The sequence below is a fragment of the Thermobia domestica genome, chromosome 18 (assembly GCF_964235325.1).
Source record: "Thermobia domestica chromosome 18, izTheDome1.hap1.1, whole genome shotgun sequence".
In the NCBI taxonomy this organism is placed as follows: domain Eukaryota; kingdom Metazoa; phylum Arthropoda; class Insecta; order Zygentoma; family Lepismatidae; genus Thermobia; species Thermobia domestica.
In genome coordinates this window covers 45,896,094-46,184,451 of record NC_137471.1, presented here as the reverse complement: position 1 = coordinate 46,184,451, position 288,358 = coordinate 45,896,094, and the positions used below count along the sequence as shown (strand labels likewise).

At 36.8% G+C, this 288,358-nt stretch overlaps 4 protein-coding genes, 1 long non-coding RNA gene and 3 other non-coding genes across 11 annotated transcripts; 5 read left to right on the top strand and 3 right to left on the bottom strand.

Annotated features, from left to right (window-relative positions):
- Positions 1 to 5,192: 5,192 nt before the first annotated feature.
- LOC145675020 (tubulin polymerization-promoting protein homolog) lies at positions 5,193 to 37,698 on the bottom strand. Its single transcript, XM_081745388.1, has 4 exons — positions 37,540 to 37,698; positions 29,681 to 29,865; positions 20,947 to 21,076; positions 5,193 to 5,648 (listed from the first exon to the last, which is right to left on the bottom strand). The coding sequence occupies exons 2-4, from the start codon at positions 29,863 to 29,865 to the stop codon at positions 5,424 to 5,426; spliced, it is 540 nt and encodes a 179-aa protein (XP_081601514.1). The 5' UTR covers positions 37,540 to 37,698; the 3' UTR covers positions 5,193 to 5,423.
- Positions 37,699 to 47,114: 9,416 nt separating this feature from the next.
- LOC145674792 (uncharacterized) lies at positions 47,115 to 127,359 on the bottom strand. Its single transcript, XM_081745009.1, has 2 exons — positions 126,888 to 127,359; positions 47,115 to 47,316 (listed from the first exon to the last, which is right to left on the bottom strand). The coding sequence occupies exons 1-2, from the start codon at positions 127,318 to 127,320 to the stop codon at positions 47,201 to 47,203; spliced, it is 549 nt and encodes a 182-aa protein (XP_081601135.1). The 5' UTR covers positions 127,321 to 127,359; the 3' UTR covers positions 47,115 to 47,200.
- Positions 58,900 to 97,356, top strand: LOC145675988 (tubulin polymerization-promoting protein homolog). The gene is made up of 4 exons (XM_081746820.1): positions 58,900 to 59,182; positions 62,418 to 62,590; positions 74,129 to 74,258; positions 96,989 to 97,356. The coding sequence occupies exons 2-4, from the start codon at positions 62,418 to 62,420 to the stop codon at positions 97,166 to 97,168; spliced, it is 483 nt and encodes a 160-aa protein (XP_081602946.1). The 5' UTR covers positions 58,900 to 59,182; the 3' UTR covers positions 97,169 to 97,356.
- Positions 111,904 to 258,656, top strand: LOC145674791 (uncharacterized). Of its 3 annotated transcripts, none has more exons than XM_081745006.1 (13): positions 111,904 to 112,026; positions 156,763 to 157,069; positions 160,056 to 160,185; positions 172,530 to 172,686; positions 180,239 to 180,419; positions 190,446 to 190,581; positions 198,591 to 198,702; positions 203,976 to 204,147; positions 210,973 to 211,102; positions 216,255 to 216,378; positions 223,384 to 223,564; positions 245,408 to 245,534; positions 258,360 to 258,656. In XM_081745006.1, the coding sequence occupies exons 2-13, from the start codon at positions 156,765 to 156,767 to the stop codon at positions 258,468 to 258,470; spliced, it is 1,866 nt and encodes a 621-aa protein (XP_081601132.1). In that variant the 5' UTR covers positions 111,904 to 112,026; positions 156,763 to 156,764; the 3' UTR covers positions 258,471 to 258,656. The 3 variants fall into 3 exon arrangements, with proteins under 3 accessions (XP_081601132.1, XP_081601133.1, XP_081601131.1); XM_081745005.1 differs by lacking the exon at positions 111,904 to 112,026 and adding an exon at positions 112,087 to 112,214; XM_081745007.1 differs by lacking the exons at positions 111,904 to 112,026; positions 156,763 to 157,069 and adding an exon at positions 112,077 to 112,214.
- Positions 195,924 to 256,117, bottom strand: LOC145674793 (uncharacterized). Of its 2 annotated transcripts, XR_014129030.1 has the most exons (4): positions 255,782 to 256,117; positions 231,650 to 231,876; positions 213,422 to 214,698; positions 195,924 to 196,256 (listed from the first exon to the last, which is right to left on the bottom strand). It is a non-coding gene; the product is annotated as an uncharacterized LOC145674793 (long non-coding RNA). The 2 variants fall into 2 exon arrangements; XR_014129029.1 differs by lacking the exon at positions 195,924 to 196,256 and having other exon boundaries at positions 212,822 to 214,698.
- Positions 258,657 to 261,265: 2,609 nt separating the features above from the next.
- On the top strand, positions 261,266 to 261,339 carry TRNAN-GUU (transfer RNA asparagine (anticodon GUU)). Its single transcript has one exon. It is a non-coding gene; the product is annotated as a tRNA-Asn (tRNA).
- A 3,653-nt stretch (positions 261,340 to 264,992) lies between these two features.
- TRNAM-CAU (transfer RNA methionine (anticodon CAU)) lies at positions 264,993 to 265,064 on the top strand. The gene has a single exon. It is a non-coding gene; the product is annotated as a tRNA-Met (tRNA).
- Positions 265,065 to 265,809: 745 nt separating this feature from the next.
- Positions 265,810 to 265,883, top strand: TRNAN-GUU (transfer RNA asparagine (anticodon GUU)). Its single transcript has one exon. It is a non-coding gene; the product is annotated as a tRNA-Asn (tRNA).
- The last annotated feature ends 22,475 nt before the right edge of the window (positions 265,884 to 288,358 follow it).

Genomic DNA, 288,358 nt, shown 5'->3' with positions numbered 1-288,358 from the left:
CAAACAAGATTAGATAACCTACAATCTGAGTTGAAATATAAATTCGACCACCCAGCAATTAAGAAAGTTGCAGTGATCTGAAATTATATTTGGAAATTGATACATCAACTTTAAAGATGGGAAAATGAACTTTGGAGAAAGGCGTTTAGGATTGGGAGTTGCAAAGAAGAAAAAAAAATTAATGTTCTTCACCGCTTGAAGACATATACGGTATGCATTCTACTATGACCCAGAAGAGACTAAATTATGTGGCAGTTTGTTATACTTATCACAAGACCTTTTAGACAGTGTTAACAACGAAAAATCATGTTTGGACATATGTGTAGGGTAGGCACAAAGTCGCTTTCCCCAATACGTGAAGAATATTTGTTTTGGAAGAAGTAACTCTGTGCCCATCCTCTATGTATATTACATTACACCATCATATCTCGATTGTTTTAACGGATAAAAGATTTTGTTCACAACAATTAATTACGATATCGTAATAAAATAACTTGGCAAAATGAACATCAGATTGTGTATTAGGTGTAGAAGATTGCCGTTAGTAGTTGCACGGGAAGTGTATTATGAGTTAGGTACATACTTTACCGGTTAGAGTGAATTATCTGTGATAACAGTTGAACGTTGAATCAAGATATTTATGGTATATTGTAATATAGTTAGTATAATGCTGTTTTATTATTATTATTTTGGAAATTAGATTATGCTAAATACATATCTATCTACTCATTGCAGAAACAATAGTTATGTGTTATATGATAGGTAGAATTTAATATTATTTAAAGTGGATTGGGAACATCAGATATATATAAAGATTAGCGGAATCTAACTAGGATGGGCCATAAGTCCCTTACCACCCCTTGTAAAATCCGTGTTCGTAGAAAATAGTGAACAACAACCATGTAGTAACATAGTTGGCCGAGAGGGAAGTCGGATTGTGATGGTGACCAAGATGGCAGCCATCTTGAATTTACGTCAAGATTTTTAAATGGGAACATGGTCATGCGGCACACCATTTTAGGCTAGAATTTAAAGAAAAACAGAATGGTGAAATCAGTTTGTTGATATCTTAATTTGTTCAAAAGTTAAATGCATTTCAAATTGCTAATTTTACATCTCACTCATGGCGGAGCACATGCTCTACGTGGCCCCCATCCCGAGTTATGCACAAGGTAAGTCGTTCAACCCAGTTGTCCATGACCCTCAAAAGAGTTTCTGGTGAAATATCGGCACAGGGTGCAAATATCCGTTCTTCCAGGTGTTCAAGATCCCGGATCTTTTCGGCGTATACCTTTGCCTTCAAATGACCCCACACATAAAAATCCAAGGGCTCAGACCTGTTTATCGTGCTGACCATTCAATGGGACCACGGCTCCAAATACAACGTCCAGGAAATTGTTCATACAGATAGGTACGAACCTGTAATCCGTAATGCGGAAGGGAACCATCCTGCTGGAAAAAGAATGGAAATGTGCCGTACTCGGGCATTATGGAAGGGAGGATGAGATCCCGTAACATATCCAAAAACCGTTCAGAAGTGAGGGTACCAGGAATGATGAATGGACCAATTAATTTGGTGCCCCATAGAACACATCACACCATTAATTTGATGCCTGTATCTACCATTTTGCAAGGGTCAACGCACTGAAGATTTGTCGGGGACCAATAGCGACAGTTTTGCTTATTCATTTAGTTGGCCTCATCGGAAAATAAAATTTGTGTGTGGAATGTGGGATCCGCTTGCAACTGTGCAAGGCCCCAGTCGCAAAATTCCACACGACGATCAGGGTCATCTTTAGACAGATGATGTTGAAGTTGCAATTTGTACGGATGCTACTTGCTTTTCTGTAAGATACGTCTGATGGATGTACGGCTGACACCACATTCCATGGACAGACGACGGGTACTGCGGTGTGGTGATGTAGCAAATTATGCCAGCACTGCTTCATCTGTTTCGGTCGTGGGTCTTCCACACCTGGGTTTATCTGCTACGGAACCAGTATCCATGAACTTCTGGAAGAGTTGGGCGACACTAACATGGGACACAGGATGTCGATCTGGGTGCCTGGCATTGAATTTAGCTGCTACAGCCCTTGCTCTCTTTCCTCCCCATGCCCTGATCAACTCCTTCCTCTCTGCTGTCGTTAGCGGCATAATTATTCACCTGCAATAACAGAAACAGTACGGTAAAATTAGCAATTTGAAATGCCTGTAAATTTTGAACACATTAAGATATCAACAAACCGATTTCACCATTGTGTTTGTCTTTAAATTCTAGCTTAAAATGATGTGCCGCATTACCATGTTCCCATTTAAAAATCTTGACGATAATTAAAGATGGCGGCTTTCAACATGGCCGCCATCTTGGCCACCATCACAATCCGACTTCCCTCTCGGCCTACTATGTTAATACATGGTCATTGTTCACTATTTTCTAGGAATACGGATTTTACAAAGGGTGGTAAGAGATTTATGGCCCATCCTGTAGAATAAAGTGTTACTGAAAATTGACTGCTGTTGTCATTATCTGTACGGTACAAGTTGGGAGCTCAAAGCATAAGTGTGGAACGTTAAACTCTATAAAGATAAATTTTTATTTACTTACTTTTATTGTTATTATCATTTTGATAGTTTTTCTTCCCTAAGCATATGTACGATGTGTTTCTGAGAAGAAATATCTACGCATTTGAGCTTTGAAAAATATTTCTTTCATATATATATAAACTTGTGATATTTTATTTGTTTTCTGAGAATAAATACGATGTTTAATACTTTTTGTTACTTGAGAAATCATCATCATCATAGGTATTCTGCCCTTACTGACAGGTCACTTGCAGCAGCTGAGAAGCCTCCATGCTCCACGGTCCTCCGCTAACCTCTTCCTCTTCACATATGATCTTTTGTGTTTTTATATAATCCATTAATTGTAGTCTCCTTCGCCTTCTACCTCTCTTTCCCGCCACCATACCCTCTAGGACGTCCCTCATGATACTGTTTCTTCTTAGGCAATGTCCCAACCAGTTTCTCTTCCTCTTCTTAACAATATCTAAAAGTGTTATTTTCTCTCCCACCATTTCTAACACCCTCTTATTCGTTTTCCGCTCGACCCAACTAATTTCCATTCTTCTCCATACCCACATTTCGGGGGCTTCCAGTCGTTTTTCATCAATTTTACGTAATGTCTTGAGAAAAAATGGCATATAAAATACAGTACAACCCCTCAAATCCGAACTAATTGGGGCTGAAGCCTGTTCGGATTTCGGGGAGTTCAGATTACCCGGGAAATAATATTACGTACTTATTTCGTCACTGAATTGGCGGTAAAACAACAACTGAGGTTAGACAGGGTGGCTCAGTGGTCGAAAGTGCAGTGACCTTGACTGGCGGGTGTACACTCATGTCCAAAATGATTGTCGTATATCTATAACTGTCTTCTTGTAAGTATATAATTAGATAATGATTTAGAATAAGCATTAAGTCTAAAAATGTTAAAACCTTAAAAAAAAACTAAATTTGTGTGATTAAATTATTTTTCATTTTCCAGCTGTAGTTATTTTTTTCTCCTGAAAACGTGTTCGGATTTGCCGGGTTTTCGGATTTCCGGGGTTCGGATTTGAGGGGTTGTACTGTAACATTTTCTTAATGTTGCAAGAAATAAATCATGTTTCGAAATTCTTTAGCAACAACTTCTTAGTGATGGTTTGACATGTTTAAAAATATCCTGAACTACAGTAAACATAAAATATGCATCCTAACAGTTCGTTAAGAGGAACTGATCTAAAACTGTTCAAAATGTTACCTTAATTTCCAATGTGTCCAATAAGTATACGAGCAGACACGACTTCTAAATGTGGAAATTATCCTAACACTGTAACAGTTTTTCTGTATCCTATGAGTGTTCAAACTAGACCTGAACGTCTAATGTGTCTAATGTGTATACGGACGGAAATGACTTGTCAATGTGTAAAGTGTTCTAACACTGTTTAAAAGTCGTGAAACACCCTATACTAATTGAACATAATGAAAATTCTGGTACATTTTGAACATTCTTAGAGCAGTTTCTATTAACCATTGTTAGGAAGCATTCTGTACATTTTTGTTCAACGATAGATTACTTCAGGACATTTTTGAAGATGTTAAACAATAACCAAATAAGAATTTTAGGAAAACTAAAAATGGATCGAAAGATTGTGATCTTCCCCATAGTTTTTGGATCAGGGGCCACAAAATTTTTGAACGGCTCCTAAATCGAGTTTTCGTATTTTCTGCGGAATATTTTCACATCATAACTGAATTAACTGATAGATTGATTGGGTTTGGCTCCACTATATGTAGTTCTCCAGATATGAGGTCTACAAGAACATTTTTGATTCAAAATATATTGGATCTTTTGATCCAAAAAGTCTTTTATAAAAAAAAATGTTCAAATCATGATCAAACACTGATTTACAGTACTTTTGTAGTGTTCAGTTTACTGAGTTGAAAAAATTGTTTATTTTCTTCTGTTTATTTACTCTTGAGGAACTATGGATGAAGGCGGTGCGAGAGGAAAGAGGTACGCTGTTGGTTTTTAAAAAATTGATTCTCAGTAATGCTGGAACCTTTCTGTATGAGCGAAGTTAAGTTTAACAACGACGTATGTGTATACTTGAACTAGAAGTCTGCACGGGCCGGAATTTTTAGCCCGGACCGGCCCCGCCAGTAAACTTACAATGTCAGGCCCAACTATAGTCCGAAATGTGTTTTAGCATTTAGGACCAAGCCCGTCCCGAACTCCTGTGATAATTAAATGAGCCCGAAATAAGCCGGAATTACACAAATTTAATAATTAACGCAAAATTGTATTTTAATTTACAACAATTAGAGGTTTAATTTTGCAGTTGTGCTTTAAAAGCTCTCCAGACAGAATGGTCCAATAAATATCGTTATACATTACATTTACAAAGGCCCGAAAAGGCCAGAGAAATATGGTTGTATATTTAAAAATTCACCGCCCGGACCCGAAGTGATATATGCTTTATAGGCCCGAGTCCGGCCCGAGCCCGTGCAGACCTCTAACTTGCACAACCCGTTCTAGATGAATGTAGCATAAACTGTTTTTTTTTTTAATTCATTTGTTCTTTTTTATATACACAGTTTGCTCATTAACGCATGTCTCTCATTATCGGGACGAACGCCTCAATTAATCAAAATTTAATTTCTTGAACAATTTATTTGCCAAAAATTGGTATTCGTTTCATAATTCTATTATTATTCATTCAAAAAATATGTAATGGTGGGTAACATTTATCTGTCCGTTTGTATCGACTGCTGTAGGGAAGTGTGTTCAATAAATACAAGTTAGCAAATATGTTCTTGAAGATACCACACGGTGAACAACTCTTCGTTCTTAACCTTTGCCTTTTCCCAGTGACAGGTTTTCCTTACTCATTGGGGGCTTCAGTCCTCTCGGGTTCAGCCGCACTGGCCCTAGTCTTATCATAGGTGCCTTGGTTTTTATATCCTTGGACATAACCTTCGTTAGAAACAATATCCTCACGGCCCTCTTTCCCTTTGCCCTTACCGGTCTCATCAAATCTCTCCTTGTGCATCCCAGTGTACTTGCTGGTATCTGTCAGGCGATCCACCACAGCAGCTTTATCCGCCTTCTGAAAAATTGAATAAAATTTTAATATTGCATTAGTATCAGAAAAAGAAATCAAGAATAAGATAAATTAACTATGCTAAAGGACAACGTTTATGGCGTTTGAAGGCAACGCACTGAGTTTTCTTTAAGCGCTGCTAGACCCTTTCTATTTCAAATGTGCCCTCGGAAAATATGTGAAATATACTTCGGCTCCACTTTCACTGTCCTCTTGCGTAGGAAACCTTTCCTTTGCTTTGAGGAAAGAAGTGAATGACTTCGGCTGTGTTGCCAATTTGTCATTCAGCCATGTGATATTGGCGAGTAAGGTCGTAGGCTACTTAGAATGGCTAACAAGACAGTGAACAGCGAAGACTGTGAAATAATTCAATTTGGTAATCCTATCCACATCCAACTATTGAAGGATATCAACCACAACTTGTCCTCCCTCTTTCGAGTGGGGTACGGGAAAACAGACATTGACAGCAGCGCCACAGATACGGTGAACGAGATGTATTTGTCATCTGCTCGCGCTGTAATGAGGCTGCTTAGCAAGACTCCTTTACCACACGAAAACGTCACACTACAGCCTTCGTTTCATTCACCTAGCCCCTACGTCATCAATTGCGTCCCATACTTTAGTAAATACTAATCATTTCCCCATTGTGGAAAAAATTCTTCTTTCAATGATTTTACTTAATGTTTCTCTGAAAATGAGATCTAATCAGAAAATAAGCCCTTGCATACTTTTTCCAGATTCCTCGTAATATGTTGCGTTCAGTGCATAAGGAGATCAAGTCCACTTTTGGTCATTTTGAACATACTGTATTTCATCTTTAAGATCTCTGTCTGAAACTGCTTTCAGAGCTTAAAAGATTCATGTCAAAAACAGTGTTAAATTTTTCACGTACTTAAGCACACCGAATAAACTTAGTACCCGGCTATTTGAGGCGATCGCAAAGCGTATTTATTGCTCATGCGTACGCTTGGAATACCCTGACCATGTATTTAAATGTAGATGGCTAATCACAAACGCGAAAGCAATAAAAACGCAGAGAAAACGTCAGCTCGAGCGTATTTGGTGCATTTCGGAACAATAGACTGCCTGCTGTTTAAAAGATTTCAAAAGGAAAGGAAAAAGGAAATACGTATTGCCAGGCAAAGGGATTGTAGCAAGAAACAGCTGCTTGAAAGATGGTTTGTGCAGGATATTGGAACTCTGCTATTACACAACTGGACCTGGCAAAAAGACCCGGAAACCCTGACTGGCTCACAGTATGATTTACAAATCTGGTGAAAGTAACATTACTGAATAGCCACCTTGGCCGCGTTCGCTACAGGGGGTAACGCTCTCTCGAATAGCCTAAGACTCTGCACAAACCATCTTCCAAGCAGCCGTTTCTTGCTACAATCCGCTTGCCTGGTAACACGCCTTTTCTTTTTCTTCTTCCTTTTGAAATCTTTTAAACAGCAGTCGGTCTATTGTTCCGAAATGCTCCAAATACGCTCGAGCCGACGTTTTCTCCGCGTTTTTACTGCTTTCGCGTTTGTGATTAGCCATCTATATTTAAATACATGGTCAGCGTATTCCAAGCGTACGCAGGAACAATAAATACGCTTTGCGATCGCGTCAAATAGCCGGGTACTTAATGTCTCGTTTTTTCACAAGTTTTGCAATTGAACTTGATTTGTTTGTGCTTTGAACGCCCCATATAAGCCCCACTCCAAGAATAAGCCAGCCTTTCCCGTTGGTCTAGTGGCTAGCGCTTGCACCTTTGGTGCACATAGTCTTGCGTGTGATTCTTAGTGGGGGAGCACAAACGATTTAATTTCACAATCATTCACTTTAATTAAACATCTGTTTCCTTTGGCCTAAAATACATAAATTGGTACGTTAAACTAAAAAAGGATCATTTAATTTTTGCAAGATCAAGCCCTATTTCCTAAACGCTCCAGTAGTTGGAGGGCTCGAAATCGTTTATTTTTTAGATACTTAGCTACTTTTTTCTGTGTAGACACCACTCAGCGATAAATACTCGTAGTAGCACAAAAATGTACGTTGCAACTACAAACAGGCCATACGGACAAGAAGTACCCATTTTAGGGATAGCTTTATTGCTAAACATGAGAAATTGGAGCTTATAGTTCTGCAAGAGTCTCAAGAAATTTAGGTCACAATTCGGAGTTTGAAATTTGTGACAGTGATCAAAGAAGATGGGATGATTATGTTCAGTAAAAATTTGTAATTACATATATTTATATTAGTATAAATAGATATTTGTACATGAATAGGTGTAGATTTTTGTACCTGAATAAATGTAGATAGTTGTATATAAGAAAATACATATTCCCTGAAAATAAACTCTAACTTGTCCTTTCGTCAAGAGATTAATATGATATATGGCCCGGTTTTTATTTTCAGAGAATAATAAGCAATAGTAATTAGTAACTTTCCCCCCAAAATTTGACTAAGTCCAAGCACCAACTTTAATGGTCTTGAACTGGGGAATTACAGATCTTCATAATAAAATACTTTACATACGTACTAAGCAAGTCAAAGTGAACCACCTAGTGGCGTCATTTGAGGAGAGCTGTGAGGGCGTTTGCCCTCTGCTCCCCGAGTTTGAGCTATACATACTTCAATCAATACTATGAAACGTGATACTCTCTACCTTTATCAGTGGACCATCCTGCAGCTTCCAACTAAAACTAGTGGTGGGCACAAAAACCGATTTTTCGGTTTTTAGAAAAACCGAAACCGGTTTTTGAAATTTTTTAAAAAACGGTTTCAGTTTTCTTCAAAACCGGTTCGGTTTTCTCCGAAACCGGTTATCGTTTTTCTCCGAAACCGGTTATCGGTTTCCTCCAAAACCGGTTCGGTTTTTCACCTGATCCGGTTTCGGTTTTCTTCAAAACCGATTCCAATTTTTTTTCTAAAATTTGTTCTATTTCTGACCAGAATGGTGTTTCGTTGTTCTCCGGAAACCGAATCCATTTCCACAGAAATAGTTTTATGTGTTTTCGAAAAGTTTTCACCAAAACTGGTTTCGGTGAAAAACCGAACCGGTTTTGGAGAAAACCGAAACCGCTTTCGGTGAAAAACCGGACCGGTTTTGGAGAAAACCAAAATGTCGGTTTTTCGGGTTTCGGTTTTTATAGAAACCGGTTTTCGGTTTTTATAAAAACCGGTTTTGCCCATACCTAACTAAAACCTGAAATTAACGTTGCTGATATCACAACGCCAAATTTGATCAATTTCGGATAAATTATGTAGATCGCGGATGATAACACTAGTTAACAAATTTAAACTTTTTGTTTGTTACATGAGAAAAATCACCTGATCTTAAAGGAACTTTTTGCGCTGAATTCGAATATACACTCGGTTTCTCTCCATCACGTACAATTTTCCCGTAACAGAGGGATTTTCGGGAAATTTCCTCAAAAATTTCCCTTTTTCAGATATTTTATTCCCCTAGCTCCTGTCCCCTTACATATAGTAACATAGAAATTATACCTAAGTATACCTTGATTTATATTTACTAAACCCTAAAAGTTTCGTAAAAATCGCTTTGTTCTTTCTAGAGAAATAAATATATTTGTATGTATACTGTGTGCACTGTTTATTGCACCTGATAGTAATGCTTTCAGATCTCCTGAGTTGGGGTAAAAACGATTTGCTTTATTACTACAAACACAGACATAAAAATGAATATTTACAATAGTCAACACACACTTGTATTGCTCTCTGTAAATTAGAAACGTGTATAAAAATAGAATGTACTTCCAACGTATATTTTTTTAAACGTACAGTATATGTATATCTTAATACATATATATACAATTCTCCAAGTTTTTTCGTTTTGTTCATGAAATTTGTTTATTTCCTTTTACATAATGGAAGTAAAAAACCTTCTATACCACTTGCGCACTCAGTGAAGATTAAGGAATCCTATGACACCATGTCAACTTTGCTAAATCTTACAAATTACAAGGACCATTGTTGGCAAATATGTTGTGATCTCAAGGTAGTTGGTATTTTATTAGGACTGCAGTGTGGTTGCACGAAGTACCAATGTTTTTTATGTTTATGGGATAGCCGAGCTGATGACAACGGGCCGCGGTGGCTCAGTGGTAGAGTGTTCCCCTCTGGTGCTTGGGGTCCCGGGTTCGATCCCAGCCCCCGCCAAGTGAACTTTGTGGTGGACAAACACCGTGTGCGTGGGTTTTGTCGGGGTTCTCCCGTTTCCTCCCACTTTCTTCATTCCACCACTCATCATCACCGTCTCCTTTAGCCTAACCGGCATAATCGTGGGATGTAAAACTCAAATATTTCATTTCATTTCCGAGCTGATGACAAACATTATGAAGTGAAGGAATGGGGACCTAGAGTGAATTACGTACCTAGAGAATGCAACGTCAAATACGCTCCTTTGGTAGATCCTAATAAGATATTACTACCGCCACTTCATATCAAGTTAGGACTTATGAAAAACTTTGTCAAAGCCATGGACACATCTGGTGAAGGTTTCAAGTATTTGCGAGATAAGTTCCCTAACCTGAGTGATGCTAAGATTTCAGCGGGAGTGTTTATTGGTCCCCAAATTAGGAAATTAATGCTTGATGATAGCTTTGACAGCAAGTTAAACAGTGCTGAGCTAGCTGCCTGGACAGCATTTAAGTGTGTTGTGCGCAACTTTCTGGGCAATAACAAAGCTGAGAGTTACACAGAAATCGTACAGGACATGATACAGAAATACAAAGAGTTGGGTTGTAGGATGTCTTTAAAAATCCACTTTTTGCACTCCCACCTCAGCTTCTTTCCTGCTAACTTAGGTGCTCTCAGCGACGAACAGGGGGAAGGATTCCACCAAGATATAATGGCAATGGAGAAAAGGTACCAGGGACGATGGGATCCTTCAATGATGGGGGACTATTGTTGGGGTCTTGTTAGAGAATGCAACATTTCTTACAAAAGAAGGAAGTAGTGTACGTTTTTGTAACCCAATGGAAGTTTCATATATTGTGATAGTTTTGATTGTCTTTTCATGACCTTTTGGTACATTTGTATTATTGTTTATTGTAAATTGTCACACTTGTAAATTATATTGTATTATATTTTATATATGTGTTTGTGGTAATAAAGCAAAACGTTTTACCTCAACTTAAGAGATCTGAAAGCATTACTATAAGGTGCAATAAACAGTACACACAGTATAGATACAAACATATTTATTTCTCTAGAAAGAATAAAGCGATTATTACGAAACTTGGGAGGGTTTGTTAAATATGAATCAAAGTATACTTAGGTATAATTTCTATGTTAGTATATGCAAGGGGACAAGATCTTGGGGTGTAAAATAAACGAAAAGGGAAATTTTTGAGGGATTTTCCCGAAAATCCCTCTGTTACGGGAAAATCGTACGTGATGGAGAAAAACCGAGTGCATATTCGAATTCAGCGCAAAAAGTTCCTTTAAGAACAGGTATTTCCTTTTATGTAACAAAACCTTTGTTAACTAGTGTAATTTGACCAAATTTGATTACCCATAACTCGGAAACCAAAAGTCTGCACAGACAAATATTTCACAAGGACAGTAAGTAAGTCAAGATCTATCTCCATACCAAGATTGGTGGAAATCGAAGAAGTTCTGTGGATCGCGTACCACATTACTATCTTTGTCATTGATTCTATAAAGAAACAAATGAACGAAGAAAACTTCTTGGTGTTGCTGCCCATGAATATCCATCTAAAACAAAAGTTAGTTGGTTGAATGTGGTTAGCTAACTGGTTCATATCACTGTTAGTTCTGCCTTCCTACACCTCTTAAGAAATTGAGAAAAAGATTCATAAAATAGTTCATGTAGAGTATTATACTGTATGGAGCAAAAACATGGATAGTACACAAAGGGGATGAAAAAGGATTGAAAAATTTTAAATGTGGGTGTGGAGAAGAATGAAAAGAATTAGGAAGGCGAGCTAAAAACGAATGAGAGGGTGTTAGAAATTGGGAAGAAAAGAACAATTTTAGATGTATTTTGAACAGAGGAAGAAAAATTGGTTGGGTCATTGGTTAAGAATATCCTCAAGAGGGTGAATTTTCCCGGAAAATTTTCCAGTGGTTTAGCTGAAAAAAAAAAATACCGGACAGATATAATGCACATAACCCACGAGAGACAATTTGCTACTAAACTGCAGATTATGTGAAATCAAATATTTTCCGGAACGACGTTTCTGGTCCTGTGATTTTTCTTAAACGACTCAGACAATTTTATTCATTATTTCATTAATAAACCTACAATATGGGTAAAGTCATTTCTCATGAATAAATACACAAGGGGTGGTTTACTGTTGGAGATAAGTTTGTTGACGATTTTCATTATACTCAAGCACGAATGATCCAGAATCCAAAGAAGTCGACACAGAAATTGTCGCAACAAGTGAACATTTCGCGTAGTTCTTGTCAACGTGTCTTAAAAGATCTACGGACGAAGCCATACAAAGTGACATGTGTTCATAAACTGAAGGAGGGAAATAAGCAAAAATGTGTGAATTACTCCACGTGGTTACTTGAAATGGTCATATAAAATGTTGGACCCAATGCTGTATTTTAGGAGTGATGAAGCTTCGTTCCATCTGACAGGACATGTAAACACCCAAAACAGCAGATACTGGTCAACAATCAATCCCCATATGATTTATGAGGAACCTCTTAACGATCAGAAAACAGAAGTCTAGTGTGTTGTGTCAGCAGGTCTGATTGTGGGTCCCATATTTTTTGAAACAACAGTAAACAGTGATATGCATATGCGGATATTTGAGGAATTTTACGCGCAGTTAACACCCCATGAATGTTCCTATGTTTCCTTTCAACAGGAAGGGGTGACCTGTCACACTTCAGACGAGTTACTACCACAAATTCATGAAAGATCCACAGAAGAAAGGAGTATCAGCAAAGGGTTGTGGCCGCCGCGTTCGCCGGACCTGACCACGTGAGACTTTTATCTGTGGGATAATCTAAAGGGAAAAGTGAACTAAAATAATCCAAAAACCTAAAAAGACTTGAAGGACAATATTCGTAATAAGATTTTGGCAATTGATGCGACAGAGTTGCGCAAAGTGTATAATAACATGTTAGTACGCGCACAAAAATGCAATAAAACACAAGGTGGTCAATTCAGCATCTACTGTAAAACACAAGACATGATCACAAGATCACTTCGGTAAATAAAGTAAGTAGGTAAAGTAAGTACGTTTCAGTAACCAAACCTTTGCTCTTTGTATGCATTTTTGTATATGCTCGTGGCGTGCCGGACCGGTTTTTCGTGCGCCGTAAATCACCAATAATCTACTATTGTTGCGTAAATCGCTTCTCGCAAAAATATTCACAAGGATAGTTTACTTTTGTTCCCTTTACAATTTACTCAAATACGACTCATACGATTTTGTCGGTATAACATAATATTCCATTTATAATCCTACTATAGGCATAAGTCATTTCTCATGAAAAAGTCCACAAACGGTAATTTATTTTTCGGATTGAGTTTTCTTCGAACGAAACTTTTCCGGAACTGCAGCATTACAGCACTTAGTTTAAGCAATTGGAATGAGAAAGTTTAGTGCCTTTTATTTAAGTTTGGTTCATTAAACTTCCATTGCTTTCTGCTCTAACGAATTTCAACATTTCTTCTTTATTATAAATGTTTATACTTACTTCGACGCTTAATTAGACTAATTAGAGAAGACAACAGTAATGCTACTTTTGATTCTTAGTAATACAACTAAGCTGATTCTCAAAGAAATAATACATTTCTTCTGGCTCTAAGATTTCTCGTTAACCTACTTTTGAAATCAATTTGCTTGAATTCTATTTGGAGTGTTCAGAGCACAAAAGTATCAAGTCCAATTGGCAAAGATGTGATAAAAGGACATAGTTTGTACAGTCCGCAGCAAAAAACTTGCAACATGAGCATGTAAGTTTATTGTAAAACGACGAAGTCTTTTGCTCCAAAATATGTGTGCAGGGTAGGACGCCGAGGTTTCTCCTGGCGTGATTCGTGCCACTTAAGCGTTATGTTGATTCCCTGGGCTGTTAGACGTAGTTTCACAATAAACTTACATGCTCATGTTGCAGTTTTTTTTTTTTTTTTTTGGTGGACTGTACAGTACTGATCCGGGTCCCCCAAACTTTGTACTCGACATATATTTGTACACTTTATTAATAAAACTATATTTGTACACTTTCTTAATAAAACTATATTTGTACACTTTCTTAATAAAACTATATTTGTACACTTTCTTAAAACTATATTTGTAACACTTTCTTAATAAAACTATATTTGTAACACTTTCTTAATAAAACTATATTTGTACACTTTCTTAATAAAACTATATTTGTTTAGCACAGAAATGATTGACGTAGCCTAAAGAACTTCATTTGTATTCTTTCCTCGTAAAATAATAATAATAATAATAATAATAATAATAATAATAATAATAATAATAATAATAATAATAATTTTATATTTTTTCTGAGAATATAGGTGGCGGTACGCAACAATTACTTAACTTCTTGTCAGGTGTAGAATAACAACGGTTCAATACTACATAGGCACAGTGTCTTATAGTATAGACTCCCACAAACTTCAGACCCCTCCCAAGAAAAAAAAATTGTGAATGTGTGCTTGCGGTACACTTTAAGTACACGGAAAAGTTAACACTGTTTTATATGTATTTTACTAGCAGAATGCTCGTTCTTCGCACGGGAAGAATAGTTTCATTTTGGACATAAAGGGCGCCAAAACTTTCACCAATCAACTTAGGGACCCCAAAAACTATGAATTCGACATTAATATGAGTAATTTTCAATATTTTTACATGTTACCATCCCCCCTTTAGGAGTACTAAGGGAAGGCTGAATTTGGATTTAAACTGCTGCGGAAGTGATATTGTTCGTCTCGGAGACTCCGAAAACTATGGATTCGACACTAATATCGGTCAATTTCGATCATTTGTATAAATTTTCCCTTCCCCCAAGTTGCGTGGATGAATTTGGATTTAAACAGGATCGGAAGTGTCACTGTTCATCACAGAGACTCGTAAACTATATAGTTGACACTAATATCGGTCATTTTAGATCATTTTTGTATATATCTTCCCCCTCCCTCTCCCCAAGTAGCAGTGCTGAATTTGGATTAAAACGGCATCAGAAATGTCACTTTTCATCTCAGTGACGCCGAAAACTGTGGATTTGACACTAATATCGGTCATTTTCAATCATTTATAAATGCCTCCCCTCCCCTAAGTTGAAAATCTATCCCAGGACCGAACCTCATCTATGTTGAAAATTTAATCGGGATCGGTCGGGTGGTTTAAAGATTATTAAGTCACGAACATAGTCACTTTCATTTTGATAGGTAGATAGACTTACAATATCTGGGCATGAACCTTTTGTGGTTTGAAAGTAGCTTCAAATAGAAATCTTAAAATGAAATACTCCAAAATGACCATAAAAGTGAACTGATTCCCTTGTGCACTGAACACATTCTATGTGGGATCTATTCCACATTGGAAATAAAAATGAAATGAAATCTTTGAGTTTTACGTCCCACGATTATGCCGGTTAGGCTAAAGGAGACGGTGATTATGAGAAATGAATGAAATGGTGGAATAAAGAAAGTGGGAGGAAACGGGAAACCCCAAGAAAACCCACGAGCACGGTGTTTGTCCACTACAAAGTCCACACGGCGCGAGTTGGGATCGAACCAGGGACCCCAAGCACCGGAGGTGAACGCTCTAATACTTTTTTTTTAAACTTCCTGACTTATTTTCTACTGCAACCACTTTTCAGGACTACTAGACACGACAGGGACACGAACACAGAAACATCGAGGACAGTTAAAATTCCTCCACTGAGCCACAGCGCCCCCCTCTATTCCACATTGGAGTGATAGCTGAATAGTCGTTCCATGTAGTTACGTTGAAGGCAAAATTAGGGAAAGAAATTTTATTAGAGTTATGAAACATGTAAAATATTATCTCAGAACACGAATTGCGATCTAATTTACTTCATGCATATTTCCCTTAAGGCCCTGTAATGCCGCGGGGAAATTGAACTCTATATATTAAAAATTATGATAGCACTGTTAACATTTAATGAACGTCTCCTAGACTTAGAGGCTTGAACATTGAACCCCTGAATTCAATTCCAGAATCCGAAGCGATTACAATCATCGTTATACACTAATTTTAAAATTTGTCGATACATTTTTTCAAAAGCATTATATTGTGGACGTAGGAAGTAAAAATGAAAATCAATGTTTTAATTTTATCGAAATCTTTTTGTTTATTTCACGCACGTGAATTTCTTAGTTTTGTTTTCTCTATCCGTTTGTTATTTTGTCCAGACAAGTCGGAAAAGATCTGCGTCATGTCTACATATGTGAAGTATGTTGTTTGTCTCTATTGTAGAATTTCCGTGTCATGTAAAACCGTCTAGATATGCAACAAATTCTAACAAACTGTGAAAATTTCCTAGTTACTTCTCTGATGAAAGTATTTCTCTCAAACTGATATTATTCTGAGCATGTCGAGATTTTGAATTTGAGATACTTTCCCATGTTTCACTATTCTTTCTTTCTTCGTATGTAATGTAACTGAGGACTTTATTAGTTTCATTCAATTTGGTCTATAGTGTAGTCACCCCAGACCAACACCTTAACCTTTCAGAGATAAACAGCCAGTCTGCAACGCTAACTCTAAACAACTTATCCTATGAGAAGTTACACCCTCAATCAGTAGCGTACGCAGGAATTTATTCGCGGGGTCCAAGCTCAATATGAGGGTATTTTATATTAAAATTCCTAAAATTGCCCCTAAAATTAGGCTAAATTTACACAAAAGTCGAAATTTCGGGGGGTCTGGACCCCCAGGACCCACCTCCTGTGCACGTTTCCACCCTCAATTATCAACTATCCTCATTCCTTATCGAGTTCCATTGGATAAGTAGTCAATCCAGGATTTCGCGTTTAATCTCCATTGATATACAAGAACGAGCCGTTTTCAGGTTCATAAGAGGGAAACCATCTACATCAACAACAGGTTGGTGAGAGAGAAATGCGTTCCTTGCATGCACAAATTCACTACACTATATTAAACACTCTACATTTCATAAACGTTCCATGAAAGACGATTAAACTCAGATATAAAACAGACTTCTGTGTCAAGCAATTCATTCTTGCGAAAAGACTTAAAATTATCAATACGAGATTGGTTAAGTACGTGTGTCTTTATGTCACTGAATATTGTAGTATTTAAGATCTATCTTCATCCTTGTAACTGTGCCATTAAGGCATATTGTCAATATTAGCAAATAAGTCGTCGAGCTTAATTACTTAACTTTAGATATTTTTGTTTTCTCTTTCACTTTCAACACAGCTACGCACAAACATTTACTATAATTTTACATCCTAAAGAACTCAATCCTATTTTTATATAATTTTTGTGAATAATATGTACAGAATGAAAAATTTGGCAAGTAAGGAATGTAGTATCTACGAAACGCTTAAATTGTTTTCAAGATCTCTTGTAAAATGTAATTGTAATATCCTGCACGTGGCTATATATTTGTGAACACCACCACCTGCGTTTCTATTACAACTTACTATAAGATGAAAACGACAAGAATAATTTTTACCGCTGGGCCCCATAGCAGAACATGCCGCGATCTGCGATGTGATCGCAGAAAATTTGCCGCGCCTGTGCAGAAAAATTACCAGAGAAAAAAATAGCCAAGAGAAAAGTATAACAACATGCCTGCTATGTGTATATGCCTTAAATGCACAAACGACCCGCATAAATATAGTTTGAATTGATTTTTAGGTTGCGTAAAGCGTATTTTTAACAATTACAGGTGTTTCTTTTGCAGAATTCCTGCAGAAAATTTTTGAGTTACGAAAGCTCATCGCAGAAAGACACAGAAAGTTCTGCCATTGGGCCGCTGGGTCATGTGATGGGAGAAGAGCACCAGCGCCACTGGTACCCAGAAGGAGGTATAAAATTCCGAGCATCACCATAACTGGCATCAGTTTCAGTTGGTCATTCTTACTCTCTTAGCTTGCAGTGGAGCTCTGAGAGATTCCTAACCGCAACCACCTAGCTTGCTGTGGAACTTCGTGATTTTCTTTTCCACTTAGCTTGCTTTGGAACTTTGCTAAACTCCATCCCTCTTTGTTTACTCAGGAGCAGTGAGAATCTTAAGCGCGCCATAGACGCACGCACTTGCATGGCCAACATGTATGAAAGGTTTCTTTTATCATGCATCTTGAAAGAATTTTTTGCCCACACACGTACCAACATGCTGTCCAACTTACTGAAAGTAGTTTGAGAAATGTGGAGATCATTCATCTTCAACGACCTTGGCATGCGACGGAGAAGAGAGTCACGTGATTTCTTCCGCTGTCGTGATTGGCGGACCTAAATATAAAACAGCCACCTTGCATGAACGAGCCCATACACGGTAAACATGCATGCAGAACGGCAAAAACATCAAGCATGTTTTCAGAAGATTTTGAAAACTTTCAACATGAATGAACGAGGCCATACACGATCAACTTGCCTGTGGTTTTATCATTTTCATGCAAGTCGGGCTGTTTCTTCAGGCATGTGTTTACGTGTATGGGCCCCTCAACTTGCTTGGAGTTTTGTGGGGATTCTTTCCTTTGGTTGCCTGGGCCTTAGGACACCTACTTAACAGGCTTTTGTATTTATCTTAATAAAACTGTGTTCCACATCTTATCATTATGACTCTACCAACCTGATTTTAGCAGAGTTTTACAGTATAAATTTGAGTGCCCAACAATGATGACGTCACAAACTGCGCACCCAATTTTCTGGTTCATAAGAAAGGATTTGGAAACGGTTATTAGTTTATTTAATAGTGTTTTAAAAAAGTTAGAGTAAACTTAGCGAAAACCCTTTACTGTCATTAAGATTGAAATCTAAGTAAGAACAAAGAATTCTTTTCTTTTCTTTAGCTATTGGTATTGTATTTGCCAGCATATGAGGTGCAACCCATTTTTTCCAAAATCAATGTTTGAAATAGAAAATACATTTAGTAAGTTATATTAATAATTTATGAACTACTAATCTTGAATTTCACTTTAAGTACTCGTAACTTATTAATTCATTCGTATATATTTAGACAATTACTTATCATTATCGGTACCCGACTATTAACGTGTATTTATATTGATTCGTGACCTCCGATAATGGTATTTTTTTTTTTTTTTTTAGCTCGTTAACAGTAAAATCACAACTGAGTTTGTTTAAAACTACATTAAATTAGTTGAAGGTTAGATTGACTTGAATGTCTTCGAATAACGGATAGTAAAGATCGAAGAATATACAACAGGAAGTAATTTCTCATGTTACGTTGTTTCGATAATGTGATGTAAATGCACTTTCTTAATCGTAGAATACACTACAAGGAAAGAAAAGTTGTACAAGAATTAAATTTGACTTGACTTGACAGAACTACTCTCTGAGCAATGCAATAAACGAAGTAAAAATTATTAACGCGTTAAGAATTTCACCAACTATCCTCTTTGGCTTCATCACAATATTGATACACAGGTGATGTAAGGGAAACCACAGGTGATGTAGCAGCCTATAGTAACTAGTGGTGGGCACACAAACCGGCTTTTCGATTTTTGGTCTTTAGAAAAACCGGTTCGTTTTTTCACCGGATCCGGTTTCGGTTTTCTTGAAAACCGGTTCCGTTTTTTTTTTCAAAATTTGTTGTATTTCTGACCAGAATAGTGTTTCGTTGTTCTCCGGAAACCGAATCCGTTTCTACAGAAATAGTTTCATGTGTTTCCGAAAGTTTTCACCGAAACCAGTTTCGGTGAAAAACCGATCCGGTTTTTGGAGAAAACAGAAACCGGTTTCAGTGGAAAACCGAACTGGTTTTGGAGAAAATCGAAATGTTGGTTTTTCGGTTTTCGGTTTTCTAGAAATCGGTTTCCGGTTTTTATTTTAAAAAACGGTTTTGCCCATCCCTAATAGTAACCTATCAGGATTTAGGATATTTTCGCTGTCTCTTATATTAAATCTGTCACTACCTGTGTATTCATTGTTTCTATTGCACCCAAAGTAGATAGTTGGCGAAACTGTTTGACAATAAACGTATTGTTTTGCTGAGCTATTAGTTTAAATCAGATTTAATTCTATAAAAAGCGAAGCTTGTACAATGGAAAACATTACAATGGTTGAACAAGAAGCTTATAAAACGTCAAGAATGTGAAAATTTCCGTTAGCACGGCCTTTTAACGGGGAAAAAACTTCCATCTGAAAAAAAAAAAATCCATTTTCTTCCATTTCTGATCCCAAAAAATGTGCATAACAGAACCGGATCCGGATCAATAAACGAATAAGTGCGGAGATGGGATTTATTTTTGGGACATCGAATCCATTTTTTTTTTTTTTTTAAACTTTTTGCTATCTCTTAACGTGCTTGCTGTTGCTCCATGAGGAGCCGGTACTAAAACTGAAAGCTCTTTAGAGGCCTAATCGCTGAGAAATTAAAATACCGCTCATTTTACAGTATGATATGTGATATGTGATATCTTCAAATAGATAAAAGATAATCGAAATGTGGAACAAGAACGCGTTAGACAATATTATTTTGCATAATGTACAGTTATCACGAGTCATCTAGTAGCTTTCCATTTGTAGCCATTCAGAAACGCGAAAGTAAATGCCGATTTTCTAAATGGCTGGAAATCGAAAGCAGATAAGTGAGTCGTGATTCATGTAAAATAATATTGTCTAGCGAGCTCTTGTTCCATTTTTCAATTATCTTTTACCTATTTGAAGATATCATATAATTACTGTAAAATTAGCTGTATTTTAATTTCGCCATGATGGGGTCTCTTAACTCAACTACTTCTGGGTTTGATAGAGGGATAGAACGAGAGTTAAAACCTTATCCTTGAGACGCCGAATCCATATCAGAAACCATTTCTGTCTGTTTTACCGTTTACGTGTTGTCAGTGGCATATTTACGATTTTGTTTCGGGGAGGGCTTTAGCTGAAAATGTGAAAATTCTCCAAGATATTTCTTATACTTTACACTAGTAAGTAAGATTTCGGGGGGGGGGGGCTTAAGCCCGGAAGTCCTCCCTAAATACGCCACTGCGTGTTGTTACCATCAACACATGAACTTGTTCTATAAGACTTCCCATAGACTAATACGCGAAGTAGCACTTTGTTGCACATTATATACTAGCATTTACTTAGAAATAAAATTTTAAAAAAGAAATACTAACTGTGCCAGTATTTGTAGCTGGTGCACCACAGAACTGAAGCTTATTTTTCAGTTCATCAGCATTCAGCTTTTTATCTTGAGCGAATTGATCTATGAATTTCATATACTCAGCATAACTTAAAGCTCTTGATCTGAAAAAGATTTTAAAAAATAATTAAAGGTATACTTCCTTCAAATTCTATCGCTAAAAGTTGATTTCTAAAAAAGATACTTTTAGTGACCGAGGTGTGGAGATAACATTAGGATGGATCTTAAAGAAGTAAGTAATGAGATTGGTATTGTACAGCGGGGAACACTTCTAAATGGTACACCTTAGCCGTAAATCTCCATATGGCTGTACCATTTAGAAGTGTCCCCCGCTGTACAAATAGATTGATTCAAGTTTTGGCGTCAGCGGAGAGACTATGTCGCCTGAGATTCAACATCGCCGTAAGTAACATTTCACCAATTTTACAGGAGAGACAAAAATCTGTTTGAAAACTAGCTTCAGCTTCATTCAGTGTTGCCACACTCGGTACAATTGTACCAAATTCAGCCCCTGTTGGTACCACGCTGGCATTTTCAGCCCCTTTTGTGAAAAAGTTGGTACAATCCTACCCAATTCAGCACCATTTGACAAATACTTGTCGCATTTCCAAAAGTGTCAATAAGTCATTTTTCCTGCATCTCACGTTACTCATACTGTGTGTTGGACTCTTAAAAGATGCTGTTGAACATTCATTCTGTGACGTTGCATCGCAGCCCGCTAAGAACTTTGTGTGGAAAATTCGTAATTCGAACTATATCAAGAAGCAAATGAAGCTAGATGGGCGCTTCTGCGCCCCACATGGAGTCGAGAAAGAAGCAGTACGGTGGAAATTTTAATTTGCGGCCTCTGTTATACTTCCTACGTACGAGATAAGTTTCATCTGCTTCCACGCTTGTTCGGGGTCCTCCTATTTGCATGTTTTTAAAAGGTAAGTTTTTTTTTTTAAACCACTTTCTTGATTTGGACTCTTGAAAGGGGGGAGGGAGTTCTAGAACTTTACCTCTTTTAGTTTCGTGTTATAGAGCCATGTATTACACTAATATAAAATAATGAATTCAGCTCTCTTTGTTTCAATTTGGTACTATTTTTCAGCCCACTCCAAAGCAAGAACTGTGACAACACTGGCTTCATTATACGCGGTGTTACTTTTGAGAGAATAACAGAGCTATTTACCGTGATACAGGTGTACTACTTAGTCAAATTGTGCGCCATCATATACTGATTCTAATGGTATCAAAAACTCAAAGTCGCCAAAATTGGAGATACGCGGTGTTGAATCTCGATAAGCTTAATGGACATGTTCATAAAACTGTTAAAAAGACCAAAACAAAAAGTATAAATCGAAAATAATTTTGTCGGAATGATAAAATAAAGCAAAAGCTAGTTGAGAATGCTCCAAGAGCAGTGCAAAAAATAAAAAAAACTTTAAAAGAATTAATTTTTACAGTACTAATACCAGTTATTGATTCAATAATAATTGAGTCAAGTTATTGACTCAATAATTATCAAATCAGTAACTAATGACGCAATAATCATTGAATCAATAACTAATGACGCAATATTTACTGAGTCAATATCTAATGGCGCAATAATTATTGAATCAATAACTAATGGCTCAATAATTATTGAATCAATAACTACTGAAGCAATAATTATTGAATCAATAACTAATGACGCAATTATTATTGAATCAATAACTACTGAAGCAATAATTATTGAATCAATAACTAATGACGCAATTATTATTGAATCAATAACTACTGAAGCAATAATTATTGAATCAATAACTAATGACGCAATTATTATTGAATCAATAACTACTGAAGCAATAATTATTGAATCAATAACTAATGACGCAATTATTATTGAATCAATAACTACTGAAGCAATAATTATTGAATCAATAACTAATGACGCAATTATTATTGAATCAATAACTACTGAAGCAATAATTATTGAATCAATAACTAATGACGCAATTATTATTGAATCAATAACTACTGAAGCAATAATTATTGAATCAATAACTAATGACGCAATTATTATTGAATCAATAACTACTGAAGCAATAATTATTGAATCAATAACTAATGGCGCAATAATAATTGAATCAATAACTATTGAAGCAATAATTATTGAATCAATAACTAATGACGCAATATTTACTGAGTCAATATCTAATGGCGCAATAATTGTTGAATCAATAACTAATGGCGCAATAATTACTGAATCAATAACTAATGACGCAATTATTATTGAATCAATAACTGGTGTTGGTATTGAATTAATATTGGTGTTGATCAACACCAATATCATCTCTCTATGACTTACGGCTCCCGAGATATGGCTCCTTAAATCTCCCGAAATCGGAATTTTTTGGCCAATTTCTCGGGAACGATAAGAGTGACGCGAAAAATTCCATTACTTCGTAGAGAGTTTTTGATGCTTCATCGAAGGAGGGCTCAAAATTGAAAAATTCGCAAATAACAGACACACGCACATACACAGAGAGAGACATAAAGAATTCAATAACGAACTTTTTTTTAAAGTTCGTTGATAACTATAAATATTAAAAAAAGGTCTTGAAAATGCTAAAAGAATCAATACAATGGAAAACACATAACAAGAAAAGGGGGTACAAAAATAACAATAGTAACACATCTAAAAAAAAAACAACCTCACAAGGGAGCATTCCGATTTGGTCCATTCAATTGCTGAAAATGATTGCTAGCACTGGATTCAGCACCAAAAGAAACAGAGAAAAAGAAGATGTTTAATGGCCGACCATATACAGGGTGGGAGATAATTGAGGGCAAAGTGCGAAGATAGAACGTAGAAAATATCTAGAAATGTCATGTTAATTTCGAAACGAATAGAGGGATTGAGGTCAAATGTTGGACATGAGGAATACATGTAAATCTCCACTAAATAAACGTAATGTGAATCATGGGAAATATCTGAAAAGTCGCCGTGTTGGAATTAGCGTAAGAAGAATATACGGGAAAGGGGTAATGTGAAATACAGTTTGAGATTTCTGTTTAATTGCAACTGTTTTGGAACTTAAGTATGATTGTGTGGTTGAAACAAAAATGGAGACAAGAGTGGGTACATTTGAAAAAGAATAAAGATGGATAATCGGGCTCGTCACAGTTGTCTCCACTATTTAAATTCAAGCAGTAGTCGACAGGTGTCATGAATGCGCTAGGTGATGTTTGCAAATATCCAATTTTGTAGAAAGCAAATCTAATCATAGCTTGGAATCTTGGTGCTGTAAGTTGGAAGTGGGTGAGTTAATGAAGCTGTTCCGTTGTCATATTTTGAAGTCAGATGACAGAAAAACGGTGTCTGTTACATAGTTTTACGAAATTCTATTACGGACAAAAGAAGAACACATCCAGTAGCTGTATGAGTGACGTGAAGCCATCAGGGATGTCGGGTAAGTTCAAAATTGTCCGGTTTCTGTACTCTTCATCTTTATTGGTTCTTCGTGAATCACCGTGCAACAGCAGTTTTATCTGCTCTATAGAAGGCCAGAAAACGTCAATTATGAACTGTTATCAGGTTATCCTTGGTCATATTTGCACTTTTACCAGCATATGAACGAATATTGCGTGGATAGGAACGTTTGTTGGCTGGAAAGTGACCTCATTCACGTTTGTGGTTGTTCCTAATTTATGTCACCTTTACGACAGTATTGCTACATTACCATAGCGTGAATCGCCTCCTGTTACAGAGGTCTCAAACTGTTTTCTCCCTATTGATTTCAATAGACGATGTGCGTCAAGAGCTATATGCTACATGACCCCTTTCCCCTATATTCTGCTTGTGCTAATTCCAACATGGCGGCTTTTCAGATGTCCTCCATGATTCACATTACGCCTATTCAGTGGATCTCTACATGCATTCCTTATATCCAACATTTGGCCTCAATCCCTCTACTCGTTTCAAAATTAACATGGCATTTTCAGACATTTCCTACGTTCTATCTTCGCACTTTGCCCTCAATTATCTCCCACCCTGTATAAGGTCTGCCATTAAACAATCTCTTTTTCTCTGTTTCTTTTGGTGCTGAATCTAGTGCTAGCAATCATTTTCAGCAATTGAACTTACCAAATCAGGATGTTCCCTTGTCAGAAAAAGTTAAATACCTACACATCTCAATCGCAAGAACAAGTGTGAAAATACGATCACTTGAAACATGTTATCCTTGAAGACTTTACTAATATTAATATTGCTAGTCCTAAACGCTCTCTAAAATCTTAGTATTCTGAACATTCTACAATGATGTGTCGAATAGCAGAGGGACGTTTATGTATTCACAATACTGACGTGATGCGAATAAAATGTCTGCTCAAGTGTGACGTTTCCAAAGGCTAATTAGTTTTTTTTTTTTTTTTAAATACGTCTGGTTAATTAAAATAGTCTCCATATAACCAGATACTTTTGCCATTGCCAGATATTGAGTAGACCAGTGGGTTCTGGGTCAACAGGTTCTGGGTAACCTACTAAAAGTGGGTCATGATGGGTGGTGGGTCATGGTGAGCCGTGGATCAGAGTGGTTCAGGGTGACTCGGGGGTCACGGTTGGTGGTGGGTCAGTTGATCATGGGTCAAGTTTCCATTTACTTACACCATGCCATCTCTGGAAGTCGCTCGGCCCATGGCCATATTTACCCATGGGCTAACATGAGCCATGTCCCAGGGTGGGAATTTTTCTCAGACCAGGTTTTTTTCATGTTCTTGTTCAGGAAATTTCAGAAATTTGTTATGAATATTACACGAGTTTTTAATATTTGTAAATATTTAAGTAACGAAAACATGTTTGGTTATAAAGAGCTAACTAATATTTTACGTGTACTCATTATTTCTCTTTTTACATTGTTGATATCCTATTTTTCTATCGTAGTTTCAAACTCTTTATATTGCTGATTAACTTCCAGAATTACCTACAATTTTATCTTTCGGCCACCAGCACAAGTAATTTATGACTGTTTCACTGTTGTGAGGAACTCGTCATTTATTAAGGTGGCCCGAAAGAACTCTTTTAAATCTCGTTTGAGAAAGTTGCGAAAAAGTTGTCATTGGGTTAGTTTGGGTAGTTTGTATCCAAAATTGCAATTTTTTTTTATCAACTCCTTTTCCTGCCTCAAGAAGACCAAAGTTTTCAATGGCCGAGGGTGGCAGCATGAATGTCACGGGAGGCATTTTTGCTATTTTTCGCGCTTGCAAGGTATATATATATATATATATATATATATATATATATATATATATATATATATATATATATATATATATTATCAAGAAAACTGCTTTTTCAGATAGAGCTCATAAATTTTAATGTTTTTAATATGAAAAATTATATGTTTTTCTTACTCATTTCCACGTTATGAAGCGACGATGACTCGAACATTATGTGTAAAAATGTAGCTTTGTGTAAGTTTTTCTTGTTTTGTCGTTAGATGAAACTTTTTTTTTCTTAACAGTGTGTTTGGGCCAGGAATGTGGAATGGCCATTGATTTGGCAAAATTTCTTTCAGTGACACACCATTGCAAAATGAGCCCCATTGGAAGCGACTAACATCATGTTCGGACGAGCTCCGCAGAAACACCGATGAAGCAGACTCTTAAAAGAGTATTCATGTCAATAAGAACGAGCAGTCATACACACCCTACCACTTTTGTTCGATGGCTGCGTGCAGTCGATAAGGTGAACAAGTTGGACTCATAGGTACTAGGGATGGCCACAAAGTAAGATCTTAGGAACCGGTTCCAGAACCGGATCTTAGGAACCGGTTCCAGACCTGGATCCGAAAACCGGTTCCAGAACCGGATCTTCTAGAACCGGATCCATTCAGACCCGAAAACCGGTTCCACCAGGAACCGGTTCTGGCTATCCCTAATAGGTACCACCGGCCAACATGAATCGCCGAGTGAAGGTGTGTACTTCTCTGGGTATAAGGAATAATAGGGAAAATTCCGTGCATCGGATTGTCACTGAAGTGGGTTTGTTACGACAGTCGTAAACGATCAAAACAATGGTTGGATATTGATCAAAATCAAGGACGGATTCCAAAGATCCTCAAAGATAATGCTGATCTCTCGTAAAGTTGGTCCATCATATCTATCTAAAGAGTCTTCATCCCGGCGAAATTAAAATACCGCTAATTTTACAGTAATTATGTGATATCTTCAAATAGATAAAAGATAATTGAAATATGGAACAAGAGTGCCCTAGACAATATTATTTTGCGTGAGGTACCGTTATCACAAGTCACCTAGTGGCTTTCCGTTTTCAGCTGCTTAGAAACGCGAAAATATTTGCCGATTTTCAAAATGACTCGAAATCAAAAGCAGATAAGTGAGTCGTGAGCCTGTTTGTTCGTGAGCATTAGGAAATGTTCAAGAGACGTCCCATGTTGCACGTCATTGCAAGTGGAAATGTTTAAAAGTTGCAGTATTCCTATCGCTCATCCATCGTATTCTCGTGATTTCTCTTCCACCGACTAAAACTTCTTCCGGCATCTTGAGCACTTCTTGCGAGGAAAGACCTTTCCTAATGATCAGGTGGCACAGTCAGCTACAACATTTCTTTACGTTTGATTAAATTACTTGAGAATGGAAGGACAATTTTAGTACAGTTTTCTGTAAATTAAAAAAAAAATGTAATTCTCTGTATGTTCCAGTCATACCACCATTATTCAAAAAATAAATTTTACCAAACGGAAAGAGCTTTCGTCACTGACTATACAGCGTGCGATGAAAGACTTCCTTCGCATCGTAGGCTCCAGACTTTTTCCAATAGCTCCTTTATGTCTATATGATTAGCGTATGTGTCTACCTCGCGGGAGACCCGGCTTCGATTTCCGGCTGCAGCTCATGTGGCAGCTGTAGGTCCACGTCTTATTTTAGCCTCGGTGCTGAAATGGAAGCTAAAACCTCAATTCAACCAACCTATCGATTTTTTTTTTTCGGTACGGAACCCAATAGTTGGCTGAGTAATGGTAAAAGTCTGTGGTTGCAGCTTGTGTCTATTTTAGTAAATTAGAAATTGTAGATTTCACTTTTTGGACCTTTGGAAACGACGCCTTCCGGTAGACATTTCATTCACAGTAATTTAATAAATATTGATAAATTGACAATAGCGCAACTGACTTTTAAGTAATAATTGTAGAGTATCACGAATTCTCTTGTCTACAGAGTTTATGGGCGGAGCTAATCTATTAAGAGTCTTCATCCCGGCGAAATTAAAATACCGCTAATTTTACAGTAATTATGTGATATCTTCTAATAGATAAAAGATAATCGAAATGTGGAACAAGAGCGCCCTAGACAATATTATTTTACATGAGAAACCGGCACGACTCACTTATCTGCTTTCAATTTCGAGCCATTTTGAAAATCGGCATTTATTTTCGCGTTTCTAAACAGCTGAAAACGGAAAGCCACTAGGTGACTTGTGACAACGGTACCTCACGCAAAATAATATTGTCTAGGGCGCTCTTGTTCCATATTTCAATTATCTTTTATCTATTTGAAGATATCACATAATTACTGTAAAATTAGCGGTATTTTAATTTCGGCGGGATGAAGACTCTTAAGTATATTTCTTCGTTTCTTAAACCAGTTAATCGGCTTAGGACCAGTGTTCCTTCCAGACATTTTTTGGGTGGCACTGCTTCCCGGAGGAGAACAAAATAATACTTCTCTAATATAATAATAAATAGAATAGTATCAGCAGTGCCCCTCCGGAATACTAAGTGTGCCCCCTCGGAACATATATTTCCTGAAAGAACGACTGCTTAGGACTACTTTAGTGAGTTCTACATTACAGGCTTGGCATTCATCTAGGCAGGGTTCCTCAACCTGGGGGTTACGAGATAAATGGAAGGGGGAAATAATTAGAATCTGATACTGGAAAATACTTTTAAATATTATTTTGAATTTTGTTCTGATAGGCATATTTTTATTTTTATACATACTGTTAAGAACAACAAAAAATAGGTCTACTAAGCATTTTCAACAAGTGCAAAGTTGTTTAAAAATCAATTTAAATGAAAGAGGTACGATATCAAACAAATGAGAACTGCATATTGAAACACCAGAAAAATACAAATGCAACAAAACCTGCATATTGATTGACAGTTTGCAAATGAGAAATTATCAGCAAGCCGTACACGTGCCAGCCATCTTGGAATATGACCGCCAGCTTGAGTTTGCATTATTTGCAAGCATGAAATTATCTCATTCCATCATTGTGAATCACTCCCAGTACAAATAAGCAGAGATTAGCTCCAGTAAAACTTTGCAAGTGAAAAATTAACACAAATCAGTAGAGAACAGCTCTGGTGAAATCTTGCAAGCGAAATGTAAGCCAGCTCCCCGTCAATATGCCTCTGTTCTACTCATAATTAACACTTAGGACTATCCTACAAAATTGTCCTAATACAATATCTGACTTTGCATTCAGAAAAGAGTAGATTCTGTGGTTACCAAGCCACAATGGATCTGCTTGCATTCCACGCCTTACAGGAACTAGCGTTGCAGCTTAATGGACCTTCTTATTTTCCACGATAAAGTCTCAATTTCACCAACAAATAGAAATCTACCTGCCGGGAGATATAAGTACTGTAAAACGGCCAATTTTTCTATAGTTATCATTTGACTACGATATTAACAAGCATATTTCAAAAGATTTATGTAGCTACCTGAATTTCGAGAAAGTGATCGCTGTGTCAGTTGTTGTTATCTTTTTGCCATCGATGATTTTGGCCTGTTTCATCCACCGATCACTTTGAGCAAGGGTTATGTTGGTACCCGTTCCTCTGACGTCCCCAAATTTGGCAAAAGTCGTGAATTGTTGTTCCAAAGTAGCACCACCTTGAGCAGCCATCTTGGAATAAAAGAAAAAAGAACATAAAGTACACACTCCTAAAGCAGTTTCAGAAACGTCAAATTTGCTTATTTGTAGAAGTACATTAAATAATACTATATGATGGCAACAAATACGATGTACGATGTGAAGTCGAAAATACATTTTCTTCTTTTTTCTATAAATCTTAAAGATATGAGGAAAACGAAAAATTGGTTTTATGTGAAAGCTATTTTAGACCTACGTCATTTGATGTACAACTAAGGTCCTGCTCAGGACAAAGTTCTGATGAATGGCATATTCCGTCTCCGGCAAGTATGCAGATTGAAATAATCAATGCTCATAAGTACTGTCAGACACTGACAAGACTGAAATGTGCTATTTACAGGAAGCGGCCTGACCTTCTGGCACTTAGCGTACTGTTTTTGGAACACAATGCGAGACCATTTTCAGCGGTGGCAACGCAAAGCCATCTTACCACTGTCGGTTGGGAAAACCTTGCCCATCCGCCACACAATCCCGACCTCGTGCCCATTGACTTCCATGTGTTTCAGGCATTGAAGAAGGCTCTCAACGGAAGACACTTTGGAACCAGTGACAAATGAAGACAATCGTAAAGGAGGCTTTAAATATGCACGACACATATTTTCTCCAAGAGAATTTTTAAATCTGGTAAAGCGGCATCCCACATGAATCAACGTCCTTGTTCTTACATGAAAAAATAAACTAAGATATTTTCTTCATTTTTTCAGTATATTATTAGTCCTGCATATTCCAGTATATTATTAGTCCATAGCCACCATGAAAAAAAAACTCATTTTCCTCATAAATATAAATACCATACCCACCTGATAGCTGAGGATTTTTCAGCCTCTCATAAACACTCGCACATGTATTTGGTGTATTTGGTGTTTGCATCGGGATGAGGTTTGATATTGTCTGGAGCATTGGAACAATTTTTCACGGTATCCATTGTTATGGCTCCCCATCACTTCATACTATACACGTCTGAGGTTCTCCCTCGTGGTTAAGCGGTTAGCTTACGTGCCTTTGTCGTGGGAGACCAGGATTCGATTCCCAAAGAAGCTCATGTGATTCGGATTCCACGTTACGCTGTAGGTCCATGTCTCATACCTTTGCTGCTGAATGGGACGGTAAACTGAAAATCAAAGCGTATCAAATGGCATCTCCTGAAAAGTGAAATTCAGCCTGCAATGGTCGCATTTAAGGGTGGAAGTATCGAAGCGAAAGATTGAGAAATGCATATCTTGTTTTCTAAAAGTGGGATCATTTTCCAAGAAAACAATACACTACAATATGTGCAGAACATATAAGTCCTAGGTGCTCACCATATTCCACATTTTTCTTCTTAGCTCGCGTGTGAATATGATCTTTCGTCCACTCATGATCGCACAATGACTCATGCTACCGCAGCTATCGATACCCAAGAAGGCATCGGTCTCTTCTTCTTTATGCTTCGCCGTGCAGTATCAGTATTGGCATCCACAACCCTTTAGTTCTTCTGTTAATTGAGTGGAAACTTCCAGGTCTTTCTTATTATTTTGTGTTGAGACGTAAATTTCCCATTATCAATGAGTTTTGATATATACATACTTGCATAACATGCAATCGCCAAAATAGCCCCTTACTACACTAAGGGGCAGCCTTTATGGTGTTTGAATGCGGCGCTATGAGATTCTTGTAAACGTTGTTCACAAATAATAGTGCTACCGTGTTGTCACGTCTTCGAAAAATTCATATGTATCTGCCTTCTCGTACTATAGTGCTTAGTGACACCCTTTAACACATAACAATGTCGCATCATAGCCTTCGTTTCATTGGTCTAGCCTTCACGCTATCGAATATGTTCCCATGCTAGACATACTATTTACATTGGCCGGTATGACATAAGAGGGCTCTTTCGTGCTAAGAAAATAAATAGAACCAAGGAGAGGAAGGTGCAAGGCAAGAGAAAGATGTAGAGAAGTGTTGGCAGAGTAGAAATAGTTATGCAACCACTAATAGTGTACTTGCAAAATCACTGACACTTTTGGAATGACTGCCATCACTCCCTTTGCTTCTTACGGCTGTACTTCTGTTTTACTAAAACGGAAGAAGTAACGTCTGACACCACCGAGTTTGAAATGATTGAATTAGATCTTTAATTATGTTTACTATATCCCTCTCTTTGTTTTTTTAGCTCATTAATTTATATGATAATCTCCTCGCTGGTTTAGTGGTTAACACATGCACGTGGTATCAGATTAAATCCTCGCGGGAGATTCTCATTCATTCATCTCTTTTATCCTAAAAGGCACAACGGTGGAACGTTAGTGCAACTTGGTATGCATATGTAAGAAGCTGTAGGCGCCGTAAATTTTTAATATGTAATCTGATTCCATGGGTGTGAAACTTATAAAACACTCTATATCTATTTTATATATTTTTAGATATACAGTTCCGTACATTAGATTAACTAGTATTTTGCCACTAGGTAACGTTAGAGGTATCTATTTATAAATTCATAGCAAATATACAATACAAAAGCACATTAAGTAACTTTACGTAAGTTGATGAGAATACGATGCAGATTGATTCAAACAAAGCCACAGTTCAGGGTATTTCGAGATGAAATTAATTTATCACAAATGAACGACATGTATGTAAACTACACTAATATAAACATTTTTAACAAACTGCAAAGCAAGAGGAAATGAAGTTGTAGAAAGATAGTGAATGTTCAGTGAAAGGTGTAGCGTTGAAGAGATGCAATTAGTGGCTTGGTATGAAGGAAAAGATACATCTGCACAGAATTATCTGTTTGATTCACATACAGATAGGAAATGTTCACTACGATTAATTACTTTTTGTAGGTGTGTAAGGTAGAAAGTGATGTGCTACGGACAATATTTGTTTCATATAAACTCCGATTTTACTTTAAGATAACGTTGTACGTCATATCTTCTACTTTCTGTTTTCAGTTCCTTCTAAATGTGAATAAGCAAAATTATTTGTTTGTATCTTTTCAATATTCTTTTTTTTTTTAAAAAAAAAAAAAAGAGTGGATTGTGATGGTTTACTTCTATGTTTAAAGAGAAAGAGGAAATTATAGTTTTTTGTTAAAGCTGGTTCATGTAAATGGCATTCAACAAAAAACTGGCAGTTTTGTGTAATAACACTTTTCGGGCTAACTTTACAAAATCCGTTAGAGTTCATATTTTTACGCAATCAGGAACAATATTCTCCTTTCAACCATGAGAGTAATTAATCATATTAGGAAATACTGGAACAAAGAAATCTTACGAGCTCCTTCGTGGCTAAGCGGTTAGCGTACGCGCCTTTGGCATGGGAGATCCGGGTTCGATTCCCGGCTGGAGCTCATGTGGTTCAGATTCAGTGTTAATCAATAGATCCCATCTCATGTATCCTTGCTGCTGAAAGGGACGTTAAACAAAAAAAAATCAACTCACCTTAAAGAAATCTCACATAATACGCATATCCATCTTCGCTAATGCACCAGCAAATTACAGGCCCTCCTTCTTCGCTCTGCCTCGACGTGGATTAGATTAATTCTAGCTCGCAGTGACCACCTAGCACAGTGTCACATGCTGAGAGATATGGTTCCGGAAGGGCATCGTTCGATTCCAATGGATGTCACAAAAAAATTTTTTTTTTCCAAGATGAATTGAACATACGTAGCCTCAAACTTCTTTGAAGCACTTTGTAAAAAACTTGTTTGGATCATTAAACTAGGTGCAATAGCAGAAGTCCTTCACCCTACACATGTCTGCATCATATTCCTTATCCTGACCTTTATTCCCTTACTTGCTACTTTTACGCAATACACATATTATGTCATATGCCGGCTATACTTTCTTCTATTACTTTGTTGAGTCAATATTTTGATATTGACTAACATGCCAGTTAATGCTTTCTACAGAGTGATGTGGTCTACATCCCCATACATAAACATTATTTTATTGTGGAAATCCATCCGTCTCTTCTACTTTGGCAGCTGTATTGGTAAGCTCACGTTGGACGATGTCACCTTCTGTGAAATCGATAGAAGGTAATGCTTCTGGTACTCTACCTTGGAGGTTTATTCCCTAAACCTTCTAGAATGTTCGATCTACGTCATGATAACGTAAGGTGGGTGTTCTCTAATGTTCGAAGTTTACTACCTTTTATGGAGAAAAGAAGAAAAAGATGTCTGGCAAGATAGCCCCCCCCCCATTAGAAAATTGAAACAATGACTAGGTCATTTGTTTGTACTACGTTTGTACCGAAAATATTTTCGTTTGTACCATTTTCCTTAAAGGGTTACTTGAGAGGTCAACTGGGGGGCTATCTTGGCACCAAGATAGCCCTTCCCCCGTATCACAGCACAAAAAATTGAAATACACCATTCGAAAGCAAATCGTTTCTACCGTTTGTACCGAAAAAAGTTTTGTTTGTACCCTGATAGTTTTCGAGATAGAGGGCCAAGATACCCCCCCCCCCCAAATGTCATCCCCTCTTTCTCGAGGGGATCGAATATGTGCAAATCGCTGGTTCTGAATCCCGATACTCAAATTTGTACATTTTATTCAAAAAAAAATATTGGCCACCTTTCTTTCCATCTAAATCAAGTTTTGAATTGACCACAGAAATTCTACAGTTGTATGATACCATACAATCTGTAGGCAAGAGTGGTAATAGTAAATTTTTCAAAGAAATGGGTTAGCCAGATTATTTAAAACAAGGCTGTACGTGGAACAGTTTATAGACTAATAGAAAAAACACTGTATTATATATCGAGTCAAAATTGCCATCAAAACAAATCAGAAATACATGAAATATAAAAGTCGTAGTTTCTGTTTGTTGCAGGTTAGTTGAAGAGAAGCTATGAACTACTGAACCGGGAGAATAACATCATGGTCCCAGTGATTTCGCTGCCAGCACAAAAGTTTTAACGATAGAACCTCCATATACACAGTATACATACATCGTGAGTCTAAATTTACAAATGTCATTTATAAACCTTCTTTTGTTAACAATTTGGTGTCCCGTTGTATAATGAGTTGGCTTTCCGGCGTAACTCGACACGCTGAAAGTATTCTTAATATTCGCGATCCCTCGCGAGCTGTGGTTGTCTCATAGAAAGTTTAAACGCCTGGTGATGAACTACTTTGCTTTAGACTGAATGTCTCAGCAGCTTAGTTACGCCTAACTTATCTCATGAACGGTTAGAAGAAAGAAAGATCATAAAATAGTTTTTCCATATGTAAAAACATTTGAAAATATCAGAAACTGCATATGTATTATCTATAGCACAGAACAGGGATTACTTTCCGAACATACTCTAGTTCGTCTTCATGCGTATCGAAAACTAGGGCTAGTTTAGTAGTGTTTTGTGACGGATAGTGCTATTCTGTGCTTATCCTTACACATAAACACACACTGAGCGCAACTGTGCGAGAAACACTCACTAACCTGTGGCAGATGGCCATTACAAGCTAACATTGCGCTTAATCAGCGTCAAAAAAGAGCGAAGCAGAAAGCCCCACGCGGGAAGAAACAGTCGCGTTTGTGAAGGTGGGTATGTGCATAAAAAATATTTCTTTCTTTCAACATTTGTTCTCATGGCTGAAAGTTGTGCTACTGTTCGTGTTTCTGAGTAAGGATACAAACTGGTACGGCCGATGTAAAGTTAACCCAATGTAAAGTTGTTACTGGGTGAAAAGTAAATGGAAACATTAGCTAATGGATCATGTGCAAAACACAGACATCCATAAAGTAGAACAATCTCACTTTGGATGGTAAATTAGTGGTTGAGCGATCTCCGCGTATGCAGGAACAGCCACATTAGACTTGTAAACAGTTATTGGATAAATTATAAGTACAAGGGCCAGGAAATTTTGCGGCTTTTATTCCGAAGTTGGTCGTCCGCCCAGTTTTTGCCTAAAAGCGTAATAATTGGTTCCTTTCTGTACCAAAATTTAATATTTAATTCACATAGTATTGCCGAGCGAGTGTTAGCGAGTGAAGGCGTGTTAGTCTCGCAGGGCACGTTGTTTTCTGTCTTTAATACAGCTAAATGGGAAGGAGGACCTGTGTTCTAGAACCTTGCCACCATGTTGGTCATGTTACTTACCATTACATTGAAAAGTATAACTTTCTCCACGTTTCTTTACAGTTATTTGCTTACCGCATTTTCTACAATTTATTTTTAGATTTATTAAGCCATGACTTTTACTTACTTTTAACAGATTTTTCTGATTATTACCACCCATGTTTACAAAACAAATGCTCATTACATTCCCATCAAGATATATAAAATAACAGGTAGACCCAGTTTGCATTTAGCATTCTGGTTCGTTCCCTGTTTGTGACGTCATGTGTAAGGACTTTTGCCAATCTTGAAATAATATACGAACTGCGTATGCAATATTTCACTTATACCCTTGAGCGATACCTCGCGAAACCCAAGGATGTTATAAAATAGAGGATCTGCCCATATGTATCTTTATCCTATCAACTGACTGAAGCCTAAAAACAATTTAGCATTGGCACGTCTGATTGGCTACTCTCGTTTCCGCCATATATGTTGGCTCAAAACATTGCGATCTTCCTTTGTAGACATGTAGTGTATCTGTCGTGTATTTTTATTTAAGTCGTTGCTTTAGATTTATATTATACAATGGCTACATCCTGCACGTATGGGTGTACAAATAGAAATGAGAAGATATTACCCCGAATAACCTTTCACAGGTAAGAAAATCACTAATCATGGGAAATATATGGCTTTGACTAATGACTTCACGATTCTCTATTTTATAACATCCTTGGCGATACCTCCACGTGACGTCACCGACCGCAAAGTATCCTGGGACAAATGAGATCACAAAGGGTGAATCGAGAGTCCCCTGCATTCCCACAATCCTACAATCAAGTAACCTTGCGCCAAGTAGTTCCTTCTGCTTGCCAAATAGTTCCATGTTTAGAACCGTTTATATAAGAAAATGAACACAGCTTTCGCTATCCTTATACATTATCAAGCAAACAAGCAAATTATTCATTACTTCCCGCTAAATTTTCAAAATTTTGCTAGAAACAGATGACCAACTTTGGAACTTAAACCATTTTTCCTAGGAATTCATACTTTTGTGATAACTATAGCTTAATTTAGGTTAGAATAGGTTATGTTAGGGCACATTACGTTGTATTTACATTCATGGTTTGTATTGGCCCCCCTCAATTAAAATTAATCCGAATTAGTCAAGATTTTTTAAAAATACACTTTTAAAGGTATCTGCCAAAAAAAAAAAATGTTCATGCTAATGTCATACTGAAAGCCAATATCTTGGAAATTAATAGTTTGTTATGTATGATTACATTAATATAGAAATGCAAGGTATACATCATAATAATTCAAAGTAATATTTATAGAGCAATAAATTTTGAAACGATATTTTCTAATTTAATTACAATTCTATAATTAACATAGATTTTCTATCCTATTTTAACCATATACTAATTGTTTACATTAAATAATACATTTGAATTACATATTACGGGATAACATAATCAGTATATCGAAGAAATAACGGCTTTCTTGAATTGTCATTACGTCACAAATTATACATTTTCTAATGTAATTTTAAAGAGAATTCATAAAATGAATACAAATTGTAGATATTATAGTTTTCTACTTACGTTGAGTAGTTGGGATTAAGGATAATCGAGAAATAAACACAAAAATTTAGAGCTTAATTTGGCCGAAACGAATAAATATGGAGTCGTCTCCTTAGTAACTTATTTGTATATTGTGTTCCCTAGCAACTGAAACAATTTCCATATTTCGCCAGGAAGTAGTATGTAAGGAGATGTCATGCATTTGAATATTCTTTTTTGGCGTTACAAATAATGATAGTCAATTGTTGTATTGCATTTTTACCTTCGACGCTGTAGATAATAATCTAAATTATTATCGTACAAAATTACTAATTCATTTTATGTAGAATTTCAGTTCAAAATTAAATTAACTGTCAATCGGATAGATGATATGAGAGGACAATAGAAAGAAATGGATAGCTTTTATTAAGCACCTGCAGGGCCATGGATTTAGAAGTAAATACAGAGAAAACTAAATACATGGAAATTCTCCGTAACTGTAATACTGTGAATTATGCTTACTTTAAAATATCGAGAAAATTCTTTCTAATACTTTCGACAAAGTATGCATTTTCGAATCTCTAGAGTCAACATCAACAAACCAAAACCGTATCCACGAAGAAATCAAATGTGGAACACTATTGTCACAGCCCTAGCTCTGGAATGGGCTGAATTAATTATTTTATACCAGTGTAACACATGGCTCTATAACACGAAACTAAAAGAGGTAAAGTTCTAGAACACTCCTTCCCCCCCCCCCACCGGCCCTCTTCCAAGGGTCCAAATCAAGTAATATCTCTTTTCAAAAGTTACTATTTGAAAACAGCAGGAAACAAAAGAGCCGTGAAAGTAGGTGAAGTAGTAGAAAATATAACAGAGGCCGCAAATTAAAAGGGAAAACAGTTATCGTCTACGGTATGTATTGTAAGGAAACCAAACGCGGCTCTATTTGGAATTGACTAATAAACCAAAACGGTATTATGGTCATTATGAAATATATATATATATATATATATATATATATATATATATATATATATATATATATATATATATATATATATATATATATATATATATATACAGAGCGTTCAAAAAGTCTCTATACATCTGAATCGTGCCAAGTCAAAGTCACATTCAAGGTCACATGAAATAAAATTTTAAGCGAAGGTTTGCAACACTGCTATAGTATCGCCTTGCGTGAGGTTCCTTTCTTAGATTCCAGTCGGCAAAGTGACATTGAAATGATTGTTGCATCTAGTTAGCGGTCTCAGAAACAATTGTGTTAACTTTGGAACAACGAATATTCATGGTTGAACATGTCTTCCATGAACAAGGTGAGTACAAACAGACAGTCAAAGATAAGTTTGCAGCTAGGTTTCCGGATACACCTGTTTATAAAGGGAACCTCCACACGCTACAAGAACTCGAAACAGCTATTCGAGATTTTGCTCATAGCATTCCACATGAACAACTTGTGAGAGTATTTGAGAACAAGAAGAAACGTGTGCAAGCATGTTTGGAGGCTCATGGGGGACATTTCCAACATTTGCTGGGGAAATGTGTATGTATATGCTACGCCCTGTACATAGTGCTTTTATGCCATAAAATATAATAAATTTGAATAAAATAATTTTCTCATTGCTTTGAATATGTGACAATTCAGGGGTATAGAGACTTTTTGAACGCTCTGATGAAACCAGGAACAAATCAATCATCTCCGAGTTCGTGTGTAAACAATACGTTATAATAAAATATTAAAATATAAATCATTGCCCCTTATTCTCGCTTTTTCAAGACTGAAGGAGGATAATAGAATGTACTTTTTAAAGACAGCATTTTTTAAGGATCCAACACACAGTATCAGTAACTTGAGATGTAGGAAAACTCTTACTGATACTTTTGAAAATGTGACAACTATTTATTAAGTGGTGCTGAATTGGGTAGAAATGTACAAACTTTTTCACAAACGGGGCTGAAAATGCCAGCGTGGTACCAACGGGCCGATGAATGACAAAAAAGGGCTTAATTTGGTACAATTGTACCAAGTGTGGCAACACTGATGTGGAATGAAAGCAGTGAACTCGTATTATCGTTCAGTCCGACGTCTTTTGTCTTCACAAATTCACAGAATTTGAAGCTTAAAATATGCAAAACAATAATTATGCCTGTTGTCCTGAATGGTTGCAAAACATGGTCGTGCACTTCGAGGGAAGAAAGTATTTGAAAACAAAATCTCGAGGCGAATATTGAGTATTACAGAGAGCAATATGAGTGCAACTTTAGTACATACTATAGCATAGTACTTACATATACGAACTATGCATCTAGTGGATCTAGAGGATGTTTCATAAAGAAAGCAACTTTTGAAATGCCTGTCACTTCTGTTCTAGTAAGTTGGCAACACTGAATGTTATACGATTTTCATCTGTTGTCATCATGGTCGAATACGACCCGCTCGGGAGAGTAATACTCCCGGAAGTACGTTTTTTTCCGCGCGCTACTCTAGCTAGCTGTTTTACGCTCTATCCTAGCCAGTTGTTTTAAGATGGTCACAAAATTTATATCATGAAGTACAAGGGGAACAAAACGAGCCCTATATCATGGAGCACAAGGCCATAAGTACTACAACAACTTATCTGCACAAAAGTAAATAAATCATTTTTTTAAGTATTATTTTCACATTATTTTAATTTAATAAGTGTTATAAAATGTAAAAGAATGTTAAAAAACTTTCCTCGGGCCGAGTTTGAACTCACATCAAAAGAGAATTTTTATTACTAGCATATAGCGCTAGCCCACTCGGCCACCAAGGCTGACACCAGCTAGCGTTTGATTTCTGCTATTTTAATGCAACGTGGCAAGAAGTGGATAACGCCAACCAATCAGAACTGTGTTTCTCGTTTCTACTTCCGGGAGCATTACTCTCCCGAGCTAGTCCTGGCCGAATAGCACATGATCGTCATTTGTTTCCTATACGGGTAGAAATAAAATAGCAAGGATGTTATAAAATAGAGGATCTGCCCATACAGCAAAGTCGTGAAGCCATATATCACAGCTTCGCCACACCTACTCTGCCCACTCCGCGCCACTAAGATCGCAATGTTTCGAGCCAACAATCATGGCGGAAACGAGAGTAGCCAATCAGACGTGCCGGCTCAGGCAATGCTCGGTTGTTTTGTGGATTCATTGAGTTCATATGTTGTAGATACGTATGGGCAGATCCTCTATTTTATAACGTCCTTGTGAAATAGCGTGTTGTTATAGTGACCGAAATAGTTGTCCGTAATAAAGAAGAAAAAAGGGTGGGGGTTGCAAGTGTTGAAATAAGCTAGTTCCGCATTAGAAGACGAAAATGTCAAAGCGTCATATTCATACATTATCCAGTAATAAACCTATTACATCATTTTACTCGTTCCAGTTGTATTATTTAATAGAAAATGGCTATTAGGTTAATCCGGATATACAATAAAATGCCCGCCCCAGGTGCGGGATTTCCAAATACGAAGAAAAGAAGGATAGAACTACAATACCTGATTAATTGAAATATTACACCACCACCTTTTGCCATCTTTCAGCCAACGATTGCATTCAGTGGTGAAAAAGTCTAGATTCTACAATGTGAACAATTTCCATGTGAGTAGGTTTACTTGGGGTTCTCCCGTTTGCTACCAATTCTTTTATTTCTCCATTTCATTCATTCACATCATCACCATCTCCCTTAGCCTCGGCGTGTAATTTAGGAAGAAGAGGAATATGGAATTAAGTTGGAAGAAGAGTGTAGGCTAAAAATTTTCAATATACTGTCAATATCTTAAACAAAGTGTCGTACGGGTGAAATGACTATGATGTACGTAGTGCAGTTCTCTTTAAGAAGTCAACAGCCAAACAGCACTGTGTACAGAAAAGCCTGACTATTTGAAAAAAAATAAAATAAAGATAATGGGCCTTATGCAGAGTCGTTCTGACGCGTGATTAGTGTCATACTAAAGGGTTCGACTAACATATGTTTCATGTAGTAGTCAGGCCTTTAGTATAACGCTAGTCATACATCAAAGCGACTCTGCATAAGGCGGAATATCTGTACAATATAGTTTTATTTCTGTAGCAAATGTGTGTATAACATTTTTAATGGTTTATTTTTAAGTTCTGTGTATATTAATTAGCAGCAAAAATAAATGTAGTTGCTACAAGTTACGTACAGCATTTTATTTTATTTCACTATGTCCATTATATGCATGTGCAAGCTTTAATTGTTTTTAACAGGTGTAGGTCAACCTTTGGTACGGAAATTTTTGTGAGTTCCGTCCGATTCCACTGACGATAGATTTTACTGTACAAGCAAATAAAAGAACTCTGAAATTGATTCAGTGGTTTGTTGTTTCCAGATGTTTCATTTAAAGAATTAGTTGTTGCTAGTTAATCGCAAACTGGAGTTTTTCTCTTTTTTTTTCTGATTTATAACTCTTATCAATCTGTCCATCAAAATTCATCGCTACACAGATTATAATGATATTAGTCGCAAACAAAGCTGATCGCAAACCGGACGGAAATTTTAATTTCAACACTGAAAGCTTTAAGAGTATTCGCATTCCAGGACACGCGTGATTTTTGTTTCCTTATCTTTAAAAAATATAGTTAATTAGTTATTTAATAATATCTTGTACAAGAGAGGTTTTAATTTCAGTTGAGGGGCCAATTGTGGAGAGAGGGGCCAGTTACCTCCCTTATAATGCTCATTTCAACGAAAGTGTAATGCTAAAAATCCGTAATGTCCCCATACGCCTCCTCATCCCGCGTGGCAATAGGGTCTGAATTTGGATTTAAATGGCATCAGGTGTGTCACTTTTCATCTCAGAGACCTCGAAACCAATTTAATAGACTATAAATTCGGTCGTTTTCGATTATTTTTACATTGTACCCCCTTCCCTCACCTCCACCGATAGCGTATGAATATGGACTTAAACTGCATTGGAAGGGGTTACAATTCATCTCCGCGACCACGAATGCTATCGATTAGACACTAATATCGTTGTGTTTTTTTATTACACATCACCGCTTCACCTTCCCATCTCACACCCATGCTGTTAACGTGATAAAATTATAAAAGTAAAGGAGAAGGTTCATTCAAAAATCTTCAAATTTAGTGCAAAAGTCTAGGAGGAGTTGGCAGGCAAAGATCGTTTTTTTATGTAGAAAATGACCTCTGTCCAGGCCCGTATCCAGGGGATCTAGTCCCCCCACCCTGAATTTTTGCTGGCTCCTTTTAAAATTTTCACGGTAGGCTTGCAAATGAACTAATATGGTGATGGACTATAATATTGTTGGATCGTCCCCCCTAACTTCAGCCGGGCCCCCTACACTTTTGGGCTGGCTACCGGCCTGCCCTGTCCCCCCTTAGAACGATAATTTAAAGAAAAAACACTGGTACATGTGCACTCTTACTTTTAATGGAGAGTTTATACATCAAGTTTCATAGATCTAACTTGGCAGGCTCATGAGATATTGTATTGCTGTCATAAATATTTGAACCCCTCTAAATCCTTAGAATAAGCCCCTGCGGAAAACTAATGTGGTATTTTTTTTTTTTTTTTGGTGATTCCATTTATGTACCAAAAATCATCAAAATCGGTTCGGCGGTGTAAACCATAAATATTACTGTATTTACATTTCGTTTATACGAGCCAATCGATAGTACAGAGTCTAATGAAAAACGTGCAACTCTTTTCGTCAAATCTACTTTCAATTTATGCTTGTACAAATACTAAGATTTTCTAGAAAGATACAGTTTCGAAGACCAGCACCAACAAACAAAATGTATAAAAGTGTGCATCAGTATTTAAATGCCATTTCTTTCCCTCTCTTCAAGCTCTGTTCTTGATCTAAGTATGTAAAGTAGGTCGTTGCGAAATTCTGGATCTCTGGGCTATGGTATAATGTCGACAGGAACATCCTGAGAAGTTAAAGCCTTTCAGAATGTTCATAGCCTTCAGGTCAAGAAGTTGCCTAATTACTAAGTAAATCTCTTCATGTTTCTCCCAGAATGCTCTTGGAGAAGCTTCGTTGTAATTAGTTCTATTGATTTTTGCTGTAGGTAGGTGTCTCTCTTTACATCATCGTCTTACAGAAGATAGGCAAGTCTTTTTAAGTATAAAAAAAAAAAAAACGTTGAATCAGCTTGGCTTTTCCTCAAGATTCCGCTTTCTGCACCTAACAACAAAATGTAAAGGAAGAGAAGAGCAAATTCTTCCAACTTTCACAGTGGAAAGATTACAGTAGACAGAAAATTGATGCTGAGAAATTATGATTCAAGCACTTACATTAGTAACACCAGATAACTAATAGTAAGAAACAACCAGATTTTACCTCCTACATATTTTTAGAGTTTCCTTGTTTTATAAACAGGTTGCAATTCTAGTTTCCTATCTTTCTCCAACATGATATGTTTGGAATAACAAAGAAAAGAAGTATTACAAAGGTTTTTTTTTTTTTTTTATGAATGACATAAGCCAAAATCAAACTAAATTTTACATCTGCAGAAATGTACACACTTTTTCTTAAATTGGAGGCAAATCTTTTGAAACATTTGTGTCTTCAGGCACTTTTAGACTTGTATAATCTCCATTTGCTTCCAAATTCGGATCCTTGAATTGATTATGTATTTTCTTTACCAAAGTCACAAGATACATTTTTTTTAGTGTAACGTCTTACGATTATTCTCCGATTCTAAGAGAGACAGTGGTAGAAAGATGGATGATAACGGCAGAATTATGAAAATGGGATGAAACGAATCCGAGGCAAGAAATCTTTGTTTTATGTCCCACGGTTATGCTGGGTAGGCTAAAGGAGACGGTGATGATGAGAAATGAAGGAAATTGAGGAATTAAGAAAGCGGGAGGAAACGGGAGAACCCCGAGAAATCCCACGCACAAGGTGTTTGTCCACCATAAAGCTCACTTGTCACGAGCTGGGATCGAACCAAGGACCCCATGCACCAGAGATGAACGCTCTACCACTTTTTTTAAAAACTTCCTAACTTATTTTGTGCTTCCACTACTTTTCAGAACTACTAGACACGACAGGGACACGAACACAGAAACATCGAGGACAGTTAAAATTCCGCCCTTGCTACTACAGAGGAACTCGAACTCCCAATAGGCTTCACCTCACGATCATCAGCCTAACGCCTCAGACCGCTCGGCTACACCCACCGGCTCCACTGAGCCACCGCGGCCTCTCTGAGGCAAGAGGTAGGTTTGAATCAGGGACGCAGAAGAGGTGATCTCTCTGAGATTCGGACCTCAGTAAGCTACCGTAAACCCCAAGAAACTTTTTTATGGATTGTGGTCATAGGTTGATCTATGGTAAATTGGTTGAACTTAAGTTTAGCTTCTCCTTCAGAGGCTATATGAGACGTGGATGTACAGTTTAACGTAGAATCCGAGCAACCGTAATACGTTCAGATTTATTCAAGGCTCTCTCACTGTAATCGAACTCGAGGTAACCAAAAGCGCGCACGTAATCTATGAAATCTGTGATTCATGACATTTTCGAAAAAAAAAAATACGTCTACTATTCCGCTAATTGTAAATGTAATTTTTTTAAAGTTTTATGTCTCGCAATTCTGTTTCTTTAGACTAAAGGATATAATGACAAAGAACAATGATAATGAAATAAATGGAGAAAAGAGATTACATGAACATGGAAAATCATTTGGAATCAAAGCCACAATAGATAGGTATTAGGATTCATAGCCAAATGATTTTTTTTTTTCTATTTTTTAACTTGATTTTCCAAGTTCAAAAATGCTTCGTATAGCTAGAGTATTGTACTCTACGTGGCAGCAACATGTAAATTACGCGAAAATATTAAAAAAAAAGACTGGAAGCTTTCGAAATGTGGAAAAGAATGCAAAGCATTAGTTGGGTCGAATAGAAGGCTAATGAGAAGATGTTAGAAATGGTGGGAAAGAAGATAACAGTTTTATATATTATTGAGAAGAGAGAAAGAAATTGGTTGGACATTCGCTAAGAAGGAACTGTATCATGAGGAACATGCTAGAGGGTATGGTGCCAGAAAAGAGACAGAGAGGGCGAAAAAGGCTACAATTGATGAACAATATCAAAAACGAAAAAATCGTACGTGAAGACGAATAGATTAGCGGAAGGTCGTGGAAGATGGAAGCTTCTCAGTTGTGTCAAGTAATCTGCCAATAATGGCAGAACCTATGATGATGATAATGATTTTTTCTTAATTTCACTTTATTGTCCTTGAACAAAGTGCAAGGGAAAACAAAGTAATTTCAAGAACAATAAAAAAAAAATATGCCAGGTCCTCAGTGGAACCTGAAGCTATGATAGGGGGGCGCGGTGGCTCAGTGGTAAAACGTTCACCTCTGGTGCTTGGGGTTACTGGTTCTATCCCAGCTTGCGCCGTGTGAACTTTGTGGTGGACAATCACCGTGCTCGTGGGTTTTCTCGGGGTTCTTCCGTTTCTTCCCAGTTTCTTCATTTTACTCATCTCTCATCATCACCGTCTCCTTCAGCCTAACCGGCATAACCATAGGACGTAAAACTTAAAGATTTCATTTCATTTTTTTCCGAATCTATGGTAGATGTGCTAAACATAGTATACAGCCTATGTGGCTGAGACCACTTTGCTGTGGAATCGACAATATGTCAGTCGCCTTCTATCATTTCTTATTTCTTGGAAGTGGTTGATGAATTTGATCTACACATTTTTTTTTGGAAGTATCGTAAATGTAGCGTTGGTCATGAGACAAGAAACGAGACGAGACGAGACTAAATTCGAGTCGAGACGAGAAACTTCTCATGTTTCGTAGGTAACACTAGTTCATTGAAATCTTAAATTTCAAATTGTTTCATTGTTATATGGTTCGCATATAAAAGTTATAAACTGACAAAGTAATTGCACAATACAATGAAGTATCAACGATTATAGATACGCGAGTCATTACACAATAAACTCCAATACGAAATATACTTTAAGTGTTGTTATATCTATCATACCTTTCATGGATCTCTTGTGAAGCGGAAAGATTCTGGTAACTTGTACATGCAATTAAGGAAAAATCAGGGCATAAAGTTTGTACATCAATTTACAAAACGAGACGAGAAACAATTCTTCGAGGATCGAGACGAGATGAGACAATGTTTTTTCTAGACTTGTCTCGTCTCGTGGTTCAACACTACTACGTGTATATCATAATATTCTGAAAAGTCTGTTTTTAAAAAAAGCGTACAGGTATATGTATGAGATAATTTGAAACCACGAATACATAACATATTGCAATGTCCTCTCTTATAAACAAAACCATGTACTTCTCCAAGAGGATCATCAAGCAGCACATGAATGCGATATCCGAAGAAGTATGAAGAGGACACGGAGAGTCACGAAGAGGCCCCTACAACCCCTCCACAGACTCCGTCGCCAAATTCGGCTATAAAAGAGCTGATCAATTTCTGTGTTTGTCTCCAAGCTGCTCTGGGCATGAGAGACTCCTTAACCTCACCAATTCTCGCGCTGCACTGGGCAGGAGATATTAACCGATCTCTGCGCTGCTCTGGGCAAGAGGTTTCTTTTCGTCTTCGCGCTACACAGGCCATGAGACATCATCCTACCTCTGCGCTGCTACGGGTAAGAGGTTCCTTCCAATCTCCGCGCTGGACTGGGCAGGAGATATCTAATCCAACTCTACGCTGCTACGAGCAAAAGGTCTCTTTCCATCTCCGCGCGGCTCTGGGCAGCAGACTGCTAATCCTAAAGACATTCGTGCTGCTCTGGGCAGGAAGTCCAAATCTATAGAGAAAGGATTGCATTATTACTAAAAACATCTACTTATTTGTAATGCTGTGTATATACATAAACTTGCATAGAACTTTTATAATAAAAGGCAAGGAAAAACAAAACTCGTTTACCAATTCTATAGGGATCATTTCGGTTTCCTTCTTTTTGACCTCTTTAGAATTCTGCATATTCTTTCAGCATCAAGGCTATGTGAAACATGTATTATAGTTTAACATGGGACTCGAGAACACACAGTAATTCACACCTGGAATAGAATCAAGCACAAGTATTTTTAATGTCATTTGAAGTTTAATAACTTTCATATATTGTGAATTTCGGCAAAATATAATTTTTCGTAGAGACTAAAGAGGCTTTTACATCAATGGGTATACGGCTCCTAGACACCAAGTTAACGGCAAATATTTAAAACACTGTGTGTGTGTGTATATATAAGGGAGACATGGTAGTTCAGTGGTAGAATGCTCATCACTAATGCCAGGTATTCGTGTTTCGATCCAAGGCCATGTGAATTCGTTTAATAAAAACATCACGTCTGAAGGTTTTCTCGTTTCCTCCTTCCACATTCTTATCCCACCAATCCTTTCTTTACCATTCACTTTCGTAATTCCTCTGCCTAAAAGGGATAAACGTGAGACATAAAGCTGAAAGATTTTAGCTTGGAACATATACAAATACTTGGCTTCTAGTTTTGACTCTAGAAATTTGTTGATGTGAGCTTAAGCTTGCTGAAGTTTACGAACTCACATCACGCTGACCTTCAGAGTGGTTGTTCCCTCTCCTAGCGTTCGCCATATTGAATTTCTGTAAATGAATAATATATTAGAAATCTCTGAAGCAAGATCTGCGAAACACTTCAAATGAAACCCATAGTAGTAGTAGTTTCCATGTAGTGCTCTCAAACGGGTCGGGTCAACTCGGATCGGGTTGTCGGGTCGGGTCAATCGGGTCAGCTCGGGTCGGGTCAATCGGGTCAGCTCGGGTCGGGTCAGTCGGGTCAGTTCACTTTGGTCAACTAGGTCTAGGTTGAGCTTAAACTCGGCTGGAGTCGAAAGCTGCTGTTTTCCACTAGCTGCCTAATTAAAAATAGCAATTTTCAATTGATTTTATAGAAGCCATAAATCTATTTTGAACACTTGCAGCTAGTGTTTTTATGGTAAATGCTTATTTTTGTACTTGTGTGTACTTTAATTTTTAAATGGGGAAGATTGATTTTACCAATCGACTGTAATATTAATATTTACGCCAATATGGAGTCCGGATTTAGAACAAAACTAGAAATTGTTTAAGCAAGGCCAAAAGAAAGATTGGATATGGACACCAAGCCCAAGCAGGGCTGCGGTAGCTCAGTGGTAGAGAATTCATCTCTGGTGCATGGTGTCCATGGTTCGATCCCAGCTTATGCTAAGTGGGCTTTGTAGTGGAGAAACGCCGTGTAGTGGGTTTTCTCGGGGTTCTGTTTCCTCCCACTTTCTTCATTCCACCATTTTATTCATTTCTTATGGTCACCATATCCCTTAGCCTCGGTGCAGAATCGAGGGACCTTAAACTGAATATTTTATTAAGCCCAAGGACATCGATACAAGAATAAGATAAAGATTGGATATGCAAGACGAAGTGCATAGTAATCTTGCTCTTGGCCTTGTTTTGGTGATCACGAAGTAGCGATGAGCATATTTTCTTGCTTTCCGTATAGTCTGAAAGACCATAATCAAAATCACACTTGGTCTTCATTTGTACCGATGAGGTGAGCATTGTTGGCTCTTGTATAGCATGAAAGACCACCAAGACTACGAAATGCAGGACCAAGACTTGACTGTGTAAGACAAAGAATAAGACGCAGTATTGATGTCCAAGACCCAGGGAGCGAATTGTTTGAATTTCATTTGTTGGGCTGAAAGTGATGAGATAAAATTAGTATTTTATAATTAATTATCATACTGTATTTTTAAATTTTAAATTACAAAATTCATATTATGTGTCTTCTTACTTGCAACTATATATACTGTAAAATACGTTTTAATTACCGAGAAAGAAAAATCAAAGTGGCGCGGGTCCCGGAATCATAAGAACCTATTTTGGAATGAAAGTTGAAGGGTTGGAAAAAATCGCAGGTGTTCTCCCGTTTCCTCAACCCTTATCATTGTAGTTAAACGATTTTCTTCTGTCTCCACCAAGAGACTCTTGCTACTGCCTTCTGAGAAGACCCCCTGCCGTCCGAGCAGGTGAGAACACTGACCTTAAATAAAAATTTCGTCACAGAACTAAAGCAAGAAAACAATAAATTTCTCCCACGTCGGACACTGGTATCAGTTATAAAAAAAAAAAAACCAAAGCTCAAAAGTGCCAAATATTCATTAAGATGCATATACAAATCTCCCGCTTGATCTAGCTAGTGGTTAACGTGTAAGACTTCGGTACACGTGGTCCGGGTTTAATTCCCAATGGAAGTGCATTTTGGCGCTCACCCAGTGTGTTCACCATAGTCCTCTCAAACGGGTTGGGTCGGGTCAATCGGGTCAGCTCGGGTCGGATTGTCGGGTCAGGTCAATCGGATCGGATTACGGGTCGGGTCACTCGGGTCGGGTCGGGTCAGTCAATTCGGGTCGCGGGTCGGGTCGGGTCGGTCTTCAACCCGACCCGACCTGTTGAGAGCACTAATGCAATGGTTATTTCTTAACACCATAATCCACTTTTAATGTTATTGTTGGTACAGTTACACAAAGTTTATAACAATTCTGATGTTCCAGTGAAAATATTAATGAAAGTTACGTTGCAGTTGATTCAATAGTATTTGTGCCATTGACGGCCGGACACAGTAAAACATCAAGTGTACATGGTGACTTTACTACCAATTCTACGGCCGCTCTCCAGTAATATTTTGCATGCGTGTATGGATTGGTCTCGGTTGATGAGGACATAATAGGCACGTTAAAGGACAGCATCAGGTTTTCAAAAGACGACCCGCTCGGGAGAGTAATACCCCCGGAAGTACGTTTTTCCGCGCGCTACTCTAGCCAGCTGTTTTACGCGCTATCCTAGTCAGTTGTTTTAAGTTGGTCACAAAATTTATATCATGAAGTACAAGGGGAATGAAACGAGCCTTATATCATGGAGTACAAGGGCAACAAAACGAGCCCTGCGGGGCTTCTAACCCGTTCCTACTATTACTACTACTTATGTGCACAAAAGTAAGTAAATCACATTTTTGAGTATTATTTTAATTTAAAAAGTGTTATAAAAATGTAAAAAAAAACTTTCCTCGGGCCGGGTTTGAACTCACGCCAAAATAAATTTTCGTTAGTAGCATATAGCGTTAACCCACTTGGCCAGGAGGACTGACAACAACAATCGTCTGAATTCTGTTATTTTAATGCAACGTGGCAAGACATAGATAACGCCAACCAATCAGAACTGTGTTTTTCGTTCCTACTTCCGGGAGCATTACTCTCCTGAGCTAGTCCTTTCAAAAGGGACATTACCCACTGATTTTGAACTATATATGAAACTAAAAGAGAACTTTCTTTCTTTTTTTTCTTTTTTTAAGAAAAATAATGCTTTACTTCTTTTTCCGTGTAAGTAGTTTGCTTCAGTTACCTTTAAATCCTGACGCTTCGCCTTTTGTTGTCCAATTTTCCATTGGCATTGCTTTTCTACTGTGATCGTAGGAATAGGCTGAAACTTACCATGACATTTTGCACAAGAGTCTGTAGGTACTATATAGATACCGCTTTGTATTATCCATAACTATCAGTACAAAAATCGAAATTGCTGCGTAGGCATTCGGATCCCAAAAAAGAAAGAAAGAAAGAATAGTAAAAAAAAAAAAAAAAAAAAAAGAAGTTAACCAATTTTGATGACGGTAGCAGAATGTTGCCAGACAAAACCTGATAGAAGAAAAAGTGACATAGAAAAAGAAATGAACTGCTCAAATAGAGATAGATTCAATAATATAAAGACGAATCTTGTTAAGATCTATCTGATTGCTCGTCTTAACGTCCTTTGGGAAGAAAAATCTAGTTAAGGACAGATTGTAACAGTGATCCTATTTGCTATGATTCAATATTAAGGGAAAACGTAGTTGCTTTCCACGTTTAGTCTTTTTATAGTCTTCGAAATAACTTAGTTGATATATTTTATAGTAGTAGATCCAATGCAATGTTATTTATTATTCAAACAGATTGATGGACGCCATAGTAAGCCTATAGGAAAATTAGCCTCGATTATTGATAGAAAGCACGAAGTTGATGTGAAACTCGACACTACGTTGTACCAATGACCCGCCATTTTCTTAAACTCCCCGACAACTACTGACCTAGAGGTCTGCACGGGACTCGGGCCTACTAAGCATTATACCTCTTCGGGCCCGGGCCGAGCTCGGGCATAAAGTTTTAAAAACACAACCATATTTCTCGTTGCTTTTCGGGCCTAACTTTGTAAATATACTATGCAACTATATTCATTGCACCGTTCTTTCTGGAGAACTTTTAAAACACAACTGCAGAATTAAACCTCTAATTGCTGTAAATAAAAATATAATTTTGTATTAATTACTAAATTTCTGTAATTCGGGCTTATTTCGGGCTCATTTGATTATCACACGAGTTCGGGCCGGGCGAACTATTTCCGACTCTGGTCGGGCCTCACGTTACAAATTCACGGACCGGGCCAAGTCCAGGCTGAAAGTTCCGGTCCGTGCAGACCTCTATCTAGACCACACCATAGTGTATGTTGAGAATGACTCATACCCCGTTGCTCGACAACACGCTTTCGACCCAAAGTTATACTCTCCCAAATTAAGGAGTTCCTTGGTCCTGCAGAACGACAAACTCCCTGATTTGGGAGGAGCATAGCTTCGAGTAGGGAGAGTGTACACTCCTCACCACTGTGCACTCTCCTCATCTGAAGGTATGCTCCTTCCAACTCGGGGAGTTAGCCGTTGTGCTGCACCAAAGAACTCGCCAATTTCAGAGTAGCATGAAATGAAATGAAATCTTCGAGTTTTACGTCTCACGCTTATGCCGGCTAGGCTAAAGGAGAAATTAATCAAATGGTGGAATGAAGAAAGTGGGAGGAAACGGGAGAACCCGAGAAAACCCACGCACACGGTGTTTGTCCACCACAAAGTTCACTTGGCGGGAGCAGGGTTTGAACCCGGGACCCCATGCACCAGAGGTGAACGCTCTTCCACTGAGCCACCGCGGCCACAATTTCAGAGTAGCATAGTTTCGGGTAGAAGTGTGTTGTCAACCAGCGCTGTAGTGCCCTTCTCATTGTCGATGCATACCATGGTGTGATCGGGACTTATTGAGGAGTTTTAAAAAATTGTGGGTCGTCGGTACCAAAATAGCGTGAATTTCTCATCAGCTCCCCTGAACGCAAAACAATCGAACCCACGACGAACTTGCATACCAGAAATTCACCTACTGTGATTTTACACAGACTGAAAAATAAAAAATAAATATCAAAAAATCAAAAAGTAAAAAAAGAAATCGAACCCAAAAGGTGAATGAACTTAGAAAGCTCCTGCTGCTACCTTGATTAAAATCATAATTCGTCCTCAAAATGATGTGTCACTTCCCAGTATATTCCTGAAAAGGATACTTGCTCGGACCCCAAATCAGTTACCTGCACAAAAAGTACTGTCTTAACACTCTAGATAGCTTAGAATATACATTTGCCACGTATATAGGCGAACGGTAAGTACATATGAAGATATAGATTCTGGAACCAATGAAGTTTAGGGACAGCAAGAGAAGAATGTGCTTTCATATGTATATTTTAGCCTTAACCTTACAAGTACAACGAAGTATGGATGATGAGTTTTCGTTATAATTAAGTGTGTGCAAATACTAATTAAATGACACCTGTCAGTGATAATATGCTATACTACTGATTTTAAAAGGGTTGGGACATAGTAATTTTTAACAGATTTTGACTTTGGGGAAACTTATTGCACGAAAACTTATTCCGGAAACTTAACCCGGACATTTCTACGTGGAGAAAGACGTATAAATCACGTCATGTTCGGTGTATTTTACGGTGTTTTACACCAAAAAACCACGTCTTTTCGACGTCGGAGTGCTGCTTAGGTAGTTGAAGCAACTTTGAAATGACCCATTCAGTGACGACACCAGAGGGGACAAAGAGCGAGCCAGTGACTTCGTGTGCCTCCATACATGTTGTATTGTAATATAATATTATCCTTTTCAGTATAGAAAAAATGGCTCCTCCTTCAAAAATATATCTGACTCTCCGTTCTCCTCCCTTCGAATCAATTAAATCTGCCGTTGTCAATGGCAATGAAAGTAGAAACTAATTTTGGGTGCGTATATTATATTATATTAAGTTAATATAATGGAAATAAGCATATTGGTTTCGAGCTTGAAAGAGTTGTTTATTTATCTATAGGTCTCGACTTGACTTGAATTTCAGTTCAGCGTCTCTTTCACCAGTGAAGCTATATAAGACGTGGAGCGAAAGCTTACCGTAAGATTTAAACCAAATGAGCTCCCGCCGGGAATTGAAATGGTATTTTCCACACCAAAGGCGAGTACATTAAGTATGTAGCCACAAGGGAACTCTATTTAGGTCTCTTGGAGCTCTTCCGTGACTAAGCGGTTAGCGTACGCGCCTTTGGTGTGGGAGACCCGGGTTCGATCCCCGGCGGGAGCTCATGTGGTTCGGATTCCACGTTAAACAGTAGGTCCACGTCTCATATAGCCTCGCTGCTGAAAGGGACGCTAAACTAAAATCAACTCAACTCTATTTAGGTCTCAACTTCGGAGAAACTACTTTAGAAGATTTCATTAAATTTCATTGAAGGGATTTTCATTAACAACAAAGAAAATCAAGTAATCATAACATCTACGACCTGAGATTAGACTTCCAAATATGTCCACGCTTTAAGGTTGCATATCCAGAAAATTATACTTCAAGTGCTTTGGCAGTTTGACACTGCAAGCCAGCACACGACAGATAGCTTGTAATAAGAGAGAACACGACAGCAAGCATTCACTGTAAGCTTATGACATCTAGCGGGATTGTTGAGAATATATTCATGGTGAATAAGAAACTATTTCTATGTCATGAAATCGTGAATCTTTGTTTTCTTAGACCATGTCGTTCGATATTTTAAAAGTAATTCTATCATTTTCACTTAAACAAGCATCAACCGTGCAAAAACACGCACCAACCTGTGTGAGAAGATCACTACAATCCAAGTTCTGTATTCCAATTACATAATAATGAATATCTGCTGTCTACATAATTAAGTTCCTTAAACATTGCTCTACCATTGTAAATCAACATATTTAGTCCCGTTTGACACGGAAGTATTTATCGTACCAAATGTCCTACTATTGTTATCTTTCAGTGTGAGACAGCAAATGCAACAGCAATTGAAGACTTTAGGGCAAAAACCAGTTAAGTCCAAAAAGTGAAAGTGTAAAGGAGATAGCTTCACAAGGGTTTCTCCTCATCCGATTCTCTTCAAACTTGGCAAATATACACAGTACTAGACCGAAAATAAATCGACAAGTATTTTTTGTTTCTTTCGAAAAATAGGTTAAAGGGGGCAAAGGGTCACTTTTCAAAAAAGGGTCCCCTTGACTAAAAGGACCTCTTTAAGGAACTAAACTCTGCCGATGCAAAGATGGCTTCAAAGTAGGAAATACGGGTTTTGTCGTTTTTGCGAGAAAAGGGTTATAGGGGGCAATAGCCCCCTTCGAAATGACAAAGGACTGCACAATCCTTACGGAAATTGCATTTCGGTGGAATTGCTTGAAACCGTGATATGTTGTAGATATGGTGTCCTGAGAAAAAGTCTCAAGGGGCACAACCAGAAATCACTGACCGTTTGGTCACTACAGGGCCACGTTTTTGAAAACAGCAGAAGGTAACGTTATTCTGGATTTCGACAGAATTGCTTGAAACCATGATATGTTGTAGATATTATGATCCTGAGAAAAAGTCTCAATTTGCAAAACCATCCATTACTGACCGTTTGGCCACTACAGGATCACTTTTTTTTTTTTTTTTTTTTTTTTAAGAACTGAAGGTAACGGTATTCTGTATTTCACTGGAATTGCTTGAAACCGTGATATGTGCTAGATAGTGTGATCCTGAAAAAAGTCTCAAGAGGCAGAATCACCCATCGCTGATTGTTTGGCCACTATAGGGCCACTTTGTTTAAACGAATAGGAGGTAACGGTATTCTGGATTTCGGTGTAATTGCTTTAGACTGTGATATGTTGTACAGCGTGGTCCGGAAGTGGGCGTACCACTAATTGGTGTTTTATGACGGTTTTAGGTTTTACCCACATTTGTTTGGTAACATTGCTTGGCATGGAGCACCATAATGGAGCAAGCAGCGCACTTCGTGATTTACGTGCGCAATTACCTGAATCAGGCGCTTCCTGGCCGCTGGATTGGAAGAGGTTGTGCATCTTCACCAGTTCCCTTTACCTGGCCTCCAAGAAGTCTCGATCTAACGACAGCAGACAATGCTTTCTGGGCTTTCATAAAGCAAGAGGCAAGACACACTGAATATCACACAACGCAGGAATTGCGAGCACCTGTGGAACATGCCTTCACCCTCGTGACTCCGGAGTATGTCCGCAAAACATCTGCGAGAACTTGGCGCAGAATTCAGCTGTGTTACGACATGGATGGTGATCATACCATGTTTATGATTCTTAAGACTCTTAAGACTTCAAAGTAACTGCGTACAGACATTTTACCGTAACTATTGCAGATTTCAAATGATAAGCGGCATGGCCTTGAGTTGGCTTCACACGGCGTCCAATTGGCTTTGAGCGGTGTTGACAATTCGCGAGAAGCAGTCCTGCACGCTGACTTCTCGCGCTACTGCGAATCTTGACAATACCAGAGGCACTTATTAGAAATATTGTATTAGCACATCAACTGCTCACTTTACGAAGCAGAGAAAAGAATTACGAACACATACGTGAAAACTACATCTTTTTATGTCAACTGGTTGTTATGATACACGCTTTTAAAGTTTTCCATATAAAACAATTAGTAAAACGAGCGATGAGTCCCGCGTCTAATTTCCAGTGGATTTTTCTTCAATTTGGAAATAGAACTCAACTTTTATTACAGAATAATCATGGGTGTAACCAGCAGGTTGTTCTAGGGGAACATTACTTTCAGGGAGAGGAAAGCTTTTCACATATTTAAAAGAGAACAAATGATTTCTTTCAGAATATGAAAGCATTTTAACTCAGCACACATACTATACACATGTTATATTTTCACGATGCTACCTTATCAAAAGACGGATCTTGACAGTACTGAGTTGAAAACCGGATTGTAGATGAATCAATAACCTATTCATAAGAAAACAAATGCTGTTTATAGCAGTCTGTTTATCTGACTTTGTATTTATATGGGTGAAAACAGTAAAGGAAAAAAAACTCGAAAAAATATCAACTCAGATATTATTATGCAATAAACTAATAGAGAGTTCATACGGTGTGCTCCCAGTTAGGAAATGAGAATATAAAGCATTTTTTAAAACAGCTTAAGGTAAGGATACTCTGCAATTTTGATGGAATTGTATGAAAGCCTGAAAAGTCCTATCACACAACCCGGAAAAGGGATGGGGAGAGTAGCGGCCAACATCATTTGAACATAGACAACATTCAGATGTTAATTCAACATATCTTAGTTTTACTCAATCTTACCGAAATCCTGAACATCGTTATACTCGGCTGTTTTCAAGAAAGTAGCCCTGAAGTGACCAAACGATTAGTGATTTGTGGTTGTGACCATTGAGACTTTATCTCAGGATAACAATATCTACAGCATACGTATTACGGTTTCTGTCATTTTGACCGAAATCCAGAACATCACTATCTTCAGTTGCTTTTAAAAAAGTGGCCTCGTAGTGGCCAAAGAGTGAGTGGTAGTTTGCTCATTAAGACTTTTTCTCAGGGTCACAATAACTACAACTTATCATGGTTTCAAGCAATTCCACCGAAATCGAGAATAATCTTAGCTTCTGCTGTTTTCAAAAATGTGACCCTGTAGTAGACAAACGGTCAGTAATTGGCAGTTGTGCTTATTGAGACTTTTTCTCAGGAACACAACATCTACAACATATCACAGTTTCAGTTATTTTCATCAAAATTCAGAACATCACTATCTTCGGCTGCTTTCAAAAAAGTGGCCCTGTAGTGACCAAACGATCAGTGAATGGCGGTTATGCCTATTAAGACGTTTTATCAGAAACACAATGTCTGTAACACATCACGGTTTTATTCATTTTTACCAAAATCCAGAATGTTGTCATCTTCGGCTGTTTTTTTAAAAAATGGCCCTGTAGTGGCCAAACGGTTAGTGATTTGTGGTTGTGCCCCTTGAGATGTTTTCTCAGGGACACCATATCTACAACATATCATGGTTTCAAGCAATTCCACCGAAATGCAATTTCCGTAAGGATTGTGCAGTCCTTTGTCATTTCGAAGGGGGCCATTGTTCCCTATAACCCTTTCCTCGCAAAAACGACAAAACCCGTATTTCCTACTTTGAAGTCATCTTTGCATCGGCAGAGTTTAGTTTCTTTAATGTGGCCCTTTTAGTCAAAGGGACCCTTTGCCCCCTTAACCTATTTTTCGAAAGAAACAAAAAATACTTGTCGATTTATTTTCGGTCTAGCATATATTTGCCAAGTTTGAAGAGAATCGGATGAGGAGAAACCGTTGTGAAGCTATTTGCTTTACACTTTCACTTTTTGGATTTAACTGGTTTTTGCCCCAAAGTCTTCGATTTCAATGTCGTATCCTATTACTACGGTTGCCAGATTTTTAAATGCGAAAATGCGGTCACTTCCGATTTTCCTGAAAATTAGTGAAACCATTTCATTAAAGAAAAACTACCTAGTACAGTCTGCCGAATTTGTCTCAGTTATCCCAAGGAGCATCTAAAACGGTATAAATTCAGGCTCTCAACATTAAAACCTTTCACTTTCACAGAGAGTCGGATCTTGGAACTCAATGTTCAGGTGTCCGAAAGGAGGCCGAAATGAAATGAAATGAACATAGTCTCGGAGTTTAGACATCATGGTACCCAAATATAGGAACGGGTTATGTTTAGCAGAAGGGGTCCAGAAGCACGTAAAAAATACAAAATTTACGGGAGAAATGGATGATGCAAGAACTTAGACCTAATATAATGTAACCTAAACTAACCTAAGCTAACGCAAACTAAACTAATATAAGAAGAAATAAGCGAAATTCTATCATTTGTTGGAAAATAATGCTGGATCCCTACATTAACGAAATCTGACATAAACTAACTTAATCTAACTTAAACTAATCCAAACTTACCTAAATTAATCTAACCTAACCTAAACTAACGTAATGTTAATAAAAATTATTGAAATTGTAACATTTTTTTAGAAACAGTTGCTGGACCCCTTCTGCTAAACATTAGCCATAGGAACCATTAACATATGGATGATTTAGTTTGTTTCACAAATCCTCCCGATGAGGTACGCAAGACAATTTTACATTTGTACCTTATAGAAAAGCATGTTCGAGGTACCTATTACTATAATCATTAACGGTTTTGGAGGAAAGAAAAAAGAGAACATACTCTCTGACTTGGCAACATTAATCTTAGAGAAATGGGTTAATTTATGCAGCCTCGAACTAAATTTAACCGAAAAGTTGATTCAGTAATCATTTCCATCGAGAAAATGGATTTTCGGAAGATTTCAAACCAATCAATCACACCCAGGGACCGAAAAACTTATTAATATATACGTAAATACAAATAATATATGAGAGCTCTCTTGAGATTTTCTTTAGTAATTTAGGTCTGCATATAACCAAAAGTAAGTATATAAGTTATTTGTACAGGGTTTTAAACTTGTCATGTGCTTTTGTCATTTTAAGTATGTAGAAAGTACCTAAGTAAAAGGTATCGAATTTGGCATTCATTCCATTAACATCCGCCAGTTTTTCAACATGACAATAATAACTTGGATTGAGTATAGCCCGCTCCCCCCAGTGATTTTTAACGAATCATAGTGATTCTAACGATTCATATTAGGGTAACTCTTTACTTTGGGCAAGGCAGTGATATCCCGTCACTGTTAGTATTATTCACAGGTGTCATTGGTTCCTTTCTGTTGCTAGGGATTATTCATAGACTATGTACGACCTTAAAAAGGCAGTAATAAGGGGACTTTAATTTACTACAATATTGCCCTTGTACTTAATGCAATCAGTTCCTGTCACTGCCTTGCCTAAACTAAAGATTTGCCCATATTAGTTCATAATGAATCGGAATCGCATGTTATAAAGATTTAAGATGTAAATCTTGTGGTAAGGAGGTTTTAGTATTAGTAGTAGTATTACTAGTAGTAGCAATAGTATAGTAGTAGTAGTAGTAGTAGTGGTAGTTAGTAGCAATACTGGTAGTAGTAGTAGTGGTGGTAGTTAGTAGCAATACTAGTAGTAGGAGTAGTAGTAGTAGTAGTAGGAACGGGTTAGAAGCCCCGCAGGGGTTGGTTGGGTTCTGTTCTCGATATAAGTAGTAGTAATAGTAGTAGTAGTAGTAATAGTAGTAGTGGTAGTGGTAGTAGTAGTAGTAGTAGTAGTAGTAGTAGCAGTAGTAGTAGTGACTCTTCCAGTTCCGGTGACAAAGAACTGGGGGAAGCGGGCTATACACAAGCCAATAACTTATGAATAGGTTAGGTTAGGTGTGAGTTTATTCACTTAATACATACAGGGAAGCCACAAAGTCCCGTTCCCCTGAAAATAAGTAACAAACCACTAAATGTACGTGTAACTTTAATGAAAGCTTGTTTCACAGCTTCTGTCAGTTCGGCAGTGGTATTGTAACGGTTTTATGCATGATGCCTTTATCACAGGTGGTAAGGTTTGGGCTTTGTGGTGGATAGGTAAATGATGCGGGCAGATCCGGACTACCACAACCAATCCAACGCCCAGGGAAGACTTTCGTAAGATATTTGCGTACGACAAGAGCAGAATGGGCAGATGCCCCATCATGCTGAAACCAACATGTCTTTTTGATTCCGTACTTCTCCAGGAAAGAAACAGACCAGTTCTGCAACATGTCCTGGTATTGCTGGTGATTCACAACACTGTCGAATAAGAACGCCCCAAACACGCGTCTGCCACTTCTTCTGTGACGAATAGTTTCTGTTCCCATTGTAAATGTTTGTTTCGAGAGAGGATCTCGTTTAAACCTTGTCCATAAGTCTAAACGCACTTCTGTCAGTGTCTTAACCTTGCAATAACAAGTTCTTTGTAACTGGAAGTATCAGCTATCGTTCACACAATCTGAAACATTGGAAAACCTTACATTAGCATTTATAAAGGGGAACTGGAAAACTTACATTAGCACTTATCAAGTGGTAACGGGAAATCTTACCCGTTATCAAGGGATAACAGGAGTTTGTGGGCACCCTGTAGATTTATTGCAGCGAGGCTTATTGGAACGTCTAAGTGACAGAGTGTCGAAAGTGTGGGAACATGAACTTCAGAGGCCAACAGCTTAAAAACAATACATCGTAGAGAGTGCGGTTAAAAACATCACTTAGAAAGTCATACCTACTCTATTGAAAAATGCATGTTTGAAAACGCAGCTATGTATGCGCACGGCATTCCCCAAAGTAACGGAGGAATTCCCGGACATGCTATTAAGGAAAGAAGTGTCACACGTTGTTACTCCCATGCGCACACTTAGCTGAATTTTCAAACATGCATTTTTCAATACAGTAGATATGACTTTCTAAGTGACGTTTTTAACCGCACTCTCTACGATGCATTGTTTTTAAGCTGTTGGTTTCTGAAGTTCATGTTCCCACGCTTTCGACACTCTGTCACTCCTAAACGGGACGTAATTTCCCTCATGTTCACTAGGACATTTTTTTTTTGCTTCTTTTTAGATGTACTATCACCCGTCCAAGTTTGTCCACGTAGTTACCGTTCACCCTGTATATATATATATATATATATATATATATATATATATATATATATATATATATATATATATATATATATATATATATATGCATATATATGCATATACAGGGTGTTAATGAAGTAAACCGACAAACTGTAAGGGGTGATTCCTAACATAAAAATAGGAGAAAAATTCATATGGACCTGTGGGGAAAAGCGCATAGTTTCAGAGCTAGGGTTGTCCAAAATCGCCAAAAAATTCAAGAGGCAGTACTTCAAATTCGAGAAGGTGTGGATGATGATCCTTACCAGTGTAAAGAAAGTCATGCATACGCAGTCCAAAAATGCACATTTCATTAATGTTCAATGGGTGTACAGAGTATTCTCTGCAGGGCGAAATTCCCAGACATGCCATCAACCGAATTTTGAGCTATGGTCTGACTATGATTGGTCCAAAGTAGGCAAACGTTAAGTCTTGATAGCAGTGAACATGGAGTCCATGAAACTGCCGGTTCCTAACACTTCCGACTTGCCTCCGAAGCATTGGACGTCCATAGTTATCAAGGTTTACCTCCTGCCTACTTTGGACCCACCTTGAAATCAAGATATATATATTGAAGGCTGTATCTAAGAATTACACCCTGTAGGGAATACGCTGTACACCTATTGAAGATTGATGAAATATGCACTTTTGGATTGTGTATGCATGGTTTCCTTTACGCTGATAAGGACCACCATCCACAGTTTCTTGGATTCTAAATATGCCCTGTTGAAATTTAACTTTTTCGCTATTTTGGACAGCCCTAGCTCTGAAACTACGCACTTTTCGGCATAGCTCCATATGAACTTTTTCTCTTATTTTGATGTGAGGAATTCTGATTGATCTCCATAAAGGAAAAACTGTTAAAAATAGCAAGAAATTATTGTTGATATGGATTTAGCGTTCATGAATATGTTTATTCCTTCCTTATCCCTCTATATCAGCCGGACGGTATAAATGTACTATTTCTGGTTTCAGTATTAAATTCACTTCACATAGTGTGAATGTTAACCGTAGTTTCAAAATATGAAATGAAACACGCTTGTTTTGATCCTATACTCAATAATAAATTTCTCTTCTCATTTTCTCTGTAGATGGGAGACTTACAAGCACAGTTCACAGCTTTTGCCAAATGGGGTAATACTAACGCCGATGGATCGACTATAACTTTGACCCAAAGCGATAAGTGGATGAAACAGGCAAAAGTAATTGACAACAAAAAAATATCAACAAATGATACAGCCATCATTTGGGCCAAAATGGGGAAGTACGCAATTATTTAGTAGCATTCGTACAGTAGTTATGCTAAGGGACAGCGTTTATAGATTTGAAGGTGTCACTCCCAACTTCCCTTTAAACGACGATTAACAAATTAAGAGAGCTGCTGTTTTGTCAAAGCTTTGTAACCTGTCACGTCAGTTTATACACGAAAGAAGCACCTGCCCATTTCCTCGCACTGTAGCGTGTCTCTGCTTAGCCACTACACACCTTTACCACATGGCAACGTTGCGGGTTGCGTCACAGCTTCCCTTTTATTCGCCTAGCTCACACGTCATAGATTGTGTCCCACTCTTTAGTTTAGAGCTCAAGTTAAAAAATGTAAACAAATATGCTTTAATTTAGTGCGTTGAAAGTACTCTCATCATGAATATACTAGTAGTGTTATCGAATGTTGATACTACTAACGTTAGTGAAGGAATACTGCATTTACTCAAATATAAAGACCCCTAAAAATTTGTTAACCCGCGTATACGAACACCCATAGTAAGATCACAATGGAAAATTCACGCAACGATCAAACCAACGGCTCAGTCATTGGCTGCGAAAACACTGGCTTCTTAGAAGTAGGTTAGGTTAGGTTAGGAAATAGAGTTAGGTAGTGCGTTTATTCGTTTTGAAAAATACTCTAGTTGTACTTACGTACAGTGTTATATTCCGAAAATTTAAACAACCGACAATTGAAAGTTGTATTATGAAAATCTTCAAATCAAGGTTATCGTTTTCATGCTCCTTCCTTTTTTGACGAAAATCAAACAATGCCAATGTCCGTGAACTCGATACCACTTACATTGCCACTAATTTTAAAACATATGCCAAAAAAAAAAAATAGTGCCCAATTAGTTTTGACGATCTAAATTTTGGGGGGCTTAAACCCGGAAGCCCCCTTAAATATGCTATTGTTGTAACGTTTCATAGATATTTTAAGACTCACTGACTTTCTGGTGCTGATCACTACCTTATGTTTTACTCTCCTGTATATATGCTACAGGGTGTCTATCAGTTACGAAAGTCGCGAAAAAGTCACGAAATCAAAAAACGGTCATGAAAGTCAAGAAATTTAGCTTTTGGGTCACTTTTTTTTAACTTTACAAATATAAGTACAAAATGGAATATTTTGTTCTATAAAACTTCAAAATTCACCACCAAAAATGTCTGTGGTCGGCTTTAGACGATACCAAATCGCATGCATTCACGCATATATCACATGCATGAAAATTCGGCCTAATTCGCACCCAAATTCGCTCTTGAGAATGTTATGAAATTTTATGGTTTGGTAAAAAAAACAAAAAAAAACGAAAAAGTCATGAAATTTCATTTTGGAATTTTAGTAGACACCCTGTATCTATCTCTTACTAGTCTCCATGTCCATATGTAAGAGACCGGGCCGGGCCCCCATAAATATTTGCTGCCCCCCTAAAATTTTCACGGTATGCTTGCAAATGAAGTATACTATCATGATGAACTATACTATGGTTGGATCGGGCTCCCCACCTAACCTCTACCAGGCTCCCCTCCATTTTGGACTGGCTACCGGTCTGCTAGTTATCAAAATAAATCTTATGAAACTATACTTAGTACTGAGAAACCTCATAAGTCTATTAAGGCATAATAAGAATATTATTTCAGAGACAAACGCAGTATTCGTGTTAATAATATTATCTCTCTTGTCAATCTACACAAAATACATGTTGTGGTTACCGTGAGCTTCATTTGTACAGTCTGCGGCATATAAATTGTTACAAAAATTCTAAGTCCAAATTAATAACACTCTTGCCCCGTTTTCTTATGCATCCAGAAATACATGTCTCAATCGATTAGTTGCTTCTAGAATTCAATACAACTCCTCCCCCTCCTACACCTCTCCTTGTCTAAAGCAGGGAGTGTGACGTAGTACATTCTTTTCGTTCAGCTGAAAAAGAAACAGGAATCAAGTTTACAACGTTATAACTTTAAAACAGTCTTTTCCATTCATTTGTTCTGAAATATTTTTAAGAGCCTAAATTTAAAAAAAGGTCACACAATGTTCCCAGAGCTTCATAAAAACGTTTAGTTTTATTCTTTCCCTTCTTTAAAGACTGCAAGCTAGTAAGATGCTCTCTAAGAAATCTGTGGAAATTGCCAATAACGGCAGTAGGTTTTGTGCTTCCTAAAGTCTGTAATGCACGCATAGAGCTCTAAAATATCTACTGACAGAAATTAGTGTTATTCAATGATTCATTTCACTTCTTTTCAGTAATTCCAAGCAAATGTTCCAGGGGGGTCATTTGGGCAGGAAAGAAGGGCGTAATTCCCCGTCCCTTGAGCTTCATAAATACGTATTGTTTGATCAAATGTATAGTAATACACTAATAAAAAAGTGAAAATCTTATGTCGGCGGAGAATCTCCCCCCCCCCCCGAATAAAATCTAAAAGACATTGCTTTTAGCAAAAAACCTATAGAGTTACAATAGCACATTGCTAGAGAGCTTACATTTGGTTTCAAGAGTCGAAGGTTTGATCTCAAGCCATATGAGTTCCTGGGCGACATTGAGAGAGAGGGGGAGAGAGAGAGAGATTCAAGTATGGAGACAGAGAGGGATGATTTACATACACAGATTTAGAATTGGTGGAAAATGATCGGACAGCATTCGTATTATGACGAAAATTGTGATTTTGTTAAACAGAAGAAGGGAAGGTTTCGAACTGCAGGGATTACATTAGGCAGTTGTCGAATTAAGGTGGAGAACTCTTTTTAGAGCATCAGATGATTACGAAGGCAGAGAAAAATCTTGAGAACTGATGAGTTAAGAATTTGAAAATTCTGAAACTTCCGAAACGGGTTTCGAACCACGAACCTTGTAGTTATTGAACCATGACTTTATTCATTCTGATACGGAGAACTCTACGTACTCGTTTACATACGTTTCCGTTAGATACGTTGAAAGCTAACTTAATGGGATATTCCAAATGCTGACTCGGTGGATGCGCCGTTCAGATAGGACGTAAACCTCTTGTAACTTAGTTACAATGTATTGTGGTGGATATAAATCATTGATCAGGTAATGGCGACTGCTTTGAAACAAATGCAGAGTATGAGAATTAAATCAGTCATATCTGTGGTTTCGTGTGGAGAAGAAACAAACTTGTGAACCAAAGATTTAAGAACAACTCAAGTTATTAATATAAACTTTGCCGAAGATTATTCGCTTATATCATCATAAAAGGAATACGAAAGACGTTCTGAAACAAAGAAATACAACTTTGCAAGCGGAGGCAAAGAAACCTAAAATAACGAGACTAAAGACGAATCATTTACCGCGTAGTGATTGTGGTTCAGTTGTCAAGGTCCTGCATCAGTAATCTGGAGGTTCGTGGTTCAATTCCATGTCGGGGATTTTTTTACTTCAGGATTTTTAATGGTGATTGATCGACGATGACACACGTTTTATTATATTTAGATATTTGAATACTCGGATGTTTCAATACTTGAACTAACAAATCTTCATAAATAATAGTAGTAATAATAATAAACTAATAATTATTCTTATTATCACGTAGAAGATTAAAAGCTAGGAGCTAATTATCGCTCAGTTCATACCATTACAAGCAGAAACGTGCCATTTGGCAAGAGTATTTTGATTTTGTTTAATGTTGCCCACGAGAAGAGGAATTTTTCATTTCGCTTCTAAAACAAACAAAAAATGAGAATTAACATTTTACATTCGAGACGGGATAAGGCTAACTCAAATTATCGTCTCACTTTGGAGATGAGAATCGAGACGAGACGAAAAGTATCGTAAACATTTTTCGTCTTGTCTCCATTCTCGAAATAGTGCATGACCATTCTTTAAGTAACAATTGCACTCTAGACTGAATCTTATAGGCGTTTTGTTACTTTGTATTTCAGAGCTCATTGAATTATGGTCTGTGTAGGTATTTTTGTAGCAAAGCTTTAATAATTACTTCTGCATATCCTAAAAATTAGTTTATTATATGTTTTACTGTTGAGTGATATTCAGTTATTTTTATTACAGTTATTTTCCTTAAAACATACAGTAGAATACTTTCTATATGAAACTTTATTGGAAAGTTTTTATTTAAAATGTGGGTAGTTGTAGAGGCGTATCTTGAAGGTACGGAACCCCCTCTCCGAAATCCCTACGTTTAAGTAAGTTTTGCCAAATTTTAGGGCAACTTAAAAATTTTAATACCATTATTTATTATTATTATTATTATTATTATTATTATTATTATTATTATTATTATTATTATTATTATTATTATTATTATTATTATTGCTGAAGTCTTGCTAATTTAATGGTTCACCCTCTTCCATCCAGTTCCGTCTAGTGGGCATTGTGCTGAACAAACACCCTGTGTGTGGGTTTTCTCCGGGTTCCACTTCCTCCAACTTTCTTTATTCCAATACTTCTTTCATTCTCATCATTGACGTCTTCTGTAGCTTAGCCGGCATAACCATTACTTAAAAACAAATTTTCTTATGGCTATTGTGAGTTCTGTATCCCTATTTTCTACATGAAATTTACCTCGAAACTTTCCGTTATAATATTTAGCTAGTTGTAGGAATGTATGCAGAGGATATGTCCTGATGGTCCTGACAATTCTCTCCAATTCCGGCTATTTTGTAACTTCTGCCTAACGCTACGGGCGATTTTACATATTTTAATACAATGTGTCCTAATACAGAATTTGTCTTCTATATTATTATTAGTAGTAGTAGTTGTCGTAGTAGTAGTATTAGTATTATTGTGAGAAAAATAGACATCTGTAAATAAGCTACTGTACGTTGGTTTACTGACCTTGAATTGAGACTTTAAAATTTCATCCGTTTCCCACTTAAAAGTATCGATAATTCAACAAGGAAATAATTAGACCATGATAATTTAATTGAAATTCTTCGTAATTTTATCCATGACAAACACTTTACCATTTTATATGGTAAAGGTCAGATCCATCGTTATTGTAAGAGCGGTGCTTGAGCGATTGACGGTAGGAATTCAAACTCCGATTAGTTAGAATTTCACAACCTGATTGTATTACAAGTGTAAACTCTTTAGTCGGTAAAGAGGCCGTGGGTCATGTCAGAGTTGATGGCGATGTGTTTTGGGTAGTCAGTGGTTCATGGTGGATGCTAGGTCGGAGTGGGTCATAGTGGTTGGTGGGTCACGGTGGGTGGTGGGTCAGCCTGGGTTACGGTGGGTGATCAGTCGTGGGTCACGGTGGGTGCTAGGTCAGTGAGTTGTGGGTCAAGGTTTCATTGATCCACGCCATCTCTGGGTTAACTGGTTTGGGTTCGGTTTATATTTGAAACAGAATGTGTCCTTTTATTTCAGAAAACGAACCATAATTTGGTTCAGTTTTGTTTGAAAATAGACACTATATTGACAATTTTCAGAATATCCGTATATATTTTTTAAATGTTCCAAACGAAATGTAATGGTTTCGTTTTAGGTTAAGGTATTATGAGTCTGCTGTTTCACTTTTGAATGGAATTACGATTCCCCGTGTTTTTTTTTTTACATATTTTTGTGAAAAAACGTTAATTAGCAATAGAAAATACAACTGTTTTTCGACTCGGATTGGTTTGGGTTAACAGCTTGGAAATGAAATCTTTACGTCAACGATTATGCCTGTTAAGTTGAGGAAGACTATGATTGAAGCAAGTGAATTATGATGGACGAAATGGTGGAATGAGAAAGTGGGAGTGTCCCGAGAAAATCCACGAACACGATGTTGTCCGTCTCAACTTATTTGCCTTGGGGACGAACCAGGCACACACCCATCAGATTGTTCAGTAGGCTGGGTCTCAGTTTCGATTCCCGGTGGGACAGCCTTTGAAATATTAAATGTCCTCCCTGTACCTGTGTTCGTGTCCCTGTCGTTCAAGATTACTGGAAATACCTGTAAAACGAGAATAACCAAATATAATAGAGATAAGTTACGGAGATACTTTCGGTCTTTTTTTTAAAAAATTAAACTTGAATTCTCTGGGCTATAGTATTTTTATCATGAAATCGGTGTTTCATTGTTAACAAAATATTGGAATCGTAAACGTTTGCAATTGGCTACATAGACGAGTGTTTCTTGACTGTTACTTAAAAGAGCAGTCTTAGGGTAGTGGCTTGAGCATTCGTTTCCTGAGTTAGGGGTCCGTGGTTCGCGACCCTCCGAGGATATTCAGAAAATTTTTATAACTTAGAATGTAGGTATATCTGAAGTATAATAACATAAAAAAAGTCAATTTCTCTCGTTCTTACAAGTTAGAGTTGAAAAGATTTCCTCCACAGGGGAACAACTAAAAACATGACGTCAGTCTACAATCTCGATTCCTACTGTCTGAAAACTTCGCGTGTTTCGCAAACAATTCATGAATACAAACGGGTCATCCTTCAGGCCTAGTATGAGTCATAAATTTGTCTGAAAAGTTTTTGTGGAATTCTTATTAAGTTCTTCCACTCTAAGTAGAAATAATAATAATATTTTCGTTCGCCATTTTCAACACGTTCCATATATTCGTTCAACAAAAATTGGTAAATAGGAACTACTCTTTTTTATATTTGTTTCTATATTTTGTTAAAATATCAATATAACGCATACATAATCCAATGTCTTTTACCCAAAGAAATGGTGTCACTATGTATCGTGATGAAGACAAATCCTCTTCATCATCATAGTTTCTCTTAAGGCATACGAAGGTTCGATTTTCATATTGTCCAGTAGCTGACACCTTCTTTTCCTATTTCTTTTCTTTCCAAAGTATCTCTTATAAGGCAATTCATCCTTATAGAGGATTCAAAACATTTCTTTTTATTTTTCTCGAGTATGCTAATTTGCATTGGAATAGGACGTAATATTGAGCTCTCAAATATACAGTGATAATAATAATAATAATAATAATAATAATAATAATAATAATAATAATAATAATAATAATATATAGAAGACAAATTCTATATAACGACACACTGTATTAAAATCTGTAAAATAGCCCGTAGCGTTAGGCAGAAGTTACAAAATAGCCGGAATTGGAGAGAAGTGTCAGGACCATCAGGACATACCCTCTGCATACGTCCCTACAACTAGCTAAATGTTATAACGGAAAGTTTCGAGGTAAATTTCATGTAGAAAGTAGGGATACAGACCTCACAAGAGCCGTAAGAAAATTTGTTTTTAAGTAATGGTTATGCCGGCTAAGCTACAGAAGACTTCGATGATGAGAATGAAAAAATATTGGAATAAAGAAAATGGGAGGAAGCGAAACCCAGAGAAAACCTTCACACAGGGTGTTTGTTCAGCACAATGCTCACTAGACGGAACTGGATGGAAGAGGGTGAACCATTAAATTATCAACACTTCAGTAATGATAATAATAATAATAATAATAATAATAATAATAATAATAATAATAATAATAATAATAATAAAACAATGATAATAATAATAAATAATGGTATTAAAAGTTTTAAAGTTGCCCTAAAATTTGGCAAAACTTACTTAAATGTAGGGATTTCGGAGAGGGGGTTCCGTACCTTCAAGACACGCTTCTGCAACTACCCACATTTTAAACAAAAGCTTTCCACTAAGTTTCATGTAGAAAGTATTCAAGTATTCTATGTATGTTTTAAGGAAAATAACTGTAATAAAAATAACTGAATATCACTCAACAGTAAAGCATATAATAAACTAATTTTTAGGATATGCAGAAGTAATTATTAAAGCTTTGCTACAAAAATACCTACACAGACCATAATTCAATGAGCTCTGAAATACAAAGTAACAAAAAGCCTATAAGATTCAGTCTAGAGAGCAATTGTTACTTAAAGAATAGACATACACTATTTCGAGAATTGAGACAAGATGAGAAATGTTTACGATACTTTCTGTCTCGTATCGATCCTCATCTCCAAAGTGAGACGATAATTTGAGTTAGCCTTATCCCGTCTCGAATGTAAAATGTTAATTCTCATTTTTTGTTTGTTTTAGAAGCGAGATGAAAAATTCCTCTTCTCGTGGGCAACATTAAACAAAATCAAAATACTCTTGCCAAATGGCACGTTTCTGCTTGTAATGGTATGAACTGAGCGATAATTAGCTCCTAGCTTTTAATCTTCTACGTGATAATAAGAATAATTATTAGTTTATTATTATTACTACTATTATTCATGAAGATTTGTTAGTTCAAATATTGAAACATCCGAGTATTCAAATATCTGAATATAATAAAACGTGTGTCATCGTCGATCAATCACCATCAAAAATCCTGAAGTAAAAAAAATCCCCGACGTGGATTCGAACCACGAAACTCCAGATTACTGATACAGGGCCTTGACAACTGAACCACAATCACTACGCGGTAAATGATTCGTCTTTAGTCTCGTTATTTTAGGTTTCTTTGCCTCCGCTTTGCAAAGTTGTATTTCTTCGTTTCAGAACGTCTTTCGTATTCCTTTTATGATGATATAAGTGAATAATCTTCGGCAAAGTTTATATTAATAACTTGAGTTGTTCTTAAATCTTTGGTTCACAAGTTTGTTTCTTCTCCACACGAAACCACAGATATGACTGATTTAATTCTCATACTCTGCATTTGTTTCAAAGCAGTCGCCATTACCTGATCAATGATTTATATCCGCCACAATACATTGTAACTGTTACAAGAGGTTTACGTCCTATCTGAACGGCGAATCAACCGAGTCAACTTTTGGAATATCCCAATTAAGTTAACTTTCAACGTATCTAACGGAAACGTATGTACCGAGTACATAGAGTTCTCCGTAGCAGAATGAATAAAGTCATGGTTCAATAACTACGAGGTTCGTGGTTCGAAACCCGTTTCGGAAGTTTCAGAATTTTCAAATTCTTAATTCATCAGTTCTCAAGATTTTCTCTGCCTTCGTAATCATCTGATGCTCTAAAAAGAGTTCTCCACCTTAATTTGACAACTGCCTAATGTAATCCTCGCAGTTCGAAACCTTCCCTTCTTCTGTTTCACAAAATCACAATTTTCGTCATAATACGAATGCTGTCCGATCATTTTCCACCAATTCTAAATCTGTGTATGTAAATCATCCCTCTCTGTCTCCATACTTGAATCTCTCTCTCTCTCTCTCCCTCTCTCTCAATGTCGCCCAGGAACTCATATGGCTTGAGATCAAACCTTCGACTCTTGAAACCAAATGTAAGCTCTCTAGCAATGTGCTATCGTAACTCTATAGGTTTTTTGCTAAAAGCAATGTCTTTTAGATTTTATTCGGGGGGGGGGAGATTCTCCGCCGACATAAGATTTTCACTTTTTTATTAGTGTATTACTATACATTTGATCAAACAATACGTATTTATGAAGCTCAAGGGAGGGGGAATTACGCCCTTCTTTCCTGCCCAAATGACTCCCCTGGTACATTTGCTTGGAATTACTGAAAAGAAATGAAATGAATCATTGAATAACACTAATTTCTGTCAGTAGATATTTTAGAGCTCTTTGCGTGCATTACAGACTTTAGGAAGCACAAAACCTACTGCCGTTATTGGCAATTTCCATAGATTTCTTAGAGAGCATCTTACTAGCTTGCAGTCTTTAAAGAAGGGAAAGAATGAAACTAAACGTCTTTATGAAGCTCTTGGAACATTGTGTCTTTTTAAATAAAAAAAATTGGCTCTTAAAAATATTTCAGAACAAATGAATGGAAAAGACTGTTTTAAAGTTATAACGTTGTAAACTTGATTCCTGTTTCTTTTTCAGCTGAATGGAAGGAGTGTACTACGTCACACTCCCTGCTTTAGACAAGGAGAGGTGTAGGAGGGGGAGGAGTTGTATTGAATACTAGAAGCAATTGATGGATTTAGACATGTATTACTGGATGCATAAAAAACGGGGCAAGAGTTTATAATTTGGACTTAGAATTTTTGTAACAATTTCTATGCCGCGAACTGTACCAGACGTTTATAATCTGATGTAATTCATTGTATTTCTTAAAGAAAGTGTGCGGGGACGATAAGTTCAAAGAATTTTCTGTTTTTGTACCATAGTCTGTGCATTATTAATGTATACCTTAAGTTTACATTTCATTTTTTGCTCATTATTTGGTTTTTAATTCTGTCGTCTGCAGATAAGCTTGTTCTTTATTTTGATACCGTTTGCTTAATTTTACTGTTAAAAATTTTGGTGCAGATTTATTGTACCGATCCATACATATGGCTTCAGCGTACCTACATAAAAAGAGTTATTGTGCAAGGAATGCTAACCAACTTGTGCTAGATGGCCACTATAAAGCTATTTAACCGATTCAGAGCAGGAGTGCAGCAGCGGGGCCCGAGCAGTAGCGAGAGGTTTCATCCGTGAGAAACAGGCGCGTCAGCGAAAGTGATTGTACACATAAACGAGGATAACTCAGAACACTGTATGTGGCATATGAACACTTATCTTACGTGTTGGATTCTGTATTTGTTCGTTACTAAGAATGTTATAGGTAATATCCCGATATGTTTTTATTGTATGCACATTTGTGTTCCAAAATAGCATAACAATACAAACGTAAATTTCTGAAACATGTGGATCCCTTAACTCTCGAACACTTCTAACGTTACGGTTGCCAGTAATGAGTAACCACCCTGACTTCAGTTCCTTCACTTCGCTTCACATTGTAATTAATGGCTTCTTTATGAGCTAATCCGTGCTTAAAACGTTAGATTTTCATTAACGTATTTTTAGGTAGGTACGCATCTCACACAATTTGCAAATAAGAACATTATATATTTCGATTCTTTACACACTGGTGTAATAAAGATTACAAATTTCTCCTATAAATTATACAAATATGTAGATCGCACAGTAAATCTGCTCCATAATTTCTAATTCTTGTTTTTACATTTCCTATGACGAAGTGTTTGAAATAGGATCACATAACATTGACTAAACCATGTGTCTTCAACAATGATTTGTATGGTCATGTGACTAGTGAAACTGCCCTGTTCACAAGTTCTTGATTTTTTTAAAAACAGAAATTGCAAGAACGTGAACATTTTACTCGTAGTTTGTAGTTTGTATTCTAGTGGGGTATAGTAGTTTTGGAAAACAGATCCCAAATCACAGTGTGTCCACCACGTGTTCGTGACCCACGAAATGAAATATGAATCATACATTTCTGCGAATCAGGTGTGGGTTTTAGCATCCGATATCCCACGGGCAGTCATACTGCATAACTGCTCTTACTTCCTCCTTTGACGTTTGACTACGAGTTTAACATACGTTCTCACCATACTTGCCGAGCAATAAATAGGCCGCTCATCAAAACTTTCTGCTGTCAGCAAAATTTTAGTCATGTATGTTCAGTGTTTGTGTATCACCAGATGACGTATGGATGGCTCTCACATTAAACCGATGTCTTGTTTGCTCCATTGCGTTGCGATTTTTCGGGGCGGGGCTTACATTATCTGTTGTCACGACATAAGCGATTCCAGTGTGGTATAATAGTATCTTAATATAAGGATATTTCAAATGTTTACTAAATTACTTGTTTTCTCTCAGGCCACAGACTTTGAACTTCGCCGATTTCAATAAGTATCTTGAGAAGATATCCCAGGAAAAGAAGGTAGCTCTTGATGACATAAAGAGCAAGCTAACTAATTGTGGCGCACCAGGAGCAGCAAATGCAACAGTGAGTATTCTATAATAGTGGCATTAATTCTGGACACTTTTGAGAATTGTGTTGAAAATTACATTGAGCTGTTGGTTTTAATTGAAAATTACCTCCTTAGTAAAGTAAAAGTTTCAGGAAAACTAAACGAACTTATCCCAATGTTCAGTGTTTCCATCAACGAATGAACCTGTACAATTTGGAGTTAACTATAACACTTAGCAAACTAACAAAATTACAATTTCAGGTAAATTACTTAGTAAAAGCGCATGAGGTAAACATTAGAATTGATATGGATTACTAATGCAGTTGGCGTTAATATTTTGTTAATTATTCTTTTGATTCGGTTACTGCCTCGATTCTTCGTAGCATAGCTCCCTATTGTTGGAGGGACTTCGACACGACACCAAGCAAACTTTTGTGATATCAACAATTATTAATTCAAACAGACAGGAGCGCTTAACTAGTTTATGGGCGTACTAACGGGGTGTTTAAGACACCAACAGATAACAATAGCAAAACAACAATGAAGTATTTGCGGAGCTTCTTTCCAAACTCCACTTAAGTCTTTTTTTTTTTTTTTTTTTGTAATTTTACAGGAGAAGCGAAAAACGCGTATCGCTCTTGTTCTACATTTAATGATAAATATTTGAACGATATCTTTTATGTATAGTGGTACATAACAACATGCTAAATTTTAAGAAATGTCTGATTTTAGGTTTAGGCCTAAATGGCGGGAAAATTCTTCCGTCCAAAAACCACTTAAGTCGTATGTTTTCTCCAGAAAAAATCAGCTACTGCTCAATGACTACACTCTACTATCATTATATCTTGTAAAACATATAAAATAATAATAATAATAATAAGAAGAAGAAGAAGAAGAAGAATTTATATTTGATTATACTACACAGAGAAAAATCCGTTCTCCGGACAGCGGTATATTGTACAAACATACGGTATCCTCTTGCTTACTATAGAAATCAGTACGGAGCATACGTTATCCGTATGCAATATAGGCACTGCCCTTAGATGTTATATCATGCCGTTGCAGGATGTATGGCATCTAACAGTTTTCCGTATATCACATGCTTATACTTATGTTACCTTCGCCAGCTATATGTTATATACATCCATTTGTATGAGAGATCCTGACCGCCTGTATTGTTTCATATGGAAAGTACGTATAAATGGAACACTTATACGGAAAGTATTATAAAACATGCGGTTTCAGTTATACGTCTGTTGTACGTTAAGTCCAAAAACTACAGGAATTACGCATGTAACCTATCTTTTTAAGTACGCCACCTACAATTTTTTTTCTCAGTGTATGTCCTTATTTACACTAACATGTAAGATTAACATGATTTGTGTGTTTTAATGAATTTTTATTTATTTTAGTTCTAAGATTTATATTTTAAACTTTCATTTTTCTTAGTGTACTTTTACATTGGTTATATTTTATTTCTTTACCCAGTTTCCGGAATATCTTGATCGCTTCCTTCCCTTCTCTTCCTTCACAAGTTCTAGTAATCCAATTTCCATTTTGCAGTACAGGTGTATTGTTTTCAGCCAGTCCTAATAACAACGTAGTAGTCTCTTGTATGCACTATATATACACTTATCTTTAAATCCCTTCTTACTGGTTGTTAACTCTTACAATTACTAACTGTTTTTAAGCAAATTCTAAACAATAGATTAATTTTCGCTCCAAATCTAAAAAAATAAACACCTATCAGAGGTATGGTAACAATGAATATCAAACTTTCAAAGCAGATAAATAATACCGACGTGACTTAAGTGGAGTTTGGAAATAATATTTTTAATGACTTATGCGCATTTTAAAAAAAAAAGTGATTTTTTATATTTAATTTCAAGACGACTTACGTGAATTTTGAGAGGTTATATAGTTAGGTATGTGTATTTACTCCTAATACACAAATAAAACACAAAAACCGAAAATTGAAAAAAAAAAGTCTTGGGTGGTGTTTGGAAATAAGCTCCTCATTTACACACCGCCATAAACTCAAGTATCACATAATAAGAACAATTACTAACAATTTACCACATTTCAATGTCATTTCACCGGGGCCAATCGGGCACAATAGCATTAGAATAAGCAATCTTGGAGAGACTGTCAGACACCAGAACTTGTGATAAGTCCACACGCAACAAAATAACAATATCAAAAAATAAGTAGTAGCCTTGAAAATGTCTGTTTATATAGGGACTTTAAATTAGTCCGTATCAAAGGCGAACTACGCAGCTCGGGTGGTAAATGATTTAATATCGCAGTTACAATGTCAAATATTTCAGGGCGCAAAGGCGCAAATGTCCATCTCAAGTAATAAGGCTATCGAGTTAGCACTTGTCAAAGGGGACAGAGTTAGGATCCCAAAGCAATACAAACTACTAGGACGTGGCGGTCTCGCTAGAGATCGGACAAGCGGTGTTAGTACGCAAAAGAGTGAGAATTTAATGTTAATCAATGTTTAAGAAATATGCCAAAACAGATCTCACAGCACTGCCATATTCGTGTAGTGGCTTCAGCGAGTTGGAGTACCACTGTTATCAGCCAGTTTAGATTACTGAACTTTTATCGTATCAAAACGCCTTTGCCGCTCATTAATGACATCATTCGAAATCAAACATAAATAACAATCGACCAATAAAAGGGAGCGCTTGGAATTCGATCTATCAATATTCACGTAAGCTATACCAAAACCAATAAAAGGTTTCAAAGTAATTTTGAAACTACTTGGGAAGTGATCCCCTTTACAGTTAAGCGACTTGATGGAAACGGAAATGCAAGCGAAAGGTATTATCTGTCAGGAAAGTAAATGTACACCTATTTTTCGAGTCTGGCATTCCTGCGCTCCATCCGTGGAGAGTATGAGAATTAAATCAATCAAATGTTTACTGAGGGGCAAAAAGAAAAGTTTAACCTGAATAAGACATTGCAAGGGGCACAAGCTTTGAATACGAATAGTGCATAGTGTAAATAAAGGACGACACCGAAAGAGAAAGCCAGAAACAGCTGTTAAACTTAGAAAAAAGAGTAAAAATTGTTGAAGTGGGAACATAAAACACAAATATAACAAATACGCCGACAACAAAACGTTCACCATGCCATAATCTTGGTGGAGTAGTTAAGGTACTGGCTTACAAATGCAAAGGTCACCAGTTCGGATCCCCGTCAAGGACATTTTAAAAATTTTTTGTTGATAATACATACAGCTCATGAGAGGGTAAAAGAGGTCGTATTTAGTTTTTCGTAGCAATTATTATTGGTAATGTTTAGTACTGATGATACTTTTTGTCTTTGCGTATTGCTTTTATACTTTTCTTCATTTCGAAAGAGAAGAATATCCGAACAAATGCCACCAAAATTTCTCTTATTTTAAATGTAAACTCCATTTGCGATTAGTGAAGAATAAAAATTGAACGTTCCGAAGTAGCTGCAAAAAGTAAAAAGAAAAACATGGAAATGGACCGTACTCATGGTTACTAAAAATACAATTTCTACATGCCTTACACCTTCCGACCACATTTCTACGTTAGCAAGTAAGAGGCTTGTGTTTAGGTTAGGCTGGTCAATACGTTTTGCAAAGGGGCCCGGTTTAGCTCTGACGCACCACAGGTGCGAGAAGGGAGCAAAACACTTTTTCTCTCTCCCTCTGTGTGTCTATTTATCTATCTATCTGTGCATATATATAACGCTATTTGTGAATGCTATAACCACCCTAATTTTCAGCGAATTGAGACGAAACTTGGCACAAACATTAATTGTTGAAATATCCTGATGAGTTCGTTAACCAGAATAATCAGATGAAAATGTTCAAAACGGCGGCCCTTCAAACTCTTAAAAAGTTCCAAGGGAACCAAATCTCGCCCATAAATAGGTATTCAGAAAGTTTGAATAACTTTTCCTCTTTTACTGAAATATTTGTGTGCAGGGACTTATCCTCTTTTATTGAAATATTGGACCCGATTAATCGCCTAAAGAAGGTTCACGCCCTTTCGCTACGGTCAGGCTTTTTTTCTTTTTGCAGGAGGGGGTTATTTCCTATCGGAACAAGATGATTATTAGTGATGATATGAAATTACACATTGAAAGTGAAGTAACTTGTTAAACGTGGTATTTGAAAGAATAATATAATAAATGTGCTTCCCTCTAACACAGAGAACTGTAAATCATGTATTTCGAGTTAAGTTGAGTTGATTTTGAGTTTAACGCCCCGTTCAGCAGCAAGGCTATATGAGACGTGGACCTACTGATTAACGTGGAATCTGAACCTCATGAGCTCCCGCCTTGAATCGAACCCGGGACTCATGTATTTTGAGTTCGGGAGCGTGAATGGCGAGGAGTGTTATTTGATTTGCTTTTTAGTAACACTTTGCAATACAAATAAAGTTAGGCAACATTAGTGGTAAAATAATAATAATAATAATAATAATAATAATAATAATAATAATAATAATAATAATAATAATAATGCGTTGTTTGTGGCAAGGCAATATCTTCCTCAATTCTTCTTCAAATGTAATGATTGTAATGCCATATCTCCCTTACAAACAAAATATTAGCAATTTATATCGAGAGAACGGGAAATTGTAATGATGGGAGCAACGTTGGACAGTATGCACTCATAGTACTCAGAAAAATAAGCGATTTCAATGCAAAATGAACGAAGAGTCATTGTCATGGGTAGTCATGGGGCCACGGCAGAGCCCTCTTCAGGCAAAATGTCGATAACTTATATCGAGAGAACAGGAGGTGATAGTGGGATGGGACCAACGTTGGACACCGTGGACCCATAAGGCGCATTGAAAAAATTAGGAGGGCGGACGCCAGCCAGCCTTACTTATTTCTACATAATAATATAAAATTATATTGTCGAAATACACACACGAGTTAGCTACTAATATTTCATATTATTATTATTATTATTATTATTATTATTATTATTATTATTATTATTATTATTATTATTATTATCGACAGCGTCTTTTCATTACGTGAGCATGTTTGACATGAAGCCAAACAGAAGATCCATCATTCGTAGAAAGAATAGCCAGTTACTTTAACTGTGAGCGACAGCGAAAAATACGAAAAGAGTGACTACTTGGAACAATACTTTCTCTCAAATGGATAAAAAATCAAGCCGAGATAGATTCGAACTCGCATGGACGGCGCGAAAAGCCAGTGCTTTGTCCAATTTTTTTTTAACTGACTCACCGAACGTGTTTCAGTAACATACTTATTGCTAATCTTACTTGCTTCATTCGTTTAACTTGCTTTTTCTAATAACTTATAACGACAGGGACACGAACACAGAAACATCGAGAACAGTTAAAAATCATAGATTCTCTCCCGCCGGGAATCGAACCCGGTACACCATACACCAAAGGCGCACGTGCTAGCCACTCGACCAGCAGGGAGGGCATAGTTCACTTTGTGTCGTTAGAGTTTACGACCACTATATTGCCAGCTTTCACTTCTGTGGGTTGTATACTATGATCACATGTTTCTTCTTTGCTGGAAGAGTTAAACCTACACTCTACGTAATACAAGAGGTATTTAGACCTACATGCTCTTCATATGATGTAATAAAAGGGTCATGCTGGGAATAAGAAAAAGAACATTCCATGGACAAAACGGAAACTATTGGCAACAGAAATATTTATCTACGAGGCATGCGCAGTAGTATATTTCAGAATAGTTACTGTTTAGTTCAGTAAACGAAGAATGGGGTATAAAAAAGCAAATATGTCGCGTCAACGAGATGGACCAGTGTTGACAGAAGCGGAAGCAAATGTGTAGTAATACAACAACTTGGTTAAATTGATAATTGGTTCTTTATTCTGTAGTAGATCGTATCACAACTTTACGGGAGGGCAGAGAAAGACTTACTGACGCTATCATATAATAAGCTTAGTAACACGATCATATAGACACAAATGGATGTAACTGTGAGTACTACGATTTAACGAAAGCCGTTTAAATATTCAGTGGTTTGCAGGGTTGTATAAGACACAATACAATTCTTCATACCTCAGCTTCCAGCAGCTAGATACATGCAATTTCTGGTTAGATACTGAAACTGCTGTCGAATTTTAATACATGACGTATTGCAGGATACAAAATGCTTTGCATTACTTGTTTGTTTGTAGACAGCTACTAGCTTAGTGTTCTGAAAGGTTGTGTATAAACTAGGGATAGCCAATTCCGGAATTATTACTTTTCGGACTCCCGAAAGTAAAACCGGACAAATTCCGAAATTCGGAAAATTCCGATTTTGGAATAATTCCGGAATTCGGAAAAATCCGGAATTTAGAAATTTCTGATTTCGTTAACATTCTGGAATTCGAAAAAGTCCGGATTTTTTTCAAAATCAGGAGTTTTTCTTAATTCCGGAATTTTCTAAATTCCGGATTCTTTCCGAGTTCCGAAATTCTTCTGAATTCCGGAGTTTAACTGAATTCCATAATTTTCCGAAATCCGGAAAGTGAAAGTTCCGCTTCCGAAAAATGAAATTATTTTGGTTAATATGAATCGTGGCGGAAATGTCTTTGACCAGGTAATGGCGACTGCTTTGAAAGAAATGGAGAGTATGAGAATTCAATCTGTTATATTTGTAGTTTCGTGTGGAGAAGAAATAAACTTTGAACCAACGGTTCAAGAACAACTCACGTTATTAATGTTAACGACTTTATAAAAAAATACGAAAGACATTTTGAATCGAAGAAAAGTAACATACAAGTTTGCAAGCGGAGACAAAGAAACCTAACGTAACCAGTACCAGACTAAAAACGAATCGTTTACCGCGTAGCGATCGCGGTTCATTGATCAAGGTGCACGTTTTTTTGTGTTTTTTTTTTCAACTTTAGGATTTTTAATGGCGGTTGATCCGCGATAACATACGTTTTATTATACTCAGATATTTGAATACTCGGATGTTTCAATACTTGAACCATCAAATCTTCAGGAATAATAATAAACTAATAATAATTATTATTATCACGTAGAAAATTAAAAGCTAGAATCTAATTATCGCTCAGGTCATACCATTACAAGCAGAAACGTGACATTTCGAAAGAATATTTCGGTTTGGTTTAATGTTGCTCACGAGAAGAGGAATTTTTCATCTTGTTTCTAAAACAAACAAAATAACATGATAATTAACATTTTACATTTGAGACAGGTCAAGGCTAACTCAAAATTATCGTCTCTCTTTGGAGATGAGAATCGAGACGAGACGAGACGAAAAATATCGTAAACATTTCCCGTCTTGTCTCGATTCTCGAAATAGTGTATGTCCATTCTTTAACTAACAATTGCTCTGTATACTGAATCTCATAGGCTATTTCGTTACATTCTATTTCAGAGCTCATTGAATTATCCTCTGTGTAGGTATTTTGTAGCAAATCTTTTATATTTACCTCTCCATATCCTAAAAATTAGTTTATCATATGCCTTACTGTTGCGTGATATTCAGTTGTATTTCTTACAGTTATTTTCCTTAAAACAAACAGTAGAATACTTCCTTCATGAAACTTTAAATGAACGTTCTGGTTTAAAATGTTGGTAGTTGCAGAGGTGTGTCTTGAAGGTACGGAACCCTTTCCCCGAAATCTCTACTTTTAAGTAAGTTTTGCCAAATTTCAGGGCAAGTTTAAAACTTTTAATATTATTATTACTATTATTATTATTATTATTATTATTATTATTATTATTATTATTATTATTATTATTATTATTATTATATCAACACCGTGTATAATCATTAAAAGATATACGGTTTGTATCTGAATAGTAGAAGCTAATTGACTGTCGATCTCGGCGTCAAGAAGTCTTCAGGAGGCAAGGACATCGATCACGTTCTGGGTTTGAGTTCCGAAGGGGCAAGTATTCGGGCTCGAGCCAAAAAGTGTTAAAAGTTATAGGCTTCAGCCAAACATGTTCAAAACAGCTGGGACCGGGTTTAGGCTCCTCAACGGCTCGGCTTACAGCTCATTCACTATCAAACCGAACCGAGAAGTGAGCCGAGCCAACAGCTTACCTAACCGAGTCGATTTGAGCCATCGGCTTAGTTGAGCTGAGTCGAAACGTGCCGATGGACTAGTTTCAACTTAGCTGGCTCGAACCGGTTCACATGAGCCGAGTAGGTGATCCATCCCAACCAAGAAAGCTCGACCCATCGGCTCAATTGAGCTGAGTCGATGGCTCGTTCCAACTGAGCCGGCTCGGGTTATCCCAACCGAGCCGACTATAGCTGTTCGCTCAGTTGATACGAGACGAGCCGGTTGATATCACAACCAGGGTTGGTCTTCTGCTTGGGCTCAAGAATTCGACCGTGCAGGTCTCAGCCTTGATTTTAAGAACTACAGTGTATACTTATATTGGTGATTACGACATTTGAGGCTATCTCGTAATAATAATAAATAAAAAACTCTTGTCTTCTCGTTATCTAGACGAGACGAGATACTCTAAAATTGCCCCACGAGATGCACTAAAATTACGAGACGAGACGCACTAAAAGTATTCCACATTACTGCTTACATTTCTCATGGCTTTCGTTTCCAGTCTAATCAGGCCATTATTTCAAAACGAGCTGTACGAGCGAGCGACCCATTATCAAACTCGACCTCGAAAGCAGCGACTTGACTCGGAACTCAAGAAAATTACCTTTGACTCGACTAGAATTGAACTGGAGTCGAGTCGAATTTTGGCTCGACTCGTGCTCATTCCTATTCGTATTTGTATTTTATATTTCCACTTCAACAATTTCTACTCTTTTTTCTCCGTTTACCTGCTGTTTCTGGATTTCTCTTTCAGTGTCGTCCTTTATTTAGACCATGCACTATTCTTATTCCCAGTTTGTGACCCGCTTTAATGTCTTATTCAGTTTAGGCTTTTCTCCTTACCTTGACTAAACATGTGATTGATTAAATTCTCACTTTCCGCACAGGAGCAATGAAAATTTATTATTATTATTATTATTATTATTATTATTATTATTATTATTATTATTATTATTATACTATTGAACTTGCACGGCGAAATTACTGTAAAATACGATATCATTTCTGTAATTTTACTCCATTGTATGTTATTTAGTTTTTTAATAGGCACTAAATTGTCTCCAGATCAACGAAAAATTAAGTACGGCATGCGCTTTGGTGGAAATATCATTACATGAACATGTTTGAAACGAACCAATAATGTTTCTGTAATGATATTTCCACCAAAGTGCATGCCGTAGTTAATTTATTCGTTGATCTGGAGACAATTTAGTGCCCATTAATAAACTAAATAACATACAATGGAGTAAAATTACAGAAATGATATCGTATTATACAGTAATATCGCCGTGCAAGTTCAATAGTATAATAATAATAATAATAATAATAATAATAACAAATTATCATCGGTCCTGCGCGGAAAGTGAGAATTAAATCAATCACATGTGTAGTCAAGGTAAGGAGAAAAGCCTAAACTGAATAAGACAATGAAGCGGGTCACAAGCTGGGAATAAGAATAGTGCATGGTCTAAATAAGGGACGACACCGAAAGAGAATTCCAGAAACAGCAGGTAAACGGAGAAAAAAGCGTAGAAATTGTTGAAGTGGAAACATAAAATACCAATACGAATAGGGATGAGCACGAGTCGAGCCAAAATTCGACTCGACTCGAGTTCAATTCGAGTCGAGTCAAAGGTAATTTTCTTGAGTTGAGTTCCGAGCCAAGTCGCTGTTTTCGAGATCGAGTTTCGAGTTGACCTGAGTTTGATAATGGCTCGCTCGCTCGTTCAGTTCGTTTTAACTCGTTTTGAAATAATTGCCTGATTAGACTGGAAAGCAAAAGCCATGAGAAATGTAAACAGTAATGTGGAATACTTTTACTGTTGCTCAGGGGTGCGTCTCGTCTCGTAATTTTAGTGCATCTCGTGGGGCAATTTTAGTGTATCTCGTCTCGTCTAGATAACGAGAAGACAAGAGTTTTTTTTATTATTACGAGACAGCCTCAAATGTCGTAATCACCAATATAAGTATATACTGTAGTTCTTAAAATCAAGGCTGAGACCTGTACGGAAGAATTCTTGAGCCGAAGCAGAAGACCAACTCGGGTAGTGATATCAATCGGTTCGTCTCGTATCAACTGAGCGAACAGCTCGAGTCAGCTCGGTTGGGATGACCCGTCGGCTCGCCCAATTGAGCCGATGGCTCGAGCTTTCTCGGTTGGGATGGGTCACCTACTCGGCTCATGTGAACCGGTTCGAGCCCGCTAAGTTGAAACTAGTCCATCGGCACGTTTCGACTCAGCTCAACTAAGCCGATGGCTCAAATAGGCTCGGTTGGGTGAGCTGTTGGCTCGGCTCACTTCTCGGTTCGGTTCGATAGTGAATGAGCTGTAAGCCGAGCCGCTCGAGCCGTTGAGAAGCCAAAACTCGGTCCCAGCTGTTTTGAACATGTTTGGCTGAAGCATATAACTTTTAACAAATTTGGCTCGAGCCCGAATACTTGCCCCTTCGGAACTCAAACCCAGAACGTGACCGATGTCCTTGTCTCCTGAAGACTTCTCGACAATCGAGATCGACAGTCAATTAGCTTTTACTATTCAGATACAAACCGTATATCTTTTAATGATTATACACGGTGTTGATATAATAATAATAATAATAGTAATAGTAATAATAATAATATTAAAAGTTTTAAACTTGCCCTGAAATTTGGCAAAACTTACTTAAAAGTAGAGATTTCGGGGAAAGAGTTCCGTACCTTCAAGACACACCTCTGCAACTACCAACATTTTAAACCAGAACGTTCCATTGAAGTTTCATGAAGGAAATATTCTACTGTTTGTTTTAAGAAAAATAACTGTAATAAATATAACTGAATATCACGCAACAGTAAGGCATATGATAAACTAATTTTTAGGATATGGAGAGGTAAATATAAAAGATTTGCTACAAAATACCTACACAGAGCATAATTCAATGAGCTCTGAAATAGAATGTAACGAAATAGCCTATGAGATTCAGTACACAGAGCAATTGTTAGTTAAAGAATGGACATACACTATTTCGAGAATCGAGACAAGACGGGAAATGTTTACGATATTTTTCGTCTCGTCTCGTCTCGATTCTCATCTCCAAAGAGAGACGATAATTTTGAGTTAGCCTTGACCTGTCTCGAATGTAAATTGTTAATTCTAATGTTATTTTATTTATTTTAGAAACAAGATGAGAAATTCCTCTTCTCTTCGTGAGAAACATTAAACCAAACCGAAATATTCTTTCGAAATGTCACGTTTGTGCTTGTAATGGTATGACCTGAGCGATAATTAGCTCCTAGCTTTTAATCTTCTACAAGATAATAATAATTATTATTAGTTTATTATTATTACTATTATTATTCCTGAAGATTTGATAGTTCAAGTATTGAAACATCCGAGTATTCAAATATCTGAATATAATAAAACGTATGTTATCGCTGATCAATCGCCATCAAAATCCTAAAGTAAAAAAAAATACAACGTGCATTCCCACAAGCACCTCGACCACTGAACCACGATCGCTACGCGGTAAATGATTCGTTTTTAGTCTGGTTACGTTAGGTTTCTTTGTCTCTGCTTGCAAACTTGTATGTCATATTTCTTCAATTCAAAATGTCTATCGTCTTTCTTTTATGATGTCGGCAAAGTTTACATTAATAACTTGAGTTGTTCCTAAACCGTTGGTTCACAAGTTTGTTTCTTCTCCACACGAAACTACAAATATGAGAGATTGAATTCTTATACTCTCCATTTCTTTCAAAGCAGTCGCCATTACCTGGTCAAAGACTTATTTCCGCCACGATTCATATTAACCAAAATAATTTCATTTTTCGGAAGCGGAACTTTCACTTTCCGGATTTCGGAAAATTATGGAATTCAGTTAAACTCCCTAATTCAGAAGAATTCCGGAACTCGGGAAAAATTCGGAATTTAGAAAATTCCGGAATTAAGAAAAACTCCTGATTTTGAAAAAAATCCGGATTTTTTCGAATTCCGGAATGTTAACGAAATCAGAAATTTCTAAATTCCGGAATTATTCCAAAATCGGAATTTTCCGAATTCCGGAATTTGTCCGGTTTTATTTTCGGGAGTCCGGAAAGTAATAATTCCGGAATTGGCTATCCTTAATTTATACACAACCTTTCAAGAACACTGAGCTAGTAACTGTCTACAAACAAACAAGTAATGCAAAGCATTTTGTATCCTGCAATACGTCATGTATTAAAATTCGACAGCAGTTTCAGTATCTAACCAGAAATTGCATGTATCTAGCTGCTGGAAGCTGAGGTATGAAGAATTGTATTGTGTCTTATACAACCCTGCAAACCACTGAATATTTAAACGGCTTTCGTTAAATCGTAGTACTCACAGTTACATCCATTTGTGTCTATATGGTCGTGTTACTAAAGCTTACTATATGATAGCGTTAGTAACTCTTTCTCTGCTCTCCCGTAAAGTTGTGATACGATCTACTACAGAATAAAGAACCAATTATCAATTTAACCAAGTTGTTGTATTACTACACATCTGCTTCCGCCTCTGTCAACTCTAGTCGATCTCGTTGACTCGACATGTTTACTTTTTTATACCCCTTTCTTCGTTTACTGAACTAACCAGTAACTATTCTGAAATATACTACTGCGCATGTCTCGTAGATAAATATTTCTGATGCCAATTGTTTCCATTTTGTCCATGGACTGTTCTTTTTCTTATTCCCAGCTTGACTCTTTTATTACATTATATGAAGTGCATGTAGGTCTAAATACCTCATGTATTACATAGAATAAAGGTTTAACTCTTCCAGCAAAGAAGAAACATGTGATCATAGTATACAACCCACAGAAGTGATAGCTGGCAATATAGTGGTCGTAAACCCCAACGACACAGAGAGTGAACTATGCCCTCCCTGCTGGTCTAGTGGCTAACACGTGCGCCTTTAGTTTATGGTGTACCGGGTTCGATTCCCGGCGGGAGAGAATCTATGATTTTTAACTGTTCTCGATGTTTCTGTGTTCGTGTCCCTGTCGTTATAAGTTATTAGAAAAAGCAAGTTAAACGAGTGAAGCAAGTAAGATTAGCAATAAGTAAGTTACTGAAACACGTTCGGTGAGTCAGTTAAAAAAAATTGGACAAAGCACTGGCTTTTCGCGCCGTCCATGCGAGTTCGAATCTATCTCGGCTTGATTTTTTATCCATTTGAGAGAAAGTATTGTTCCAGGTAGTCACTCTTTTCGTATTTTTCGCCGTCGTTCACAGTTAAAGTAACTGGCTATTCTTATTCTTTCTACGAATGATGGATATTCTGTTTGGCTTCATGTCAAACATGCTCACGTAATGAAAAGACGCTGTCGATAATAATAATAATAATAATAATAATAATAATAATAATAATAATAATAATAATAATAATAATATGAAATATTAGTAGCTAACTCGTGTGTGTATTTCGACAATATAATTTTATATTATTATGTAGAAATAAGTAAGGCTGGCTGGCGTCCGCCCTCCTAATTTTTTCAATGCGCCTTATGGGTCCACGGTGTCCAACGTTGGTCCCATCCCACTATCATCTCCTGTTCTCTCGATATAAGTTATCGACATTTTGCCTGAAGAGGGCTCTGCCGTGGCCCCATGACTACCCATGACAATGACTCTTCGTTTATTTTGCATTGAAATCGCTTATTTTTCTGAGTACTATGAGTGCATACTGTCCAACGTTGCTCCAGTCACTATACAATTTCCCGTTCTCTCGATATAAATTGCTAATATTTTGTTTGTAAGGGAGATATGGCGTTACAATCATTACATTTGAAGAAGAATTGAGGAAGATATTGTCTTGCCACAAACAACACTTATTATTATTATTATTATTATTATTGTTTTACTTGCCACTAATGTTGCCTACCTTCATTTGTATTACAATGTGTTACTAAAAAGAAATCAAATAACTCTCCTCGCCATTCACGCTCCCGAACTCAAAATACATGAGTCCCGGGTTCGATTCAAGGCGGGAGCTCATGTGGTTCGGATTCCACGTTAATCAGTAGTCCACGTCTCATATAGCCTTGCTGCTGAACGGGGCATTAAACTCAAAATCAACTTAACTCGAAATACATGATTTACAGTTCTCTGTGTTAGAGGAAAGCACATTTATTATATTATTCTTTCAAATACCACGTTTAACAAGTTACTTCACTTTCAATGTGTAATTTCATATCATCACTAACAATCATCTTGTTCCGATACGAAAATAACCCCCTCCTGCAAAAAAAAAAAAGCCTGACCGAAGCGAAAGAGCGTGACCTTCTTTAGGCGATTAATCGGGTCCAATATTTCAATAAAAGAGGATAAGTCCCTGCACACAAATATTTCAGCAAAAGAAGAAAAGTTATTCAAACTTTCTGAATACCTATTTATGGGCGAGATTTGGTTCCCTTGGAACTTTTTAAGAGTTTGAAGGGCCACCATTTTGAACATTTTCATCTGATTATTCTGGTTAACGAACTCATCAGGATATTTCAACAATTAATGTGTGTGCCAAGTTTCGTCTCAATCCGCTGAAAATTAGGGTGGTTATAGCATTCACAAATAGCGTTATATATATGCACAGATAGATAGATAAATAGACACACAGAGGGAGAGAGAAAAAGTGTTTTGCTCCCTTCTCGCACCTGTGGTGCGTCAGAGCTAAACCGGGCCCCTTTGCAAAACGTATTGACCAGCCTAACCTAAACACAAGCCTCTTACTTGCTAACGTAGAAATGTGGTCGGAAGGTGTAAGGCATGTAGAAATTGTATTTTTAGTAACCATGAGTACGGTCCATTTCCATGTTTTTCTTTTTACTTTTTGCAGCTACTTCGGAACGTTCAATTTTTATTCTTCACTAATCGCAAATGGAGTTTACATTTAAAATAAGAGAAATTTTGGTGGCATTTGTTCGGATATTCTTCTCTTTCGAAATGAAGAAAAGTATAAAAGCAATACGCAAAGACAAAAAGTATCATCAGTACTAAACATTACCAATAATAATTGCTACGAAAAACTAAATACGACCTCTTTTACCCTCTCATGAGCTGTATGTATTATCAACAAAAAATTTTTAAAATGTCCTTGACGGGGATCCGAACTGGTGACCTTTGCATTTGTAAGCCAGTACCTTAACTACTCCACCAAGATTATGGCATGGTGAACGTTTTGTTGTCGGCGTATTTGTTATATTTGTGTTTTATGTTCCCACTTCAACAATTTTTACTCTTTTTTCTAAGTTTAACAGCTGTTTCTGGCTTTCTCTTTCGGTGTCGTCCTTTATTTACACTATGCACTATTCGTATTCACAGCTTGTGCCCCTTGCAATGTCTTATTCAGATTAAACTTTTCTTTTTGCCCCTCAGTAAACATTTGATTGATTTAATTCTCATACTCTCCACGGATGGAGTGCAGGAATGCCAGACTCGAAAAATAGGTGTACATTTACTTTCCTGACAGATAATACATTGAAATACTAAATAAACTGTTGTAACCCACCTAAGGTCCATAGTCCTACCGCCAGGCACTCTGGAAGTCGAGATGGTAAAAACTCCTGGGCCACCACTATAGCCGTTTCGTACCCAGCAGATAGCGGGCTTCACTTAACACATTAAATCACATACACACCAATTGTTTGCTGAACAAAATCATATTTTCATTAAAAATTAAATATGTGTTACAGTTCCACCAACTAACTCTTTGGCTTCATCAGACACTATGAGATACAGGATAACTGTACTAAATCACAAACTGATGTTACAATTACTCACTTGTATTTCGAGCGGCTGAAAAACAAGACAGGGAAGAAGAACGATTACTAGGACTTGGTGCCAGATGATGTCGTCACTGGACTTGGTACATCATTAGAATCCTGAGCATTGGGACTTCGCACAGACTGGTCTTCTGGTCTGTACGTCTTGGCATAGAGGTGAGGTGAATGATAAAATACAGCACCCAATGGAACGGCATCCGACGGGACTTTATTCCACAGGTTGTTCTGCTTCCCCAGTAGACTATAGCGCTCGCACGCCGATGAATGAGGCGTTAATAGATGTCTCGAGAAAACGATGAGAAATTCAGATAAGGAAATATTGTGAGAAATTGAAATGATGTAATCGACACAAATAGTTAGAGGTAGAAATTGTTTTATTATTTGGCTCGAATAAGTCCGTAGAATTTATACAACAACAGGATGCATCCTACATGAGGTCTCAAAAAATGTGTAACAGTCTTAGCACAAGCAAACTGGAAATATTACTTAGGAAGCTTTTCGGAGCCAAATCAGTTTAGCGTTAGTGATGGATCGTACTGGATCCGCTAATAGCACACTTCTTGGAGATTGATAGAAAAATCTTAATAGCAGCCAATAAGTTCTAGGTTGGGCTGCATACTCACAAATAGTACTGCAAAGCTGATGATAACATTGATGATTGAATAATGATAACACACGCACTGTTCGTAATAAAGTTAAAAGATGGAATTCTTAACTTAGGTGACCGTGGTACTAAAGTATCCGCCAATCAGTTCATACGCTATAAGATGTCAATTAAGAGTCAGTACCGACACATCAGAGTAGCACTCGTCGGTAATAAGGCGTGACAGGAGATGAACTGTCTCTTTCGGAGATGAAGTTCGAAGAACTCTTCCGATAGCAGTTCGGGGCTGCAACGGACAGTAAGTCCTTGTCGACAACTTGGTAGTTTTCTCCCGAAGGAGCAACAGACGTAATGTCTGCGTCTCGATGTCCTGGCATAATTCCCCAACAAGAGAGAGGGTGCAATAGGTTTTTGTTAAAACCTTATCAATTGCACCAGGCACTACGGCAGTGTCGGATGTATCAGGGGTAAGCTCTAGTCTTACCTGATTGGAGCTTGATTATCTGTAAAACGAAATTTGAGTTCTGAGTTTGCGCAAGGGAACGAATAGCGTTTCTTAAATTCTTCCTGTACATTTGATATTTTTATACAGTGCTATGATAATATTGAGAGGTTTGCTACTTTACCTCATGTGTACAAAGATCACATCTGGTTACGGAAAGTAAAAATTTAGGATGACGACTTTAATTACTTCACTGTTAACTAAACACATTATGTACCAAATACAACTTGAAAAGTTTAAAAGATCAGATCAAACTTCATACATGCACTACGGAAGTAGTAACTTATAGTCTGTGACAAGTTGTATGACGAAAACTGTAAAAAAACAGTGTGAGTAATAGAATTTATAATCGAACACTTGTGAGTCTGTTGCAAGGAAATTAGACTTTGCGTTAGTTCATACAGAATATATTACAGACGAGTAAAAATAACCTTTTCACCCCTGGACAAAATAAAATTTAATTTGGAATATTCTTGTCTTTTCTCTTAATTTAAAACTAAGATAACTAAAATAAGTATCCGTTCCTTTTCTTAAAAAGAAAATTATATCTTCTCCAGACGGACGGGATGATAGGTTAAATATTCTCACCAGACGAAATCAACGTTTGAAGGGAAAGTGAAAACAGACACAACAAAACAAATCTTTCAACTGAGAGAAAAAAGTAAGGCAGCACGAAGGAACTGAGTGAGCTAGGAGAAGGATGTCTGACTTCCATATGTTCTTTCTATTTTTCCTGTTTTAGATTTTTAAGGAAACAATGTTCTATAGCGTAGTTAGCAAAGCTAATTGTCGTTAATCAAATAATTTTCGTGGAGCGAGATAAAAATTTTGTGCAATATTTGTGCAACGGGCTTTCCGACGCTACAAATGCTTATTTTGAAATACCTATAAGTACGAGAAGCCAGCATCGAAAACATGTAGGAAATTTTTACACCATCATGCTGCGTCTAGATCTACTGAAGAAAATACATTTGTCTCATAAGTGTTCATGGTTAACTGTGGTTCCAGAGATCGTTACTGTAAGCACATTGCAATCTGCTTTATGGACTAGTTGTAAAACCTAAAGGCGATACCGAGAAGATTTAGAAAGCGTGATAAATATAATTTAGTATCAAAATCTCTTAATTAATCAAACTGCTCTACATAAAATAATTTACAGTAATCAATTTAATAATTTATATTTTAATTCTAATAGTTATATAATTTAAGCCTGATAAATACCTTACCGAGAGTGACTTGCCCGAAATCAGTGATTAGGAAAACTGTCCCGCTTTGGCCCTAAAAAAACATAGCCACTTTATGTGAGGGCAACTCAGTATTTAGGTTGTTGGGTCTGCTGTGACTGTCGAGCGGAAAAGGTTAAGTTATTCAAACTATAATTTGCACTTAAATTCCGATCACTGTCAGAGAGCCGGTAAATCATCTTGTTGGGTTGGGGATTTCCGGTAACATTCAGTTGAAGTAGATAATCCGCCAACATCCATAAATGTGACCTGGCCTGGGTAAGATCTGGCGTTGTAGATTCAGTAAAAAGTTTCAATATTCACATAAACAGTAACTCTTAAAGTGGTATTTTAATTTATGAAAATTAGATATAGTAGTCCAACCAGAGAGGTTTTAACAATGTAACTTACCAGAACAATTACATTTTTCTGAATCTAAAGGATTTTCAGTGTTGCCATCCATAAAAAATACAGTGTTGCCAGAATAACATTTTCCCCAAAATCCAAGTTAAGACAACGACTAGAAGAACGAACTCAACTGCGTTTGATTAAGTATTATACTGTTTTGGTATCCTGTGAACAAGGGCGCCGATTTCTCTGTAAATTTGGGGGCGGGCACTCAGATGCAGAAGGTATATATACGAGGATGTAAAGACAAATTGCATTCAAATTAAGCCAATTATTGTATATTCATAAATACAATCAGGGGGCCACATGAGCTTTAGGGGGGGCCCGGGCCTCCCGGTTCCCCAGAATCGGCTCCCTTGCCTATGAACTACTCTTTAAATAACACTATTATTTAATTTAAATAACTATATGTTAAAACTATTTTGCTTATTACAAATTAAATACAACTATTATTTAAAAAGTAGTTCACAGGATTCCAAGACAACATGGTACGTAATCAAATGCAGTTGAATTCGATCCTCTAGTTACTGCATTAACTTAGATTTGTGGGAAATGTTATTCTGGCAACGCTGTAATTTCTATGGATGACAACACTGAAATTTCTTCAGGTTTACATTTTCTGTTAGAGAATAATATTATCTTTGTTTGTTGTAAGTATACTTATGAAAAGCAAGTGAAAGAAACATGGTAAATTTTGTATTATTTTTAGTGTCACAATCAAAAAAAAATCTTTCAATCTTCAGTATCACTTTACAAACACTTAGTTTAATTTGATGATAAAACATAAGCAGATTAGATCGCAGGATTAATATTACCAAATACTAGTATAGTGACGAAGTACTGTGCCTTCCACTATCTACCTAAATAAATTACTTGTTGCTTCCAGGACCTTTCAAATAGTGTAGAAATTTTGGTTCCCGCTACTTATGCAGTCACAGCAGAAATTTTGGAACCCAAAACTATTGTGTTCGTGAGCTGCACACCGATTTCTGGCCCTTAAGAAAAGGTCTGGAAACGGTTGTTACTTTATTTGATAACAGTTTGTAGATTTTATATAACTCATTATCTAAATTTATTTATATATAGAGTGCATCAAAAACGACTTTACAACTTCGAAAACTCATGTTGATTTATTCATTTATCTTGAACATGGTTTTAGTGTCATTTTGTAGCAAAATACATAAAGTTTTGACTTACGTAGTATACTAATTCAGAAACAAGTGACGGGCAAGCTCTAGCGGCAGTTGGAGTAAAGATGGCTGCCTTTAATGGTCCCGAGCATGCTAGCTGTGTGATTTGGTTTGAAGAACCCAAGTTTGCAACAAGTGTGCAACGTAATTTTCGTACAAAGTATGGTAAAGATCCTCCCAGTAGGCCTACTATTTATCAGAGCATGTTTTTATTATTATTATTATTGAAACTCAATGCTCGGTAAAACACAACAAATCTTCAGGTCGTTCCCGTACATCTGAAGACGTTGTAGTGCAAGTGAGACAAAGTTTTTTGAACAATCCTGCAAAATCAATCCGGCGTGCTTCTGTACAGCTTGGCGCCCCACACCTGACAGTTTGGCGTGTGTTGAGAAAACGGTTGCATCTCAAACCATACAAATTACAAATAGTGCAAGAATTAAAAGAAGACACCGATAGAACTGCTAATAAGGCATTTTGTGTGGAAATGCTAAAGAAATCGACTTCAGATGAAATGTGTACCGCATCACCACTGGAAGTTACACTGAAACTCTTTAGGTATTAAGTAAAAACCTTGATGTATTTTGCTACAAAATGACGCCAAAATCATGTCTGTAAGATAAATCAATATGAGATTTCAAAGTTGTAAAGTCTTTTCTGATAAACCCTGTATTTATTGTCTTTAACAATGTCGAGTACCTATGTCATTTTTGTTTTTGAGCCAATTGATTTATATGGGTAATAATTTTTCTCCTCTCTTTGAAACACGCTATAATTATTAATCATGTTATTATAGTGACTTCTTCAAATGTGATCAAGTGTCCCTTGTTTTTGTTTAAAGGAATTTTCTACTTTTAAATTTAATATTACTTATTTTAATTGTGAAATACTACACTGTAAAAAATGAGGTGTTGAAACAACACAAAATGACTACCACTTTAGCGTGTTACTTGTGTGTTAATTCAGCAGCAAGCACATCGCCTTCCGGGCATATCACAAATAACTCTTTACTACCTGGGAGAATTTCCATTGATACTTATCGTTCAATATAAGCAAGGCTTTGCGAAGTATATTTGGCACTTGTGCCAAGTAACGAATAATGCTCTATGTTTTCTGTAATCAGTCACAATAATATTGTTGTAAACCTGTGTATCGTCTGACAAGAGTTACACAGGCAACAGTTCTGTCATCTTCTGTTCATAACAGATAAAGAAAACAAATGGAAGCACTGCTCTCTGTGTAACTGTTGACTGATACAGAAAATATAGAATGTGTTTAGTTACTTGCTCAAGTGTGAAATATATTTTGCAAAGCTTTGCTCGTACCAGCCAATAAAAAACAATACAAATACAGTAACGAGGAATTTTTGATATGCTCTAAGGCGACGTGCTTGGCGTTGAATTGACACACAAGTAACACGCTAAAGTACTAGTTATTTCGTGCTGTTTCAACACCTCATTTTTTGCTGTGTAAAAATTATAAGTAGCAATATTTAATTTTCACTAAGTGAGGGGCGTTTGAATAACTTTGAATAACAAATCAGTAAATTTTCATTTCATTTCAAAGACAACAGGAAAATAATTCCACATACAAGTCACCCAGCCCCCGCCAAGTGAACTTTGTGGTGGACAAACACTGTGTGCGTTGGTTTTCTCTGATATCTCCCGTTTCCTCCCACTTTCTTCATTCCACCATTTCACACATCTCTCATCATCACTGTCTCCTTTAGCCTAACTGGCATAACCGTGGGACGTAAACTCACAGATTTCATTTCATTTTCCACATACAAGTCGATTATCTAAAAGGAAAAATGGCGCGGATATTCAACACCGTTAAGTTATTCATTAAATTTCAAATTAATGTGAAAAGCACAGTCAAGGTCTTTATGTGACAATTTATAACGATAATGCCTGGTTCTTAGACATTAATATTGAGCCATTAAACACAAAAAATTACTATTTTGTACACTTTGTTTAATAATTATAAATGAGAAGCGTACAGTTTACTTTCTATACATTTTTTTCTAAGATGTCTGTTTAACTAACTGAATAATTCTATTTAATTTATGTGGTCATGACGACGACATCAAGATTAGATTACATAAAAACATTTGAATATTTATATATATATTAACATTATAAATGTATTAGTTCATTGTCTTTCTCTTCTTCTATTAACAGAATCTGCCTAGTGTATATTTAAAATACATTATGGCTCAAAATTACAAGTAAATTACGATTGTTACAAGTAAAATATACAACAAACTGTTGTCAATTCTGTTTTGTAAAATAAGATGTCTGTCATTACTATGTAGATATTTTATATGAATGAATGTTTTCAACTCATTGATTATAACTGGTCTTGTGCTTTAAACAGTGTGCTTGACGTGTCTCTACAGGAAAAAAATCCATGGGAGCCAAATCCGGTGAGCGTGGAGGGTACTCGATACTGCCTCTCCGTCCAATCTATCTGTTCGCTAGGCTATTACGTCGCGGTGGTAGTCAGGAGGTGCTGAAAATACCATTTTTAACATTTATCAGCTGTTAAAAAGTGTAATGTTTCGGCCTAAATATAAAATGTAAAAATTGTTAAACAGTGTATGCATTTTATTGGGACGCCCTTAGTAATGAAAAACGTTAAATTATACTACATCGGAGAGTCTTGTCCAGTTCCCCAAGCAAAATCTGAAATAACACCGTGTGTGATAGTGGTTAAAGGTATAATTGTGAGAAAAACATACAGAAATCCAGTTTAAAATTTACGTTCACAATTACATAAATGTATCTTGTCTTCAGTTCAATCTGGCAACCTTCCCTTATGCGTGTGCAAAAATAGATTTGTTGCAAGTTGTAGGCTTATAAGAAGGTAAATATAAGTTCAACATTTTATCTTATCTTAGATACGTATTCGTTGGCATGTTCTCTTGTAAGGATTAGAAGGTTAATTTTATTATATTTTTCTTGTTGCAGAAAGCGTCAACTTCTGCCGTGGTTGACCGTTTGACAGACACCTCTAAATACACCGGCAGTCATAAAGAACGGTTTGACGAAAGTGGGAAAGGCAAAGGCAAAGCTGGTCGTGAAGATGTCACTGATAATGATGGCTACGTCCAAGGATACAAAAACAAGGGTACCTATGATCAGAAATAATAATTGAAAAACGATCAAAGCAAGAGTTGTCCAACACCTCTGAACCAATGGAAAATTCATCAGATACTCACAGATAATTCCCCTGAGAAACTGAGTGCAACTTTTATTTCAACCGTGCTATAGCCCTAACATTAAAACAAAATTGTAATAGTTTTTTTTTTTTAAAAATAAAAAGAATGGCTGCATAATTAATTGTTTATTTTTCTACCAGTAAAACTTAAGATTCTCTGAAGAATGAAGAGTTCAAACCTACGAGTACAATCCCGGGTAAGAAATATACAAACGTACTTCTTGCTAGAACTGCACATTTTCCGTTCTAAGGGTTGCACAAGTAACAGTCATTCATATACGGGTAAGGACGAGATAGAGGCGTTGTTGTCGCTATTGAGTTACAGTTAGAGAAGGGAGAGAATCAGGTGTTTGGGCTTGGTGGGTTTAGAGAGGAAAGGTAAAAGAAGAACTAGAAGAATCTTTTAAATAAACTATCATTCCATATCCTATGTATAAAACTACATGAGCTGACATAAATTATTGAGCATGTCCTGTAAGGCTACAATGATTAAATTTGGCATAATTGTAGCTTTCCGGGACTAACCCACAGGAAAATTGCCAAAGGTGAATGTTTTTAACTTTTAGGGGGTCTAAAGAGGGGATGAAGAATTTCCCCATATTATTTAAATGGGCCCTTTCTTTTTACTTATAATCTCAAGTTTTAGGTACTAAGAATTGGAATAAAAACTTGAAATTCGGTATGCTTGTACGTGTCCTTTCGTGTTACCTAAGTAAATCATCAGAAATAAAAATTTCCAACCGAGAGTGGTTTTATGGGGAACTGAAATTTTTTCTCATTTTATATGGGACGTCTTCCACACCCCAAAATGTTAGGCACTTGCGGCAGGATTAGAATGATGAAATTTGGCATGATTGTAGCCTTCCAGGACTAACCGACAGGAAAGTTGCCAAAAGTGAATATTTTTAATTGGGGGGGGTCTAAAGATGGATGAAAAATTCCCATGCTATTTAAATGGGTGTTTTCTTGGGATACAAAATCTTATCATTTAGATAGTTCAAATAGGAAAATAAACGATAGAATTGTGGGTTCAAGAGGTGCGAGGCCGTAGGCCGAGCAAAGACAGTATGTGGGGGCGAAGCCCCCGGATGGGCAAATTTAGGAAATATGGAGAGCAAGTTCTCGAAATTCACAGTTGGTGCAAAGGCTGATAGATAAGAAATGCGAGGCCGTAGGCCGAGCAGACTCAGGGGTCTGAGGGTGGAGCCCCAGCTAGCCAAAGGCTAGTCAAAAATATAGAGTGGGGTGGGGGGACTCTGAACGGCGGGCGACTATGAACATCCACCGTTTCCAAAAACCGCCACCTTGAGTTTGGTAGAAAGTGGTGGAATTCGAAGACGTTTGTGTGGTGAACTAAATATTCGTGCGATGTGAGGAACTCACGTTTGTTTTGGAGAAGAAAGCGAAAGAGACAAACACAAATGTAAGGATCAAGTAATAAAATAGCCAAACTGTAGTTTGAGACCTTGTGTATATAGTGTTTAATTTCTATGAGAGACAGCACAGAACCACGTTGTTGATGCATGGAAGTTTGGCGGGGATTTAGTCATGCTTGACTGCTACATGCTGACTGGTGCTGCCATCTGTGAAAAATTACGAACACTTAAGCGACAACCTGCGTTGTGGGGCTACTCTGAACAGATTTGATGGGATGACACTGAACACAGCTTTGTATTGCTGTTATGATGTTTTCACTGTCCAATTTGTATACAGTGCCTTATCAGGGTTTCATGTTTCATTACAGGTGCCCAGAGACTACAAGAGAGTAAAGAATGGCACAAGGTACGAACGATGGAATGAGCAAACAATGGCGCAAGCCTTCGAGAAAATTTTAAAAAAAACTGTCCCTCTACCAGGCTGCCGAGAAATACGAGATACTCAAGGGCACGTTACACTTGCGGTTGAAATCTGTCAGTAGGTCACAAGGAGGTCAGCCCGTGTTTGGGAAAGAAGAGGAAGACGAAATGGCAAACTTGTTGCTCAAGATGGCACGGAAAGCTTTCCCTATAACACCGCAAAATGTAAGAAAAGCCGCATTTGATTACGCTGAAAAGAAAGCACTGAAACATCCTTTCAACACGGACGCGATCGACGGAAAAAGATTGGCTTCGATTGTTTCTCAAACGAAACCCTGAATTATTATTACGAACCCTGAAACAGCTATCTCTTACACGAGCAAAAGGTTTCAACAAGGAAGTTGTCACAGAATATTTTGATCTCCTGCACTGGCTTGGTCAACTCTCCGGAACACATCTACAACGTGGAAGAGACTGACCTACCTTTCAACAATAAACCAAAGCGTGTTGTGGCAGACATAGGTTGTTCAAATGCAGTGTTCGTGACATGCGCCGAGAAAGGAGAAAATGTTCCGTTAATTACGTGATGTAATGCTGCAAGCACTCTGTCCTGGGTTAGCTGCAATAGGTAACTGGATCCAATGTTCAAGATGCAGCCGTTGGTACCGCATAGTCTGTGTGAGCACTGGTGACAATGTACTTTTTATCTGTGGACGATGCAGAACCAGTGCGTGAGCACATGTCAGCATTGCTTTGTTCTACGGAGTCTACGTTCCCCAAGGAGTTTTAATACACAGTAGATATATTATTGATTTTATTTTGACTTTAGTAAATCTCTTCCTTTGTTCTTATTGGACAGATCATACCTGGTACAATACGAAGCAAAAAACCTGCAACATGAAAGTTTAAGTTCATTGTGAAACTACGCCAACAACATAGGCAACCAATCTAACGTCTTTGTGGCACTGATCACGCCAGGATAACCTCCGGTTTCGTCCCCCTGCACACTTCGTTTGGAGCAAGAAATGCATAGACCACGTGACTACAAACCACAAATTTCTCACAAGATGGAGTAATAGACTGAGGTTCTTCTCATTTCTCTTCTCATTTTACATCCTCAGTTTTAAAGAGAGAGAAAGAGAAAAAGGTCAACGTGATAAAAACTAAATAAAGAGGAATATGTGAAATATAAAGGAAAAGAAAACGTGCGCATATATTGACAAATGACACATGCACTTCAAAGGAGACCATCTCAAATTTTGTTATGAACCATATATAATAACTGTGAGAATCAGCAAACCACAAAGACATAATTACACACAGTAAGTGTTATACAACACATATTTATTTAAACAAATAAAAATGCTTGCAGAAAGCTGAAAATGTCTTTAAAATCTCAACCATAACTGAAACAAGAGATTACTTCTCTATTGTTTTTCTTCGTAGCATCCATCTACATGGAGAAATGAGAAAGAGAGAACATCTTAAGAGATTCGCACGTATACAATATCGGAAACTGCTAAATGGAAAAAAGTACCGTCTTTGGATGGGATTCGAACCCAGAACCATAGTGTTAGAAATCCAACACTCTACCAATGTAGCTAGTCTGACAGTAATACCCTGTTCCTCCATCATTACCTATGAAAGATGGAATGGAGTCTGCAGAAAACTACGTCTAACATGTCCACGACAGACCGCCTATAACCTATGTCTAATTGGTACTTAAAAAAGCTAGTTCTACACGTGCATAGAAAAGTAAAATCAAATGAGTAGTTAGTACACATCACTTTGTCTGTCTCACTCTATCTCTGACGATAGAAATCGAGGAAGAAGAAAAAAGTATAGAGGTGAGAACACAGGAAGAACAAGCAGAAATATAAGTTGCAGGAAACTGAATATCAAGGGGAGAGAGAGAGAGACATAGAGACAGAGAGAAAAATAGAGGAACGGAGCAAATGATTTAATATACATCGGAAAAGAAGGTTCACAACTGTGCTATACATTTAGTGTATTGAATACTCTGCAGGCCCGTCTCCACGGGGAGCTAGGGAGGCCGGGCCCCCCCTAAACTTTGGCCGGCCCCAATAAAGGTTTCACGATAGGCTTGCAAATGAACTATAATATGGTGATGAAGTATAATATGATTGGGTCGGGCTCCCCCTAACTTCGGCCGCCCCCCCCCCCTATATTTTTGGGCTGGCTACGGGCCTGATACTCTGTTTCTTCTAAATTGCTTGCTAGATGACAAATATTAATTTGTAAAAACGTAGCAAATGCCCGCGTTGTCTTGTTTTCTTACTGTTTCAGTAATAGTGGAAAACGTGGTTTATGCAACATAATAAATTACTAATTTTCCCACAACAATCATGTAGATGTTGTTGATGATTTTGAGTTTAACGTCCGTTCAGCAGCGAGACTATATGAGACGTGGACCTACTTATTAACGTGGAATCCGAACCATATGAGCTGCTGCCGGGAATCGAAGCAACCATGTACTGTTGGTAAGACATTTCTAAGCAAAAGAAAAAACTGATCAGCAAAATACATAAAACGATAGTCCTGCAAACTATTACTTAAAGAGAATTTATTGTAAAATCAATACATCCATGTGGCTTTATATGGTCGTAAAGTGATTAGAAAACTTAATATTAAACTGTCGATCACATTGTTTTACTTATTTGAATTCAATGTCGTATAGATTCGGTTTTAGCTCTAGATTTCAGCGTTCTCACTTCGATTCTTAACTTGTTGGAAATATGTATAGACCACGTGACTACAAATCACAAATTTCTCACAAGATGGAGTAATAGATTGAGGTTCTTCTCATTTTACATCCTCAGTTTTAAAGAGAGAGAAAGAGAAAAAGGTCAACGTGATAAAAACTAAATAAAGAGGAATATGCGAAATATAAAGGAAAAGAAAACGTGCACATATATTGACAAATGACACATGCACTTCAATGGAGACCACCTCAAATTTGGTTATGAACCATATATAATAACTGTGAGAATCAGCAAACCACAAAGACATAATTACACACAGTAAGTGTTATATAACACTTATTTATTTAAATAAATAAAAATGCTTGCAGAAAGCTGAAAATGTCTTTAAAATCTCAACCATAACTGAAACAAGAGATTACTTCTCTATTGTTTTTCTTCGTAGCATCCATCTACATGGAGAAATGAGAAAGAGAGAACATCTTAAGAGATTCGCACGTATACAATATCGGAAACTGCTAAATGGAAAAAATTAGTCTTTGGATGGGATTCGAACCCAGAACCATAGTATTAGAAATCCCACACTCTACCGATGTAGCTAGTCTGACAGTAATACCCTGTTCCTCCATCATTACCTATGAAAGATGGAATGGAGTCTGCAGAAAACTACGTCTAACATGTCCACGACAGACCGCCTATAACCTATGTCTAATTGGTACTTAAAAAAGCTAGTTCTACACGTGCATAGAAAAGTAAAATCAAATGAGTAGTTAGTACACATCACTTTGTCTGTCTCACTCTATCTCTGACGATAGAAATCGAGGAAGAAGAAAAAAGTATAGAGGTGAGAACACAGGAAGAACAAGCAGAAATATAAGTTGCAGGAAACTGAATATCAAGGGGAGAGAGAGAGAGACATAGAGACAGAGAGAAAAATAGAGGAACGGAGCAAATGATTTAATATACATCGGAAAAGAAGGTTCACAACTGTGCTATACATTTAGTGTATTGAATACTCTGCAGGCCCGTCTCCACGGGGAGCTAGGGAGGCCGGGCCCCCCCTAAACTTTGGCCGGCCCCAATAAAGGTTTCACGATAGGCTTGCAAATGAACTATAATATGGTGATGAAGTATAATATGATTGGGTCGGGCTCCCCCTAACTTCGGCCGCCCCCCCCCCCTATATTTTTGGGCTGGCTACGGGCCTGATACTCTGTTTCTTCTAAATTGCTTGCTAGATGACAAATATTAATTTGTAAAAACGTAGCAAATGCCCGCGTTGTCTTGTTTTCTTACTGTTTCAGTAATAGTGGAAAACGTGGTTTATGCAACATAATAAATTACTAATTTTCCCACAACAATCATGTAGATGTTGTTGATGATTTTGAGTTTAACGTCCGTTCAGCAGCGAGACTATATGAGACGTGGACCTACTTATTAACGTGGAATCCGAACCATATGAGCTGCTGCCGGGAATCGAAGCAACCATGTAGTGTTGGTAAGAAATTTCTAAGCAAAAGAAAAAACTGATCAGCAAAATACATAAAACGATAGTCCTGCAAACTATTACTTAAAGAGAATTTATTGTAAAATCAATACATCCATGTGGCGGTATATAGTCGTAAAGTGATTAGAAAACTTAATATTAAACTGTCGATCACATTGTTTTACTTATTTGAATTCAATGTCGTATAGATTCGGTTTTAGCTCTAGATTTCAGCGTTCTCACTTCGATTCTTAACTTGTTGGAAATATGCATTAATCGAAATTATAAAAGTATACGAAATTTAACTAGCTAAAACAAGAGAATAACATAAAAATCCGGATTAGAGTATTACAATAAACATGTGCATTTTGTTTAGGGTTTGCAAGTCATAGCTTATAGGAATTATAGAAAAAAACGTTCGTTGTGAAAGCACAAGAAAGAAAGCAGAGAATAGACACAAACCTCAGGTGAGTTTGAACACGAGAAGGCGGAGGTAGTAGACTACTCTACTAAACCGCTCGGCTATATCTTAATTCTCTAGTACGTTTTGAAAAATATTGTCTAGAGTATTTGCACTTTACTTGTTTCTGTTTTGTTGTTTGTCATATAATGTATACGAGTGGCGAATAATAGAATAGAACTGTTTTAGACGAGTATGAACAAATTTCCCAGACAAGTTGTAATCTTATATGTATCTAAATTGCACAAATAAATCAGATTAAATCTGTAAAGTGCTTCGGGGGTTTTGATGGAAGTTAACTGTTGCATAGTTACGAGCTTTTGTTTATGCCCACCACTCGATGGAAGTTATGTTCTTGAAAGATAGTAACTGCTACTATATTCTAATGTATTGGATTTTAAAAAAAATGGAAAATATTTTGTTACTAACAGTGAGTGAGTATTTTTGCGTGCAACAACAGTTGATTACAGGCACATCTACTTCTTCTGCGCATGTTTTTCATAATACGACGTCATGTATAGCAATATTGTGCATTATCGTATATTCAAAGACGTTTTTAGCACTTTTACTTTTGTGTAAGAATGGCGCAATATGATCATTCTGTACGTGAGAGTGTTATCGCTCTTATTGAACATGCGGGATTGAGTGTTCCTGAAGCAGGCGATCGATTAGGCGTGCATCGTGCAACAGCGTTCAGATGGTGGAAAAAAAATATGAGGAAACTGGAAGTCTAACTCGAAAATCTGGAAGTGGTCGGCCACGAGTGTCCTCACCGACACAAGACCAACGATTAGTTGATCAATGCTGTCGACAGCCTTTCATGTGTGCCCGACAACTGCAGCAGTCTACCGCCTTTCCAGGTGATGTAACTACAGTCCGACGGCGACTTCGGGCCGCAGGCTTAAGGTCCTTCCGGGCTGCTGTTAAGGAGAGATTGACAGAAGATCACAAAGTCGATAGACTGGCGTTTGCAGAGCTAAATATTACTTGTCACTGGGGCACTGTTGTCTTTACAGATGAGAAAATATTTTCCACTGGAAACTTTGGGCCAACACGTGTGTATCGCCCATCTGGAAGACGGTTTGATCCACAATATATGGCCCGTTCAGCGCGAATGGGTCATGTGACGATTCACTGTTGGGAATGGATATGCGAGACTGCAGGTTGAGGTGGTATCCATCGAATTATAGGCCGACTTAATGGTAAAAAAAATGTTGATCTTCTCGACTTTATGCTCCCTGAAATAAAAGCACATGTTGGCGACGACGTACTCTAATCCGGATTTTTATGTTATTCTCTTCTTTTAGCTAGTTAAATTTCGTATACTTTTATAATTTCGATTAATGCATATTTCCAACAAGTTAAGAATCGAAGTGAGAACGCTGAAATCTAGAGCTAAAACCGAATCTATACGACATTGAATTCAAATAAGTAAAACAATGTGATCGACAGTTTAATATTAAGTTTTCTAATCACTTTACGACTATATACCGCCACATGGATGTATTGATTTTACAATAAATTCTCTTTAAGTAATAGTTTGCAGGACTATCGTTTTATGTATTTTGCTGATCAGTTTTTTCTTTTGCTTAGAAATTTCTTACCAACAGTACATGGTTGCTTCGATTCCCGGCAGCAGCTCATATGGTTCGGATTCCACGTTAATAAGTAGGTCCACGTCTCATATAGTCTCGCTGCTGAACGGACGTTAAACTCAAAATCATCAACAACATCTACATGATTGTTGTGGGAAAATTAGTAATTTATTATGTTGCATAAACCACGTTTTCCACTATTACTGAAACAGTAAGAAAACAAGACAACGAGGGCATTTGCTACGTTTTTACAAATTAATATTTGTCATCTAGCAAGCAATTTAGAAGAAACAGAGTATCAGGCCCGTAGCCAGCCCAAAAATTTAGGGGGGGGGGGCGGCCGAAGTTAGGGGGAGCCCAACCCAATCATATTATACTTCATCACCATATTATAGTTCATTTGCAAGCCTATCGTGAAACCTTTATTGGGGCCGGCCAAAGTTTAGGGGGGCCGACCTCCCTAGCCCCCCCGTGGATACGGGCCTGCAGAGTATTCAATACATTAAATGTATAGCACAGTTGTGAACCTTCTTTTCCGATGTATATTAAATCATTTGCTCCGTTCCTCTATTTTTCTCTCTGTCTCTATGTCTCTCTCTCTCTCTCCCCTTGATATTCAGTTTCCTGCAACTTATATGTTTGCTTGTTGTTCCTATGTTCTCACCTCTATACTTTTTTCTTCTTCCTCGATTTCTATAATCAGAGATAGAGTGAGACAGACAAAGTGATGTGTACTAACTACTCATTTGATTTTACTTTTCTATGCACGTGTAGAACTAGCTTTTTTAAGTACCAATTAGACATAGGTTATAGGCTGTCTGTCGTGGACATGTTAGACGTAGTTTTCTGCAGACTCCATTCCATCTTTCATAGGTAATGATGGAGGAACAGGGTATTACTGTCAGACTAGCTACATCGGTAGAGTGTGGGATTTCTAATACTATGGTTCTGGGTTCGAATCCCATCCAAAGACTGTAATTTTTTCCATTTAGCAGTTTCCGATATTGTATACGTGCGAATCTCTTAAGATGTTCTCTCTTTCTCATTTCTCCATGTAGATGGATGCTACGAAGAAAAACAATAGAGAAGTAATCTCTTGTTTCAGTTATGGTTGAGATTTTAAAGACATTTTCAGCTTTCTGCAAGCATTTTTATTTATTTAAATAAATAAGTGTTATATAACACTTACTGTGTGTAATTATGTCTTTGTGGTTCGCTGATTCTCACAGTTATTATATATGGTTCATAACCAAATTTGAGGTGGTCTCCTTTGAAGTGCATGTGTCATTTGTCAATATATGCGCACGTTTTCTTTTCCTTTATATTTCGCATATTCCTCTTTATTTAGTTTTTATCACGTTGACCTTTTTCTCTTTCTCTCTCTTTAAAACTGAGGATGTAAAATGAGAAGAACCTCAATCTATTACTCCATCTTGTGAGAAATTTGTGATTTGTAGTCACGTGGTCTATGCATTTCTTGCTCCAGACGACGTGTGCAGGGGGACGAAGCCGAAGGTTATCCTGGCGTGATCAGTGCCACAAAGACGTTAGGTTGGTTGCCTATGTTGTTGGCGTAGTTTCACAATGAACTTAAACTTTCATGTTGCAGGTTTTTTGCTTCGTATTGTACATACAGATTATTCTTCCCTAAAATATATATGTTTAGTATTTCTGCATATTTTTAGTGCTTTTTTTTTAATGTTCAGTGTCACCCCTCCCTTGTTCAGTTTCACCTCTCGATCGTGGGTGACTCTGAACAGAACACACGTGTTCATTTCCACGCACGTAGCATCCATTCTATACCAGATATCGCGCAGTGCTTGCACCGAGTGTTGAACAACATATTGAGGTTTCGATTCCATGTAAAGTTTCTTCCATTCGTTGCGAACCGTTTGCTTATGAGGTAAATTACCATGAAATTGTTCAGTGTTCCCCCACCCCAGTATAACTTGATTCTCTAATTTAGGTCTATTTGTCACAGAAGCATTTATCGCACAATTCGTCGATGAAGGGGAAAAGTGGCGTATTTTATTATTATTATTATTGTTTTATAGAAGAGTGATTTAAATTTTCCCGTTTAACGATATGGCGTGCTGCTCGTTTTAAGATATGCCATTTCCAGAAAGTTCGTGTCTCCGTTAATGTAAGGACTTCAGTTGTGAATGTTTTGTGCTGATCGAGCAAGTTAAATAAAAGGATGGATCGTGTTCATAATTCAAATCACGATTTTTCGAGTTACCTCACATGGCCCCTTCACCGACGATTTTCTCGGAGCAAATATCGTATCATCGTTACCCTACCGTGTAAAACAGCAAACGTATGTTCTTTTCCATGTCAGAATGTATCCTATGGCAATTCCTGGAGATAGAACACGTTCTTTTCCGTAATTTTCGCAGCATTTCTTGATTCAGCTGTAGCACTGTGATACGTGAGAGAAAAAAAATCTGCTGGTGAAACGAATTAACAGGAAAATAAAAAAAAAGTTGTGGATCAGAGATTTTATTATTATTATTATTATTATTATTATTATTATTATTATTATTATTATTATTATTATTATTATTGTTATTACATCGTTGTGATAGCTTCAATCGCTTCCGTTCCGTTCATTACCTTAAATTTCTCTAATGTTTTTCGACTGCATATCAGAAACGTGAAGTCGTATGATAAATACTTCCGTATCAAGTGAACCCAACTCAAAACTATCCTAGAACAATTTTAATTCACCTAGGCAGTAAGTACCTTTGAATCTAAAGAAATCTTGTACAGCTGCAACTACTGCTTCCTCCCCGTTAGAAACCTCCAACTACTATATAGTTCCGTCTCGTAATTTCAAGTTTTTATTAAGAGTTTATTGTCTGTATATTCCTTATCTGTGCCCATATTGAGGTAAATACTCAATTTTAGTTTATTTTTCGTCTTTAATTTGACTTCTCCCTGAAAATCAAGAACACTGTATATCAGGGGCAGGTAGCATTTTTGCCGATCCGAAACGTTTCAGCATTCTTGCCAATTTGATGTCGAGAACAGAACCCAAACAACCCCTGCGGGGCTTCTAACCCGTTCCTACTACTACTAATACTAATACTACTACAACTACTACTACATTAGCTGTGAATCTATATAGTACAAGGGCAAACTTACAACTACTACTATTACATTTGCTGTGGATTTATATAGTACAAGGGCAAACTTATTTAATGAAAGAAGTTTAATGAAAATTTTAAAAAATAATCGTTAAATCACTTTTTGAATATTATTTTTAATCTTATTGTAACGAAAGAAGTGTTATAAAAATTTTAAAAAATAGTAAAAAAAAAAAACTGTCCGTAGGCAGGATTTGAAAACACGTCAAAAACGATCTTGCTTACTAGCAGGTTGCGCTAGCCCACTCACCTACCAGAGCCGACAACAGTTACTGTTTACTTTGTGCTATATGTAGATCATGACTCGTGATATCGTATCTGTATCGGCCAATCAGATCAGAGGATATCTAAAACGTTTGGGATCCGCAAATATGTGGGCATTACACACCCAGAAATTTTTGTTGGGAAGGGTTCAAAGTATTTATTTAGGTGGGTCCAATACTACAAGGTGTCACATCTATGTAGTATTGAAATGGTGTTCTTACACCCGAAAACGCCATAAGTATTTATTAAGTATTGCCACATATATTTTCCAAAAAAAAAAAAAAAAAAAAAAAAAAAGTGTAGAGTGTTTTATAAGATTAAATCTACAGATGAATAAGACCAAATCTTTATGCTATCAGTGATTTCCCTGCTAAACAAGTATAATTTTCTTTAAAAAATATGAAAATGTGAGACAAGTTACCATGTTTTTTTCGGAAGGGGTCCGGATCCGATAGATCCCCCCCGCATGAGTGCGCCCCTGATTAAGGGTGACCAACCTTCTTAAATTTGAGGCTACTTTTTATTTCAGAAATCACTGGCAGTCTACTTATCTATTCACTATCCGCTAGAAAGAATCGTGAAACAATAAAAATGATCGATAAAGATAGTAATGACACAGACCGCCACGGGCTAATTGCTACAACTTGCTGGTTGACTTCCTATTGGCAATCACTGCTTTCTATCATGCAAGTTCAAACGAACTCACCTGATCGAGATCAAACTTGGCATAGGATACACCTTTCAATGTTATATAAGCGTACTATGAAATATTATATTGTGCAGGCTTTATATATTATATTTAATATACCAAATAAAAGTCAGTTTTGGACAGAAAATTAATAAATACTGTTTAAATAGCAATTAGAATTCAATCTTGGACAAAAGATAATAAATACTGTTTAAATGGCAATTAAAGTTCAGTATTCGACAGAATAAATAATAAATACCGTTTAAGTAGCAATTGACATTCTGTCTTGTACAAAACAAAAAAAGTAATAAATACTTTCTAAGTAGCAATAAAAGGCTTGTCTTGGACAAAAATAAATAAATAAATAAATAAAATAAAATAAAATAAAATAAAATAAAATGGACATTTTTTACGACTATATATATTTCAGTTGTCTTTCCTTCTGTGTCATAATTAAGCACAATGCGGCAAACTTGTGAAATGTAACTAAACATCCTGTTATATTGTACGAAGGATGCTTGTGTGTGTTCTCTGGCATTGCAAAACTTACTGAAAAATAACATATTGATAGCTTTATGTCTGTATAGACGACGATAGTGGAAAAGCAGCTCACATCAGTGTCCGTAGTTTCAGGGAAATTTCCCTAATCTAGGGAAATTTCACAGGTAAATTTAACACCGAGGAAAAAGGGAATTTTTTTTCCATAAAACGTAAAAATCCAGGGAAATTCTCGCGCTGACTGATTGGTCACTACAAATGCTTAATTCTTCTTTCTTCTTCAAAAGTGAACTAATACAATAGCAATTTTGTGTGAGGGTGTTTGTGTGCGTTGAATGTAGCTTAATTTGCTCCCATTGATGAGTGGGTATATTTGTGTGTATTTGTTTTTTTTTTTTTTTTTTTTTTTGGTTTATTTTTAAAATAGAAGCAAAAAGCAAATGAATATAACAAATGCAATTTGCACTTCCTTTAATATATCTAAATTAATTTTATCATGTAACTTCCGTCATAGGAATTGGGTACTCAACAAAATAGGGAAAAATTGACAAGAAAAGGGAAAAGTTTGTGTCAGTCGCGGAAAATTTTCTTAAGAAAACCTACGAACACTGGCTCACATAGCATAAAACACATGCCTTGTGTGTGAAACAGTTTTGCGACACTTCTATGATCATTTTGTACACTTCCTTCACATAACAGTTCAAATTACCGTGGGTTCCTTAAGAGCCTACCTTACTAAAAATAATACGAAATTTACCATTTTCTTTTGCTTGATTATTCATAAGTGAAAGGAGATAATGAAATGCAAGTTACCACAATCATAGATAATGCTATTCTACAACAGATTATATGAACCTGAAGCACGTTCAGTGTTGCTATCCATAGGAATTACAGTGTTGCCAGAAAAACAATTTACCTAAAATCTAAGTTAAGTCAGCGAGTAGAGGAATGAACTCAACTGCATTTGATTACGTATCATGTTGTTTTGGTTTCTTGTGAACTACTTTTTAATTAACATTATTATTTAGTTTTAATAACTGTACGTTAAAACTATTTTGTTTAATACAAACTAAATACAACTATTATTTAAAAAGTAGTTCACAGGAAACCAAAGCAGTATGATACGTAACCAAATGCAGTTGAGTTTGTTCCTCTACTCGCTGCTTTAACTTAGATTTTAGGGAATTTGTTTTTCTGGCAACACTGTAATTTCTATGGATGGCAACACTGAACATTCTTCATGTTCATATTTCCTGTTGTAGAATAGCATTATCTATGATTGTGGTGACTTGCATTTCATTATTTCCTTCCACTGATGAATAAACAAGCAAATGAAAAATGATAATTTTTGTATTATTTTTAGTAAGGCAGGCTCTTAAGGAGCATGACGTTGTAAAAAGTACACTTTGCACTTCGTATTTCTACCTTTCTACACATGTGAGAGATAAGCCGCCTTCTGCACAGTCTTTTTGACGTATGATTAGCGTCATACTAAATGCCTGATTACTGCAAGAAACATATGTTAGTCGAATCCTTTAGTATGGCACCAATCATGCGTCAGAACGACTCTGCATAAGGCTCATTATTTCTGTATATTTCTAGTAGGCCCTACTTATACATTGATCTTCCAAAATAACATAACAGCTCTCTTCCGCAAATTTTGCAAATCTATGTTTACCTAAACTGGAACAGTACCACCTCCGTATTATTATTATTATTTTTTTTATTTCTGTGTGGTATTTGGTATCTTATAGTAGACAAAAAAGGTGACTTCAATATAACATGTCACCTCCATATGTAGCCTACTTATTTTACCTCCTTACCAAACATTCATACGATATCTGTCTATTGTATTATTTAATAAAATAAGAAAATATGTTATTCCTAGGTTATTAGTTCATTTATGTGTCTTACTCAATTGTCGCACTTATGTCTTAATCAAACCAAGGGTAATGAAATAAAGTTTAAAACATACATAGTAATGTTCGTATAATGTGGAGTTAAAAAACAAATGACTATCAAAGATTGTTAGAGTAAGTGATCTGTGGATTCACTAGATGTCTCCATACTCAAAACAGTATTTTGACGCTTAGAGCGAAACTTTTTTTTTTAATCATTTACTATTAGCTAACCAAGTAAGTTGAGTTATACAAATTCAAGTGTAATTTTTAAATATTTAGAGTGCACCTAATGTTATGTAATATTTGAACGTAATGATTTATGGAATCATTCTATATTACATCCTAAGTTACAAAGTATATGTACTTTTGCAGGGAAGCTAAAGTTCTTTCTATTATGATTCTACATGTAGAATGGAAATTTTGTGAGTATTGATAATGGTAGTAATATTGAATATTATAGATTATTAATTGAATATTTAAATATTCAGATACATTGTTGACATTTATTTTATATCTACTTCTATATAATAAAGTATACATAATATTAATTAATACGTCATTAACGTACGAAGTAGGAACAACTACAGTTTATGGCAAGCAAGCAGGTTCGGCAATTAGGGGGAAAGAGGGGGCAGTTGCCCGTCCACTTTTTCGAAGTAACCCCTCAATGTATATAGTTCCTTTTGAAAATGTAAAGTTTTAGTATGTATTACTGGTTCATAGAAAAAATGGTGCCATATAATATTTGCTGTTTCGTGAGTACTATGTATTGGTATTTTTCTTCCCGTGGAGTTAAGAAAGCAACATTAACTGTGTTTTAATTGCAATTCAAAGCAATTCATATTGCAATTGCGTATTTCTTTAAATGCCGCATCATATGCATGTAGTATTTACTGTATTTCATTTTCTAAGAGTAATAACATACATTTAATACCATGTGTGTAATTAAAAATATAAGTTGTTCATTAATCCCCAGTTTCAATACAACTTCAACAAAACAAGCCTCATTATTCATTACTATGATTAACATTATCCTTTCTATTTATTTGTTTTGCAAATTTGTTATGAAATAATATGATCACAATTTTCCAGACAGAATTTTAAGATGTTCATAAGCAAGGAATCAAATGTCTTCTTACAATATCGTTGTTTAAGAGTACAAAAAGCTAGTACCTACTTGTGTTGCTCTTGTCAATTTGCTTAATAAAATATGAAATACGTATTATTACAGTAAACCCTGCTTAACACGAATTCCAAGGGACTGAAAAATCAGTAGTTCGTGTTAAAAAAATTCGTGTTAACCGGGGACCCAAATTTTATTATACGAATACATTTTCTCCATACATACGCACTACAGTATACAGACTATACATACCACTACAGTACGTTATGTATGTCATAGAAAACACGGTATTGAGACGAGACTGAGTAGTCTCGGTTCCAAATTTGAGACGAGACCAAGACTATTCTCCGTCTTGACACCGTCCACAGAATTGTATCGAGACGAGACTGAGAGTTTTGGTCTCGTCTCGATTTCGAAAAGCACCGGCTCGGTCTCAAATTCGAGTTAAGATCGAGATCGAGACTAGTTTCGGTCTCGGTATCATCCTGTGAAAAGTGAAAACACTACAGTAAGCTTGTTATCCTATCTTCGAAGATAAAAAAAAAGTTTCCACGCAGAAAATCAAGGTCAAGTTATAAAATTGACAACTCCGCTAGCAGGTTGGGTACCGCTAGTAACGAAATGTATTTATGACTGCTGTCACCAGTTTGGAGTTACAGGGGAGAGAAGACGTTTTGTCTCGAGCTGTCACCAGCTCGTCTGCCAAGCACCTGCATGTTCAGCGCTTGACGGAGGACAGAATCAACACCTCATAAGAGAGGAAAGATACCCGTTTCTGGTTTTTCTCTTATTTACAAGGCAATTTTCGTCTGTATAAATACTGTATGAGAAAAACTGATCTGGAGTGAAATCTAAAATAGGAATAATAATCTGGAAAAAAACTAAGGATTTCAAGTTCGTGTTAAATGAAAACATTTACTGACTCAAGGGACTAAAAATTAGTTCGTAATTCGTGCTAACCGAAATTCGTGTTAACCGATAAAACTTCCTATAAGATAACGTACAGCGATGCCGGGACCGAAATTTTGTTCGTCCTAACCGAGTGTTCGGCTTAAGCGAGTTCGTGTTAACGAGGTTATACTGTATTAAGTATTATGCCTAGCGGCAGGTCCTAAGAGTAAAGAGCTTTTTTTTAATTTTAGATTTAGCTCTGGAAATGTTTATTCCACGTTTTTTGATCTTCGGCTTCCTCTTTTAACTCTCAGTATTTTCTCCTGTTTCTCAAATGATCGATCAGTTGTGTTATTCTTCCTCCTATTCCTCGCTTTCCTTCCATCTTTCTTTCTATGGCGGTATGAAGACAATTTCTTCGCAAGATGTGTCCAGTTCAATTGGCTTTCCTACGAAGGTGGGTGGCTAGAAGTGTCCTCTTCTGTCTTGTCTTGTCCTTTTTAAAACATCTTCGTTTGTAACTCTCTCTGTCCATTTTATCTTCTCCATCTTCCTCCAACACCGCATTTCGAATTTCTCTAAATATTTCTTCTCTAATTTCCGTAATGTCCAAGTCTCTGAACCATAAATCCAATGTTCCAGAATTAGCACTTGACGAACTTCTTCCTAAGACCAATATTGAGCCTGCTAGTTAAAAGTGTCCTTTTCTTGTTGAATGCTTCTTTGGCTATGGCAATTCTTGACCTAATCTTTTTGTTACAGTAAGCGTCTCTTGTCAAAATACTTCCCAGATACTTGAAATTCTCGAGCTTTTCAAGTTTCTTTTGTTCTACTCTAACCCGTTAGGGCGTGTTTCCTCCGGATATTCTCATGACTTTCGACTTTTCGATGTTGATTTCCATTCCATATAGTTTTCCAGAATGTAGAAATACAGTAGAAATACAATATATATGGAAATACAAACCATACAGTAGAAATACGATATATGGCATTTTAACTGTAAAAGATAGTAGTAAAAAAGGACCAGGTCAAAATGACCCCGCGACAAAAGGGCCCGGGTCAAGAGTGCCCCGCGACAAATGGTCTCGAGTCAAAAGGGCCCGGATAGAAATGTTCCCACTGCTAGAAAGCCTGAAATCAAAACAGGAGTGGAAATCAAAGATATACGAGGGGATAGCGTCCCCTTAGTAAGTAGAAGCCTGTGCAAAAGGAGGAAGAATATCAGTGGTTATTAGTAACGAAAAGAAAACTTAAATGGTGATCTTAATTTTGTTTAGTTGCTGTTTGTTTTGCAACAATCGCTATCGCCTAAGTCGGTTCTCATTGAAAGTTTGGTTTCACCCGCGTCTCTCTGTTTGTATTCTCAAGACATAGTCCAATCAGATTTTATCTATTAATGGCTGTTCCCTTAGTTCTAAAATTCCATTTCTGCCCCTGGATCAAAGTATAAAAACACATATTATATGAATAATATTCTCTCAAAAGCGATTCTTTAATTTTGCTGTAAGAACGTACTCCCATGCGCAAAAAATATTGCGCGTATACTGTAACTCACAATTTTTCGCAATTATTTCATTTTCCATATGTTTATTGGTAAAATTCAGTTATTAGTACGTGGAGATAATAGAAAGCAATCCATCTAAGGAGATATTTCCAAAAAATATAATAAAATAATAAAAATATAAGCAAGATATAAGCAAGAAACAAAATTATGTTCGGTTTTGTGTATACTGGCAATAATGTTTTCGAGGGAATTTCTGGAGTAGCACAGCACGATTGCAGAGGGAATAACAAGATTAGTAGGAGAAGAGCTGAATGAAGGAACTGGAAATTGGACTAAAATATTGCATTTATTGGCTTAAATCTAGGGTGTAAATTGTCTGCCAAATATAAATTAGCTTCTGTAAGCAAGATGTTATAAGGAAATATATAAACAAAGAGAAAAACTGTTGTCTTAAGTTTGGAAGTGACATGCTCTATAGCCATGAGCATTTATTTCTTAAGAAAAAGATAAGCAACAAAAGAAAATCTGTGTGGTCAAGTGGGTAGAGTGACGGACTAGTAATTCTTATACTGTTTTGACACCAGATCGAATCCCATCCGGTCCTGTTCAATTTTTTTTCTTTACAAAACATTGTAGAAAGTGTATAATTTTTATGTTAATAAGAAACGAAATAATATAATAATGAAATAACTTTTTGTTTTTCTGATGACGTATTTATTCAGAATTAGCTTACTATTTATTACTAATAGCGATTGTTTTTAGTTTATGGTATGGTATGCTTAACCGTTCCCTCTCCGTTTTTACACAGCTTCAACTCACTGCGAGTGTTTGTGAGTCAGGAACTGGAAAAAACAAAACAAGAGCAACCTGCAGCTTTACACACAGCGTGAGGAACACAGTCACAGCGATAGCTCGTTGTCATGAAGAAAAAAAACTGTTCTAGTGTTTCTGTGTGTGTGTTTCTTTGACTCTCTCTCTGACTCTCTCTCTCTCTCTCTCTCTCCTTTTGTTTCATATCCACAAGTGCAACAAATGCAAGTCTGTGTGAAAAAAAATCAAGAGTGCTTTCTTTAAACAAAACTAAATTTTACAGCTCTCTTGGTGAGGAACGCGAAAGCTTCCAAAAGATGCCATGAATATTAACTATAATCGTACCGAACTATACAGCAGCGTGAGAAACTGATAATAAAATGATGTAACATGCATAAGCTTTTTTTCCTAGAGTAACCACACATTAAACATAACAAATTAAATTTTTGGGATTACAAATTATTACATTACGTGTCGGTGTAGGCCTATTCGTTTTCACATTCGAGCGACGAAAGAAGAAAGTGTGGTGATAGTTATGAAAACCGAATACCAGATTTCAATAAATTCAAGTTACATGGCTCCTACATATCGAAAAAAAATGATTTTTCGATGTCTGTCCATCTATTTGTCTCTCGGTTCGTCACGCTTTTACACGCACTCAAATAGAGGCCATACTGTTCAACGTATCTGCACCGAATTCTAGACATAACGTTTTAATAACATAATATCTTTCGAATTTTATGTCCTTCGACACCTAAAAACAATGGTAATTTACTGAAGGATTAAAATTTAAAATAATTCAATTTTCTGAAATAAAAAAAGCTGTGACGATTTTATTTACTTTTGATAAATATATATTTTATTAACAAATCTCCACCACATATGAATAATTTTTCTCAAAAAATATATATGGTGTAATTTACTGTATGGTATGCGTTCTTTTTGTACAATTTTCTCAACCACATTTCATAAATAAACGTATCATTAATTACCTAACAATATGACAACTCGTTCGAAGGAGTACCTTAATCTTAGGATGAGCTTTCCCCAGATGGTTTTCCCATTAACGCCTCAGGCAATTTTGTTCATATTTCGTAAAGAAATATTTCATTAATAAATTAACATAGAGCATAAATAGTTTATTCCGATAACATACAGAAGAAGTGGTTTTCTCAAGGATTGATTTTTTTGGACAATTGTCTCACAAGTAAACCTTACGTTTGGGTGAATCGAGTTGCTGACGGAGACACATATGAGAAAGTAGTACTAAATGTGGTCAGTATTTCAGTGAAGTTATAGGTGCGAAGCTCCAGGGGTTTAGGAGATATAGCTACCAGAACATTACATGGAAGTACAGAATAGTCTTCATACAGTTGGAGGTAAAAGCTTTATAAGACCTCTTGTAACAACAAAAGATGAATAACAAATATATGGGTACATATTAGAACTAGGGGGAAGTCATATAGTAAGGGTATACCTGACGGCGGCCATCTTGAAATCCGCCATTTTGAATTAAGGTTAAGTTTTTAAAATAGGAATAGGGTCATATGATACATGATTTAAGACTCGAATTTAATCAGAAGAACAATGGTGACTTTAATTTTGATTTACGCGCAATTGATAAAAAGTTACAGGGAAATTAAATATTGTTGCAGCATATGTATTAGTCCTTTACCCCATCTTGTAAATTTTGTGTTAATGATAATAATTAAATAAAAAGCAAGTGGATAAATATTAGGTCTATGGTAAGAGTTGCCTTGATGGCGGCCATGTTCAAATCCGCCATTTTGAATCACACAAAAGTTTTAAACAAAACGCATAACAGTGACATCTTATTAATAGCAAATTTGCCATAAATCCAACGGTATACCCATTTTTGCTTTATCATTATTCAGCACAAAATTAAATGGGAATAGAGTAATGCAATAGATGACTTCGGGCTAGAAGTTAATCAAAAATAGAATGTTGGCGTTACAATGTTAGTTGTTTGATGCTGTACTTGCACGCCATTTCGTTGTTTTTCTTGTATCCTGTTCACATTTATTTCTCGTTCACTATTTAAAACTTTGTCTGATTCAAAATGGCGGATTTGAACATGGCCGCCATCAAGGCAACTCTTACCATAGACCTAATATTTATCCACCTGCTTTTTATTTAATTATTATCATTAACACAAAATTTACAAGATGGGGTAAAGGACTAATACATATGCTGCAACAATATTTAATTTCCCTGTAACTTTTTACCAATTGCCCGTAAATCAAAATTAACGTCACCATTGTTCTTCTGATTAAATTCGAGTCTTAAGTCATGTATCACATGACCCTATTCCTATTTTAAAAACTTAACCTTAATTCAAAATGGCGGATTTCAAGATGGCCGCCGTCAGATATACCCTTACTATATGACTTCTCCCTAGTCCTAATATGTATCTATATATTTGCTATTCACCTTTTGTCGTTCCAAGAGGTCTTATAGAGCTTTTACCTCCAACTGTATGAAGACTATTCTGTACTTCCATGTGATGTTCTGGTAGCTGTATCTCCTAAACCCCTGGAGCTTCGCACCTATAACTTCACTGAAATACTGACCACATTTAGTACTACTTTCTCATATGTGTCTCCGTCAGCAACTCGATTCACCCAAACGTAAGGTTTACTTGTCAGTAATAACTGAGACAAATTTGTTCTAATTTCAGTAAAAATATATTCTGTAATAATCTTACAATATGGTATAACTCGCTTGTTCCGAAAAGAAAAATCCAAAAGAAATAGTTTACTTTGACAGTGAAATTTTTCCCGACGATTTGCTTAAAAATTACTCGATATACTGTCAAAATTACAGATAGAAGAGTTTACCTTTGGGGGTAAGCTTTTCCCGATGACCTTCCTAAAAACAACTCAGGATATGTTTGTTGTTCATATTTTATAAATACGTGTTACATAAATAACCTAGCTATATGGTATAATTCCCTCATCCGGAAAATCTAGAAATGGTATATTACTTTTGACAGTAAGTTTTACCCTGCGATTTTCTCAAGAACGACTCAGGCGATTGTGTTCGTATTTCATAAAGAAATGTTTTATGAAAACACTAACAATATAGCATAGCTCGTTTGTACTGAAAAGATCCACAAGGGATAATTTATTCTTGGGGTGACTTTTTGCATAATTTTCTCAGAAATTACTCAGACGCTTTTGCTTATAGTTCACATACAATTATATCCTTTATAATTCTAATATATGGATCAAGTTATTTCTAACGGAAATATGACCAATGGGTACTTTACTTTTGGGCTTGAAGTTTCTTCTAGCAAAGTTTTCCAAAACATTATTTTATTTGCAATTTCCTAAATAAAAGTTTCAATAACAGTTGCAGCCTAACATAAGTCAGTGTAAACAATTCGAGCGAGAAAGTACAGTGCGTTTACTCCGTACCCTTTCTTAAATATATTTTTAAATGTTACACCTAATCACAATTTTCCGAACAAAACCGAAACTTCTTTTTAAATGTGCCTTGTTGTGGTCAAATGGTTCAAGTGCATTGGTTCTGGATTAGATTTCCAGTGAGAGCTAGTGTATCTTCATCCAAGAGATGTGACACGTCGGTGCAAAGAAGAAAGTGTTTAAATAAGCATAACCAAGCTAATCAACAAAAGAAATAATACAATGTTACGAAATTATCGTAGAAACGTTGTTAATATTACGTAGGTTCGACTGGAATGTCCAAACAATTGTCAATTCCAAAGGTCTGTTTTCGTCCGTCGGGAGCACATGTGGTTCGGATTTCACGTTAATCAGTAGATCCACGTCTCATATAGCCTCGCTGCTGAAAGGGACGATAAATTCAAAATCACATCACACATCTTTGTTCTCGCCTTTGTTTTAGCTCATAAATGTCTCTGTTCATAAGCTCCTTAGTGGTTAGCGTACGCGCCTTTGGCGTGGAAGACCCGGCTTCGATTCCCGGCGAGAGCTCACGTGGTTCGGAGTCCACGTTAATCAGTAGGCCGACGTCTCATATAGCTTCGTTGCTGAACGAGACGTTAAACTCAAACTCAATGTCTTTGTTCATAAATGTCTTTGTCTATGGTTTTGCATATACGTGGCATGGACTTTAAATTTTGATTTCTACGCCATATGTATCTAATTACATACACACCTATAGAACGAACACAACAAACTTGGAATATCTACATTGTTTGTATGGAAAATAATCACGCTCTACTGTACAGGACAGCCGTGTGTATGGAATTCCATACAGATGGCAATCAACGTATTACGAAATGTATAATAATAAGAATTATTATTATTAATAATAATAATAATAATAATAATAATAATAATAATAATAATAAACAGAAAACGATACGATCACTTACATAATTGATAAATATAAGTTAACATTTAATAAGCATATAACTGCAATGGAATTAAGTTGTTTCTCTCTCTCCCTGAACGCTACAGCCCTTATTGTTCTAAGGCGTAGAAGAGAACTTGTGGCACCCACGATTTGGGGCGGTGTGTGGTCACAACTTGGTATCCCTTTGTTGTTAGTGCTAGCTTTCTAGACGGATGCAGTTATTACCGGTAGAATATACAAGCAACTAGACTTTTGTATTACTATTAAAGTAAATAATTACACTCATTCCTTCAATGTGATACTTGTGGTTGCTTAACCGTATACAGACAGCTGATCCATGGCAAAATCGTTAATAATAATAATAATAATAATAATAATAATAATAATAATAATAATAATAATAATAATAATAATAATAATAATAATAATAATAATAACAGGAACTCGACAAATATTCTTGCAAATAATAGGAAAAAGTTTGCGTCACACTGTTCACTTTGCTGGACACATCAGTGTGGCGCGTTATACCGATTGTGGCACACTGGAATATAGGGTATCTTTTTTTTATTATTTTTTTCCAACTATTCCAACTGCTTCAATTGAAATGGATCTATAATAATAAGAGAATTAATTTAGTCTTCTTACCTTTCAATTTAGAAATAAGGTTCGCGAGAATTTCATAAAAGAATAATATACTCAGAATTGTATATAGTAGATTGTTTTATTCGAAATTACATACTTACTGCAACTGTTTTTTGATTGAAATGATTTGAAATGAAATTTTTAAGTTTTACGTCCCACGATTATGCCGGATAGGCTAAAGGAGACAGTGATGATAAGAAATGAATGAAATGGTGGAATGAAAAAAGTGGGATAAAACGGAAGAACCTCGAGAAAACCCACGCACACAGTGTTTGTCCAGCACAAGGTTCACTTGGCGCGAGCATAGATCGAACCAAGGACTCCATGCACCAAAGGTGAACGCTCTACCACTGAAACACCGTGGTCTCTGAAATTACTTATGGAACTACCGAGAACTATGCTGTAATATTTGAATGTGTTCCAAGTTTACAATAATTAGTTTAGTTAAATTCATTATTAACAATTAAATAATTGCATTCATTATTAACAGTTAAATGCTGCTGATGCAAAGACTTAAATCTAGCGATACCGCGAGCGTAAGTATTAAACAGAGGGATTTTAAAGAGCCCCCTGAGCTAGGGGGCCCTGGGCTCCATTGGCTCCGCCCTTAATCCGCTAATGCCTATAGATTATAAATTAAAGGGGACGGGCCGGGTCCGTTCTAAAAATTCCGGCCCGTGCAGACCTCTAGCTCCTGTGTATATGCTATCTGAAAATACAGTAGAGTTTCGCTTATCCGACATAAAACAGGCAGGCAGAACGCCGGATAATATGGATGTGTTAAGGAAAGACCTATAAAAAGACAAACTATGATATAATTTCACACATTACGCATCTAATTATCATCTTTGCAAGAAACAAATATAATGCATTTACTCAGTGACGTATCCAGCGTGAGGTCCTGGAAGCTGTCCCTTACCAAACCTCAAGCCCTTTTTTAATAAACCTACATTTTCCCTTTTGAGTTTTTTTTTATGTCAGATTACTTTGAGTCAGTGTCCAAACTAGAGACCTGCACGGGCCGGGCTCGGCCCGAAGCCCGACCCGGCCCGCGGGCCGACTCTGTTATTTCTTTGGGCCGGGCCGGGCTTGGGCGGGCCGACACTGTTATTTCTTTGGGCCGGGCCGGGCTTGGGCTGGCAGACACTGATTTCTCTTCAGGTCGGGTCGGGCTGGGGCCGATCAATTGCAATTCTTTAATAATTATTGACTTTCGTTAAACGATAATTGGAATAAAGCCAAACGTTGAAGAAGTGTGTCCGTGAAAAATGTTATAAAGAATGCAATAACTATTTCCAGTTTGTGTTGCTTAGCGGCTCCACTTTCGCTGTACAGGATTGCAGGCATTATGCGGTAAATTGAGCTCTGACCTTGACCTTCTTGAACTCAAAATATAAAAAGAAGGGGTGGGAATATTTTGCCTGTCGCTAAACAATATTGCCATCTTCACTTTATGCTAAAAATCAATTAAGTTAGATTTTTGTTACAGGGAATGGAGTTTTTGTTCTCTCGATGACGGAAAGTTCTAGGAGACAAGGGTGCCATTTGGGAGGCAAGCGTCAGGTTGTGAACCAGAGTTTAGAAAATGTTTCTGAGGGTTAAGTCAAATACTAAATTTTGAGAAAGATTCAGGCTCGAGCAATTTTTAAAAAAAAAAAATATCGGGTCGGGGTCGGGCCCAAAAAATTAAAATTTATCGGGCCCGGGCCGGGCTTGGGCCAAGAATTTTGAAAAACTTATCGGGCCGGGCCGGGCTCGGGCCGAAAATCTCCAAAACTTTTCGGGCCCGGGCTGGGCCGGGCCTAGGTACGTTCGGGCTAGATTGGGCTCGGGCCGAAAAATTCGGCCCGTGCAGGTCTCTAGTCCAAACTGTGGACAATGCGTTGTTGTTATAATTCTAACAAGTAACACTTCCCAAGTGTAACCCTCCGATTTTGATAAAATTTGGCAGGTAGATACTATACATAAAATAAACAAATAAGTGCTTTTTTATTTTATTTTTTTTTTTTTTTGCTGAAAAACGGTTTTAGGGGGCAAAAGCCCTCACCCAAAATTTGAAAGTTGACGCTCGAAAGGCAAAAACAAGTGGACCAAAGTGAACGAAATTGTGAACAGATATTGCGGACATAAAATTAGGAAATACGTGTTTTGTATTTTCCTGGAAAAAACGGTTAGGTGGGGCACAGATCCCTCCAAACCTTTGATCATGAAATATCAAAAGTGCTAATAACAGTATGTCAGAAGTGCCTACATTTACATGAAGAATTGGAACAAAACTTTGTGTTAGAACAATAAGCAAAAAATAAACAAATTCGGCTTTTTTATTTCCTGCGAAAAAACGGTTTTAGAGGACAAAAGGTCCCCTCCATGAATTTTAAAATTTGACGCAAGGAAGGCAAGAAAAAATGTACCGAACTGAATGAAATTGTTCACAAATGTTGTAGAGGTAAGATGAAGAAATACGTGCTTCGTATTTTCCTGAAAAGAGAAAAAAACCTTTTGAGTGGACCGAGGCGTTGAGTGTCGGAAGGATTGGACCGAAGCGAATGAAATTGTCTGTAAATATTGGATATGAAAAATAAAGCCTCTCGTGTTTCACAAGTGTCTCCATCAGATTTCTTCAAATTTGGCAGATCAACAACAAGCACAAGCAGTATAGCGTATTTTGTAGTATTTCACGAGGCAACTTTAACCCTTACAATGTTTTTCCGCATAAACAAAAACACGTGCCGATTAATTTCCTGTTTGCTGTTGATGTGCCAAAATTGATAGGGACATCTTTAAAACACGAAAGTCCTTATTTTACATACAGTCTATACAATATCTACACACAATTTCATTTGCTTCGGTCCACTCCTTCCTGCACTTTTACGGTAATATTAACTTTTTTTTTGGAGGGGCTCTAGGCCCCTTCATACAAATTAAAATGCATTTCATTTATTGTTTTGCAAATTGTCCCTATACGAAGTTTCGTTGCAATTCTCCATACTCTTTAGGAATTTCTGACGTATACATGCTTATTTGCACTTTTGATATTTCCTAATCAACAGCTTAGAAGGTCCGTGTTCCACTCAATCGCTTTTTTCCATTAAAATACGAAACACAATTACCTCAATTTACGTCTAGAATATCTGTGTACGATTTCAAAATTTTGGGTGGGGAATTCTGCCCCCTAAAACCAATTTTCGCAGAAAATAAACTTTTTTTTTGCGTATTGTCCCTACACAATGTGTCGTTCCAATTCTTCATGTCCTTTAAGCACTTCTGACATACTGTTATTAGCACTTTTGATATTTCACGATCAAAGTTTTGGAGGGGTCTGTGTCCCACCGAAACGTTTTTCTTTTTTTTTTCAGGAAAATACGGAACCAATATTCCCTTATTTTTCGTCTACAATATCTGTGCACAATTTCATTCATTTCGGTTCACTTCTTGCCTTTCGGGCGTCAACTTTCAGCATTTTGGATGGGGGATTTTGTACCCTAAAACAGACATTCGTTTAGTTTTTGCGTATTGTCCATACACAAAGTGTCATCGGAATTCTTCGTCCTTTACACACATCAGACATATTGTTACTAGCACTTTTGATATTTCATGATCAAAGGTTTGGAGGGGTCTGCGTCCCACCTAACCGTTTTTTCCAGGAAAATACAAAACACGTATTCCTTCATTTTACGTCTGCCATATCTGTGCACAATTTCGTACATTTTGGTCCACTTGTTTTTGTCTTTCGGGCATCAACTTTCAAAATTTTGGATGAGTGCTTTTGCCCCCGTAAAACAGTTTTACCGCAGAAAATAAAAAACATGTATTCGTTTATTTTATGTGTAGTATCTGCCTGTCAAATTTTATCAAAATCGGAGTGTTATACTTGGGAAGTGTTACTTGTAAGAATTGATACCAGGTGGAATTAAAGAACACTTTTAAATGGGGTTACAATTTCGTTTCCGGTCTGTTTATAACATTACTGTATTAGAACGATACACTCATTGCCATTTGCTATTTTTGTTATGTGATATACGTAGCAGACAGTTTTCCTTACATGTCTCTAGAAAATATTTTTTGATTTCATGTGAGTTAGAATTAAGTTTGACCGGTTCATAAATGACAAGTAAGAAACGTTTAAGAGAAATACAGAACTGTTGCATTATTATTATTATTATTATTATTATTATTATTATTATTATTATTATTATTATTATTATTATTATTATTATTATTATTGATATTTTTTAAACATTAGAATTACGTGCTTACGAGGATTCGTGTTGGGCCCCCTTCGAAAAGAAAAGCTGGATATGTGCCTGCACTGAATGATAGACGTATGAGTCAAGGTATAGACGAGCGTGCTAGGCGATCGAGTCCGGAGCATCAAAAACAGACTAAGACCACAACTTGCAGTTCTTGCCGATTGATGCTGCTTTTTGCCTGCTATGATATGTCGGATAATAATGTGAAAAATAAACGAAGGTCAAGACCATGGCGTATTGGTGTTTCATGCACCTAAACCTGTAAAATATTTGTGCCGAAAACATCTTTCACTCACTAGCTAAATTTGAGGGTATGATCGCTCATCTTGTCTTATAAAGTATAGTCTTATAAAGAATATATATAGCATAATAAAAACCTTAAGACCAAATTCAATGATTTTCTATAGTTTTCTTTTTTAATAACGGGAAACTTGTTTATTTCATCACGATAAATCACGTTTGATACTAAGATGTCTGTTTCTGACTATATATATTTTTCATACTTTATTGGAGACATTTTTTTTTTAAGAAAAGAGGATGATAAAGGAAGCTATACAACACCATAAACTGAAAGCAATCGGTATTACTAATAGTACACTAATTCTAAATAAATACGTCATCAGAGAAAACAAAAAGTTATTTCCTAATTGTATTGTTTCAGTTTTATTAACATAAAAATTATACACTTTCTACAATGTTTTGTAAAGAAAAAAAATTGAACAGGACCGGATGGGATTCGATCTGGTGTCAAAACAGTATAAGAATTACTAGTCCGTCACTTTACCCACTTTTTTTTTTTTTTTTTTTAAAGAAAATTTATTGTAACTCAAGAATCAATTACATTGAAGTGGTTAGGCTTTTGGCACAAAGAAAGGAAGTTACTAGAACAATGAGTTGGCTATAAAATTTGCAAATAGCTTATTACGTACATCCTTTGCTAATTTGGAGTATTCTTTTTGTAAATACTGTACATAGAAGGCTCCCCCTGCTTCTAAGTTGGAATTAAAAATATATTTGACGGTCGTTCCTATATACCAATTGACACTATGTTGTTTACTAACGGGATAAAAACGATAATCAGGTCTTAAAACTATGCTAATATTTATATTGCGTTCCGAACTACGAGTAAGAATGGCTAAAAAGTGACGTAACTGAGACCAGATTTTTGTGGATTCCAGACATGTCGTGATTCTATGAATCAACGTATCTATATTGTTACATCTATTGCAAAGAGCGTCAGGACTAAAACCATATTTGTTTCTCTTTTCTTTAGTATCAATAACATTATGGACAATCATAAACCAGATAGATTTGCTGGCAACACACAAGGTCAAGTCATTGATATTGGCCCAAATATTGGACCAATTACACAAGTACTCATCTAACACAATTTTAGGTGGGACATATAATCTAGTCATTTTAAAAACATACAGCTGTTTACTACTTAAAGTTTTAAAATCAAAAAGCTGCGACAGATATATATAATCACACAAAACAGTTTCCAAGTACTTACAGCTTTGAGGGAGGTCCATACACAGGGGTAGACTCCTCTCTGTTCGTGCTAATACGTAAGTGAGCAGTTGTTGTGTTACACTATTCGCTTCGTCTGTGTACAAGGTCATTGAGCGAGTAACATACAAACTTGCAGCTTTTTCTTGCACATTGAACAGACCGATGCCACCTTGTGAATGTAAACAACACATTACATCATATTTAACACGAAAGACCTGATGTTTCCATAGAAACCAACCACATAAACTTTGAATTTGTTTCCCTATGAGTTGAGGCATAGGTAATACATTTGCCAAATACCAGATTTTGCTTAAGAGATAAACATTTATAAATTTAGCTCTAGAATATAAACATAGATTTCTGGATTGATTTACATAACCTGAATGACGCAGTGTGTTTACAATATTCGTATAGTTATGATCAATAGTGTGCATTATGTTTGAATAAAAGGTAATTCCTAAAATTTTGATACTGTCGGCCTGAGGGACGGTATCTATATCATTAAAATCAATACTACTGTTTATGTTTAACATATGCGATTTACAAACATTTAATCTAGCCCCAGATGCTACCTCATATTCACGAACACATTCCATCATAAGAGAATAATCTAGTTTTGAAGAGACAAAAACTGTTACATCATCTGCATAACTAGCCACTTTTATAGCAGGGGTAATAATATTTAGACCAGTTAGGCGGTCATTCATAGCATATAACAGGGGAGCAAGGCTAATAGCAAAACTCAACATTGAAAGGGGATCACCTTGTCTTATTGAACGTTTGATGGGAATGTTGTTGGATAGGTGACCGTTAACATTTAACTTCGTATGAGCATCTTTATAAAAATATTTCATCCATGTAACAAATTGTTCATTAAAACCGAATTTTCTGAAAACAGACCATAAGTACGAGTGTTCAATATTATCAAAGGCGTTTTTAAAATCTAAATTTATCAGAGCCGCTTTAAGAGCGCAATCATTACAAATAGTAATACTATCTCGAATAGTTAATAAAAGGTGATAGATGGTTTTCTGTTTAACAGCCACATATTGCAAATTTTGTAATAACTTATCCATGTAGTCCTGTAATCTGTTTTTAATACATCTACTAAAAATTTTGATATCTGTATTAAGAAGGGATATAGGTCTATAATGGCTAACATTAGATGGTTGAACAGTTTTAGGGATAAAGACCGTGACGGCTGGATTAGGGCGCTTGATAGTCTCTGAAGCAAAGAACCATTCATTTACAATCAATGTTAGTGTATCGCCCATTATATCCCAAAATTTAACATATAAACGGCCAGAGATAGAGTCGGGCCCAGGAGATTTTCCTTTTTTTGCAGCATTTACAGCTCTTTGTACTTCATTTTTAGTAAACGGAGCACATAAAATTTGATTGTCTTCATCATTTAGCACTGCAGGCACACTGTCAAGTAATTTATTTTCGCAGCCGGTAGCAGCAGCGACCCCAAATAACTGGTAGTAATAATCATACAGGGTGTTACGAATATTGTCCGGAGTAGTTTGAATGGAGCCTTGAGCATCTGTGAGTGACGTGATAAGTTTCCTCCGTCCACGTTTGGCTTCTGTTAACACATGTGTAAGAGAGCATTGTTCTTCTTCCGGAAACCCTGGAACTTTACTACGTAACCTAATCCCTTCCATTTTCTGTTTATGGAATTGTAATAATTTGGCTTTGTATTTACGTACAGAGATAAGGGCCGAGCGATTTGTCATCGCTTCAGTTTGTGCCTCTAATAGACATTTATAATAGAAATTATAAAGTTTTCGCTTATCAGCATAAATTTCAGAGGAATACCACCTACAAAAGCTTCGGATTTTGTCCTTACAGTATTGATTCCACCACTCAATATATGTTTTAAACCACTTCTTTTGTTTAAGCCAATAAGCCCACTTTTTAGAAAAGAGCTGACAAAATGACTCATCATTGAGCAGACTTTCATTCATGTGATAATATCCCCGTCCCCGAGCAATCTTCTGGTCATTAATTTTAATTTCCATTATTAAACAGAGATGATCAGTGAAACACGTGGGATATCGGTATACAGAAACAACCTTGGATTTGAAGTTATCATTTACATAAATCCTGTCTATCCTTGAGCTCGAAGTTTTTGTAATAAATGTGTCCCCCCTTAAATCTGGGTGTTTGAAGTCCCACACATCTACCAAAGACAAATTCTTTACCAATTCATTTAAGGTAGGGCAATAATGGTAAGTTGGTTCTGTTGTGTGAGTTATACTTGAATTATGATCTCCGCCAAAGATAACATTATTTGGGCCACTAAAAAACGGCGCTACCTCATTTGCATAAAAATTATTCCGTTCTTTTCTATTATGGCTTCCACTGGGCGCATAAACATTGATTAGAGTTATATCATTAACCTGACCTTTGATAATTCGACCATTAGGATGTAATTCTACATTTGTAAGCGGGATGCCTTCTTTAACCAAAATTGCAGTACCAAGGCTATTATATGTACAATTATTATATACATTATATGATGGATATACGTTTACAATCTTTGGACCAACTTCTTGGAGAAAAGCTACATCTATTTCAGATTTAAGTAGAAAGTCATTGAGAGCTTCAAGTTTGACTGGCGATTGTATTCCGTTGATATTTATAGTTGCTAGTTTTAAGATAGTACACATAAATATTGTTATAGGAAGTTGTCTAATGTTAGCAACACACTTCATAATACCACACCACTATTTGGCTGCAAGCACTGTGTTTCTGAATGTTTAGGTAGGAGTAGAAACTGTTGGTGACTCACCTGAAGAAGGAACTGCGGTATCAGGTAGATATTCCGTACTCACTAATTTAGCTACAGACGACCGGGTGATCCTAGGTGATACTTCTAAGGGTCCTTGATCCGTCTTCTTAGGTTGTTTTACTTGAGCTATAGCCGTTCCTGCTTTCTTCCGTTTCTTGTCTTGGGAGGCTTCCTGGGAATTCCGGGCATCAGATCCTTTTTTCCCACTAGGACAACTCACAGGGGGGAAAGGATGATCTTTTTCCTTGGACTGAACTGGACAAATGGGACTTACAGAGGAAACTTCCGATACACTATAGATGCACTCGAGCTTCTGATCACCATCAACAACACTAGTGGAGGAGGAATCACTGTCTATCAAAAGCGTCTTTCTATCTTGTTCAGTGACAACTTGATGTTCCCGTGGAAAATCTGACTCAGCCAGTGAAGAAGTACCATGTAAAGCTGGAGGGGCTGCGGATGAGGTCCTGTCCTGACTATCACTAATATCCTTGGGAGAGACGTTTTCCTTAATTGCTTCGGAACATGGTCGGCTAGGAACACTGTCTTTTGGCACTATCGGAGTAGTGTTTAGAGAACGGCCCTGTATCACAGGGGTAGTAAGCTCAGTCATTAACTTTGGAAAGTCAACATCTGACGTTAAAGTAGGCAAATTAGCAGGTTTAACCACATTAATTTCTTGGGTTGGCGAAACCCGAGAGCGTTCCTTATCACTTTCAGTATGTTCCATGGTTGTTGTTGAAACAAAGGCCCGTTTTTGACGCTGAAAACATTGATCTTGTAAATGATCTCTAGATTGGCAGTAATAACAAGTACGGTCCTGACCGAAATAAGTTACTAGGAACTTCTGGTTACGAATATCCAGGAAGGACGGTATAGGTTTAAACAAATACATAGTCACGATCTTTCGTCCAGATCTAACTTTATAAATATGAGTATCGTCATAAATTTCGTCTTTTATACTTTTACATTCTCCATAGATAGACAAGGCACGCGTGACATCAGTATCACTATATTCCGTGGGAATAGCATGTATTCGCACATAGGTTAAAGGTCGATCAGCTAATTCTAAAGTCACGGGGTATGTTCCACTATCATCTTGAAATTGAACACTATCACCATGATCTCTTAATAATTTGTCACACAACAAGTCAGACAATAACTTAATATACACACATTTACGATAAATATCCAACTCAATACTCAGTATTTGTTCTTCCTTTAACTTAAACGTAGTTTGAATAAACTCATGGATTTTTATTGTGGACGGACAATTAGGAATCGCACGAAATCCTAATTTTAATGTATTGACACGTTTGATAGACATTTTATAATTCTAAATAAACTCACTAGTCACCACTAAACTGAAATATATTGTAATCAAGTCAGCGTAAATTCCAAGCAAACACAAAGTACACTGGGCGCATTCAATGCCTCTCGCACGATACGACACTGGACGGACGACCAGCGAAAGACGTGTTACCTCTTGGGCAGCTAACACGCGAGTATAACCCACTTGACCACACAGATTTTCTTTTGTTACCTATCTTTTTCTTAAGAAATAAATGCTCATGGCTATAAAGCATGTCACTTCCAAACTTAAGACAACAGTTTTTCTCTTTGTTTATATATTTCCTTATAACATCTTGCTTACAGAAGCTAATTTATATTTGGCAGACAATTTACACCCTAGATTTAAGCCAATAAATGCAATATTTTAGTCCAATTTCCAGTTCCTTCATTCAGTTCTTCTCCTACTAATCTTGTTATTCCCTCTGCAATCGTGCTGTGCTACTCCAAAAATTCCCTCGAAAACATTATTGCCAGTATACACAAACCGAACATAATTTTGTTTCTTGCTTATATTTTTATTATTTTATTGTATTTTTTGGAAATATCTCCTTAGATGGATTGCTTTCTATTATCTCCACTTACTAATAACTAAATTTTACCCGTAAACATATGGAAAATGAAATAATTGCGAAAAATCGTGAGTTACAGTATACGCGCATTTTTTTTGCGCATGGGAGTACATGTGGATCTCCATACAGGGTTAGTCAAAAGAATTGGAGCAGAGCAATAATAAAGTATTGGGACACAAGTGGACGAACGAAAATCAGATGTTACAATTGATATTATTGCGAAAACTTCATTGATTTGGAGTGTGGCCACCGTGGAAACCATCCTGAATTCCGCTTTATTGCAGATCGCACATTTTTTAATTGGAAAAGGCTGTAATTTTACACTTCAATTTAGGCTTTATATTCCCACAAATGAGAATGTGAACTCATTTTTGACACATAGCCATCTGTTTATGAGAGAGGGAGTTTGACATATGTATCTGATAGAAAAAAGTATCATGACAGCAGTGACAAAGAGACACGTGGACAAAGGAAAAGTAAATGCTACAGGTTGGTATTAGTGTTAAAACGGTGTTAAATGATCATGGCATCCAACTTGAACATATATACCATTCAATATTTTTAAGTAGTAAGGGGTATTTGTGTCAAATTTAAGCTAGAATCTTCCTACAAACAGTAATCTGAATCGATTTTTGACCGACCGCTATTCATTTACGAGATAGTGTGCGCTACGTTTGACATTTGTTTCTAGTAGAAGAAAGTATCGGGACAGGCAAGTAATAAAGATGACTTCATTGTGTTCTTAACGTTTCTGTTCGTTTGCTTGCGTTTGTAAATTGTGAAGTTACCACATATGTTAATAGTAAGTATGACATGTTTTAATAGTAAGTATATTTGTGGTTACTTGTTACTTTACGACTATAAAGCAATAGAATGCTCTTAATGTGCAGTTTCAATATTCAGTAGAACTCAACGATTTCGTTAAAGTAGTAATGGGTGGTAACAATGTTTTGTCTGGTCAGTGTATTGTACTATGTGAAGTTAATACGGGAAGATTATAATGGTAGAATTGCTAGAAAGAAACCATGTATTATCCAAATTAAGAAATATAAAATACTTAAATTTTCTAGAGCTTTCGAAGATAAACCCAAAAATTGGTGGGAATGTGTTGTTTATTGACGAATTTAAGTTAAATCGGTATGGATATGATAGTAGAATAATAGTTTTTCGACAAGTAAATACAGAGATAAATGTCAAGAACTTCTAGTCTACTGTAAAATACAGATGAGGAAGTGTAATGGATTGGATTATACAGTATATGTTCACCAGACGTTGGAGAGTTAGTGTGTTTTAATGAGATTCTGATAAACGAAATATATCTTAACGGTCTTAGGACACATCTTCACCAAAGTACAAAAAAATTGAGAATGAGGAGGACATAATTTTATCAAAATTTTGATTCCAAACAAAGTATATGTTGTAAGGAAATGATTATTTTAAAACTGCCCAAAAGTGCGCGAAACCCCTCCTCACAGTACCGGCTTTAACCCCACTGAGATTCCTTGGAACGAATTGCAACTTAAGGTCAATATGTACGAGTTACGGTGAAAGAAGGTTTGAAAAAGGCATTACGTACAGCGTGGAATAATATTTAACCACACTATACCAGGAAAATTGTAACAACAATGCCGAAATGCTTAAAGGAAGTTACAAATCGTTGTGTGTTTGTTATTAAATACTAAATGTATCAATTTGCAGAGATAAAATAACTTTTAAGGACATTTATAATAGTTTGTTTAACACTGGCGTAAATCCCGGGGAAATGAAGGATACATGTCCCCTCCAATCTTGGAACTGGGGGCTGTCTCCCCCAATAATCCGAATTGAAATGTGTTTTTTAGTTTTAAAAAATGTGATGATTTGTGACCGATTGCCACAAAGGAAAGTGAGATGAAATTAATGTCCCCCAGAATAAGCCTCCCAATGTTGAAGACAACTCTGCTCCCTGATCCTCCACAGGATTGTTTTTCAACTTCTCAAATATTTTAAGCATCGCTTAACAAAAAAAACTGTCTTACTTGTCCGCCCCCCAATGTTGAAGACAGATTTGCGCCGCTGTTGTTTAATAATATCTGAATACTATGTGATCAACAATGCTCACATCCCCATTCAATGAAGTTTTGAAACAACACAAACTAGCAAAATTTGCTTTTCCTCCTCCACATTATTACTGGATTGTCCTGATACTTCTGTCTACTACACACAAATGTAAAACATAGCACACCAACCTCGTAAAAGAATCAAGATTGGTAAACAATGGATCATATTCTCATTTGTGGGAAAATTCAAGCCTAAATTGATGTGCCAAACATACTCTTTTCCATTTAAAAATATTGTGTGATATCCAGTATGGCAGAATCCAAATGGCTGTCATTATGTCCACGCTCTCAGTGCAGTTTTTGCATCAGCACACACCTTCAAGCTTTTACTTTCCTGCGTCTACGTGTCTCGTTGCCTGTCCAGATACTTTGATCTACCAATGTCAAACGTAAGACCATATCTCGCAAACGAATGAAGATAGGTTTTTTAAAAGATGAGTTTTTTTTTCTCATCTGTGGGAAGATTCTAGCCTAAATTGAAGTGTTAAACCTACTCCTTTCCATTCAAAAAATATTGTGTAATATCAAATATCGCAGAATCCAAAGAATTCTTCCATATGTCCATACCCCATTCAATGCAGTTTTCGCATTAATACTCATCTGCAACATTTACTTTTCCTCCGTCCACACGTATCGTTATTGCTGGCCTGTCGTAATACTTTTTACTAATCCTATATTGTTTCCACATGTATGTTCTTTCAACACAAATAAATCAGGTACTGTCCTCAGAATATTTTTCACCTAATAAATATTTTTATACATCTGAAGCTTTTCAGGCTATATCTCAGACTCTTTTGACGCTAGGACCTTTTGTTGTGAGACCCTTTTGACTCGGGCCTTTCTGTCCTCGCCCTTTTGTCCGGGCTCTTCTGACGTGACACCGAGATTTCCACTCACTTTTCAAAAAATCATATTTATTTAACCATAGGCTTCCTGTAAATTTGAAGTATGAGAATATTTAGTCTTATAATGACGTTTTATATTGTATTCTTTGAGGACTGATATTGTTTCATTGCAAATTATGGGTTACAGATTGGATTATTCTCATTAGTTGATTAAATCCCGAAATATTGGTATCATCATTGTTCTTTAAACGTTCTGCACTCACTGTCTATCTAGCTATTGCTTTTTTATATTTATATAAATTTACAAAAAGGCACATAACTTTAAATCAAAATAATGCCTAATTAATACAATTACAAGCCGGAGTTCTGAATAAATAGAATGCACTGGTTTTATCTTTTGACTAAAACACTGTATTTTCATTAAGAAACTATAGTCACAAAATATGCTAGTCGCATTATATTCAGATCGCACATGTCGCTCCGAACTCAAAATTTGGAACTGTCCAACTCTTGGTTGTCTCCCGTGTTTATACTACGCGTCCTCAGGGCGTAGAACATATTCGAGAACACTCGAAAGTACACGAATCTTCCAGAAAAGAGACCGCACAGCAGAAATTTTCCAGATATGTTCTACTTCAGGATAGCGCTGCATATTTCGACTAACCAAGCATAATGTTTTACGTAATTTCGCCGTTCCTCACAACATGGTACTCGGGCTACAGTATGTTGGTATTATGAGCTAGCTAGGTCTTGACCTTTGAGACTTAGTGGAAAAGTCAGTGTGGCTCTTAGCTAGAAAGTTTGGACACATCTGCTATAGAGCTGTAGTGTATAGTAGGCTCCTGCCTGACCAATTTAAGACCGAGCGACTAACTGTATTTTCCCATTACAACTTTTCACACCCTGTATTGTTAAGTTCTCAAGGGGAGAATCATTTGAAATCAACACACTAACCAGGAACTAACTAAACTCTATGGTCTATGGAACCCAGAGATTCAATGGCTCGTTCACAAAAGCTTTGCATTGATTTCTATCCTTAGACAACTGGATCCAATTTCAATTTGTATTCATATTTCTGCGAGATTCATCTTAATATTGTTCTCCCATCTGCGCCTAGGTTTTCCTAATAGGCGTTTTCCGATTGGACTACCAGTTAAAACTTGGAACATGTTCCTACTTTCTTTCATTCTGGCTATCTGCCCACCTGAACCCTCTATACTTGGTGACCCTAACAATATTTGGTAAGCGGTAAAAATTACATTAGTTAACAAATTTAAACTTTTTGTTTGTTACATGAGAAAAATCACCTGATCTTAAAGGAACCTTTTGCGCTGAATTCGAATATGCACTCGGTTTCTCTCCATCACGTACAGTTTTCCCTAACAGAGGGATTTTCGGGAAATTCCCTCAAAAATTTCCCTTTTTCAGATATTTTCTTCCCCTAGCTCCTGTCCCCTTACATATAGTAACATAGAAATTATACCTAAGTATACCTTGATTTATATTTAATAAACCCTAAAAGTTTCGTAAAAATCGCTTTGTTCTTTCTAGAGAAATAAATATATTTGTATGTATACTGTGTGCACTGTTTATTGCACCTGATAATGCTTTCAGATCTCCTGAGTTGGGGTAAAAACGATTTGCTTTGTTACTACAAACACAGACATAAAAATGAATATTTACAATAGTCAACAACACACTTGTATTGCTCTCTGTAAATTAGAAACGTGTATAAAAATAGAATGTACTTCCAACGTATATTTTTTTTAAACCTACAGTATATGTATATCTTAATACATATATATACAATTCTCCAAGTTTTTTCGTTTTGTTCATGAAATGGTTATCAATATTTGTTATCAAATGTAACAGAATGCAAAAGAACTTCCACTTCCCGAGCCCCCTACCAACTGGGAAGAGATATGGCCAAAAGACTCTGATGATGATCATGACCTTGATGAACCATCGACATCAACATGTACATCCAAGGATCCAACGTTCATCCCTGACTGTGTTCGCGAGCCACATTTCATCCAGCAATGTGAACTTAATGACCTAGTCCGTGATTTGCACCTGACAAAACAAGAGGCGGAACTTCTGGGATCAAGGCTCCAGCAGTGGAACTTATTGGATGCAGAAACGAACATATCAGTGTACAGGAAAAGGCATGTTCAATTTTCAAGCTATTTCTCAATGCAAGATAATGTGTGCGTATGTACGGATATAAATGGGTTGATGGCGGAGCTAGGAATTCCTTACGTTCCAGAAGAATGGAGGTTATTTATCGACGCGTCAAATGTCAGCCTTAAAGCTGTCCTTTTACATAATGGAAATAAAAAACCTTCTATACCACTTGCGCACTCAGTGAAGATTAAGGAATCCTATGACACCATGTCAACTTTGCTAAATCTTATAAATTACAAGGACCATTGTTGGCAAATATGTTGTGATCTCAAGGTAGTTGGTATTTTATTAGGACTGCAGTGCGGTTACACGAAGTACCAATGTTTTTTATGTTTATGGGATAGCCGAGCTGATGACAAAAAAATAGCTCAAGTGGTAGAGCGTTGGCTTCGCATTCGGGAGGTCGTGGGTTCGAATCCCGCTGCCGACCATCCTGACTGAGGTTTTCCAGGGTTTCCCTCAGTCCTACCAGGCAAATGCCGGGATGGTACCTACTAAACAGGCCCTGGCCGATACCTTCCCAAATCCTTTCCATTGTTATTATTGTTGTTGAATATCCAGTGTAAAATGGCCTCTGAGCTGTATCTGGAGATTGTTAAATAAATAAATAAATAAATAAATAAACATTATGAAGTGAAGGAATGGGAACCTAGAGTGAATTACGTACCTGGAGAATGCAACGTCAAATACTCTCCTTTGGTAGATCCTAATAAGATATTACTACCGCCACTTCATATCAAGTTAGGACTTATGAAAAACTTTGTCAAAGCCATGGACACATCTGGTGAAGGTTTCAAGTATTTGCGAGATAAGTTCCCTAACCTGAGTGATGCTAAGATTTCAGCGGGAGTGTTTATTGGTCCCCAAATTAGGAAATTAATGCTTGATGATAGCTTTGACAGCAAGTTAAACAGTGCTGAGCTAGCTGCCTGGACAGCATTTAAGTGTGTTGTGCGCAACTTTCTGGGCAATAACAAAGCTGAGAGTTACACAGAAATCGTACAGGACATGATACAGAAATACAAAGAGTTGGGTTGTAGGATGTCTTTAAAAATCCACTTTTTGCACTCCCACCTCAGCTTCTTTTCTGCTAACCTAGATGCTCTCAGCGACGAACAGGGGGAAAGATTCCACCAAGATATAATGGCAATGGAGAAAAGGTACCAGGGACGATGGGATCCTTCAATGATGGGGGACTATTGTTGGGGTCTTGTTAGAGAATGCAACATTTCTTACAAAAGAAGGAAGTAGTGTACGTTTTTGTAACCCAATGAAAATTTCATATATTGTGATAGTTTTGATTGTCTTTTCATGACCTTTTGGTACATTTGTATTATTGTTTATTGTAAGTTGTCACACTTGTAAATTATATTGTATTATATTTTATATATGTGTTTGTGGTAATAAAGCAAAACGTTTTACCTCAACTTAAGAGATCTGAAAGCATTACTATAAGGTGCAATAAACAGTACACACAGTATACATACAAACATATTTATTTCTCTAGAAAGAATAAAGCGATTATTACGAAACTTGGAGGGTTTGTTAAATATGAATCAAAGTATACTTAGGTATAATTTCTATGTTAGTATATGCAAGGGGACAAGATCTTGGGGTGTAAAATAAACGAAAAGGGAAATTTTTGAGGGATTTTCCCGAAAATCCCTCTGTTACGGGAAAATCGTATGTGATGGAGAAAAACCGAGTGCATATTCGAATTCAGCGCAAAAAGTTCCTTTAAGAACAGGTATATCCTTTTATGTAACAAAACCTTTGTTAACTAGTGTTATGCAGTTCCTTGTTATGTAGTTTCTGTCATTCTCCATTCCCGTTCCTCTTGGGTACTAATATTCGTCTCAGGATCTTGTTCTAAAATATTTTAAGTTTGCGTTCTTCCTTCAGAGTAAGCGACCATGTTTCGCAACCATACAGAACAACAGGCATAATTATCGTTTTATATATTTTAAGCTTCAAATTACTCGACAGAATTGGCTACAAAAACTATCACTGCTAATATAGAACCACCTATAACCAGAGATTTATTAATAGAGGGAGGCCAGGAAATTACTCTCTTTCAAGATTTTCCTTCCCTGACTCCTGTCTTTCCAGCCTGAAAAAAATTTCCTCTTGAAATATATTTAAATTTTCGCATAATTTACGCATAAACCCAAAACTTTTCTAACAAGTTTCCTGCATTAAATCCACTAGTTGTTGCGCCCAAGCCTTCGATCTGCTGTAAACTATATGTTAAAATCCTTAGATTTTTAAAAAGTTTTTCGACCAATTAATTTGGCCATTACACAAATATTAATGTTCAAATCTAAACATGGTTACGGCATGTCCTAATAATAAAGATAAAAGCACGTTCATGTTCAACATCATCACTATCCATTTCGAAATAATTTAGTTGAAATAACACCTTAAATCGTCACAATATATAGGCCTAGAAATACACAAATATAGTGACGGTCCTTGTCCTATTTGGAAATAATTAAATTGAACAATACAGTTTCTTTGTTCCAACTAAATCGCCACAGTTGTTTCAAATCGGCAAAGTGTCTGCATGGAATCGGCATATAGTACAGTGACTCCTTAGTATTAGGAATTAGTGTGACGTACAGACTGAGATGTTTCCCACTTATTAAATCATCTCTTAAACTTTCCCACAGGATATCAGACACAGATACAGGGTAGAGATTTAATTGTAAGTATCATCGTCCATGCGCATTCTCAATCTAACAATTGAGGTAAAAATAAATTAATTAAGTTTGATTAGTATTGATTAAGAGAAAAATGCCTCAAGTTAAGGAAAAGTTCCGTAAAAGTGATAATTCTTTATATGGATTATGGCCGTGCATGTATGAGAAATCATATGTGGTAAGCGAAATTTCTTTTAAACCATGTTAACATCTGAAAATCTCTCTTTGTTTGGAAACACGGAAACTCGTGTAAACACTACCTATACAGGGTCCGGCAAAAAGACCTCCCGTATTTCGAGAAGGTGCTGTGTGAGTTGTGGTAGGGATACCACGGCGGAGGCACGTATATCGCTATCAATCGATACCCTCTGCATCGCCGTATCCGCACCAAACTCACACAGTGTCCTCTCGAAATACGGAAGGTATCTTTGCTGGACCCTGTATTAGGCGTTTTCGTTGGATCAAGAATAATTTTTGACAGGTTCGTGTTAATTCTATTCTTTACTCATTGATAGCTTTCCAAAATAAGATCATCCGAGAGACGCTCCTGAAATATTTAAATATGTTTTAATTTGATTTGTACTTTAAACAGGAAGATCTTGAAGTATTTCCGTACAGGTTCTCATGCTGGGAAAAAAAGAAGAAAAATTAGACCACATTTTTCATAACAAAATATAAATAAAATCCAGAATGTATTATTTTGGATTATATTTATCAAATATTAAAACCTTTTACATCTGAAGACATAAGAATATAGCAATGCCAAGATAAACATTTTAATTCTGACATAAACGTGTTATATGTTAAGGAAATACGAGGGTTGGAACTTTAATAGTGGTGAAACTGCTTTTGTATATACGTATACTCCATGAAACGGATAGAGTTGTTCTTGCTTATAACACTCGCTAACTTGATACTGAACCTACCTCACAGTAATTAATGGAGTCCTTTTACCAACGATACGCATAGAGCCTCAAGTGAGTTGATGGTCCAAAATTGTACAACTGCTATGTTAAAGATTGAATGTGCATCTTCATTTTTGAAACATAATCGGCGGTCATTGTTACGACAATTTCTACATAATCCTTTGGCTGATTTATTTGCTCGAGGACCGAGAAGTGCTCCACCATCCGCTATGTACTCTAGACTTATGTTCCAGCTCTTCCTTTTTGGCCTCTTTTCATCTGGTCGAGCCTCTTTTCGGGTATCCAATCCTTCTCTACCCGGTAAACATCTCCGCACCATCGTACTGTGGTGTTTCTACTTGTAAAGGTAGTATTAAAAAGTACAAAAGTTCTACCAGTTTCTGTTGTGCAGATAGAAGGGCAAACAATACAAAACGTAGCTCATCTAAGGTTTTGTGTAATCATCATCATTATTGATGGCATCTTTGCATCTTTCTTGTAGGACATGAATCCTACACCGATACAAATCCGCTGGTTTGGAATCGAAGAGCTCACATAAGCCAATTGTTAGAACATTCACATCATCAAAGTTTTTCCCAACGAGGAAGTTCTGCAATAAGCGAAACAGGCGATAGGATGTAGGAGCCAAGTCAGGGAAGTAAGATAGGGGTAAAATCTCCCATCCAAATTCCATTATCTTCTTACCTATTATGGGAGCCACAGGTGGCAAATTGACAGGACTTGGCCGCTTTGATCGCATTGTTTTGTGCGTCTGTCTAGCTGTTGCTGCAATAGCTTAGTTAAATTCCAGAACTTCTGAGTGAATTATTTATTTCGTCAGCGACTATCACAAACTGGTGTAAGTTTTGCACTTACCTAATACTTTTTAGTTCTCTTCTGATAATTTGATTATTCAGCCTGTCTAATTTTGTTTTTTGTTCCTTTTCTCTTAAATATTTCATTTAACTTGCTTGTAACCAGAGCCGTAGCTAGAGATTTTGGCGCCCGGGGCGAAGTAGAATTCAGCGCCCCTCTACACTCACCTTACCAAGCTTGCTTTTTTTACATATAAGAGAAGCAGCTTTTGTTGTTATGCCAAATTTTTATCAAGCTTCTTGGACAAACCATTGCAGCAGCCAAAAGTGATCATTATGTATCCTTTTACAAATAAGAGCTATTTTCAAGATGCTTATTTTGTACTTTCTGTTTAATTTGAGAAAACTATTTTTGGTTGTATACAAATCCATTTGCAGAGCATGGAGCCAATTCTCCTACGCCAGGGAAACCGTGTTAGACATTTAGTTGGTGGACGCGAGTGGTGGCGTTGGAAATATCCAGTTTCACCAACATAGCAGTAATGCCAGAAATCGAGCCCAGGCCCGGAGGCCCCAGAAATGGCCAGGTTTTGGGCTCGGGTTTCTTCTATTCGATTATTAAACATAATGTTCTTGGACACGGGTGATGGCGTTGGAAAAATTTTTGTCCCCTTAGCATATCGATTATGTCAGAAATGGAAACAGGCATTTAAGGCCCAGAAATGGGGTTCTGAAGCTTTTGCCTTGGGTCCCTTCTATGCACTTATTAAACATAAAGTTGTTGGACGGAGTTAGTAGCATTCGAAAGGTCTTGGTCCCTTGAAAATAGTGGTGATATGAGAAATCTAATACGGACCCCTAATCCATAAAGATAGTGTCATGAAATTTTGGGCTCACGTTCATTCTATTCGACTATAAACCGTGAGATTCTTTAGCACATTGGTAATGTCAGAAATGGAACCCGAAGCCCGAGAAATGAGGTTCCGAAATTTTGGATTCGGGTCCATTCTATTTGCCTATTAAACATGGAGTTGCTCGACGATGGTAGTGCCGTTGGAAATGGTTTGGTCCCTTGAACACAGTTGTGACGGCAGAAATCGGACTCTGGCCTCGAAGCCTCAGAAATGGGATCTAGAAGTTATGAACCCAGGTCCCTTCTCCTCATTTAAACATGGAGTTGTTGGACACGGGTGGTGACATTGGAAAGGTCCTAGACGTCTGAGTACAGTGTAACATCAGAAATCGGGCCCTGGTCTCAAAGCGTCAGAAGTGGGTTTCCGAAATTTTGGATTCGGGTCCATTCTATTTGCCTATTAAACGTGGAGTTGTTGGACGAGAATGGTAAAGTAGGAAAGGTCTAGGTCTTCTGAGCACTGCGGTGATGTCAGAAACGGGCCCTGAAGCCTCACAAATGGGGTCCCGCAGTCTTTGGCTCGGGTTCCTTTTATTTGCTTATTAAACATGTAGTTGTAGGATGAAAGTGGTGGCGTTGGAAGTCTTTGTGCCTTGAACACAACGTTGATGAGAAATTGGTTCCGGGCCCCATTTTTTATTTGTGTCGTAAACCTTTTGTCTAATTTGATCTCAATACCTGATTGTGCAAAATAAAGCCATATTAATAGCTGAATTGATGGTTTTATTTCTCGCAATCAAGGATTGAGATTGAGCCATTCCAAAGGTTTAAAACACAACCCAAACTTCGGGACCCGGACCTGATTTCTGACATCACTGCTCAAGGGACCAAGACCTTTCCAACGCCACCACCTGCGTCCAAAAGCACATTGTTTAATAGCCGAATGTAAGAGACCCGAAAGCAATATTTCGGGACCTCATTTCCGGGACCTTGAATCCAGGGCCCGATTTCTGACATTACCTCTAACAGGCGACCCCTGCCTTTACAACGCCATCACCCTCGTACAACAGTTCATGTTTAATAGGCTTATAGAAGATGCTCATGCCCAAAACATCGGGACCCCATTCAGGCACGTAGCCAGGATTTCGTGAAGGGGGGGTCCGTGACATGAAATATTGTGGTCATCCCAAAAGGGGCTCGATCATTCTAAACTATTTTACTGGTTCGTTTAGCCAGGATTTCGTAACGGGGAGGGGGGGCAGAGTGACATGAAATTCTGAAGGCACAGGAGCTCGATCAATCTTAACTACTTTACTATCAACATATATTGGGTTGTTAGGACAATAAAATTAGGATATGTTGACAAGTATTTTAATAACAAACTATGAAGAAATTTCGAGCAAAATAATAAAAAAAAAAGTATTGAAAAAGATTTTACAATATTTACGTCCTTCTCCTGTTTATTCAAATATAACAATTTTCCTTTCGTTATGACCTCAATTATTATAAAAAGTACATACTCAATACTGTCTTGTAAACTATCTTCTAATATAAATAAAATAAAGAGTTTGTTTGTGTGTTTGTCTGTCTGTGTGCGGCCTGGGGACCAGACGAATAGACCGAGAGTTACCAAATTTTGGTCAGGGGTACCTTGGCCCAGGCCTCAGATCAAGACGAAGCGTTTCTTTTTTAATTTCTAAACAGGGGAGTCTCACGGGGGCGTTTACCGGAACCGGCTTGGAAACCAGACAAATTGACCGAGAGTTACCAAATTTTAGTCACGAATACCTTGGTCCAGGCTCCAGACCAGAGTTAAACGTTTTTGTCGAAATTCGAACCAGGGGGTCTCAGGGGGCGTTTACCGGGACATGTAAAATTAGTAGAAAATGACCGATATTTATTTATTTAACAATCACCAGATACAGCTCAGAGGCCATTTTACATCCGACAACATTAACAATGGAAAGGATTTGGGAAGATATCGGCCAGGGCCTGTTTAGTAGGTACCATCCCGGCATTTGCCTGGTAGGACTGAGGGAAACCCTGGAAAATATCAGTCAGGATGGTTGGCAGCGGGATTCGAAGCCACGACCTCTTGAATGCGAAGCCAACGCTCTACCACTTGAGCTATTAGTGGCGAATTCATATTTTCGCGGTCGTTGAAATCAATGGTGAAACTCGGATCGCATTCACTTCCAAATTCACGCTATTCGGCTCCGGGCCGGGGGTCACCTGAGGGGGGTGAGATACCAAGACATATAAAAGTAATCCAAAATGACCGATATTAGTGTCAAATCCATTGTTTTCGCGGTCACTGAAATCAATGCTGACACTTCCATTAGCGATGACTTGCAAATTTACTTACAATTGTATGCGGGCTGGGATTCAGCGGGGTGTGGATACCGAGACATGTAAAAAATAGCCCAAAATGACCGATATTAGTATCAAATCCATAGTTTTCGCCGTTGCTGAGATCCATGGTGATACTCTCACAGGTGTTGACTTCCAAATGCAGCCCCTGTGGCAAGCATGTGTAAGTTCAACTAGTTTTACAATATATACGTTCCTTTCTCTGTTGAATCAAATGCTAACAGAACTTTCTTTCAACATAAATTTTTGTTTTTATTATTCCGTCAACTATTGTCGGTTCCAAATGACAAGTTAAAGGAGCAATATAAAATTGTCCTTGAAATAACATGTTTGATACTGCAAGGATGCGATGACGAAAAATTATGATTTAAAATGTCCACGCTGTTACACAACGGCACTATGCTTTCGAAAGCTTGAAATCTCCCTGACTAGTAGCAGAAATTCTGAGAATTCCATAACTTTTCTTGAAATTTCAAATTCCCTGACTCTTCCAGAATATCTCGCTTACCTCGCCACCATATTGCAAGTAATACAAATCTCCTCATAAGAAAGAGTAAGCAAAAGCTTCCTGTAGTTTTCTTTTTAATTTTTAACGCTGATCCTTCTTTTCGTCATTTTATTTTATTTTATCCTTCCTTAATTTTTTCATTTCTGGTCTCGAAGGGGGGGGTCCGGACCCCCCGGACCCCCCCTTGGCTACGTGCCTGCCCCATTTCTGGGATCTCATGGTGGGGGCCCGGTTCCTGACCACCACTGTGCTGAAGGGAACCGGGTCTTTCCAACGTCACCATCTGCATGCAACAACTCCATGCTTAAACGAGAAATAGAGTGGACTCGAGCCCAACATTTTGGAACTTCATTTCTGGGGCTTCGAACCAGGGCCCAATTTCTGACATTACCGCTTTCGTTAATCGACCCCGACCTTTCAAACGCCAACACCCTAATACAACACCATGTTAAATAGGCAAATAAAAGAGACCGGAACCCAAACATTTGGGACCTCATTTCTGGGTCCTCAGATCCCGGAGCTTTCCAACACCACAATCTGTATCCAATAACTCCATGCTTAAAAGAAAAATAGAATGAAGCCGAGCTCAAAATTTCGGGACACCATTTTTAGTCCTTTGAGACAAGTTCCCAATTTCTGACATTACCACTGTGCTCAGACGACTCGAACCTTTCCAACTTCACCACTCACGTACAATTCCATGTTTAATAGGCATACTATAAAAAGAACCCGCGCCCAAAACTTCGGGATCCCATTTTTCTGGAGCATCATGGCTGGGGCCCGGTTTCTGATATCACCACTGTGCTCAGGAGACCCGGACTTTTCCAACGCCACCATCGGCATTCACTAACTCCATGTGTAACACGGCTTCCCTATTGTAGAGGATTTTAATTTAATTTTCTCCAGGCTCTACAACTGTTTACAACATTTCAAACTACCCATAAGAAATGAAATTCCAATACATTAGAAACTATGTTCTTTTAAAATGTTCAAAATGGGTGACAGCATTGGTTTCCAGTAATAATTGTAAACTTCGGTAATTTTATTCTCTATTTGAATAGTATTTTAATTTCGAATCTTTTACGGTAAAAAATATTTTTGTGAAATGTAATGGATTACATACGGATATATAATGGGTGTATATTTTGTATATATGTAGATTTGTATATTTTGTAGGTAAAAATATCACACAACTAGATACATATGCAGAAAAAATATCCATGGAGATGTGATTCCAATAAAAACATTCAAATTGGAAGCAATTCGTGTGTCAATTGAATTTTTAAAAATCACTGGTAGTGATCAGTCTTTGGAAAAGACAAAATCGTTGGTTAAGTTCTGACCTCATAAGCCCCTATTTTACAAATTCTTCAAGTTCGAAAATATTATTATTCTTGTTTACTTTCATTTTGAATATTCCCGCGCAAACAGCAGCTTGCATGTTCTCTAAACTCCTCTACTTTTCATACCTTCATTCTCACCATCGTGATTAACACGATTGGATAGAAAGACGACCGTCTGAAAGATTAGGCAGAACGGGAATTCCCGTTCTGTGTAAAGATAAAATCATTTAAAATATTTTCTACAAAGTGCTGGAGGGCCTTCAGGCAGAACGGGAAGACCCATTAAAAATCTTGGTATTTTGTTTTTTAAAAGATTTTGAATTCTTGTTTTTAAGTGACAATAGAATAAAACAACTTACTTTCGACAACATAAATTTTCAAACAAAGCACGCAACGCAAGATTGAATGGAAATCAATCTTTACACAGCTGTGATCGTCACAACGTTTGATCAATCGATTGCCAACGATTTAATCTCGACGTCACACCAAGCAGGAGAAAGTCGATGCTAATTGTCTCTGGCTGAGGAAGGAAATCCAATGCAATCGTTCGTTGCATCAAGAAATTTTAAAATTTGTAAAAAAAAAAAAAAAAAAAAAAAAAAAAAAAAGCTAGATTACACCCCCAGATTTTTTGAAGTTCAAAATTCTGGATAAACCACTGCGAGCAGTGCATATAGAAACCTAGGTTTAATTTATATGATAGGGCAGGATATCTACGAAGAATCAACATTTATAAGGTTATATTAGTAGTAGGCCCCCGCGTTCGCCCGAATGACTCATCCTCACTCTTTTTTATGACCGGGGTGAAAGGTCAATGACCTTGGCCCGGGGTCAATGACCGAGGGGTACCTAGGACCACCCCCTCTAAATTTTGGCAGGGGTGCCTTGGCCCACCCCCTAAATTTTGGCAGGGGTACATAGGACCACCACCCTTAAATTTTGGAAATTGCTAAATCTAAAAATTTGGTGTGGTAGCCTAGGACCATAGTATGTACCTCTATCAGTATTGGGTGTCTATGTCGTTCCCTTCATGGGTAAAACATTGCCAAAAAGTCAAATTTCGGGGTTTTTGACCTAATTTATCCCCTTTGATGAGGTATTATTACCTTATATAGTTATATGGGCGTATACAGGGGTCCATTACTTTTCATAAGGCATGGGTATATTAATGCACCCCTTGAAAAATTTGGGAGGGGTACCTTGGCCCACCCCTTTAATTTTGGAAATTGACCAATTTAAACATTGGATATTATAGTACAGGACCCTAATATGTATTATGATAAATTTGGGTGGTCTACCTCGTTCCCTTCTAGGGGTACAAAATTGCCAAAATATAAACGTAAGCAATACGTAGTACCACGTGTTTGGTTTTTGGTCGATTTTATCCCCTTTGATGACGTGTTATTATCCTATATAGTTATATGGTCATGTATAGGGGTCCATTACCTTTCATAAGATATGGGTATATTTGTGCACCCCGGGATGGGTACTTTGGCCCACCCCTTAAATTTTGGAAATTGTCCAATTTAAACATTTGGTATTATAGTACCGGACCCTAACATGTATTATGATAAATTTGGGTGGTCCACCTCGTTCCCTTTTAGGGGTACAAAATTGTCAAAATATAAACGTAAGCAATACGTTGTACCACGTGTTTGGTCTTTTGGCCCAATTTATCCTCTTGGATGAGGTTCTATTACCTTATATGGTTATATGTTTATGTATAGGGCTCTATTCCCTATCATAAGACATAGGTACATTTGTGCACTCCTTTAAAAATTTGGGAGGGGTACTTTGGCCCATCCATTAAATTTTAGAAATTGCTCATTTTATATATTTGGTATTATAGTACTGGACCCTAACATGTATTATGATAAATTTGGGTGGTCCACCTCGTTCCCTTTTAGGGGTACAAAATTGCCAAAATATAAACGTAAGCAATACGTTGTACCACGTGTTTGGTTTTGACCTAAGTTATCCCTTTGGATGAGGTCCTATTACCTTATATGGTTATATGGTTATGTATATTGGTCCATTCCCTATTATAAGACATGGGTATATTGATGCACCCTTTAAAAATTTGGGAGGGGTACCTTGGCCCACCTCTTTATTTTGGAAATTGCCCAATTTAAACATTTGGTATAATAGTATAAGACCCTAATATATATATATATATATATATATATATATATATATATATATATATATATATATATATATATATATATATATATATTACTATAAATTTGGGTGGTCCATCTCGTTCCCTTTCATGGGTACGAAATTGCCAAATTTTAGTACAACCACGTGTTTCGTTTTTGACCTAATTTATTCACTTGTATGAGGTCCTATTACCTAATATGATTATATGGTCATGTATAGGGGTCCATTTTCTATCATAAGACAGGTACATTGATACACCCCGGGATGGGTACCATAGCCAATCCCTTAAATTTTGGAAATTTTTCAATTTAAGCATTCGCTATCATAGTACATGACCTCAATATGTATCATGATAAATTTGGGTGGTCCACCTTGTTCCCTTTCATGAGTAAAAAAAATGCCAAAATATAAACATAAGCAATATGTTGTATCACGTGTTTGGTTTTTGGCCCAATTTATCCCGTTTGAAGCGGTCTTATACCGATAGTGTCATATGGTCATGTATATAGGTTCATTTCCTATCATAAGACATGAGTACATTGATGCACCCTTTAAAAAAATTTGGGAGGGGTATCTTGACTCATCCAGTCAGTTTTAGAAATTGTTTAATATAAGCATTTGGTATCTTCGTACAGGTCTTCAATATGTACCACTATAAATTTGGATGGTCCACATCGTTCCCTTTCATGGGTAAAGAACTACCAAAAATCAAATTTCGGAGGTTATTGACCCTTTGATAAGTATTTAGCACGTTATATGGTTTATTACCTTTATATGTTTATGTTCTCTTTTAAATTTGGGAATTATAAAATAACATAATTTGGTAAACGTTTTCTAGGACCCATTGTAGATGTTGGTGTTCCTCTTATGGCCAAATATTCAAAATTTAAAGGTTATTGACCGGCTTTATTATTGAATAACTACAGGATTTATTACTTTTTCATAAGACACAGGTGTATTTGTGTACCAATCTTAAATTTTGGGAGGGGTACATTTCTTATTGTCATATCAATAATTGGTAATTGTTCTTAAAATTGGATAGTATATCATTCATTGGGTAAATCATTATGATCGCGTGATCAGTTATTGACCTATGATGGGATTAGGAGTCCAGGATATTGGTACATTTAAACTTTGTAGGATAATTTGAGAATTGTCAAATGAAATTGCGTCATTGGTATTGATTATTACAGCCAAATATAAACGTAAGCAATATGATGTACCACGTGATTGACCTTGATGAGGTAGTGTACAGGGATACATAGCTAACCTTATTGAATCTTATGACTCATAGTCTTAAGGGAATACATGCTACAACACTGGCAAAGTTATTGTTGATGCAATTTGATTGGTTGATCACTATCTTTCGTGCACTCTGATTGGCTGATCACTATCTTTCGTGCAATCTGATTGGTTGCTGATTTTCTAATCTTTGCTGCATTCAGTTTTAAGTTTTGTTTAACATTTAAAAATCTTGGTTTCGTTCAACATTTTGCACTCACTGATAAATATGATCAAAACCGTTTATTTGTTAATCGAATAGTTAAAAACCGGATAAAGTTTGACGGTTAACCGTGAAACGTGAAATTTTTTTAGTTTGGAAATTTTTTGTTTGAAAGTTTTTGTTTGAAAACTCTTTTGATTTTTTTTGTTTCAGAATTTTGTTTGAAATTTGTTTCAAAATTTTTTGCTTGAAAATTTTTTTGTTTGAAAATTTTTAATTTTGTTTGAAAATTTTTTGTTTAAAATTTTTTGTTCGAAATTTTTGTTTTGAATTTTTCGTTTCCAAATTTTTTTGTTTCGATTTTTTTTTTCAAAATTTTGTTTTAACATTTTTTTCGTTTTAAAATTTTGTTCGAATTTTTCGTTTCCAAATTTTTTCGTTTCAAAAATTTTGTTTCAAAGTTTGGTTTGACATTTTTAAAAGTTTGTGCACTCATTAGTAAAGAACCGGAACTGTTTAGAACTAAAACCTCTGGCAACATTGTGGTGCAATAGTACACATCAGAATATGGGGTTGTACTTGAAATGATAAAACACAATTCATTGAAATGGATCATTTTATTACACTCCACATACATCCATACCAGATAGTGGTTCTGGATATTGTCGATACAATGTATTTTGAACTTCTTGCACTAGTTTGTCTTTAGCGTATAATTTTAATTCCAATTGAAGTCTTTTAAGGTCTATTGCAATATCAATTGGTGGAAACTTATTGTCAATTTGATCACAAATAAACTGTTTATCAATACAGGTATGCACCCACGAACGATGTTGACAACCATCACAATATCTAGATACATGTTGTACAATATGCATAACACATTTTTCAAAATAGTACTTTTTTAGAAATATACTTGTTTTGTTGCACACTTCCACTGCATGTTTCACACACTGAAATACGCTGATGAATTTGTTCCATTCCGTTTGTGTTAGATACACCATGTTGCGAGGGACATGGAATGTGCTCTTTTTACGTAACAGCACCATCTTCTCTTCGAGGACTGTACGCAGCACCACTTCATGATTTGAGCCTAATGATTTGACTATGGTCACATTTAGCTCATCATGAAAATAATCGTTCATTTGGTCGATTCGTGAACATAATATTTGCCATTCTTCAAAGGTCAGTTGTACACCAAATTGTTCTGCTTTGCCCAATCGAATTACTGGTTCAAATGTTCTAGCACTGATACCAATCATCACATGTTTTGTTTGACATATATTTATTGGATAATAGCTTGCGAAGATGAACTCTTTATCGTTAGAAGTACACATCTTTCCTCCTGAAAAGCACTTGCTCAAATGATTTTGTGGGATGACAGTGTATTGGTTGATTTATAGAACTACGGCTGACGTCATTGGAAAGGAATGTGCTGACGTTTGAATTTATGGTTTCATCACAGTTGCTGACGTCATGCTGACCAACCAAATTCATACAACTATGTCTGACGTCAAAGGAATGTGCTGACGTTTGAATTCATGATTTCATCACAATTGCTGACGAATCTGGCTGTGTACTAAATTCAAATTAATGACTTCGACCCAAGAATCCTTTGTAACATAAAGATACAGATCCAGTGTTTAAGAAACGCAGCAGTTCTTCTTGTTTTGATGCTTCTATGGGTAAATATCTTGCTGGTAAAATTATATTCTTATCATTTTCAAGCTTCACTACGATTCTTAATCCAAACTTTGTAGGGATCATTTGGCTAGCTAAGATTCTATAAGGTACATTCTGTTGTAAATCAGTAATCTTGGTAAATGATTTCATCACATCACGTGTGTTTAGAAACTGCAGACAAGTAGCCATGATGATGTTATCATGAATACTAACTCGAACGATACTTATATATGATGCAAAACTGATGACGTTGCATTATCATGTTCTGACGTGTACTATTGCACCACAATGTTGCCAGAGGTTTTAGTTCTAAACAGTTCCGGTTCTTTACTAATGAGTGCACAAACTTTTAAAAATGTCAAACCAAATTTTGAAACAAAATTTTTGAAACGAAAAAATTTCAAACCAAATTTTCTTCTAAGCAGTTCCGGTTCTTCACTAATGAGTACACAAACTTAAAAATTTTAAACAAAAAAATTTGGAAACGAAAAATTTAAAAAAAATTCGAAAAAAATTTTAAACAAAAAATTTTCAAACAAAATTTTGTAACAAAAAAATTAAAAATTTTCAAACGAAAAAAATGTCAAACAAAATTTTGAAAACAAAATTTTCAAAACAAAAAATTTCAAACAAAATTTTCAAACAAAAATTTTGAAAAAAATTTTTAAACAAAATTTCGAAACAAATTTTTCAAACTAAAAATTTCAAACGAAAAAATTTTAAACCAAAGTTTCAAACAAACAATTTTGAAAAAAATTTCAAACAAAAATTTCGAAACAAAAACTTTCAAACTAAAAATATCAAACGAAAACAAATGTCAAACCAAAGTTTCAAACAAAAAAACATTTCAAAAACTTTTTTAAATGTTAAACAAAACAAAACTGATTGCAGCAAAGATTTGAAAATCAGCAACCAATCAGATTGCACGAAAGATAGTGATCAGCCAATCAGATTGCACGAAAGATAGTGATCAACCAATCAAATTGCATCAACAATAACTTTGCCAGTGTTGTAGCATGTATTCCCTTAAGACTGAGTCATAAGATTCAATAAGGTTAGCTATGTATCCCTGTACACTACCTCATCAAGGTCAATCACGTGGTACATCGTATTGCTTACGTTTATATTTGGCTGTAATAATCAATACCAATGACGCAATTTCATTTGACAATTCTCAAATTATCCTACAAAGCTTAAATGTACCAATGTCCTGGACTCCTAATCCCATCATAGGTCAATAACTGATCACGTGATCATAATGATTTACCCAATGAATGATATACTATCCAATTTTAAGAACAATTACCAATTATTGATATGACAATAAGAAATGTACCCCTCCCAAAATTTAAGATTGGTACACAAATACACCTGTGTCTTATGAAAAAGTAATAAATCCTGTAGTTATTCAATAATAAAGCCGATCAATAACCTTTAAATTTTGAATATTTGGCCATAAGAGGAACACCAACATCTACAATGGGTCCTAGAAAACGTTTACCAAATTATGTTATTTTATAATTCCCAAATTTAAAAGAGAACATAAACATATAAAGGTAATAAACCATATAACGTGCTAAATACTTATCAAAGGGTCAATAACCTCCGAAGTTTGATTTTTGGTAGTTCTTTACCCATGAAAGGGAACGATGTGGACCATCCAAATTTATAGTGGTACATATTGAAGACCTGTACGAAGATACCAAATGCTTATATTAAACAATTTCTAAAACTGACTGGATGAGTCAAGATACCCCTCCCAAATTTTTTTAAAGGGTGCATCAATGTACTCATGTCTTATGATAGGAAATGAACCTATATACATGACCATATGACACTATACGGTATAAGACCGCTTCAAACGGGATAAATTGGGCCAAAAACCAAACACGTGATACAACATATTGCTTATGTTTATATTTTGGCATTTTTTTTTACTCATGAAAGGGAACAAGGTGGACCACCCAAATTTATCATGATACATATTGAGGTCATGTACTATGATAGCGAATGCTTAAATTGAAAAATTTCCAAAATTTAAGGGATTGGCTATGGTACCCATCCCGGGGTGTATCAATGTACCTGTCTTATGATAGAAAATGGACCCCTATACATGACCATATAATCATATTAGGTAATAGGACCTCATACAAGTGAATAAATTAGGTCAAAAACGAAACACGTGGTTGTACTAAAATTTGGCAATTTCGTACCCATGAAAGGGAACGAGATGGACCACCCAAATTTATAGTAATATATATTAGGGTCTTATACTATTATACCAAATGTTTAAATTGGGCAATTTCCAAATTAAAGAGGTGGGCCAAGGTACCCCTCCCAAATTTTTAAAGGGTGCATCAATATACCCATGTCTTATAATAGGGAATGGACCAATATACATAACCATATAATCATATAAGGTAATAGGACCTCATCCAAAGGGATAACTTAGGTCAAAACCAAACACGTGGTACAACGTATTGCTTACGTTTATATTTTGACAATTTTGTACCCCTAAAAGGGAACGAGGTGGACCACCCAAATTTATCATAATACATGTTAGGGTCCAGTACTATAATACCAAATATATAAAATGAGCAATTTCTAAAATTTAAGGAGTGGGCCAAGGTACCCCTCACAAATTTTAAAAGGAGTGCACAAATGTACCTATGTCTTATGATAGGGAATAAACCCCTATACATAACCATATAACCATATAAGGTAATAGGACCTCATCCAAAGGGATAACTTAGGTCAAAACCAAACACGTGGTACAACGTATTGCTTACGTTTATATTTTGACAATTTTGTACCCCTAAAAGGGAACGAGGTGGACCACCCAAATTTATCATAATACATGTTAGGGTCCGGTACTATAATACCAAATGTTTAAATTGGGCAATTTCCAAAATTTAAGGGGTGAGCCAAAGTACCCATCCCGGGGTGCACAAATATACCCATATCTTATGAAAGGTAATGGACCCCTATACATGACCATATAACTATATAGGATAATAACACGTCATCAAAGGGGATAAAATCGACCAAAAACCAAACACGTGGTACTACGTATTGCTTACGTTTATATTTTGGCAATTTTGTACCCCTAGAAGGGAACGAGGTAGACCACCCAAATTTATCATAATACATATTAGGGTCCTGTACTATAATATCCAATGTTTAAATTGGTCAATTTCCAAAATTTAAGGGGTGGGCCAAGGTACCCCTCCCAAATTTTTCAAGGGGTGCATTAATATACCCATGTCTTATGAAAAGTAATGGACCCCTGTATACGCCCATATAACTATATAAGGTAATAATACCTCATCAAAGGGGATAAATTAGGTCAAAAACCCCGAAATTTGACTTTTTGGCAATGTTTTACCCATGAAGGGAACGACATAGACACCCAATACTGATAGAGGTACATACTATGGTCCTAGGCTACCACACCAATTTTTTAGATTTGGCAATTTCCAAAATTTAAGGGGGGTGATCCCATGTACCCCTGCCAAAATTTAGGGAGTGGGCCAAGGCACCCCTGCCAAAATTTAGAGGGGGTGGTCCTAGGTACCCCTCGGTCATTGACCCCGGGCCAAGGTCATTGACCTTTCACCCCGGTCATTAAAGAGAGTGAGGATGAGTCATTCGGGCGAACGCGGGGGCCTACTACTATATTTTTCGCATGTGAGGTCAAAATTAGAATACTGTTGTACTGTTTGGACACTAAATGTCACTAAATACTTTGATATAATAGAAAATATACTGTTTAATTTTTTTTAAATATTTGCATTCAAGAAAACCGGTTTCTACCCAAAGTATGTCCCCTACGAAGACATAGTAACGAATTTTAGTTCTCAAACATTAGAAAAAAGGATATGGGTGTTTGATCTGTTGTTGTTTATAAATTATTAAACGATAAAATTGACTGTCCGGAAATGAAGACCTGACTTGCATAACATCCTAAGTCCACTCTTTTTCTTCGTATTTTGTGTGTGTGTTGTTTGGTTCGAACTTCAATTTCAGTATTGTGATGCGGTGCGTCCAGTAAGAGAACGTCTCTGACAGCTCGCAGTGACATTGCCACTACTTGCGTGTCAAGGTTTTTTTCGGTGCAACTGTAGTGGCAATTTAATTAATGGTATAAGACAGAGTGATCGTGATTGGTAACACTGGTATCAAAGCAGGGGCTGCAATGTCCCACCGCATGTGGTAAGAAACGTCAGAGACCATCTCTTGTTGGCCGTGCTATAGTAACTATAAACTATTATATAAGACACAGTTAATATATGTTCCAGTGGTGAGGATTCCAAGAAAGCGATAGAAAACTTCTTTATGTAAAGTTTTCTGTTTAGACACATGAAGTAACAAGAGCTTTAGGAATGATCAAAAAATGGATCAAAAGATTGCGATCTTGGCCAATTTTGGATCAGTGGCCAAAATGTTAGAACGGCCCCTAAATCGAGTTTTCGATTTTCTACGGAATAAGTACATCACATTGAGTTAAGTATTAGTATGGACTTGCCTATACTGTATGTAATTCTCTAGGTATAAGAGCTCCTTCGTGACTAAGCGGTTAGCGTATGCGCCTTTGGCGTGGGAGACCCGGGTTCGATTCCCGGCGGGAGCTCATGTGGTTCGGATTCCACGTTAATAGTAGGTTCACGTGTCATATAGCCTCGCTGCTGAACGGGACGTAAAACTCAAAGTGAACTCAACTCTCTAGATATAAGGTGCATAAGGAAATTTTTGAGTGAATGAAGTAGGCCTATATTGGATCTTCAATCAGGGACCACAAAATTTTTGAATGGCCTCTAAATCGAGTTTTCGTATTTTCTATGGAATAACCATATTATACAGAGTTAAGTGATAGTTTGGGTTTGGCTACACTATATGTAGTTCACCAGATACAAGGCGTACAACTAAATTTTTGATTGGAATACATTGGATGTTTTGATCCAACAATCTAAAAAGGAAGAACTTAGAATATTAACATCCTCGATCCGCCATATTGATGTTGAGTTTGAATATACGAAATAAAGAAGAACTTGCCTGAATAGAAGGAAGAAACAAAACTCGAAGTGAAAAGCATGTATATTTTATCTTGATGAGGAAATGTAAAACGAATTCAGTAATTTGAAATAAATAAAATGAGATTCATAAGATTGCCTTATAATTACAAATAGAGAGTAATGTTTGGAAACAACTACAAGGCTTAATATAGTTTTATTTTCTTCGTTTTCAAGATATGGACAAGGCAGGACCCTCGACAGGGCAGGAAGAACCTAAAAAGCGAACCTTTTCCATTAGTCTGTGGGAACCAACGCAAAAGCCGAAAAAGCCCCCAAAGGAAGAAGTTGAGGAGCCGCCTGAAGATGAGATTAATGAAGAGGAGGGAGCATTAAAAGATCAATTTAGAGCCTTTTCGAAAGTCGATGGTGATGGGAATACCATAACTTTGGTTGCCTCTGATCGATGGTTGAGGCAAGCTGATATCATTGATGGAAAAACTCTTACAGTAACGGACACTTGCATCATTTTCAATAAATTCAAGTATATAAAGATATTATTCATTGTTCTGTAACTAGATATTTTATAGTACTTTAGGACTAGATCTAGGCCCATAGCCAACCTAAAAATGTAGGAGGGCCCAGTAGAAGTTAGGGAGGGCGATCCAACCATATTATAGTTCATTTGCAAGCCTACTGTGAAAATTTTAGGGGGCAGAAAAAATTTAGGAGAGGCCTAACCCCCTATGCCCTCGTGCTTACGGGGCTGACTACATCTAAGAAAATTTTAACCAATGATATAAAGTAGATATAAAAAATCTACATATGATGACTTCAAATTATCAGCTTTATGAAATTCAACAAAATGTTAAATCCAATATCTAAACGAGAAGTTTTTCTAATGTTAATACAGTCTTGCGGCAAAACAAACAGTATTGAAAATCGCGTAAGGATAGCGCACAGGTGTAATGTGGTATGAGCTGTGAGCGCCATATGTGTGCTTAGTTGTGTGTCTACTAGCATAGTATGCAGTTTGTTCGAAGATAATGTTAAGTGAGAGATCTCATACAGGGTGGGAGATAAGTGAGAGCAAAGTGCGAAGATAGAACGTAGAAAATATCTAGAAATACCATGTTAATTTAGAAACGAGTAGAGGGATTGAGGTCAAATGTTGGATATGCTTTAGTGCTCCACTGAACAGGCGTAATGTGAATCATGGGGGACATCTGAAAAGCCGCCATGTTGGAATTACCGCAAAAAGAATATACGGGAAAGGGGTCGTGTGACATATAGCTCTTGGTGATACCTGTCGACTACGGATTCAATTTCAATACTGGTGACAGCTCTGACGAGCCCGATTGCCCATCTTTATCGTTTTTCAAATGTGTCTACTGTTGTCTCCGTTTTTGTATCAACGACACAATCATTCTTAAGGTCCATAACAATTGCAACTAAACAGATGTCTCAAACTGTATTGGAAACTATTGATTTCAATAGACGGTGTACGTTAAGTGCCATATGTCACATGACCCCTTTCCCGTATATTCTTCTTGTGCTAAATCCAACTTCGGATGTCATCGATGCTCCGCATGCTTTTCAGATATCCCATATGATTCACATTAAGCCTATTTAGTGAAGCTCTACATACATTCCTCATAACCAACCTTTGAACTCAATCCCTCTATTCGTTTCAAAATTAACATGGCATTTCTAGACATTTTCTATGTTCCATCTTCGTACTGTGCCCTCACTTATCTCCCACCCTGCATATACGGTCTGACACCAAATACTCTCTTTTTCTCTGTTTCTTTCTTTGCTGAATCCAGTGCTAGCAATCATTTTCAGAAATTGAGTTCATCAAATCGAATGTTTCTTTGTGAGAATATTCGTAAAAGATATAGTTCTGTGCCGTAATAGTACATACATTCTTCCCCGAACAAAGTAAATATCTGTCCGTATTATTGAGGTGGTCATCGAAGGGTGTGTTACAGAGGCTTTCACTGTCTTATAATTATACGTATTATTATTAAGTATTCTGCATATCAACAGGTCCTGGGACTAATTACGTTTTCTTTCTTTCTTTCTTTCTTTCTTTCTTTCTTAGGTTCGAATCTGATAGTGCTTCCTTCATATTTTTCGATGTTCAGCTTTCTCTTTGAATCCCCGATATTTCTTCTGTTTTGCAAATCATTGATCAAGTTTATTCTTTTTCCTACTCCTCGCTTTCCTTCCATCTTTCCGTCTATGGTGTTATAAACAAGACAATTTCTGCGTAACATGAGTCCAATTTAATTAGCCTTCCTTCGAAGGATGCTGTCCAAAAGCGTCCTTTACTCTCCTATCTGTTTTAAAATATCTTGTTTGTTATTCTATGTCTATTTTACTTTTTCCATCTTTTTCCAACACCACATTTCGAAGCTCCCTGAATGTTTCTTCTCTAACTTACGTAATGTCCAAGTCTCTGAATTATACAGTACAATAGTCTCTATATAACACTTGACCAGCTTTTTCCTTAGTCCACTGTTAAACCTGCTAGTTAATAAGTGTAGTATATTATTAAAACATGAGTCTTCACAATGTGTGAAGTTAGATAAGATATTCATAAGGAAATCAAAATTCGGTATTGAAGTCTGTTTCTTTGACTTTGCGTTTGCACGAGTATAAATTGTACACTAAACAAAACCTCGAAGAAAGAATAAAATCAAACTCAGACGCTGTTACGCAATAGTAAAGTAATAAAGAGTGCGTCCACGTTTAGCCTCAATTTAGGCTCCCCATGAATTTGCCGAACGTGATTAGAATAGATAGCTTCCGATGTGTAGAACACGACTGTGAAGCAATGATTTGAACTAACTTTGGGGCAGCAGGCTGAAATTCAGCTCAAATGTAGAAGAGACTATGAAGATTCTATATTCGAAATGCAAATTGTCCTCAAATGGATGGAGCATAATCGAAAAGCATGAAATATTAACATTAAAGTCAATAGAAAAGCACTGAAAAAAATGAATTCGTCCACATATCTCTAAAACTATAATGAAATGGCTAATTGAAAGCTTATTTCAATGACATAAGAGATTGAAAACGATGTATAGCACGTAAGATAAATATGGAAAGAACATTGTCAAAAGTCAAGTTGAGTAACATCAATAATAAAGTATATGCATCTTCTTCGAATTACCCAGGTCACCCCACCCGAAGGTTCAGACTTGAAATACGTATCTCACATGTGGATTTGGAATCTCTACAGTCGAATTAGTACGCAACGTGACTTTTGACCTGATCACGTGACACAGTCTAGTCCTTATGACAAACCGGATAGGCCCCTTTGTTCTGTACATAATAAACATTGAGAACGAGTGAACCTGAAATGAATACGCTGTTTCTAAAGTCCGTATTGTTTTATTTATAGTGTATATTTTTAATTTTTTTACGGTATATTCGTCTTGCATGTTTTCAGTTTTGTTTAGTGCACATGTACCCAGGCCGTAGTTATAATAATAATTTTGTTTGTCCGTTCTCATTTCTTTCAGATTAAAATCTCTACAGTTCCATGAATTTCTACAGTATCTAGATTTGATAGCTCAGGAAAAGGGCTTGGATATATCATTCATTAAGCTAAAATTAATACATTGTGGCAATCCTCTTCCTAAAGACGCTCAAGTAAGTACTGAATTTCATTTTTGTGAATCATATCAAGATCTAGAGTTATGATTACCATATTTCTGCTATTCTTAATCGGGAGATTTTGGTGGTGGAGATAGGGGGAGAACTGAGGAACCAGGGCGGTTGAAGGAGGTTTCCTTTCACTACTTCCATCGGTAGAAAGTACTAACAACCACAACAGCCATTTTTATATCTCACCTATTGGATGCATCACTAATCGTAATCATCATAGGTATTCTGTCATTATTGGAGGTCACTTGCTACAACTGAGAAGCTTCTATACTCCACGGTCTTCCTCTAACCTCTTCGTCCTGTTTAGATATCGTCCATTAATTATAGTCTTCTTTGTACCCTCCCTTCTTTCCTGCCACCATACCTTCTAGCATGTCCCTCATGATACAGTTCCTTCTTAGCCAATTTTCCAACCAGTTTCTCTTCTTTTTCTTAATAATATCTAAAATTGTTCTTTTCTCCCTCACCATTTCCAACATCTTATTCGTTTTCCGCTCGACCCAGCCAGGGGCGGATCCAGGAAGGACTTCTGGGGGGGCGGTCTGTAGCAATATTGCTACTTTTAAGAGCTCCAAACTTTTTATGGATGGGTTTATTTATATATTAAATAAGAAAGTTACCTCTTCTGGGGGGGGGGCGATCGCCCCGATTGACCCCCCCCCTGGATCCGACCCTGAACCCAGCTACTTCTCTCTATTCTTCTCCATATTCGCATTTCGAATGTTTCTGGTCGTTTTTTCATCATTTTTGCGTAATGTCCGTGTTTCTGACCCATACAGTACAATACTCCACACGAAGCATTTTATGAGTCTTTTTCTCAACTCTTTGTTCAAGGTCTCACAAAATAGTATTTTCTTTCTCTTAAAGGCTTCTTCCGCCATTCCTATCCTTGCTGTTAATTCACGTTCGCACTTCATATTATTACTAATAATACTACCCAGGTATCGAGAACTAGTATCACTAATAATGGTTAGAAAAGTAACATGCAGTTTGGATCCAAAGATTATACCAGGTGTACCAAAAGTTCGGGGTCATATCCAAACTTCGTTATGAGTGAGGATACGAAAAAATGAAAATGGGGGAAAGTTGTTGGAAATAGATGGTTTATGAAACATTTCCACAATGATGCCAACGTATCTCGAAAGCCAACGTATCTAATTTTGCCGTTGAATTTCCCACGTAACACTGATTTATTATATATATAAATATAGAATATGAAATATAATAACCAACTGTGTATTATTCACTTTTTCAACACCTGAGTAATGAGTTTTCCATGTTTATAAAATAATTTATGAATAAATGTTCTCCTTAATCGAAAACAAGCATAATTTGTTGTTAAAAATGCAGCATAATATGTATTCTTTTTTCTTGATTTTTGAGAATCACGTATGATTAAGTTAGTCCAAAAACCACGTACATTTTCCAAATAACAAACTACTTCTTGAAGCCAAAATTTGACAATCAACATTGTTTTCTCACTTATTAATGATTCATTATACCTATTTTCCACCTCTAAAGAATTTTGCTGGGTGGACTAGTAAAAATCCCATAAATGAAATTAATTTCGAGAGAAAATCCTTTTATCTCTTCTCGAAAAAATAATGCCAAAATATCCCATAAAATGGGATTTTCCCCACGGGTTGGTATCACTGCTTTTCCAATCGTACTCTAGCCGTTTGGTCTCCGTACTGGTTAAGGTGCCCTATGTTAAAAGAAAACACAGCAGGCCCTTCCGTTGGCTCCTTACCATACGAAAAAAATACAGCATTACTGGGGAACGTATTTGAGATGTTCGAGATTCTCCAACACAATAATGTGCACATTGCCCATGTCGTTTTTGCATCCTCTTACGTTCCGTTCGATCAGACTGCTGAACTGAAAACGTTGCCCTTTTTTGGCATAGAAATTAACCTTTAATTGTAGGTCCAAATCGCATATAACCTCGGTGCTAAAAGGATGATTAAAATCCAATACAACCAATCAATAGCCTTTTCAAGTAGTTAACTATTAACTGTTTCAGCAAAGGTGGAACTATTTTGTACTTCACACTAGTGGAGGTGTAGGGTCACCTTAGCTCCTTCACTCGAAAATTTGGTCCTCTCTCGCAGTAGTGGTCATGTTGCTGCTAATTAAAATATTCAAAAATGTAGTACAAGTTGATAGATACTTTGTGGTATCAAACATTCGAAACTATCTTTTCATTCAATAGAAATTACCCTTAAAACATCTACCTTTGAGTTGATCACTTTAAAAATTCGTTTACTAAATGAGCCTGGAGCAGTGTGCGAATTAGATAATCTATATTGGGGGGGATAAAATTAGGCCAAAGGACATAGTCTGAAGGTTCAAATTTCAAAATGAGACAATAAATGCCTTACCTCCCATATATATATATATATATATATATATATATATATATATATATATATATATATATATATATATATGTGTGTGTGTGTGTGTGTGTGTGACATCTGTAATAAATAAGAGATTTATTAATTTAATAAATCTACCGACAATAACTATGCACATATATATTGTCTGACATACACACACCCCACTAAACCTTTCTGAACGTGTTTTAATGTTGTACTCACTCTTGTCCCCGTAGCTCCCTAAGGTTTATTTAGTTAATAATTTGGCTCGAGCGATAGCCATGATCACAAGCATATGTTAATTTTTCCACTCATATTGAAAGCTTCCACTTTGTATTAATACATACAGGTTGCGAAAAGAAACCTACTTTAGTCTTGTGAAAACCACTAAAATTATCAGTTAAACCGGACATTAAAAAAAAAAAAAAAAAAAAAAAAAAAAGAAAGAAAGAAAATCTAGATATTAGCCTATCAAATAAGAAATGGATTGTTGCTGGTCCCGATTTCTCATATCAAGGTCAAATCGAAGGCCAAATATTTAAAATCTCTTAATACAAATTTCGAGCTTGTGCTTCTACTTCCCGCTAAAGCTGTGCTCATCACGACTTTTTTTCTACAAATATCGATTCCGTGATGGGCACGGAAAGTCAACACTTAAAAATTACTTTACTGTTAGGTTGAAGATGAGTTGATTCACTATGGGCTACGTTATTCAAATAAAGTAAAACATTACACTGAAGATTTTCAGACATTAATTGCGTGGACAGCAAACTGTACAGCGAAAAGATGGAAAAATGAAGGGTTAACTTAAAAAAAAAAAAAAAAAAAAGCGCTCCAGTTTAAATGCTTATACAGACACGGACAATGACACGGAGAACCAGTCGTATTAACAAATGCTGAAACAAATCTTGAATTATTCGCTTATTCACCTAAAAATCACCTTCATTAACATGTCTGCTCACTAGGAGCGTATCCCCCAGCGTGTACGTTACATTTACTTACGAGAGAATACCTATATCTCAGATTTTGAGTACAGTTTCAAAAGTTCATTTCCGTAAACTGTAAAAGCAGTGATCACTATGCTAATTATCACAAATTAAATGCAACTTTTGAGTTGCATACACACAACCTACTAGGGAATGAAGACCATGTGCTAACAAAGAGTACACTGGAAAATGAAATAACATGTTATAACAAAAATTAAAATAAGATGATAATCGATACAAATATAGAGGATGAATATGACATATCCGAACTTCGCCAAGTATGGTAGAAGAAGCTATTTGTTTACTTCTTCTTGGCCAACCGCTAAGAACATTTATAAATCTATATGTGGCTTTGTTATACGCAATTAGTACATTCAAATTCACAAACGATGACGAACTGAAGGGTACGAAGGTACAGTTGCAAGTAACAACCGTAGTCATAATAATATAGTTCTACTAAACAACGTTGAAAATAGTAGGTAATTAGGTGGTAAGTAGAAATGACCAAAACTAAACAGTTTACATCGATCATTTCGAAATACAGCTAGAAGATTAAATTTACAAGAAATAACAAAAATCAGTGAAATTCGGAGTTATACTAAGCATAGTTTGAGGGGGAAAGCGAGCATCCCCGGTGGGGATACTTCAGCTGACTTCTTTGGGGGGGAACAAAATGTGATTGAGGGGGAAAATCCCCCTCATCCCCCCCGGTAATTCGCACCCTGGCCTGGAGTGTAATGTTAGTTATCTTCTAATATAAATAAAGAATTTGTTTGTCTGTTCGTCTGTAGTGTCTGTCTGTCTGTGTGCGGCCCCAGTCCTCAGACCAAAACAAAGAGTTTTCTTCAAAATTCAAACCAGCGGGGTCTCAGAGGTGGCGTTTATCGGGACATGTAAAAGTAGTAGAAAATGACCGATACTAGTGTCAAATTCTTAGTTTTCGCTGTCGCTGAGATCAATGGTGATACTGTAATCGCATTAACTCCAAAATTCATCCCATTTGGCTGTGGGCCAGGAGTCACCGGGGGCAACGGCGCAGACTTTCCAAAATTTATGTAAATATCCGTCTGGGTACATATCAATGGCGGGACATGTTAACCTGTGTGTTTTCAGTGAAGTCTTGATGTTTGATTCATTTATTTTTAGTTAAAATCTTTTATGAACACTGTCATAAAGGGCTGTGCTGTGATAAAGTAAAATACCTAGGTATACTGGTACTATAAGGATAAGTTGGGACTGCCCTAACTCAATCAAGAGAATTGAGCTCAAACCCACGTCCAAACTAAAATTCTTGTGGGTGTGGCGCACCTACAAGATTATTTGTGTGGGTGCTGGAGCCCCGGATCATCCACGTAGTAGGCGTGCATGACGGGGGAGATACCGAAACATGTAAAAATAATCCAATATGACCGATATTAGTGTAAAATCCATAGTTTTCGTGGTCGCTGAGATGAAGGTGATACTCCCATAGGTATTGACTTCCAAATACAGCTCCCATGCGAAGAATGGGTATTTCAGCTAGTAAAACTATATTGTGATTCTTTTCTTAGGGTTACACAATGAGACTTGCAATTAGGGATGCGCACGTGCCGAGTCGAGTCGAGATTTAAGCCTGTCTCGACCCATCTCGAGAAAATGTTGTTTCGACTCGAAAATATGTTTCTGTCTCGACTCGACTCGAATTCGAGACGAGACGTCTCGAAATTTTAGTCTAATAAAATACATGAGTTAAAATATTTCGCACACATCAGCCAGAACATTTTGACTAACTACCTAATTGTCAGTATGTCCACCTTTGGCACGGATAACAACGGCGACGCGTCTTGGCATGGACGCAATGATCCTTGATAAGTCGCTAGAGAGAGTTGGTGCCACATTTGTACTCACAAGTGACCTAAGCCCTGTAAATTACGGGATGGGGGTGATGCGCTCTGACATCACATTCAATCACATCCCAGATGTGTTCGATTGGGTTCAGATCCGGCGAGTTGGAGGCCATCACATAATTTGGAAGTCGTCCCCGTGTTCCTCGAACTACTCCATCACATTCCTGGCCTTGTGACATGGTGCATTATCTTGTCGAAAAATACCACTACCTTTGGAAACATGGTCGTCATGAAGGGGTGTACGTAGTTTGCAAGCAGTTTGCGATACGCCTCGGCCGTTATGGTGCCTTATTCGAGCTCCAATAGACATGGATGCTCACGTGAATGTTCCCCAGAGCTAAGCCGCTTGCCAGTTTGTCTCCATCCCGCAGTACAGATGTCAAGGACCTGTTCTTTAGGAACACGACAGATTCGCACCATCCCATCGTCATGATGAAGAATATATCGGCATTCATCAGACAATGCAACGCTCTGCCACTGCGCCAAGGTCCAGTGGCGATGGTCACGTGTTCATTTCAGTCGTAGTTGCTGATGTCGTGGTGTTAAGATTCGCACATGGTTGGGTCTTCGGCTGCGGAGGCCTGTCGTTAGGAGTGTTCGGTGCACTGTGTGTTCAGACACACACGTACTTTGCCCAGCATTAAAGTCTGATGTTAGTTCCGTCACAGTTCGCTGCCTGTCCTGTTTTACCAGTCTGCCCAGCCTACGACGTCCGACATCTGAAATGAGGTGAGGAGCGCCCAACCTCTCGACGTTTGGACGTCGTTTCCCCTTGGTTTCGCCACTTATTGGAAACACTCACTACAACACTCCTCGAAAACCCAATACTGTTCAACATTTTTTCACCTTTTATTTTATTTAATTTATTTATTTATTTATACAGAAACGAAAGTAGCCGTTCTTTATTGACTTTTGGCCACAGAACGCAAAAGTCACACTTAAGATTTTCTCCTGGCTCAGGTTTCTGAGTAATTTAGCGTTTTATAATTTGCATATAACGCTATGAGACATTATAAGTACATGATTTGAAATTATTTTTTTTACATGGTACAAAGTGTCGTTCTCTACAAGTATTTGTTGCATATTCAATTTGGCAACGTACCTTATCAACAGCTAGTGCGAGCGTCTAATGAGTCACGTGAGGCAACGGTTGCAAGTTGCAACTAGCTCCACTTAACGATTCTAATCGTATTAGTGGCGTGCTTCAAGCAGTAGTTTAGCAGACTGTTTGTGTTACTGGTGAACCAGCAGTTTGAAAGTAGTGAGTGAGCACATTATCGTTGTTGTACATGTCATTTACATTGCGAAGTGCCAGTGATTCAAGGAAAGTGCAGCAATGCCCCGCGTTTGTAAAAATTCGGTGAACAGTGTGTGCTACATATGTGCGGACGTGATTTGCGGTTCCAGGATGCGGCCATTGACTGCTGTAGTGCAAAGAGCATATTTACTATACTTTGGGTGTCGTGTTGGAGACCAGGATAAATCATGGGCTCCCCACGTTTGTTGTACGAGTTGTTCATCTACTCTCAATGCCTGGATACATGGGGAAAGAACGTTTCCATGCACTTTGCTGTGCTCGCCATTTGGAGTGAACCAACAAACCATAGTACAGACTGCTAATTTTGCATGCTACCCTGCTTGAAGAAAGATATAAATACGAAGAAGAAGAGGAAGATCGAATATCCAGTGATACCATCTGTCATTCGTCCAGTGGCCCATGGAGAAGGATTGCCTGTTCCCGATCCCCCGGCTACCATTCCAACGGACGAAAAGTGATACAGAGAATGAAAGTGAAGGTGAACCTGCTCCACATACCAGCGACACTGATCCTTCATTTGAGCCGAAAACCAAGTATCCTGAACCACACCGACTCACACAAGTGGAGCTTCATGGCCTGATTGGAGATGTGGAACTGCCAAAGAATAAAGATGCGCTCTTAGCATCTAGGTTACAGCAGTGGAACATTCTGGAGGATACAGTTAGGATATCAACTCTACGAGATCGTCAAAAAGATCTTGCAAAATATTTCTGCTGCACCGATGAGTTAGTATTTTGCTATGATGTTCCAGATTTGATGCAGAAACTGAAGGTTCCGTACAAAGTAGAAAATTGGAGACTGTTTATAGATGCCTCCAAAACAAGCCTTAAGGCTGTGCTCCTGTACAACAGTAAGGAGATATCAGCTCCAATCCCTGTTGCTTATGCACCCTTAGGTAAATAAAGTTATTCCATTCTGGAACGCGTTCTGGATCTTATAAAATATCGTGAACACAAGTAGTTATTTTGTGGTTATTTTAAGGTCATCGGAATTTTGCTTGGTCTACAGGGGATATACAAAGTACAGTTCTGTGACTATACAAAGTCACATATGTGAGTGGGATAGTCGTGCAAAGAATGCCCATTACACTCAAGAGGAATGGTCGCGACGAACAGCTTTGTTGCTAGGCGAAAAAAACATTTCAAATGTATCTCTCGTGAACACACAAAGCATTGTGCTACAACCATTGCACACCAAACTTGGACTCATGAAGGCATTTGTAAAGGTCATGAACATTTATAAACGTGCATTGGCATACTTGTGCCAAAAGTTTCCGCGTCTAAGTGCAGAAAAGATTAAGCAGGGGGTCTTTATCGGTCCGCAAATACGCAAGCTATTGCAAGATGAGGTGTTTGAATCCATTCTCAGTGCTGATGAGCTCCATGCATGGTATTGTTTCCGCAATGTTTGTACAGTACCAGATTCTTGGGCAACCACCGAGCCGAAAATTACAAAGAATTAGTAGAAGAATTGCTATCTGCCTACGAGAAATTTGGGTGCGATATGTCACTCAAAATGCACTTCCTCCATTCCCACCTTGATGTCTTTCCACTGAATTGTGGATCTTTCAGTGACGAGCAAGGAGAGTGATTTCACCAGGACATTTCTGCAATGGAACAACATTATAAAGGAAAGAGGGCAGTTTCAATGTTAGAGGATTTCTGCTGGATGATTCCAAGAGATGCTCCAGGTATTCCTCACAAGAAACAAGCAAAGAGAAGCCGTGTTTAAAACAGATACTTAGGTAACTTTTACTAACACAGTTCTTGTCCTGTAGTGCTAAATGAAAAATGTTAAGAGTACCATTACACCGATAGTATGCCAGGAGGACGTTATATTTTTGATATTCATATTCAGTGTCTAAACATTTGTAAAAGACAGCTATTTTTATTTCCGTAATTATGTGAATGTTTGCTACTTTTACCTTTATAGTTTCATTATCATAGCGTTATATACAAAATGTAAATTGTGTAATTAGTACTAAATCCGAATTCGAAACACGTATTTATTGTGTTTTTCGTGTTCAGCGCCCAAAAATTATAAGGGACGGATATTTCTATTTACGTAATAATTTCCAAGTTTGGTGACTTTTGCCTTTACAATTTCATTATAATAACGTTATATGCAAACGGTAAATTATGCAATTACCACTAAATCTGAGCTAGGAGCATATTATCATTGCCATTTTATTGTTCAGCGTCCAAGAAATTATAAAGAATAGCTATTTTTATTTCCGTAATCATTTCAATATTTTGTGACTTTTACCTTTACAATTTCATTAGTGTAGCGTTATATATAACATGTAAATTGTGTAATTACAATTAAATCTTAGCCAGGTAAATGTTTATTCAGTTTCGTGTTCAGCGCCCAGAAATCAATAAAGGGTGACCATTTAAATTTCTATATATAAAAAAAAATCACTGTTGCACAGTGCGCCGACAAGTCCTGCAGTTTCCGAAATTCTCGTGCCAAGTCTCCGGACCATTACAACCTACCCTCGGTCAAAATCAGATAGATCGCACGCCTTCCCCAATCTACACACGGCAAGCACTCACTGATACTACCTGCACCGTACTGTGTCTGACTATTCCCCGTTAGGTGACGCTGCTATCAGTGGACGGGTTTATATCGAAAGTAGGTAGGTGGTCATAAAAAAATTATAACTATGCTAAATTGCTATAGACTACCAATTGTTCATTCAGAGATTTTACGAAGTTCAGTTTATTTCAATACGTAGTTTTAAACAAACTAGATATAGGCTACGAATAATAGTTTTATATTAACTAGATAATCAAATATTACTATTATCATTATATTTTAAGTACAATCAAATATAACGACATTAATTATTAGTTTTAATTAACTGAATTGAGCTGAAAATTGACTCTTAATCTCGAAAGATTAACTATTAAGTTTATTCGTTCTGTACCTTCCTAAAATAATAAATGTTTGAATTGGTTTCAAAGCTGTTTCTGAGTGAATACTTTCTTCAAAATAATATTAAAAACTATAGAAAGAAAAAACTGCTCGTCTCGAATTTTACAAAGTGTGTCTTGACTCGAATTCGAGTCGAGATTCGAGACATGTTCCGACTCGTGCGCATCCCTACTATTGTACTGTTGATACGTCCGTCCATTTGTCATTCCACACGTTAATCCTTGAACGAAAGCTGGTTTTTGTATTTTATATTTTGCAATAGACAATTAAAGTGTTAATCTCGGCCGAGTTTGTTAATGGAGTAAATTCGTTAACATGGTCATGGGTAACGGTGACGTTAACTATGATTACCCATATTACATTTAAATTCTATAACTCTCCCTAGCTTCTATGCAATCTGCATTGTAGCAAATAAATGTCGTTTGCCTATTATAAAAGGTATAGAATTGTGTTATCCTCTTTACCGTCTTTTAGCAGAGATTATTTAATATAAGAATATCATGTCATATCATGTTCATCTTTGTTTAAGATTTATAGTTTCAAAATTCGTGTTTAGTCAATAATGGCTTTCAGTTCTATGAAAAATGTCTGTTTGTTTTATATAAATAAATATTACATAAAGGTACCCCAATAAAGGTACTTCATTTTGCATTTAAAGATTAAATTGTTGCGAATGAAATGTCCGCTTTGCAGTCTGGTGGAAAATTCACTTCAGCAACACAACCCAAACATGGACTAAAGTCACGGCTCCAAAGAAAATTTTCCAGGGGCGCTTCTCCCTGGTTGCTATATTACGTCTGGTATTTAAATACGTGGTTTGTTATATTACGTATATATTTTCGTGAGCCAGGGCGGACCTCCCATCCCCTTTCGGACGCCATGACTAAGCTCACAGCTTTATCGTCACCGTTGATAACTACACCTCCACGAGACAGGCTGAAGTGCACAGACAGCCAGAAAGTAGTATGTTATTGAACAGATCGTATGAAAGTATATTATGGAGAACATTCAATTGCGAGGGGTTTTTCTTTATGAATTCAAACTGGAACATTCTGCACAGCAAGCCGCAAAGAAACATTAACAGTGAGTTTAGGCCAGGACTGGAGAACGAACGCACCGTTAGTTTGTCGAATTTCGTTTCGGTGATACAGCATTGCAAAATGAGCTCTTTGTGGACATCATGTTCGATTGCCTCCTCAGAAACAAGGTTCAAGCGAACCCTCGGAAAAGAGGTCATGGCCTTGCAGACGAGTTAGACGTAACACATACACTGTCGTTCGGCAGTACAGTACAGTACGCAAAGTGAAAAAAATAAAGTGATAAGGACCACAATAAGTTGACACAAACCAACAAGAATAGCCGTCTGGACCTGTTCAAATCTCTGAATGTAAAGAACGACCGAAAAAGTTTCCTGCATCGTATTAGCACTTTGGATGACAAATGGATCCTTATGGTGCTGAACTCGATGAAATGCTCCCAAACGTGTCCGCAGGCATCCGACTGTGGTCAACAGATATGGTGTCCTCATGTTGGAAGGACATTTCTCGCCCACATGTCGCACAAAGGGTGGTGCAGATTCTCCATGAGTTGCAGTATGAAACCTTTCCTTGTCCGTCATATTCCTCCGATATCTCTGGCACTGACTTCCACCTCTTCTGGCATCTAGATTACTTCTTGGGATGGGGAAGATCTTCCCTGATAATATGTAGTTTAGTTTTTTTTATCGCAAATTCTATACTCCTTTCGCCACAGAATCCAATGTAGGAAAAGCAATGAAATAAATATGAGGTTACCAGTGGCGTATTTAGGGGGCTATCGGACTCAAGCTGCCGCCACCCCAAATTAATTTGTTTACATTTCTTAGACTTTCATTGATTTTCTATTTTCTTATATTCTCTGTTCAGGAATAATGCTGTATTTGTCAAATTTCACTCCATGTAAGAATTGTGTTCTTTTGTTCTTTCTTTCGTCCATTCTACTCTTCTGTTCCTTTTTCTTAGTTGTTACTTTCTTTCGTTTCCCATATCTTACTTTCGACGGTTGTTAGTTGTGATTCAAGTCGGCCGTCGTCCGTAACACCAAAACTAAGAGGAGCTGATAAGCGAAACTGATTTTCCACACCAACTTGCACGGATATCAACGTAACAGTACTTTAGTTATTTAGCAAGGGAATATTTACATCGTTTAATTATATATAAAAAAAAGATAAATGTTTGAATTAAAGGAAATCAAGACGGGAAATAAGTAGCCCGGGAAATTAGGTAGGCCAAGAGAATGCTTCATTTTTCTTCTATGAATAGAATAAAAGGTTATATTCACTGGTAAATGTTTGAGCGTATCATATTACATAAAATTCACCAGTCAGCAATTCTTGCCATTAAAACTTCAATTTATGTATAAAGTAAAATATATATTTAATTCTCGAATTCACGAACTCAGGTGGGCAATTGCCCCCCCCCCCCGCTCCCGGTGTTATACATAGCCCAGAAAAAAATCCTAAATATGCCACTGGTAGTTGCAGACGACTACTACTAACAAGGTATTGTAATTTTTTTTTTGGTCTTTAGAAATAACGCACTTGCGGCGGATATTTAATTCGTACCAACCTTACGTAGCAGGTTTCTCAAGAGTGAAGGTTAGATTACCGAGATATCAAGTAAGGAGTTAGAATTAGCATATTAAAATCCATTTCAAACGGAAAAAAAAATATGTTTTACTCACGTGACTTTCCTCACGAGTCGCCTCTGCTTTTCCCGTACCAAGAAGTATAATAACATGTTTCCCAGAAACTAATATTGATGACTGTTAATGATTCTGATTGCAGAAACATAGATATAGCAATGTAGTTCGACGACTAACTGATGTAAGGGGAACCCTTGTACCTGAACATACCAAAAAAAGTATAGCTGTGGGAAATATACCGGATCAGTTAAGGAAATATCTTCAAGAAAAGTATCCAACTGCTGGCGAATACTCAGAAGGTTTGTTGCTTAAAATGTGAATATTAAGAACATAAAAATACACATAAGATAGAATAGAAAAATAGCTGTTAGTATTAGAAATAACAGGCCTTATGCAGAGACGTTCTGACGCGTGATTAGTGTCATACTAAAGAGCTCGACTAACAGATGTTTCCTGCAGTAATCAAGTCTTTAGTATGACGCTAATCATACGTCAAAACGACTCTGCATAAGGCGGAACGCTACCTTCGTTTGTTTTACGTACATCAAAGAAATGAAAACGCGACGAACGACGAACTACAAGTGATCATGAGCTAGCTTAAAACTGCCACGGGTTGCTTTGAAGAAACGGGTGATGGGAAGATTTGTATAATAGTTATCTATTCATTTCTATTTTATATTATCTGGATCGTACATAACACATGCATTAAACGAGAATAAGGTTGGGAATATTTCTATGTCGTAAATGAAATAAAACAATGTCTTCTCTCCAAGAACTTTGGTGATGTTAAATTTGAGTCGGAAGTAAAATCCACATATAAATAAAAGTGCTTGTAACGATGTTTGCTAGCTATCTGCTTCTAGACCGGTACCTGATTTTGATTATTTTTGTGGATCCTGGTGTAATGGTAGATTTATGAATATATAGCGTGACTGGTAATTTGATGCATTCCTTGCAAGGGAATATTCTACAGGTACTTTGAAACATTTTCACCTATGTGAACCAGGGGTCGAAAATCAATAGTTTCTGAGTAATTTTCACATGCGTGATTTCTCTGAAATTTTCCGGCGAACGAGAGATGCACGAGGAAGTTTTGTCCTGACCTATTTCCACATATCGTAGAGCGATGAAATTTTACATGTGTAATCCTGTAACTCTACACTGTCGCTGTGTTATAGGTCCCAACGTGAAATAATATGTAGTGGTCCAAAATCCATTACTGCACCTCAGAAAGCAGCGTGGCAACATCACAGAAGTACTTGCCCCTAAAAACTGACTGCATGGTTGAGAAGAGGTGAAATGAAGATGGTGTGCGGTCAAGAGAAAACGCGAATTATGAAAGATTTCATACCCAGGGTAGTGCGTCTGTCTGGCCAAGATTCGGGCAGTGAACGGGTGCGTTGTTTTTCTGTAAGCGAATACCTTTTGCCTGGGTTATGCTCTGGGATTTCACAGAATCCCGCAATGCATGCAGCAGCGAGGCATAGTATATCTTGGTAATTGTGGTCAAGCAAGTAGTAATACTCCACGCTGATCCCAAATAAACCTGATGATTACTTTGGTCGCTCAGAGTTGAACATGGACTAACTTTGGTGGTCGTACGTCGGCACTCTGTCATTGGTTTGACTATGTTTTCCATGGTCATCTTCACTTCCACCAGGCGAAGGTCGGGACGGTATCTTCATGAAAGTCAGGGCCAGTTCCTTCCCAAATTCTAGACTCACCTAAAAAACCGATATGACTCCGGAGTTAGAGATCCGAATCCTTCCTTGAGCCATTACATTACATAAATACATTAGTCAAACCAATGATAGCGTACCGAATACAACAAACAGAGGAAGTCCGTGTTCAGCTCTGGGCGACCAAAGTATTACTACTTGCTTTTCAGAGATATTACAGTGGGGTATTAATACTTGCTTTTCAGGCAAAGGGCACCACAATTACCTGGATGTACTATGTCTCACTGCTGCGTGCTTTGCGAAAATCTTAAATTCCAGAGCGTGGCATGCTGACAAAAGGTGTCCTCCTACTGGAAAATAACGCACCCGTTCACTCACTGAATCTTGGACGGACAGATGCACGACCCTGGGTGCGAAATTCGGTATAGTTCACGTTTCCTCGTGACCACATACCACCTTCTTACCATCTCTTATCAACCATGCAGTCATTTCCTAGGGCCAAGTACTTCTTCGATGTTGCCATGCTCTTTTCTGAGATGCAGAAATGCATTTTGGGCCACTACAGCTCACTTCTCGTTAGGACCTATAACACATCAACTGTGCAGAGTTACGAGCTGTACCTACATTACCACATGGCCTACATAGGTATGCAGAATTACACATGTAAAATTACGTTGCTCTACGATATGTGGAATTGAGTCAGCGTAAAACTTTCTCGCGCACCTGTCGTCAGCCGGCATAGTTCAAAGAAATCACACATGTGCATATTACTCAGAAACTATTGATTTGGGACTCCTCGTTTATATAGGGGAAAATGTTCCACAGTACTTGTAGAACATTCCCTTGCAAGGAATGCATCATATATATAGTTAGTTAGATAGATAGATAGATGTAGATTTAGGATGCAACTGAAAGACGCACCAAAATTTCAGGGTTGATTCCTCATGAGAAGACAAGTAAAAAAAGTTCATATGGCCATATGTCGGGAAATGTATCGTTAGAAACGCCATTAAGCCGCCTGATGGTGTGAATTAATCACATTCTGGACGCCCCTTTTTCCCTATTTACAAGCAAACCAATGAGTGATACATCAGCGGAAAGAGTATAGAACACAGGTTCCAACGAGCTCAAGTGCGTCCATTGCTCGCTGAGTGGTAACTGAATCAACAAAATAAGACTAAAACAACATCATGAACAAAACATTGGGAGGTTTAATTTCCTTAATGTTAAAGTGCAATAATACTGCAAATGGAAAAGTGGCAAAAGAACAACTACACTTGCTTGTCAAAACCAAAAATCGTGCCGTATATATAAATGAGACGGTACTGTTGTGTCTAAATATCATTAGGGCTTATAGTTACTAAGATAAATAGCGGCACATATTTCATACACAGAGTGAAGCAAAAGCTTGGACAAAGTTATAAAAGTCGAACGGTGTGAGGAACCATAATGTCGTTTGGTATGAGGTTTCTATAGATAAGGGCGGAACTTATAGGAGATATAGCGACAGCGGCGGCCATCTTCAAATCCGCCATCTTAGATTTGTGTTACGTTTTTCAAAGGGGAAGAGGGTTATATCGCATATCATTTATACTGCCTTTTTCTGAGGAATGCACCTGGGTAATCCGTTTTGCGATATCTTTATTTGAGTAAGAGTTATGATCTGTTGAAATTTAAAATTACAGGGAGTGATCAATTTTCTTTGTCGCTGCAGGTGATCCACAATGGCACTTACACAGGGGGAACGCATTTAAATTGTGTTAATGAGTGGTGGACATAGTACCAGAATGATTGCTGCTGACTTCAATGCCCGGCATCCTGAGGGAAATGGCACTTCACATATGACAGTTTCCAAGTTATTGGACAAATTTCGTGCAACAGATTCTGTAGCGAACAAGCCACACGGTGAACGTCCAAGAACAGCCACCGACAAGGAGACGATACAGCAATTGTAGCATCAGTTATGAAAAGTCCACACCGCAGTACGCGCCGGCTATCAGCAATATCCGGTGTCAGTCAGCGTTCAATCCTGTCTGTGTTGCACACACACCAATCGCACCCGTACAACTTACAGTTGCAACATCATCTCTCGAAGGATGACCCTGATTGGCGTTTACAGTTTTCAGAATGGGACCTGGATCAGTGCGACAGTAATCCGAACTTCATACGACAGGTGTTTTTAAGTGACGAAACTTACTTTTATGAGGAAGGTGAGGTAAACAAACAGAATCAGTGTTACTGGTCAGGTGGAAACCCCTTGTGGGTGGATCCCTGTAAATGTACTGGTGGTGGAAAAGTGACGGTTTGGTGTGGGATTGGAACACAGGAATCGTGGGTCCGGTGTTTATTGATGGAGAGAGATATCTTAACATGCTCTGTGATTATGTGTTTTCAACGTTGTTAAATCAGCAGGAAGATTTCCCGACTTTCTTCCAACAGGACCTCCCCACTATGCTACTGAGGTCAATCAGTTTCTGCGTGAACAGTTCCCAGGTCACTGGATAGGTAGAAGGGGTCCTATGGGATGGCCACCACGGTCCCCTGGTCTCACACCTCTCACTTTTATCTGTAGAATCATCAATTGTGTATGAGGTAAAAAAAATCAACAATGTAGTCCATCTCTGCCTGCATATTGAGGAGGCGTGTGTCTCTGTTGATCCACAAACCCTGCGACGTGTGCAGCAGGACTGGCAAAATAGACTCCGATTGTGTATCCAGCGCAATGGAGGTAATATTGAGCATATTATGCTGTAATGCAGACTCTGGCAAGTGTCCCAAACTTTAACAGGTCATAACTTCTACACAAATAAAGATATCGCAAAACGGATTGCACAGGTGTATTCCTCTGTAAAAGACAATGTAAAATAATATGCGACTTGATCCCCTTCCCCTTTGAAAAACTAACCCAAATCCTAGATGGTGGATTTTAAGATGGCCGCCTCTGCCGCCATACCTCCTATAAGTTCCGCCGTCACCTATAGACACCCCATACCAAACCACATTATGATTCCTCACACTGTTCGACTTTTATATGTTTGTATCCAGACTTTTGACACCCTGTATAAGTTATCTTTAATATAACTTTCCATATATAGTACGAGGGCTATCCAGAAAGTAGATTACGTTTTCGTCTGTGTCCGCTAGGGGCGGGGCTAGCGCGGCCATCTTGGGGTCAGAGCGTTGCGCAGCTCAGTCGGCATCTAGCCGTGCTAGTGAGAGGTTCGTGCTGTGCTCCGTTAAGATACTGTGACGGTTTGAAATGTCTGCGTTAATTGAAAATCCCGCGAGCTGCGAGGTGCGTGCAGTAATAAGGTTTCTGACAGCAAAAAACTGTAAACCGATAGAAATCTATCGGCAGCTGTGTGAAGTGTATGGGGACAACATTATCACTGAAGGTGGAGTGCGACAGTGGGTCATAAGATTTAAAAATGGCCGAACCAATGTTCACGACGAAGATCGAAGTGGGAGACCCAGCAAAGTGACTGCCGAACTTGTCGAAAAAGTCGATGTTAAAGTCCGTGAAAATCGAAAGTTCACAATAACGGAACTTTCTTTGAGTTTTCCACAAATTTCGCGAAGTTTGTTGCAGGAAATCATCAGCGAAAAGCTTGGTTACCACAAGTTTTGTGCAAGATGGATTCCAAAAATCTTGACAGAGGACCACAAAAATCAGCGAATGGCTGCAGCGTTGCACTTTTTGGACGCCTACAATAAGGATGGTGACTCTTTACTCGATCGCATCGTTACTGGGGACGAAACATGGGTGAAACACGTGAACTGTGAAACGAAATTGCAATCAATGCAGTGGGGGCACACAGGTTCTCCCCAAAAACCCAAGAAATGCATGCAAACAATGTCGGCAAGGAAGATGATGGCGACTGTTTTTTGGGACAGAAAAGGTGTGATTTTGGTGGACTTCCTGGAAAGAGGCACTACAATAAACGCTCAAAGGTATTGCCAAACTCTGCAAAACCTCAGAAGAGCAATTCAAAACAAGCGCAGAGGAATGTTGAGCTCTAAGATCTTGTTGATTCACGACAACGCCCGGCCCCACACGGCAAATGTCACGCGTGAAGTTCTTGAATCTTTTCAGTGGGAGTTGTTTCCTGATCCGCCGTACAGTCCCGACCTGGCACCGAGCGACTTCCACCTATTCCCAGCAATGAAGAAGTGGCTGGCTATGCAGCGTTTTGATGACGACGAACAGCTGCAAGAAGAGGTAACGAAGTGGTTGAAGTCGCAGGCGGCCGAATTTTTCGACGAAGGAATTTCCAAGCTCGTACATCGCTACGATAAATGCCTTAATTTGAATGGTGACTATGTCGAAAAGTAGTATTTGTGTGTGGCTTTCATCTGTATATAATAAAATTTGTTTCCTATACTTTGTTGATTTTTTATTCCAAAACGTAATCTACTTCCTGGATAGCCCTCGTAATTCCAGACCTCCTAACATAGTTGCGTATATAATAATTCTTACAGAAAGCATTTTCCAAAACTATAAAATACTAATCAACAAAAATATATCAAAAAACACACGCATAAATTCTTCTATACAAAACTGAAGTTGGCTGTACGCGAATCAACAGAGTATAAATAAATAGCTAACTAGCATATTGCTTCACATAAACATTTGCTGCCCCGTTGAACTCTAAACCTAACTTGGGTTTCTAGCGCATTCTCGGCAAGTGGGAAGAGGATACCAGAGAGTGATATGAAAAATAATCGAAAAGACCCATATTTGTGTCATGTTCATAGTTTCAGAATCGCTGAGTCCAAATTCATTCCCCATCGGCATGAAGTGAGAATATACTTCTTCATTTGATGCCTCCATATCATTAATAATTGTCCATTAAATATGGTTAAATTAAGAAACTGGGTCAAGCGGATGAAGAGTAAGTCGATCTAAATAGAATGGACGGTTTATTTTGTCAACAATAGGGTAATGGATTTATGACTGATTTCAATTGGTTTTATGGTTTTATGACTGTTTTTATGAGTTTTGGTGACCTGTTTTATGACAGGCGTAGATAAGTGGTTTTCACACCGGGGATGGAGGTGATGATAGAGGAACAGGTTTCAACAAGTTGTTCAGGTGAATGACCTTTCTTTGTTTTTTATTTTTTTTATTATCGAACTATGCGAGTTGATAAAATTAATTAGTACATACATATTTTAATTCGACCCGTCAGATTGACGTCATTATCTTACGCGGTCCATTTGCTATGCAATTTATTTAATAATTTCGTTTTCATTTGTGAAAACTCTGCTTATTTATATTTTCCTAACTTCGTTACTCGGTGTTAAAAGTTGTGAGCTGATAAAATTAATCTAGAAAACAGGAATTTTTAGTAGTGTGTATTATTAACAGCGTATAGAAACTCTAAGCAATTTTTGATTGCGATATGCTAAAAAAAACGTACTATGATAAAATTTATTATTACGTATTATTTTTTGTAGGGTTACAAGTTTTAGTAATGAATATTTAACACCGATTAATAATAGAAGTGGACTAATTATTGTTGCGAATAATTTATTAGGAGACTATAAATAAGATGAACAATCTTTGATTCTTTAAATATTGTTCACAGTTTTTGTGCGCTGTTAATAACACGTAGCACTAAAAATACTTCACGGGTTCAAGATTAATTTTATCAGCTAAAACGTTTAACAGCGAGCTACAAAATTAGGAGAATATTAAGTAAGCAGAGTTTTCACAAATGAAAACGAACTGCATAGAAAAAGAACTGCGTAAAAGAATGACGTCAATCTGACAAATCGAATTAAAATATGGATGTACCAAATAATTTCATCAACTCACAAAGTTCGATAATAATAAAAATAAAAAAACAAAAAAAGGTCATTCACCTAAACAACTTGGTGAAATCTGTTCCTCTATCATTACCTCCATCCCCAATGTGAAAAACACTTATCTACGCTTGTCATAAAACAGGTCATAAAAAATCATAAAAAACAGTCATAAAACCAATGGAAACCAGTCATAAATTCTTTCATTATCCTATTGTTGACGAAATAAACCGTCCATCATACTGATCTATACTTATATCTACTATAGTAGTGAGTTTGAACATTCAGTAAGTATTTATTTCTCGAAATTTTGCTTTAAAGTTTTTTTTTTTAAATAATGTTTTATTTATTTATTTTCTTGTTTAAGAAATGGCCCGTGATACTGCGTTGCGTGAGCATTTCCAGTTGTACTCAAAATTTGGTGATCAGCGATCTGATGGAACCTCGATAGCGTTGAATCAAAGCGACCAGTGGATGAAGCAAGCAAACATAATTGATGGAAGGAACTTCACGACGAACGACACAAGCACTGTATGGGCTAGATTCAAGTACGACAGTAATTATTTTTTTATAGTAGCCATTATAAAGTTAACCTAATGTAATTTAAAGAAATTAACTACATTCATAAGTCGTTTTGACGGACTAAAAGGGTAAACAGTTGTCCAATGTTGCCGATTGTTCATTTTCTGACATTAAGTCTCGGATTGCGAATATTCACAATTACATTCAGAAAAGGGAAAATATAGTACTGTACTTTCAATCAAGTATATTATCCAGTGACTGTAAAATACCTGGTACACCACACTATACTAGGTGTGATCAAAAAGTGCGGTGAATGTAATTGAACAGTGCCATCTATTGATGTATACATTTCAACTAGCAAGACCGATAGCAATGTTGCCACACTTAGTACAATTATACCAAATTCGGTACCACTTTGAGTGTACCACTTTCACCAAAGGGGCTAAAATGCAATGTTGGTACCACTTTGACATTTTAGCCCCTTTGGTGAAAAAGTTGGTACAAATCTACCCAATTCAGTAGTATATAACAAATACTTGTCACATTTTTAAAAGTGTTAGTAAGAATTTTCCTACATCTCACGTTACTCATACTGGGGGGATGGACTCTTAAAAATGCTGTTGAACATTCATTCTATGACGTTGCATCGCATAACGCTACGAACTTTGTGTGGAAAATTCGTAATTCGAACTATATCGGGAAACAAATTACGCTAGATGGGCGCACCCGCGCAGCGCATGGAGATGAGAAAGAAGCCCAGAGCTACATTCAGTGATCGCCCCCCCCCCCCAGAATAGGAAAGTTTCTTATTTTATATATAAATAAAACAAATCCCAGAGTTTGGAGCTCTTAAATGTAGCTCTAAGTAGCAGCATTACAACCTACCGCCCCCCCAGAAGTCCGTCCTGGATCCGCCCCTGCGAGTGAGGTGGAAATTTTGTGGTGAAAGCAGTTTGGTTTCCTTATAATACATACCAAAGATGATAACTGTTTTCCTTTTTAATTTGCGGCCTTTGTTATACTTCCTACGTGCGAGAAAACTTTCATCTACTTGCACTGTTGTTCGGGGTCCTCCTATTTGGATATTTTTAAAACGAGCACTTTCTTGATTAAGACTCTTGGAAGAAGGAGGAGGAGTGTTCTAGAACTTTATCTCTTTTAGTTTCGTGTTTTAGATCCATGAATTACACTGAATAACGAATTTAATATAAATAAAATAAAATATAAAATAATGAATTCAGCCCTTATTGTTTCAATTTAGTACTATTTTTCAACCCACTCCAGAGCTAGGACTGTAGCAAAAGTGACCGATAGCCTAAACCTTTGATACAGTCAATGTCGAGTTTGAACAACTTGTGACATGTTAGTTGGCTTCCAGAGGCAGAAGAGTGAGGACCTGTTAAGAGTGTCTGTCGTGTGTCAACATTCAGTTCTGTTGTACGCTGAAAAAGAAAAACAAGTGCCAAAGAAGCTCACGAAATGTCAAAATCAGTATATGATGGTAAAGCAGTGGCATTGAAAACTGTTTACAATTGGTATTAGCGATTCAAAAGCGGAAAGGATTCGGTTGAAAACGAGCAATGATCGGGATGTCCTTCAAAGTCAAAAACAGATGAAACTTGCAAAAAAGTGGCACAAATGATTTGTCAAACAGGGCAATGACTATTCAAGAGCTTTCCGAAGAACTAAACATTTTGTATGGGTCCGTGAAAAGTATTTTAACCACCGATTAAATGGGCAAATGGCTTCCTTCTTCACCACGAAAACGCGCCATACCACACTTTGTTCTTGATCCACGCGTTTTTGGCTGAAAAAAATATTCCTCTCTGTCCACATTTGCTGTTTTCTTCCGATATAGCACCACGCGGCTTCTGAATCTTCTCAAAAATAAAAACCGTGCTTGAAGGAAAACGTTTGGCATTGAGGAGGACACGACAGAGCAGCTGAACACCCTTCCAGAAATGCTTTCAGTTATGGATTAAACGTTGAGAGAAGTACATTGCTAACGAAGGGCAGTACTTTTAAGCAGATTAAATTAAATTCCATGTAAGCTTGTTACTTGGTTTCTAATAGAATTATTCACCGTATTTTGATCACATCTCGTAGTATAGTAAATTCTACATTTGTATTTGAAAATAAGGACTTTCAGATTAAATTGGCTCTTCTATGTTTTGTAAGTTGCTTCCTAAGTCTGTTAAATCTATATCCGTAAAACTGAAGGATAAGTGTATTTCTTTCCGATTTATTTCTTCCGGTTTGTGTTTTCTTTCTTCTGGGTATATTTTCTTTTATATAATATTTCAGGATATGGACATGTTGGAAATTTCAACTTACTGTTCATTTTCCTCACCACGCCAGCCATTCACACTTCTTTTCACTCTGAAAGCATGTTTTCACTCACCTCACTGCACAAGTGACATTGTGGTGTTATATGCATTTTTAAGATTATTTCAGACACGATACAGATAGTGATTCTACAGCTCTTAAGTTCTTATTATTATTAAGAGCAGTGATGCCAACCTGAAACTTAAAAAAAAAAATCCATCTTGAGAGGCAGAAAGTCTCATTTTGCTCTTGAATTTCCCACATTACAGTAATTACAAATATTTAAAAACTTGTATAAAATATAAAAAACAAAGCTCCTCTAAGACACTAATTGTCTTCAAGATATGAGTTATTTATCCGTAAATTTTGATCTTTGATCTTCTACATTTACAAATAGTTTACGAATAAGAATTTTCGTTACTCTAAAGAAAGAAATGAAATTGTTGACGAAAACACGTACGTTTTGTTGTCGGAATTTAGTGTTACCATCACGCGTTTGAGCCATCACCATCTTCTACTCAATAATTATAATAGAAAAACGGTATTTTCCACTGAACAATCTGCAATCATTTCATGTGGAACATTTCAGAAAATGGCTGTTTCTCGTTTACTTTTTTTCACTTTCTTCCGTTATTTTCTTTTTTCGGAATACCAGGGTACAATTAACGTTCCTTGATCCTTTTTCGGACGATACCAAATCACTTGTCAAAAACATTTCCGTTCTAACAAGCATTTTTTTCGGTAACAAAATTCGAGAATTAAGACTGGTTACAAGCTTATTGAACACACAGTTTATTTATCGATCATAGAGAATTTTATTGGCATTGGTGAAGTATGAAAAATCCCAGGTATGCTGCTAATTTCGAGGAAAATTCTCATTATCCCTTTTCGAGAAATGAACGACAAAAAATTCGGCAAAATGGAATTTTTCCCACAAGATTTAGGTTCAATAATGCCATGTACGAAAGTGGGCCAAAAAAATGTCTATATTTTTCGTATCCTGTGGATATTACATGTGTGTCATTTTATGCTTTACAGAAATAAACACGATACAAGTAATAATAATATAAATGTAATGACAATCAGTAATTCAGTACTGAAATGGAAATATTTTGTTTTTTAATTGTTGCAACAAAGGAATAGCAGAAGACATAGAATGAACCAATCAGAGCTTCGCAAAGATTAGGCGACGGATGAAAAATCAAACCATTTGAATCTAGTAAAAGGATTCTGGTTAGGTGAACTGTCAGGCGAGGTGCTTGACTATGTGTTATACACTACACCTATACGTACTGAAGTTTCTGAAAATATGCAAGGTGAATTGAAAAGTAAATGGCAAAGTGAACTGCTCCCATTACTTTTACACTTACAAGTAACACTTCCCAAGTGTAAAACTCCGATTTTGATAAAATTTGGCAGGTAGATACTACAAATGAAATAAAGGAATACGTGTTTTTTTTATTATTTTCTGCGGAAAAACTGTTTTAGAGAGCAAAAACCCCCATCCAAAATTTTGAAAGTTGACGCCCAAAAGGCAAAAACAAGTGGTCCGAAGTAAAAGAAATTGTGCATATATTTTGTAGACGTAAAATGAGGGAATACGTGTTTCGTATTTTCCTTTAAAAAAAAAAACGTTTGCGTGGGACACAGATCCCTCCTAAACTTGATCATGAAATATCAAAAGTGCTAATAACAGTATGTCAGAAGTGCTTAAAGGACATGAAGAATTGGAACGAAACTTTGTGTAGTGACAATAGGAAAAAAATAAAGGAATACTATTTTTTTTAATTTTCTGCGGAAAAACGGTTTCAGGGGTCAAAAGCCCCTATCCAAAATTTTGGAATTTAACGCCCAAAAGGCAAAAACAAGTGGACCGAAGTGAACGAAATTGTGCACAAATATTGTAGACACAAAATACGGGTTTTGTATTTCCTGGAAGAAAAAAACGTTTGCGTGGGGCACAGACCCCTCCAAAACTTTGATCATGAAATACCAAAAGTGCTAATAACAGTATGTCAGATGTATGTAAAGGACATGAAGAATTGCAACGAAACTTTGTGTAGTGACAATACGCAAGAAATAAACGAATATGTTTTTTTTCTGCGGAAAAACGGTTTTAGGGGCAAAAGCTCCCACCCAAAATTTTGAAATCTGATGCCCGAAAGACAAGAAGTGGACCGAAGTGAATGAAATTGTGCACAGATATTGTAGACATAAAATTAGGTATTATGGGTTTCGTATTTTACTGGAAAAAAGCGGTTGGGTGGGGCACGGACCTTCTAAACCGTTGTTTACGAAATATCAAAAGTGCAAATAAATATACGTGAGAAGTTCCTAAAGAATATGGAACATTGCAACGAAACTTCGTATAGTGACAATTTGCAAAACAATAAACGAAACCTGTTTTAATTTGTACGGAAAACAGTTTTGGGGCCTAGGTCCCCCTCCGAAAAAAGTAAATATTACCGTAATAGCGCAAAAAGGAGTGGACGGAAGCAAATGAAAGTAAGTGTAGATATTGTATATGTAAAATAAGGCCTTTCTTGTTTCTCAAGTGTCCCTATCCGATTTGCTTCAAATTTGGCACATCAATAGTAAACAGGAAATAAATCGACACTTTTTTGTTTATGCGGAAAAACAGTGTTGGGGCCTAAGCCTCCTCCAAAAAAAAGTAAATATTACCGTAATAGCGCAGGAAGGAGTGGGCCGAAGCAAATGAAAGTAAGTGTAGATATTGTATATGTAAAATAAGGCCTTTCGTGTTTCTCAAGTGTCCCTATCCGATTTGCTTCAAATTTAGCACATCAGCAGTAAACAGGAAATAAATCGACACTTTGTTTATGCGGAAAAAAAATTGTAAGGGTTCAAGGCGCCTCCTGAAATACTATAAAATACGCTATACTTCTTGTGCTGTTGATCTTCCAAATTTGAAGAAATTGGATAGAGACAGTTGTGAAACACGAAAGATCTTATTTTACATATCCAATATCTACACACAATTTCATTCGCTTCGGTCCACTTCTTCTTGCCTTTCGGACGACAACTATCAAAATTTTGGGTGGAGCTTTTGCCCCTAAAACTGTTCCTCCACAGAAAATAAAAAATACGTATTCGTTTCTTTCTTGTGTACTGTCCCTACATAAAGTTTCGTTGCAATTTTTCATGTCCTTTACATACATCTGACATACTGTTATTAGCACTTTTGACATTTAGTGATCAAAGGTTTGGAGAAGACCGTGCCCACCCAACCTTTTTCTTTTTCAAGAAAATATGAAACCCGTATCCCTCATTTTATGTCTACAGTATCTATGCACAATTTCATTCACTTCGGTCCATTTCTTCTTGCCTTTCGGGCGTCAATTTTCAAAATTTTGGGTGGGGGATTTTCCCCCTAAAACCGTTTTTCCGCAGAAAATAGAGAACTCGTATTCGTTTATTTGTTTGCCTATTGTTACTCCCCAAAGTTTCGTTCCAATTCTTCATGTCCTTTAAGCATTTCTGACATACTGTTATTAGCAATTTTGATTTTTCATGAGCAAAGTTTTGCAGGGGTCTGTGCCCCACACAAACATTTTTTTTTTCAGGAAAATACGAAACCCGTATTCCCTCATTTTGTGTCTACAGTATTTGTGCACGATTTCGTTCACTTCGGTCCACTTGTTTTTGTCTTTCATGCGTCAAATTCCACAATTTTGGATGGGGGCTTTCGACCCTGAAACCGTTTTTCCGCAGAAAATAAAAAACCCATATTCGTTTATTTTTTGCCTATTGTCACTCCCGAAAGTTTCGTTCCAATTCTTCATGTCCTTTAAGCACTTCTGACATATTGTTATTAGCACTTTTGATATTTCATGATCAAGTTTTGGGGTCTGTGCCCCACGCAAACTTTTTTTTTTTAAGGAAAATACGAAACCTGTATTCCATCATTTTGTGTCTACAATATTTGTGCACAATTTCGTTCACTTTGGTTTACTTCTTGCCTTTCGGGCGTCAAATTCCAAAATATCGGATAGGGGCTTTTGTCCCCTGAAACCGTTTTTCCACAGAAAATAAAAAAAAAAACAGTATTCGTTTATTTATGGTGTATTGTACATACAGAAAGTTTCGTTACAATTCTTCATGTCCTTTACACACATCTGACATACTGTTATTAGCACTTTTGATATTTCGTGATCAAAGTTTTGGAGGGGTCCATCCCTCACCTAACCGTTTTTCCAGGAAAATACGAAACACGTTTCCCCTCATTTTATGTCTACAATATCTGTGCACAATTTCGTTCACTTTGATCCACTTGTTTTTGCCTTTTGAGCGTCAATTTTCAAAATTTTGGATGGGGGCTTTTGTCCCCTAAAACACGTATTCGTCTATTTTATGTGGAGTATCTACCTGCCAAATTTTATCAAAATCCGACTGTTACACTTGGGAACTGTTACTTGTTAGAGATATGATTGAGTATGTAATAATGCTGAACATCGATATACAAGGTAGGTTTAAAAATTTTTTTGAAATTAGCTTTGATGACAAGAAAATACTTTATTTATCTAAGTGTACACACTATCACCTTCAAAGTAATCCCCTTGCACAGCAATACCCTTCCCAGCGTTCTTGTCACTTTTAAAATGTATCTTGGAAATTCACTTCTCGAGACATGTCAAGCACATTTTGCGATTTGATTTACGTCTCCGTAATGATATCAAAACGGCTATCATTAAACTGATTTTTTTGCCGTGGGAAAATGGCGAAGTCCTCAGGAGCAAAATCTGGACAGTACGACGCGAATGGAAGTGAGATTAGGTTGAGTTGAAACCTGATATTAGAACTCGCTGTGGACGGTCTGACCACGTTTGTGACGAATTCTCAATGCACAATGGCGCGAATGTGGAAAGAAATGATAACCATGTACTTGGTTGAACTGCGGACCTGCTTTATCTTTCTCGGTCGTTTAGGTTATGGGCTCTCTCATTGAGAAGACTGCTGCTTTGTCTCAGGATCATACTCGTACACTTAAGTTTAGTCACTTGTATTGCTCTTGGACGTGAAAGGCAGGTCATCCATAGCTATATCACGCTGAAGGACTTCTTGGCAGACATCTACGCGATATTCCTTCTGCTATTGGGTCAGCGACCTGCGAACTAGTTTTGCAACTACATGGTACATGTTGAAATTACATGTGAGGATTTACTGAATTATTCCATATGACACATTGACAATGGAAGTACTGCTGTGGATTGTTCTTCGAAGATCCTCGTGCACAAGTTGCGAAATGGCTTCGACATTTTCCGGTGTTGGTCTCGTTGTTGATCTTCCTGATCACTCGTTGCCTTCCAGTGAGGTTCTTCCGCTCTTGAAGAGCGCACGCCACTCAAAACACTTTGCAATACTCATGACAGCATTGCCGTAAACTTACTACATCAAGTGCAATGTCTTGGTTGCAGATTTGCCAAGTTTCATACAAAATTTCACGTTCACTATTTGTTGAAACTTTGCTGTTCGCGTTAGAATCGCAAAACTGATAATGCACTCCTGTCCTACATCTACTGGTATATTAATGGAATCTGGAGATAAAAATAATTGCTAAACCTTTCTAATCGACCTTGATCCGACACTCCATTCTCGCCACTTCATTCGATTGGTCCTTTTAAGCATCAATTGCCAAATTTTCGGTAGACTATAGCTTCGAATTGACGCATTTGTGCACATATGATTGTCCAAAGTGTCTTCATGTCATCGTCTAAGGAATTATCCCTACTTCTTCGTGTCATCGTGTAAGGAAGTATTTCCAAAGTTCCTTGGTGTTCTATCCGAACATCATGTCTCATAGCCTATGTTTCGAATTCTAGTAACTGTGGAGACTCATCTGCATCCAGCATTTGGACCTCTTATGACCTATCATAGATGGGGGGTGTTCTTTACTTTCTGCCTTTACTTTCGGTAAAATACCCAAGGAATTTCTTAGTTTTATTCGGAGTTACTCTTGCGCTGGCCCTGCCTCACTTCCAATTGTTCATTAATGACATTTGCGAGTGAAAATAATGAATGTCCCTTTTTATTTGGCATTCTGTTCTCGAGTTATGTCTGTTTTCCCATTTTTCCGACAAATTTTTGATTGACCATAGAGCCGACAGGAGCCATTTCTGTACACAGTTCGGCCTATACTTTATTTCAGGAATCACCATCTCCCCCCCCCCCCAAAAAAAAAGTGTTGTTTCTGAGCACTGGGCAGAAATTCAAAACCTCTCATAAAATTCTCAAGTTGACATTAAACAAAATTTCATTTTAATAAATATTCAAGTATTTTAATATGAAGTCTTGTTTTTCACACCCGTCCTCTTCTCCCCTAAATTTTCCCCTAAATATGGTCTTAATGTGAAATACTTTGTGTTAAAGATGTTATGTAAATATAAGACTTCTCACTTACATTCAATTTCTATTAATTATGAGCTTTGTGGTTTTTGCTTGTTTGTTTTAACAAAACAGATAAATACCAAATGCCGTTATCAGTGATGGAATGAGTCATCTGGCCACTTGAGTCATGAATTTTGTACGGATCCTTTCAGATCCGGTGATTCAGACCAATCTGGTTTTCTAGAAACACCGGATTGGTTGATCACAAATGTGATTGCTTCCGAACTTCGTGATTCGTTCCATCACCATATTATTATCATCATCATCATAGTTATTCTGCCATCATCGGCAGGTCACTTGCCGCAGCTGAGAAGCATTTATGCTCCACGGTCTTGCACTAACCCCTTCGTCTTCAAGTACGATTTTTCTGTTTTGATATCGTACATCAATAGAAACCTTCTCACTTTCTCTCTCTTTCCTTCCAGCATACCATCTAGTACATTCCTCAGGATATAATTTCTTCTTAGCTAATGTCCTAACCAGTTTCTCTTCTCAATAGTATCTAAAAATGTTCTTTTCTCCCCCGCCACTTTAACATCCTCTCATTCGTTTTTCGCTCAACCCAGCTAATTCCCTCCCTTCTCTCTACACCCACCTTTCGAAAAATTTCCAATCGATTTTCATCCTTTTGCGTAATTTCCATGTTCCTGACCATACAATTCAATGCTCCACACGAGCATTTTATGAGTCTTTTTCTCAACTACAAAATAGATTTTCCTTCCTCCTAAAGGCTTCTTTCTCCATTCCTATTTTTGCTTTTATTTCACGTTCCCACTTTATTACCCAAGTATGGAAAAGTAGTCACCTGTTCTATTTTCTTCCCTCCTACTTTAATATTTGACAACTACTTCGTTCTAGTCACCATGGCTTTTGTCTTTCTAACATTTCTTTTCATCCCATATTCTTCACAGCCTTCGTGAAGTTTTTTAACATGTTATTGATTTTCTTTTCAGATCCCGTCACAAGTTCCATATTATCTGCAAATCGTATACATTTAATCATTCTACCTCCTACCAAAATGCCGTCTTGTTTATTTACTATTCCTTCTTTTACTATCTCTTCTAGACAAATATTAACTAATGCAGGCGAGAGACAGGATCTCTGTCAAACTCCTCTTCCAATTGCATTCTTCTCTGTCATTTCCTTCCCTATTCTAGCACTTACTAGCATGTATTAGTTTCTTATGAGTCTTCAATCTTTTCACTGCTGAAAAAATTGAAGAGAGAGATGACTAAGAATAGTTCTTGCTAAAGAATAAAATTGAAGCTCGCTACTGGCAGAATTTAATCTGAAATAAAATTTGATCTTTACCTCGTTTGCAGACAGCAAGCGCTTTCGTATCCTTTATACATGAATTTCCTCAGTAGTTTTGCGGAAGAAACTGGTATGGATGTTGAGGCACTAAAGAATCTTCTTATAGAGGCCGGCCCACCACAGGAAGATCCAGTAGGACCAATGGTTAGTAGTAACTAGTATTTAATTTGTAGCAAAAATAATTAAGAAATTCCTATACAATAGAAATCTTAAAGTGTTATAAATACAAGTGTGCCTTAACTTCATAAATGCCTTAATAAATTGTGCACTACTATTAGGATACCAAACTTCAATTTATTAGGACTGGTGGTTTTGCTCGAACCTTCTGCCTGTTGTATATTACAGTTAAAATCGTGCCTAATTAAAAGTCCTAATTGTTTGCAATTAACAAATTTGTTTATTTATTTATTTATTTATTACTTTCCCCATCAAGTATCCCAAAATCCGTACTATATTTATGTAATTATTTAGGACTTCGTTATACAAGCTAGCTACAGCGCATGTAGCGTGATTATTTATTATTAGGATTAGCGTGACGCACAAACTGAGACACCAGTGGCAGATCTAGAAGGTAAATACTGGGGGACCTAACCGTCCGGCCCCGAACTGGATCCGCCATTGTTTGCCATGTATTAGTAGAGTTGCATATTATTGATTACTCTTGTTTATAGAACTTTTCTATACTTTCCTATAGGTTATGATTATTAAAAATCATTATTTTTAATACATATATATCTGTTTCGTGTATATACCTCCTTTGCAATGTTACCGACTTTGCCGACGCGTAAGACGAGGCCCAATGTTCCATTTCTGTTCTGCGGAACACTTTGTCTGCCATGGGGGTCATCTGGGACCGGCATAGAGCTTTTCACTCAAGCCGCGTTTGTCATATGTGACCGGCGTTTGAAGAATTATAATTGAAGATTTCATTTGGATACATTTATAAGGCCGGTGGTCATAGTTGTAGGTTTATTTTCCGTTCAGGTTGACCGGCCGGGCGTGGAGCATGACTGCATCACGCATGGCCCGGAGAAAAAAACTATAGATAATTTTTAAGCTGATATCTTTTATATGCTAAACGTTTTATTTATTTTAATTTTAACATGCATGGCGTGAATGGCAAAATTAGGGATGGCATTCAAAGTCGCACATTATAAGATTTTAAAATAAATATATTTTACCCAAGAAAATAGTGCGCACTTAGTAATGTTTAATTAAAGGTAGGAATGCATGTGTGTCTCGGAATAATTGAAGCAGTTAGAGGATGAAAGTAGTATGTAACAAATTGTATTATATATTTCGCGGGGGGAAGGGGGACTTTCACAACTTTGTTCGTTTCGTTTCTAAATATCTGCACATAGAGCAGAACTCACTAAATGATGTATTGCGTGGCATAACTAGCATATAACACGTGCATGAACCGCCAGAATGCAACACAGTATTTCAAAATATAGGTAAAATAACATCTTTATCCTTAAAGGGCTTCAACTATAGAGCGTCTGCGTCCACAAAAACGCCCAAACTGCAGGTACTGGGTCACTGAACTACAACGTAGATGGAATGCTGCTGTACACTATTAAAAAAGGAAAGAAGGTAATAAACTACACAGAATCCAAAAAAAATTATTTGAATTGAAATAGCCAAAATGTCTGTATCGGCCTATAAAACATACTTCATTTTCTTGACTCTATAAAGAAAAAGTTGTATCTTATTCGCTACTGGAAGGTATACACAAGGTCCAGCAAAACATGTTACCGCTGATAGGTATAAGGTTGAAGTACACGCCCATTTAATATACGCCTTCAACCTATGAACCAGAACCGTTAATACGTACGAGCATCCAGTCGACCATTCAGTACACCAGTCAGCCTTTGAACACATGTCTTGTGGTATAGAGCGTATCACCGCTGAAATTCTTTGTTGAAGGTCTTACATGTCTACCGGTTCAGTTGCGTACACATGCTCCTTTACCATTCCCGTAACCAGAAATCACACAAACTTATGTCTGGTAATTTTCGCACATGTGATAGTGGACCACGCCAGCCAATCCATCGTCTACCAAATGTCTTGTCCAGGTAACTACGAACATCTGCGTGGTAGTGTGCGGGTGCACCGTATTGTTGAAAGTAACCGCGTGAGGTTGGTTTCCACGAAATGAATTACCAGTTCCAAATAAGAGGAACCAGTGCCATTGCAGTGTTAAAAAATGGGGGTCTATTATTCCCAAGTAACACCACACTATGCTTTTACCTTTGGAGAGTCCTTTATGTGTTCCCTCACTTCATGTGAATGTTGGGTAGCCCAAACCACATGTTATGTGTATTAACACGACCATTGATATGAAATGTTCCCTCGCCGGAAAAGAAAAAACGTACATACGGATCGATTCTTGTCATTTCCAGTAACACTTCTGCCATTTGTACGCGGGTGATTTTATTGGCGTCAGTAAGTGCTTGCACAATTTGGATGTAATATCGTTTTAAGTCCAAACCATGGTGCATGATTTGTCGAAGAAATCCTTCAGGTATTCCTGCTTCACAATCTAACAGAGAAAATGACTTTTTGGGGCTATTAAGCATGGCTTCCCACACTCTTACAATGTTGTACTCAGTTCTGACACTTTTGAGTCGTACACTGTTACCTTTGTAAGTATTAGTCATAGAACCAGTTTTTCAAATTTCTCATATATTTGCGCACAGGCAGTGGCGATACCTTGTTTCAGATGAACAGATTACGAATTTTCTCGGCATAAACCATAGCCTTAATATGTCTCCAAAGGTAGAAATCAAGCTCCACAACTGTGCTCCTGTCCACAAATTTGATTAATAACTGTAACACTGTGTTCGATGTGGTGGTCAGGCAGGTCATTAAACAGGCCAACATTGACCAATCTACGTCCAAGGAATTGTTCATCCAAGTAGTGATGCACCACGACGCCATAATGGGGGGAGCGCCATCCTGTGAAAAAGTCAGCGGAACGTACCATCTTCCGACATCGTAGCTCGCAGTATCTATCCCTATAACAGCACGAGGTATAATTCTACAGTTAAAGTTCTCGGAATTGAAAAGGAGCCAATTATTCATGTTCCCCATATGCCTGCCCATACTATAATCTTCTCTGCACCGATCATTTTGCAAGGCTCTTTTAAAGCGGGGTTGTCAGATGACAAATAGCGCATGTTGCGCTATTAACTTCCCAATTTACATAAAAATGATCTTCATTCAAATAAAGTATCTGCATAGCAAAGTTAGACTTTAGCTGTAATTGCTCGGTAGCTAATAAAAACTACACTCTGCGATTAGGATCATCCTCGGAGAGATGTTGCTGCATTTGGATCTTATAAGATGCCTTTTATAACTGTGCAGCACCCTGTGCATTGAACTATGTCTCATCTCACAATGCATTGATTAACAACGTGTGTTCCGCAAGGCCAAGCTAGGACATAGCTGTTGCTTCGTCCGTGATTGTCCGCAGTCGTTCGTTACGACGTCCGTCCACAACTGTGCTCCTGTCCACAAATTTGATTAATAACTGTGACACTCTAACATGTGATAGCCAGGAAACGGAACTTTATTTAAATAAATGTTTTTTCCTGCACTGAGATAAAGGTCCTTTCTTTTGCCAAAATGTTGGTCATATCCTTGTATGTCACCACAGCAAATTTTATTTTACATAAAAACACATATTTTCCAGTTTTCCGTATGTAAATACGTATTTTAAGAATTTTAGTTTTAAAAACATAAAATCTCTTATTGAGGCCTCCTACACCGAAGTCTTCGAAAGAAAAAATACTTTTCCCACACCTCTTTCATATCGAGTGTGTAAGGTTTGTTTTGTTTTTGAGTACATTGACTAGCAGACTTCTGGCACCTTACTTTAATCTACACGTAAGGTCCTGTTAAGGGAATTCTACCCAGTCACAAGCCACTTACAACATTGCAGGACTTTTAATTCACTACGTGTATTTTCGTTTATTCTGTTCTGAGTAGTGCTTCAGCACAGTGTGTGTGTTTCCTTACTGTAAAATGCCTCAACTAAAGGGCAAGTGTTTCATCTCGTTTGCAGAAGTTCTGTGACGAAAATAAAGATATTTTTTCTACTGATGGCAAAGTGTTATTTTGCCAACGTGTGGTAAATCTGTCGCGGCTGACCAACGTTCACAAATTACGTAGCGTTTGGAGAGCAAGAAGCATATTGCTGCTGCTTCACGTTTGGGCAAGAGACAGGCATTTATCGGTCAACCAATTGCGTCTAGTTCTGATCAACCGTCAAATTTGTCCGGTTTTTCAATGGATTTGTGTAGAGATTTTGTATCCGCAGATATTACACTGTTCTAATTAAAGAACCCTGAATTACGAAAGTTTCTCGTGAAATATACGAACTGCGAACCGCCTGACGAAAAACTTATCTGCACAGGTGTCACGAGCAAACTTTATAACACATTCGCTCGGAATGTGCTCATCAAAATATTTGGGTAAGTATGGACGAAACTACAGACTCCAGTGGTGAAAAAAGTGGGAAACGTGATTGTAGGAGTGCTAAGTAATGATGACGAAACTGTGTTGACGAAAAATTATTTACTAGTGTGTAAAGAGCTATCTGCTTCTACACATGTAACGATAGCAAGGCTTTTCAACGAAGCAATGCAACTTGTGGCCAGAAGGTATAAAATTTGGCAATGTTCTTCTTGTTACAGATGCTGCAGCTTACATGAAAGAAGCTGCAATAGGCCTTGCTGTTAGCTACCCCAAAAGGGTTCATGTTACCTGTGTGGCTCATTCGTTGCATAGAATATGTGAAAAGATAAGAGTTCTTTGTCCCTAGGTCGATAGACTAGTTTCAAATGGAAAGAAAATTTTTACCAAGTCACCTACACGAATAGATATTTTTAATCAAAAATGTCCTGGGGTTCCTCTTCCACCCGCTCCATAGTTACGCGATGGGGCACTTGGTTGGACGCCGCTGAGTGTTATGCCCAGAACTTTGAACAATTCGTATCTGTCGTAAATGATCTCGACAAAGACGAAGTATCGTCTACAGAAATTCTAGAAGAACTGTTAAAAGATCCCTCCGTAAAACTCGAGTTAGCATTCATTTCAACAAACTTGTCCTTTCTTCTCGTTGCATAGAAAAACTTGAATCGTTATCGTACACTTTGTCAGCTTCTGTGGGTGAAATCCGCACAGTAGAAACGAAACTGAAAGAACTTCCTGAAGCTAATAAGCTAATGTCTAAATTTACAGACTTTTTTTTTTATAAAACTTAGGTTTTCAAACATTGTGTAAAATTGCACGTGTTTTGGAAGGGGAAGTGGTGAAGGAAGATGTGGTCAATTTCAGTGTTAGTGAAATTTCGTGTTTCAAATATGCGAGAATTGTTTCTTGTGACGTGGAGCGATCTTTCTCGCAATGTAAGATGCTTTTTTTAGGGATAATCGTCACAAATTTACAATAGAGAACTTCGAGAACACTATGGTGGTCCACTGCAACGCTTCCAAAGAATAGTTCGCTAGAAGGTAAGCATTTTAAAACTGAATTTAAGATGTTCACAATACACATAATATTTAAGTTTCTGTTGCGAAATATTTTTGTTTTTGTCACATATTTTTCTGACTTTATCACATATTTTCAAAATTTATAGCACATAAATAAATAAATATTTCTGAGTTTTTTAGCACATGAAGTTCCGCTCCGTAGTGATAGGATCACGTTATGAATGACGCAGGTTGAAATTAGTAGCTACTGCACGAGTACTCCTTCGAACTCAGAGTTTGATTATCTGAATACGTTCCTCACATGTTAAAGACATGGTTCCACACCTGCAAGAAAGAAATAAACGTAACTTTCAGTTGTCAATAATTTTATATTAAATTAAGTTACATGAAATCTGATTGTATATTTGACACCCTGAGAAAATTATAGCCCATGATCATATATCATACTACCTACCTATCGTACATAATAAAAATTCCAAACCCAATATGACGCCGGTCCGTGTGATATATTCCCAAAAGTGTCCCCCTGAGCCTAATGTGTAACGCCTATCTATCATTCAATGGAACAACATCCATGTGAATTTTAAAAATTATGGTAAGGGGCTTTTGATATACCATGTGTGCATATATAAGCATGGTCCAATAAATAAGTTGCAAAACTCGAAATAATGAATATCATCTTGTATACAATTTGCATGGTTTCCCGGTAGCTATCAGTAGAGTAAGAGCAAAAGGAAAGGTCATCCGATATCCTTGGAGCCTACCGATATCTTTAGTCAATGGTAGTAATGTGAAAGATTGTGGTTGTATTGAGAGATGGTACACATGAAGAATAACAAAGGAGAGTGCTCATTCTATGGACCACAGAACTGTCCATAAAGCGACGTATCATGAATACGGTCAATGTAGGGTGAAAAGTGTATATGACGGAAAACTTTGTACAACCGGATCCTGAAATGCAAATAGGAACAAGGTAAATTCACAAGTCGAAAGCTTTTGGTCGTTTCGTAAAGTATAGAATCAATACCAACAGCGCAGCATACGGGACTAATTATGCATTTAATCCCGGCGTATGACCATGACGAAGTAGTACATACTATACAAGGATGTTATAAATAGAGGATCTGCCTATATGTATCTTCATCCTATTAAATCGATGAAGCCATAAAACAACCGAGCATAGGCACATCTGATTGGCTACTCTCGTATCTGCCATGATTGTTGGCTCAAAACATTGCGATCTTATTGGGCGGAGTGGGAAGAGTAGGGGTGGCGAAACTGTGACGTATGGCTTCAAGCTTTTGTTGTAAGGGCAGATCCTCTATTTTATAAGATCCTTGATACTGTATGTTGCTCTCATGAAACGCCTACAATTCTTGAGAGCTTAAATTCCATAAAGTGTGACCAATGGATCTACCACCAGTTGGCAGACGAGCACAAAATTTGCAGAATGAGCCATCCTTGCAGCAACTCAAATCCTATATTTCTAAAAGACAGTGCTTTTTTTTTTTTTTTTTTTTTTTTTACACAGATGATGCCCGGAAGTTAAAGAGCTTCACCAATTTGGAGCTTGAATAGAGGCGGTTTTCTACTGAATGGCAGTTTATCTCCTTTCCAACCATCAACGAATTCAAGATGAGTCCTTCAACCCAAAGTGTTGATCATGTTTTGGGACGTGCAGGACGTCCACTGATAAACTTCCAGTATCATGGTGACACAGTAAACGTCGCATGGTATTGTTCTACTCTACAGAAGCTGCGCGAATGTCCAATTGATCTGATTAATGTGGCAGCAAATGTGATTTTCCTGCATCACAATGCCAGCTCACATACAACCAAAGTAGCTCAAAGGCTGTTGCAGATATTCGGTATGGAATATTTGGAACATCTACCATCTAGCCACGAATTGGTCCCTAGTGATTTTCACGTCTTCGGCCCCCCTGAGAAAACATCTGCGTGGTCACCAGTTCGAAGATGATGTAGGCATATCCGACTTCGGTTCCGACGGAAGCCGAGCTTCCTTGGGTGTGGCTTGGAAGGATACGTAGTTCATTGGGATATGTTCCTAAATGCACAGGTTTGATAAACGAAATATATTTCAGGTATGACTATGAGACTTCTTTTCCCCATCCATTTTTGAGACTTATGTATTGACTCGTCATTTGTATAGATAGATAGATAGATAGATAGATAGAAGAGATATATATATATATATATATATATATATATATATATATATATATATATATATATATATATATATATATATATATATATATATCTGTGTAATCAATGTTTTCATGTTATTAGTGGCGGGTCTTGAGGGAAGTCACATAAGTAAAACTTAAAATTACAATCTACAGGGTAAGGGAAGAAGTCTTGTTTAATGCCCAAATTCTATATTCTAATTTTGTTATTTATGTTACCCCTATATTACATGCATACAAGAATTAGAATATTAGATTCTATACGATAAGGTTGAAATTTTGATCGATGTGACTTAAGTCAATATCCGCTTCTGCAGATTAAGCAAACTTGTTAATTTGTATCATGTCTTTTCTTACGAAACTTAATTACTGTCTTCAAATAATGTCATATTTATCCTTTTTTGTAATCATTCTTACATGAAAGAACTAGGAAAACTTATTTATCATTACAGAAAAATCGTCCAGCTCCTTCGATAATTCAAGGACTAACCGAGAGACAATTCTCAAGCAGAAGAACTACAGGGTTTAGTGGTTCTGCGCGGTCATACATCGAGTATGAAGATGGTACGTAGAATAAGTTAATTTGCCCTTTAATATTAAGATACACTTTCTTATTTCAGGCCCCATCATTGAGTTCGTCATTACAGTTGGAAGGAAGTAGTACTTAGATCTGCCTTCAGGTGGAAGAACAATACAGAGAAGTGTAATCAGTGGAAACTAGAGCACATTTCACCAACAGCTGTATATACGTGAGCAGACAAAATGGAAGGTAATCAGCAAGGACAGCGCTGGATAACGTGGTTTCTGTAGAAAGAGGGTGTATAGACTGCAGAAATTCACAGACGATTGGTGACAGTGTATGGGGAGTGCGTACCGTCACGCAAAACCGTATACAACTGAGTGGACGGCAGTGGCCGCACATCAATGGAACCAATTCTGGAAGGAAAGTGACTGTGACACCAGTGAACATTTCAAGAGTTGAGCAGTTTATTCAGTACAACAAATGCATCACGATCATGGAACTGGAGGCGGCCACAATACTTGCCAAAATCACTCTGCACCGCATAGTGCACGAACACCTTAAGATTGGTAAGGTGTCTGCCAGAGGGGGGTTCCCAAATCCATGAATGCAGCACAAAGACAACAGCGCAAGGACGTGAGCAGTGTTCTTCTGCAATGCTACAGCCAGAATCCAGAAGTCCAAACCCGTTACTGGCGACGAGACTTGGCTGCATTGCCATGAGCTGGAGACCAATTTCCTCAGTCTGAACACCCTCTTTCCACAGAAACCACGAGGTCCAGCGCTGTCCACGCTGATCACCTTCCATTTTGTCTGCTCACGTACATACAGCTGTTGGTGAAATGTGCTGTAGTTTCCAGAGATTACACTTCTCTGTATTGTTCTTCCACCTGAAGGCAGACTTAAGTACTACTTCCTTCCAACTGTAATAACGAACTCAATGATGTTTCCTGAAAGAAGAAAAAACGAACGCCGTTCGTACAATGATAGAATGTGACACTCACTCGTTTTGAAGTTACTATGTAACTTAACTGAAACCAGTAATTCCCCGTAATTCTTTTTTAAAAAAATCTAATTCTTCAACGAGTGCTAAGCTACAAATCCCTCAGTTGAAACATGAACTCAATTCTAACTAAATTATACGAGGGACATTCGGAAAGTAACTTTCCCATGCGTCCCATAGCTAGGAAACCGTGTTGCGCGAAGCAACTGAGTGCAGTGAGAGAGTAAGGTCCGCATGCGCCAACAGCACTTCCCTAGTGCTCTCAGTAAAGTCGTGGTAATGGTTGAAAATAGACGTTCCTATTCCAGCTTCTGTACTAAGCTTTGAAGTACGAGCATTGATAAAGTTTTTTAATGCAAAGGGCATAGCGCCATTTAAAATCAATCTTAAGCTGTATCGTTGCAAAAATGCCAATGCTGACCCCATGCGCCTTGCGGGGGGCTCAGTGGTAGAGCGTTCACCTCCGGTGCTTGGGGTCCCTAGTTCGATCCCAGCTCGCGCCGTGTGGACTTTGTGGTGAACAAGCACCGTGCTCGTGGGTTTTCTCGGGGCTCTCCCGTTTTCTCCCACTTTCTTCATTCCACCATTTCATTCATCTCCATCATCACCGTTTCCTTTAGCCTAACCGGCATAACAGTGGGACGTAAAACTAAAGATTTCATTTCATTTCCCATCCGCCTTGCTTTGTATTCTGGAATCAGTTGCTTCGGGACCCACGCTCCGTAACAATGGTGTGCAATAAGGAGCAGGAAATATGAGGGAACTGCTTGCTCTTGACGTTAGGCCCATAGACCTGGCACAGCTGACGATGTACTATACCCATGAAAACCCGTGTTCTCACCATCGATTGTGCTGTCTTGGACCACCAAATTATGAACTATAGCTTCCTAACGCAATTTCCTACGTTGGAGCACACGCATACGAATTCTCTCATTTTTCCTCATTCCTACCTGTAGGTTTTCTATAGGCCAGTGTGACGATGTAGAAGTCGTTTTACCAGTCTAAATGGGTAGAATTCCATCGGGTTGGAGTCATAGCTTTGATTCTAATGATTCCGATGTCCTGCTTCATACTATGATAAAAACTAGAGGATATATGTGGACGCATTATCCGTGTGAATCCGCACCTGATTCGTGTTTGCTCCGTACAGAGGAAGAGTGTGTTTCCCATTGAAATCACGACGGGCTCTACCATGTGCAATACATGCGTTTGCTCGGGGCGGCAAGTTTCGAGGGTCGGTAAAATATGTCATAACTATATTATTTAAAATAAATATTTCCTGTTAGAAAAAGACTTCATGATGATAGTAGTTAAATTTATTAAGCTGACCTTCTCTTTGAGTACTATATTCATGAATCATGTTTAGGTCACATTAATTTAAGGTCACATGGACAGTGCTAAAGCAAATGGTCAAACAAATCCCAATATGAATTGTTTGATTGTAGTCAAATACAAGAACTCAATTCTCGAACAGTAGCGAACACTTGTTCCATTTAGTTAGTTATCATAGTCTTGATATGAAAACTTGTCTTTGTCACAAACAACTTCCTTATCATTGAAGATTGAAACAAGTTTTTTTTTTAATTTAACAGATGTAGAAAGAAAATCAAGAAATAAAGATAGAAGAGTTAGTTGCACTGGAATTGCGAATTGTTTGATATTGAATTCTATAAAAAGGATTAACATATTTCCTCTGCATGTGTGTTTCCTTTATCTTTCACTAACATAGTAGACTAATTTGTAAGGAGTAAAACAGGCGCAACGAGATTGTACTTGTAGTGTTTGTCTTTATGAGTGCGAGTGCATTTTTCCTCCCCTTCGTTATTCATGATGGGGTAACATGCTTAAAATTGTTTCTTTTAAGATTTGTTATTTCTGGAGAAAAGGGGTAGCGGCAAATGATACCATTGCACGGGGCGGTAAACTGCCTAGGACCGGCCCTTATTGACATCATGATAGAGTACTGAAAGTAGTCACCATTCGCCTTCATATTATACCTCCAACTTCCCATCGTAACCGTAGTAAGAGACAATCACGATTCAATATGCGAAACTTTCTCTGCACTGGCGATAAAACTCGATAGGGGAAACCGGAGATGGTTGACATAGTGCTCATATTTTTTTATTCAAAGTTGGCAACGATGACTACGCCATCGTAGAAGAGCTTTCACCAGACCAGTGTTGCTAATTTGGGGGGAAAGTCGCTAAATGTAGGGAATTCAGCTTCGATTATAGCGACAAATAATATTTTTCCGATTGGCGACTTTTTTTTTTAAATGACAATTTAGCGACTTATTTATATATCTAACGAGTTCTCTATTGCGAGCAATTTGTCCTATAATAAAGCACTATTCTGTCGAAGTAGTATATATGTCTATATATATATATATAGATAGATATAGATAGATAGATAGATAGATAGATAGATAGATAGATAGATAGATAGATAGATAGATAGATAGATAGATATATCATATCCGACTCCACAATCCCTTCCACTTTCTTCTCTGCTACCCTTTGTCTTCTAACGAAGAACAATTGGGGTGTTCTAGTTTTTTGTTATGTACATAAAGTATTATTATTATTATTATTATTATTAATAATAATAATAATAATAATAATAATAATAATAATAATAATAATAATAATAATAATAATAATAATAATAATAATAATAATAATAATAATAATAATAATAATAATAGAAATTTCAACAAAGACAACAGAAAAATGATAACGAATTGATAGAGGAGAGTTTTGTGGATTTTGTTCTTATGAAGAAAGTTTAAAATACATTTATCCCAGAACAAGCCTTTGTTGAGTTCTATCAACTCCAAGACCTCAATTACAACCTTCAGTTTCTAGTTTGTAAAGCTTGTATTAATTAGGACAAGTAAAACAGCATTACAGATAGTAAGCCAAGTAGCTTTAGACGCGTGAGTTAAAATGAAGTGAGTGTTAGATTCTTGTAATCTTTGTGGACTTAATGTACATACACTTTTAAAAATCGTATAATGCAAGTAGCCTACTTTATAATCTAAAATTGTGTCCAAACCTTCAGATTCTTTACATTTTACCATATGTAACGTGATTGTTCTTTTTCATCTCTTGTTTCTTATTTTTCACCTTTCCTGCCTGGAAAAGTAAGCGAATGTTTCACGTGCAGATATATAGATTAATTTACGTCCAACAGCAAATCTTCCTATTTGTCACCTTCAGTTTGACTTCATCCCAACGAAGCCCATTCCCAGAGATTCGAGGGAGAAGAGGTTTCATCTTTGGATTAAGTTTTAAGGTAGAGACTCTTACAATGCGCTGCTAACAATATTTCAAAGATTTTTAATGGAGTGCTATCCGGTTGTCCCCTCCACGTGTATGACTTTGACACCTTTACTTCACGCGCTTTAGGAACAGTTTTATCATCCCAAGCAAACTTTGAGAAAATTTTGTCCGGAGCGGAGAACAAAAAAATTTGCAGGGTCTGTAATGGGATACTATTTTGGTATCTTGGCAATATCAATTTCTTAGCGCCAGATTGGAACGTTGACCAACACCGGAAGATAGGCAAAACCCGTGAAAGTATTTCTGGAACAAACACTGATCCCATAGGCAAGAAGGCGCCCTAAACCTTAATAGCTCCTTTGCCTTCTGAGGTGCTAGAAGTAAAGCTCCCGATTCCTATCTACGTCAACCATAGTAAGCATTGCCCGTTCTCATCTAAGAATGACCAGAACCGGATCCTGAAATTCCGGGTTACCGGGTAATAATGGATCCGGGTACCTGATTTCGGTTTGGAACCAGATACCCAATTCTAGGTGCTGGATCCAGGTATCTGATTTTCGGTTCTGAAACCAGGTAATCCAGATCCGAAATTTTTTGTCCATCCCTACTCTCACCCCTTAAGGATGTATTGGTGAACATTTTCCTTCCGTTGAAGATAAGAGTATATGACATTATTCATATTTCTACGGTAATTGAAAAAGAATATGCGTATAGAAAAATATTTCATGTTTCCAACAGACTTCATAATTTCGTACTTCAAAAATTACATACACGGCCTCACATAATTTTCAATCGAGTGATTTTTTTTAAACAATTTACTAATTCAACATAAGAAAATCTAAGAAGTTCCTATTTCTTTCCATAAAAAGTAGAAAAACGCGTTCCAAAGAATATTTTTTCTAAAACAATCGAACTATTTTCTTTGTTCTTAACCTTCTGAACTTGTTTCTCATATTCGCTTTCAAAACCGTTTTATGTGAATTTGAATTTTTTTTAAACTGTTTTTTTTTTTTTTTTTATTTGCTCTTTCCAGAGGACGAAAGTCTCCACCCTCAGTTCATATTATATGCTAAACTGAACGATCCTAGAGCAGATGGAACTACTATTACTTTAACACACAGTGATAGGTGGATGAAACAAGCACGTCTGTTGGATGGGCGAAGATTAACAACAAATGATACGGCGATTTGTTGGGCTAGATACAGGTTTGGTAGATTCTTTGAAAATATAAGTATAAAGTCTATACAGTAGCCCGTCAAAAATGTATACACATTTTAATAAAGTTGCATTGAGGTGTTTCCTCAACAGATGCCAATACCGTAATGACTATGCGATGTGACGTGTGATATATGGTATTGAAAACAGTGGCGGATATAGCCAGGAGCTAGGGTCCTATAGGCCCCTCTAGTTTTTGAAAGATAAAAATACAGGGTGTCCGAGAAGTCCTTCCCTGATTACAGAAATTGATAACTTAGGCTAGAAATAAGATAGAAATATGAAACTGGTGTTGAATTGTTTACAAACTATAAAAGTTTTTGTCTGTGTTAGGTTTGTTCTGTTTTACCAAGTCTCAATTTTGTTTGTTTTGGGTTTGTAGTACGTAAGTAAGAAGCCCAAGAAGCCATGCCAACCAACCAGGAGAAGGGACAGTGTGTCCTGTGGTACCATGAGACACGATCACCAACCACGGTGCAGAGACAGTTCCAGACAACATTTGGGAGGACTCCACCTGATGTCAAGAGCATTAAAGCCTGGTATGAGAAGTTCAAGAACACAGGGTCGGTTGCTGACCTTCTGAGGTTTGATCGACCAAGAACATCAGCAGACATGGTGGAGGCTGTGCGGCAGTCTTTTCTGAGAAGTCCTAAGAAATCGGTGAGCAGGGCCTCACGTGAATTACAGATGCCAAAAAGCTCTACTCGTTCAGGCCTGTGCAACTCGTGTGGATGGAAATTGAATATCGCCTAGATGTGCTACGTGCTACCAAGGGTACTCATGTGGAAGTGTACTGATGTGACCAAAACTTTTATAGTTTGTAAACAATTCTACACCAGTTTCATATTTCTATCTTATTTCTAGCCTGAGTTATCAATTTCTGTAATCAGGGAAGGACTTCTCGGACACCCTGTAATTGAAACTATTATTTAGACAGTTTTCAGTTTATAATAAGCGTTGTCTTTTATACTTCATTGGAAATTTTTTGAAATATTAGATATAGTTTCAGTTGCAGTTTTTCTGTTATGCAATGTATCAAATAATATTTGACGTTCACAATGTCAACGTCCTACTTAGCCATAATAACAATTGGGAAAGAGTTAAGTTGAAAACTTCTGCAGGACCCATGAAAATTTGTAAACTCATACATTCCAGTGTAGATTCTGGCTTCGCCCCCCCCCCCTCCAGTTTTTGCCTTCTAGATCCGCCACTGAATGAAAAATATGACTGGTTCACGTTTGATATTTGAGCAACTGAAATCCTTTTAACATTGAGCGATTTACACATGTTTTGGAGAGTGTATGTAGTTTGAAAGTTGGTTAGTTCAAATCTGGTATCGCAGCTCCCACGTGATTGAAAAACGTGAAACAAAATCATTTGGCTCTACTTTGTCCGTATGTTATTCTAAAAAAATAAAAATTTCATCCATCATAATATGTTCTTCCATGAAGCCGCGGTCTAAGGGTTGAGTTCAACGTCAGTAGATGCGTGAGATTGAAACGGAGCCTTCTATAGACGCTTGATAGTTATACGACTTCGTAACGACTACGAGACACACGATGCCATTTGTGATGTGTACAAGGGAAGATGCGGAGAACCTCGTACAGCCACAAGTCCTGCTTCTTCGAATACGACTTTAGAAAAGTTTGAAAAGCATACTGTCTCTGGTTTTTCAATTATTAAAACATATCATCACTGGAAAGTAGATGCTAAGTACCTTTAATAAATCTACTTTTATACACAGTAATTGGCGAATAGCTTTCCACGTAAAAAGATTTTATTTCTTATTAAAATGAGGTGCCTTTAAAGATCACCAAGTTTATATTTTGATGTGCCCTATTGAATGGTTTCTTTTTTTATATCTGTGTGTGTCTCTTCTTGCCTTAATGCGTATAAATACCATGTTTTGAACATGGGCGGATTTAGGGGTTGTCTGCTGTGGGGAGGACCTCCGGTAGAGGTCTGCACGGGCTCGGGACGAGCTCGCGGGATTAGGCCCGGTCCGGCCCGCGGGACGGACTCGGGCCTGAAAAACATAAATCACTTCGGGCTCCGGAAGGGCTGGGACCATAAATTTTTAAGTATCCAACCATATTTCTCGGGCCTTTTCGGGCCTAACTTTGTAAATATATTGTATAAGGATATTTATCGGATCGTTTTTACTGGAGAACTTTTAAAGCACAACTGCAAATTAAACCTCTAATTGCTGTCAAAAATACAATTTTTCTTTAATGATTAAGTTTATGTAATTCGGGCTTATTTCGGGTTCATCTGATTATTATACAAGCTCGGGTCGGTCTCGGGTCTAAAGGATAAAACATATTTTGGACTCGGGTCGGGACTCAGATTGTAAATCAACGAGCCGGGCCGGGCCCGGGTTAAAAATTCCGGCCCGTGAAGATCTCTACTTTCCGGGGGTTTTGCAATACCTTACAATCGAGTTGGGGGACCGAGAATTTTTCCGCAGGAATTTGTTAATATCCTCATTCGGTTTTTGAGCATTTGCGTGCATAATTTTCTATAATACAACATAAGAGGATATATTTTTTTTATTTTTTTCAGAAATTTGTTGGCGGGGGATCAAAGTCTCTCCATATCCTTCCCCCGCTGTAACTACAGAGAACCTATCCAATTGTTTTCAGTCATTATGTAAATAAAAATGCACTCTTTTAGGCAACATACCCTCATTGCATTTCAACATTTAGATAGCCGGTATGTCGAGTCAAAATCGCAATAAAACATACAGCCTCTGATTTTTTTCCCACTTCGAGCACTGAGCATCGTAGTAGAAAACTTTGTCTTGTATAATTAAGTTTAGCAGTAACACACAACATAGAGTTTATTATCGTTAAACTGTGTATACAATTTTTGACAGTTAAAATCTTAACTCCATAGCTCGTAATTAGTAAACATACGAGGATAATTCCAAAAGTAACTCTTAGTGCGGTTGTTGCAAATATTTTTGTGTTTGTTGTTCCCCTCACTTCCGAATAAGTCTGCACGCATCTCACTGAGGTCAGTGATGCCAACTTGAAACCTTACAAAATCGCACCTCGAATGGCAGAAATTCAAATTTTGCTCTTAAATTTCCTAAGTGCTACACTACCTAAGTAATGACAAAATTTTCCAAATTTATAAAATATGAAAATTGAATCTCCTGTAATTCACTTACTTTCTTCAATATTTGATGGAATTAATCGTAAATTTCAATGTTTTAAACTCCTAATAAATATTTTCCTAATTAAAAGAGACTGTGGAAATTGTTGATGAAAAGAAGTACATTTTGTTATTAGAATTTAGTATTTCCATCACGTTTTTGTGCCATTATCACTACTAAATGTAGTGAAATTAGACAAACTTTATTCTCCAGTTATTTCATACACAACCTTTTAGAAATTGACTGTTTCTTAATTTCCTCCGTTCATGATTTTTTTTTAATAAAGTTCCAATTTACAATTTACATTCCTTGTTGCTTGTTTTTATGAGATTCACAAGTTCCTGCATAAATCACTTTCACACTAACATGCACTTTCCAATAACAAAACTTGACAATTACCACTGATTTCACGTTTTTTTAAATCGTCATTAGCCTACTTCCCGGTCACAGCAAATTTTGTTGGCGCCTATGAAATAACTATATAAAAAAAATCTCATACATGCCACCAATTTTGAGGAAAATTCTCCTTATCACTATTCGATAAATTAATGTCAAAAAATTACACAAAGTGGGATTTTTCCCAAAGGTTGGCATCACTGACTAAGATGCTCAGTTTTGGCTTGAAAGCTGTTTGTAATGGAGCTCCCGCTTGGTTGTAGCACCAAATGCAAAGTTCGTGCAGTCTTTCGGTTCTTGAATGCAAAAGGCGTTGAATCGATTGGAATTCATCGCCCATTGATAGAAGTGTATGATGAGTCATGCATGGTTGTCAAAAACGTCTGCAAGTGTGTTTGCAGCTGGTCGTATTGAAATTCACGACAGAGAAAGAAGCGGAAGTTCGTTAATTTCAAAGACAGTCGCGAAGGTTCAGCAAACTAGTGACTAGCGTCTGTTTACAAAGTTAAAAGAACATTTGACCGGAACCCTCTGCACCAACGACGACTTAGATGAAAGATGTGATTCAACGCTTCCTCAAACACATGTCGGAAAACTTGTATGATATGGCAGGATAAAACTCTCACAACGCCCACAAAAATCCATCGACTGAAATGGTAATTATGCAGAAAAATAGATAAATGCACAAGCTTAAAATGGTGTAAATATTTTTGAAAATAAAATTTTCTTTGTATTTCAAAAAAAAAAAAAACAGATTTTACTTTTGGGATTACCCTCGTAAGTTACATATGTCTATACTGAAAGTCCTTAAACTTATACTATAATACCAAAAAATAATTGAGCACTTAATTCGTATATATGAGTCCACCATGTGTTGCAATCACAACCATCGTCCAATAAAATATTTCTCCAAATAGCTGAGAAGTAAAGATTCTAAGCTCCACCATATTCTGCATAGTCTCTTCTGCGACACAGACATCCGAGATACATCGGTCTGACCTGGACCTGGAGTCCCAATTCATCATAAAAGTGTTCGTAGGGTTAAAATCTGGGCTTTGATCAACCTACTACTCTCTAAACACAATATCTGGTATTATCTCCTTGGCGGGAGTAAATCAAATATCTGCTTTAACATCTCCATAGTGCTAGTCAGTTTTTCTTCCAGACGTTTTTTTTGGGGGGCACTGCCCTCCCGGAGCTCTGAGAGTGCCCCCCTCGGAGGAGAGAAAAACAATACGTCTATAATATAATAAGAAATAGAATAGTACCGGCAGTGCCCCACGGAACAGTTTTTTTCTGACAGAACGACTGGTGTCAGTAGCATTGCATTATTCAAAATGTTGTAGTAAATCTCTGTCATGAATAGAGAAATACTGTACTAATCTAACGTCATATTAGGACAAGTAACCCCACATTGTATGTTCCACGAGCTCCCTTATGGTTAACGGTTAGCATACGTGCCTTTGGTTTGGGAGACCCGAGTTTGATTTCCGACGGGAGCTCATATGGTTTAGATCCCAGTTAAGCTGTGGATCCATGTCTCATATGACTTCGCTCCTAAAAGAGACTCTAAACTCAAAAGTCAAGTAAAATCACCACAGTGCCACCCCCATCGTATTTCAAAATTTGGTAACAGGTCGTTTTGTTGGGAGGTGCGTCCATCGGAGGCAAAACAAAAATATTAATCTTGATCTCCAAGGAATTAATTTCCAATATTCCACTGTAGCATTTGTAGGATAGCAAACAAGGGCATATTTTGCTTTGTTCTTTGAAAGCAGGGTGTGAGTTATCTGGGAAGATGAGGCGGATTTTTCCCTCTGAATCACATTTTGATCTCCTCCAAAGAAAGTAACTGAAGCATCTACACTGGAGATCAGTATCATCATTTCAAATTTTGCCGGGCGGCGGCAGATTGTGTACCAACTTAAAGTTTCGCGTTCTTTAGTAGTATATTAGCATACAATTTATTGCAAAATATGTGTTTCTCAAACTCAGGGGACATTGCTTCATGCCCTTCTCAAATGACGCCCCTGTTGGGGATGCTTGTTTCTTCCCAACCCCATCCCCTTGCAGACACTCACACACAACTTTTGCGTTCTTTCAAACAGCCTTGAAGGAATGGGGTAGGAAAAGAACAAAAAATCTCTCTTCGCTTCCCTAAAACGAAAGAAACTGACAGTCCAGAGATTGCAACACAAAATGACATACTTATTTTTCAATAATTACTATTAATACTTGTGAATACTTGTTTTCCCGAAGTTCTTGATTTGATTTTAGTGTACCTTTCACCAGCGAGGTTGGACCTATAACTTAACGTTAGATTCGAACCACATGAGCTGCCGGCGGGAATCGAACCTGGGTCTCCCACGCCAAAGGCGCGTTCTCTAACCGCTTAGCGACAAGGAAGCTCTCCAGAAGTATTGACATAAGTTGTAAATATAGAATTGAAGCGATTGCTAGAGAGGCGTTAGCTAGGTTGTTAACATTCTCCTTTCCAATAAGTCTATGAAGAATAACACAATTCCAGATATTGTAAGATACACGAGGACGAATTAAAAATTGCTAAAATTTGACTGAGTGTGTTGAATAGTCACAGGCTGTCAAAAAAGATTAGTATCCTCTTGATCCTTGATTTCTGGAAGCTACATCGGGCTTACCATTCAAATACATTACCACAAAAACTACGACCGTTCTCGTGATAAATAATTTTTATCGTCTTGATAAGTCTTTGTTGCTGATTCCCCTTACTTAAAGTGCTCGCACTTTGTTCCATGTAACAATCCATCACAGCGGAAATCAGAGTTTATTTATGACCATTTCTTAGATGGTCACAGATATTCTCTTTAACAAATCTTCACATGTCTTGCAAAAGAAGGATATCATAGCATTAATATCAGATGATAAACAATCTTCTGTCATGAGCAGCTACAGAGTACTAGCATTAGTTCTGTAACTTTATTGTCAATCCTTGTATATTTATAAACTACTTAAACCTTGACCACATTTAGACATTTTGTCTCTCTAAAAAAAATTAACTTTGTTGTTGCAATTTCTAAAACTTCTAAATTAGAAGAAACTTGCAAGATGTATTTTTGTAAAAAAATAAAAAAGTAATAATTAAACTGTGATTAAGTTTACATGTTATGCTCAAAATAATCAATCAAAATGTAGATTTAAAAGCACGAGACAACTTGGATGGAAGGAATATCCATCTAAGTTGTCTCTGTATCTTAGAAAATTAATAAACAATTATCTCATGCAGGTCCAAAACATTAAACTATCGTGATTATTTGAAATTTCTTCATGCATTAGCAAAACATCAAAATATGGATGTCCAAGATATTAAGCAAAGAATGTTTGCTTGTGGTCCACCAACAGAAGCAGCTGCACCAGTGAGTATTCTTTTCAAAGACATGTCTAAATGTTTTAAGTGTAAATGTTCAAAAAAAATGTATCGTAGTAACATATTAATTGCATTATAAATAATGTATATATTTGTAGAGGAGTTATTAATTAAATTATTTATTGTTTTTGCTTTTTATTGTAAACAAAATATCTTCTTTAATTTCTTACCCAAAATAGTTAAGTCCGAGAAAGTTTTGAAAGATGTATTAGATAACAGGCAAAGCATTCTAGTCTGATGTGCTGAAAGTGTTATATAAAAATCAATGTGTGCATGTCTGATCCCGACATGGTCATGATCAATATATCATGGTATTGCTGTGAGCAACTGATTGTAATTTTTATACATTTGGGCAAAGCAGGGGATGCGCCGATAGAGAGTCGTGTTCGAGGATGCCCGAACTCATGAGATCGGTTGTCATGAGTTCAGAGCTTAATACTCACTCGATCCTACCCTTGTGGAGTGAGCGTCACATTGAGTAACCATCAGTATAGAAGTGTCCATTAAGTCTTTAGAAGATATTAAGAAAATAAATTTTGAATTTTAAATAAATTATTCCCAGAGAACTAACTAGAAAGAAAGATAGTTTTTTCTTCTGTCTTTTAAAATTATTATTTACAAATCACGTTATTTTCCAAAAGTAGTGAATGTAGTATTCCTACTACAAAAGAAGTAAGGAAACACGTTTCTGACATTAAAATTAAACTACTACTGAAAACAGTCAAAATTCTTAAATGTTGTGAATGCATTGTCTTATGCTGGACTGAATGTGCAGATTAAAAATATAACTTTTCCTGTCGCATGAAGTTCTAATGATTGTATTAACGACTGTTTGTGGACTTTCAAATATTTGATTTGTTTCTCGATCAACGATTTGTGTACGCATTTCAATTTTCGAAGTTCTTAATTTCCATCGTTAATTTGTAGTCTCCACTTACACTTCCATATACATGGATTGCTTAATTGGGATTTAATGCGGGGTCGGCAATCAATCAATCAATATACATGATTGATTGATTGCTGATGTAGTCATTAAACCCCTAAGCAATATCAATAAATATAGAAAATAATAGAGAATGTATATTGTAAGGTTCCATTCCCGCACACACTACTACTGGTTTTACTACGAATATGTGTAAGTACGTTCAAAACATAAACAATAGCAGACGACAGTTGGGAACTACCAGGAAGGCACGAAGAAGAATCGGAAGATCTACGAAGTAAGCCGATCCTCTCCTCATGGACTCCCCTACAAGAAGAGGCCTATAAAAGAAGACCTCAAGAGTAACAATCTATCAGTTGACAGCTGATCATTCATCTATCAACACCTTTCAGCTGGGGCCACCTTAGGATGTGGAGAAATCCTTGAAAACAATCTCCTGAGGCAACTATGAGCAAAGGAGAATTCTTTAAACATCTTTCTCCCAGGGTTGCCACGAGCTACGGAGAACTCCTTTAACTGTCTCCCAAGGCTTCTATGAGCAAAGGAACGATATTTTAAACACATACTCGTGAGGCTGAGGCTGCACTAAGCGAAGGACTTGTCCTCATTACGTGACAGTTTGAACTTGTCCGAGGCCACTTTTGTGTGTTGAGGACTTTATTTAATACTGAAAAATATTTAGAGGTTATACAAAGAAAACTTCGTAAAGATCTTTATAAGGCATAATTTTTGTAATAATAATAGATGAAAAGTTTAGATCCCGGATTTTATTTAGACTACTGAACAAAGCATTGCAATATAAAACATTGAAAACTTTTGTATCTCTTGAAATAATTCGACGACATAATATAATGATTTAGTATACTACACGATATATTATACGATGATTTAGTATAATCCTGTAATGCAATAAATTTTTATACATATTACCAGTATATGATAGCATGTATCTATAATAGTTAATTCAAACATTGTCAACTAACCAAAATACAGTAATATATCTTATATATATCGTAAAAGATTTAACTGTTCTATATATTGCACATGATAAAGTTGTTGATACTATTAGAAAAATAAAATTAATTAATTGGCTAATCTATTATTGAAAACACAAATAAAATACAATATAATAGTTATTTATTTTTAAAAAATTTTAAATCCTGCTTTTTAAATGGAAACAGGTTCAAAATTAAAATTAAAATTTCATAGACCTCTTTTAACTCTACATAAAATTCAATATTTTCCTTATATTCTGCTTTAGAGTAAACATATGTTATATTTTAATTGTCTCATAGTTTTAGGAAAGCTTAATACTAACAAATGTAATGAAATAGTTAGATGTTTCAAATAACAAAAGTTACTTACATGTTTTCTAGTATAAAACGTTGAACGTAAGTCCTTGCTTCAGGATATTTCTCCTGTGACTGAAGTAAAAATCCTCAAGTAAATTGTATATAATAACTTATATTGGTTAATTACTTCAGGAAAATTAATTACTACATAATGTTCTGAATGGTCTGATGTTGCAGCAAATTATTTGAAATAGAAATTCATAAATTTAGTTTCAGATTTTTTGAATTCCCGAAGAAGATTCTGGCTACGTTAATAGGTTCTTCGTATATGCTGTGTTTCTTTCTGTTTCTTGTGTCCCATAATTTGTCAAAAGATTACTTTCAAAAATGAGTTGTCAATCTTCATACACTTTCGTCTTATAAAAAGTTTCTTTCAAACATACTTATTGTTATTGCATTTGATTCCTTCAGTTATACACAAAAACAATTTGCAGTATATATATTAACACATTTAAGGCTCGTACAGAAAATCGTGTATTCTTCAGGACGTTTTCAGAATATCCACTGACTTTTTACAATTTCTCCAGAAGGAATCACATAGCATGGCACATATAACTAAGATTATTATTAATGTTCTTATATGACCATGGTAGGGAAATTTCGTCTACATCTGATAGATAGAAAACGTAAACAGAATTGCCGATCATTACACTACAATCACAGAAAAAACTAAAGTTATTCGTGAACTAAATCTAGCTCTATGCATCAGAAAATACTGTGTTACACTGATTTTTACTTTGAAAATTCGTTAATACCTTCTAAACTGAAGGGTATTAAAGGAGTATGTGGGATATTAAACAACAAGAAAAGCAACGCAGTGGTGATTGAAGTACAACTAATGAAGTACCGGTACTCCAACTCATTCATTACAAATACCAATAAATACATAAATAAGGAATACTTATTTTACTTTGTGAAAAAAGGAAGCAAACCGAGCAAAGACTTTCCACGAGAGATTTGAAGAGCGTCTATACATAGTATTGACATTGTCTTTTCCAGATATTCGCATTCTTCTGCAAATTTTCAAATGTCATTAGATCCATTCATTATTAAACATCTTATTAAACATGTCAATGGCATTTCTCCTGTATTTCATGAAGACCATTCATTCTTTCAATAATCCGTCTAGATGGGTAAGTACGTCGGAGAAAATTTTATATCGAAGTTGAACATTTTTCTTGGAATAGTCTCTTCTATAATTAATTCCCTCTGAATAGTCGTAGTAGGTATAGATTTCATCGTTTCGCTAATATACCTTAAAATCTCTAGTTCACTGGACAGGAAACATACCTGTAATTTAATAATAATAATAATAATAATAATAATAATAATAATAATAATAATAATAATAATAATAATAGACCAACGTCTTCTTCAGGATATCATACTCTAAACATTAAAAATGATATATTTTCTCGATTAAAAATGATAAAAATGAAGACATGAATTACACATAATATTACTATAAATATTATTATAATACCTCAAAATATGGATACAGAAACAAATCACACTCTTTAAATTTTGTTACTAATGAGGATTATACAGGCACATTGAAAGGCAAGTTCAGTTAATAGAGCAAATTACTATACGATTTAAAACATATGCTACTTAATAATTTTGATTTGCATGGAATCAGACGTGTCACTAACGTAAAATCAGAAAAATATTTAGGTTAAAACACGTACAGGGTAGGATTTAGGGGGTGCACCGGTGCACGTGCACTCCCTTCGTTGTAAATATACACTATCTGAAATGGGAAGCTAGTAGTAAAAATAGCAACATTTTCCAAAATTTCTGCCATCATGTTTCGTTTGAGGCTTAAAAGAAATCAGAGCTTTGCAAAAGCAATAGTTTAAGTCGATTTTCTCAAAGTTGAAGAAAAAGGATTCACCAAGCAAAACAATATAACATTTCTTAAGTAGGAAAAAAAACAGAAACCAGGAGGAGAGAGAAACATTTTTTTCCTTCATGCCACTTGCAACCCTCTTTAAAATACTCCCCCTCGTTCTATACATCAGCGCTATTAGGGGTAAAGAATACTGTGACATGTCACTTTGAAGAGTTCGAGTGTGATTGGTTATTTTGGTAGTTATTATTGCACCCCTGTCCGGCCCTGGGCATATATATATATATATATATATATATATATATATATGAGAAACTTTGAAATAGAGTAAGCATATAGAAAATATAACAAATAGATTAAGTAAAAATTGTTTTGCTATTGAAATTATAAAAAAATACTATAGAAAAATACAGATAAAATATTTTGTTATACATTACTACAATTGATATAGATTTATAACTTAGTCTTGTAAAGCACAAGAATCTGATATTTTTTTCATTTGTATATTGATATTATTTAATAAAACATGATAAAAGTAACTTCATTCAATACACAAAATTGCTATCATACGTAAGTATCAGAAAGAAAGCAAAGATTCAAATAGCAATACATAGAAGAGTAACGAAAATGGAAGTGTATCTTATTACATAAACTGTCAATCAGCTTACAACTACAAAATCAAATATCAGTTTGAAAACGAAACGTAAGTCATCAATTAGCAAATTGATTTATACAATAGAAGATTAGGAATAAAAGAGTAACCATTAGTTTTCTTTTATGATATTTTCGAACATGTTGATTTTGGAAACGCATTGTGTTTTTCAATATATTCAGTATGGATAGGTTTTATATCCATACAGTATTTGATCCAAAATGTATCTTCAGTACTGACCAAACTTTCAGAAGACACTCCAATTGGAAAATACATTATAAATGACATTTATTGTACTAGTAACTGAAAATAATGAATGATCATTCTTCCTATTTTTGATTTCAGAAACCTGAGGAATCTGCTACTATAGTCGAACGACTGACATCAGGACAAAGTGTCATACAACGAGCAAGTGCAAAAGCAAAAGGTGTTAGCGATAGAGCTGGTCTCACCTCCAAAGAAGAAGAAGGTATCCTTTTAATTTGTATATACAAAACTCGCTATTAAAAGTAGATACCAACAAATACAAAAATCTTTTAAAATTAAATCAGATCAAGTGACCCGATTTTAGTACTGCTCACTGTACCTTGGAATCTTCATTATTCATTTTAGGATTATTAATCATGTTAACAACAATAATCCAATGATGATAATGAGACGCACTCACATATTTAAAGCTATGTCGTCTTCGTGTTACAGAAGTGTATACTGAAATAGCTGTCTTAATTTCAACGTTATTTACGAAAGAAAAAATAAATAAAATTTTTAATTTAACGTCCTAACGTCACAATGGCGTAGCCAGCAAAAATATTATGGGACTAATAATTGCCATGTCGAAGAAGCACACACGCAACACTTATTATGCATATGTTTTTACGCATTACGAAACATATATTGCCCTGTGAAGGTAGGAAATGTGGCGCAGGAAACCGATACACTAACTACGCATCACCGAGTGAAATGTGCACCATATGGCTGACCAGAGTTCTTCGTAAGGTCTTGCTATGGAAAGTTGTTTTGTTTTATTTCACCACACAAGTGTTGAGGCGAATTACAGGAGACAAGTAATAAAGAATTTACATCTTTTCAGTTTCGGTAACACGAAATTGAAATATTGGCTAAATTTCACTGGCGTTGGACAGATAGAGCAAAGTACTAATTTGTGCAAATGAAATTCCGTCTCCAAGTGTGCCATTTCCAAAGGCTAAATATTAATAAAAATAGTCGCTGTCTACAATGACATACTTTTGCCATCTCTCATGCAACGATCGGATTTCCTGACAAATGAAGTCTAAAGTTAGTGATACGAAAAAAGTCCGTGTTGCGCCTTATGATCATTAGGAAAATCTTCCTTCCTAAGACATACTCGAGATATCGGAAGAGATGGTAGTCAGTGGAAGAAATATCGGAAGAATTCGTGTAGGGGCATTTGTAAATACAACAAAGTCCGTAGGATTTTAAATGAAGCAATTATATGAATGGTGGCGATGGATAGGTAATGAGCTATAGAATTGTCTAATACCGGGTGTTTTGTCTCGAAGTGTGGCACAGCCTCTATATGACATCATACTTCTAAGATGGTCGCTAACGTTGACATCGATTTCTTTTTAGCGTTATACAGGCTAAAGTTCTCAACCGATTTTCATGGGAGCTGGATCATTTTATTTCTTATGGCTGCTGCATGCGCCTTTTGTATAGGTATTTGCCAACTAAATAGTTTCACTACTTCAAAAATTAAGAAAACTGTCAAAACCGGGGTAAAATTAAATCACGTTTCTCAACTTCAATGGTCATATCGACTAACCTAGCGAAAGGGTTTTAATAAGTGTCTTATTTTCTTCCATGGCTATTATTTACACAAATTGCATAGATATTTGCCAAATAGATAATTTTATTTATTTACAAATTTAATAAAAGACCGCAAAATTGATGTAAAATTGAATCTATTCGAAAGATATGCAGTCAAATATCGGTAATGCAAACGGTGTGAAGTATAAAATATTAACAAATCATTATGTCGATAAATACGTTAAATTAAACAAAAGTTTCCAACTATAGGGTAATTTATTTTGGTATTGTCGTGGACCACTTCCCTATTACAGATTAAAAACGACACGCGTTCTAATTTTAAAAAAATGAAAAATAGTAAAATGTGGGTTATGAAAGCAAAACAAATAGTAAAATACTTCAAATACACAAACAAATAATTTTTATTATTACACAATTGTTTGGAAAGAAAACAAATTATAAAAATTCTATTTATGAGACATCATCTGAATCCGAAGTTGCATTTGATCGTAATTTCACTGTTCTCTCAATACCCTTCCTCTGCTCCACCTTTGCACTGTTCTGTACATCTAAGTGATTGAGCATGGCTTTTCAATTGACACAATTGACAGTACATTATTCTTTGACACAACCGCAACGTACCAATTTTAAAATAGCTCCTGGAGCGCATGGTAGATGATTCATGATAGGAAACTACTCATTTCTCTTCTTTTCCTATCAAAACGTAGATGGTCAGGGTTGTCCAGTTGTGAAAGATTATCCCATCGCCACTCCATCACTTGGAAGTGAGTTCTTAAGATGTGTTGATGTAAAACTGTCTTTGTTGGCCTCAATTTTCACTTTAAACGTATTTTTTGATAAACAGCTACTATAAGAGTTTACTAATGTCTGAAAATATTTTATCTTGTAAAAACTCGCGAGAAAGGAAATTTTCTTTCATTTTTTTTTAAATCTTCAGATGTAAAACTTTCTAAGCAGCCTAATCTATCAAATGCTTCTAGGATATTTTCTTCAGAAGAGTCAAAAACTTTCCAGAAAGATTGACGTCCTCTATTCTTTAAACAATCTAATGTGCTACATCCAGACAGAGAATGAAGTCGTAATAATGCCTCAACTTGCTTAGTATTTAGGCAAGAGTAAATACGAAATAAGTTCTGTTGACCTCCTATTAGTCCAGTTTCGGTCACAAACATACTGACTGGTGGAAACAACTGTAACCAGCACAATACGATAATAAACACGTCTGTATCTGTTGAGTAGATGAGGAGTGTAGAAACACGCACTGATAGAGGTAAACAGTATAATTATAGTATCAGCTTTCTCGTGACTACTTGCATGTTTGTAACGACACTTCTAACCGAAGACTTTGCCTTATTCCTTCGACTAGCAACTAAAAAAGTTGGATTTTTAAGAAGACGAAATGCTCTTTTGTTCTTTAGGAGCAAATGAAGCTCTCGAATAAGAAAGTACTTGGAGATGTGGTAGATATCACTCCACGAAATCTGGATATAACACGTTTTTTCTTAGCGTCTTCTGAAGTTTTTAGGATATCCAGAAAAGCTAAAGAAATGTTGGATGTCACGGATGAAAACAGATCAAAACACCATCATGTTATAGTATGCATAGCGTCTCGCCAACAGAAAGATGCTCAATAGATCTATGACTCTTTCTTGAGAATGACAAATCCCGTAACGTTTGAAGAGAAAGTAAATATATCAATCAAGCTCGTTTTCCCAGAATGTATCCGAATTTTTCCTGAATTTATTTTCTATAAGAATACCTGAAAATTGACTTCAGTTGGAAGACGTTTTCAAACAAAAAAGGATTGAATCAGATAAATGTAGTCTTTGGCAGTAATGAAAAAACAAATCTTCATTAGTCCATAAGTCGTGTTGACTAATTTTTCGGATACTGTATTGCAGTTAAAGGCATATCGTTCTATGTCCACTACGTTACTAATTGTTTCGAGGAGTCGACCCTACATCGATCTGTACCAATGTCTCATGATTATGAGTTTTCAGCTATTCCCTAATCAATGTTTAGTTTAGACGAATTAATGATTTCACCTTCCAACAAGAGCAATTGGTAAAAAATTTTGAACGCATTATATCGCAAATGTATGACAAAACAAAGCAACAAGCTTCATCTACTTTCAATGAACTAGCAGCTTACTCAAACAAACCACTCCCATACAGAATTCTGTAGCAGTTGTTGATGTCATGACAGAGGTACAATATGCAAAATGATTGAAGTGTAAAGACAAGTTAACGTGTTGAGACCTTTTCATTGAGTTCATGAAGAAGATGGATCGGTGTCTAACGAAATACGACGAAACTCGCATAGTATTTTACATGTACGTCGAACATTCACTGAAGAGCTCAATGAGAAAGAAAAGGGCGAGCCAAACAACGCCTTTTCAATATAAAATCACAGACTCCACAGATATAAGCAAAGCAATCTTGATCTCTACTGTCTCATTACAGGAGTAAGGATGAGTTGACAGGTTACCTTGCTCATAAAGTATTATTGCATGCACAGAAAATAGAGCAAAATTTAGTCGCTAGTCAAAGGAACAAGGCAAAGTCTTCGGTTAGAAGTGTTGCACGAGGAAGCTGATACAATAATTATACTGTTTACCTCTATCAGTGCGTGTTTCTGCACTCCTCATCTACTCAACAGATACAGACGTGTTTATTATCTTATTGTGCTGGTTACAGTTGCTTCCACCAGACAGTATGTTTGTGACCGAATCTGGAGCTAATAGGAGGTCAACAGAACTTATTTCGTATTTACTCTTGCCTAAATACTAAGCAAGTTAAGGCATTATTACGACTTCATTCTCTGTCTGGATGTAGCACATTAGATTGTTTAAAGAATAGAGGACGTCAATCTTTCTGGAAAGTTTTTGACTCTTCTGAAGAAAATATCCTAGAAGCATTTGATAGATTAGGCTGCTTAGAAAGTTTTACATCTGAAGATTTAAAAAAAATGAAAGAAAATTTCCTTTCTCGCGAGTTTTTACAAGATAAAATATTTTCAGACATTAGTAAACTCTTATAGTAGCTGTTTATCAAAAAATACGTTTAAAGTGAAAATTGAGGCCAACAAAGACAGTTTTACATCAACACATCTTAAGAACTCACTTCCAAGTGATGGAGTGGCGATGGGATAATCTTTCACAACTGGACAACCCTGACCATCTACGTTTTGATAGGAAAAGAAGAGAAATGAGTAGTTTCCTATCATGAATCATCTACCATGCGCTCCAGGAGCTATTTTAAAATTGGTACGTTGCGGTTGTGTCAAAGAATAATGTACTGTCAATTGTGTCAATTGAAAAGCCATGCTCAATCACTTAGATGTACAGAACAGTGCAAAGGTGGAGCAGAGGAAGGGCATTGTGAGAACAGTGAAATTACGATCAAATGCAACTTCGGATTCAGATGATGTCTCATAAATAGAATTTTTATAATTTGTTTTCTTTCCAAACAATTGTGTAATAATAAAAATTATTTGTTTGTGTATTTGAAGTATTTTACTATTTGTTTTGCTTTCATAACCCACATTTTACTATTTTTTATTTTTTTAAAATTAGAACGCGTGTCGTTTTTAATCTGTAATAGGGAAGTGGTCCACGACAATACCAAAATAAATTACCCTATAGTTGGAAACTTTTGTTTAATTTAACGTATTTATCGACGTAATGATTTGTTAATATTTTATACTTCACACCGTTTGCATTACCGATATTTGACTGCATATCTTTCGAATAGATTCAATTTTACATCAATTTTGCGGTCTTTTATTAAATTTGTAAATAAATAAAATTATCTATTTGACAAATATCTATGCAATATTTGTAAATAATAGCCATGGAAGAAAATGAGACACTTATTAAAACCCATTCCTTAGATTAGTCGATATGACCATTGAAGTTCAAAAAAGTGATTTAATTTTACCCCCGTTTTAATAGTTTTCTTAATTTTTGAAGTAGTGAAACTATTTAGTTGGCAGCTATCTATGCAAAGGGCACATGCAACAGCTATAAGAAATCAAATGAGCCAGCTCCCATGAAAATCGGTTGAGAACTTTAACCTGTATAGTGCTAAAACGAAATGGATGTCAGCGTTAGCGACCATCTTAGAAGTATGACGTCATAAACCGGCTGTGCCACACTTCGAGACAAAACACCCGATAGTACACGATTCTATAGCTCATTACCTATCCATCGCCACGCCACCACTCATATAATTGCTTCATTTAAAATCCTATATAATTACATATGCCCTCCGAGTAAATAAAATAAATGAGGAACAGCTTTATGCTACAACCCATGAAGAGTCTGGACCTTCTTTATATCTACATTTGCGCGTACATTGTTATACATCATGGGGGACATCGTGTTTTATGAAGATTACTGGGTGGGTCCGGGCAAAGTTGCGGTAAATTTCATGGAGTTAAAATCTGTAACCATCTGAAGTGATGATGTCCCCTCGACATAGAAAGATATGATGGATCAACCTTTCGATAGATGACCATACCAACAACAACCCTTTCTAAGGTTTCGAAAATCGTTCCAGACTTTGACCGAAATCCAACCACTGTGCTCACCATCCTCACTGAGGCGTTGCAATAATTCTAACTTGTATGGATGCAACTTGTTAGCAAATGAATTCCGCATAATCGATGAGTAACTAACTGACTCATAAAATAGAAGCAAGCCTACCGTGCAGGGCTGTTGACTTCGGATAACTACCGACAAGAGCTGTTGATTTCATATGTTTACATCTTTCAAACTACTTGGCTTTGGTTTGTTCATTTCTCTCTAAATTTTGATGATTTTTTTTACAACAGAAATGACTGTAGTCTCGGGAGGTTGATTGAAGCACATGGCAATGATCCTTGCGCTTATTTCAGTGCCCACCACGATGATTTCTATAACTCTTCTTTCGTCAAATTCATTGCTCTTCGCCCTTGTAAGAAAATATGATTTATAACTTGAAAACGAATACCAGTTTGAAATAATTAATGCTGTCATCGTGTTTCTGAAAATTTTCTGGCGTTGTTGTATATATTGTGCGCCCATATTTCAATTTAAAAATTTAATTTGAGACCAAGACGGTTGGATTTTAAGGTGGTGGTAATTTTCATTGGAAAAATTTTTCTAACCCCAAAAGCATGTGTATCATAATATTATCCTGTAGCATGAGTGCTCAGACGTGACTTTTATGACGCAGGTTTTGACTATCACATTCTTTATTGTAGAACACAATACTTTACATTGAAATTAGCACAATTTAACTTCAATTTTACCATAATGATACTTTTAAGTGTTGGCCAGGAAGTGGAATTTAAGGTGATTAACATTTTAAAATAATGAATTGTTATACAAAAAAATTCTTTCTCTTCAGATTATAAGGACAAAATTGTGGTGGGAGGCCTAAGGGGTCATAGACTAATTCTGTTTTAAAATAAGAGGGTTATCTCACTACCTTTTGGAAGGAAAATCTTAAATTTGGGAAATTGCGCTTAGGGAGAAATGGCACTGCTATCCTTTACATACATATTATCGTGTTATTCTGGTGGTCCTATAATGTTTTTACATCCCTGTAGATATCAGTAACAAAGGTGAAATAGTTAGTGGGCTAAATGGTAACTTTTATTTTGTTATCTTCTTTCATTGTAGCGGTTGCAGCGGATGAGTCTTTGAAAGAACAATTTCAAACTTTTGCTAAGTTTGGTGATTATAAAGCTGATGGAAATGTAATCAACTTAAATCAAGTGGATAAATGGCTCAAATTAGCAGGGGTTATTGATGGCAAGTTAATTACAACTAATGATACAAGTGTATGTTGGGCAAGGTTCAGGTACGTTTGTAAATAATGGCACTTCTCAATTTTATCCAACTATGGTGGCACATTTGATTGTTGATAGAGTTATGCGTAATTTATTTGTCTAACGTAGATATTTACTTTACTCTGTTTTGGTTTATCGCCTCACATTATGCACCGAGGCTGAGGAAAGTGGTAATGATGGGAAGGATGATAATAGTGAAATATTGAAACTGGGAGAAACAGGAGGAAATTCACGCACTTGACCATCACAAAGCCCACTTGGCGAAAGCCCAGGAGCACCACGCACCAAAAGTGAGCATTCTACCACCAAGTCACTGCGGTCCCGTTGATATTTACTATAATTCAATATGCTATGATGGTATTTTGTTTTTTTCTCAAAGTGTTCTTTTAAATCCCTTAATTCCAGCAATTGCTCCAGACTTTTTAATTTGGGAGAGGCATTTTTATTTTATTTTATTATTTTTTGTTTTGATATTAGGTATATTTAAATTCATTTATTCATTCATTTAGAACAAAAAAATTAATTTCCATGAATATTAAAACCTTCTGTTGTAAAGTTTGTCTATTTTTGGATAAATTTTATCCAACTCTGACAAATAAGTACAGTTTGTTTAATAACATATTTCAATTTATTATATCAAAATCTTCTGCTAAATCGATGAAAATATAAAGGTACCCAAGAAAGTTCTGTAACTTTTTATGAAGGTCTGTGTTCAATTGGCCCCTAAACCGTGAGTTGAGTGCGAATGGAGATGAGACGAAGGTCAATTGTTAATATGGGTACATCCAACATACTACCTGGTTCTGGCAGTTCAGTTACACCGTGAACTTGCGTAAGGACAGAGTGAAAGAGTGAACATGGGACCTCCGCAGAGCGTCATAAAGAAGTTTAACGTTGCATGCATACACATACAACCGTGGTCCCGCGATTAACTTGTCTACAGGTAAAAGCCAAACCTTGCCTAACCACTAGACACAATTCCTCTACCTTTACCTGCATACAAAGCAATCACAAGCACACCCTAACGGATAGCCGTTCCCCGATTCTTGTTTTGGCATGCAGAGTAAATTCACTGAAAAATAAAATCCCTTTTTTTTTCTTGTAGCGATTAAGCTTAAATTTTTTTAACCAGGAAATACAGGTAAAACTCTCAAATTTCAACTGGAACAATTTATTACAAACCAAATATATATCGAACAATAACAATAAATATCCAAAACCCAAAGTAAATCGATTTAAATTCCCAAATTTCTTCAAAAACATATAAACAAGTAATGATTCGAAAGGTTAACATTAATTTCTCTAATATTCAATAAATATCAAAATAGTAAAACATTTAATTTACCCAAAAAGTATTATTACTTCCAAAGATCCAAATTTTTCCCGTACACATTGACTTACTGTTTCCAAATACTGAAATTAACCCTTTTACGGTACTCATTGACTTGCTGTTTCCAAATATTGAAAATTAACTTTTTCTTTCCCAAAACTTACAATATTTCTCTGGTAGGTTAGGAATTACTAGTAATATGTCTACTCTTGTGTTAACACGTATACTCATCTCTGTGAAATCCCAACATAAATTAAGGCGCTCTGAAAAGTTTTGCTCTACTATACTCAATCATAATTGGGATCCGAACCCGCATGGCATCCGAACCAATATATTGGGATCCAAACCAAAGAATTGGGGATCTTATGCACTATTATGGAAAATAATGAGAGGGCGAATAAATTTCAAATCTCCTTCCAGTGCCAAAAGAGGTTAAATAATTCGTCCTCCCTTCATTCCCCAAGACAGTACCAAGTTCAAGCCCAATTCTTCCTATAGGTAGAATATAGCACTCTACTTACCAAAACCAGCATTGAAAAATTCACACATATACTTATTCCTTAAATATTCTGTTAACACAATATTCAAAGCCACTAAATTCATATACCGTTATGTCAATCATCAAGTAATTCCCAAACGCGTTTCCAAAATGAGCTTTTAAGGTTAATCCCACTAAACAAAATTTAGATTAATTTCCATATTACTCTCTTACAACTATCCCTTACCCATTCGAGTCTTCAAGTGGCCGAGCTTCCATCCGCTTCCACCCAGAAAGCTACCGCTTGCAGCCACTAGTGCTGCCATCTCTTGACATTCGAGGGAACTCCTCGTAACTAGCACTCATAACTGAATGGGGAGGCCATCTAGCGAGTAGAAGTCGTATTACTTAACTCCTACCTTTACATCTAATATACAATATTCCAATTCAATCACAATTTTTTTTTTCTTCGACGAAAACGCTAATATACGTTACAAAGTGTATGCTGTATGAGTTCAAACTGTGGTCAAACGCCGTTGCAGCGGGGCGGAAAATATGCCAGGCCTTTGGTGAGGGTGCCGTGACTACGAAGACAAAGTAGCAGTGGTTTAACAAGTTTAAGGACGATGACGAAATACTCGAAGACGCACCACGCGGAAGACCAACATATGTATAAAATGAAGATCTTCAGGCAACAATTGAGGCGAGCAGTGGCCAGTCATGAGAGTAATTGGGACTACAATTCACTGTGTGTGGAGAAACCATTCGGCAGCATCTCCATCAACTTGGGAAGCAGTACAAGTTGAGTCGATGGGTCTCACATGATTTGACTCCGGGCAAGAAAGCAACGCGAAAAGACTCTGTGTTTCTTTGCTGTCTCGTCTGAGGAAGGAGCCATTTCTGAACAGGGTGTTGACATGTGATGAGACGTGGGTCCTGTACGAAGCTCCACAGTGCCGTCATCATTGATTAGCATCCCATGAACCAGTTCCAAAACAGCCGAAACCAGCACTACACCAGAAGAAGGTTCTCCTGTGTGTTTGGTGCACTACTTGTGGCATTGTGCATCGGGAACTGCTACCAGAGAATCAATGTAACTGTGTACTGTCCGCAGTTGAGCCGTTCAAGAAAAACTCATAACTCGGGAGCCAGTACTTCTGAATCGCAAAGGAGTCCTCCTGTTACAGGACAACACTAAGCCCACGTGCTTAGGATGACCCGGGATACCATTGTACGGCTTGAATGGGAAACACTATAGCATCCTCCATACTCCCTGGACATTGCACCGTCCGATTACCACCTATTCCATTCCTTGGACAATCACTAATAGAGGACGCCAATTCAAATACCTAGTAGAGGTACAAAATGCACTTGATATATTCTTCGCTTCACAGCCCACCAAGTTGTACCGCGATGGAATCCATGGGCTTCCAGAACGTTGGCAGAAGGTCGTTGATGGTGATGGGGACTATTATCGATGTTCGAAGGTGGTGAATGAAAAAGCGACAGAACTTTCTTGGTTACCTTTATATCAACAACGATTTTTTTTTTCTAATAACAATATCACATTTTGTAGCGTGAACAAGAGGGTTGCTTGAGTATTCTTTTCTTTTCTAAAACCTATTAGGAAGAACTTACTGTATTTTGATTATTTAAAAAATGAGTAAATGGTTGTAATGACTTTTTCAAATAATTTGGAGAATACATATAATAGAGAAATTGGTCGATAATTCTTGGATTCATATTTACTACCCTTCTTGCGTAATGGCTTCACAATTACTGTCTCCAGTACCAGGGTGCGAATTACCGGGGAAATGAGGGGGAATTTCCCCGTCAACCACATTTTGTCCCCCCCCCAAAGAAGTCGGCTGAAGTATCCCCACCGGGGATGCTCGCTTCCCCTCCCCTAAACTATGCTTTATAACGCCAAATTTCAATGATTCTTGTCATTTCTTGTAAGTTTAATCTTCTAGCTGTATTTCGAAATGAGCGATGTAAAGTATTCACTTTTGATCATTTTTAATTTCACCACTATTTTCACCGTCGTTTAGTTGAACTATATTATTATGACTATGGTTGTTACTTGCAACCGTGTCCTTGTACTCTTCAGTTTGTCGTCGTTCGTGAATTTGAATGTACTAATTGCGCATAACAGTCACATATGGATTTATAAATGCTCTTAGCGGTTGGCCAAGAAGAAGTAAACAAATAGCTTCTTCCATCAACAAATAGCGAAGATCGAACATGTGTTATTCATCCTCTACATTTGCATTTATTATCATTCCGTTTTAATTTTTGTTATATTCCATTTTCCAGTAAGTTTATATTCTTTGGTAGCGAATGGTCCTCATTCCCTAGTAGTTTGAGTGTATGAACTCAAAAGTTCGTTTAATTTGTGGTAATTAGCATAGTAATCACTGCCTTTTACAGTTTACGGAAATGAACTTTTAAAACTGTACTCAAAATTTGAGATATATTCTCTTGTGGCCAAGGGCGCCCATATTGTGGTTTCCAGGGGGGGCAAGTATACGCGACATTTCAAATATAGGTACAAATTTTGCTGTAACTAATATAAAAATTCTATTGGGTTTTCGATATTCCGAAGTACAATTTCCTCTAGGGGTGGGGGCGAGCGACCCGCCTTGCTCCCCTGATGGGCGCCCTTGCTTGTGGCTATATGTCAACGTACATGCTGGGGATGCGCCCCTAGTGAGCAGACATGTTAGTGAAGGTAAGTAAGTGCATAATTGAATATTTGTTTCAGCATTTGCTAGTACGACTGGTTCTCCGTGTCATTCTCCGTGTATGTAGAAGCACTTCAACTGGAGCGGGCTTTTTAAAGTTAACCCTTTATTTTCCATCTTTCTTTTCGCTGTACAGTTTGCTGCCCACGCCAATAATGTTGTCTGGAAAACTTCAATGTAATGTTTATACTTTATTTGAATAACGTAGCACATAATGAATCAATTCATCTGTAACCTAACACTACAGTGTTGACTTCCGAGCTCCGTCACGGAATCGATATTTGAAAAAATGCATGAAGAGTGCAACTTTAGCGGGTAGTAGAAGCGCAAGCTCGAAATTTGATTTGAGACTTTTTAAATATTTGGCCTTCGATTTGACTTTGATGCCAGAAATCGGGACCAACAACAATTCATTTCTCGTATGATAGGCTAATACCTAGAACCTTTTGAAAAAAGTAAGTCCGGTTTAACTGATAATTTTAGTGGTCTTCATAATACTGAAGTAGGTTTTCTTTCGCAATCTGTGTGTCATAACGCGAAATGTAAGATTTCAATATGAGTAGAAAAACTAACATATGCTTGTGATCAGGCTAATCGCTTGGGCCGAATTATTAAGTAAATGAACCTTAGAGAACTACGGGCACAAGAGTGAGTACATTGAAATACGTTCGGAAAGATTAGGTGTGGTGTGTGCATGTCGGACAATATATACGTACATGGGGGAAACCATATAGTTATTGGCCACTTAAGCGTTTTCAGTTTAAACGTTTGTCTATAAGACAGTTCTTAGAATAACTGAATGAAATGTACCTTTTTAGAAACGTTTGTTTCTTAATAGAATTGTATACAATTATTTTAAGATGCTGTAAAAGAAAGATACCAAAAACAGTTTTGAATGAAAATGTACAAAAAGTTACAGTTATTAGCCACTTTTTACAGTAATTGGCCTTGATAAATTCAGTTATTAGCCATGTGCTCATTTGCGGTTTTTCATGCAACATTTGTACAAGTTACATATTTGTAGACCACAGTTATACCCATTGTATTCTCACATGCCCAATTACTATAATACACGTTATTATATGAAATTAATTATACGATAATCTAACATATTTTCTTTCCACAGAAGGCTTATATTAAACTAACTAAATAAAAAGTAACAAATTTTGATGTTATTGATCATTATTAATAGATTTATAATTACATACAGTGAAAATAAACATTAGTTTTCGAACAAATGGCAATTGACAATTATTTTAGTGAAATCACTTTTACAGAGATAAGCTATGACCTAGGCGTACATGTTTTTATTTGAAGTGGAAAAATCTGGAAGGTCTTGCACATAATCCGAATCCTCCTCCATATCACCTGAACTGCTTATTTTGTTTTCCTGGTAATTGTTCTTGCATAGAAACGCATCACCATCACTTGGATCAGAAACATAAATACAATGAGCTTTCAGAATGCACATTATATGGTAAACTCTTAGACACTAATCACACTTTGTCTTGTCGTCAGTGTCATTTACATCAAATGTACATGTATAACATTATGTTATAACTTTACGAACAGATTGTCTACTTAAAAATAAGTTTCTTTCAGCAGTCGTTTGTGCTTTTCCTTCACTTTTACTTTCCTCAATTGGACCCTTTTTTTATTTCTTCCTTTTCTGATTATTTTTCTTTTTATAAATCGTTTCTTCTCAAGTATTTCTTGATATTATTTAGATGTAACAGCATAAGGAAGTATTTCAAAGTCTTTGTTTTCTTTTCTTTTGCCACTGAAGGAAACTATCTAACTTAGAAGTTAGCATCTATTAGTTGAACACGATGCCGTAAAATTTTGCACTGGTTCACCATTGCAGAATCCATACTTATTTTGTGAATATTTTGTAGTTCCGAATTATTACAATTTTCAGCTACATTATTTCCTGCTTCCTCAGTTTCGTTACATATGCTTGACCGCCCTTCCTTACCTGAAGTGTCACTTAACGAGCAGAAGTATCGCGATCTGTAGAATAACTAACGTAAGAAGTTTTTGCTTTTATGTTTACCCTTTCTGAAGCAAAGCTAAAGACGATACAAAATGAAGAATTCTGAACTAGAGTCACTTTCACAACAATTTTCGTTTAGTTTTTCAAATACCTACAATCAGTTTCCATCTACAATTTGTGCGAATGATTCATAAGGTAGTCCTAATGAAATTTCGGAAATACATCTTTCTATGAGATCATGCATATTTTTGGATGAAGTGCCAATACATTTAGATATTCTATAGCATCTGGATTAAATGGGTAGAGACTACAAGCTTCAAAACCGGTTTTCAAATGTTTCGGTTTTATGAAAGATTCGTATTTTGTAAGACAGAAGCAAATGAATATTTTGTAAGCACTTCAATAGGGTGTTTAGTTTGTCACTTTTCGTACCGCTTTATGCCAATATATTCTGATGGGTCGAAACACCCCTACGTCAGTAGGCTGCATACTTGCGTTTGGATAAAGCGCTATACTCTATTAGCAGCTGTGTACATAAAATACTTAACTGATAAATCAGGTGCGATTTATGTCCATCAAGAAATAAAATTACGGGAAACTTTACATTCTGTTGTACTAAAAAGGGGTGAAGCACGTTCCCTGTGTATTCATTTTTTTAAAAAAAGGCTAGAGCCGTCATCCACTCATTATCGCTTCGTGTTAAGCCCCAAGAAGGCGGAACTGATTCGATCACCTTTTCTGGGATTCGTTTGTAGGGATACACTTTGAGAGATGAACCTGAAGACCCAGTAGCAAAAAAACGTGAATAAGACCGTGATTTATTCCTTTGAGGATCCTTGTTCGTTAAAGAGTATATATTTTAGCTCCGTTTTCAAGAAGAATCTTGCCAGATGCTGGGCATACCTGAAAACCTGTCTCATCACCGTTCCAGATTCTCGAGGATCTTCTAATGCATCTTCTTGTTTTGCACATATTGATATATGTCTTTGAACCATTTTCATATATTACCTTCACTCACACACGCGCTCGCTGATGTGACGCCGTCGCTTGTTTATTCTCTTATTCAGGGTGGCATTTCAGGAAACTATGTAAAACATATTAAATTTAACGATCACTGTGTGATAGATACACGTATATGTTACAAATAAACATAGTATTACCTTCGAAATCATGTGGGGAAAACACGGGTCATTATTAAATGATAAATATATTTTTATCTATGAAAATAATAATACACAAAATAGTACAGATTTTTTACTTATCTATTCCTCCAAAGAAAAATTTAGCTTTATACATTTTAAACGTCACGGCGAAATTTTAGACTGTAGCTTAATTAGACTCAATAAATCAACTGCTAGCATAATTACATATTTCGTTGTGCCTGTAAAACTTTGAGACGGAAGCACAACAATCCAAAATGACCAAGTGGAGATAGTCTACAATGACAGTAATGTTCGAGATAGCAGTCGAGATATAAAAGTAAACAATCTTTAAAGATTTAAATATTATCATACATACTGGAATAGAAGTATTTCATGAAGGTTTCTTTACCTAGCTAACGTATCGTCCTCTTCCGTTGTCAATACTGGTGATGGGCTGAATGTTTCTTTGCGTCCGGGCCTACTACTTTTAAACTGAAAAGTCGCTCTTGGAACTCCCTACTTTTTGGCAGCTACCCTCACAGAAACTCCTTCATTTGTAACTTTTTGAAGTGCGTTCATGAGAGCTTCAGTTTAATATTTTGGTCTTTTTGGCATTTTAATTCAGCTATCAATTACCTGAAAAATGTTATTAGCAATACTGATTAAAAGAATAATTCATTACAGCATTACAAAATTGAAAATAATAAGTGATAGAAGTACTTAAAGTTGTAGTTATTAGTCAGACTACCGACAGTTATTAGCCACCCCGGCTACTAACTGTACAGATACATCATAGGACCGCGAGAAAACCATAGGTTGTAAACCAAAATATAACATTGATTTTTCAATAAAAACATCAATATATAATTCGTAATGAAAGAAACATAGTTACTGGCGTAGGTGGCTAATTACTGTATAGCAGGGTGGAAAAAAATCATGATTTTTTTCAAAAAAATCATTTTTGTTGATTTTTTTGATTTAAATCGATTTTTTTGATTTAAATCAAATCTTTTTCTTCGTATAATACAAGTCGCGAACTGAAGAAAAAACATTAGGAATTAGTATTAAATGTTAATTATGCCATTTAAGTGAAAGTATTGGGTTTTAATTTTGAATTAATTCCCAATCGTTAACCTATTAAAATCCCAAACAATGTTTCTTAAGCATTAAGGAAAAAGTACAGCAATGTATATCAACATGACACTTTTCTTTTCACGAAAGTTACTGATATTTGGCAGGGGCATATTTTTAAACAATTGGAACTAGCTAGCGGCACGAAATACATACAAAGGACATAAATTTCGCCTAAAATTAACTAACTCACTTTATGACCTGTGGAACCCGAAGGTTCAATGCCATGTTCACAAAAGCTCTCCTGACTTCTATCCTTAGTCAACTGAATCCAGTTTCTATTTTGTATTCTTATTTCTGCGAGATCCATCTTAATATTGTCCTCCCATCTGCGCCTAGGTCTTTCTAATGGTCGTTTTTCGATTGGACTTCCAGTTAAAACTTTGAAAGCGTTCCTACTTTCTTCCATTCTCGCTACATGTCCTGCCCACCTGAGCCTCCAAGATTTGATGACCCTAAAAGTGTTTGGTGAACGGTATAAATTATGTAGTTCCTTATCGTGAAGTTTTCGCCATTCCTCATTTCCGTTCCTTTTGGTTCCGAATATTCGTTTCAGGATTTTGTTCTCAAATACTTTCAGTCTGCGTTCTTCCCTCAGCGTAAGCGACCATGTTTCACAACCATACAGCACAACAGGCATAATTATCGTTTTATATATTTTAAAACTTCAAATTCCTCGACAGAATTCACGACGATAAGAGATTTTGAACTGAATAATAACACGAATTCCCTGCTTTTAGTCGATATTTAATTTCTTCGTGAATATAGTTTTCTGATCCTATATATTACCCGATGGCAGAACTTTCTTTGTCTTTATGCGATGAGCTTTTGTAAGTCAAAACTTTTCTGCAGGAATTCCAAAATATAAAAATCAAGATGATCAGTTCCAGCAGAAGAAACATTTGTGATTGTTAAAAATATGCTTTAAGTGACGTGAAAAACAGTTCATATGCGAGTCGTCCGTGCATTTAAGACATCTATACATAGCAGGCACGTTTTTATACTTTTCTGTTTGCTATTTTTATTTCCTCTGACAATTTTTTCCTGCACAGGCGCGGCAAATTTTCTGCGATCACATCGCAGATCGCGGCATGTTCTGCAATGGGGTCAAGTATCCACTTTATCAAAAGTATTATTCGTTATTTTAACGCATCCAAAATTTGTCGTATTACGATTCCGAGGAACTTCTATGTATTTAGTACATAAATTTCGCCCAAAATTTTAAAATTTCAATTTTTTTTGGTTCGGAGAGGGGATCGGGCCCCTTTAAATACGCCCCTATTATCTGGAAACAAACAAATAGACGTGGACGCAAAAGAGTTTTCATCTTAAATGTTTATGGTGATTTCCCCGTTGGAATAGAAATTTTAAAACCCTGTGTTACAAAGAAAAGAAAGCAGGGTTCACCCGTAACCCGTTCAAACGGGATTTTCCCCGATCGTTCCCTACATGTTACTCGTTTTCATACTGTGCTTACATACATTTGAGTCTCATTGTATTATGATTATTATCTTCCATAATCGAAATAACAGAAGAGAAACGGGATTTTACTTACTTTCACTTTAAATTAATTCATTTCGGAATTTGATTTAAATCAACGATTTTTATTAAAAAAAATCAAGTGATTTAAATCTTGATTAAAATCGTGATTTAAATCAGACTGATTTAAATCAATCCACCCTGCTGTATAGGAACTAAATTGCGAGCCATCCCCTTATAAGTGTTAAAACAAAATATAACGTAAAACCACAGACGTTAATTACATTCTCTCTCTTCAACTTTATTCTTAAAAATGACGAGTTAATCAACAATAATTCATGTACTACACAAGCACAAAAAAGTAATAATTCCTTAAAAAATCAGTAAGACCTCCCTGTAAATCAAAAGGTGTTTCAGAACAACCAGTCATAACTTCTCATTGGATCAAATCACACCACCAACACACGCAGAACAAATGACAAATAGATACTGCACCAGCGTAGTGAAGTATTCACGCAGCAAAAATTATCTTGGCAGTGACGTCAACGCTCTCAGTTGCAAGGCTACCAACTTTCGCTATTCACAAATAGTGCTTAGATGGCATACTGAACGCTTCGCACGTCACGTCGTAACTACAGTTTAAAATAATGCTGGTAGCGAACTAGAGAGAATTTAGATAACAATGTATTTGAATAATACTAGCATATATATATGCATTGTTACGACAAAGAAAGAAAAAATAAGATTAGACCCTATATTTATGTCGTTAAACGACAATATCTTTCCTTTCAAAAAGCAATTTTCTATTTCCAATAGAATTTTTTTTTAAACCTAAACCCCAATTTGCTCAGTATTTGTTGTAATGCCCACTCAGAACCTTTGAAGTCAATGCTTTTCTTAAGTTTGCACAATAATTTAAGGTGGCGACAATGCCTTCAGCATAGAAATTATGAATTGTTCTACGAACTACTACTTCATCGAAATAATCTAAATTTGTTTGTCTTTTCTGTGTATTCGGCCTTGCTTTACAGGGTTGTCCAGACTTTACTCCTTCTCTTTCACAATTCGCCACACGGATCTCTCACTGACACATGTTGCTCGGGAGGTCTCATGAACACTGTCAAATTTATTATTGTACGCTGCAAGAAAACTTGTAAACATTAAAAACAATGTCTCCTGCATCACAATGCAACGGCTTGCCTTTCTTTAAGGTACTATCACCATTTTTATACACAAAATTTCGAGAACGAGAATAAAACAAAGGATTGACATCTTTCACCAGTCAGCACAGACTGTACAGCCCTACAGAAAGAAAACACGCGCTTTTTAGTTCATTTCATTTCGCTTTTGTTTTTTAATTTGTTTGTTTTTTTTCCTGGAAGTGCTGTTCTTATGTCCTATTGGTAAATGTTATACTTTTCGAAACTACATTCACTAACCCCCACGCTCTGTTTCCGCGACCAGGAAACACTTCACATATCATCCTCTAACTCAAGGACCGTGATGGGTAAAGACATGGGCGTTTCTTGAAAATAAACTTTGGACTTCCCTTCCCATTTCTTCGTCCACTGCATATTTGTGTCTATCTTCAATAGAACGAAAGTTTGTAACATGTTGAAATCTGAGTGTTGTTAGAACAGAATAAACATAAATGGCTATCATTTAAAATTATTTTCCACATACTTATAATGTAAAATTCAAATATAAAATAACCATATTCTTCATGAAAGTTATATAAATATAAAAGCAAAAAACGTAGCATTTATGTCTCCTCGAACTCCAGTCATCGTTATACAAAGATGACAAGTATATTTATCAAAAACGAATCTCCCATTTCGGTTCATTTCCTTTCGCTTCCCTGTTGTAGAGAACGGAGCGTGCTTTTAAGTTGGTATTTGTGTTCGCGCATTTTCTCTTTCCTGGGATTGGACTTTGAATTGAACGATGTGTCTGCTTTAACCAGTGGGATGGCATTTGAGCAAGAGGAAAGTCTACGTCACTGCCAGGATAATTCTCGGGCACTGTAGTGTATCGCTTAATACAGTGAAACCTCTGAATAACGGACACCACTGGGACGGGAATTTTTGTCCGTTACTGAGAGGTGTCCGTTACAGAGAGGTTACACAAATTTAATTTCTCTCAACGGTCATTGTATGCAGTAATATACAGTAAATACATTATGTATGAGCGTAAATACGTAAAATTCAATATGAAAATATTCCATTTAGTACGTATTTGAATTACCGGGAGGGATGAAGGAGAAATTCATTTCTGTTTAATAATATTATTGTTGGGGAATGTGTTAATATGTTCGTATGCTGCAAATGATAATGCGTGTATGGTAATTTTCTTAAGGACATGTCATCATCTTGTAAAAAAATCATTAATTCACATACTGCTTATACGAAAAGTAAAAATAGCTTTACTAAGTATGCAATATTATTATTAAATACTGAAAATGTGGAGAAGAAATTCACCAAATTTCTTGGGAAAAAGTCTGCAGTAGTTATCTGCCGTGTACATCCTACGGACACTAGTTTCTGTTCGAAATTTGCTTGCAACTGTTGGATCAATTGGAGAACTTCTGTTTCACCGCGATTAATGGCAAATTTCTTTAATTGTTCAACTTTTTGGCACACCAATTTGTACAAAAGAAAAATTTTGCTTTTTTAAAAAAGTAAGAGAGAAAACATTGCTCGTTGAAAAATGTTATTGCAAAATGAACAATGTTTGTTTTGTTACCTATTGTCGGGAAAGATGCAAGGCCCGGAGGAAAAAGCACTAAATTTGTTACGGAAGGGAAGATCCGCATAGAATTCTTGACCATTCGACTGACCCTGCATGAGTGTTAGTGCTTATTGAAGATTTTCTAGGATTTCCACCAGAAAGCAGTTTATTGCGGGCGGAAAAAAAGAAGCATTTCAAGTTCAGCTTAAAGTTGTTCTGTTTGATAATAGATACACTTGTGGGGAAAAGACTTTTCTGTCTATTGTCGTATATCGCAGAACCGAGAATAATTCCTGTCCGTTATGAAGAGGTTATTGAAACGTTTGGGGGTAAAAAAGGACTGTCCGCGTCCGTATCTGAGAGTGTCCGTAAAAGGGAGGGTTTTGTTCCGTAAGAGAACATATATTTTTGCCGGGACAAAAAAATCTGTCCGTATTACAGAGGTGTCCGTTAAGGGAGGTTTCACTGTATATGATTTCGTTTCTGAAATGGGCCAATTACTGTCAGGGGGGCCAATAATAGTATGGTTTCCCCTAGTTATTGTCAGTAGATTTATTGAATAAATAAATCTCTTATTTATTATAGATGTCATATTTATGTGTGTGTGTGCGGGAGGGTAAGACACTGTATCATTTTGAATTATTGCATCTTCAGACTTTACGTCCTGTTGGCCTAATTTTATCCCCCCCCCCAATACCGATTATCTAATTCGCACACTATTCAGTACTATCTGTTAAATAATTTAATGTACATCTGTTTGTGAGGCTGGGATTCCTACACAAATTTAGGTGGAGAATATTATATTTAAATTAGAAAAAGCTATAGTTTTGAAGAGACAGCCTATGTAAGTTTGGCATACATATATAAGAGGGGAGAAGTTATTAATATAATTAATGTATAGTTTATATAAGCGACAATAACCTAAGATAAATACCAAAGAATCTATAAAATAAAGAAAAAAAGAAATTTTTGAGTTTTACGTCCACGGTTATGACGGCTAGGCTAAAGGAGACGGTGATGATGAGAAATGGAAAAAGTGGGAGGAAACGGGAGAATCCTGAGGAAGCCCACGCATACAGTGTGTGTCCACTACAAAGTTCACTTGGTGCGAGCCGGGATAGAAACGAGGAACCCCATGCGCCAGAGGTGAACGCTCTACCACTGAGCCACCGCGGCCCCAAAATAAAGAAAAATATCATAGAAAATTCGAAATGGGGATACAGAATTCAATAGCAATATAGATATCAAGAACACCTCATTCAGGACAAAGTTGCGATTTAATGGTTAAGATTTCGTCAAAAGCGGTGAAACGGAGCGGGTGTGTGAAACCAGAGCTTCGATTACCAGTAAAGTGTCCACATTACCTGGACAAATTTCGAAGCCTTCGCGGAATTTCATCTCCCCTGATACCAGTGTAGTTGATACGAGGACTTTCGTTCAAGAAACTCCCGTCCTCACTGCCAAAGATATATGCTCAGTGGCCCACAAAATATGATTAAATTGTGATTTGATATTTGAGTGTAATTATAAGTAATGAAATGGAAATTATAAAATACGAATTAACGTAGTTTTTTTATGCATGGGTCAATATTAGAGTTAGTGATATAAGTTACAAAATGAGTAGAAAGCATGCAAGGTTATTATTGTAATTTGGATTTGATATGTATCTTTATAGCATATATGGAGAATAACAATTTAGTATTTCATGAACTATGCATGTACACATCTAACACACAAACTTGTAAGAAAATGTGAAATGTTATTTATTTAAAATTAGAAGATGTCATCTCATAGCTATTGAAAATTGATTACAGTGACGCCTCTGTATTAAGAAAATTGTAAGTTAATTCAAATGAGCTGTTACGAGATGTTGATTACAGATTTTTCTTCCTTTTTAAAACATTCACATACAGTTTGCTGCGAATAAAGATTAGCGTAATCAATACCCAATGTTACTTCAGTAGTTAACTATATAAATTCTATGCACTTTGAAAGGGTTTGGGTACAAAACCTCGCGGCCAGAACCTCGCGGCGACAACCTCGCGGACCAAAACCTCGCCTGGCCAAAACCTCGCCTCCCAAAACCTCGCGGCCCAAAATCTCGCCAGGCCGAAACATCGCCTGGCCAAAACCTCGCCGCCCAAAACCTCGCGGGCCAAAATCTCGCCGGGCCAAAACCCCGCCTGGCCAAAACCTCGCCTCCCAAAACGTCGCGGGCCAAAATCTCGCCTGGCCAAAACCTCGCCTGGCCAAAACCTCGCGGGCCAAAATCTCGCCGGGCCAAAACCTCGCGCCCCAAAATATCGCCATACCCAAAATCTCGCCTGACCAAAATGTAAATGTTCCAACAGATGATAAGGATGACGGTATAAAAGACGCTGTTGCAGAAGAAGTATCACGGGTATTTGACCAAGTCCCGCGATACCATATGAAAATTCTATTTCTGTATTAGAGGATTTCAATGTGAAGGTAGGGCGACAGGATGTTTTTAAACTGGTTATAGGGAAAGAAAGTCTGCATAAGGAAAGTAATGACAACTAACGAGGTTAGTTTCGTGAACTTTGGAACATCCAAAAACTTAGAATTTTAACAAAAATCTAATAATATTTATGAAAATATGAAACAATATATGAGTTTTTACGACGTCCCTTGATTATGTCCTATAGGTTAAAGGAGACGTAGATGACCAGGATGAAGGAAATGATCGAATAAAGAAAGTGGGAGGAAACGGGAATAACCCGAGAAAGCCCACGCACACGATGTTTTGCATATTATTATTATTATTATTATTATTATTATTATTATTATTATTATTATTATTATTATTTGTAATGTGGAATTGCATATTAGGAAACACATTGGGTAAATTTTAAAGAAAAGTTTCATTCGCGGCGAGGTTTTGGCACGGCGAGATTTTGGGCGGCGAGATTTTGGGCGGCGAGGTTTTGGCCCGGCGAGATTTTGTCCCGCGAGGTTTTGGGCGGCGAGGTTTTGGGCGGCGAGGTTTTGGCCACGCGAGGTTTTGGCCCGGCGAGATTTTGTCCCGCGAGGTTTTGGGCGGCGAGGTTTTGGCCACGCGAGGTTTTGGCCTGGCGAGATTTTGTCCCGCGAGGTTTTGGGCGGCGAGGTTTTGGCCACGCGAGGTTTTGGCCCGGCGAGATTTTGTCCCGCGAGGTTTTGGCCGGCGAGATTTTGGGCGGCGATGTTTCGGCCGCGAGATTTTGTCCGTATACCCTTTGAAAGTTATTTCGAAAGAACTAGTCAGTGAACTTCCAATTATGAGAAATTACGCTTTTTTAATTAGCAACAGCAATAGGATTCTCAAGCATTCAAAGACGAACGCGGAATATATCTTACGAATTATAATTTTGACAGGATTATGATAAGTTAGATTGTCGTTGCCAAAGAATAATAAATATTAATTTTTAGGTAAAACTTCGCTTTTTTTAAAGCATTTGTAGGAATATTCCTAACAGCTGGGAAAATGGCCGCCCAATTTACATACATTATTACACTCTGTTATTATTATCAATTTAAACAATAAATAGTAAGTAAAAATGAGGTTACAAATGAATGATAAATTTCCTTATTTTATCTTGTCAATATGTTATTATAGAATTATTATTTACGTGTGAATTATTATTATAATTCTAAGTAATGTAAAATAAGTTCAAAACTATCATATGCAGCCTTCTTGTGAAATGGGTGTGGTCATTGTGGCCTTTAAAACAAAAAAGAACAATATATATCCCCTTCCCTGATTTAGCGGTTAAAAGTAAGTGACTACATAATTAAGCTAAGAAGCACGTACAGTAACGTCATGCATGTTGTTTAAAGCATATAATCAGAACACTCATTCTGAGAAGTAAAGCCATTCTGCATCCTCATGGTCTTCAAGAGTTCACAATAGCTCAGCATGGTGAAATTAGGGCCGTTCGCCACAAGAGCAACATGCATCTGAAATCTAAGAAGCGCTTGGTTTTGACCGCGGAATTGTTCGGAAATGTTTGGGATTAAATGAGCCAAATCAGGTGGATCTATGGCAACAACTGCAGCTCAGGATGAAGCACTAATATAATACATCAGGAATAATCCAATACGTCCTGAATCCGTCTTGCGAGCAGTGTTGGTCAGTTTCTTTAAGAAAATTTCCCTCGACTGATACAAAATTTTCCCTTTTCTTATCAAATTTTCCCTTTTCTTATCAAATTTCCCCTTTTCTTATCAAATTTTCCCTAGTTTGTTGAATGTCCAATTCCTATGACAGAAGTTATGTGATAAGATTAATTTTGCTATATGAAAGGAAGAGCTAATCACATTTGTTTTATTCATTTGGTTTTTACTTCTATTTTTTCTTTTACTTTTCATTTACTTTTCTTTACAAAAATATACACCGAAATACACCCAGCCAACAAAATAAAATGAAATGAAATCGTCCCACCATTATGCCTTTAGGCTAAGGGAGATGATGATTAAAGCAAGTAATTGATGATGGAAGAATGAAAAAGTGGGAGGAAATGGAAATACCTCGAGAAAATCCACGGATACGGTGTTATTTCCCACAAGCTTACTTGGCTAGGGATCGAATCGGGGACCCCATGCACCAGAGGTAAGCACTCTACCACTGAGCCACCGTGACCCCCCATCCAACCAACAATGGTTGCAAATTATTCTACTTTCAGCACACACAATCTATTGCTATTGTATTGGTTAATTTCTGAAGAACAAAAAAAAATTTAAGCGTTGATATTAGTCAATCAGTCGGCTAGAGAATTTCCCTGGATTTTTCCCGTTTTATCGAAAAAATTCCCTTTTTTCCTTCTTGCTAAATTTACCTATGAAATTTCCTTAGATTAGGAAAATTTCTCTCAAACTACGAACACTGCTTGCGAGACAAGACTGTAAAAAGTACTGCTGTTCCTACAAAACCACATGACAAAGACTAAAAACAGCTGCCTGACAACTAAATGTTCTCGCCCAACAATAAGTAAGCAAAATTATTTAAAATACGAAGTCTGAGCGGCAGACATCAAAGAGTATTGGTATTTTTACTAATTTCGGTTAGTATTTTACGAATATACGAGGTGTGGCAATTAAGTAACAAGACTGTCCCCTCCTGTCGCGCAGAATTTTGGGGGAGAGGTAGCTAATGATGTGTTGTTGATCTTGAACCTTCATGAGCAGCCACTGTTTGTTCCATGATTCTGAAAGTCTTCTTTGTAGGCTTGCAAGAAGAGAACAGTGTTCTGTAGTAGTGCCGGAATCATGCTGAACAGTAGTGTTGAGCAGCGCATTAACATCAAATTTCTGGTGAAATTAAAAAAAAAAAATCGATGGAATGTTGTGTTATGTTAAAAGAGATGTATGGTGATAATGCTATGTCACGTGCGCGAGTTTTCGAACGGCACAAACCATTTCCAGAATTAGCGAGGAGGTTGAAGATGATGAACGACCCGGCCGCCCTTTGAGTTCAAGAACGGACGAGAATGTTCAAAACATTAATGAACTTGTGCGGAAAGAGAGACGTCTGAGCATTCGGATGATCGTGGACATGACGAACATTAACAAAGAGACAGTAGGATAAATTTTGCATGACAATTTAAACATGACAAAAGTTTGTGCAAAAATTGTCCAGGAACAAAAAGACATTCGAAAGACCATTTGCTATGACGTCAAAGCAGAACCAGACTTGCTAACACGTGTCATCACATGTGATGAAACATGGATTTTCCAGTATGACCCCGAGACTAAGCGTCAATCCATGCACTGGAAGACTCCCAAATGGACAAGAATGAAAACACGAATGAGCAAGTCGAAAGTGAAGGCAATGCTCATTGTTTATATATATATATATATATATATATATATATATATATATATATATATATATATATATATATATATATATCAGTGGCGGATCCAAGGGGGGCTATAGGGGCTATAGCCCCCCTTTGACGCTCAGATATACACTGGATAAAATGGCCTTCAATCCTGCTTTACACTGGATAAAACGGCAAAATATGGTTTAGCCCCTCCCTTGATCATATCCTGGATCCGCCCCTGTATATCATATCAGGGGTATCATCATGACTGAATGGGTGCCTCAGTTTCAAACGGTAAATCAGACCTATTACAAAGAAGTCCTAATCAAGCTGAGGGAAAGAATAAGGAAGAAGAGACCGGATTTGTGGAAGAACGATGCATGGATCCTCCATCAAGACAACGCGCCTGCCCATAATACCCTTTCTATGAAGTAGTTTTTAGCAGCCAAGCGCATTCCTGTGCTTGACCATCCTCCGTATTCCCCAGACCTGGTTCCCTGTTATTTTTATCTATTCCCAAAAGTGAAAAGTGCATTGAAGGTAACACATTTTCAGTCTGTGGAAGAGGTGAAACGAAAAACTGCAGAGTTGTTGAACAGGGTGACATCTGATGACCTACAGCATTGCTTTGAGCAATGGAAGGCACGTATAGAGCGGTGTATAGATAGGGAAGAGAAGTATATTGAAGGGGAAACAGTCAATTGTAACTTTTTTTGCAATACATCACATTTATGATACCAGTCTCGTTATTTAATTGCCACACCTCGTACATACTATGTCTAGATTCCTATTGTTGGGTGAGTAGCTACGTTTACTAGTGAGAAAATACAAAAATGGATATTCAAACTCATCCCATCGGGATGAACCTTCACATATCTACTAACCGTTCCGTACCACCAATCAGTCTTGGGAAGTAACGTAACGCAAGTAACGCGTTACTTTTAAGTAACGTTTCCTAGTAACCTGTTACGTTTTTCCCAAAGTAACTGTAACGGTAACGCGTTACAAATTTTTAAGTAACGTACCTAGTTGGCGTTACATTTCGAATAAGTAATTACAATATATGTATATATATTTTTTTCGGAAACAAATGTTTCTTTCTTGTAAGTGAATTTCTCAGAAAGCTGAAATGGAGCATGAACTATGTCATTGACCAATTGTCAGTCACCAATATACAGAGAAACAGATCATACTGCCACTTGCTGTTTTTGGAAGATGAGTACAACCTCAGGAAAATCACATGTACTGATTGCAAGCACCTGTAAGATTTTGTCATAGATTTTGACAGCTCCAAATCAATACATTCAGCGAGTGAACTACAAGTGTAATTGTGGTCTATTTTACTTTGATTGGTGTTGTTTTTACAAAGATCTAGAACGAAAATATTTTGCAGTTCGAATATTTGAAAGAATACTTTTCTTAAAAGCTGAGGATGATGGTGGACAGAATTTAAAAGTAAAGTGTCTGAAGCAAGGGTAAAAGTGGATGTGAAAAGGTAAGGGGATACATGACGTCACGTTGTCCCCGTGCCAATCTTTGCACATTGATATTTTTTAGAAAGTGGAGGGACGCTCAGATATTTTCTGAAAGTAGAGGGATGGCGTCCATCTGCGTTCCCCTCACTTTTATCCCTGGTCTGAAGTGAAGCGAGAAATATTTATCAACAGCTAGGGTGCCATAATTAACGATATACAGTAAGGGGTCAATATGAATAAACTGTGTTCTGATGAGCAACCCTATCTTATTACTAGAAAATAGTTTGTTGATGGTATTTAATATAGGAGTTCTTTCAGATCAGTTTGCGTATCCTAGAGTCCAGTTGGTTATAGAGTTTAGAGCAACTAGCTTTAAAAAGCATGTATCGATTTTAGAGTTACTGGCAAGTTTTGATTCACCCCCAGTTCATGTGTTATTTTATTAGTTATAGTGTAATATTGCTCTATATACTGTATTTTTATTTTTACATAACAATGTTATAATAATTTAGGAGATTAATAATAAGCAGTCACTTTTTTCTAACGCAGTATGGCATTTTAGTCAGTGTTACATTATATGAAAATCTTCATATAGCTGTCAAGTAAGAATTTGTTCTTGCATCTACATAAAGAGATTTAGAACGTGCAATATTACGTTTATGAAGTCAGCGAAGCACATCAAATTTCCAATAAAGTAACTGTCCACATAAAATAATATTATCAACCTACAGTTTTAAACATTCTTCTCTGGTGCTTGAGGTCTCGGGTTCAAACCCTGCTCCAGCCAAATGAATTTTGTGGTGGACAAACACCATGTGTGTGGGTTTTTTCAGGGTTCTCCCGTTTCCTCCCACTTTCTTCATTCCACCATTTTATTCATCTCTCATCATCACCGTCTCCTTTAGCCTAACCGGCATAACTGTGGGACGTAAAACTCAAAAATTTCATTTCATTTTTTCTAAATATTTACGATGATTGGGGAAAATGGGAATGTGCAATAATAACAATAATGAAAGGTTTGAAATGTTTAAAATGTTAATAATAATAATAATAATAATAATAATAATAATAATAATAATAATAATAATAATAATAATAATAATAATAATAATAATAATAATAATAATACGAAAAATTGAAGTAATTAGTTTTTTTACATATTAATAGTTTCGGACTTAAAGTAATGCGTTACTTTCGAAATTGGGTAACAGTTACTTTTTGAAGTAAGTAACGCGTTACTAACACGTTGCATTTTAAGGGGAAGTAAAGTAATTTGTAACGCGTTACATTTTCACAAGTAACTTACCCAACACTACCACCAATCGATCATGTTAGTCGTTAGACAATCCCACAGCGAATGTTTTATGCTATAGTAGTTATAATTAAGAGAAAAACATGTTTGTTTCAGCATTTTTATTTTCTGTTTTATCAATATGTATCTATTTACTAATATGTTTGACTACTTGAATATATATATTAATTATAATTTCATTTTCGTTATTGTAAAAATCATTGTAATTTTCTTTCTTCCAGATCAAGGAACCTCAACTATCCTACATTTATGAAGTTTCTGAATTCCTTTGCCAAGGACAGACAGATGGACTTTGAAAGTTTAAAAGTTAGATTACTAAATTGTCCTGGGCCCACTTTAGTAGGAGTTGTTAGTATCTTAGTTTTTATTCTGTTGTGATTTAATAGAGATCTATTAACGGATCTCATGAACACCATTGGCCTCATTCCGCTCGGTTCAACGTATCGTAAAATTTACGTTTCAGTTTGTGATACTCGAGGTCACGTATTGATATTGCGAAATTATCACGTCAGCGACGCATGTTCTGCGTGTAACTATCACATTTTTTCGCTTTTTTTATTTTTACAAACTCAGCTCTACAATTCTTTTAAACATATTGCGTTACGCTACAGTCAGCATATTTTGCGAGGACTGTAACGGAATGAGGACCATGTGTTAAACCTCGAAACTTCACGTATATCGAGACAAAATAGCCACTCTAATAATTATACTGGGAGCAACATTTTTGTTGCATTAATACCAACAAATTATTTACCCTAATTTAAATGTGCTGATTTTAATAAGGAACTTCATTTTTGTGTGTAAGCTCGAGTTTCTTTGCAATTTAATGTTTTGTGTTTTTACTATAATGTCAATTTATGATATTTGTACTTCTTAAAATTGAAACTTGTATTGTGGAGCAAAGCACTTTAAGAAATCTGGTAATATGGTCTCTAAAGAGGGCTAAAACAAACACATTGGCAAGACAATCTATATATTCAGAAATGAGTGTAAATACAGTACAATATGAATATATATATATATATATATATATATATATATATATATATATATATATATATATATATATATAATATGGAAAATAAACGCATTTGTTTCCGGGCATTACATATGCACCCACTATGAATGTGAATATAAGTATTTACGCAGAAATCAATGTATATGTCTCAATACAATCCACGTCTATATTAACCCTTGTGAAATTAAGGAATATAGCTGCATCAAAAATTGGAAATATGCACATTTCAGTGGTGTTAGGTACAAACCCAATATAGTAGTGTACAAATGTAAATTTAAGGCATTTACGTGAGAATGACACATTCGTCTGCATAAGGACTACTTGTATTAGAATAATGATGATATTGATCATTTGAAGATCATAAATATGCATTACAGATTAGACATATTCCCATACGAAAGTATTTGTTTGTGATAATTACACACACACACTTACATCTAATATAGAAAAAAATAAATCATTTTTCCTGATAATAACATATTTATCTAGACTCAGACCACTGTAATACAAAAAACTCGTATGAAATCATGGTATAGTTCAAACACTTTCTATTGAGGCAAAAACTTGCCCTTATGGGGAACCACGGGTCACTCTCGTTCGATGCTCCAGCAGTAATCTGCCAACATATTTTGTCCCATCGCACTTGATAACGCTCTCTCTAATCGTCTCCAGGTCTTGATGAAAACGCTCTCCCTGTTCATCGCTACAACCTCCAAGGTTCTCAGGGAATTGATCAAGGTGAGTGTGTAGAAAATGAATCTTCATACTCATGTTGCACCCAAGATCACAAAAGGCCGATAACATTCTCTTAACCAGCACGTCATAGTTATCCGACATTTTTGTCTAGAAATTTCTTTATAACTTCCACGAAAGACAGCCATGCTGTCTCCTCTTGCAGTTCATCTTCTTTGCAAATTCCTCATCACGCCAAAAAAAAAAAAAAAAACAATTTGAGATCCATCAAACACACCTGCTTTGATCTTCTCGTAAGACAAAGCAGAAAATTTAGAAATTAGACACTGAAGGCGGTTACTATCAGTATTTAGTGCCTTCACGAACTGTTTCATCAAGCTAAGCTTGACATGGAGTCGGGGTGGAGAAATGATCCTATCTCGACTGACAATTGGTTCATTCACAATGTTTGGCATTCCTACTTTCAGAGTGTAAAGGACAGGCCATTCTTTTTGTGTCTAAAGCAGTTCTCGAGCTCAGCTGTCCTACGTACATAGATAGCACGGATACTTCGTGAAACCTTTCTATTGTCCGAGCAGAAAGTTGACCATTTTGAGATCAATACAAATGATTCAGTTATACTTCTCGTACTTGAATAATTCAATCACAAAATTAATATTATTATGTTCTTCTAGCTAACGCACCGAGTGACCAATTGAAACCGATTCGTATGCGGTACCTTTGTGCAAAAGAACACACTTGAGAATGCGCTTCGAACTATCAATAAATAAGCTCCATTCTGTTGGACTATAAGAGAAAATGCCTAAGCCATTAAAATCTGGAACCGGGAGTTCACCCGAGTGAAGGATCGATCGAATTGCTGAGGCAAAATAGAATGTTAGTTTTTCTTATATTTGGTCTAGGAATTAATTTGTGCGGGTGGACAAGAGATGGCGCAACGAACGGAGCGTCCCACAGTTCCGTGTATCCACACATGTGTTGTAAACCCCTGTCATCGCGTATCGTTCGTAGTATACGGCAGTGGATTAAAGCGTCAACAACACCAGTTTGTAGTTAAGTGAACATGGCGCAATTTGTGCCTGATAAAGTGTTTTTGCGGGGTGTCCTGCTGCATTACTTTAACATGCAGAAAAGTGCGACTGAAAGTCATCGTATTTTGGTGGAAGTGTATGGTGACCATGCTCTAGCTGAGCGAACGTGTCAGAAGTGGTTTGCACGGTTTAGAAGTGATGATTTCGGCTTGGCAGACCAAGAGCGAGTTGGACAGCCAAAAAAATTTCAAGACGAAGAATTGACAGCATTGCTCGAGCAGGATTCGTGTCAAACGCAGGAACAACTTGCAGCAGCATTAGGCGTTGATCAAACAACAGTCTCCAAACGCTTGAAAGCCATTAGAATGATTCAAAAGATGTCACATTGGGTTTCACATGAATTGAAAGACAGAGACGTTGAAAGACGAAAAACCATTTGCGAATTGCTGCTTCAACGACAGAGCAGAAAGGGGTTTCTGCATCGAATTATTACGGGTGATGAGAAGTGGATCCATTACGAGAACCCTAAACGAAAAAAGGCCTGGGTGAAACCAGGTGAACCAGGTCCATCACAACCAAAACGAGATATTCACTGTGCAAAGGTTATGCTGTGCATATGGTGGGATATGAAAGGTGTGGTGTACTATGAGCTGCTGCAACCGGGTGAAACTATGAATGGAGAACGTTATCGACGACAATTAATGCGTTTGAAGCAAGCTCTGGCCAGAACACGACCAGAATGGGAGAACAGACATGATAAACTTACTGTTCAACATGATAACGCTCGCCCACATGTCGCAAAACCGGTCAAAACCTATTTAGAAAATGTCGGATGGGAAGTTTTACCCCACCCGCCGTATTCACCAGACGTTGCTCCTTCGGACTACTACTTGTTCGATTGCATGAACAACGATTTGATTGGACAGCGGTTTACTTCTTCAGAAGATATCGAAACATGGGTCTCTGACTGGATCGCTTCCAAGGATGAGGACTTCTTTCGCCACGGAATCCGTACATTGCCTGACAGATGGGCGAAAGTGGTGGCTAGCGATGGACAATATTTTTCTTAAGGTATTTATGTATTTTGTGTTTGTACTACAGCTTCAATGTGTGCGTACCAACCGCACGAATTAATTCCTAGACCAAATAAATATCCTTCGTACTGACCAGGCAAAAATAACAAGTCAGTTAGATAGTCCTTCGGTTCTCGCCGAACCATGGGAACGCCGAAAGGCAACCCTTTCGCTTTCATTTTGTCCAATCACACAACTTCCTCATAATTATGACACACAATATAAGGAGCCCATTTTTTGTCTTGGTCGCCAAGGGAAACTTGAAAATACGTTTTGTAGGCATACCTAACAAATGGTATTATATTGCGCCTTTGGTGGGTAAGTGTGTGGCAGCCACATACATAACAAAATACGTCCGATTTAAACAATTCTGTCTGCCTGAAGAAGAAATTATATAAACTGAAACGCAGAATAGAAGAAACATCAATATTGTGAATATATGTTCTGTTGTTAGAGTAGCTTTAACTGAATACAAATTAAAAAACAAATAAATGATGACCTTCCCTACAAAATACGAAAGTTTCAAATTGCATGGAACTATGGCATGCACAGGAAAACGGATTTCAGATTTCGATTCAGTGGGCAAAAAACATACAGAAACAGCTGAAAAATCTCATGCAACAGAATTTTAAAAAAAAAATGTTCCCAAGTTATCAAAAATATCCTCAATAATTTTGTGATAGATTTCTCATCTTTCTCCCCAGTAATCATAATGCTAATCAAAAATTAGGAGACCATGCTGATGTGAAGTGAAAATCACCATTGTGTAAAATACACCTCAAAAGAGTTAAAACGATTGCACTATGTTTGAACTTGAAATTTTTGTTCGTGCTATGAACTGGAATAAGTAATTGGTTAGCATGTCCTGTGTGTCCCTATTGAAACAGGATCGGTGTCAGGAATTCTGAAAAGAGATTACAGGAGAAAATTGCAAGTTTTTATTTTTTATATCTTACTCTATTACAACTTCCGTTCTGCATTCTGTACAATTCAAATTGAAAGTGTTTCCTCTTATTCCTTTTTATAAAATGTCTCGCCAGTTTAGAAAGGTTTATGTCCATTCCATTTGGAGCCGGTGATAATGGAGCATATATTACAGAAAAACGGCCCGAACAATTTTTATCATTTTTTGCACAAATTACACCTTTGGCCTCGAAAAGTTTATCTCTCTTCATTTACTCGAAAGAATGGAAAGATCTGAGAGTACGCAAAAGTTTACCATCAGTAACAGTTCGGAATATTAGGAATTTTATTTTAACTAGCTGAACCAGCGCTCTCTACAAAGCGCACCATTCACACATGAGCATGAATCTCCTTGTCATTCCTCACAACATCTGTACATATTCCTTTACAGACACAAGTGAAAGAAATCTTGATAAAAGTCGGCAAAGGGTACTATAAAAGGGAGATTTTTCCGATTATTTTTTTAATATCTCGCACCGTTTGCAAGATTTGAGAATACTTCCGGTTGGCTAATTAATGTAAGATCAATGTTTTCTTTCTTTTTGCATGTAGTGCGTAATAAGCAAATGCATTACAAATACAGTTAATTATAATGTCAGTGATATATGGTGTTTATTGGCCAAAACACTCCAAACAATAAAGATTCATCTTAGACTGGAAAAATATTTATTCTTTGTTTTTCATTATCATTTGGCCATGAAATAAACGCCTGAGAGATATGCAACCCCTGTATACAACTATGTGGTATTGGATATGTTGCTTTACTTTTTTAAAATTTGAACACTTATAGTATACCCCTAAAAATGTAATAACGGTCATTTTTTTAATATTCAATTAGAATTGGACAAGCTACACAGAATATGGAATCGACCAGCGAAGACGGCACGCTTCTAGCACTTGTGGTTTTTGAGATCCCATTGTCGAAAAGATTGGAGACAAATATATAAACTTTCCTTTGGAGACAAACATATAAACCTAGCATTTTAATATATAGATAATAGACTGAGAGTAGATTATTGGTCTAATATATCGACAGAAGAAAATACAGTTGTCATCTCGCCTCACTGAAATAACACGAAAAGAGTAGGAGGAGAGGGTACTCACTACGCCCCCTTCTAGATTCGCCAGTGAAATGTAGTTCATTGATAAAATCATCCAATATCTGTCCCTGTTGTCCAGTCTTGCACTATACCAAGATGGAGATTTGGCATTAGCATCTGCACAAATTATTTTGTTTTCCTGACTACAGTATTCACAGATACGTTTAATTTTGTATATCAGTACTTCGACCTTACGTCAAACTGAAATAGCTTTTATTAATAACAAATGTCGGGTTCTCGATCTGATTTCGATACATAAAATCCCTTCATCTTATTGATGTTAAATCTTAATGATTTCTAACTCACTGTTAAAGCATATTTCTGCCATCACTGGCTTCTTAACTTTTGTGACTATCTGAGCCATATTATATGTCATATTTATTATTTTTCTTTCCTTTGTATACAATTACTGAGTGGAAAGGAGATCTATATCTAATTATCCTATCAGTTATATTATTTACTTAGTTAAAATTTTAACACAGAATATGGTTACCTATTTTCAGTGTTGTGTCATCGTTTCGCATCGTGCTCGAAAGTAGGTATCTTGAACCTACATATATATTTTTAAATATAAAGAGGGTCATGTAATATATCAAACATATTTTAATTTTTACCAGAAAGTTCTTTTTATTTTTTTTTCACATTTTTATCCATTCTTGAGACATTCAAAACAATTTCAGACAGTAGAATCTGAGATTATATTACGTTTCGTGAAGAAATGCATATCAACAGGTTTAACCAGGATTCAAGATTTTCTCTTCTAAAAGCCCAGTCTTTATGACCAGTGACGACGCCAGAGGGGGGCAAGGGGGCGAGCGCTCCCCTGGTGGCTACTCCTGCCCCCCTGACTGCCATCCAGACTGCCCCCCCCCCAGACTCCTACAATCATAAAACATTCTACATATAGTATTTTATATCAGTATCATACGAATCTCATTGTCAGATCGTACTATTTATGCATTTACTATGAGGCAGATTAGTCCTCAAGCTTTCTTCTTTGAGCGTCTGGGTATGCACGCATATTTCTGTTTTCTAATTTAGCGTCTTTTCCTGTAAATTTTAGTTACAGTTCTTTCTTATGAATTTTAATTACTGTGCCTAGCGAACAATAGTAGATTTGGTCGACTTGTTTTCTTCTCATTGGATCAACTTCGGTTGGAAACAAAAGAAAGGTAAAACCATTACATAACTTGTTTGTATTTATCCAGTTTTGAAATTTTCAGTTTCATATTTTATTTTATTTAAAGTTTCTATACTTCTATTTCCTGAAACATTATTCTCGGCTTTCAATATTCAGAGGATGGGCTTATAACAGGTTCATTTACGACTACCAGGGCTTAATTTTTTGAAGGGGATAAAAAGAGTTGTGTTTTCCCTTACTGCAATTGATGATAATAATAAATGTATGGATGATTATTTATTTAGCTCCCCCTCCAAAAAAAAAAATGTATTGTCAGAGTGCTGATCTTTAGTTAGTACTTGGTATGCATTAGTGTTCCCTTACTTATTTTGTTTCAAAGTACTGACATGACGTCTACCATATTGACTAGAAATGTACATGGAGCTGCTGAAAAATTCGTAGCCCAACCCAGGAGTGCACGTGGAATGGTGAAGTTTTACTTCTTCTACACTTCCCCCGAGAGTCAATATACTACCTTATACAGTAAACCAGTTTTGCAGAAGTTAAAAAAAAAATCTGGAGACTTCCTCGCACCACTGTTCGTAACACTACCATTATCAGATCTAAAGTTCAATCAGATCTAAGTTTGGGAAATAAATACATTCAATAGTTAAACGGAGCTAAATTTGGGGAATGAGGATGATGATCTAGACATTGAAATCCTAGATTATGCAATGCTAATTGTGTTCGCAGGGGTTCGATGGACAGGTGTATTCTCTTAAAGGAACACAATTCCTTTCTTTTCATTTTCTGCGGTGTTGAACTTTGAATTGTTCTTTCAGTTTTGTGAGTAATGTAGAGATTCTGAATTAGATATCTGACCGTTGCGGAGGTAGTCTATGAGTACGACTCCATACTTATCCCAGAAGAATGTTGCAAACAGTTTTTCAACCTACTTCTGTGTCTTGAACTTCTTGGGGCGAGGGAGAAATGAGTGCTACTACTCCATTGACTGTTGTTTCGTTTCAGGATCATAGTGGTACAACCATATTTCGTTCATGGTTACTTTTCGTGAGCGAAATGATCAGCATTATATTCAAATTGGAAGAAGACTTCTCTTAATGCCGTCACTCTTTTATTCTCCTGACAGATTTTTGGGAACCCATTGAGTCAAGAACTTGCGCATACCCAAGCCATTCTGAATTATACTACCGACGTGTTCCAAAGAAATGCCCACAATCTCTGACACAAGTTTTACTAAGACGGTAAAAACTGAGGAAGAGGGTTGCCGCCAGATCTCAGACTATAAGAAGTATATCGTGAGTTTACTATACACTTCAAAAAGTGTATAAATAATAGCTTAAATTCTTTTTGTCAGTCAAAAACTGGGGTGGCGTAGGAACCCCGGCCCCAGGTTATATCTAACACTGGCTGAAATGCTGCAAATTTCAAGAATAATGTCACAAATTGCATCCATGATTTCGGGAACAGTTACTGGATGTAAAGTCATCCTGGGTGTAAAGCATAATTTGTTGAGAAACCGCCACGTTTGAACTAATCCATCACTTCTTCACCACTGTACATAATCACTTCAGAGGCCTGAGAAAGCAGTAAGAATTTCATTATTAATATGAAAATTTGTTTTCATTATTAATATGAAAATTAGTTGAAAACATGTTTTTCAAAACTACAGTTTCATCTTTCTCCCTAGTACCTACACTCCTTCTGGGTTGGATTACGAGATTTTCAGCAGCCCCTCGTAAATTTTATATATATATACGTAGCATGTAGTACTAGACGAATTTGTTACTTGTAGCAAACTTGAAAGTAATTCAATTTAGGTTTCAAAAGTTGCATTGAAAAATATTTCATGTGCAGACGTTACTTATTTGTTAGTTACAAATTTTACTTGAAATAAGTTTATCATATAGACCTAATGTAAAACCAACAACGAGATACACAATGTAAAGTAAGTCAAACATAATAAATGCCATTTTTGGTGTGGAAAATAGCCGCCCCCCCCCCCCGAAAATGTATCTGCCCCTCCTTTGCCCCCCTAGGAACTTACAGCTGGCGTCGTCACTGTTTATGACCATACACTTACTACAATATACATTCAACCTATTGTTCCATTACCCTTCATATGGATTTCGTTAGCACACTGCTGATCGCTTTTAGCATTAAAAGTACCTTAACAATATTCTGTACTTCTCTAAAAAATCTCTCAACAATATCGTCCAAATAAATATGCAAAAATAAATAAATACATACATAAAATAAATTTCTAATACAATCTTGGTAAGCAATGACCGTCTCTCTTTATTTTTTCTTAAAAAAAAAAAAAAAAAAAAAAAAAGGACCAAGATGACGATCTTTCAAAATGACGAGCTTGATATTGATATACCTCTAAAACTTAGAGTTCATATTCAGAAATGTGGCTACAACTATACGTTCGATAGCATGTAGTAGTGACATTATTTAACTCAGTAGAAAAAGAAGAGTGGCATTTTAAAGTCAAATAACCTGAAAGTGAATAACAGTATCTGTTTTATTGCTTCAAACGGTTCCATTGTACTTTGGAAACTCGACGTGTAGATGGCCTACTAAATCTTCAGATTTTACACCTTTTTATTATGATGATTAGCTCTATGAACATGTAAAAGGACAGGAGTTTACGTTTAAAATTAATATTATGGGGTTCATGTTCACGTTAAATTTCATTCCCAGTCCTCCTTTTTGGCGGACACTGCTGCCACGTTTAACTTTCCCAAATGGACCATTTACAGAGTCGTCTTTCGACTGAAGATTTTTTATATTTTGAAAGGTTTTTGTCATTTGCTTTGTATGGTGTGTGACAAAACAGTATGCTCAGGTTGTGTATTTATTTACTGTACGTATTTGTTGAAGTTTAGCTTCCCTTTTCACCATCAAAGCTATAAAAAAAAAAAAAAAACCATGGACCCATAGAGTTGTTACGTGTAAGTATTACATATAACATGCCCCGGTTAACCTGCACAACTAGCAGATCTAATTTCCCGAGTTAACAAAAATATAAAAGGAGTTGGGCAAAGTTAGGCCTAACAGTAATGAAAGTTAACGCCGTCATAGGGTACATGACAACACTGTGGTGTTCGCAAAACAAAAGTTAACTCCTTAAAACTAGCAGGCAGATCAACTACGGTACCCACTACAACTACGTTACTTCCAATAGAAAGGGCCAAAACTACAAGTAACAAAATATAAGTAGAAGTAACAGTAACATGTAAATAAAGAGTACGTACTAGTAGCATACGCCTTTTCTTAAGACCACTAACAATATCTTTTTCAATGTACAAATCTATCTTTTTCTTAATATTCTTTGACAGGAGTAATATATGAAACGTCCAAACCAAAAAATATTAGAAAAACTGCTTAACAAATAACAAATACTGTCATATGGCAGCAAAGATTTTCGTTCCTTTAAAGTTTTGCACGTTCTCAAGAATTTCAGTAAATGATAAACCAATGCAAAATACTGCTGCACATTACAATAAATAAACTGAAATAAGGTTTAAACGGCAAGAAATAGCATTAATAAAAATCACTCACAAAACTTACCAAACATGTGACAAATGCAAATGGCTCTTATGGAGCATAACCGCCATTTCGTATTAACACAACAAAAGTGCACACGTTCAATAAATAGTTACAACACATATATCACCAATCATTTCAAAAACAGAAGAAAATCCACACTCATTTGCAATATCTGTCTCCTTTTAGGCCAAAATTGTTGCCAAGAAGATGTAATTCCAACATATTCCGAAACTTATTAAACTTCTAACATGTCAATTCTTTATTTTATATCTAACCCTTTTTATTAATTGCTTATCACTGCACGGAGAACTCAGGTAGCGGAAACAGGTAAGTAGTGGAAAAATTACGTCATTGCTACCTTCGATAACTGGTGGAGACTTCGTAACCATTATAAGTACAGGTCTCCTAGACAATGAATTCCATCTAGCGGTTGTTCCAAACAATATTTGGAATGGAGGCTTCATTCTCATGATTTCCATTACAAAATTACATTGTTTGACAAATAGCAACAGAGTTTAACGTAGAATCCAAACCTTCAATGCTGTCCAGGGTTGGCTGGTTTAAACCAAGGTGGTTTAAACCATGGTTTAAACCAAGGTTTAAACCAGCTCGTTTTTTCAAAAAAAACCAACTGGTTTAAACCAAAAAACAAAAAAATGTTCGTAAGAGTGTAAGTGTTTGTAAAATCTTGATGAACACACATTTGTGGGTTATCACGTTTCACTCCCGTATATTATTCGTATTATATTCAGACCTAAATTCCCCATTCATTACTCAAAAAGATTATACTACAAAAGCAACTTTTTTATATAAGTTTATAAATGTTTATTTTTGTGATTTTTTGTAGTTATTATTGTTATGTAATTGCAATCGAAGAAAAATTCTAAATATTGTTTCGTTTCAATGTTTACTATTGATGAAATACATCGAAAATGCCGTACTTTTTGTGTGTGGGGGGGGGGGTCATACAGACCCCACGAGAGGCATTTAGTGAAATAAGTATCTTTGGTATCTATTTATGTATAAATGAGTCCGAGCCAAAGTGGACTCAAATAATTCGTATCTTTATTCATTTTTCTATTGATATGCAGATTAAGTCGGTGTGTTTCTTTAATTTGGACCAATAAAAGTCGTTGTTAACTAACTTGAACTAAATTAGTTCTTCTGTACTCCGTAGTACTTTGAAATTGTTCATATGTAATTCTGTGTAATGGTTTTACTTGTGCAACTGTATCTTTTTGTCCTTCTGAAATGACTCTTGACAGTTATATTAAGAAGCATGTAAAGATCAGTACATCGTATTTTTTTTTTATCAGGATTCCTTCGTGAGTGAGTCGGCAGACGTATCGCATTTGTAGCCAATTAGTCCTGGTTCCGAGTTCAAATGGAGTACAATTTCTCTCGGACGTAACTCGAGAAGCGAGCGGTTTTTATTCCGCTTTAAGCTTATGTGACCCCTTCCAGCATAACCCGGTTGTTGCATAATAACATCAAGGCGAAACAAACTTATTTCTGTCCATATATGATACGAATATATAGAGCAAATTATTTAAACCATAAAAACCTGGTTTAAACCAAAAAAACCGGTTTATTTGGTTTTTTTAATAAAAACCATGGTTTTTGCCAACCCTGATGCTGTCCCAACGAGAATCGAATCCTGGACTGCGTACTCATGCTAGCCACTAGACCAGCTATGAGGGCAATTTATTCAGGTTTGAATTACCTTATTTTTGATATGATTAAAATCAGTGATTGATCTAGTCCGGGGTCGGGGGTGTAGGCCCAAAGTTTTTTGAGTGGCAAAAATAATTTAAGCTATTATTTGCATATTTTTCAAAAGTTTATAGTAAACACATGATATAGTTCTGGCTGACCCCACTCCCACCCGTTTTTATCTTATAGATCCGCCTCTGATTAAAATGTTGTAGAAGTCGGAATAATGAACAAGAAAACCCTGTACATTGAATTCTCTTTATTGTTATCGACTAGCAACTCTTTTCCAATGGGATGGGGCCGCGGTGGCTCAGTGGTAGAGCGTTCACCTCTGATACTTGGGGTCCCGGGTTCGATCCCAGCCCCTGCCAAGTGAACTTTGTGGTGGACAAACACCGTGTGCGTGGGTTTTCTCGGGGTTCTCCCGTTTCCTCCCACTTTCTTCATTCCACCATTTCCCTCGTTTCTCATTATCACCGTCTCCTTTAGCCTAACCGGCATAACCGTGGGACGTAATACTCAAAGATTTCATTTCATTTTTCTGTTCCAATGGGGCATAATCTTTAAGTACATAGTTCATAAACGTGGATTCTAAAAGATGTTGGTATGCCAAACCAAGAAATTACATAAACAAACCATTGTCATGATTTATATTGCAATGGTCGAATTTCCACGTTGAGAGCGGTTAGGTAAGGACAAGGGACAATTCAAACAATAAAATTACTATCTTTTACTATCAGTATTTGTCTTTTAATTGTCACAATTCCATTCTCGGTATCGCAAATAGTGTTGTGATGTTATACTTCTGACTTACTATGCCACTTTCAGGTACCATACTATATCAAAGGTTGCAGTTAGAAATCTGAATTTCTGTTTTCCATTTTAGAAACCTGATTCAACTTCTGTGTACTCACGACTAACGGAAGGTAAACACGTGGATGTCAAAGAAGACGAACTGCCAAAGGTACGAAGACAATCATCAAAGGGGTGGGAATAACCAAAACCAGAACAGCCACCAAAAGCAGATCAACAGAATATATCAGTTGCGCCATGGAAATAAGACTATCTAGGTTTACCCACTATTGTATTAAGAAATTTGTACGTAAATTACGGTGTCATTATATAATTCTTCCTTCAATAATGGAAAACATTATAAATAAATTGAAAAGAAATAAATATCTTATATAAATCAAATGTTGTTTGGAAAATATTGTGATTATATTTTAGTGTTAATTTATAGATTAGATTTGGAAAATTTACTGACTTTTCTCAGTGAGTTATATAACGCGAACTCCACAATGTGCACTCATTATAATTAGTATAGAATATATATGTTATGTGCCATTGGCCGATGCCAAAGCCACACGGGGAGTGTCACCAAGTACGAGACATTGGGGAATCACCTCAAAGTTGACCTACAGTAAGCCAGACGTAGATCCCTCAAATCGGAAATGAGAGAGTCCCAGACTGGAAATGACCAATAATTATAATTATCAACCGGAAGTACAGAAACTTTGATGCTTGCATCGTGAGAACTAGTATTCTATCAGAAGCTTGGGAGAACATGAGCACTAGGGAATAAATAGCATAGCATTTTCAGTAGTCTTCTATATTTTCAGGATCATCATCTTGTTCACCTCAACCATAGGTTGGTGGGCAAACATGGAAATTTTAAAACTTTTCTCTCCCTTGGGAGACCTGTTTTATACTTTTATAAGGCCTCTTCTTCGTAATTGCATCTAGATATTCTATCCTTGGTATTCCTCTTCCTGGTTTTCCTTCTGCCTTTCTCTCTATCAGCACAGTGATACAATCGGACTGTCGAATAAGATGACCAAGCATGCTGTTTCTTCTTTTTCCTATTATCTTCATGATCTGTCGTCCTTCATTAGCTTACTTTAGTACGTCTTCATTCCTTTTCCTTTCGGTCCATGATATGCGCAGCGCAACATTCTACGCCAACACCACATTTCAAATGTTTCCAGCTTGGATATTTCAGCTTTTCTCAATGTCCACGTCTCTGATCTGTAAAGCGCCATGCTTCATACCAGGGTCTTAATAAATTGTTTACGAACGTCCAACGACATTTCTTGATGTTAGTAGTCCTCTTTTCCAATTGAATGCTTGTTTAGCCTGCGCTATTCTAGAACTTAGGTCTTTTTCACTTTTTTCATCCGAGGATATTTGACTTCCTAAATACGGGAACGTCTTAACGTCTTCGATTTTCTCTCCATCTATCCATACGTTTACCTATTCCTGTCCTGCTCTTATATACTTTATCACTTTGGTTTTCTTTTTATTTATCTGCATTTTCATGTTTTTTCCAGTTGGTCGTTCAAATTTGAAAGTGCTTCCTGCAAGTCCTTTTCGTTCCCCGTTATCAATGCTATGTCATCGACAAACCTTATTGTGCTGGATACCTGACCATTTACTTTTACACCTTTCTCGTTTTTATTAAAGAAATCTTTCATATCCTCTTCTATATAGACGTTGAACAGGAGAGGTGGAAGTCCAAATCCTTGCCTCACTCTTTTACTTATTCTTGCTTTCTTCTGATCTCTTCCTATAATAGATATCTGATTCCAATAAAGTTGGTATATTATTCTTCTGTCTCTGTAACCCACTTTTAGATTCTTCAACGCTCTGAACATGATATTCCAATCTACGTTGTCAAAAGCTCTTTCTATATCTACAAATGCTTTCATAATTGGTTTGTTTATTCTCGTGTGCTGTTCCATGATCAACCGTACACTCAGTATTTCTTCCCTTGTTCCTCTTTTTCTCCTGAACCCAAATTGGTCCTCTGATGACCGTTCTTCGATTTTCAATGTTCGTTGTGCGATAATTTTACACAGTATATTTTGACACATGGGGAAGCAAACTTAACGTTCTGTGTTCTTCGCATTTCCATGCGCCTTTTCTCTTCGGGATAAGTACCAATATGCTTTTCTCGAAGTCTTTCGGTATTTTTCCTGAGATGTACATTTTATTAATTCGACAGCATCGTCCAACACAGAGGTCCGTGGATTGAAACCACGCTCTGCTAATTCATTTTGCTTCTCACTTAGTTAGAAATCACGAAGTTAAATGTAATTTGAAGACAAGTTCAGCATGAATAACGCTTCTCTTTAAATGTATATGTTTGGGAAATCTAGTTTAGAATAATCTGAACAGAAAGGTCAGTGTTTAAACTAGTACTCTATTTAGTAGTTCCAGAGAAAATGTTAACGTGAAATCACGTAAAGGTGCTGTTGACGTTATGTTTTAAATTTTTAAAAAACATTCAAAGTTGAGATGAAAAAGTATTATTACTACCATCCCACATGCTTAATGCGCATAAAATTCTTTTACATAAAGAAACACTGCCCATAGAGAGAGTAAATAAACAACGCACAAATGTCCCACATATTTGATATACGTAGTGTGCAACCCACATATATAATACAATAGAATAACAAATGGAAAAATGATCTCAAAGTGTATGAAGCTCATATTGTTGACTGAATTCAATTAATGAGAAGCTTATTGACAAAAGGAAAGTGATCTCTCAGATGATCAGGAAAAGTAGTTTGGTATAGCAGAAGGAATTTAGAAAAGAGAAAGAAGATTTGTCGCTTTAGAAAAAGTAAATAAGTAGAATTACATTCAACAATTTTCAGAAATAAATAGTTATAGCTTTATCAAGCGTGTTGATGATTTCCTTTTCACGCTATCATATCGCGTATTCAAAGTAGAGTTCCGCCGTGTTGTGGTGCTGTAGTATTGCAAAACAGCATTAAAATGTGATAGTGGGCCTCCGTGGCGCAATCGGCTAGCGCGTTCGGCTGTTAACCGAAAGGTTGGTGGTTCGAGCCCACCCGAGGGCGATAGTTTTACTTATCCCTGCTATGTTAATTCGAAATTTAGTAATGTAATAATCATCAATGATCTCAAAGCTCTATATGAAAACTGGTTATTTAAGACTTTCGGCTGGATTATCAATTTTAGTACCGATAATCAAATCTAACTCTTAGTTCCTTTCGCTGTATTTAATTCGACAGCATCGTCCAACACATGAGTTGGGAAAGTATTCAGCCCTGCAATTACCAGCTCTTTCTCATTGAATCCTTTTCCAACATGTTCTTATCTTGAATTCTTATTGATAGGGGGCACGATGGATCAATGGTAGAGCGATTATCCATGGTTCGATCCCCAACCATGTAAGTTTGTGGTGGACAACATCGTGTCCGTTGGTTTACTGAGATACTTCCAGTTCCACCCAATCTCTCATTCTACCAATTCTTCCACAATCATTCGTTTGCCTTAATCATTATCCCCATTGGCCTAAAGAACATAACCGCCGGACGTAAAATTCAATGTTCTTATTTCTTATTCGTATTTACGCACATATTTCTAAAGTTTGTTATGATTTTTAAATGGCTTGCCTTTTATCCACTCTCCTGACCCATCTATCATAATCTACACACAATCATTTCATGACTATTTCTTAACATTTCCTACAACCACTCGCAAATAATGTTCTTCTCCCTAAATGCTTACTTCACATTTGCTAGCCTTAGTTTTATTTAATATTCGCAATTCCCCTAATAATTACATGTAATGTCGTAGTGAAATAAGGAAATCGCAGCATAGGTACTGCCTTGAACGCAGATTAAGGTTGACTGTCAAAGTGCAGACCACGATAGAAAAATATTCGTAAATCTGGACGTAATAAAATAAAACATCACTGTGTTCGCCAGGGATCGAACCTGGGACCTTCCGAAGTGTCTTTTTTCACTTTTTTATTGTTCTTTAAGGATTACAGAGTAATTACATATGGAATACAATATACTATAACAGCAGGAGTATTACATGATTACAGGATGAATTTACAAATAATATTTACAGCATTTATACAGTAGAGATGTGTCACACAGATATCGACAAATAGGTTACAAGAGTGCTAAAATCGTGATTTGATGGAGAGAAGTAGAATTTTACCATGCTATGTTTGAACTTCAAATATATTCAGAAAGTACAATGTCCAGGTAGTTCGCAAATAGCTTTTTCTTTCTAGCGGACGGAAAGTGTTTGTATTGAGCGCACAAGAAATCTTGATAATCTGTTACAAAGCGTAGTTTTGAGGATTGTAGTATGTATTCAATCGTATGAGCTGCTAACCAGGTAATTGAATTGAGTTTAGTGGTTGGATAAAAGTGAAAGTCCGGTAGAACGAATATGCGAACTGTGGTAAGAGTAGGAACTGTACGGCAGATTTTGCTGACAGCTGTTTGGAATTTGAGCCATATTGTCGCTGCAGATCCACATTGAATTAAGCGATGCACAATATCATCTTCATTACCACATGTGACACAACTAGTAGTGTCACTAAATTTGAGACGGTGCTTTTTGGCATTCGTGGGGAGAAGCTCATTGACAACAGTGTACCAAGTCGATTGAACAGATCGTGGAATGTGACGAGCAAACACATTGCCCCAAATCTGGGACCAATTGTTGTTTGGATGTTTCAGTTCCATACGAGGAGGCTCAAGGTTCAGCTGGTTGAGGAGCAATATATAAAAGCACTTCACTGAAGTTATTGATGCTTGTTGTTCAGCACTCATATAAATATAATCAGCAACCACGTCTCTGAAATACCAGTAGCAACAAGGGATTGAATTAATATGGAGAGGCAAGTTTTTACCTATACGTTCGATACAATCAGCTAAGATACCATGGCTGACCCAATTTACATTGTGTTGAATATTTTCTAATGATCGAAACTTGAATAAAGCAGTAGCTTTACATTCAATATGAACAAGACCCAAACCTCCATGTCCGGTGGGTAGACATGTATATGGGTATTTGACTCTGAAGACGTGACCGTGCCAAAGAAACCAATTTCCAACACTGGTAAGACGTTTCGCAATGTGTGAGGGCATAGGTAGGATCTGGGCTAGATACCATAGTTTGGAAAATGCGAAGACATTCAGAAAATACACTCTGGACCGTAAACTGAGTTGACGGGATCTGTGAAGTGGGAGAACATGTCGCACAGTATTAACTAACTGGTTGTAATTTAACTGTATGGTTTCAGCAAGGAGAGGCGTGAAGGTTATCCCAAGGATTTTTAATTGGTCGACCGTTCGTATTTGTGTGATAAAAGAGTTCTGTACAAGTGGCAGTATTTTAGTCTTTGCACGATTTACCAGTGTGCCAGACATATTCACATAATCTTCAATGCATGCTTCTACAGAATGAAGATCCTCTTGGTCACGTAAGAACACCGTCACATCATCCGCGTAACTGCAAACTTTTAATCCATTAGTATGAAAAGAAATCCCTTGTATATGTGCTGCAATGTGCCAGAGTAGAGGACTAAGGGAAATAATAAAAAGGGTCATGCAAGTGTTAGGCGGATGTGATAACCACTACACCACAAGCACACACATCAATACTTGCTTATACTCAACAAAAACAGTGTAAGAGTGTTCATGTGTGTTCACACACACACTAGCATGGAAGTAGGGAACACATGCATGACTTCTTGCGACCTGTACATATATTTCGTGTAAGTTACTAAAACACGAGATTGGATTATCCAGAATTTTGCATGTGAAAACCATAGCGAAACGTCTATTACACTTACCTGAAAAAATAGATAAATCACGGCCAACTGCAGGGCAGTATCTAACACTCTTGCCGCCCAGCCTATTATTTGCCCAATATGTTTTGCGTCTCTCGTATTTGTTTTCTATAGCAATGTCTTTGTAAATGAAACACAAACCTAATAAACACACCATGAAACATAAGCCATTATAGTTTTACACAAACAGCAGCGTTGCGAAGGTCTGACGTGGTCGCTATGTGGTACTGCATCACCATTGCCATCAGTACAGATTCACCTTACGTTCGTAGACAGTCTCTCATATCCGTTTACCATACTTTATTATCAATTTTTAAAAAATATGCCCCTCTGGGCCGTGCGTAAATTGGACTTGTCTGTTGAAACTCTTTTATCCAGGTATCTAGATGACCACATACTATGACGGCAAAGGGCGCTTTGTGTTTCGGAGTGTGTACGACAGCGAAAGACATACCAATCAAGTCCTGACGAGTTTATTTGCTTACATCATTGTAGCCAATTTGGTAATTGAATTAGTTTATCTGGTGATTATTGACATGGACAACTTAGAACATTACAAAGTAGGAAAAGTATACATCTTATGTAAGAAATACAGACGTCAAATCGGAGATTCTCCAACTTAAATAACTAAAATGAAATCCGTAGCAAGTTTCGATTCTGTGTAGTTATTGTACGACATTATTAATTGGTATCAGTGAAATATGATGAAGAGCGAAGAGAATGAAAATAGAACAGAGAGACCGCTCAAGAAACGCTGCTGCCCCTCTGTTTTACTTAGTTACTACGTTGTCACTATTAGTGTTATACGGTATATTGCTCAAGATGTACTGCAATCTGCTAATACACAAAAACAGTAATGAATTTGAATAGTCAAACAGTATGTTGTCAAATAGCAGCAGAGTGGCGCAGTGGAAGCGTGCTTGGCTCATAACCCAGAGGTCCGTGGATCGAAACCACGCTCTGCTAATTCATTTTGCTTCTCACTTAGTTAGAAATCACGAGGTTAAATGTAATTTGAAGACAAGTTCAGCATGAATAACGCTTCTCTTTAAATGTATATGTTTGGGAAATCTAGTTTAGAATAATCTGAGCAGAAAGGTCAGTGTTTAAACTAGTACTCTATTTAGTAGTTCCAGAGAAAATGTTAAGGTGAAATCACGTGAAGGTGCTGCTGACGTTGTTTTAAATTTTTAAAAAACATTCAAAGTTGAGATGAAAAAGTATTATTACTACCATCCCACATGCTTAATGCACATAAAATTCTCTTACATAAAGAAACACTGCCCATAGAGAGAGTAAATAAACAACGCACAAATGTCCCACATACTTGATATACGTAGTGTGCAACTCACATATATAATACAATAGAATAACAAATGGAAAAATGATCTCAAAGTGTATGAAGCTCATATTGTTGACTGAATTCAATTAATGAGAAGCTTATTGACAAAAGGAAAGTGATCTCTCACATGATCAGGAAAAGTAGTTTGGTATAGCAGAAGGAATTTAGAAAAGAGAAAGAGGATTTATCGCTTTAGTAAAAGTGAATAAGTAGAATTACGTTCAACAATTTTCAGAAATAAATAGTTATAGCTTTATCAAAGCGTGTTGATGATTTCCTTTTCACGCCATCCTATCGCGTATTCAAAGTAGAGTTCCGCCGTGTTGTGGTGCTGTAGTATTGCAAAACAGCATTAAAATGTGATAGTGGGCCTCCGTGGCGCAATCGGCTAGCGCGTTCGGCTGTTAACCGAAAGGTTGGTGGTTCGAGCCCACCCGGGGGCGATAGTTTTAGTTATCCCTGCTATCTTAATTCGAAATGTAGTAATGTAATAATTATCAATGATCTCAAAGCTCTATATGAAAACTGGTCATTTAAAACCTTCGGCTGGATTATTAATTTTAGTACCGATAATCAAATCTAACTCTTAGTTCCTTTCGCTGTATTTAATAAGACTAAATAGTTTCTTCTTTGTTGCTGTTGCGAGATTCTTAATCACTTCCGTTGGTATTTGATCTATTCCTGGAGTTTTACCATGTTGCATTTTCTCCAGAGCATTGTCAAATTCACACTGTAAAATTGATGGTCCTAATTCATTTTCATCGACGTCTTCTTCGATCACTCTGTCTTCTTTGTAGAGTTCTTCAATATTCCTTCCATCTTCTTGTTATCTGTTCCTCTTGTATTAGCGTTGCCCCGTTCTTGTCTATGATAATGTCTGTGCGTTTCTTTTTGTCACCGAACTGTTTTCTAACCTTTCTATATGCCGCTCTGTACTACCTTTGACTATATTTTCCTCAATTTCTTTGCACAAGTTGTTTATCCAGTTTTCTCTGGCCTTCTTTACTTCTCTGTTGATGTGATTTCTGCACCTTCTATATTTCTCTTCTTTGTTATCTTGAACTGTCTTCTTTGCTCCATCATTTCCAATATTTCTGCTGTTATCCAGGGTTTGTATTGGGTTCTCGTTTCTCTTCCTATCTGCTCGTTGGCAGCTTTTGTAATTCCTGCTTTCATGGCTTCCCATTTCGAGTTGATGTCATCACCTGCTAAAGCTACCGTAGAGTTTCTTTGTCTGTCGCATTTGCAAATTGCCTTTTCATGTTTTCATCTTTTCTTAGCTTAATTGTGTTCCATCTTTTGTTTGGTGCTACCACTCTTTTCCTCTTTAGTTGGAGTCCGCTCTTCATCAAAACCAAATTATAGTCTGACAAGGGAACATCTTATATTGATAGTAGCATTGCCCAATTAAAAAATGCGTAATCGATAGAGGAGTGAAGAAAAGTGAGAAATTCAAATTTTTACGGGCCGACACCCAGAAACACAGGAGATACAGAGGAAAGAAGGATCTAGAATCACGTGAAGACAAAAATGCAAGATACACTGACACAGAAAGAACTTTAAGATGATTAAACTAATGAAAATGACATTTACACAACAGTATACTAAGCAAATATTGTACCCACAAACATGCTTAATAAATCATATGTAATGTAGTGTTGCCAATTGAGCACAAAATAAAGTTCTGTTAAATGGCACGGAACACAAATTATAACATCTAGCAAATCTAATTATGACTAGAACCATCCTGTGAAGTCTTGATACAGTGTTGCCAACGTTTGAGGACAGGCCTACATGAATTCCTATATGAATCTCGGATAAGAAAAATAAACACACTGCTGAACAAGACTGCACTTATTTAATATAAAAACACATTTACACGTGACGTTTCGATCTTCTAGCCAAGATCCTCATCAGACGTACACTCTTGATGTGGATCTTGGCTAGAAGATCGAAACGTCACGTGTAAATGTGTTTTTATATTAAATAAGTGCAGTCTTGTTCAGCAGTGTGTTTATTTTTCTGATTTTATTCGCAAGACGTTGACTATGAGTGTGTGTCAGAATCTCGGATGTAGAAGAGTACATACACTATACGATTCGAACCAGTTGAAACCAAAATATGAGAGCGCAAACAAGAATATGATCACTGAAGTATAAAAATAACGGACGAAGCACAGTGTCGAAGTATTTTACTAAAGGAAAATGTCAGAATAGTACCAAAACACAGCACATAAGCTGAAATGATCCTTGCCCTTGGATGACCAACTGGTCCGTAAACGTTGGCAACACTGTACATCAAGACTTCAGAGGTAAGGTTCTACTTATAATTAGATTTTCTAGATGTTATAATTTGTGTTCCGTGTTATTTAACAAAACTTCATTTTGTGCTCAATTGGCAACACTGCGATGATGTTGAACATATATGTGGGTACAACGTTTGTTTACTATGCTGTTGTGTAAATGTCATTTTCATGACTTTAATCATTTTGAAGTTCTTTCTGTGTCAGTCTATCTTTTGCATTTCTATTTTCACATGATTCTATATCCTTCTTTCCTCTGTATCTCCTCTGTTTCTGGGTGTCGGCCCGTAAAAAATTGGATTTCTCACTTTTGTTCACTCCTCTATCGATTGTACATTGTTTGATTGGGCAATGCTACTATCAATATTAGGGATGCGCACGAGACGAGTCGAGACAGGATTTTCCTGACAAAATTCGAGTCGAGACACGGCTCTTCCAATAGAAAAATATATATTTTTCGAGTCGAGACATCACTTTTACAGCACATTTTCGAGTCGAGACAGCCATAAATCTTGTCTCATGCGCATCCCTAATCAATATAAGGTGTTCCCTTGTGAGTCAACGTCTGCGCCTGGCTTGGTCTTGTCCATGTGTATCTTCTTTAGTGGTTGTTCGAAGAGACTGTTTGTTACAGTCAGATTATGGCTTTTCCAGAACTCAATTAATCGTGTACCTCTCGCATTCCTTTCTCCTAGGCCGAAATTTCCAGTTACATTCTCCTCTTTGCCTTCGCCGACTACTGCGTTCCAGTCACCCATGATTATTAAATTGTCCTGGTCTTGAACTTTCATCAATACTTCTTCTATTTGCTCATAGGTTTCTTCTACTTTCTCATCTGTATAGCTTGAATGCTTAAAAACCATTTAACTTACCGCGAATTCCTCGTACAGAGGCTAGAATAATAATAATAATAATAATAATAATAATAATAATAATAATAATAATAATAATAATAATAATAATAATAATAATAATAATAATAATAATAGAATTTACCATCTAATGTAAAAGCGAACGTGAATTTCTGCACTGACCGCATCACTGCAATAATTACTGAACCAATTAAAATAATACTTAACATGATTATCAATTCTAGGCTTCCCAAAGATCTTATAATATTAAATATATTAAAATACTCATTCTAACGGGGAGTGGGAAGTCAATTTATGCGAAAAATTAAGTAGTAACATATAAATATAATCAAAAACAACCCATATTAGTGTCCAATCCATAATTTTCGTGGTCGTTGAGATGGTCATTATCGATACCGTCCAAATTCGTCTTTCTCTTGACATGCGAGTGAGGGCAGTGTTGAATGGAGGTGCGTTAGCAATGCCGTGCCCAGCCGGGAGGAGGGTGGCGAGCGGAGCGACAGCCCCGAACGCCGAAGTACGGGGTCGCAAAATTCGGGAGGAAATAAGAAAAGAAAAGAAAAAAGAGAGGAAAAATTAGTTGGGATATTTTAGTTTTGTCAACATATGAGTACAAATTAGTATGTACTTAGGGCCTACATCCTCTTCCTGCTTTGGAAGTGGTCCTATAATGTTAATCATGTTAGGAAAATGCATTTGCACATGTATACAATGGAAGGGGAAAAGTAATAAAAAGTGCTCAAAGTCAAGGAAAAGCAGGGTTAATTTTAGAAAATTTTCTTACGCTTCTCGCCAACCATGGTGGCGCTGCGCGGCTGGTATTTCGACTTCTCATATATACGGGGGCGCCGTCGTATACTCTCGCCCCGGGCGCTGATTTTCCACCACACGGCACTGCGCGTTAAAGATTTTTAACACTACAGTTATATTCTAATGTGTATTCTAAGGGGGTAAGAGTTTCAAATGCTATCCATAAACCTATTCTACCAGTTCGAAGAGACATTTTCGCTGTATTCAATAATTTTCACCTGAGAGTGAGTTAAATTTTAATTTATTGCTTAGTAACAATGAGAACATAATCAAGCTGAGGATAATAATCATTTTTTTGTATAATATGAGCAAGTAATAACTGACTAAATGTAACATCCAGAGTCAATAAATGTTTTATGTTGCTGTGTAAATTTTACGTGATTTCATAAACGGTAGATGTGGTGAGCCCTTTTGACATACTATCGGGGTCCCATACATCCTTAGTTACGCTGCAGTCCCTATATCACGTCAGTGGCAGAGTCGTATGATAGAAGTATGAATATAGTATGGTGCTCCCGGTGTCATTATATGTTGGCCATTTTATCAAGTGGCAGTCTTGTAACCAGGGACGGATCCAGGACCGACTTCTGGGGGGGGCGGTGGGTTGTCATACTGCTACTTTTAAGGGCTCCAAACTTTGGGATGGATTTTATTTATATATATAAAATAAGAAAGTTTCCTCTTCTGGGGGGGGCGATCGCCCCGATCGCCCCCCTCTGGATCCGCCCCTGCTTGTAACGCTATTGTCACAAAGTCAAACGTACAGTGACTCGTAAATTCCTTTCTCTGAGATCACTTGTACATATTCCAGTACTATTAACGAATATAGTACAAATAACTTGTTCGAGATGGACAATACTTGTAAATGGATGGGAAATACACAAATACTTGTAAAATGTTACAAATAAAGGTCCATATGGTTCTCGCACAAATCCGATGCAAGCATATGTTGTCTGACTGAGCATGAACAAAATGGAAACCACCAAAATTTAAGCTATAATGAACCATAGAGAACGGAGCTAGCGAAGACAAAACTGAATGTCGCCGAAATTACAGAAAGACAGTAACGACGGTAAAACTGAATATCTTGGAAAGAGTAAAAGTAAGCAACCCAAACTTAACCTACCAACCATAAGGATAGACAATTCAATATAACTATATGTAACAGAAAGCTGTCGTAAACGGACATAGTATATGGAACCGGAACAATGAAATTCCCTGATCAAGATTCATTGTGTTTAGTATATACAACTGAAAGAAAGGACCTGCGTAGTTGGAGCGGAAATGTAAACAAAACCAGTCTAGACAATTAGTCCGCTAGATGCAAGGATGTTATAAAATAGAGGATCTGCCCACACAACAAAATCGTCAGTTTCGCCACACCTATTCTGCCCGCTACGCGCCACTAAGATTGTAATGTTTCGAGCCAACAATTATGGAAGAAACGAGAGTAGCCAATCAGACGTGCCGGCTCAGACGATGCTCAGTTGTTTTTCGGCTTCATTGAGTTCATACGATGAAGACACATATGACCAGATCCTCTATTTTATAACATCCTTGGCTAGATGTGTGTTAGTCAGTTGTCTGTTCACTAGAGGGAATCATAGGGAGATCTTAAGTTGACAAAACCAGAGCACCACACAATATGACGTCACTAAATGTGATAGTAAGTTGAGAAGTGTTTGCAACTGATTTGGTGTCAACTTATTAATTTTATACTAGAGTAACAGACCGGGCTCCGCGAAAGATTTGTTGCCACAAAAAATTTGGAGATCCACAATATACAATTGACATAAAAATTAATGATAGGTCTACATCATATTAATATGTGATAGGCCCTTATCCATGGGGTCTAGGGGGGCGGGCCCCTCTAAATTTTTACGGTACTGGTCTCCTAAAATTTTTACAGTACCCTTGCAAGTGAACTATAATAGGGTGCAAAATTTCAAAGTCAGACGCACTCGCCAATCCAAAAATAATGGTCGCCAGTATCATTCACGTACAAATTGAGATGTCCCTCCCCCCCAAACGGCCTTTGGTTTGACGAAGAAAGACTTCACATTCCGTGTTTTCTCTCACTCAGTGACAATTATTTTCTTACGAAACAGAAAATGCGCTGCCCTGTGAGTTCAGGCAGAAACCATTCCTACCGAACACTGGTCGCCAGCTCTAAATTTCTAATCGCCAATTTCTAGTCGAAAAATTGTACGCTGAGCTATAATATGATGATTAACTATAATACGTTTGGATTGGGACTCCCTCCCAAACTTCTACCGGGCTTCCCCTAGATTTTTGGGCTGGTTACCAGCCTAGTATGTGATAAGTGACAGGGCCGTAACTTGAGGAGGGAGAGGGCAAATGCTTCCCCAAGGAAGATCCCCTCCGCTCGAGGAGACCCATTTTAAGACAAAATTTTCTTACTCCGTATACGATACGAACATGAAATTATAAATGAAGCATTGAATATGTCCACTATAATACATAAACAAAACAACACATAAAAGGTAATTAAAACAAAAATGAGTCGTGGGCCCATTTCAATAAAAAAGTTTCTATTAGGGGCCCTAGAAGTAATGTTTATTCATATGGCTTTGATATTTGTCAATATTGCCCCCTTAATTCATTTTTCATGTATGGAACAAGATCAAAGGTGTAACTAACGACCCGGGCCCATAAAGAGTAAGAGAAAGATGGAAGGAGGGAGCCCAAGATTAGAGAAATAACTTTCTTCTAGGAGCACCAAATGCTTACCCCCCTCCCAAGAAAACAATCTAAGTTACGGCGCTGGATAAATGGATGCAGGTGTAGAATACATAAACATAAAAACAGTAATTTATGATTAAAATGAATGACTGCGTGTGAAAGAGGACTGTACTACTAATTTGTAAAAATTATATATTGTTTACTGTATGTAGAAAACGATGGTGCTGTCCTATTTCATGAGTTTGAATTTGCAAAATTTACGAAAGAAGTATGTAATATATTTCTCGGGTTCTGTGGGATTACGGGGGACCAAAACTACGTAAAAACACAATGATTATAGGTGGAATGAGTTCATGTTGCGGAAAGATAATTGATATTGATATGTGAGTAATTTGTGAACTTAGTAGACTGGAAATGCCGTGTGCTGAATGGAAAATTTTGCAATTACTATTTGCTATTAATTAGAATGGACAAATATAACGTGCATTGCGGCGTTCTAACCCGACTTCGCTTGCTAGCGCTCGCTAGTCAATATTTATTTATTTATTGATTGATACAAGTCATGGCCATTACCGGCATCTATGGCCTTAAACACGTCAGGTTGGAGGGATGACATCCTCGGCGAGCACACAATCACGGTACGGGGAAGGATATAAGGAACGGATAGGAAAGAAGCGGCATGAGTCCTGTAAATTAGATACCATCCCGGCATTTACCTGGTGGGAATGAGGAAATCCCAGGAAAAAACTCATTTAGGATAGCTGTTACATCTTTTCGACCGACTGACCCTGCCGGAAATCGAGCCCAGGACCAAAGGCGAGAGCATTAGCGACTACTCATACTCAGCAATACTGTCTGAAACTCTTTAGTTAGTGGTATGTTTGGCTTTAGGAAGACTAACCTCAAAAATATTTAAGAAAACAGCAATGATTTTCAACAAAAAATGCTTTTTCCCAGTAATCCGACACATGGCAGTTTTCAAAGCACATACTGAGAAAAAAAAATTGTAGGTAGCGTACTCAAAACGGTAGGTTACATTCGTAATTCCTGTAGTTTTTGGACTTAAAGTACAGCAAACGTATAACTGAAAACGCATGTTTTATAATACTTACTTTCCGTATAAGTGTTCCATCTATACGTACTTTCCGTATGAAACAATATAGGCGGTCAGGATCTCACATACAAATCGACGCAGAATGTCCATAGTAGAATAGAATATAGCTGCAGAATGTAACATAGGTGGTATATGAAAAACTGTTAGATGTCAGACATCCTGCAATGGCATGATGTAACATCTAAGAGCAGTGCGTATGTAGCATATGCTCCATACTGATTTCTGTAGTAAGCAAGAGGATTTTGTATATTTGTACAATATACCGCTGTCCGGAGAACGGATTTTTCTTAGTGTGCAGTTCATAAGCAAGGGCGCCCATGTTGTGGTTTGCAAGGGGGGCAAGTATAAGCGACGTTTCAAATATAGTTTCAAATTTTGCTGTAAGTAATGTAAAAATTCTATTGGGTTTTCAGTATTCCCAGTGTGTACAATTTCCTCTTAGGGGGAGAGCGCCCCACCTTGCCCCCCTTGATGGGCGCCCTTGTTCATAAGTAATGCAGTTATGTGGGTGCTGAACCTGTGGGTTCAGTATTTCTTGATAAATCCATTAAATGTTGTGCGTGTAATCCACAACGCACACAGATATAGGCGGGAATTCATGTCACTTAATGACCTTCCCATTTTAAGGCAGTAATAAATGTGAAAATTGTCGATAAGTGATTCGCCTAGTTTGATTTTGCGAATAGTTCGTATTATGTCCGTGCGGCGTCTAGGGTATGGTCGACGTCGATAAGCTAATAAAACGAAACACTTCAAAAGTTGAGCCAGTGGGTGCGTAAACGTAAACCTCGTGTAGCTTAGGTATAGGCTGCATAATTACTTTATTACATCAGTGTTAATATGCATCCTTAAATTGGGATAAAGCAGTTTCCGCAGTTCAGATAAACAATACGTGGACAAATTCATATTACTTCGAAACTCACATTTCTTGATGAAAATAGTGTCATCACGCCTTCTAGACTGTACATGTGTTGGGCGCATGCCAGTGATCCACCAGAAACAGGTAAAATTCAGGGGCGCTACAAGAGATAATTGTTCAAAAATTACATTTTTTTTTAATTTATGGGTGCACACTTAGTAATGGTAATAATAGTAATATAGTATAGTAGTAGTAAGGCAGTAGTAGTAGTAGGGTAGTAGCCAGGCCCGCAACCAGAGGGGGCTAGGGGGGCCAGGTCCCCCTAAACTTTTTGTGGCCCCTCCAGACTTCAATACATAATTTTATTATTAATACAAAAACACAATTTAGATATTTATAAGATAATTTTAATGACTTGGCCCTCCCAAACCTTTGTAGCTGGTTTCGGCCCTGGTAGTAGCAATGATAGTATAATAATAGGCTAGTAGCAGTAGACTGGTGTAGGAGCAGCCATTGCCGCCGGCAGTCATGCAGATAAAGGAATTTGTGCACTTTTCGTTATTGCTGCCAAAATAATCAATAGTAGTAGTATAGTAAGGCAGTAATGGTAGTAGTTGAGTAGTAGTAGTAATAATAGTATACTACTAGTAGTAGAGTAGCAGTAGTTCGGGTTAGGTTAGGGTAGGTTTAGGCAGCGAAATAGTCATATTTCAAGTCCCTTGTACATTAGTTTGCAGCCCTGGAATAACGTCCTTATGGAGAGTTTCATAGAAATGAACTCATTATCTTATTGCTGTATCTATGTCCACAGATGGCATACATATTCTGCGCCTCCATAAATAAATTCCCTAAACATTTGTCTTTTGTTCTGAATTAACACCTTTTACCTGTAAATTGTAATTTTAAAAATGTCGACGTATTCTTAATCCCGTTTCTGCCACTCCAAAACACTTACTAAACCTACAAGAGTTCTTTGGTACTAAAAGAAATTGATATATCATGAATGTCAGTAGGGCTCAGTACACTTATAAAATAGAACATAACTGAGGAAACCTGAAATTTCAATCTTGATACCAGTATCAGTGCGCAGCACGAAATGAGATTTTTTTTTTTTTTAATTCCGGCGTTCTTCCCGCCTTTGATGGGAGAAGCCGCAATTATTTATGCATTATTCAGTGCATTGTTTGTGTATAATCTTGTTCGTTTGTTGAATGTAAAACGCAACTCACACAACCACTGTAACAACATAATGTGTTTTTTATTGTCCACCAGTACACGAACAAATTCCAGGTATGTCTTAAATTATAATCCACCTTGGCATATTGTCTCAGCCGTAATGCTGTCAACAGAGCTGCCTTGCTTATGGATACACTGCGCATGAAGTGCTCCAGGGTAGTGACGACATTAAGTGACGTCATGTCCTGTTGCTCTGGTTGTGTCAACTTAAGAACTCCCGGAATCATAAAGCAATAACGCAGTGATGCCAACCGCGGGGAAAGTCCCATTTCGTAGGATTTTTTATAATTTCTCTAATAGGAATAAACGGAATTTTCGTAGAAATCGGTAGCATATATGGGATTTTTCATATATTTACTTCCTTGACGTCAATAAACTTCTCTATGGGCGGGTATCAGGGCCGGATTAAGGGAGGGGCTTAGCAGGGGCGGACTGGCAACCATAGGGACCACCCTGCTAAACTGAAATGAGGGCCCACTGTATAAAAATGTAAAAAAAAAATTGTAAAAAAATGGCATTATTCATATGTATTACATATAAAAGTCCATCTTCGAACCCATAAATAGTATCCCATATATTCATACCAAAGCAAAACATTAATTACAAAAAATCTGAAGTAGGAACATTTTAATAGTAACTCATACAGTGTGTAATTGGCATTATCATTTTTTATTGTAAACACACACAATACCGGAATTGGTGCTTTCAGTTTTTATATAGTGCTATTGTTTTTTTTATGTAATGAATTTAAACCATTTATTTAAACAAATGAGTGTCATGTTTTAGAAAACCCAAAATATGCAACACAAAGAATGCGATTGGAGGTAAATTTGCGATAGATTTCGAAACGCAAGATTTTCCTTGACATACGTAAGTAAGTCATAATATCATATCTTCATGTCGCAGAAAGGTTAGATATCGTCTATCGTCTAGTGTAGTCCGCCCATTCCTCGGCTGGCCCCAACTTCTCTTTTCATATGAATACTTACTTTGCACATCACAAATAATTTTTACTTTTACTACACTTTTATTTTAAATTAACTTTAAATAACTAAAGGGAAGTTAATATTTACACGATATACACACTGATTTACTGACAGCATAAGTGTTCAACACTTTTAGAAGTTACACCAACGCTTACTGAGCCCAGTGCCGGCAACTAGTGCTCTCAAACGGGTCAGGTCAGGCTTCATCGGGTCAGGGCTGCTCTAGCCACGGGTCGGCTCGGGTCAACTTTCTTATGCGTCGTTTCGGCTAAAACCTATTCGGGTCATGAGTCGGGTCGGGTCGACGTTAACTCGTCTCGACCCGAGAAGAATTTAGCCGAAACGGCGCAAAAGAAAGTTGACCCGAGCCGACCCGTGGCTACAGCAGCTCTGACCCTAGCGTAGGTGACCTGACCCGACCCGTGTCTCAAGCAGGCTTGACTCGACCCCTGACCCATGAAAGCCTGATCTGATCCGTTTGAAAGCATTACGCGGCAACAAACAGTTCAGTTAATTTCGTGTTCGCCTGTTAAAGTTGTGTAATTTCAAGTAAAAATAGCCATAAAAGATAAGCTACAATTGACTAAAATCATCCAAAGACGTGGTGTATACATTATAATTTATAAACACCTTAGACAGAAAAAAAAGAAACCTGGTAATTGTCCTGCAGTACTCGAATGAGTCACATCACGCTCATTTGTTTCTTAGGGCTTCACAGATTCAAATAGCCTACGTTGTTTTGGGTCAGATGCAGCTTTTTGTAAATCACAGCTTCATTTGTGTTCTCGCTTTTTAGCACCACTTTTATATTTTTTTCTTTACAGTAATCTTACAGTCACTCCTACCATCCATACTGACACAACCACATCTGTATTCCACGACAATCGACACGTAACTGGTTTTCCAATAATTGAATTGCTGCTATCGGTTTGATCTTCGATGTAATATACAAATAAAACACGAGCCGAGGGCAGCAACTTCATAGTAATTGTTTGAGGTTTGTATAAAACAATTGTTGATAGTGGCGACTAATTTCTTTTCGCTTTACCGCACTTAAAAAAAAATAAAAAAAACGAAGCCTGATCCGATTTCTTTCTTCGAAGCTTGGTCTGAGGACAATGCAGTTCAAATCGTTCCGGCTCTACCTCCACTTTCCACAATATGTACGAAACTATTGTTTCTTTAAAACATCGCCACTCGCGGGCTTGTAAAAGGACCGGGAAAAAATTAAATGAAATCTTTAAGTTTTCAGATGCCGGTTAGGCTAAAGGAGACGGTGATGATGAGAGATGAGTGAAATGGTGGAATGAAGAAAGTGGGAGGAAACGGGAAAACTCGACAAAACCCACGAGCACGGTGTTTGTCCACCACAAAGTTCACTTGGCGGGGGGCTGGGATCGAACTCGGGACTCCAAGCACCAGAGGTGAACGATAAAAGGACCGGAGTAGGCAATGGTATCCAAATCCAATAACAGCCTGAAATCTACTGTTTCTTATATTAAAAAAAAAAAAAAAAAAAAAAAAGTAGTAGTTAACGTGCTCGTTTTAAACAGCTGCTGTATCACAAACCCCGCAATGTTTTAGGGCCTGATTGTCTCATAGACGGAAGCTTTTCAAGTCGATAAACGTGAAGAAGAATAAGGTCTGTTCATGAAAGTTTAACCATACGTCTTTTTTATGCAAAACACAAGTTTGCGGGAGTTACCCTGCCATATTTTTGATGCTGATAGGTTTAATTGAACACATCTTTTTAAAATTGGTGGAGGGGCCCACCTGTTTGGGGGGCCCACCCTGCATTTGCAGGGTAGCAGGGTGGGCCAGTCCGCCCCTGGGGCTTAGGGAGGCTGTAGCCCTAGGCCTCCAGGTGACAGGGGCCTCCACTTTGATGAAAATCTCAGCTGCCTGTCTATAAAAAGAATCATACAAGATACAGTCTTCATCATAAGATAAAATATACCAAACATATGAAACATAGTCCCTTAACGTTCCTCCTGTACAGTCACGAAAGAAAGTATTCTTCAGTTGACAGAATTTCTTTTCCTAATAACTCAACAACAAATTAACCTATTAGAGTGCCGATTTCGGCAAGCTATGAAATTATAACTATTCTAAGGATAACAACAAAACAATCCAAATATATACATTTGTTCCCGAGTTATTGGCAAAAGAAAATTTGTCAACTGTCAAATACTTTCTTTTCCATGCGTACTTTCACAGAAATGTATTAGGCGAAGTCAGCAAGGGCCACATATTTTTTCTAGCCCCGGGTCTCAAGATGGGTTAATCCGGCCCTGGCGGCGAGTAAGCTAATGAGTCTTCAATAAAACTGAAATCAGTGCTAATTGTTAAATTTTGTTCTTGTAAAATGCATGCTAATATGGACGTGATTTTTGCAATGATTTGAGCATCTAAAAAATAAACACCACGGAACTTAACAAATCTGGCATTTAAAAAAATACCAAATAAGAAATATCCATCTTCCAAAATGTTCCAAGCGAAATTACTGGAGAATGAAGCTTATCTTACCTAGTTTCGTTACGTTTCATGAAAATTGCGACATAAATGCGTGGTACAAAATATCGGCAATTTCTAACAATAAGATGTTTTCGTCAACATTTTCGCTTCTCTCTCTTAATTACTTATTCATAAACTGTTTGACGAACATATGTCTGAATTAACTGATATGTTGAAGAAAGTGAGAGACATACAGTAGCTTCACTTTTCATATTTTATAAATTTTGCAAATTTTGTAGAGCGTGAAACATTCAAGAGCAAAATGGGAATTTCTCTCTCGAGATGAGATTTTATAACGTTACAGGTTGGCATCACTCCAATAATGATGATCAGTATAAAGAGCATGACCCAAAATAATGTGGGCACTTTTCGCGACATGGCGGTCAACGAGTTGGCCAACCTTGTATATAGCCTCACTGCTGACAAAAGGGTATAAATACAAATGAAAACGTTTACCATCTGCAAAGGAGGGTATAATGAGTATAATACTGTTATATCAAACTTGGATAGTTACCACGTCTAACGATACTATATTTTCTAAAACATTTTCTCTAATGAGGTTGGAAACCTTAAAAAAATTGTTTCATTTTGTGCAATATTTATAAATGAACTCAAGTAATTTAAGCTATATTCCTCAGGATTGTTGGAATTTTCTTTACCCCCCCTCCAAAAAATAGTGGTTTATTGGGTAAAACACACAAAAAAACACCTCCAAAAATATACCTCAAAACATGGATTGAAATGATAATCTTAATGTGATCATAATTAGTTTCTTCAATCTTGTTTTGTCAGTACACACCTAATTTCAGAATTTGTTTTAAATATGTATTGATCAAAAGGATATCCATCAGAACAGGATGCCTTGAAAAAACATATTTGAAAATAATGCATAACAAATTTAGTTCAAGTTTGATCAAACTCACTGTAATGGTGTTCAACTGTAATGTCAGACAAAAAAAATGCTACTACCTTCTTTTGTTTTTGTACCACATACTCGCATATTTGTACAAACAAATAATAACACATTTTTCTCCATGTGTCAGTTCATTCCAAATGCTTCACAAAAAAAGAAGGGAGATTTGTCAATACTACATTTGGATAATTACACAAACACAAACAAAAAAAGAGTTGCATTAAAAACGAAGCAAAATATTATCCTGTAATAATTGCAAGTGCACAAATCAGACTCTTTTTAAAATTTTTAATACCATAATTTGAATCAAAGACATTGCAAATGCTTCACTTAAAAACTAAAGATCTACCTCTATTATTTTCTCAACATTATTTCTGGATAATTACATACACAAAAACGAAAAATGGTTCTATTAAAAAGGAGATCTGGAAACTTTTAAATTCGTCTTGAGTATCTGGTGAAATATGTACTCCCATGCGCAAAAAAAAAATTGCGCGTATACTGTAACTCACGATTTTTCGCAATTATTTCATTTTCCATATGTTTATGGGTAAAATTTAGTTATTAGTAGACTTCGGAATTTTAGGCACCAAAAAGTTTAATTTTAGGCGCCTAAAATAGGTACTAAAAATAGGAAAATAGGCGCTAAAAATTAAAAATAGGCTCTAAAAATAATAGTATAAATTATTACATACTCCTTTTTATTAACATCTTTTGTTTTCAGTGAATCAGGTGATTCATTCAGTACACAACTTGCTCATTCGTAATTTTGGAAACAGTAAATTACCAACAGTTTCTCAAAGTTTTCGACTGTCAATCTCTCTCTTTTGTCTGTAAGGATCATCTTTGCTGCCGAAAACGATCTTTCCACTGAGACAGATGTTACAGGAGCATACTTAAATTTCGATACATTTTTCATTTCCACTTCGTCGGGGATGGTTTCATCCTCTCCCATCAAAACTTTCCCTATACGAGCCAACACAAGAAATCCCTCATTCTTCTTCACTACACTTTCCCACTTACACTGCACTTTTTCCCCAACTTTCCCCGTAGCACTTTGGATTTTCTTTTCGGCTTCGTTAACTACTGACACCTGTTCACTAAGTGGCTTTCCCGTAGCTTCCAACTTAGTGATCGTCGTAGGTAAGAATGAAAAATTTGACTTGATATATACAAGATCTCTTTTGAGAATGGGATCTTTGAAAAGTTCCTTCAAAACTGAAACACTTGCAATGTTTTCCACACCAGGAAGTTCGCCAACAACACCAGCAATAGCGTCCAAGTTCTCTGCGTAATACAAAGCTGCTTCAAGCCATGTTCCCCAGCGCGTTAGGACAGGTTGTGGAGGAAGAGAAATGCCAGGCAGTTTTTCTTTAAAGACAGCGATTCTCGATGGGGCTTTGCAAAAAGTTTTTTTCATGTTAGAAATGAGGGCATTGACTTGAGGAAATTCGTTCCTGATTGTTTCAGAAATTCTATGAAAAGCATGTGCTACACAGGTAACATGGATGAGGTTGGGGTAGAAAGGTTTTAGGTTCTTAAACGCAGCAATCATGTAAGAAGCTGCATCTGTGCAAAGAAGAAGAATTTTAGAATCATCCACACCACTAGGATACAGAAGTTGCAAACTTTTGTTCACGGTGTAAGCAATTGTCTGGGCACTCACTTTCTTAATTTCCTTGCTACTTAACAAGTGAGGAGTTGAAGGTCCATCTTCATCAAGTTTTCCTACAACAACATTCACTATGTATCTATTGCATGCATCAGTAGTCTCATCGACGCCTACCCAAATGCTGGAATCGCCAATATCCTTTCTGATTGTATCAAGTGTATTGTTGTATTCAGAATCCAAACACGTTTTCCTGAGTGTTGACTCACACGGTATCGATTGCTGGCACCACTTCTGTAAAAACTGTCGGAATGTTTCATTTTGAAGTGTGTTCCATGGGATGTTGGCAGCGACAAGGGCTCTAGCAAGATCCGCATTAAATGTGTTCGCAGTTCCAGATTCAGATCCAGATCCAGAAGGCTGAGTTAACTGTGTCTGTTTCTGTTGTTTCTTCGCTTTAGATTTGGCAAGATGTCCAGCACCATCAATGTGTTGCTTTAAGTGGCACTTCTTTTCCTGAGAAACCTTAAAAAAAAAAAAAAAAAAAAAAAAACCGCTTAGAAATATATTTTCAAATGCTTCTTACAAAACTAGTGAAGATGGTGGCGTTTTAACTTTAATTTCGGTTTCAAATTCTCTAATTTTCTTCGTGTACATTGCGACTAGTATTTTCAAACGGGTCAGTTCGGGTCAGCTTATTGTTGGACACCCTCAGTAACGGGTCGGGTCAGGTCAGCCTAACTCGGGTCACGAGTCTGGTATCGTTAGACCAACTCAGTTCACCAGTCGGGTCGGGTCAAACTATCTCGGGTGACCCGACTCGACCGGTGAACTGAGTTGGTCTAACGCTACCCGACCCGTGACCCGAGTTAGGCTGACCTGACCCGACCCGTTACTCGAGGGTGTCCAACCAAAAATCGACCCGAACTGACCCGATTGAGAGCACTAATTGCGACAACTACCATCACTGTTTGCTTGCCTTTCTGGTCGTAATGTGCTTTTTTTTTTTTTAATCGGTGAACGTTACATTATTGATTTAAAGTTGACAAAAAGGCAAACTTGTTGGTCTACCTCGTTAAAGACCAATATACCCCAGTCCCATTTCGAATCAGAACAGATCAAATAAAAGACTAATCGATGAGCATTTTACTTCAGAATAATCCCCAATTTACAGACAGAAGCAATAAAATTGTATATCAATATCTGAGAAATAATATTTAATTTTAAGCACTGTAACTAATTTAATTTTAAGCACTATATTTTATTTAATTTCGAATGCTGACACACTCCAACTTGGCAAAAATTAAAACATAATTTGGCAATATTTTGTTTGAGATTTGGATGCCAAAATAATTGCATGAAAAATTTCAAAATATCGTCCCTTTAAAATTTTCTTTAAAACTGTAATTTACAAAATTTTTAACTGATTTGAACCAAATTTTCCCCAAAATATGATTAAAATGTTTCAGTGTGAAAATCAGTGACCTGTCAAAAATTTAAAATAAGGGCCGTTTTAAAATTTCAAAAATTCAAAATTTTTGCAACTATCAACTGACAGAAACCAAAGTTAGAACGAAAATAAAGTATTAGCAATGCCTTAGTTGAGCGTGAACATCAGCATGATACAATAAATAAAATTGGCGTTTTTTAATTTTTTTTTTTTTTTGGAAATTAGTTGTCTCTTGCGGCCCTGCGACAAAAGGTGTATGGATATTCTTCATCAGGAGAGAGAGAGAGAGAGAGAGCAATCGATTAGAATTCCTTTTTTTTTTTTTTTTTTTTTTTTTTTGGCTTTGGGGAGAGAACATCAGAGACAAATTCTTCCTTTCTTAAGATCTGTCCTAAAATAAAATTATCCGCAATTGTAATTCTTGTTAGACGAGTGTCAGACTGTTCTTTTCTTGCCCCTGTGTGGAATTTATTTGTCTGTAACTATGGATGGAAATCAATAGCATCTTAAGACAATAGACAGTAGCACCTCGAGCAAAATTGATAAATAAAAAAACAAAGAGACAAACAAGTTTCTGCTTCGTAAAACAAGTTCTGAGACAATCTATGAACCTCAAACGCCGTTATTTAACTATTAACAAATCTTTTCTTTCTTTTTCGAGAAAAATAACAAAAAAAAAAAAAAAAATGGCCTTTAAACATTTTTCCTATCTTTTATGCTTTTCAAGATATTGACATTTCTAGTTTTTCTTTCAAACTGAAATCCTCGTTTTTAGATATTTTCGGGATGAAAGGATATATCCAGTTTCCTTAACTTTTTAAAGATAATCAATATTGGCATTGCACATTTCTTCTTTCAAACTTTTGGAACTGTTGGCATTTAAAAAAAATTGAATCCCGCCTTTCTTAACTTCTTTCGTATTTTTTTTTCTTTTGAAAAACGAGATAGCAAAAATATGTTTTCTTAAGCTCCTGAAACTGTCGAGTAATTGCTGGCATTAAACATTTTTCTCCGAAAAGAGGACCCCTTTTGGAGTTACTGACACAATATGTCAACTTTAACTTACATTGTTTTTAACCTTTACCGCTTTTTTTCGGGGGGGGGGGGAGTCCTTCGGAAAGAACCGAGAATGCCATGTCCGCTTTTCTCAAGATCCCCGAGAATCCCTAAAACTGTTGAATGTGTAAGTCTAGACACTTTCTTCCATTAGCACTTTCAAAACCATCGTTCATATATTTCATTTAAGCAGGCTGCTAGAAGTCTTTACATTTTAAAGATTTTCCTGTGTTACAGGATTATTTTTATGTTTTTTCTTAACTGATCTAAATTCCATGTAAATTAGATTTTCACGAGTTCAGCAGCTCAGTAACGTTGTCTCTTAAAATAGTTAACCTCCCATTGATAAAGGTTTTACTTTAGCTAGCTATACAGAAACAAGGAGGGGGGGGGGTGTACAATTGATTTAATTAAATTTATAAATTCTGTAAATAAAAATAGCTTTTCTTACCTGCTTGCTGCACAATGGACAAAAGATTATTCTTCCATCGTATGTTAGATCTGGAAATTCTTGCAACCACTGGCGAATCAAGGTACTTTTTGAAGACTTCTCCTTTGGCATTGTTGCGTATGATACAAAACTTCTTTTTAAGAATCCTCAAGATCTGTGACTGGGCTGTAAGCCGTTGAGTCCAATTGTTCATGCGTTGTAGAGACGATGTATCGTTCTTGAACTACGTGTTTAAGATAAATCACTGCACTGACCCGAAAATGATACATGGATGGATACTCCAGTCAACTGAACCGCGTCACTTCATGAATCGTTTCTGTTCGTGGACTTTGGTTTTTCCCAAATATTGAAAGCGAAGACCCGAAGAGATTCTTGCTTCAATAGAGCTGTGTGTTGATTTGTGAATGTGTGTGTGTAAACTATTGTCCAAATTCCAGAGAGCTGAACGGATCACAGAAGAGCTGAAGTGAGCCGCTACAGAAGAGAAAAGGTGGAATAGTTCCAAGAATGCAGAACGGCAGGGAGGGGAATATTGGTTACTGCGATATGCACTTAGCAATAGCTTTGGTTTTGCCCCTGGGGAAAGAGAGACAGACAGAAAGAGATAGAGATCTTTCAGTACAGTGTCTGCAGGATGCAAAGGGATGGTTTGTCTTTGTCTTTCACAAATGGGCTTGACCTTGAGCAGAAATAGCTCAACTTTTAGAAACAATTTTTTACATACAACCACCCTCTGCGTTTCACTTCTTCATACGAGTTAGACTAAAATTAGCCTCGACAAACACACTCACTCTGCCTTCAGATTTGTCAATTAAATTTCACTCAACACTAAAAAAAAAGTTTATTTAAAAAATACAGGAATTTTGTATTTTTTGCAGTTTTAGGCATTTTTAGGCCAAAACGGCCAAAATAGGCGCTAAACTCCATTTTAGGCATTTTTAGGGCACTTATAAAGTGTTTTAATAGGCTTAATTCCTCATGATTCGTAAAGATCCGAAGTATTTTTTACTTCCTATAAAGGGAACAAAATAGGCATTTGCCTTAAAATCCGAAGTCTAGTTATTAGTAAGTGGAGATAATAGAAAGCAATCCATCTAAGGAGATATTTCCAAAAAATATAATAAAATAATAAAAATATAAGCAAAAAACAAAATTATGTTCGGTTTTGTGTATACTGGCAATAATGTTTTCGAGGGAATTTTTGGAGTAGCACAGCACGATTGCAGAGGGAATAACAAGATTAGTAGGAGATGAACCAAGGAACTGGAAATTGGAATAAAATATTGCATTTATTGGCTTAAATCTAGGGTGTAAATTGTCTGCCAAATATAAATTAGCTTCTGCAATCAAGATGTTATACGGAAATATATAAACAAAGAGAAAAACTGTTGTCTTAAGTTTGGAAGTGACATGCTCTATAGCCATGAGCATTTATTTCTTAAGAAAAAGATAGGCAACAAAAGAAAATCTGTGTGGTCAAGTGGGTAGAGTAACGGACTAGTAATTCTTATACTGTTTTGACACCAGATCGAATCCCATCCGGTCCTGTTCAATTTTTTTCTTTACAAAACATTGTAGAAAGTGTATAATTTTTATGTTAATAAAACTGAAACAATACAATTAGGAAATAACTTTTTGTTCTCTCTGATGACGTATTTATTTAGAATCAGTGTACTATTAGTAATACCGATTGCTTTCAGTTTATGGTGTTGTATAGCTTCCTTTATCATCCTCTTTTCTTGAAAAAAATTGTCTCCAATAAAGTATGAAATATATATATATAGTCAGAAACAGACATCTTAGTATCAAACGTGATTTATCGTGATGAAATAAACAAGTTTCCCGTTATTAAAAAAGAAAACTATAGAAAATCATTGAATTTGGTCTTAAGGTTTTTATTATGCTATATATATTATTTATAAGACTATACTTTATAAGGCAAGATGAGCGATCATACCCTCAAATTTTGCTAGTGAGTGAAAGATGTTTTCGGCACAAATATTTTACAGGTTTAGGTGCATGAAACACCAATACGCCATGGTCTTGACCTTCGTTTATTTCACATTATTATCCGACATATCATAGCAGGTAAAAACAGCATCAATCGGCAAGAAGAACTGCAAGTTGTGGTCTTAGTCTGTTTTTGATGCTCCGGACTCGATCGCCTAGCACGCTTGTCTATACCTTGACTCATACGTCTATCATTCAGTGCAGCCACATATCCAGCTTTTCTTTTCGGAGGGGACCCGACACGAATCCTCGTAAGCACGTAATTCTAATGTTTCAAAAATATCAATAATAATAATAATAATAATAATGCAACAGTTCTGTATTTCTCTTAAACGTTTCTTACTTGTCATTTATGAACCGGTCAAACTTAATTCTAACTCACACGAAATCAAAAAATATTTTCTAGAGACATGTAAGGAAAACTGTTTGCTACGTATATCACATAACAAAAATAGCAAATGGCAATGAGTGTATCGTTCTAATACAGTAATGTTATAAACAGACTGGAAACGAAATTGTAATCCCATTTAAAAGTGTTCTTTAATTCCACCTGGTATCAATGGCATTACGGTATATTCTTACAAGTAACACTTCCCAAGTGTAACACTCCGATTTTGATAAAATTTGACAGGCAGATACTACACATAAAATAAACGAATACATGTTTTTTATTTTATGCGGAAAAACTGTTTTACGGGGGCAAAAGCACTCACCCAAAATTTTGAAAGTTGACGCCCGAAAGACAAAAACAAGTGGACCAAAGTGTACGAAATTGTGCACAGATATGGCAAACGTAAAATGAAGGAATACGTGTTTTGTATTTCCCTGAAAAAAACGGTTAGGTGGGACGCAGACCCCTCCAAACCTTTGATCATGAAATATCAAAAGTGCTAGTAACAATATGTCTGATGTGTGTAAAGGACGAAGAATTCCGATGACACTTTGTGTATGGACAATACGCAAAAACTAAACGAAGCCTGTTTTAGGGGACAAAATCACCCATCCAAAATGATGAAAGTTGACGCCCGAAAGGCAAGAAGAAGTGAACCCAAATGAATGAAATTGTGCACAGATATTGTAGACGAAAAATGAGGGAATATGGGTTCCGTATTTTCCTGAAAAAAAAAACGTTTCGGTGGGACACAGACCTCTCCAAAATTGGTTTTAGGGGGCAGAATTCCCCACCCAAAATTTTGAAATCGTGCACAGATATTCTAGACGTAAATTGAGGTAATTGTGTTTCGTATTTTCCTGGAAAAAAGCGATTGAGTGGGGCTCGGAAATTCTAAGCTGTTGATTAGGAAATATCAAAAGTGCAAATAAGTATGTATACGTCAGAAGTTCCTAAAGAGTATGGAGAATTGCAACGAAACTTCGTATAGGGACAATTTGCAAAACAATAAATGAAATGCATTTTAATTTGTATGAAAAAACAGTGTTGGGGCCTAGAGCCCCTCCAAAAAAAAAAAGTTAATATTACCGTAAAAGTGCAGGAAGGAGTGGACCGAAGCAAATGAAATTGTGTGTAGATATTGTATAGACTGTATGTAAAATAAGGACTTTCGTGTTTTAAAGATGTCCCTATCAATTTTGGCACATCAACAGCAAACAGGAAATTAATCGGCACGTGTTTTTGTTTATGCGGAAAAACATTGTAAGGGTTAAAGTTGCCTCGTGAAATACTACAAAATACGCTATACTGTTTGTGCTTGTTGTTGATCTGCCAAATTTGAAGAAATCTGATGGAGACACTTGTGAAACACGAGAGGCTTTATTTTTCATATCCAATATCTACAGACAATTTCATTCGCTTCGGTCCAATCCTTCCGACACTCAATGCCTCGGTCCACTCAAAAGGTTTTTTTCTCTTTTCAGGAAAATACGAAGAACGTATGCCCTCATCTTACCTCTACAACATTTGTGAACAATTTCATTCAGTTCGGTACATTTTTTCTTGCCTTTCTTGCTTCAAATTTCAAAATTCATGGGGGGGGGGACCTTTTGTCCTCTAAAACCGTTTTTTCGCAGGAAAT

Excerpts from the sequence above, each read along its gene's own strand:
- LOC145675020 (XM_081745388.1), bottom strand. The coding sequence starts at position 29,865 with ATGGCTGCTCAAGGTGGTGCTACTTTGGAACAACAATTCACGACTTTT. Across the intron at positions 21,077-29,680 it reads ATCACTTTCTCGAAATTCAG|ATCAAGAGCTTTAAGTTATG; the intron begins GTAGCTACATAA and ends AATCTTTTTCAG. Across the intron at positions 5,649-20,946 it reads CAGCTACAAATACTGGCACA|AAGGCGGATAAAGCTGCTGT; the intron begins GTTAGTATTTCT and ends TCAATTTTTCAG.
- LOC145675988 (XM_081746820.1), top strand. The coding sequence starts at position 62,418 with ATGGGAGACTTACAAGCACAGTTCACAGCTTTTGCCAAATGGGGTAAT. Across the intron at positions 62,591-74,128 it reads ATTTGGGCCAAAATGGGGAA|GCCACAGACTTTGAACTTCG; the intron begins GTACGCAATTAT and ends GTTTTCTCTCAG. Across the intron at positions 74,259-96,988 it reads CAGGAGCAGCAAATGCAACA|AAAGCGTCAACTTCTGCCGT; the intron begins GTGAGTATTCTA and ends TTCTTGTTGCAG.
- LOC145674791 (XM_081745005.1), top strand. The coding sequence starts at position 112,151 with ATGTACTTTTGCAGGGAAGCTAAAGTTCTTTCTATTATGATTCTACAT. Across the intron at positions 157,070-160,055 it reads ATCATTTTCAATAAATTCAA|ATTAAAATCTCTACAGTTCC; the intron begins GTATATAAAGAT and ends CATTTCTTTCAG. Across the intron at positions 204,148-210,972 it reads ATTTGTTGGGCTAGATACAG|GTCCAAAACATTAAACTATC; the intron begins GTTTGGTAGATT and ends TATCTCATGCAG.
- LOC145674792 (XM_081745009.1), bottom strand. The coding sequence starts at position 127,320 with ATGCACACTATTGATCATAACTATACGAATATTGTAAACACACTGCGT. Across the intron at positions 47,317-126,887 it reads TATGGACCTCCCTCAAAGCT|ATTTGGACTTCCTGCCCAGA; the intron begins GTAAGTACTTGG and ends CTTTCTCTATAG.